The sequence below is a fragment of the Macaca thibetana genome, chromosome 8, assembly GCF_024542745.1.
Source record: "Macaca thibetana thibetana isolate TM-01 chromosome 8, ASM2454274v1, whole genome shotgun sequence".
NCBI classification, from domain to species: Eukaryota; Metazoa; Chordata; class Mammalia; order Primates; family Cercopithecidae; genus Macaca; species Macaca thibetana.
In genome coordinates this window covers 114,874,789-115,118,581 of record NC_065585.1, presented here as the reverse complement: position 1 = coordinate 115,118,581, position 243,793 = coordinate 114,874,789, and the positions used below count along the sequence as shown (strand labels likewise).

Below are 243,793 nucleotides of genomic sequence, written 5' to 3'. Positions count from 1 at the left end.
GAGACGAGTTTCACCATGTTGACCAGGCTGGTCTTGATCTCATAACTTTGTGATCCGCCTGCCTCGGCCTTCCAAAGTACTGGAATTATAGGCGTGAGCCAGCGCACCTGGTCAGTTGGTTACTTTTTAAAGTGGTTATGTTTCTTTAGACTTTTAGTTGTTCAAAAACTGACAATGTGATTATTTGCTTGAATGATTCTAATGGAATCAAAGACTTGAGTGGAATAAGTGAGTGATTCCCTAAGGGTGTCAGCATGTATATTCAAAATTTCCCAGAGCCCCTGCCTAGTAGTGATGAAATCTGTGTTTTCATGAACGCCAGTCCTGTTTGAATTTTTGAGACACAAATGGGTAGTAGTGATGTGCCCTGATCTCAAATAAGAGGGGAAGGAGCGCCCTCTTGTGTTCCTTCTCTGCTGGTGTCAATGACTACAGAAAGCCTGCTGAGAAATGCACATTTTGGATCTTCCAAAGACATTCCAATGACAGTGCTACTGTCAAACGCCAATCATGTGTCTACTGCGTGAAAGAAAATGTGGAAATATGGCATGAATGAAACTGGAATCCTTTGAGGAATTCCCAACCTAGTGGGGGAATAAGATACATGCAGAAATCACTCGAGTAGAAGACAGATTGAGCAAAATGGACAGAGTATATATAACGTGAATACGGGAAGATCAAGACTTCGACGGGGAGAGAAGTCGAGATTCACATCAGAATGTAAACCTGGCTGGTTAAGGAGGAACTTGAGATGGCACTGGATTTTTTTTGTGGTTTTTGGGTTTTTTGTTTGTTTAGTTTTTTTGTTTTTGGAGACAGAGTCTCACTCTGTGGCCCAGGCTAGAGTGCAGTGATGCAATCTTAGCTCAAAGCAACCTGTGCCTCCTGGGTTCCAGTGATTCTCCTGCCTCAACTTCCCGAGTAGCTGGGATTACAGGCGTCCACCCCCACGCCCAGCTAATTTTTGTATTTTTAGTAGAAACGGGGTTTCACCATGTTGGCCAGGCTGGTCTTGAGCTCCTGACCTCAAGTGATCCACCCACCTCGGCCTCCCAAAGTGCTTAGATTACAGGTGTTAGCCATCTCACCCAGCCAGCACTGGGGTTTTTTAATGGTGCCAGCTTCCGTTTGTCTGGACCTGGAAGGGCCAACCACATAGGTATAGTTGTCAGATTCCCTAGTCGTTTGGAGCAAGGACCCCAGAACTCACGGGTTCCCTGTCTTCTCAGTAGTGCCCTTCCCACAGCTGTCTCTCTCTTGAGTTTCATCCCCCGAACTCTCCCTTTCCTAAATTGGCTGATGGCAGAGGCACTGCCTCCATAGCTTCCGCTGTCCGTCGTGCACACAAAGAAACTTACATAGGTCCTCTGGTTTTAGGATTTTGCAAATATAATCAGGGTAGGGACAAGTTACAAAGGGATTAAGAAACTCTTGAAATCTCTGTTTCTGAGAGCAGCCTTCTGCCATCCTCTTAGAGTCCTGAGGAGGTGACGCTCCCATCCCTTGGTCTGCATCCTTCTGTCTCTCTGTTTTTTTTGTTTTGTTTTTTGATGGCATGTTTCTCTGTTGCCAGGCTGGAGGACTGTGGCGTGATCTCAGCTCACTGCAACCTCGGCCTCCCTGGTTCAAGCGATTCTTCTGCCTCAGCCTCCCAAGTAGTTGGGATTATAAGTGCGCGCCACCACACCCAGCTAATTTTTGTATTTTTAGTAGAGATGAGGTTTCACCACCTTGGCCAGGATGGTCTCAATCTCCTGACTTCGTGATCTGCCAGCTTCGGCCTCCCAAAGTGCTGGGATTACAGGCCTGAGCCACCGCACCCAGCTAAGAAAATTCTAAGTTCTGCTATTTCTCCTGAAGACATTCTACAACCTCCTTGTATTCTCTCCACCCTCCTCCACTACTTTCAGTTCAAGTCAGCAGCATCTCTTCCCTGGAAAACTGTGATGGCCCCAAACTGGTCTTCAGTGTTGCCCCTCTCCCGCATTATCCAGAAGTCAGAGCTCTTTCAAATGCAAGTCCTAGCAAGTCACTCTCCTCTTTAAAATCCTGTCCTGATTGCTCAGCTATGTTGGAGATAGTGTCTTAACTCCTTAGCACAGCCTGGCTTCCCATTTGGGCTCCTGGCTATCTTTTCGGCTATCTCTCTTTTCCAACCCTGCTGCAACTCAGCCCCACTCCTCTAGGCTCCAGCTGCACTGGACGTTTTACAAGGACCACTCACAGTGACAAGAAGTTTCCTGGATGTGGATCTTGTGGTGCTAATGCCAGGACAGCCCTGGCAAACCAGGATGCTTGGTCACCCAGGTTTGGTCTGGGGTCTCTTTACTTTATTTGGCTTACTTTATTCCTCTCCGTCCTCTCTGTGGAATGCTCCCCCTTGTACACTCAAACCTCGTAGTTACTATGAAATACTGTTCATCCCATCCCAGGTTTCTCCCTCCCTCCTTCCCTCCCTCCTTTCCTTCCTTCCTTCAACAGAGTCTTGCTCTGTCACCCAGGCTGGAGTGCACTGATGCAATCTCAGCTCACTGTAACCTCTGCCCTTTGGATTTGAGCAATTCTAGTGCCTCAGCTTCCTGAGTAGCTGGGACTGCAGGCACGTGCCACCACGCCTGGCTAAATTTCGTACTTTTTTAGTAGAGTCAGGGTTTCACCATGTTGGCCAGGCTGATCTCGAACTGCTGACCTCAAGTGATCCACCTGCCTCGGCCTCCCAAAGTGCTGGGATGACAGGTGTGAGTCACCGTGCCTGACCCATCTGGAGTTTCTGCTTGGACATCACTTCTGCAATGCCCCGTGGAGTGGCTCACTCCTTCCTTCTGTGAGCTTTCACAGCCTGGCCGCTCTGTCTCCTTCGCAGCTATGATCACCGCGTTGAAGGCAGGAACAGTTTCTTTCTCATATCTATATTCCCAGAGACTTGCATGAAGTCTGGTGCAAAGTGGGCATTCATAAAGTTTTGCTGAATGTGGCCGGGCACGGTGGCTCACGCCTGTAATCCCGGCACTTTGGGAGGCCGAGGTGGGTGGATCACCTGAGGTTAGGAGTTCGAGACCAGCCTGGCCAACATCGTGAAACCCCATCTCTACTAAAAATACAAAAATTAGCCGGGCATGGTGGCGCATGCCTGTAATCCCAGCTACTCAGAGGGGCCGAGGCAGGAGAATCGCTTCAACCTGGGAGGTGGAGGTTGCAGTGAGCCGAGATCATGCCATCACACTCCAGCCTGGGGACAAGAGCGAGATTTCATCTCAAAAAAAAAAAAAAAAAGTTTTGCTGAGTGAATGAATATCAACACAGTTTACCAACCATTACCTGGTTCCTACCACAATGGGAGATGTGCCTACCTCACATGTCTGTGTCCAATGTATGGCAAGGGTTGCCCAGGGAACCATCCTGGGGCACAGAGCCTACCCCCAAATGATCACAAGATTATTTCCCATCTCACATGTTCTCCTAGAACCTTGCAGCTCTCCCAAGTCTTCGTCCTCTCTGCTTGAAATTGGACAAGCCCCTCTGGCCAACTAGGGATGGTGGAAGAGACTAGGAGACTTCCAAGGCTGGGACCTCAAAGGTGATTCCAGTCAATCTGGCTCTCTCTTGGGACCCTCATCCTTAGAACCCAGCCCCCCTGCCATGAAAACCCCAGGCCACATGGAAAGGTAAAGAGGCCCCGCCCTCAGTCCCGGCTGAGCTCTCAGTGTGGCACACACCCACTTTCCAGCCATGTCCCTGTATCCCTTCGGACATGGATCCTGCAGCCCTCGGTTGAGAGGATGTGGAGGATGCTGTGTGGGTCGGAGGTCTTGTCTCTGAGAGAGAGACAACCTCCCCACAGAGCCCAAACCACAGATTCATGAGGAAAATGACGGACTTGCAAGCAAGTGCATTCAGGGTGGTTTATTACACAGAAATAGATAACCCGAATATTCCTTAAGACAACATGCAGGCTGGGCGCGGGGGCTCATGCCTGGAATCCCAGCACTTTGTGGGGCCAAGGTGGAAAGATTGCTTGGGCCCAGGAGTTCAAGACCAGCCTGGGCAACATAGGGAAACCCCATATCTACAAAAAATTAACAAATTAGCTGGGTGTGGTGGCACACGCCTGTAATCCCAGCTACTCAGGAGGCTGAGGTGGGAGCACTGCTTGGAGCCTGGGAGGTCGAGGCTGCCGTGAGCTGTGATGGCGCCACTGCACTCAGCCTGGGCCACAGAGAGAGATCCTATCTCAAATAAAAGAGACAACATGCAGCCTCTGGCACTGGAGGGGCCTTTCTTTCTCCTGATACGTCCTTGCCCCAGGGGATCTTGGCTTATTCTGAAAGGGGCTGTGAACAGACTCTGGTCTGGCCCATTCAAACATCTGCCTGCAAAGTGACAGGCTCGTGATATAATCAAAGAATGCACTGGGACAAAGGGGGTCAGACGCACGGAGCTACATGCCATCCCAGCTTATCTGTCTGTCCCTGGCTTCTGGGGGCAGCCCAGGAGGAAACCCTTCCTGACAGCCGTCTTCTTTTGGAACACATGGGAGGAATACAAGGTCTCAACTCAGGGAGACACATTCGCTTCACCCTGGATAGGACAAACAAATCAACTGAACCCACCTATCATTTGGGCATCAATACCCCTGTGTCTGGGGCCTTCCACCCAGGCCACTATCTTTTTTTTTTTTTTTTTTTTTTGAGACTGAGTCTCGCCTTGTCGCCCAGGCTGGAGTGCAGTGGCGTGATCTCGGCTCACTGCAAGCTCCGCCTCCCGGGTTCACGCCATTCTCTTGCCTCAGCCTCCCGAGTAGCTGGGACTACAGGCGCCTGCCCGCCAGCACGCCCAGCTAATTTTTTGTATTTTTAGTAGACACGGGGTTTCACCGTGTTAACCAGGATGGTCTCGATCTCCTGACCTTGTGATCCACCCGCCTCGGCCTCCCAAAGTGCTGAGATTACAGGCATGAGCCACCGCGCCCGGCCCAGGCCACTATCTTTTGTGTGTGTGTGTGTGTGTGTGTGTGTGTGTGTGTCTTTATTTTTTCATCTTTTTCATTTTACAAGAGATGACCCTTTCAATAACCAGACAGTGGATGTGACAGGAGAAGTTTCAAGGCCAGGAGTTTGAGACCAGCCTGAGCAACTGAGCAACACAAGTAGGAGAGCCCAGATGAAAAAAAATGAAAAAAGGAGGAGGAGGCCGGGGTGTGTGTGTGGGGGTGGGTGTGTGATGGGGGTGAGGGTGGCTGGGGGAAGGAGAATGAAAGAAAAGAAAAGGAAAAAGAAAAGCAACCACCAAGAAAGTTAACATTCTCCAATTGTGCAGGCACAAAAAAGAGTGATTTCACGTCTTTTCCAACAACACGGATAAAGCAAGAAGCAAGTATATATCCAGGGAACTGCCAGGCCACTATCGTGAACCATGCCAAAATATATATTTACAGTATGTAGCGCAAGGACATAAGTGTTCAACATTACAAGCTTGGCAAACGTGTGTGTGAGTGTTTTTGTTTTGTTTTGAGACAGAGTCTTACTCTGTCACCCACGTTGGAGTGCAGTGGCACGATCTCGGCTCACTGCAACCTCCACCTCCTGGGTTCAAGCGATTCACCTGCCTCAGCCTCACGGGTAGCTGGGACTACAGGTGCCTGCCACCACATCCGGCTAATTTTTCTATTTTTAGTAGAGATGGGGTTTCCCCATGTTGGCCAGGCTGGTCTCAAACTCCTGGCCTCAAGTGATCCACCCACCTCAGCCTCCGAAATTGCTGGGACTACAAGTGTGAGCCACTGCACCCAGACTCTAGGATTCTAATCTAGTTAAAGCAGAATGATAGAAAAACAGATGTTAGCTGGGTGCAGGGGCTCACACCTGTAATCCCAACAATTTATGAGGCCAAGATGGGAGGATAGTTTGAGCCGGGAGTTCAAGATCAGCCTAAGCAACGTAGGGAGACCTTGATTCTACAAAAAACCAAAGAACAATTAGCCAGGTGGCATGTGCCTGTGGTCCCAGCTACTCAGGGGGTTGAGGTGGGAGGATGGCTTGGGCCCAGGAGGTCCAAACCCAGATGGGTTTGATCAAAGGGAGGTGCTATTGAAAGTGAGGAAGGCTGGGAAGGGAGAGAGGTGGGGGGTCTTCTCCGTCTTCCCTCCCTGCGAGGCCTTGGGGTTTCTTTGTTGTTGTTTGGTTTTGTTTTCTAGAGATGGAGTCTCACAATGTTGCCCAGGCTGGTCTCAAACTCCTAGGCTCTAGTGCTCCCACCTTGGCCCCCCAAAGTGCTGGGATTACAGGTGTGAGCCACTGCACCCAGCTCCCAGGCGTCAGTTTTGATGTGGCTGTGTCGCTCGGCCACACCACACACGTCCTGGTGGACGGCCCCTCTTCCGTGGCTACAGCTCTTCACTGATCCCAGCAACTCCACCTTCTCTCTCTCCTTTGCCTCTGCAGCCTAAGGGATGATACAGTTTTCTGCTGTTGCCAGTTCCTGGGCACTTCACCAGCCCTTCTTCATGCTCTTTTTATTTATTTATTTATTTTGAGACAGAGTCTCACTTTGTCACCCAGGCTGGAGTGCAGTGGTGCCATCTTGGCTCACTGCAACCTCTGCCTTCCGGGCTCAAGCGATTCTCATCATGCCTCAGCTTCCCAAGTAGCTGGGACTACAGGCGTGTACCACCATGTCCAGCTACTTTTTTCTTTTCTTTCTTCTTTTTTTTTGGTAGAGATGGGGTTTCACCATGCTGCCCAGGCTGGTCTTGAACTCAGGGGATCAAGCGATACGCCCACCTCAGCCTCCTAAAGTGCTAGGATTACAGGCGTGAGCCACTGCACCCGGCTCCTTCTTCATTCTCTTAACTCTGCCCACAGCATATGTTATGGGCTACACTATGTCTCCCACAAATTCTATGCTGAAATCTTAACCCCCGGGACCCCAGAATGTGACTGTATTTGGAGACAGAGTATTTAAAGAAGTGGTTAGGGTTAAATGAGGTGGTTAGGGTGGGCGGTAACCCGATAGGACTGGCGTCCTTTTAAGAAGAAATTAAGGCCAGGCACCGTGGCTCACGCCTGTAATCCCAGCACTTTGGGAGGCTGCGGTGGGTGGATCACCTGAGGTCAGGAGTTTGAGACCAGCCTGGCCAACATGGCGAAACCCCATCTCTACTAAAAATACAAAAAATTAGCTGGGCACGGTGGTGGGTGCCTGTAATCCCAGCTACTCCAGAGGCTGAGGTGGGAGAATTGCATGAGCCTGGGAGGCAGAGGTTGCAGTGAGCTGAGGTGCCATTGCACTCCAGCCTGGGCAACAAGAGTGAAATTCCATCTCAAAAAGGAAAAAAAAAAGAAGAGGAAGAGGAAGAAGAAGAAGGAGAAGGAGGAGAAGAAAGGAGAAGAAAGAAGAAGAAGGAGGAGGAGGAGGAAGAAGAGAAAGAGGAGGAAGAAGAAGGAAGAAGAAGAAGGAGGAGGAGGAAGAAGGAAGAAGAGGAGGAGGAGGAGGAGAAATTTAGACACAGACATATACAGAGGGATGACCACTTGAGGATGCAGGGAGGAGATGGCATCTACAAGCCCAGAGAGAGGCCTCAGGAGAAACCAGCCCTGCCAGATCCTGGGTGTCTAGCTTCTAGAACTGCAAGGAAATACATTCCTGTTGTTGAAGGTTCTTGGTCTCTGGTGCAGCCCTAGCAAACTAAGATACCACGGTAAACAGCCCCTCCATTCAACTGCTCATGCAGCCTTGGGAATGAGCCTGTATCCTTCTGGGACCTGCCTCACCCACCTGGTACTACCAGTGGTGCCGTTATATGTCCCATCACTAACCTCATGATATCTATCATCATGTTTCTACATCCGTAAATCTGTCCACATTTATGCCATGAATTCCTTTTTACTGAAATACTGTAGGACTCACTACCACAATAAGTACTTAAGCTGAAAGAGTTTCTAATAGGAGCCAAGTAAATTCAGCTCTCCACTGTGCAAAGCATCTTGTCATTTCTATAATAAAAGTCTTTCTATGTTGTTCAGTCCGCTTTGGCTCTGGAACCTGGATGAGTCATGCCTGGGGCCCAGGGTGTCTCTGAAGATGCTGCATGAGAATTTCAGCTGTGGTGGCAGTGGCTGGGAGTCCCACTGACTCAGGAGGAGGCCAGGCGAGATGAGCTGGAACTTTTAGGGGAGAGCTGGAACTTAGGGACATCTAGAAAGGAAAAAGGAATCATGAAAGCGAGAGTTATTAAAACACCAAGGGAGCTATCTAGTTAAACTTATTTTTAACGACATAAAACAATTTTATAAAAGTATAGGGCTGACTGGATTTATTGAGATTTCCCAACTTCACTTCCCTCTGCCCCCATGCAGTCTTCACCCTGAGCTACAAATAATACGGTCTTTAGCGTCCAAAGTGCTCTCACATTATTTCATCTGAACCTCAAGATCACATGCAGTAGAGAGGATAGTATTAATAAGTTTCATTTTGCAGATAAGTGAAACTGAGGAATTTGAGTGACAGTCCAAGTTCACACAGCTAAAAAGCATCACAGCTGGAGCTAGAAACTTGGGATTTTTAGATGAGACTATTGGCATCATCCCCATATTTTAATTTTAAGTATTTTAAAAAATAGATATTTTTTAGAGATGAGGCCTCCCTATGTTGTCCAGGCTGGTCTTGAATTCTTTGATCCTCTCGCCTCTGCCTCCCAAAGTGCTGAGATTACCAGCGTGAGCCACCGTGCCCAGCCTGTTCCCATAATTTACACTCTCCATTAATCAATGCATGCGCTTGATCTCTCTAAAAAGGCAAATGTCACAGGTTGACATCACAACCAAAACTCACAGTGGGAAGGGATTTCTCCTCGACATCTGGCCGTGAGCAGGAAAGCGAAGAGAATGGAGAGAGGAAAAGAAAGAAATAATCCGAGTTGAGCTTGAAGGGAGAGAGAGTGAGGCACTCTTTAAAGTTCGCCCTTATCTTGGTTCCAACTGTGCAAGGAGAGACCTAAGAGGATTGGGCTGAACACAGATACCGTAGCCTCCCCTGAGCACAATGCCCCCCCGTTACTCCATACTAAGCTGCCAAGTCACAGGAGTCTGATCAGAGTCCTTGTTATCTCTTTAACACTGTGGCGGGTATGTTTGCAATACACAGGGTTTCTGTAAGTCTGGGAAAATCCTACTTTAGACTTTCATTGACTCAGCAACGACATCCACCAATGACAGCTCCCTGGTCCTCCCCTTCAGCTAACGGCTCCCTCTCATTCCACAAGGAAGCTCCACACCTGCCTGAAGTGCTCTCTGTAGTCCTCCCGTAAGTCTAACCTGTCCTTCCAGGCCTGCCTTCCTGCAAGAAGCTTGCGTGTCTCCATCCACAGGATGTTTCCAGCAGGTGGATTCCCGAAGCCTTTATTACCGACTTCTCTGGCTTCGTGTTGAACATATGCTCTAAAGCATTAGTACTCACTTCTAAGTGTAATTCTTTGTCCCCCAGTGAGACTGCAAACTCCCTGCAAGCAAAACTAAAAACTGTATTTTATTTTATTTTTGAGACAGGGTCTCACTTGGTCTCCCAGCGGCACAATCACAGCTCACTGCAGCCTTGACCTCCTGGGCTCAAGCAATCCTCCCATCTCAGCCTCCCGAGTAGCTGGGACCACAGATGTGCACCACGATGCCTGGCTAAATTTTTTACATTTTTTTTTTTTAGAGATGAGGGTCTCCCTATGTTGCCTAGGCTGGTCCTGAACTCCTGAACTCAAGCAATCCTCCCGCTTTGGCCTCCCGAAGTGCTGGGATTACAGGCCCACTGTGCCCAGCCAAAGCTGGAAGCCTACACTTCATTGAATCGACAGGTGTCTGCCTATAGTAGGTGCAGACATGTTTGTTGATTTTTTCTGGGAAAGAGTGGGCAAAACTGGGGTTAAAGTAGCAAGTTGTTAGCATCGGAAAGGAAAAGGGGGAAGAGATGGGAGTAAATGATCTTCCCTCGTTTGAAGTGTTTGGTGTTGATTAAGATCCCTGTAGTGGAAGCATTTTCATTGTTGTTTCAAGATCAGCATGAGGTAAGAAAATAAACAGGAAGGTTCCTCTATGCTTTTTTAGTAACAATGAAGATAAAATAATACCTGTTGAATGGCCAGGTGCAGTAGCTCATACCTGTAATCCCAGCACTTTGGGAGGCCGAGGCGGGCGGATCACCTGAGAGACCAGCCTGGCCAACATGGTGAAACCCTGTCTCTACTAAAAATGAAAAAAATTAGCTGGGCATGGTGGTGGGTGCCTGTAATCCCAGCTACTCAGGAGACTGAGGCAGGAGAATCTTTTGAACCTGGGAGGTGGAGGTCACAGTAAGCAAGACCACGCCATTGCACTCCAGCCTGGGGAACAAGAGTGAAACTCCATCTCAAAAAATATAAATAAATAAAATAAAATAATACCTGTTGAATGAAGAAAAAGCCTAGCTCTCTGTGATACAAGAATGGGCTAGTCACATCTCACCTGTAAGAGTTTCAAATTTAATCCTATTACCGAGTAATGCTTATCTGTCACTGCATTTGCAGAACCCCTTTCTCCTGAGTCCCCGGGCAGTTCACAGGTCCAGGCAGGCTCCTCACAGCCCTCCCACTTCACCATGGCAGGTCCCAGGGCTTCCCCTGCTCTCCTCTCCTCTTGGTAGCTGTCACCACCCATCCAGACTATGGCATTTCTCTTCCCTCCAAGATGGGCTCAAGGAAGATGGTCTCCTTCCGGCCACCATTTCTTGTGGTCCCGGAACACAAGCTCACAGACCCTCTTCATTTTGAGACTTTCATGTCCATTATTACAAGAGAAAAGATAAGATTTAAGGGAGAAAACATGGGGAAGTTCTATAAAAGGGTAAAAATCTTCCAGTTCTCGATCCTGCTCTATAGCACCTGACTATCTGGTTGAAATGATAACTAGAAGTTTCTTCTATACCGATGTTGGGGTCTCCCAAACCTTTTCTTATTTATTTTTTTTTTTTTTTGTGACGGAGTCTCGCTCTGTCGCCCAGGCTGGAGTGCAGTGGCGCGATGTTGGGGTCTCCCCCTACAGGCGCCCACAACCGCGCCCGGCTAATTTTTGGTATTTTTAGTAGAGAACCGTGGTCTCGATCTTTCCGCCCGCCTCGGCCTCCCAAAGTGCTGGGATTACAGGCATGAGCCACCGCGCCCGGCAAACCTTTTCTTTCCTTCTGATCTTTTCCCCTGGCTGTGAATCCACCCCCACCTTCTTCCCCCAGAAAGGTCCGTCTTCACAGCACATAGACTTCACAGCAAGAAGCATCTTAGCCGGATAACTCAGGCCAAGTTTCACATGGTTTAACTTCTGAGCACCTCGAGACACAGCAAGGCACATTTCATGACACCTCTATTCTCCGTGAGAATCTTCCCTAAAGGGCATTTTCCTATGGCTCCTCAGGGATTATTTTTGCTTGTCTCTTTGAAAATAATTAAGCTTGTTTATTTTTTGAATAGGTTACTTTTCTACATAGTTCAATATTCAAAAGGTACAAAAGCATTCAGCAAAAAATCTGCTCCCACCTCATCCTTGAGCCTCCTAATTCCCTTTCTCAAAGTTACCAGGGTTGTGTTTGTTTTTCTGTTTTGTTTTTTGTTTTGTCTACTTCCAGTGATATTGTGTATGCATGTGAGCAAATGTAGACATAAAATGCAAATGTACCGTCCCACTCTCCTTTTTAACACAATTGGTAGCACGCTGTGAACACCACTGCTGTTTGCTCACTATATATGTGAGAGGCTATGTATGGAGTGTGTGTGTGTGTGTATGTGTGTGTGTGCGTGTGTGACTGTTACAAATCAATACACGAGGCCGGGTGTAGTGGCTCACGCTTGTAATCCCAGCACTTTGGGAGGTCGAGGTGGGTGGATCACCTGAAGTCAGGAGTTCGAGACCAGCCTGGCCAACATGGTGAAACCCCATCCCTACTAAAAATACAAAAATTAACTGGGCATGGCGGTGGGCACCTGTAATCTCAGCTACTCAGGAGGCTGAGGCAGGAGAATCGCTTGAACCTGGGAGGCGGAGGTTGCAGTGAGCTGAGATCGCACCACTGCACTCCAGCCTGGGCAACAGAGTGAGACTCCATCTCAAAACAAAACAAAATAACAACAACAACAACAACAACAACAAAACCCAAATCAATACACGAAGAACTTCCGTAGTCTTTCAATGGCTGTAGAGCAGATGAACCATACCAATAGATTATTTGGGCCATTTTCAATGTCCTGCTCCTACAAACGACGCCAACATGAATGATCCTTTATGATTGTGCAGGCCCCTCCGCTTTTTGGTAGGTGGACGTTGCCAATGGCCATGCCATCTATCCGCATTCCTAGTGCTGCCCTGGAACACCATCGTAAGAATATTCCGGCCAGGCATGGTGGCTCGCGCCTGTAATCCCAGCACTTTGGGAGGCCAAGGTGGGCGGATCACCTAAGGTCAGGCTTTCGAGACCAGCCTGGCAAACATAGTGAAACCCCATCTGTACTAAAAATGCCAAAAAAATTAGCTAGGCATGGTGGTGCACTCCTGTAATCCCAGCTACTTGGGAGGCTGAGACGGGAGAATCACTTGAACTCGGGAGGCGGAGGTTGCAGTGAGCTGAGACCGCACCACTGCACTCCAGCCTGGGCAACACAGTGAGACTTTGTCAAAAACAAAAACAAAAACAAAACAAAACAAAAAAACACAACAACAACAACAAAAGAATTTTCCAATCCCCCATCTGTCCCTATGAAGAGGGATGGGATCAGATAATTCAAAGATATTTTTCTCATCAGTTGAGCCTTCTGTTCTTTTTCTAGAGGTATTTACACAATATCCTGATGTGCCGTTATTGTGTCTTTAAAGGGAAGGAAATAGAAGAGAAATGCAAGGCAATGTGTTTGACATTGGAATTCGCCAGGGTTCTGTTCTTGGCCCGCTTCCTGGCCAATCAGTGCCTGAATCTTCCATGGCTGGATGTGTTTCTGTCGCCCTGCTATTCCCCTGGGCTCCGGGCCCATCTATTCAGACCTCTTCTGAACTCGTATACTTGTGGTCCCTGAGGTACCTCCAACCTGACATTTCCCACTAGGTTTCCAGTCCCACTGGGGAGAGGCAAGAACCTTAATACAACTGTCCGCCCCAGATTCCTGGGACTTTTCCCTTGCTGGGCCAGAAGCTCTCCCTTGTAGCCTGGAAGTTCTCGAGGGCAGGGGCTGTTATCTTATGATTATCTCCCTAGGGCTAGTTCAGTGCCTGTAAAATCCTTGTTCATTAATGATACACATACCAATGCTTCCTTCTTCTTTCTCATCTCAGGGCAATGGCTGAAACCACCTTGCAAGTGAACTTTAGATGGGGATAGAAAATTCCTATTTTCAGACTGGATGTCATTTTACTGGGCACAGAGAAATGGGTGAGAATGCCAAGAGGCTACTGAAGGTGAGGGGCCCAAGAAAGACAAGGGTCCCACAGGAGGCTAAGGCCCAAGAAGAGGTAGAAACAGGAACAGCCTATGTATACTAGCTTGTCTACAGACCTGTGTTTTTCACTCCTTGATTGATGTTTTTTTCTTTTCTTTTCTTTCTTTTTTTTTTTTTTCTTGAGATGGAGTCTCACTCTGGTGCCCAGGCTGGAGTGCAGTGGTGCAATCTCAACTTACTGCAACCTCTGCCTCCTGGGCTCAAGCTATTCTTCTGCCTCAGCTTCCTGAGTAGCTGGGATTACATGCGCCTGCCACCACGTGGCAAATTAGCCCAGCTAATTTTTGTATTTTTGGTAGAGACGGGGTTTCACCATGTTGGCCAGGCTGGTCTTGAACTCCTGACCTCAGGTGATTCGCCCACCTTGGCCTCCCAAAGTGCTGGGATTACAGGTGTGAGCCACTGCACCCGGCCCCTGATTGATTTTTTTGTTTGTTCTCCATTCATGTTATTTGCAGATATCTGCAAATGATCACTGATGCAAACAATACCACTGGATCAACCCGAGGATCAGTGAAGTGAACACATTAAGTAAAGAAGTATGTGGATACGGAAAATAGATAAATATAGTAACAACAATGACAGCACCTGCTTTGTGCCAGTCCCTCCTCTAGGAATACCAATGACAGTAATAACTGCAAATACCTGACAGCCAGGCATTGTGCTAACATGCATTTATTAATTTATTTCTTCTTCACCACAAGCCTGTGATGTGGTAAAGAATCTTACCACATCTTCACTTTTTGTGACAATCTTCATTTTGTAGAAGATTCACCTCCCCCCTTTAAAAAAATCTCCATCTCAACGTTTTATGATGATTCCCAGTTGAGTAGTCGATGCAGGATTTTTCTTGGCCCCTTTGCCAGACTTGCAGCAGGGGCGCCCTGTCTACTCAGCCTGCTGTACTCAGCCCCTTGCGGGAGGGAGCATGCGAGTGAGTGAGTGCGGACCCCAGTCGGCCACTCTAAGCGCCAACACAGGAGCAAGCTCCATGTGCAGGGCCTGCAGCCAGGCCAGGCATGTTACCTCAAGGGAACGTGGTGGCTCCTGGACAAGGGTGCCCACGACCCTGAAGCCCCAGAGGGGGCGTCAGTGTGCTGATTAGCTCTTTTAGTTCCGTTGTCCATAGCCCAATGGATGGCAGTATATTAGCACTCATTGGCCCCTGCACCTGTCGCGTGGGGCAGCTGCCCTCCGCTAGTGAGGGCAAAAGGCCAGTGTGGCAGCCTTTTTGGGTACCCACACTTGGTGGGTCCTGAGCTCTTGTCCAGCATCCAAGAAGAATGAGGTCAGGCTGACAATAAAGGGTGTTGAGGGCAGATTTTTTTTTTTTTTTTTTTTGAGACAGAGTTTCACTCTTTCTGCCCAGGCTGGAGTGCAATGGCGTGATCCTGGCTCACCGCAAACTCTGCCTCCCAGGTTCAAATGATTCTCCTGCCTCAGCCTCCCGAGTAGCTGGGATTACAGTCACCTGCCACCACATCCAGCTAATTTTTTTGTGTGTGTTTTTAGTAGAGATGGGGTTTCACCATGTCGGCAAGGCTGGTCTTGAACTCCTGACCTCAGGTGATCTGCCCACCTTGGCCTCCCAAAGTGCTGGGATTATAGGTGTGAGCCACCGTGCCTGGCCTGAGGGCAGATCATTTTATTGAGGACAGAGCAGCTCTCAGCAGAGAGGGGATGCAGAGGGGTGAGGAGGTTCCCCACCCCCACAGTTGGGTGGTTTCTCTCTCCCCATGTGGCTGGGTCAGGGCTTTTTATGGACTCAGAATGGGGAGTGCATGCTGATTGGTTTGTGAGTACACAAAAAAGGTTAAAGCAGAGACACCAGTCAAAGGTGGGCACAACAGTGTAGAAAACCAATTAGAAAAGGGTAGGTACGTGTAAAATAGGTGAAGGCTGGGGATCAATCAGGGGAAAGCGTGCCAAACGGGAAGACAGATTCTCAGTAGGTCTGTGGATTTGACTTGTAGCGTGGCTTTCAGGCTTTCAACTGTCTACGGGTTGGTGGTGGGATTTCACCAGGGACCCACCCCTATCTGCCCAGGCATTTGGCTGCCTCCTGGTGCTATCAGAGTGATGTGGTAATATTGTATATAAATATGGATTATTGTGTTTGAAAAACATAAAATCAGAAGTTATTGGTTTTAGCAGTGCAAGCACAGTTTAAACTTACCCCTGTAAATTGCCTAAAGCACAGGTTGGGGGCTGAGGTCATGGGTAGAGACAAAGCCTCTGAGTGCAGAGGAGATGGTTGAGGAGGTCCTCCCCGGGGGGGCCTTCCTCTAAGAAGAAGGACTAAGAGGCTGATGCTAGTCCCAGTCCCAGCTTCATCCGGTTGAGAGGATGCTTAATCCTCAGGATGGAGTTGCTTCAAGGACTTTCCATCTAGGAATTCTGGAGAAGGACCCCTGCTGTCTCCTGTCTGATCAGGAGCCCAGAAAGCTGCTCAGTCCTGTCTGGACACCTTCCAGAGGGCCCCCGATTTGGCCAACACCTATGAGCAAAACATTCCCTTTCACTCCCAGCTTTTGCTTCTGGCGGAAATAAAGGCAAGGTGTTAGAAAGAAATAACCAACGCAGTTTTAAAGAATCCACAGGCCTGGCTTTGTGTTTATCTTTTAAGTAACCTTGGGGTAATATTTTTAGCTGCAGAGGAAGGCTAAGCAACTTGAGCCAGTGTTTTGAAATTTAAATCCAAGACTATGTGACTATATCTTTCATGCTTCCAAGTAGGTGAAATAGGCCATAAGGTCTGAGTGGTTGGTTGTTAGTAATCATTGTGAACTAATATTTCAAAACATCTGTGTTTTACAAAATCGACTTCCAGTGTAATTTGTGGTAAAGTACTATATTACTAACACACACACACACACACACACACACACACACACACACACACACACATGGTACATATATATATCTTATTTTATGTTATTTATATATATTTATAAATATATAAATATATATATATATATTTTATATATATATATATTTTTAAGAGAGGGTCTCACTGTCACCCAGGCTGAAGTGCAGTGGTGCAATCATAACTCACTGCAGTCTCAACCTCTCAGGCTCAACCAGTCCCCCCAACCTGAGCCGCCCCAGTAGCTGGGACCACAGGTGTGTACCACCATACCTAGCTAACTTTCATTTTTTGTAGAGACTGAGGGGGTCTCATTATGTTGCCCAGGCTGGTCTCAAACTCCTGGACTCAAGTGATCCCCCTGCCTCAGCCTCCCGAAGTGCTGGGATTATGGGCATAAGCTGCTGCATCCAGCCTACATACATATATATTAAACCCCAATGGTAAGAGTGACCAAAGCATGTTATAACAAATATGTATATAACTAATAATATTATATAAATCACAAACACAGTTCTCTTCTGGTAGGTCCTGAACAGAAGTTAATTTGTGTCAAATATTTTGTGTTAAAATAAAAACAAATAGCCATTTGGCATTGGTCTAAATGCTCAGTGAAGAGAGCGGGTAGAATCATTTCCATTGGAAATATCACAGTAATTTATTACGGATAGCCTGATGAAACGAGAGGCAACAAGACAGAACAAGTAAACTCAGCTCTCTTCCAGGCAAAGGAGAAATGCAAAGACTCCAAGTAGCGGGCTCGCCTGACAGTTGATTTTGCCCCCAGGATTCTTGCCAAGGAGGCTTTTTCATCTCTTAGGTATAAAAAATTAACAACAACCAAGATTGTAGTTCTCAGGCAGTGGAGTGCACATAGCATATAATTCATGGCACTGAGTTCAACACACATGCACTCTTCAGTCTAGGAATATGGAGTAAAAAACAAAACACTGGCTAGGTGCAGTGAGCCACACCTGTCATCCCAGTGTTCAGGGAGGCAAGGTGGGAGGATTGCTTTTGGCCAGGAGTTCAAGAACAGCCTGGGCAACACAGTGAGACCCTGTCTCTACAAAAAATTGAAAAATTAGCCAGGTGTGGTGGTGTGCATCTGTATTCCTAGCTACTTGGGAGGCTAAGGCAGGAAGATCGCTTGAGCCCAGGAGGTCAAGGCTGCAGTGAGCTCTGATTGCACTGCTCCACTCCAGAATGGGCAACAGAGCGAGACTCTGTCTCTAAAAAAAGAAAAAGAAAAAACGACCACCACAATGATGAGGAATACACACACAGGCACAAGACTATACGGAGGCCATGCAGGAGCTGAAAATATATGGCTTACATTCCACATAGCTATTGATGCAACTGTTTCTTACACAGTGGAAACTGACTATAAGGGCCAGGTGCGGTGGCTCACATCTGTAATCCCAGCACTTTGGGAGGCTGAAGCAGGCAGATCGCTTGAGACCAGTAGCTCGAGACCAGCCTGGGCAACATGGAGAAACCCTGGCTCTACTAAAAGTACAAAAATTAGCCAGGTATGGTAGTGCACACCTGGAATCCCAGCTACTTGGGAGGCTGAGGCATGAGAATTGCTTGAACCTGGGAGGCGGAGGCTGCAGTGAGCCAAGATCGCACCACTGCATTCCAGCCTGAGCAACAGAGTGAGACTCTGTCTAAAAAATAAAGAAAAGAAAAGAAAAGAAACTGACTGTAAGGAAGAGAAAAGACAAAGGGAGGAAGAAGAAGATAAATGGGAAAGGTCAAGGAAAAAGTGAAAAGGAGACTCTTGTTCCATGGACCAGGGCCTCCCGCTAACGCTTTCTGGCTGCCTGGCAGGTCCCTCCTCCATCTATCTCTCAGCCGCAGCTCACCATCAGATTTCTCTTGTCTTTCATTGTGGGCTCGGGTGATGGCTTAGTATGATTTTTACTGCTGTTACTACTACTATTAGCACTACTAGCTTTGAGCTAGGTACTATGCTAAATGCTTTACATCCTCCTCCCAATTGAGTGACGTTAGTTAGTCTTGTTACTAACTCCATTTTACAGATAAGGAAAAAGAGGCTCAGAGAGGTTACACAACTTGGCCAAAATCACCAGACTACTAAAATAGTGGTACGATGGGCATTGAACCTAGGCTATTTGCATCCCAATCTGTGTCCTTAGAAAGCAAAGTAGGCTGGGTGTGGTGGCTCATGCCCGTAATTCCAGCACTTTGGGAGGCTGAGGCAAATGGACTACTTGAGGTCAGGAGTTTGAGACCAGTCTGGCCAATACGGTGAAACCCCATCTCTACTAAAAGTACAAAAATCAGCCGGGCATGGTGGCAAGTGGCTGTAATCCAAGCTACTTGGGAGGCTGAGGCAGGAGAATTGTTTGAACCCAGGAGGCAGAGGTTGCAGTTAGCTGAGATGGCCCCACTGTACTCCAGCCTGGGCATAGAGTGAGACCCCATCCCCCCCCAAAAAAGAAAGAAAGAAAGAAAGAAAATAGAAAAATAATATGATACTGAATGACAGCACAAACATGTATTACATGCTTAATATAGACCTGGGATTTAGGTAGGTGTCATTATTCCCATTTTACAGACAAAGAAACTGAGGCTTAGAGAGGTTAAGTAACATCCGAAGTCATACTGTTTAGTACAAGAACCCAGGTCTGTCTGACTGCAAATCCCATATTCTTTCTTACTCCTCTTTCCAAATGGAATTCCCAGGAATTTCATTGGTTGAATGAAATAATTAAAAATATCTCCCATGGATATTTTTGGTTCTGCACATTCAAACCAGACAGACATTGTTATAGAATGAACACCTGGCATTGCAGAGTGGCTCATTCCTGTAATCCCAGCACTTTGGGAGGCTGAGGCAGGAGGATTGCTTGAGGCCAGGAATTTGGGACCAGCCCCGGCAAAATAGCGAGACCCTGTTTCTACAAAAAATACCCCCCTAAAAAATCACAATTAGCCAGACTTGGTGGTGCACAGGTCCCGGCTACCTGTGACGCTGAGGTGGGAGGATCCCCTGAGCTCTGGGAGTTGTTGAGGCTGCAGTGAGCTGTGATCACACCACTGCACTCCAGCCTGAGTGACAGAGTGAGACCCGTCGCAAAAAAAAAAAAAAATTAATTTAAATTTTAAAAACCCCAAATACCTGAGGAGTGCATCAGAATTTGATAAGAAGTATATTAAAGACTGCCTGCAAGGAACCTTCTACAGAAACTGTTTTATAAATTCTTCTGTTTTGGTTCATTATACTTCCTACAGTTCAAAGAAAAAGATTGGAAACAGAAAATAGTTTGTATTGGTTTAAAATTAGGATTCACGAATGTAATGTTTTTTTATTTTATTACTACTATTATTATTATTTATTTAAGTGCTCTGTCACCCAGGCTGGAATGCAGTGGCACAATCATGGCTCACTGCCCCCTTAACTTCCTGGGCTCAAGTGATCCTCCTACCTCAGCCTCCCAAGTGGCTGGGACTACAGGCATGCGACACCACGCCTGGCTAATTATTTTATTTTTTTTTTGTAGAGACGGGGTCTCGCTATGTTGTCCAGGTTGGTCTCAAACTCCTGACCTCAAACCATCCTTCCACCTCAGCCTCCTGTGTCCCTGGGATTACCCAGCCACTGCACCCACCAAACTCTCATTTTATAAATGAGGAAACAAAGACTCAGGGGATTTGAGTGACTACTCATTAGTGGCAGAGTTGATACTAGAACTGGGGTTTCCTGATTCTTAAACCATTGTTCATTCCACAATATGATCCAGGAATCACTGTAGAGTATATTCCTGTTTTTTCTTTTCTTTTCTTTTTTTTCCTCTTTTGAGTGAAGGAAAAAAGGTGAGAAAGCGTGAAGAAGCACTTTTAAAAATCAGGACTCTAAGAGTAAAGTTATCCCTGGAAAGAGGTGAAAAAAGTAATTTCAGAGGCTGGAATTAGCAGAGGACAGAAAAAGATAAGGTCTAATCTAAGGCAATTAGAGTAAGCAGGCAATTAAAGACTTTTGTTACTTGTATTTAAGTGAATGCTCTGAAATGGCAGGCTTTTTGAAATCCATGGCTGAACCAGGACCTAGAAAGTGAGGACACCTAACTCCCAAGTAAAAGTTCAGTGTTAGACAAGAGGTATTTGTATTTATACTTGATAAAGGAAAAAACAAAGAAAAGAAACAAGATGTCAGCTAGGGTCCTCTTAGCCCAATTCCAGGGCCTCGGAAGTTCAAAGCCCATCTCCTTATTTTCTGTGAATTGTCCTAAGGAGTGTTCATTTTCTTAGCTTTCTAGACTTCTAAGATCTTGCTTCCATGTGTAAATGGAGTAGAATTTGCTGCAGAGATGGAGGCAGGTATTTACATCCCAGTAACGGCAAACAGGTTTAATTGGAACAGGTGGTATCTAATACTGTTCCTACCTCTCTCCCCTACCTAATCTTGGCTTCTCTCCTCCTCCTCCTCCTACCTCTTTCTGCCCTACTCCCGCTCCTCCTCCTCCTCCTCTTCCCTTCCAGGAGCAGAAACAACAAATTCTTCCTCTAATCTCTAGTCGAGCAGGTTTTCCCTGTCTCTGAAGGCCTAGAGTCTGCTGACATCCTTGCTCTCAAGGCCTCCTCCTTCCCTATGAGTTTAGTAGTCTCTCCCTCAAGAACACAGCTCCTTTCTTCCCTAAGAATTACATGCAACTGCTGTTAAAATTTAAAATATAGGGCTGGGCACAGTGGCTCATGCCTGTAATCCTAGCACTTTGGGAGGCCAAGGTGGGTGGATCACCTGAGGTCAGGAATGTGAGACCAGCCTGGCCAACATGGCGAAATCCCGTCTCTACTAAAAATACAAAAATTAGCTGAGCGTGGTGGCAGGTGCCTGTAGTCCCAGCAACTCGGGAGGCTGAGGCAGGAGAATCACTTGAACCTGGGAGGTGGAGGTTGCAGTGAGCCGAGATTGCGCCATTGCGCTCCAGCCTAGGCAACAAGAGCGAAACTCTGTCTCAAAAAAAAAAAAAAAAAAATTAAAAAAGATATATATTGTATGTCTTTACACAAGGTTGAAAATCTTTTAAGTTTAATGAAGATGGTATCTGACTACTGTGGAGTTTATATATATATATGTATATATACATATATATACACACACACTGTGGAATTTATATATATACACACACATACATATATAAACTCCACAGTATGTGTGTGTATGTGTGTATGTGTGTATATATATATATTGTTTTTTTTTTTTGAGACAGTCTTGCTCTGTCACCCAGGCTGGAGTGCAGTGGTGTGATCTCGGCCTCCCAAGTAGCTGGGATTACAGGCATGCACCACCATGCCTAATTTTTGTATTTTTAGTAGAGATGGGGTTTCACCATGTTGACCAGGCCAGTCTCCATCTCCTGACTTCGTGATCCACCCTCCTCGGCCTCTCAAAGTGTTGGGATTACAGGCATGAGCCACTGTGCCCGGCCGGAGTTTATATTTTCAATTGCTTTGTTTTATATGGAATCTTGTTCTCATAACTAATTGTAATGGGAGTGTCTTGACATTTACATAATTTTCATAAGGAGCCTTCAAAACTGTAAAGGATTAGCAATCAGGTCTAAGCTTTATTCCCATCTTTTTTCTCTTTTTTGAGACAGAGTCTTGCTCTGTCACCCTGGCTGGAGCACAATGGTGCGATCTCAAGTCACTGTAACCTCTGCCTCCTGGGTTCAAGTGATTCTCTTGCCCCAGCCTCCCAAGTAGCTAAGATTACAGGTGCCCACCACCACACCCAGCTAATTTTTGTATTTTTAGTAGAGACGGGGTTTCACCAGGTTGGCCACCTGACCTCAGGTGATCCTCCTGCTTCAGCCTCCCAAAGTTCTGGGATTACACGTGTAAGCCACCTTGCCCAGCCCATCGTTCATCAATCATTCACCCCAAAAAATGGTTAGACTAAGTGGTTCTAAGGCAGCACTTGGGGTCCGCTTTAGAATCAAAAGCAGAAGAGCAAATGAGGTACACTTGCAAGGGGGCAGGTTTTGAAAACTCAAACTCATCGAATAGGAAACATGACAAGCTCACTGCAACATGTGGAAGATGTGAAACCGTTTCCCCAAGTATGGTTCTGTTTTTGGAGAGAGCACTCACATCTGTAGGCTTAAGTAATGATACGCGAAAAGGGAGGCTGGTGTCAGTGATCTGAGAGCCACATCCCCAGAGAGATGAACTAAGGAATATTACCTGTACTTTTTTTTTTTTTTTAAGATAGGGTCTCACTCTGTCACCCAGACTGGAGTGCAGTGGTGAGATCATGGCTCACTACAGCTTCAAACTCCCGGGCTCAAGTGATCCTCCCACCTCAGCCTCCAGAGTAGCTGGAACTACAGGTGCATGCCCCTGCCATGCTTAGCTAATTCAAAAACGTTTTATTGTAGAGATGGGATCTTGCTGTGTTGCCCAGGCTGGTCTCAAACTCCTGGCCTCAATTATTCTCCCATCTCAGCCTCCCAAAGTGCTGGGATGACAGGTATGAGCCACTGCCCCCCGGCCACGTGTCCTCTTTTATTCTCCCATTGTCTTCTCTCTTCCTGCCCTTTCCATTTAACAAAGCCTCTTTCCTGATAATAGGAGCGAGGAATCTTCAAGTGTTCAGGTCTCAGGTAACCTCCTAGGTTTGAGGGTCAGGGTTTGGGGGTATGTCACTTTCATCTTTGTCTTTAGAAGGTGCTCCCCTAAGTTTGTCCTGCTCACCCACTTCTCTAGGTCCTCCTGAAATCTTCCTCCATAAACCTGTCTAAATGATGGGGGAACTTTCTGTCAGAGGTGTTTGAACCAGAGCAACTCCATCTTGAAGGGGGGCTGGGTAAAATGAGGCTGAAACCTACTGGGCTGCATTCCCAGACGGTTAAGGCATTCTAAGTCACAGAATGAGATAGGCGGTCAGCACAAGATACAGGTCATAAAGACCTTAATGATAAAACACGTTGCAATAAAAAAGCCGGCCAAAACCTACCAAAACCAAGATGGCGACATGAGTGACCTGTGGTCATCCTCACTGCTACACTCCCATTAGCGCCATGACAGTTTACAAATGCCATGGCAACATCAGAAAATTATCCTATATGGTCTAAAAGGGGGAGGCATGAATAATCCACTCCTTGTTTAGCATATAATCGAGAAATAGCCATAAAAATCGGCAACCAGCAGCCCTCGGAGCTGCTCTATGGGGTAGCCATTCTTTTATTTCTTTACTTTCTTAAGAAACTTGCTTTCACTTTACGAACTTGCACAAGATCCAAGAACTCTCTTTTGGGGTCTAGATCCAGACCCCTTTCTGGTAACATTCATGTATCAAATGAATACATGATTTTCTGCACTGGAATCACACCTGGGCTATGTCTGGCGTAACAAATTCACTCTATGGCTGCAGTTACCAGAGTTTTACCCTCACTTTCCTTTGTTCCCCTGATTGGCAGTAGTGTGATTTTGGCTCACTGCAACCTCCGCCTCCCGGGTTCAAGCAATTCTCCTGCCTCAGCCTCCTGAGTAGCTGGGACTACAGGCGCGCGCCACCACGCCCGGCTAATTTTTTTTTTGTATTTTTAGTAGAGACAGGGTTTCACCGTGTTAGCCAGGATGCTCTCAATCTCCTGACCTTGTGATCCGCCCACCTTGGCCTCCCAAAGTGCTGGGATTACAGGCACGAGCCACCACGCCTGGCCTATTTCTTCATTTTCACAATCGTCTTGCATCACTTAGGAGGCCGATGAGGGCGAACTACTATCCTGTGGAGAGGAGAACTGAGTCACACCCGCCTTGTATCCCAAACAGCCAAGCTTGTTTTTGGCAAGCTCATCACCGGCATGAGTCATATATCACAGCATACTTTTTGGGGGATTTAATGATGCCTTATACTCTTTATCAAAACTACAAAACATAAATAGTGATTATAATTAGTATATTTACAAAAAAACACAAGAATAGACAGACACACTTAAGAGCCCCGTTCACGAAGAGCTAATTCTTCCATCATTGCTTAACGTACTCTGGTTTCCCTTTCAGCCTTAATTAGTACAACTTCTTAACTTTTTAATTTATAATGAATGCTTTCACTTAAGCAAGCCCTGCTAGTGTTTGACAGATGGTTAATGTCAAAAGCCCATGGGGATGGCTTAGCTTTGGGTTTTGTGTTTTCGAAGCAGGAGAAATGTCTGACTGTGCTGATAATTTCTCAGCATGCATCACCATCAATTTTTATTGTCCTTCAAATTCCCCATTCTCCCTTGGACTTCTCTTCCACTCCTTGCCTATCACGGCCTGGAGACCAGGCAGAAGCACGCCATAATGGCTCATGTGATAAGCCTCATATAGTTATTTTTCTCAGTTAATGGCTTCACTGACAATTTTACTGCTTTGCTCTAAGCTCCCCCATTCCCTTGGGCATCAGTACACATGTCTATGATAAGCCTCATCCAGCCCAACAAAACTGGCCCTACAGAATTCAGATGGCCCTGTTTAAAGAAGCTCATCTCTCTCTCTGCTTTTTTTTTTTTTTTGCAACATAACACTTGAAAATACATTTAAACAGAAAGTAATAGAGCTTTAAAGCAGAGCTATAAAAGTGATTTATTCCTGAGTACGTACTTTTTCCTCTGCCAGCTGACATCCATTTTATATTAATTTTCCTTGAGTGTGTATCCTCATCTCTTTTCTAAATCCTTACTACTATATATGAACTTTTAATTTCACCCTTAGTCCTTTCTACTTCGTGCCAAAGACTTGCATAATGTGCTGAAAGATCCATAGGGCTTCGGAGCCACGATTTGGGAAACTCTGCTATGCAATGATAATGCTCCCTAGTCACAATTACTGGCTTTATTAGGTAGTCAATTCGCTGTTTTTTAATTAGGAAAGGAAAAGTTCTTAATTCATGTTTTCCAAAGTTACTTTAAATGCATTTTCCTTTTTTTTCTTTTCTTTTCTTTTTTTTTTTTTCTTTTTGAGACAGTCTCACTCTGTTGCTCAGCCTGGAGTGCAGTGGTGCGATCTTGGCTGACTATAACCTCTGCCTCCTAGGTTCAAGCCATCCTCCTGCTTCCCCCGCACCCACCACAGGCATGTGCCACCACACCCAGCTAATTTTTGTATTGTTAGTGGAGACAGGGTTTCGCCGTGTTGCCCAGACTGCACTCGAATTCCTGACCTCAAGTGATCCTCCTGCCTCAGTCTCCCAAAGTACTGGGATTAAAGGCGTGAGCCACCATGCCTGGCCTAAATGCACTTAGATCAGGGGAACCTTCCTTCACTTAGAGATAGCGATTTCTGATAGCACCTCCCCCTGCCCCAAAGGACTCGGCAGAAAAAAGAACCACTGATAAAAAAAAAAAAAAATACTTCCCTTGGCCAGGAACGGTGGCTCATGCCTGTAATCCCAGCACTTTGGGAGGCTGAGGCAGGTGGATCACCTGAGGTCAGCAGTTGGAGACCAGTTTGGCCAACATGGAGAAACTCCATCTCTACTAAAAATATAAAAATTAGCTTGGCATGGTGGAGGCACCTGTAATCCCAGCTACTTGGGAGGCTGAGGCAGGAGAATCACTTGAACCCAGGAGGCGGAGGTTGCAGTGAGTCGAAATCACGCCATTGCACTCCAGCCAGGGAAACAAGTGCAAGACTCTGTCTTAAACAAACAAACAAACAAACAAACAAAAATACTCCCCTTATATCATACAGTTTTCAAAGCAATTTCATACACATCAGTTCATCCAGTCTTTTTTTTTTTTTTTTTAAACAGATGAGAAAACAGAGGCTCCGAGAGATTAAATAAAGTGTATCTTCAAGGTCATGGCTTCTCTGTCTGTCAGTGTCAGAAACCCGAATTTAATCACCACTCCATGATTCTGATTAAATAAACGAATTCAATTTTGCAAATAGGATTAGAGATCTGGAGATTTTCATTAATGTTATGGTGACGAATCTTTTATAAACAATACTTACCATTGATTGTGCTTTTCTTAGCCTAGTTCTGTCCTGCAACTTATTTTTCTTATCATGTGACTGTCGGCTGAAATCTGGGGTCATTTCGTTTCTTTTTTTTCTTCTGTAAATTGGAAAGCAGTGGGGAAATTACAAAGTATCTTTTTAACACTCGGTGGTTTGCATAGCTATTTGTCTGTTTGAGTTTGTTGTTGCCATGATTTAAAAGATTGTCTCCACTTAACTGGAAATAAGCCAAATATCTATCAATAGAGAACTAGTTGAATCAACTCTGGCATCTCCACACAATGCAGTACTATGAGCTGCAAAAGGAAGGTAGGATGTTTCTATATTCAACTGTAGAAGGATCTCCAGGATATACTGTTACATGAAGAAAGAAGGGTGGATGAGACGGTACCTACTGTGTGCTGCCATTCATTTCAAGAAGGTATTAAGATCTCTGCCTCTACATATTGTGCATATATATTTACTTGTACTTTTTAAAATGGAAGGATTATGGCCAGGTGGGGTGGCTCACGCCTGTAATCCCAGCACTTTGGGAGGCCAAGGCGGGTGGATCACCTGAGGTCAGGAGTTCGAGACTAGCCTGGCCAACATGGTGAAACCCCATCTCTACTAAAATTACAAAAATTAGCCAGGCGTGGTGGCACACACCTCTAGTCCCAGCTACTTGGGAGGCTGAAGCAGGAGAATCACTCGAACCCAGGAAGCAGAGGTTGCAGTGAGCCGAGATCGTACTACTGTACTTCAGCCTGGGTGACAGAGTGAGACTCCATCTCAAAAAAAAAAAAAATAAATAAATAAAATGGAAAGATCAAACCATAAAATGAAAAACAGTTACCTACAAGTAGGATTCCCATGTGAACTGATCAAAAACAGGGAATGTGAGCTGGGCACGGTGACTCATGTACGTAACCCCAGCTCTTTGGAAAGCGAGGGGGAAGGATAACTTGAGTGCAGGAGTTTGAGACCCACCTGGGCAACACGGTGAGACCCTATCTCTACAAAAAATTAAAAAATTTAGCTGGGCATGGTGGTGCATGCCTATAGTTTCAGTGACTCAGAAGGCTAAGGTGGGAGGATCGCTTGAGCCCTGGAGGTCCAGGCTGCAGTTAGCCATGACTACGCTACTGTGCTCTAGCCTGGGCAACAGAGTGAGACCCTAAATCAAACAAAAAGGAAAAAAGAAAGAAAAGAAAAAAAAGGAACAAGTAATACGGAGGAACAGGGACCAAAAGTTAGATTTCTCCAAGTATAGCTTATTTTGTGTATTTAATTTTGGAACCATCTAATTTTTTCTCAAAATCATAAAATAAAATGAACTGAAAAATATCTAAAATCTGAAAAGCAAAATGAAACATATATATTATCTATTGAGTTGGTGGCATTACTACACACAAAGGAGTTACTTCATGTGAGTTTAATGCAGTAATTTGTCTGAATATTCTTGATAGAATATATCTGAGAGATAAAAACACAGACAGGGAAGTCAAACTGTTTTCAGTAATCATATCACTTGCTTTAATATTAGCATTTGTTTTCTAAAACTCCTGTATATATTAGGATAAAGTAAGGCTCCTCCAACCACAGCCCACAGGCTCAAGCCAGTCTGCCACCTGTTTCTGTAAGTAAAGTTTTATTGGAACATAGTCATGCTTATTTATTGCACATCGTCTATTACTATATTCAGGCTACAATGGCAGAGTTGAGCAGCTGTGACAGAGACCATATGCCCTGCAAAGACTAAAATATTTCCTGCCTTGCCATTTACAGGAAAAGTTTGCCTGATGTAATAGATCTAGGCGATGAGTATCCATGGCTACCAACACAAGAGAGACAACCAGAAATGATGGGCGTTGTGACGGAAGTACATATCCCTGTTCAGTATATACATAAGCCTCTAGGTCTGACTCTCAGTATAGCCAGGTACAGGCGACAGAAGAACCTGTTAAGATGCATGTGGGCGGCGCAATCAACAAAATCCAGAATGTGAGAAGCTCTCCAGGATAAATGGTCTGATAGCTATAACAAATAAATTGCAAGGAAAAAAAAAAAGGACAGAGGGGAAATCTATGGAGAAAACAAAAGAAAAGAAAATGCTGAAGTGACATGTAGATCAAATGCATGTATATTGCTATGTAGGCTTCTGTTTTTTTTTTTTTCTTGAGACAAGGTCTTGTTCCATCACCCAGGCTGGAGTGCAGTGGCACAACCATGGCTCACTGCAGCCTCCACTTCCTGGGCTCAAGCAATCTTCCCATTTCAACCTGAGTAGCTGGGACTACGGGCATGCACCATCACATTTGGCAAATTTTATTTTATTTTTATAGAGACAGGTTCTTGCTATGTTGCCCAGGCTGGTCTCAAACTCCTAGACTCAGATGATATTTCTGCCTCAGCCACCGAAAGTTCTGGGATTACAGGTATTTGCCACCACACCTGGCCTGATCTTTTTGGGAGTTCACTCCAACCTCTCAGCTCAGCTCCCTTGGCCCAATAAAGAAGGGTGATATGGGCCAGGCGCAATGGCTCATGCCTGTAATCCCAGCACTTTGGGAGGCTGAGGTGTGCAGAGCAAGAGGTCAGGAGTTCGAGACCAGCCTGGCCAACATGGTGAAACCCCGTCCCTACTAAAAATACGAAAATTAGCTGGGCGTGGTGGTGAGCACCTGTAATCCCAGCTACTAGGGAGGCTGAGGAGGAGAATGGCTTGAACCCAGGAGGCAGAGGTTGCAGTGAGCCGAGATCATGCCACTGCACTCCAGTCTGGGTGACAGAGCAAGACTCTGTCTCAAAAAAAAAAAAAAAAAAAAAAGAAAAGAAAAAACAAAAAAGAAGGGTGATTTGCATAAATGTCCAAAAAGAAGATCAAAATTGGGGGACTCCCACTTTCTGGTTTTAAAATTTATTACAGAGCTACAATAATCAAAACAGTGTCATACTGGTGTAAAGACCAACATAGAGAACAATAGAATAGAATAAGGAGCCCAGAGTTAAAACCCTTACATATATGGTCTATTGACTTTCATCTAAGACTATTCAGTGGGGCAAAGGACAGTCTTTTCAACAATGGTGCTGGGGAAACGGGATATCTACATGCAAAACAATGAGGTTGGACCCCAACTTTATACCATATGCAAAAATTAACTCAAAATGGATCAAAGACCTCAACCGCGGAACTAAAACACAAAACTCTTAGAAGAAAATGTACAGGAAAATTGCCATGACATTGGATTTGGCAATGATTTCTTGGATATGACACCAAAAATTTAGACAAATTGGACTTCATCAAAATTGAAAACTTTTGTGCCCTAAAAGATGCTATCAAGAGAGTGAAAAGTCTGGGGTGTCAGGTCTACTTGGGGAAATGAGCTTCAGGGTTGCTCCGTTTCATTTGTTTAATCTTTGCACTATCTCTTGATTTTTCTGTCACCAACCTGACTCCAGCTCAGTCTCTCCGGCTTGCTCCATTCCCAGGACTCTGATCTCAATTATGTGCCTCTGAAATTGGACCTCTGTGGAGTAATACCTCAGCCTCTCTTGTACCTGTGTGCTGGTTCATACTGGGCTGGCGCTGTCCATCATGCCAGCAGTAGGCACCAAAACTTATGAAGACCTAACCACTAGCCAGGCATGGTGGCTCATGCCTGTAATCCCAGCACTTTGGGACGGCGAGGTGAGAGGTTCACTTGAGTCTGATTACTTCAGTCTGGGAGTTAGAGACCAGCCTGGGCAACATAATGAGATCCCATTCTACAAAAAATAAAAAAAATAATAATTTTTTAAAAGGCTTAGCACTTTTTAAAAAAGGCCTAAATCCTTGACAAATCCAGTCCAATGGTCCTTGATTTGTGTTTAATTCATCTAGAAGTGAAAGGTAATGCCCTTTTACTAAGGGAAACATTTAAGCAAGAAAGAGGCACCTCCATCCCTGCACTCACCCAGCCTTCTTCTTTCAAGTATAATATTTTAATAAACAACAAAGGAGCTCCACCAGGAAACCTCAAAGATCCAAGGCTGTTTCACATATTCCACATCTTTGGGGAGAGCTGAAGAGTCACTTTCAGCTTAAGATATTGTACTAGAGCCCTACTGGCTCCTGACAGGATGTTTCTAGGTTTGAAAGATACTCATGAAGAGATTTCTGGTGTGTTTGTCAAAGAACCAAAAATATTTTTTCTTTGTTTTCTTTCTCTCTTTCTGTCTCTCTATCTCTCCCTCTCTCTTTTTTTTTTTTTGAGATAGGGTCTAGCTGTGTTGCCCAGGCTCGTCTCAAACTTCTAGGCTCGAGTGATCCTCCTGCCTCGGCCTCCCAAAGTGCTAGGATTACAGACACATGCCACCTTACCCAGCTTTACTTTCAGAATTTATTTATAATTGTATATACATACATACATATATATATATAGAAAATACAATCAGTAAATCTAATGAGTGTCAGGTTTCTTACCATCAGAAAAGGGAGGTACAAATACAGAAAGAATAACGGCTAGAATGAACCCTTTGGTGCTGGATTGCAATTTAATATTAAAATATTAGAAGAGGCCAGGCACAGTGGCTCATGCCTGTGATCCCAGCACTTTGGGAGGCCGAGGCGTGTGGATCACCTGAGGTCAGGAGTTCAAGACCAACCTGGTCAACATGGTGAAACCTTTGTCTCTACTAAAAATACAAAAATTAGCTGGGCATGGTAGCAGCCGCCTGTAGTCCCAGCTACTTGGGAGGCTGAAGCAGGAAAATCACTTGAACCTGGGAGGTGGAGGTTGCAGTGAGCTGAGATTGCGCCACTGCACTCCAGCCTGGGCGAGCGTCAGAGACTATGTCTCAAAAAAAAAAAAAAAAAAAAAAAAAAAAAAAAAAAAAAAAATTAGAAGAAGTAATGTTAAATCATTACTATTACAAAATGCAAACATACTGTAACCAATAGAGCAAATTTGCTAGTAATGGTTAGTATCCTGTTCTATTACTTTTTGCTTCTATGTACTGAAAAACTTTTGTATTTCACAGTAAGTTCTATTTTCATCTCTTCATATACTGAAATGCCAATAAATTATTTCTAAAAACAAAGACGTTGAGAAGAGCATGGAGCTTCTTACCCTTGCCAGACAGTCTCCAAGGGGTCACAGTTGTCTAGGTAATTAAAACGAATGATATCTGTTGGATGCTTATCAGAAGATCGCCAGGGTGGAAGTGCTTTCTGCCCTGAGTTATTCTTCTTTCTTAAAGAGGAAGAGGACCGAAAAGCTGATAAAGGGGACTGTTTTTCCTCTGGAGAATTGCTTGTAACTAGTTGAACGTCAGCGATTACAAATCCATCCTTTGGGGGTGTCTAGAAGAAGAAAGTTAATTATGTTCTCAAAACACCATAATACGCTGGGTGTGGTAGCTCACGTCCATAATCCCAGCACTTTGGAAGGCCAAGGCAGGCGGATTACCTGAGGTCAGGAGTTCGAGACCAGCCTGGCCAACATGGTAAACCCCATCTCTACTAAAAATACAAAAATTAGCTGGGCAGGGTGGCGGGCGCCTGTAGTCCCAGCCATTCGCGAGGCTGAGGCAGGAGAATCACTTGAACCTGTAAGGCGGAGGTTGCAGTGAGCCAAGATCGTGCCATTGCACTCCAGGCTGGGTGACAAGAGCGAGACTCCATCTCAAAAAACAAACAAACAAAAAACAAAACCACACCGTATAATAACAACAACAACAATAAAACAAAGAATATATTGAACGTCCTATACCATTACCATGGTGACAATGATTATAGCAGCCACCACTCCAGGAGTACTTGCCATGTTGCAGGCACTGTCTCAGGCAGTTTTCATGCATTATATTGTTTAACCTTCACAATAACTCTATAAGGTAATCATTACTACTTCTGTTTTGCAGAAGAGGAAATAGAATATAGAACAAACTAATTAATTTGCCCACTACTACAAAAGTAGTAAGTTGGAGGGCCAGAATTTGAATACAGAACTGTCTTGCTTCAAGCCCATATATAAGACCTCCCTATCCTACTCTTCTACCATACCATTGTCTAGTTTGTCACAACTGCAGCTAATTTACTCATAAAAAGTACACATTCCCCCAAAAAAGTACTCCAGCTCTCATGACCTCTAACACATAGAAACAACTTATAGAAACAACTTTGAGTTGTAGAGACGTAGACTAGAAATTTTATCAATTATCAAAACCTCAACCACTCCCAAAGAATACTTCTGCTTTAATCTCCAAAACTGAAAGCCTGTCTCGTGTCTGTGAAATTCATAATGTTTTTATGTGGTTGTAGCCTAAGGAAAGTACTATTGGTAAGTTGAGAAGCCACTAAGGGCTTAATTTTTGTTCATTAAGAGATTAAGGAAGCTTTGCTTGGTAAATCAGTTTGCTTCCATTGTTGGTGAAAATCAAGAAATTCCTCAGTTCCTCCAAGCATAATCAGTTAGTTTCTCATCCTTGTTTCAACAGCTCTTTGTATACAATTCTGTTGGATAACGCTTTAGTACTCAGTGTTGTAATTATTTGTTTATTTTTCTATGTCCTGGGCTACTAGACTAGGCTCTGTGAAAGCAGGGCTGGGGTCTTTCTATGTTTAGCACCTAGCTCACAACAGTGTTTAATAAATATTTATTCAGGCTGGGCGTGATGGCTCATGCCTGTAATCCCAGCACTTTGGGAGGCTGAGGAGGGTGGATCATGTGAGGTCAGGAGTTCGAGACCAGTCTGGCCAACATGGTGAAACCCCGTCTCTACCGAAAATACAAAAAAATTAGCCAGGCGTGGTGGCGCATGCCTGTAATCCCAGCTACTTGGGAGGCTGAGGCAGGAGAATCGCTTGAACCCCGGAGGCAGAGGTTGCAGTGAGTCGAGATCGCGCCACTGCACTCTAGCCTGGGCGACAGAGTGAAATTTGTTTATTCAATGAATGACTGTAACCTAGAAGCAGATTAAGAAGACATTTCATATTTACAAAATTGATAGCTCATTATTGGTTTAGTATTCAGTATTTTGTGCAAGTCTCGTTCAGAATGGACATTCATTTCATTTCCCTGAGCTTATATTGAATTAAATCTGTTTTTGCTGGAAGAGGTCTAGTTTAATACTGCTGGGAATAAATAATATATGATAATAAAAAATAACTTCAGGGGAAATTTTAGGCATAAATGCTAGTAGTCATATGTAAAAAATCATTAATTCTGTATAGTACAAAATGCTTACACTTTAACAAAATAGGTAATAGTGAAACCTGTGATAACTTATTTGTATTAAGTAAACAAAATTTTTGTTCACATCGCCTGGAGTCTTTTTGAGAATTTTCCTAATCATGAATAGATGTTGAATTTTGTTAAATGCTTTTGTTTGGATATATTGAAGTGGTCATATATCTTTCCTCTCTTTAAAAAAATACGGACTGCTTCATGAATTTGCATGTCTTCTCTGAATCGTTCCAATTTTAGTATATGTGCTGCTGAAACATGCACTTTTTTCTCTTTTATTTCGTGAATTACATTGATTTTTTTTTTTTTTTGAGACAGTCTTGCTCTATCGCCCAGGATGTAGTACAGTGGCTCGATCTCAGCTCACTGCAACCTCCAGCTCCCAGGTTCAAGTGATCCTCCTGCCTCAGCCTCCTGAGTAGTTGGGATTACAGGTGCATGCCACCACGCCCAACTAATTTTTTTTTTTTTTTTTTTGAGACACAGTCTTGCACTGTCACCCAGGCTGGAGTGTGGCACAACCACAGCACACTGCAGCCTCAACCTTCTGAGCTCAAGTGATCCTCCCAACTCAGCCTCCCAAGTAGCTGGAACTGCAAGAGTGTGCTACTGCACCCAGCTAATTTTTAAATTTTCTGTAGAGACAGGGTCTTCCTATGTTATATAAGTTGGTCTCAAACTCCTGGCCTCAAGCAATCCTCCTGCCATGGCCTCCCAAAGTGCTGGGATTATAGGCATAAATCACTGTGCCTGGCCCCAAAGTCAGTTTTTTATATATATATATACACACACACACACACGTGTGTGTGTATATATATATATATATACACACACACACACACGTGTATATATATATATAACTCACAACTTTTCATTTTACTAGTTGGTTAATCACTTTTCTCTCCTCTGCCCCTGAACAGCCTGAGCTTCCACTATTGCTTCCTGAGAATGAGATGCAGGAGAAGTCTCACTAGGAAAGGAGTCAGAGCTACGGGAATTTTCAAGAGAACTTTAAAAATGCTTCACTTAAAACTCTCTTTTTAAAAGAAATCCTCATGGAGCATACCAACTACTGAAATCAGAAAGACTTTTATCATTGCAATTGTAACAATATTAATTATGCATAGTTTATTACTGTATTAAGTGTAGATGGAGCCTATTTCAAGAAAACACAATAAAGCCTAAACTGAAATAAGCAAGCTAGGAGTTGACTGTTCATATTTCAAAAGGATTCTCCAATTTTAACAGGATTCATTGCTGTTTTTTTCACTAGCTTTAATACCCCTGTGGTTTTAAAAATCATTTTAAAAATGTAATTTACACATAATTTTTCAGGAACTCATCTATTGTACAAAATTATGCACAACTCTGCATGTGTATAGATAATACTATAAACAAAGGGCTCATAAAATTTTCCCATAAATTATCTCATTAGCTGGGACTATACGAATGAATATAAGCATTGGTTAGAATGCATAGGAAGCCACTAGAAAACATTATTCTTGAATTATTTACTTTTTATTAATATATGTAAATGCTCTACATTGCTTAGTTCCTAGCAAAAACTAAGAATTCTAATATGCCCATGGGGCCCTTCCCTGATGACTCATTTATTAGAAAACTTTTCCTTATAAACGATACAAAAATAAACTTCAGCTCACCTGGTACAATCACAGAAAATTTGAATTAGTAAAGTAAAACTTGAAGACCCATAGGTAACAAATACTTCACATTACCCACAGAGTTCCCATATAAGAACCGTCTGATGTCACTGTCAGAGACACATAAACCAGGGACCTGGACAGAGAAAAAAGTTCCGTGGTCCTAACCGCCTGGATGCAACTGTGGTTTGGGCGTGGCAAATGAGGGCTCTCAGCTAACATGAATGTCTTGAAAACAACTATCAAATCTCAGGAAAGGATAATTTTGAAATCATAGTATATGTCCTTTGAACTACCTCCCTTCCCCAATCTGATCCTTTATTCTTAGTTCTAGAATTTGCAAAGAGTCAATGTTTGCAAGCTTGCGGCTTTTTGTCTAAAATTCACCTTAGGCTTGGTAACATGAAGTTCTTTCACCATTTGAATATAGTGCTTCTTCCAGATCCCCTGCTCAAAAGGAGTTGGAGAGAAATTGATGTACCAGTTAAACCGTAAACATTTCAGCATCCAGAGCTGATCCAGCTCGGCTAGGTTCTTCCAATGCCAGCACACCTGGAAAAACAATTACAATTAAACAAAACCAAATCGAACAACCCCCTCAGTTTATATGCCCACTTTCTCTAGGGTTTGAACTGTCATCCTGGGCCTGAGATAACTTTTTTTGTCCTTTGCCTCCAAACCATAGCTTAAATGGTCCTGAAGTGTTTCCTACCCAGGCAGATTTAAAGTAAATTAGCATTTGCTTTAAATTCTAATTCAGATTTAGAATCAGAGTCAATTAATATTTATGGAGCACCTATTAATTATCTTCATAGCAACCTAGGGAGGTAAGTACAATTATTACTCTCATATTGCCAATGAGGAAATTGGGGCTCAGATAGACTTTGGAACTTTCCAGAGGTTTCCAAAGGTCATATAAAAGTTGTATAAGGATTATATAAACTTGGGTCTGCACTTTATTTATTCTTTTCATGGTGTGCTTCCTTTTCCCTCCTACATTAGTCTGTTTTCACATTGCTGATAAAAACATACCAAGACTGGGTAATCTATAAAGAGAAAGAGGTTTAATGGACTCGTAGTTCCATGTGGCTGGGGAGGCCTCACAATCATGGTGGAAGGCAAAAGTCATGTCTTACATGGCGGCAGGCAAGATGGAACGAAAGCCAAGCAAAAGGGGAAACCTTTATAAAACTATCAGATCTCATAAGAGTGACTCACTACCATGAGAACAGTATGGGGGAAACCATCCCCATGATTCAATTTTCTCCCCCTGGGTTCCTCCCACAACATGTGGGAATTATGGGAGCTACAATTCAAGATGAGACTTGGGTGGGGACATAGCCAAACCATATCACCTCCATTCTTTCAATTTCACTAAATATAAATTTTATAATGGAATATAATCACTGATACCATGTGATGTATAGAGCCTTTAGGATTCCACAAAGCAGAAAGCATTTATTCTGTACATACCAGTTCCAGAGCATTATGGCTAATCCCACCCATCCAGCAAATGGCAGAGATGGCCCTACTATGTGTAGCAATATTTATAATAATTTACCCAAGGGTTTGAATAAGTCTTGCCAGAAACTAGGATCAAGTTCACATATAAAGCTGAAACGAGGGATTCAGTGTCTTTGTAAGAGTTGCAAAGATGACATATAACCTTCAAGCCCAAATTTCACCCTTAGAAAACTGGCCTCTTTTTCAAGATTAATTAAATAATTAATAATTTTTGAGTGCCCCTTCACCCCCAAAAGGGAACACTCCGTAATGGCCTTGCTGTCCACACACCTATTTTTCTATCCCTCTCTGCCTCCCCACTTCCACTCACCATTTATTGAGTTCCTCCTATGTTTAGTATTGTTTTATGTGCAGAAGATGAGACGTTGAGGAAAGAGTAGGGCACAATTAGAAGAAATAATAAATTCAGGAAAGGTTAGGGAAGGAGGAAAAAGTTAAGGATTTGATAGAGCCCTATAGGCAGCAACAGAAATCACATTTAGTTTGTTTGACCCAGAAATGAAACAACACCAACCTCATCTCCGTATGGTAAATTCACTCAGAATTCAATGGGGAGATGGAGTTTTTGGGAAAGGGAAGGGGGAGAAAAGTCTCAATTTTCATTCCTTTTCTCCTTATTCTTCTTTTTTTTTTTTTTTTTTTTTTTGAGACAGTTTTGCTCTTGTTGCCCAGGCTGGAGTGCAGTGGCGCAATCTTCGCTCACTGCAACTTCCGCCTCCCGGGATCAAGCCATTCTCCTGCCTCAGCCTCCCGAGTAGCTGGGATTACAGGCATGCACCACGCCTATCTAAGGGTTTCTCCTCTTCTTTAGATAATGTTTTGACCTGAGTACTTAAGTTGTTTTTCTTCCCAAGGCAAATATAGTTTTTGTTTTTTGTGTTTTTTGTGTTATTTTGTTTGTTTAAAGGTAGAGAGGAATGAAGAGAATTGAAAGGTAAGTAAGACCTTTCAAATCTACAGGACACAGTTCCTCCACAACCTTCCATCTTTTTAAAACAGCAGGGACTTTATATGGTTTACTTTAAATTGAGCTGAAGAATATGGTCTGTGTTTTCCCCACAGTCAGTAGTGAGGAGAAATTATGTCTTACAGTGCATACAGATGATAGAATTAGCTATTTCAAATAACATTTCCTTCTAATAATAATATTATCCTTGTGGAAAATGAAAAATTCTGAGAAGTTTAACCCATGACCCCATTAATCAGAGATGACCATTATTGACAACCTGCTACAGTTCTTTTCCTTTCAGTCTTTATTTGAAGTATATACAAAAGAAAATCAGGAAACCCTATATACAACTTAAAATATTTTTTCATTTTAAATATTATAACATCTCTGTTCTTCCAAAACATGTTTACTAATGGTTGCACAATAATGCATCATAGGCCAGGTGCAGTGGCTCAAGCTTGTAATCCCAGCACTTTGAGAGGCCGAGGCAGATGGATCACCTGAGGTCAGGAGTTCCAGACCTGCCTGGCCAACATGGCAAAACCTGTCTTTCCTAAAAATACAAAAATTAGCTGGGTGTGGTGACACGCGCCTGTAATCCCAGCTACTCGGGAGGCTGAGGCAGGAGAATCGCTTGAACCTGGTGGGGCGGAGGTTGCAGTGAGCCAAGATCGAGTCATTGCACTCCAGTCTGGGAGACGAGAGCAAGACTCTGTCTCAAAATAATAATAATAATAATAATAATAATAATGCATCATATATGGCTGTATGATACCCTCTTATTACTGGGCATCCAGATTGCTATGCTCTTTTAAAAAGTCATTTCAGGCCAGGTGTGATGCCTCACACCTGTAATCGCAGCACCCCTGGAGGTCAAAGTGAGTGGATCACTTGAAGTCAGGAGTTTGAGACCAGCCTAGCCAACATGGTAAAACCCTGTCTCTACTAAAAATACAAACATTAGCCAGACATGGTAGCGCATGCTGTAATCACAGCTACTCGAGAGGCTGAGGCAGGAGAATCGCTTGAACCCGGGAGGCAGAGGTTGCAGTGAGCCGAGATTGTGCCACTGCACTCCAGCCTGAGCAACAGAACAAGACTTCATCTCAAAAAAAAAATCATTTTTGGAATAGGTATGTGCATATTAATACCAAATTCAAAGAAACAAAGGAAGTCCCTCTCCCATCACTATCCCCCAGTCACCCATTCTTCTCCTTGGATGAGACCACTGTTACCAGTTTCTGGTAAATAATTCTTGAATATTCTAGGTATATAGTAACAAACATATATATGTATTTTTGAGACAGGGTCTCACCCTGTTGCTCAGGCTGGAGTGCAGAGGCATGATCATAGCTTACTGCAGCCTTCAACCCCCAGGCTCAAGCAATCCTCCTGCCTTACTTAGTCTCTCAAGTAGCTGGAACTCTAGGCACATGTCACCATACCTGGCTAATTTTTTCTTTCTTTCTTTCTTTCTTTTTTTTTTTGAGACAGGGTCTCACTTTGTGACCCAGGCTAGAATGCAGTGGCATGATCTCAGCTCACTGCAGCCTCCTCCTCCCAGATTCAAGCAACCCTCCTGCCTCATGCCCCCCAAGTAGCTGGGTGTAGGTACAGGTGTGCACCACCACACAGGGCTACTTTTTGCATTTATAATAGAGATGAGTTTTCTCCATACTGGCTAGGCTGGTCTCAAACTCCTGACCTCAAGTGATCTGCCCACCTTGGCCTCCTAAAGTGCTAGGATTACAGGTGTGAGTCACCTCCGCACCTGGCTGACCTAAGTTTTTTTTTTGTTTTTTTTTTTTTTGAGATGGAGTCTCACTCTGTCGCCCAGGCTGGAGTGCAGTGGCGCGATCTCAGCTCACTGCAAGCTCCACCTCCCAGGTTCACACCATTCTCCTACCTCAGCCTCCCGAGTAGCTGGGACTACAGGTGACCGCTACCACGCCCGGCTAATTTTTTGTATTTTTAGTAGAGATGGGGTTTCACTGTGTTAGCCAGGATGGTCTCGATCTCCTGATCTCGTGATCCGCCCACCTCGGCCTCCCAAAGTGCTGGGATTACAGGCATGAGCTGCCACGCCCAGCGTGACCTGGCTAATTCTTAACTTTTGTAGAGACAGGGTCTTGCTATGTTGCCCAGGCTCTAGAGTACAGTGCTGCAATCTTGGCTCACTGCAGCTTTAAACACCTGGGCTCCAGCGATCCTCCCACCTCAGCCTCCCAAGTAGTTGGGACTATGGTCATGGGCCACCACACCTGGCTAATTTTTGTATTTTTTGTGGAGATGGGGGTCTCGTCATAATGCCCAGGCCAGTCTCAAACTCTTGGCCTCAAGCATTCGCCAGCCTTGGTCTCCCGAAGTGCTGGGATTACAGGCAAGCCACTGTGCCTGGCTGTATATATTCTTTATTCTTTTCAAAATGTGGTAGGATAGTTCTACACCTCTGCTTTTTTTTTTTTTTAACCAATGACATATCTTGGAGATAGTTGCAGTTTATTTACCCAGTCCCTCCTGGTAGATATTTTCATTGTTTCCAACCTATTGCTAGGACAGAGAATCGTGCAATATTCTTATACAAGTGTGGCTTTTACCACGTTGCAGGATACCCATCAGACAAATTCCAAGAAGTGGAACTGCTGGGGCAAAGGGAATTTTTATTTGAAATGCTAACACTGCCCAATGGTTCTCCATGGTGGTTACATCAATTTATCTACCAGCAATATATGAAAGTTCTTGCTTTCCCACATCCTCACCAATATAGAATATTATCATTTAAAACAAATCTCAATCTGAGTCATGAAAGATGGCATGCCAGAATGAGGCTAAGCATCTTACATATTCTAGAGACATCTGTATTCCTTTTTCTGTAGATTACTTGTTCATTTCCTTTGCTCATTTTTCTCCTGGGTTGTTGGTCTTTTTTTTTTTTTTCCTTAATATAGATTTATAAGAGCTCTTTAAAAAAAAATAAAGAAATTAGCCCTTGCATGCAATCGATTTTTTTTCCCTGCCTACTGTTTGGATTTATTTATGGTGTTCTGTTCCATGAAGAATATTTTAATTTTTATAGTCACAGTTTAAAAATCTGCTTTCTTCATTCTTGCTCATGATACAAAAAATGGAGGAAGCAAGATTTTAAATTGTGTATTTTCTTTTAAGACTTTTGGGTATGATGGAATACTGACATCCTTTCCTGTTTTCTTTGAGGACTTTAATGGTTTCCTTTGGTTTCATCTGTCTTTTATACTACTTAATTTTTTTTTCCCAGAGAGTTGCTCAATTGTCCCTATACCATTTATTGAATAATACATTTTTTTTTTTGAGACAGAGTCTCACTATGTTGCCCAGGCTATAGTGTAGTGGCACAGTCACAGCTCACTGAAGCCTCAACCTTCTGGGTTCAAGTAATCCTCCCACTTCAGCCTCCCAAGTAGCTGGGACCACAGGCACACACCACCACACCCACCTAATTTTAAAATGTTTTGTAAAGATGAGGTCTCCCTATGTTGCCCAGGTTAGTCTTGATCTCCTAGGCTCAGACAATCCTCCCACCTTGGCCTCCCAAAGTGCTGGGATTACAGGTGTGAGCCACCACACCCAGATCCATCTTTCCTCCTGCATTCATTTTCTTAATTTTAAAAACTCAAGTTAACATGTCACACATATATGAATGCACACTGGCGGGTAATTTCCAGTCTTGCCAGACTCTATGAAAAGACTCAACAAAATGACTACCAGTTTTATATCTAAAATAATTTAACTTCATTTTAATACAGGACGGAATTACTTGTAAAGGAAAAAAATAATAACAATCACCTCCTTTTCTAAGGCCTGTATGAGCACACCTGCCTACTTGGATCTCTTTTAGTCTCATTCTCTTTTGTACATATCTCATTAGGTCCTTATTTTGAGCTTTTTTATTCATGAATGACCTGCACTGTACAATTGAGGACTTTATTGCAACTGAATGCCGTACAGTATAAGACCATCCTGCTGACGAACCATTTCTTACATGTATATGTAATTCCCCAACTAGCTAATACTTCTTTGTTGTATACTAATGTGGCCTATACTTTTTTCCCCATTTGAGTTCTAAACAGAGTTGGACGCAAAGATGGTGAAGGTTAATACAAATGTACGAACATACTGATCTTCCCATCTTTCTTAGTTTCGTGTGTGTGTGTATATGTGTGTTTGTGTATGTATGTGTATGTTTGTGTTTATCTGTATGTCTGTGTATGTGTATGTGTGTTCAAGTGTGTTTGTATGCATATGTATTTGTGTGTGTATGTTTGTATGTGTGTATGTGTGTATATGTGTGTGTGTATTTGTGTTTGTGTGTATGTGTTTGTGTGTGTTTGTATTTGTATTTGTGTGTAATTGTATGTGTATATGTTTGTATGTGTGTATGTGTGTTTATGTGTGTGTGTGTGTACATTTGTGTGTGTGTATGTGTGTATATGAGTGTGTTTGTGTATATGTCTGTGTTTGTGTGTATGTGTGTATATGAGTGTGTTTGTGTATATGTCTGTGTTTGTGTGTATGTGTGTATATGTGTGTGTGTATGTGTGTGTTTCCCCTTAACTACTTCTAGTTTCAAGTTTCCTAAGGCTGTTCTCAGAAAACACCACATACCCCTTCCTTGCCTTTACCTGTGCACAACGACAGAGGCTCCGGGGGTCCAGGAAAGAAAAGATGTATAAAGATAACACCCTTGGAAGCTTGGTTGTAAAGTCCAGGGCTTCTGCTGGAATTTTCTCTTGAAGCTTTCGACAGCAGAACTTTTGCTGGGACAGCGAGCAGCGCTCCAACAGGCCTGTGAGGATTCTTCTTCTCTGAGAGTCTGTCCATTTGTCAAACTGGAAAAACAAAAGAAAGCAAAATGTAAAAAGCTCCAGGTTTAGTCTGATAGCAGATTCATTACAAGTAAGAGATGACAATGGCACAGAAAGGGAGTTTAGTAACTTATTTCTAGTGCAAATCAAGTATTTATTTCCCTAATCAGCAAATTCCATGCTTTGCCACCTGTCTTCTCTCACATTTATATGGGAGCATGTGCATGACCTAAGTGTGTACACAGAAGTGCATGTGACCTCAAAACTTGCAGTCACATATGAACAATAAATTGGGAGCTGCCCATATTCATAAACTGAGAATATATCTGCTTATAAAAGACAATTTTAAGGGAAAATAACTGCACAGCTCCTCCCCGCAAATAGTTTCTGCATTACCCCATCAGTGCTTAAAACGGCAGGACCAGAAACAAACCCTTGTATTCACAATTGGAGATAAAGTATTATAAGCAAATATCCCTGGGAAGGAAAGTATATTGGAGTCAATTCTCACTAGTATGTAAATGACTGATATGATCGGAGAGGATGTGTTGATAAAGGAGGACTTGAAGAGAGGAAGTGAATGCCAAAGGAAGCCAGGGTACGTCCAACAATTGGCTACCTCACAATTTTCCTCAGAGATTGCCCTGAACAACACCCAAGATCAGGGAATGACCAAGGATGAGCACCTTGGGACTGCCCAAAACCAAAAGAGAGGAAGGAAAGAACACCTACCAGCTCAGTGAGCCACTTCACTGGAAGTCTAAATCTCTTTTCTTCCCTGGCCCATTGGGGAAGAGAAAATAGGGAAGTTTCAGCTGGCTGTATTTTTGTATATCATTGCATTTCAGATATAGATATTCAGTACAGTTATAAACAGACTTTTTTTTTTTTTTTTTGACATGGAGTCTCGCTGTGTCGCCCAGACTGGAGTGCAGTGGTGCAATCTCGGCTCACTGCAACCTCCACTTTGTGGGTTCAAGCGATTCTCCGGCCTCAGCCTCCCAAGTAGCTGGGATTACAGGCACGCACCACCGCACCTGGCTAACTTTAGTATTTTTAGTAGAGACAAGGTTTCACCATGTTGGTCAGGTTGGTCTCGAACTTCTGACCTCGTGATCCAACCACCTTGGCCTCCCAAAGTGCTGAGACTACAGGCGTGAGCCACCGCACCTGACTATAAACAGAATTTTATAATCTGTTTATAATCGTTTAGTCGTAATCATAAAATACACTGACTACCTAAAAAGGCATGTAAAGGAAAAATTTATTTTTTGCAAGCATTACAACAAGTTAACTTCATTATAGTTATACAATATATTTTAAATTTAATTTGTTTTTTTTTTCTTTTTGGCTTCTCAAGGGTCAACTTGATTTTTTTTTAATTAATAGTGTTAAAAAACAAAATGTCAACAAATTGCATTTAAAGATCTAATTGGCTTTTATTAGCGATTCATGAATCAGGCAGCATCCCATCAAAAGAACAGACAGCAGGTCCTCAGAGTTGAGCAGAGGAGGTTGGTTGGCTTCAGGGTTGGAAAAGGGTTGAAGAAAGCAGAAATAGGCCCAGTGCGGTGGCTCATGTCTGTAATCTCAGCACTTTGGGAGGCAGAGGTAGGAGAATCTCTTGAGCCCAGGAATTCGAAACCAGCCTGAGCAACACCCCATCTGTACAAAAGAGTAAAAAGTTAGCTGGGTATGGTGGTGTACAACTGTGGTCTCAGAAACTCGGGAGGTTGAGGTGGGAGAATTGCTTGAGCCCAGGTGGTAGAGTCTGCAGTGAGCTGTGGTCATGCCATTGTACTCTGGCCTGGGCAACAGAGAGAGACCCTGTCAGAGAAAAATAATAATAATAAAGTAAATTTTAAAAAAGGAGAAATAAGGAACAAAAAGTGGATTGATTATTTCAGAGTTACTTTCCTCATAAGATTAACACATAAGACTTTCTTATGCCAGCTCAGATAAACTGGGACCCTTCAGATTGGTGGCTGTGAATCTCCTGTTTTGGGTTTGTTTGTTTGTTTGGTCCTGTTTTTCATTTTTAATTTAAACTGGCCCTTTTTAAAGTTCAGTTTGATTATGTGAGAGTGCCTCCATTCCGGGTTGGTTTGGTCTGTTGGGGCCTAGTATAGGAGCTCAGTCCAAAACAATGGCCTTCCATAAATTTTAACAGTAGAGGCTCGGTGGCTCATGCCTGTAATCCCAGCACTTTGGGAGGCCGAGGCCAGTGGATCACGTGAGGTCAGGAGTTCGAGACCAGCCTGACCAACATGGAGAAACCCCATCTCTATTGAAAACACAAAATTAGCTGGGCATGGTGGTACATGCCTGTAATCCCAGCTATTCAGGAGTCTGAGGCAGGAGAACTGCTTGAACCCGAGAGGCGGAAGTTGCAGTGAGCCAAGATCGTGCCATTGCACTCCAACCTGGGCAACAAGAGCAAAAACTTCATCTCAAAAAAAAAAAAAAAAAAAAAAAATTAACAGTAGAATAACAGTAGAAATACTTCCTAATTAAAACTATCCACTATTATAGATTTATTCAATGACCCACAAATCTCACTTTGGAGACTATCACTGTGGTGGGGAGGAGGGGGATCCTAAAATGAAAAAACAGAAACTTTAACTGCGAAGACCACGGGAATAAAACTGATTCATATGTGAGTGTTCCCTGACTTCTAGCCCCGTTTCTATACAAGCCGTATCTCCAACTGCCATAAAAGGAGACTTCTGGCTGGGCGCAGTGGCTCACGCCTGTAATCCCAGCACTTCAGGAGGTCGAGGCAGGTAGATCACGAAGTCAGGAGATCGAGACCATCCTGGCTAACACAGTGAAACCCCATCTCTACTTAAAAAAAAAAAAAAATTAGCCAGGCATGGTGGCGGGCGCCTGTAATCCCAGCTACTGCACTCCAGCCTGAGCAACAGAGCAAGACTCTGTCTCAAAAAAAAAAAGGAGACTTTTTTCCCAGCTCTTTCGGATGGGTTCTCAGGAGAATGAGTAGAGAGAAATCAGGCCAGAATGGCTAAGGCCAGAGGAACTGGCCCCAGAAGCTGAATTGATCTATGAAATAAAGAGCCAAAAAGAAGGTGAGAAGAGAGAGAGGGAGAACAGTTGGAAAACTGGCTTGATGGGAGTCACAGGGGTGATAGTAGCCTCTACAGTAGCTAGTGTGGGAGAGCTCGGGAGTGAAGGAAGACTGGAGGAGTATGGCTATGAGTTTTGAACTGGATTTCCTGTTTTCTTTGAAAGAGACAAAATGAAGATTGGAATTCATTTTATTTATTTTTTATTTCATTCTGTTTTTTTAGAGACAGGCTCTCACTCTGTCACCCAGGTTGGAGTACAGTGGTGCAATCCTAGCTCACTACAGCCTCAACCTCCTGGGCTCGAGGGATCCTCCCACCTCAGCCTCCTGAGTGGCTGGGATGTGCCACCACATCAGGCCTGGAATTCATTCTAAAATGACATTTGGGCAGTGCTATGTGAGTCTGGCGAGGCTAAGCTACGTTGAGACCCAGGATGATTATGGTCACAAAAAATTTTCATAAGATATTATGGCTGCCACAAAATCAAAGATAACTCAAAATGCCTAGTAGTAGGGAATCAGCTAAACAAACCATAATATAACAACATGATAGGGGAAAGCAGGGCATTATGGGTTGATGGTGGGCTTCAGAATAAGACAATTTGCTGTCTCACTCCCAATATTCTATTAGTTCTTTTACTCATCAAAAATATGTCAGCCTCGATTTCCTCATTTATACATTAGCGATAATTACATCTACCTTGTAGGGTGGTTGAGAGGATTAAATACAATAATATATGTATAAAATTCCTAATAGAGTACATGACTCATTGTAGACATGGCAGCTACTATTAGAAAATGTCACAGTGATGTTAAAAATAATATGTATGTGGGTTAAGTAACTATAAAAAGAAATGCGCATAAAATTACCATGTTTGTACATTGACAAGGATGGAAAGTGCATTTAGAATAAATGAGGCTAGCTCATCCACTTTCCTGCTGCCCTCAAAAGAGAATGGGCTCACGTTGCAGAATGAGTGATTTAACACAAATATAAAAGAACATCAGGATGATAAAATACTGAAGAAATCTATAAAAGAAAACATTAAAACACTTTCTCTAGCGATGAAAAAGATAATTACATTGGTTCCTCATTTATTTCCCTGATTACAATGGTCAGAGGTAATTTGTTTGGCTTTGATAGGTGTTCTTTGCCTCAAGGGATTTTCCTTTCCAATTATGTTTGTTTAGGCTAATAGAAAACTAATTTACATTCCTTGAACTACCAACTGAAGAAGGTTGGGAGATGACTCAGAAGAATGCTGAACAGTAGGGGAAAATCCCTTTAGGATTTAGAAGGTGCTAGAAATAATCCAAAAAGTACATAATCCATGGAAGGGTTAACTGTACAGGAATTCAGTTATCCCCCACATCTCTTGCGTCACCTCTCAAGGAAAAATACCCCTGACTGAGTAGCCAAGGACCTCATGTATGAGACTAGGGGACTGTCAGGACCATTATTCTCCTATTCTAGCATCACGTACGGTACCTTGCTTCACGATTCATTCCTGAAGGATGCCTTTTTTAAGGCTTTCTTGACTCAATATAACTGTGCACATCCTATTTTTAGAGTAGTTGTTACAAGGATTCTTGCTGCCGTTTGAGGAAGTGAGAAGGTTGCTGGGGTGATCAGGTTCCACCCACCTCACACTGAATGGCAAAAAGAGGGTGGGAGGGAGATAAAGAGAGAGGCTTGTGGCAAAAAGAGGGTGGGAGGGGGATAAAGAGAGAGGCTTGTTTTTGCTGGCTTATTCGTTATATTATCTCTTCTGGTTGAGTTTCTGAGTCCTATTATCAAAAATTTAATTTCACAAAGTGTAAATACGTTTTTGTCTTAGAAGTTTCAAACAGGGCTGGGCGAGGTGGCTCACATCTACAGTCCCAGCACTCTTGAGAGGTCAAGGCGGAAGGATTGCTTGAGCCCAGGAGTTCAAGACCAAAACCAGCTGGGCAACACAGCGAGATCGTTTCTTAAAAAAAAAAAAAAAAAAAAAAAAGTGCTATGTTGGCGTATGCCCGTAGTCCCAGCTACTTGGGAGGCTGAGGTGGGAGGATCACTTGAGCCCAGGAGGTAGAGGCTGCAGTGAGCCGAGATCACGCCACTGCACTCAAGCCTTAGCTACAGAGCAAGACTCGGTCTTGAAAAAAACAAAAGTTTCAAGCAGACACATATAGAATCAATAGAATAAAAAATGAAAAGCTTCTTTAACACTGCTCCCTATCAAATCTCACTTCATCTCCCAGAGATAACCACTGTTCAAAAGTTTGATGTTCATGCATTTCCTTTTTTTCTAACTAAAAATAAAAAACAATTTTTAAGGCCGGGCATGGTGGCTCATGCCTGTAATCCCAGCACTTTGGGAGGCTGAGGCGGGCGGATCACCTGAGGTCAGGAATTTGAGACCAGCCTGACCAACACGGAGAAACTCCGTCTCTACTGAAAAAAATTTACAAAATTAGCTGGCCATGCTGGCGCATGCCTGTAATCCCAGCTACTCAGAAGGCTGAGGTAGGAGAACGGCTTGAACCCAGGAGGAGGAGGTTGCGGTGAGCCGAGATTGCGCCATTGCACTCCAGCCTGGGCAACAAGAGCGAAAACCCGTCTCAGAAAAAAAGAAAAATTGTTTTCAGAGACAAGGTCTTGCTATGTTGCCCAGGCTGGAGTGCAATGGCTATTCACAGGCATGATCATGGTGCACCACAGCTTCAAACTCCTGGACTCAGGTAATTCTCCTGCTTTAGTCTCTGGATTAGCTGGGACTTGAGGCGCACACCACCATGCCTGGAAGATGGTCATGCATTCCTATACGTTCACACACACACATATCTCCATCAAGTTGGAGGTAGTGAAATAAATTAGAGTATACCCATCCCAGGGAATACTATGCAGCAGTTTAAAAAATAAACAAAATGGCCGGGCGTGGTGGCTCAGGACTGTAATACCAGCACTTTGGGAGGCCAAGGTGGGTGGATCACAAGGTCAGGAGTTCGACACCAGCCTGACCAACATGGTGAAATGCTGTCTCTACTAAAAATACAAAAATTAGCTGGGCGTGGTGGCACACGCCTGTAATCTCAGCTGCTCAGGAGGCTGAGGCAGGAGAATTGCTTGAACCTGGGAGGCGGAGGTTGCAGTGAGCCAATGCACTCCAGCCTGGGTGACAGAGTGAGACTCCATCTCAAAAAATAATAATAATAATAAATAAATAAACAAAATGTAGCCACACATGTCCTGATATGTAATGAACTCCAGGGCATATTGTCTTCTCATTCTGTCATAGTAGGATGAATATAGCATTTTTTGTTTACTCAATTTACTACTGCTACCATTACTACTGATACATTTCCAGTAGGAAGAAAGAAAAAGAAGGAGGAGGAGCAGTATCTTGGTACATGCTTTTTCATGCCTTTTCATGTTCTGAATGAATAAATCTCTAGTATACATAAATATAGAGGCTCAAAGGGTACGTGCATTTAAAATTTTAACAGATCCTGTCAAATGGTCTTTAAAAGGTCTTTACCATTTTACATTCCCTCCAAGTGAGTTTAAAAGTATCTTCCTGCTCTCTAGTGAATCCTTCCTTACAGGGTATATTATATATATAATATATATAATGAAGAGTTATATATATTATCTAATTCTTCAATTTTTGCCATACAGGCAAGGAAGAGAGAATTTGGGAATTTCATTGTTTTCATTTGCATTTCTCTGATTTTGGTAAAATTGAGCATATTTTATATGCTTAGTGTTCATTTATTTTTTAAATATTCCTCATTCTTATATTAGCCCATTATCCTGTAGGGACATTTGTATTTTTCTTATTGACTTGTAAGAACTCTTTATATATCCTGGATATTAATCATTTTTCTGTCATGCAATTTGCAAAATAGTTTTCCTTGTTTCTCTTTTGAATTCTAACTCTGATTGTGGTTGTTTCCAGCAAGTTAAAAGTGATGTCATCTACTTTATTAAAATAGGTTATGATATTACTATTATTTATACTAGCAACAGAGCAGAAGCTGAGAGAAAATCTGAGATTCTTTCCCTCTTCACTTCTCCTGCTGTGTTCTCTCTCAATTTGGGAGGCAATAGCCTTTTCTAACAGGGATCGAAGGGCAGAGATTTGAGAGGAAGGGGATTAAGTAGTAGCATGAAACAGCAAAGTAGAAGAGCTTTTCAGTTTCTCTTGATTGTTTTATTTGCTGTTGTACAGAACATTAGACAGAACCATGTGCAAATAAATGAACAAAAATTGCCAAATTCTATGGCCAAATATGAAAACACTTCCAGACTGTCTATCATTGAATACAATTCATATTACATTTTATCTCTCACTGTCTAGATTCTTTTTAAAAAAATGACTTCACTTCTAATACTAGATTAAACTTTAAAACTAACACAGTGCTGGATGCCTACAGTGAAAATTCCAAGCAATGCTAAGTAAAAACACTGGTATCTTTATTTCTCCTTCTTCCCTCCTTCCCTCCCTCCCTCCCCACCTCCTTCCTTTCTCTCTCTTTCTTTCGAAAATGCATTTCTTATGTTACTGTCTTGAAGTCCATGAAATACACAAAGAAAATCTAAAAATTAAAATGGAGACAGAAATGTAAATAAAGTAGAAATATCTCCCTTAAGCCCCATTCATTGGGTTTTTGCAGGGGTACATAGGCTACCATATGACTTAGTGATTTTAAGGAATAAGTTTGTTTGGGGAAAGGAGAAAAACAAGAGACCATTATTTATTGATTTAGAAAATATCTGTTAATGCCTGGTAAGCATCGAGGTATGTACAACGAAAAACAGGATAGAAGCCAGCCCTGCCTCCGTAGATTATTCTCTTGAAGAAAGAAAATAGAGAATCTCAAAAAAAAAAAAAATGCCCAGAGATGGATATTTTGATCATCATCCAGGGATGGCCATTGAGACTTTGTGTCCCTCCTTTTGAGGAACAGACGAGAAAGTCCTAGTTTTTGATGAAGGACAGTTGTATCTTGTTAGGTAAAAACATAACATTGTTACAGTTCTTGTATGAAAGTGTCAGGATCTATAGAAGGGTATATATGAATGCTGAGTAGCCAAATGGGTAAACTGTGCTGGTTACTAAGTTATTGTCCCTCAGATCCAAATTCATCTTTCTATTTTGGGGTTTGTTTTGAGACATGGTCTTGCTCTGTTGCCCAGGCTGGAGTGCACCAGTGCAACAGCTCACTACAGCCTTGAACTCCTGGGCTCAAGCAATCCTCCTGCCTCATCCATCCCAAGTAGCTGGGACTATAGGAATGCACCACCACGCCTGCCTAATTTTTTAAATTATTATTTTTGTAGATATGGGGTCTTGTTATGTTGCCCGGGCTGGTCTCAAACTCCTGGCTTTAAGGTCTCCTCCTCCCTCAGCCTCCCAAAGTACTGGTATTACAGCTGTGAGCTATTGCACCTGACCCAAATCCACCTTTCTATGCTCTACTTTGTGAGCATAGAAGGCAGGATCTCTTGGGCTGGGCATGTGGTTCACACCCGTAATCCCAGCACTTTGGGAGGTCAAGGGTGATGGATCACCTGAGGTCAGGAGTTTAAGACCAGCCTGGCCAACATGGTGAAACTCCAGATCTACTAAAAATACAACAAACTAGCCAGGCGTGGTGGTGGGTGCCTGTAATCCCAGCTACTCAGAAGGCTGAGGCAGGAAAATCACTTGAACCCGGGAGGCAGAGGAGGTTGCAGTGATCTGAGATGGCACCATTACACTCCAGCGTGGGCAACAAGAGCAAACCTCCGTCTCAAAAAAAGAAAAGAAGGCAGGATCTCTATCACCATGTTTCTCCTTTGACAGCTGGCTCCCTGATAAATGCTGCCAATGAGGAGGAAGGTGCTAGAGGGAAACTGAGGGACGAGAAACTTACTCCTGCTTGGTTGCTGTTCCTATCAGGATCACCTAACTCTTGACCCTGACAGTAGCCATTGATTCCAAGGTCCAGCTTTTTTTTCCATACACCTAGAACCATCATGTTTTGCCAGCTGTATCAGAACCAGCTGGCTGTGATGTCATCTGCTTTACTCCATAGAAATCTGGCTTCCCTATGGTGCTGAAGGTCTTCCCTCTGAGCTCCCAGTACCAGGAGAGCTGGTGGTAGCTAATTCCCACAGTTCTACCTCCCTGGAACCTCAGCCTTCCCTTTCTGTCTCTTCTGTTCTCCAATATTTGCTTAACCAATCCTTTTCATTTAATTATGTCTGTTAAAATAAGATACGATTTCTGTTTCCCTGACCAAATCCTAACTGACACTTACAGAAAGCACCTGTCATGCTTCTCAGGAAATGAGGAAGCACTCCCTTAAATCCAAGCTGAATTCTCTGGGCTCTGTGATAATGCTACAGACTGAATGTTTATGTCACCCCCAAATTCATGTTGAAATCTCAACCCCCCAGTGTGATGGGATTAGGAGGTGGGGCCTTTGTGAAGTGATTAGGTCAAATGAGGGTGGGCCTCAAGAAGGGGATTATTGTCCTTATAAAGGAGACCCCAGATAACTCATTCCCCCTCTTCTCCACATGAGGACACAGTGAGGAGGTGACTGTCTATGAAGAGAGGCCTCAGCAGACACTGAATCTGCCAGCACCTTGATCTTGAGCTTCCTAAGCCTCTGGAACCATGAAAAATAAATGTCTGGGGTTTTTTTCTTTCTATCCAAGTTGAGTAAAAAAATGCCTGTTATTTGTAAGCCACCCAGTCTGATTTTTTAAAAGCAGCCTGAAAGATGAAAACAGATAACATAACATAATGCAAAAACATTATGTTTTTAATATAAATATAAACTATATTTTAAATGTTTACCCATTTGCCAAGCAGGGCTCTTCTTTCTTCAAATACCTACAATAAGTAAAAAAGAATATGGTAATTTCATATATCATAGTTCAAAATACCCATTACAAGAACGATATCATTAAGGGATCTGTGAATAAATATTCATTGTATCAGCTGAATATAAAAAGACAGATGTTACTCCTGAGGTTATGTATTTTTACCCTGGGCAAGGTTTCTCTCTTTTTTTATTTCAGTTTCTACATGTGGAATAATTCATATGAAAGAAGAAGTAATAAGGCTGGGTACAGTGGCTCACACCTGTAATCCCAGCACTTTGGGAGGCCAAGGCAGGCAGATCATTTGAGCTAGGGAGTTTAAGAGCAGCCTGAGCAACATGGTGAGACTCCATCTCTACAAAAAATACAAAAAATTAGCCAGGTGTGGTGGTGTGTCCCTGTAGTCCCAGCTGAGGCTGAAGTGGGAGGATCGCTTGAGCTCGGGGAGTTGAGGCTGCAGTGAGCTATGACCATGTCATTGTACTTCTTACCTGGGTGACAGCACCAGACTCTGTAAAAAAAAAAAAAAAAAAAAAAAAAGAAGAAGAAAAAGAAAGAAGTAACAGTTGTTTAAAGGGAAAGAAATTTTAAAAATGGAATTATAAAGGTAAATCAGTTTTAGAATTTGAAAGGAGATGAAAAAACTAACAAAAAAACAGGAACATGAAACTCCCCCATCTGAAATATTTCAGTATTAATAGTATGAGAATTTACGAAACAGGTGAATGATCAGTTCTGTTTTTCTATTTCAGTGTATACACATATCAGTGGGCGTACAAGTATGTACACATCTGTAGGATTAGAAATGTGTGTGTGTACACCTCTGGGCTTCCACTTGAATGTTTGTTGGTATAAGTTTATTACAATATACTATTTAGGACAGAAACTAAGTCTTATTCATCTTGACATCTCCAGCAGAGTGCTTACAGAGCATGTTACAGGTATCTATGTTTATTGAATTGAATGAATGTGATTGTGAGAATGAATATCCTTATGGATGTATCAGTACAATGTGAGTATCTTTATATATTGGTGTTGAGGTGCTTTTCTGAGCATCAGTGCATATGCACATTTCAGTGAGTGAGGAAAGGAAGACTAATGTAGGTACATGTGGCAGAGAAGGGGCTTATTAAGAGAGGAAGAGAAAGAGAGTAATGAACATATTTGAATGTCTCACTTGCTTTATCCCATACACCCTCTGTCAGCTTTCAAAATCGGGATTGATATTTTTCCCTCCTCTTGACACTCACTACATTCTCTAGTGCTGTAAGAATGTTCCCTCTTGGAGAGGTGGCTCAGACCTATTTCTTCTCTTTTTATGGAAGAGGTTGAGGAGCTGGTTTTATGCTTCCCACAGATTGTGTTTTCCTTCCTTTTTTAACTCTCAAGCTCTGGTTGCCAAGGACATACAAAATAGGAATTGAAATAACTGGTTCAGCCACCACCTCGGGACCAGTGAAATGTCAGTTTTGCTCTTGGCCAGGGAATCTCTTCTGTCACAGACAGACACTTTTTGCACATAAAAGAAGAAGAAAAAGACCCTTCCCCGCAGCTAACTGCCACCTGGGCTACCAGGACCCTCAAATAATGGCAACAGATAAACTCAGAATTTCTAGATGAAAAGAAGTAGAAGAGAATCTGTAGAACACAGAAGATTCAAAATATCTGGATTCAAATATTGTCTGAATTCTTCTCTATCAATCATGCATCACCCAACCCGTGCAACCAGTGTTGTCACTTTTCTGAAGCCCAGGGATTTCTCTCCTCCCAACTCCTACTCCATTTATAGTTCATGCTTCACTTAGACTTTATAGTGTTTGTTTTGCTCTCTAGTGGTGTCTGTTAATTTTATCTTCCCAAGTAGATTACAACCACTTTCTCTTACATGCTCCATAGAACCCTCAAGTACAGAGTCCATGGAAGGCCCTCAATAAACCATTTTGCTGATTGACTAACAACAAGAAGAAAGCTTCAGAAGTCATTGAATTTTAGAGCTAAAAGGAATCCTAAAGATCTTTTTATTCGATTCCTATATTTTAGAAAGGATAAGCAGAGGACCAAAGAGGTTATATTTACAGATATTTAAAAAATCTCTGGGTCCAAACTATGTGTTCAGCTCAACACTGCACTTGATTCCTCACCAGATCCTTGGTCTTCCCCATTCTGACTTCCAGCCTTACATTCTTGATGAACTTCTGCCCATGCTTTGGTCTGACTATAAGAAGAAGCAGAGGTTAGGTCCTGAGACCACAACAGAGCTTCTGGAGGAAGTTGAAGCATGGTGTCCAATGATGGTGTAACCCATTGGAAACAAAAGGAAACTGACTTAAAGGGGAAAAGACGGTCAACAAGAGGGTAGTAGAAAAGGAATGGGGTGGATATTGGGAAGTGCTACACAGGCTAAAACATGAGACAAAGTCTAAGCAGAGTCCATGCAAGTCCAGCTCTTTACCAGAAGGTAAACTCAAGCAGAAACTGATGGGACACAAGGGGTAGAGGAAAGACACTAGACTGAAAGTCAGGAGACTCCAGATCTGGTTCTGACTCCACCTTTGACAAGACGTATCATTTTGGGCAGATAATTTTGTCGTCAGGTTCTCAGTTGGACTTACAGTCTTACACACCCTGGTTTGGAGTAAGTCTTTATTTCAAAGATTTGCAATCAGGTTCTTCATTTTAAAGAGCTGGAAAACAAAGTATTTCTTCCAAATGGAAATATTAAAATGGATCTTCTTTTCTTGCAAGATGCTGCAGTCTGTTTATATCACAGTTTACTCAGAGCCTGCTGTTAAGTCAGAATCCCATGGTTGTTATTTTAGTCTGTTGACACTGTAGTTACATATTTCACCGTGTGACATCATTACAATGTAGGAGTGAGATATTTAGGGGCCCCTAAATAATGATCGATTGATGGTAACTGGGTGCTTTTTCTCAGAACACCTTTTTTTAACATGTACTGTACAACATGTGTGAACCATACTCTAAAAGAAATGTGGATCACTTTCTTTTCTTTTTAAAAACTGTGTATATTTAAGGTATACAACTTGATGCTTTGATATATACATACATAATGAAATGTCAAGGAAATTGTCCTATCCATCACCTTCCATAGTTACCTTTCTATGTGTGTGTGTGATAAAGATCACTTTCAATTAAAACACTAGTTGGCAAAGAAATACACATTTTAAAAACATTCCTTCACTCAAAATTCACAGTGCTTGAATAACTTACTAATCCGTTAAATATGCCTATCCTGGTGATGCTGTTTTTTTTTTTAGGCATCTAAATTTGAATTTAGAGAATTCAATCTCTCTGCTTAAAGCCTGCTGTGAAGTTAAAATCCTGACTTTTATTTTAGTCTAAGATAGTTACATATTTCACATTTTACTACAGAATAGAAGAAAGACAAAATTAAAACAAAAACTTAAAACCAAGAAACCTTAAAATTTCACTGATCATTGGTGACAAACACCCTCATTTAGAAGTGTGGAAGCCCCTTGAAATGATTGTCTGCATGCCTTTTGGCCGGCTGTCTCCTTGGGCATCTATTTTTAATTCCTTTCACACAGTTAGAATGTTAGAACCAGAAGAGACCTTCAAGGTCATCTGATCCAATCCACTCATTTTACAAAGGAGGATAAAGCCCAGAGAAGGTAAAATTGGTACAGCTGATTTGAAACCAGAGTTTTCAATTCCCAGAGTTATCGTCCTTTGTTTGCTTATATGTACGAATATGTGTGTGTATAATATATGATACATATTTATATTCTAATTTGTTTTAAAATTGGAAACTGCTGCATTGTATGAAGTAAGAAAATGAAAGCTCTCTCTTCTAACAGACCCTCCTCTGTCCACCAACACCCATATAACTCTTCGGGAAAAACCAGTATTAACAGTTTGATATGGCTGGGCATGGTGGTTGATGCCTGTAATCCCAGAGCTTTGGGAGGCTGAAACAGAGTCTCACTTGAGCTCAGGAGTTTGAGACCAGCATGAGCAACATAGTGAGACCTTGTCTCTACTAAAAATAATAAAAAATAAAAAAAATTAGCAGGGCATGGTGGTGTGAGCCTGGTGGTCCTAGCTACTTGGGAGGATGAGACAGGAAAATCACTTGAGCCCAGGAGGTGGAGGCTGCAGTGAGCCGTGATTGTGCCACTGTACTCCAGCCTGGGTGACAGAGTAAGATCCTCAAAAACAAACAAACAAACAAACAAACATCGGCTTGGCATAATCACATACAAATTCTATGTGTGTGACTCTGTGCATTCGTACACATACTTCTGTGTATATATACACACTAAGATTTTTAAAAATAATTTTACGCCACACAATAACCTAACTAAACCAAAAAAATGATTTTTTTTGGGAATAAAATGGGAGTTCGGGACAATGCAATACATATTATCTTGAGAAGTGATTGTTACATTGGATAAAAATCTGTTAAAGAAACAATGAGTGCTGTGATGCACTCGTTCCCCTCCAGAACGGAAGGATTTATTTCCCCACCTGCTGGAAGGCTGCTGGTTGACAGTCACAAGCTTGAGAGAGCTGCCTTGCCCAAGGTCAGACCTGGTGGGGGTGTAGGCAGCTGGTGCCCACTGAATGGTCAGTGTGGAAGTATAAAGACCAGACCCTCTTCCCCCCTTCCCCCTTGCCACAACGTAAGACAAATGATGTGGTTTGGATCTCTGTCCCCACCAAATCTCATATCAAATTGTAATCCCCGGCCGGGCGCCATGACTCACGCCTGTAATCCTAGCACTTTGGGAGTCCAAGGCCAGTGGATCACTGAGGTCAGGAGTTCAAGATCAGCCTGGCCACCATGGTGAAACTCCATTTCTACTAAAAATATGAAAATTAGCCAGGTGTGGTGGTGGGCGCCTGCAATCCCAGCTACTCAGGAGGCTGAGGCAGGAGAATCGCTTGAACTAGGAGGCAGAGGTTGCAGTGAGCCTAGATCGCGCCACTGCACTCCAACCTGGGCAACAGAGTAAATTCTGTCTCAAAAAAAAAAAAAAAAAAAATTGTAATTCCCTATGTTGGAGGTGGGGCCTGGTGGGAGGTGATTGGATCATGGGGGCGGTTTCTCATGGTTTAACACCATCTCCCTAGCACTGTCATCAGCAGGAGTAAGTTCTCATGAGATCTGGTTGTTTAAAAGTGTGTGGGACCTCCCCTGTCTCACTCTTCCTCCTGCTCCTGCCACGTAAGATGCCTCCTCCTGCTTTGCCCTCTGCCACGATGGAAAGCTCCTTGAGGCCTCCCCAGAAGCAGATGCCATTGTGCTTCCTGCACAGCCTGCAGAAGTGTGAGCCAGTTAAACCTCTTTTCTTTATAAATTACCCAGCCTCAGGTATTTTTTTACAACCTATCTGAAGCATCATGGCAGCCTCAGGGAGTCCTATGGGGTCAGCGGAGACCTCACTGAGACTGCATTCCAGCCAAACTTCTTCCTCTGTCCCACATCTGCCCCTTTTCTCTTCCTTTTATTTCCTTCCTTTTCCAGGTGTTAATCCAGAAAGTCCTCTCCAGTCAACACTCTACATGCTAATCTCAGAATCAGCTTCTCTAAAAATTGAACTGCAAGAGGCATTCAGGAAATTTTTTGCCTCCTAAGACACTTTTCTTCTCCACAGCTGCTAAATTGATCAAGACTCATAATTTTTCGAAGAAAATTTCTGAAAATCAAGGAATCCAATGAACGTCTATTTGAATTCAAGTCACTTTTTCACATGTGTGTAAAACCTTCACAATTCTATGGGAAGACAGATTTCAAAATGAGACCCTGAAGTTTTGGTAGGGGAACCAGATAAGCTGTTATACAAACTGTGGGAGAGTGTCAAGCATTGCAAACAGGTGCTGAGTAAATTACTGTTGAGCTGGATAAAAACGATTTTCTTTCTTTCTTTTTTCAGAGACAGGGTCTCTGTCACTCAGGCTGGAGTGCAGTGGTGCAATCGTGGCTCACCCCAACCTCCAACTCCTGGGTTCAAGCGATCCTCCTGCCTCAGCCTCCCAAGTAGCTGGGACCATAGGCATGCACCACCATGCCAGGCTAATATTTTATTTTACTTTTTTTTTTTTAAATAAAGATGAGGTCTCACTACGTTGCACAGGCTGGTCTTAAACTCTTGGCCTCAAGCGATCCACTGGCCTCACCCTCCCAAAGTGCTGGGATTACAGATGCGAGCCACTGTGCCTGCCTCCCAAAATTTTTTCAATAGATTTGTTTGGTGTTCATGGCTAGATGAAGGCTGAATCTTTCTCTCCCTCTTTCTCTGCCTTTCCTTTTGTTTCTACAGGTCCCTCTATTTTTTTTTTCATTCTCTTTCCTCATTTCCTTTATCATTTTCCTTTTTCAGTCTCTCTCCATTTTATTTCTCACTATTCCAATCTCTACCTTGGCCCTTCTGTTCCTTTCCTAAAATTGCTCATCAGTAGAAACTGATTTGACTAGAAATAGAAAGTACCGAGCAGGAGGGTTCAGGTTGGATGAGAGCTTTGCCAAGGGATGAGCCCATCTGTTGAGTTTAGAGGGGCAGAGGGGTAAATCCAGGCTAAGGACACAAAGATGAAGAGGCAGGAAGACAAGAGTCAATGAAAGAGGTACCAGGGAGTAGACCTGAACTCTGATTCAATTTCCCTCCCTCCCTCCCTCCCTTCCTTCCCTCCCTTCTTTCTCTCTTTCTCTCTTTCTTTCTTTCTTTTTTTCTGAGACAGAGTCTCACTCTGTTGCCCAGGCACTGGAGTATAGTGGCACAATCTTGACTCACTGCAACCTCCACCTCCTGCGTTCAAGTGATTCTTCTGCCTCAGCCTCCCGAGAAGCTGGGACTACAGGGGTGCATCACCATGCCTGACTAATTTTTATATTTTTTAGTAGAGACGGGGTTTCACCATGTTGGCCAGGCTGGTCTTGAACTCCTGACCTCAGGTGATCCACTCGCCTTGGCCTCCCAAAGTGCTGGGATTACAAGTGTGAGCCACTGTGCCCAGCCCTGGCTCTATTTCTTATGCTTCAGGAACCAAACCAGGTTCCTGGGGGTACACAGAGAAAAGACAGAATCTCAACTCTTCATGCGTGGGAGTTGACTGGGAAAGCCAGTAAATAATGATGAGAGCAAAGAAAAGGAAGCAGGACGCAGCGGGAGGCTTCACAGAGGAAAGGACATTTGAATTGACTCAGATAGGAGGCAACGGCAAGAGCACGTGCAAAGGCATGGAGGTGTGGGACAGCAGGGTTCACCTGGGGGCCCTGAACTGGGCCTGGGCATCGGATGTGAAGGAGCAGTGGCAGGGATGGAGCTGGGAAGTTGGCTGAGGTCAGATCATGAAAGATCCTCAATGCTATGCCTGGGGGTGTTGGAATTTACTCTTGGGAGTGGAGCCTACTATTGGTTTCACATAATAGAATCAGAATCTTAGAAAGATCTCTCTGGGACCAGAATAGAGGATGGATCGGCAGGGACAGAGGCAGTGAAACCAGTTAGGGGGTGACTGCAGTATACTAGGCAAAGGGTGCAGACTGTGAGCTGAGAATGGAGCTGGAAGTAGATAGGCGGGTGGAGAAGAGAGGCCTGAATGAGAGATTGGGAGGAGGACTCAGAGTACTGGAAAGCAAATTACATATGGTGGCAAGGGAGCGTTGGTAGACACTTCTCTGTGTGCCTCTCACACCCTGAAACATCTTGGCATGCCAAGAATGTAGGGGCCTGCGTATTCGTGGCCGAGCACGGTGGCTCACCCTGTAATCCCAGCACTTTGGGAGGCCGAGGCAGGTAGATCAGGAGGTCAAGAAGTCGAGACCATCCTGGCCAACATGGTAAAACCCCGTCTCTACTAAAAATACAAAAATTAGCTGGGTGTGGTGGCATGCGCCTGTAGTCCCAGCTACTAGGGAGGCTGAGGCAGGAGAATCACTTGAATCCGGGAGGTGGAGGTTGTAGTGACCTGAGATCGCACCACTGCACTCCAGTCTGGCGACATAGTGAGACTCTGTCTCAAAAAAAAAAAAAAAAAAAAAAAAGCAAGGCCCTGAGCATTCGTGACCTGGGCCATTATTGCAGGTTGTGTCTGCAGTAAGGCAACCTTGAGGGATGAGGTAATGTCTCCCTTTGGGAGCAAGAGCAGGCTTACTTACTGCTTACTATGAAAAGCAGTGGATGCCCTGGGCTCACTGTTCCTCAGCTGTGGTTCAAACCACTGTATGTGTAGCATTTATCTGGGCCCTATGCGTCCCACCTGTGGGACGGGGAGGACCAGCAGAACCCATGCAAACATAATGTTCATGCCACTTGCTGCTTGTAAGTAAAGTTGTTTTGACCCAAGAATCTCATCCTTTATTGTGAAACAGCAGAGTCTTCTATTCCATAGTCACAGGCTAACTTTTTAGCTTGTAATCTGGGGGAAAATCAAATCCCAGACTGGACAGGGAGAAGCAGAATTTCTGGCTTCGGTGACTTGGTATAAAGTAGTGTCTCTCACCGGGGGAGGAACTGGTATGTAGGAGCGAGAGGATGAGGTCAGTTTTATACATGGTGATTGTGTTTTCCTGCCAAATAGGTGTGGTCCTTATATACAGCGATTGGTCACTGGAGCTTACAGACCTGTTGGTAAATTTTGTCCCTAACTGAAGCAGGAATAGAAACCCCTAAAGGTTGGTCACTCTCACACCTCGGCCATCCACCGTGATCCTTTAGTGTAGTCCGCTGGCACCTTCCCAGAGTGCAGGTGGAAAATAAATGTCTTTGTTGTTGTTGCTGCTGTTGTTGAGATGGAGTTTCCTCTTGTTGCCCAAGCGGGAGTGCAATGGTGTGATCTCGGCTCATTGCAACCTCCACCTCCCAGGTTCAAGTGATTCTCCTGCCTCAGCCTCCCAAGTAGCTGGGATTACAGGCACCCACGACCACGCCCAGCTAATTTTTTTTTTTTTGTATTTTTAATAGAAACGGGGTTTCACCATGTTAGCCAGGCTGGTCTCGAACCCCTGACCTCAGATGATCCACCTGCCTCGGCCTCCCAAGTGCTGGGATTATAAGCATGAGCCACTGCACCCGGCCATGAAAATAAACGTCTTAAGAGAACCTGAGTAATGTGAATAATCAGCTGAAATGTATTCTTTTTATATATCTTATTAAATGTGCAGCATTACCCAGCAACCTCAACTATACCAAGAAAACCGGGTTTTGGGGAATGCCGTGGACCACTCTCTCATTTCTCAGTTCTGGTGGTTCTAGGGAGAACAAGCGATGGAAGAAAAAAGGCAAGTGGGGTGGGAGAGGAAGGTGACAGTGGGCGAAAGAACAAATCTAAGACATTTTCTTCTTGGGCAAGGACTCTGCATCTATTGCCAGCTTTGCCCATATAGCAAGGGTTCAGTAAAAGTTTTTGAATATCTTCATTTTGGTTTTTGTTCATCCATTACACAATCCTAAATAATTCCTGTTCATATTTTGGTAAGTAAAATTTTAATATCTTTTTTCCTTTAAGTCATGGATTCAATTGATAAAATAGTTCTGGTCACTTACCCGGTCATTCAATAGCTGATGGTTTAAGGGTGTCCAGGTGCTCATCTTTGTCTGCATTTTGGAACCATCTAGGTTTTTTGGAGGTGCAAATGCCATCATGAAACAACTGGATATCCTTCCATAAGAAAAACAGCACCTATCAGAAGAAGTGAATCATATAACCCTCAGAAAACAAAAATTACTAATACCAGCCGGGCACGATGGCTCACGCCTGTCATCCTAGCACTTTGGAAGGCCGAGGTGGGCTGATCACTTGGGGTCAGGGATTGGAGACCAGCCTGGCCAACATGGTGAAACCCTGTCTCTACTAAAAATAAATGTAAAAAAAAAAAAAAAAAAGCTGGGCGTGGTGGTACATGCCTGTAATCACACCTACTAGAGAGGCTGAGGCAGGAAAGTCACTTGAACTTGGGAGTTGGAGGTTGCAGTGAGCCAAGATGGCACCACCGTACTCCAGCCTGGGCAGCAGAGCAAGACTCCACCTCAAAACAAACAAATAAATAAACCAATACTAATACCATATAATTTTGTAGTATGTTGGCAGAGGGAATGGGGTGGGAAGAGCATTTATTGGGGGCATCTTATATGTCAAGCACTTCATATGTCTCCTCAATGGAAGCGCACAATTATCTGGTAAGGCGGTGGGTTTTAACTCATTTTACACATGAGGAAAATTTGGCTTATTGATGTCACCCTGTGCAAGGTCATACAGATAGCAAGTGGTGGAACTGGTAGTCGGACCCAGGTCAGTTTAATGCCACTTTATTTTCAATGGACTCTGGGGGGAAATCCAGAATCACCGCTAGCTGAGGACATACTATATGGGCCAGGAAGATAAGTATTTTAAATTTGAAATCATCATGCAATATGAAACACTTCATTCTTGTCTCTTGTGATATTAACTCTCCTCCTCCCCTCTTAACTTCCAGATATCCAAGTAACAAGAACTCCTGCCTGAGAGTGTATTAAAGAGGTAGCATGGCGGGAGAGACAAAGCCAAGGCTTTGGAAATGAACAGATTTGAGTTTATTGGGGGAAATTTGCTATTTTTAGTCATCCAGTATATGTCTGCCTCCTTTTGATTAAAGCACTTTAATTTTCAGGAGGAATTACTTTTCCCTCATTGTTTAGAGCCTGATGGTTTAATTAATTAAGGTAGCCTGTCCTTCCCTAGCCAAGAGATGGTCATGAGACCAAACTAGGCCAACTGGGCTGACAATGGCTTATTCTTATTCTTATTTTATTAACTGATTTATTTATTTTGAGATGGAGTCTTGCTCTGTCACCCAGGCTCGAGTGCAGTGACACGATCTCGGATCACCACAACCTCCGCTTCCCAGGTTCAAGCGATTCTCCTGCCTCAGCTCCCCTAGTAGCTGATTGAGAGTAGTTCTGATATATACACTCAGGGTTGCAGGTTTCTGCATTTTCCACGCTCTGATGGTGGGTTTCACAAGGACAGGTAGCAGAGATGGCGAATGGGACCAGGGCCTGCTTGCCTGATCAATGGGCTCCACAAATGACCCCACAGCAACAGATACTGGATATTTTTTATTTTTTGAGAAAGAGTCTTGCCCTATTTCCCAGGCTGCAGTAGAGTGGTGCAGACACGGCTCACTGCAACCTCCACCTCCCAGGTTCAACCTCCACCTCCCACGCTTCTCCTGCCTCAGCCTCCCGAGTAGCTAGGACTACAGGCGCCTGCCACCATGCCTGGCTAATTTTTGTATTTTTAGTACAGAACGGGGTTTCACCATGTTGGCCAGGCTGGTCTCGAATTGCTGACCTCAGGTGATCTGCCCACCTCAGCCTCCCAAAGTGCTGGGATTACAGGCACAAGCCACTGTGCCCGGCCTTGGATAATTTTTTTAAATCATTATTTTTTGGCTGGTATGGGATTTTCCCAAACACTATCGGAGATCTTTGAGGTTCTCATTTGACATGTAATACTTTCTCTCAGGAAGATAAAGCCCACGTTTTAAACCCCCTTGGGTACCAAGACAATGCCTTCCTGCAGTTGTCTGCTGCCAATATGCCACTGGAATGAGGGGCGCTCAGATCAGCACTCAGGTTCTTCTCAGCCTCAACAGCTAACTATCTGAGACATATTTAGGTGAGTTACTAAGCCAAAAGAAATGATTTCATTACAGTAATATTAACTGGCAGCTAATGATAAAAGTACATGTGAGCAAGCCGGCATGGTGGCTCACACCTGTAATCGCAGCACTTTGGGAGGCTGAGGCAGGTGGATCACCTGAAGTCAGGAGTTCAAGGCCAGCCTGACCAACATGGTAAAACTTCATCTCTACTAAAAATACAAAAATTATCTGGGCATGGTGGCGCACCTGTAATACCAGCTACTCAGGAGGCTGAGGCAGGAGAATCGCTTAAACCCAGGAGGTAGAGGTTGCAGTGAGCTGAGGTCGCACCACTGCACTCTAGCCTGGGTGACAGAACAAGACTCTGTCTCAAAAAAAAAAAAAAAAGTTATAGATACAAAGTGTAGCCTCTGAGTCTGGCTCTCCCCAGCTAAAAAGTGATATATTTGTTTTTGTTGTTGTTATTTATTTTCTACATTTCTTCTTCTTCTTCTTTTTTTTTTTTTTGGAAGAGTTTTGTTGTTGCTGCCCAGGCTGGAGTACGACGGTGCTATCTTGCCTCACTGCAACCTCCGCCTCCTGGGTTCAAGTGATTCTCCTGCTTTAGCCTCCCTAGTAACTGAGATTACAGGCATGAGCCACCAGGCCCAGGTAATTTTATTGTTTTAGTAGAGACAGGGTTTCACCATGTTGGTCAGGCTGGTCTCAAACTCCTGACCTCAGGTGATCCACCCGCCTCGGCCTCCCAAAGTGCTGGGATTACAGGTGTGAGCCACTGCCATGTCTGGGCTACATTTCTTCTTTTTAAACTAGTTTTTTTGTTGCCTGTAATCCCAGCACTTGGGAGGCTGAGGCAGAAAGACTGCTTGAGCCCAGGAATTTGAGACCAGACTGGGGAACATCGTGAGATCTTGTCTCTACACAAAGCAAAAAAACCCAGAAAATTAGCTGGGCATAGTGGTGCACGCCTGTGGTCCCAGCTACTTGGGGCAGGGGCAGAGGGCTGAGGTGGGAGAATCGCTTGGGCCCAGGAGGTTCAGGCTGCTGTAAGCTGTGATTGCGCCACTGTACTCCAGCCTGGGCAACAGAGCAAGACCAATTTTTATTATTTTAAAAAGAGCAATTTTATTATTTTAAAAAGAGCAATTTTTAAATTATTTTAAAAAATAATAAAAACATAAAAATTAAATGAGTTGTTTTAAATCCTTTCTTAAGAGCTACATGGCTCTTGGAGAATATGATGAAAGCTATGAATTCTTCCCCTAGAAAAATGCACATACGCACAAAATTTTGCTTACCCCTGCTCTACGCTGAACAACTCTCTCCTTTCCAGTTTGTGTAGGAAATCATGTGACTGATCCTAGGCACGTTCTTCTGAATGAGGACAAGTAGCTCTCCTTGGTAACTCCCCCAAGGGCCTGCACTGGTTGTTTTCTTTTTCCTGGTTCCTCAGAGCTACATGTCACTTAGATTAGACTTTCTTTCAACCTGCTTAAAGATAGATGGGTGCCGGGCGCGGTGGCTCAAGCCTGTAATCCCAGCACTTTGGGAGGCCGAGACGGGCGGATCACGAGGTCAGGAGATCGAGACCATCCTGGTTAACACGGTGAAACCCCATCTCTACTAAAAAATACAAAAAACTAGCCGGCCGAGGTGGCGGACGCCTGTAGTCCCAGCTACTCGGGAGGCTGGGGCAGGAGAATGGCGTGAACCCGGGAGGCGGAGCTTGCAGTGAGCTGAGATCCGGCCACTGCACTCCAGCCTGGGTGACAGCGCGAGACTCCGTCTCAAAAAAAAAAAAAAAAAAAAAAAAAAAAAAAAGATAGATGGGTTTTCAGCAGATGGGCCTGGCCCCGGGAAGCAGCCCTCTTGGCCATATAGGCCAATGCGGATGTCCTGCCTCGTCTCTTGCTATTATCCTTTTATAGTATTTTCCTCCTTCCATTCCAGAAGACAGGCAGTATGTGTATTTGCATGCACATACATGCTCACAGAACAGACCACTTGCTATTATTAAGACAGATTTTTTTTTCTCTTTTGAGATGAAGTCTCACTCTGTTGCCCAGGCTAGAGTGCAGTGGCGCGATCTCGGCTCACTGCAACCTCCGCCTCCAAGGTTCAAGTGATTCTCCTGCCTCAGGCTCCCGAGTAGCTGGGATTACAGGCATGCACCACCACCCCTGGGTAATTTTTGTATTTTTAGTAGAGATGGGGTTTTCCCCATGTTAGTCAGGCTTGTCTTGAACTCCTGACCTTAAGTGATCCGCCTACCTTGGCTTCCCAAAGTGCTAAGATCACAGGCATGAGCCGCTGTGCCCAGCTACAGAGATTTTTATATAACACATACAAAACATAATTGTCCCCACTTAACAAAACAAAGCCAGTTGTCATCCTCTCCTTCCACAGATGTCTTGCTGTTGCTTTTTGTAATCTCCTTCCTTGTAAGGACTACCTTTGAATATTCATCTTTTTCTTTCTTTTTTTTTTTTTGGTGGGTATGGGGGGGGGCCAAGTCTCACTCTGTTGCCCAGGCCGGAGTGCAGTGGCACAATCTCGGCTCACCATGACCTCTGCCTCCCGGGTTCAAGCAATCCTTCTGCCTCAGCCTCCCGAGTAGCTGGGATTATAGGTGCCTGCCACCATGATCAGCTAATTTTTGTATTTTTAGTAGAGACGGGGTTTCAATATGTTGGCCAGGCTGGTCTCAAACTCCCGAACTCATGATCTGCCCACCTTGGCCTCCCAAAGTGCTGGGATTGCAGGCATGAGCCACCGTGTCCAGCCAAATATTCATCTTTTTCTTAGAATTAAAATACAGAAAGAGGGCCTAGGACCCTAGTTCTTGACATATGGTTCTAGTCTCATTTTCAATAGCAAGGATGGGTCCTCTGGCCACATACTTCCAATTTGATCTTCTAAGCCTTTTTTTTTTTTTGACAGGGTCTTGCCCTGTCACTCAGGCTAGAGGGCAGTGGTGTGATCACAGCTCACCATAGCCTCAACCTCCTGGGCTCAAGCAATCCTCCATGTCAGCCTCCCAAGTAGCAGAGAATACAGGTGTGCACCACCACTCCTGGCTAATGTTTTTGTATCTTTTGTAGAGACAAGGTCTTGCTCTGTTGCCCAAGCTGGTCTCAAACTTCTGGGCTCAAGCAATCCACCACCTCAGCCTCCCAAAGTGCTGAGATTACAGACATGAGCCACCACCTCCTGCCTTAAGCCATTCTTCACACTGTCATCATTATTTAACCACCTTACTAAGTACCTACAAGGCAGATGTTAGGGGTATAAAGATAAGAGTCAGCTTTAATAGAGCTCACAGTCTCCTGTTAGGTATTTTTTAAAAGACCAGTTGATCATGTCACTTTTCAGCTCTGAACCTTCAGAGGTTCACTGATGGCTACAGGATCCAGACTTCCTTGCACGGAAGTCTAGGTCTGCCATGATTTTACCTCCATCTACTCTTTCAGCCTCACCCGGCCCCACCTTTACGCACTCTCTGCCCAGACACACTGAACTCATGGCCACTCTGAGAATGTGCCACACAACTCTGATGATTCTTGGCTTATGTGGTTTTTCGGTGCTCACTGCTCACCTGAATCATCACAGTAGTATATCATAGGTACTCAATATTTGTTAAATCAATAGAAAAAATGACTACAGCAGTGGAAGTGGGGAGCAGTTTAAGGATTAAAACTTGTAGAAATGTTTGGGAGGCTGAGGTGGGTGAATCACTTGAGCTCAGGAGTTCGAGATCAGGCTGGGCAACACAGTGAAATCCCGTCTCTACCAAAAACAAAACAAAAACAAAAAATTAGCAGAGTGTGGTGGTGTGTGCTCGGGAGGCTGAGGTGGGAGGATTGCCCTGGGAAGCAGAGGTTGCAGTGAGCCAAGATCATGCCACTGCACTCCAGCCTGGGGGACAGAGTGCGACCCCATCTTGAAAAACAAAAAAACCGCCACCACCACCACCACAACTTGTAGAAATGTAGGCCAGGTGTGGTGGCTCATGCCTATAATCCACACATTTTGGGAGGCTGAAGCAGGAGGATCTCTTGAGCCCAGGAATTCCAGACCAGCCTGGGCAGTACAGCAAAATCCTATCTCTACCAAAAAAAAAAAAAAAATAAAATAAAAAATTGCCAGGTGTGGGTGTGGCGGTGGGTGCCTGTAGTCCCAGCTACTCAAGAGGCTGAGGTGGAAGGATCGCTTGAGCCCAGGAGTTCAAGGCTGCAGTGAGCTATGATTGCACCACTGCAGTTCAGCCTGGGCAACACAGCAAGACCCCATCTCAAAAAACAAAAAAACCAAAACCAACCAACCAAAAAAACAAAAAACAAAACAAAACCCTTGTAGAATTGTAGAAATGTAGAGTGAAACTCAGAACATGATACTGGGCTCTGGGGTTATATGCAGAGTTCGCTGAGCAGAATAGGATTGGGTCTGTCTGCTAACAGAATTTACCCATATACTGTAATATCATCAAACAAGGGAATCTCAAATTATTATCAGGAAATTATCAAGAAATAGGGTATGGGTAGATTTAAATACGAATTCATCGTCCGCTTAACTAGTTTTTAAAAAGCAAGAACTATAATACAACGCAAAGAGCTAGTGTTTGGTACGCATATAATTATCTGTGGGTTGTTAATTTCACAAGTATGAATATCTGGCAGTTGCACTGTAGCCCAAATGAGAGGGTACAATGAAATCCCCAGGAGCACTGACAAGGCTCATGAGAGACCCAGGAGCTTTCCAAAGAGAGTCTCCATCTTTTTCATGCACTGCCCACAGCTCTCACCTCTTTTAGCTTGTCTCCCTCTTCAAGCCTCGAGCGCTGACGTTACCACAGTTGCATTAGGTCAGCTTTTCTCTGACTCCCTCCAGCCCCTCACCTCCCCCAGCTTCCAGCAAGCCCAATCACCGCCTATAAATCCCGTCGCTGGCATCCGGGGTCTCTTAGGCAACAATGTGTGGGCTCTTGATTGGCCGCGAGATCCAGGAGGGCTGGCTACAAAATTGGGCACGGGGATAAAATTAACAAGTGTGGCGGCCGAGAGCGTGGGAGGGACTGCAATGTCTCAATATAACCCGAGAATGAAGATGCGTCGAATCCTGAAACAAGCAGCGTTGAAAACCTTCATTCAAGACGTAATGTGTCCCAAATCAGCCCTACCTACCTACGGAGTATGCCCAGTCACATTGTCCTGGTCACTCCGGAGCTGCGAAATGCAGGCTCCACTGTGCCAGGTTTTAAGAGTGGCCAACAGGTAAACAGAGGGTTGGAGGAAGAAGAATTCGAGACTGGTTCAATGAAATAATAGCACCTGCAACAGGAAGTGGAAGGATGGGGCCAGCAGGAATTGCCCAACACACAGACACACAAATGCTTAAATGCAAATTTCAATTTATTGGATTATAGAATTCAGGCTGACTGACAGATACACCAGGGAACCAGCAGATGGCATGCCCTAATAAGAATAACTAAATTTGGGAACTCTTAGAATCCCGTCCAATTCATTAAATTTATTGAGCGCCTGTCTTGTAATAAGAAGCGAAATGAGAATACAAGGATAAAAAAGAAATCTAAAAAGGAAGACTGGAAAGTGCAATATACAAATACCTAATGGAAGGCTCCCACGGTTAACAGCTGTTATAGAGTTATGAACAAGTGCTGGAGGATACCAAAAAGTTCAAAATTCCGGAACAGAGGTCCTTTGGTCAATGTAAATCAGGTCTTATAAGCAGCAGTGAACAACAACAAAAAGCAAAACAAAACAACAGCAAAAAAGACTTTCCTCACTATCTTTGTTTCCCAAAACCAATAAGAAGGCATTCTCCGACTTAAATGTACAAACCCTGTGTTTCTGTTGTGTTTTATAGTTTTTATTTTTATTTTTTAGGGGACGGAGTTTTGCTCTTATTGCCCAGGCTGGAGTGCATTGGTGCGATCCCAGGTCACTGCAACCTCTGCCTCTCAGGTTCAAGGGATTCTCCTGCCTCAGCCTCCTGAGTAGCTGGGATTACAACCATTTGCCACCATGCCCGGCTATTTTTTTTTGTATTTTTAGGGGAGACAGGGTTTCACCATGTTGGCCAGGCTGGTTTCAAACTCCTGACCTCAGGTGATCTGCCCGTCTTGGCCTCCCAAAGTGCTGGGATTACAGGAGTGAGCCACTGTGCCTGACCTGTTTTATAGTTTTTAAACAGGCAGCATTTGTGTATCTCCAGTTTGAAAAGAAAAAGTGAAGCTCATAGAAGTTGTTGCTTTCCTTAGATTAAAATGGATCAGTAAGTGGCCAAACTGAAATTAGAACCTACGTTGTTTGAATTCCAGCCTAGGGATTTTTTCCACATGACCAGGTTGTACCTAAATGAATAAACAAAGCCTTGGGGAAAGGGGCGGTGAGGGGGTGGCCTGGGGGAGGTACTTAGATGCAATACTAAATTACCATGTATTACCAGTTAGCTTTTATGGTTTCAAAACGGGTTCATCCAGAAAGAGACCAGTTTTAACAATGTCGGGAGTGCTGTGTCTCTCTATGAAGTTCCCGCTCATTAAAGACTTCGTATTTGTGGTTACAACATGGAATGAAAGAGAGATGGGATCATAGAGAGCATCTCCTTTAGCCCTGTTGGATTTGAATATTTTCATTCCTGAAAAGAAGATCTCTTTCTTCTTGCCTCTCAACCAACACCTTCTGGGCCTCTTGTTGTCCTGCACCTCATCATCAGACTACTGTCCTCCCAAAAGAACCTGAGCCACACCGTCCACACTGTCTGTGTTCACAGTGAGTTCTCAATGTCTGACACTGCAACATTACTTTTTATTTATTTATTTATTTATTTTTAAGAGACAGGGATGGCTTTGTTGCCCAGGCCGCAGTGTAGTGGCACAACCATAGCTCACTACAGCTTTGAACTACTGGGCTCAAGCAATCCTCCCAGGCTAATTTTTAAATTTTTATTTTTGTAAAGACAGGATCTTGCTATGTTCCCCAGGCTGGTCTCCAACTCCGGGCTCAAGCGATCCTCTCTCCTCGGCTTCCCAAAATGCTGGGATTATAGGCCTGAACCACCTCACTCAGCCCCAAATATTAATTACTTTTAAGGGGGACATTTCGAACATAAAGAAAAGTTTGGACACTTTCATAAGAAACACCCTTGATTCTCCACGGAGATTTAAAAAAAATGTTACATTTGTGTGTATTTCACAGATACAGGAGAAGCTTCTTTTGTCTCATTCCCAGGTCTCATTCCCTTCCCTGCCTGCCTAGAGGCAGTCATTGTCACGAAATTGGTGTGCAGCCTTTCTGTCCATTTTGATGCTTTTATTATATGTATGTTTGCCCTCATAGACATTGTATAGTATTGCTAGTTTGTTTTTTTTTCTAAAGAGGCATAATCACTTATATATCTTGTGTCCCCCCCACCCCACTCAATGTTCTTTTTCTGAGATTTATTCATGCTGATACAGTGGTGATCATTTCTACGTCATTTCCACCTCCCGATGTTGAGCTATGATGTGTCCCATTCCTGACAGTCTTTACAGGATGGTGGCTAAATTGAATAAAAATGCACCTCGCACAGCATCTCCGGAGGTTCCCCAGCTACAAGGGATCTGATACACACAGATTTCCCCCACACTATCTGCCCCCTCACTCACTCTCCACAGAGGCACCGCTGGCTCCAGAGGATACACTGCCCTGCCTAGAATCAACCTAAGAATCAATATTATTTTAAACATTGTTTACTGCATAAGTATTTACTTATTAGAGAAACTGAAACTGTCATTTCAGATCTCATTTATCATGCCTGTTCACACAGCTCACCTTCTGATGTGAAACACTAGGTCTAAGTTCAATACTCTTAAACATTTACTTAACACGTATCAAGCGCCTTTCTAAAAATAATTGTAAAACACACACAACGTAAACGCACCATTGTAACCATATTTTAAGTGTACAATTCTAATAGTGCTAAGTCCATTCACATTGTTCAATTTCTTTAAGTTCTATGTGCTACCGAATGAACAAAATGATGCCCATGCAATCTAGGTTCACGAGGAACAAAAAAAGAAGAGAAAGAAACGGTTAAACGGTGCAGTGAAAAGAAAAACAGCCCTTTTCTTTTCATCCCAACAACAGGTTGGGATGAATCCAGGCCCTGTTGTTAAAACGCTGCATGGCTTTAGGTAAATCATCTAACCTTTTGGGGCGATCTTTTCCTCGTCTGAAAAATGAGAGGTTCAATTTAGACGATCTTTAAGAATTCTTTCAGCTTTAAAGCCAATTATGTAGAAAAGGAGAGGAGAAACATTTCCTAAGGAGCAAAAATTGGGGCGCACACCAGTAACGACCAGCTCCACCTGTTTCCAAAGGTCTTGGCCAAGAGGCTATGAACTATCCCGGGCGAGTAGCCTGTCTGCCATGCTGTTTCGCGTGGAGCTCTGTAGCAGGCCAGAGCTCCTGCACCCCATTCCACCCTCAGCATCCGGGCATCTGCCTCTTGAGCACCCCAAATCCCCAGGTCCGGAGGTCGGCACCTCTGGTTCTCAGACCAGGTGTAGTGGTCCTGCAATCACACCTCCGCGCTCGCGTGTTATCAGGGGAGGGAGTGCATTGCCAGGAGGCCCCCGAGTGCATCTCAGATTAGCGCCTCCGGGGCTGGGAACCAGTACGCCGGAGCAGGGCAGCTCCAGACGTCAATCAGGGCGAGAGGCAGAGAACAACGAGACACGCCAGGCCAGCCCGGTATGCCCAGGCTCCGGCAGGGAGCTTTCGGCCGAGCGTGCTCAGTGCGCCTGCCCCGTGCGTGCGCGCGCGCTCGTGCGCTCGCTCCCCGGGCCGCGCGCCCTGGCGCTCGCGAAAGCTCGCTGTCGCTGGGAGGCGCGCGCCGGCGGTCCTCCGCCGCTCCGGGTACCTGAGGGACGCGCGGCCGCCCTCGGCTGGCGGTGCAGCCCCCACCGCTTTGGAGCCAGACGCCGGGGTCTGAGGTGAGCCCCCCGAAGCGTGTGGGCCCCTGGGCCGGGGCAGCGGGAGAGGGAGCGGCGAGTGTGGAGCCCGCGGACGCGCCGCGCGGCTGCCTGCTGCTCCGCCTCAGCCCGCGCCGAGGAGCCAGCAGCAGCCCGGCGCCTCCTCCTTAGGGATCGTTCCTCTCGTCGCGGCCACAACAAAAGCCTTGGGCACCGGGCTGTGGCGGACGGCGGAGCGGGGGCCTGGGCCCGCGGTGGCGGCAGGGGGCCTCGGGGACGCCTAGTTTGGGGCTGAGGGCTGACGGGGGAGCTGCCCCTGGAGACGGTTAACCCTGTCCGCCCTGAGCCCGCGCTCGGCAACCTGTGCGAGTGTGGACCGCGGTTCTTTCGCCTCCACCCCGGCCCAGACCCTGCGCGGCTGGGAGAGGGGCCTGGCCGGAGCCGGCGGCAGCGCGGGGCGCCGGGGGGCGTGGGCGGAGGACAATGCGCCGGTGGCTCCCTGCAGCCCGAAGCGCGCGCCGCCAGGCTCCCAGCCCCGGCTCGGGTCAGCTTCGGGCCCACCTTTGCCTGCCCACGCCTGAAAGTTTCCCCGCCGGTCCGTCAGTTTGCAAAATCCTTGCTCCCTTCCGCGAGCTTCCCCCGGCTGCCTCCTCCGCGGGCTGTGGGTTTGCCGTGGGGTGGCCACTGCTCGATGCCCGAGGGTCCGCATCTGAAATCAAGCTGTTGTGAAATAGCCTGCAAGGTTAAGGAGCCTTATGTCCTTTCAAGACATGTAAACATTTTCCTAGAGGTGTTTTACATCCTAGGAGTCTTGAGTTCGATCCCTCTGTTGTAAGATAAGCCAAGGGGGCTTTTCTTGGCTTTGTTTTTAAGAACAAAAGCACGTGCCATGAATTGAGGCAGAGGAGTAGACTTCAGATTTAGAGAGATCGGCCCATGAAGGAGGTTCGGCGGTTTGCCCAGTGTAGAATGACTCTTTGAATTTTGGTCCCCGTCTGGATTGAGGGAGATGCAGCGGCAGTACAGCAGAGCAGCCACATCAGTGACTGCTATGGGAAAGTGTTCAGACACAGCTTCATCTTAGAGAAGTAATTCTGATCGGGAATGCTTATTGATGGGAATTGAGTTACTTTGTAAAGCCAGTATGATATGAGCAAGGAAACAAAGACCTGACTACCCCTGGGGATGTTACCTCCTTCCCTCATCCTCCTTTAGTCCTTGGTGGTGTGCTGGTGCCGTTCCTGCATTTTAGTCTGGAAAAGGAATAGAAATCCTTAGTTCTATTATTAAGAAGTGGTTACTCCTGAAGATAATGCTTTCCGTCTTTACTATTAAACAAATCAATACTATTTTTTTTCCTCCAGAAAAAAAGAAAACCCACAAAGATTTAAAAAAAAAAAATCAGAGTCGGAGAGCCTAGGAAAGAGGTGTAAGAGCTTGACTGGGCGGGGCTGGAAGGATAGAGCTGAAGATAAAGTATAACTAAGAGGCAGCCCTTCTACTATACCCCCGTCCCACCCCATTGTTTGAAACTGTTAGGAAAATAAGTAAATTACGGGTAAAGCCTATCATTCTGCCCTCTCTTTCCTCCTATCCTTTTTCCCTCATCCACTACTAAAATTCTGTATCTCCATTTCTCCTAAATCTGTAAAAGCGTCCCATTTATAAAAGGAGAAGAAGGACAATGAGCCGTTTCCTCATCCTAGCTACTCTATGCTTCTGAGCTTTATTTTGTGCTTTGAGCATTCAGGTGGATATTTCTTGGGAGTTCCGTGATTGAGATATTTGAAGTAGAGAGGGCTAAGGGAATTTAATAGCAAAGTGCACATTCTTTCTTTGTATAGAACAAAGTGAAAGCTTTATCACTGGGGAAGGAGAGAGGAGTTTTTTACTCACAATAAGTTGTCTGTTTCCCAGGAAACAGACTTAAATTTCATATTAGTTTGATAGTGAAACTCTTAAGATTTTATATTCAAAACTTTTTCTGAGTATGTGAGTTTGTTGATGTTAAGCTGCTGTTGACTTTCTTTTCCTTCAGAGACAGATAGTAGGAAACAATTCGTACCACTTCTTTGAGCGGTTTTGGCCCGAAGTTTTTTTTTTTTTTTCCCCTATCCCCAGAATTCTAGAATTATGCATGATTAAAACTGCAGCTGTGCACAAAAATAAAAAGAACGATTTTGAAAATATGTACTGGATAAATTATTCAGCATAGATTGGAGGAAATTTTGTGGTAGTCTCGAGGAAAGAAATTAGATTTTCAGTAGTGATATTTCTATAATGCTAGGAACAAGTGAAGTGTAACAGCTTCTTACTGGCTAGGAAAGAGTTTTACCTACTATGTCAAAAAATCAATTTCCTCTTTTTGCTTTCCAGTTTATCATGTTGGGAACTATTGACAGTTCGGTATATTCAAGGAGTGTATTGCACATTAAGTTAGAGATGAATATAACTAGGCTAGTGGACCTGAAAACCAAATCCTGGTCCCCAGATTTTATCTCATTAAAATAATTCCGTAGTCAAAGCATGCAAACCATACAGCCTTGTTAAGGGGGATGGAAAGCAGGGACTTGGTATTAGAGAATTTTTTGATAGCAGATTTAAGAGAAGCTGGGCTGAAATTTCAGCCCATTTTAAAGTCCAGAATCTATCTGTCTCTTAACTTTTCAGTTTTATTTTCAGGTCAGTTTTTAAAGATCTTCTGTCTTCTTTAGTCTTAGTAATTAATAATTTCTAAATTGTACTGAACTTTGATGCCTACCATTCATTTAAATTTTGAACCTAGATGGATTTACTTTTCCTCTGTGTGTGTGTGTGTGTGTGTGTGTGTGTGTGTGTTTTAAGCCTTAATCACTTAACACATTGGAAGATTAAGTTATTTGTTGTAATCAGTAGATGATGACAAATGGACTTTAAACATTAGATGAAGTAGGAAAGTTCAGAAAAGAGATTCTCTGAGATTAGTAGGAATCTAGGTCCTGTGAATTAAATATGAAGCTATATAAACTTTCTTGTAGCAACCAGTAGGCAAAGGGCCAAAGACTATATAGACTTTAAGAAAAGGAAAGTACCATTTGAGCAATGAGTGTTCGCTGAGTGTATATTTTGTCTAACAAGACAATAATTTTCTCAAGAGAAGGAACTGTTATTTAGAGATAGTTATTGCTAATCCTTGCAATGCGTTCTTGAAAACGTGTCTGAAAAAAGACAAAGAATATCCCTCCTGTTCCCTCTGTAGGCAATGTGTAACCAGCATTTACTTCTTGAGACAACCTTTAGATGATCTTTCTCAAGTTGAAATGCAAAATGTTACCTGCATTTATCAGGTGTCAAGAAAATGAATTCTCAACAGAACAATGAAATGGAGCCCTATCTGTAGAGAAAGTGTAAATTGGAATAGAGTTGCTGAACATAATCTTTTGTTGCAGAACCCCTTTGACAAACCCTTAGGGCCCACTTCTCTCATCATCCTTTCTTCTGGGATTCAGTCTGCTTTCCTCTTCCCAGTTGCCACCTCCTGCATTTCCCACCGAGTTCTTTGGGTCTGATTTTGCAGCCAGCCTGGGAAGATGGTCTTCCAAGATTGGAATCCCTTCCCTTTATTGCTGTCTTTCAGGAGAAATACTTAGTTTATTTTATTTTAAAGACTTTTTGTCATCAAAAGAAACCTGATAAATAATGGTTGGGAAATATAAATTCCTAATGTTGTACATTCATAAAAATAGAGATGTGTAAACTTTAAAGTATCTAGTCCTTTTTGTTTTCTGATGGAATGTTAACCAAGTAACTTAGTCTGAAATCAGCTTTCCAGATATTCTGTATTGCTCTATGGAGAAGTGAATATGTCTCTTTTCCCCTACAAAGGGCATGAGCAACTGTTGCATAGCATTCACTTTTTGCAGGGCCCTCACCCCTGAAGCTGCTCACTCCAATTATGTTAATCTAGTAGGTCCCCCCTTTGTTTTTCCAGTTGATATACTGCAGTTTCTTATAATAAAAAAAGAAGATAATATCAATAAGAACGCCCCAAACAACTCTTAACCTTTATTTAATGACTTGCTACGTTTGGATAGGATCTCTTTGGCCAGAATCTTTACTATGTCCTGCAAATCTGGAACTTCAACTTACAGCTTTTCCATGGATGACCCTACCTTAGGAAAAGTGGCATGCTCACATGATTGTGATTAAAGCAGATAATTCATTATGTTATTGAAGACATATTATTTGGAATGTTTATCAAAAGTTTTAATTTTTTATTTTATTTAATTTTTTTGAGACAGGGTCTCACTTTGTCACCCAGGCTGGAGTGCAGTAGTACAGTCTCTGCTCACCGCAACCTCCGCCTCCCACGTTGAAGCAATTCTCGAGCCCTTCCTGAGTAGCTGGGACTACAGGTGCAAGCCAGCTACTTTTTGTATTTTTAGTAGAGACAGGTTTTTGCCATGTTGGCCAGGCTGGTCTGAAACTCCTGGCCTCAAGTGATCGGCCCGCCTTCGTCTCCCAAAATGCTTGGATTACAGGCGTGAGCCGCTGTGCCCAGCCAGGAGTGTTTATCAAAAGTTTTTAAGTTGTGCATACCATTTGATTCAGTTGATTGGTTATCTGATTTTTTTAGTATTGAAAATCAGATTTTGACTCTTACTATATTGATCATCACTGATTTGCTTTTCTTACTAGGTACGGTAGAGCAGTAACGTGTTCCTTGGCTTGTTGCTTAATTAGTAGTCAATAAACCAGTCATTTCACTAGTAGTTTTTCTTGTCAGCTAGTCAGCACACATTTATAGATTGAGCAGAGTTAATTACTTCATACACAAAATAATGCATGATAGGTTCTTTAACAAAATTCTGTAAAGCATTTAATATTTTATTTTTAAACAATCGAAATAGTTTTACTATATTACATGTACATATATTTTTTCTGACAAAATGAGCTATATACATATACTGTTTTGTAAACTGCTTTTACATTTTATTTTTTATTTATTGTTACTATCTTACCATATCCACAAATACAGGTTTATGCTCATCATTTTTAGTAACTATATAATATTCCATCATGTGTTTATACCATAATTTATGTAACCAGTTTCTTATTGGTAGACGTTCAGGTTGTTTCCAGCTTTTATACACTAATATTTTGGTTGTGCATCATGTGTACTTATGTGTTTACTTAGAATAAATTATAAGATAGATTTGCTGGATGAAATTGTGTACATTTTAAGGGCTTTTGCTGTAAGTAGCCCCCCTTTTTTTTTTAAAGTACCAACTAGTTTACTATTAGCATTTGAAAATGTTGAAATGTTGAAGGTGTTCTTTACCCTGTACTTCCACCCTTTACTATGTGATTAGATAATCTGATTAGACCATAATGATTGTTTTTTCCCATCTGATTGGCAAAAATCTTATCTCACATTTGCATTTTTTATTAGTGAAGTTGAATATCTTTTCATATGTTTCTTGGCTACTTGTCTTTCTTTTGTAAATTTATGTCTTTTGCTTATGTTTCTATTAAAATGTTATCCCCTATCTGCTTTTATTTTTAAAATTCATTTTATGTATATAATTATATAAATGATACCTTTATTCTTTTTAATTATTCTGTTCTAGGATAGCATTTCTCAAGACCTGACATGGAGCACTTGTAACCTGAGGTAATCATTAGAATGCATATCATTCTCCAGGATTCAGATTTCTGGGAGAATCCATGAATCTGCTACACTTTAAGATTAGAGAACTGCTATTTTGGGGGAAATGAAAATTCTTTAACACCTGTACTTTGCCTGTTTTCTTTTTGTCTCACTGAATTCCACTGCTGTTTTTTCCCTTCTTTAATAATCATAAACTACAGTCTTTCTGTATCAAGATTATTGTCCTTTCACAGCTGAACAGTAGATTTTACAAAAGCATCTTGGTACATGGTAATGTGAATGTCATAGTACATAAGGAAGCACTTTTATAAGAAGGTGGGATACTTTACTTGCAAGTGAGGCAAAAGGAATAAAAGAGGAAACCAGGTAAAATAGATGGAGTAGGCAGAATGTAGGGGGACATATCAGCTAGTTTTAAAAGCTGAATGAGAGGCCGGGCGCGGTGGCTCAAGCCTGTAATCCCAGCACTTTGGGAGGCCGAGACGGGCGGATCACGAGGTCAGGAGATCGAGACCATCCTGGCTAACACGGTGAAACTCCGTCTCTACTAAAAAATACAAAAAACTAGCCGGGCGAGGTGGCGGGCGCCTGTAGTCCCAGCTACTCGGGAGGCTGAGGCAGGAGAATGGCGGGAACCCGGGAGGCGGAGCTTGCAGTGAGCTGAGATCCGGCCACAGCACTCCAGCCTGGGCGACAGAGCGAGACTCAGTCTCAAAAAAAAAAAAAAAAAAAACTGAATGAGATATTGCTCAGTTTCTTCCTCAGGTTTTATGTGGTAGTATTCTTTGAACCATTGATTTGAAACCCCTACCTGCTTGAAAAATAGATTAGTTTAAATGAAATTTTTAAAATTCTTGGTGTTACTATATACATATTCAATAGGGAGTAATGTTCCCTTTAATTTTTTTTTAGTTGCAGGCAGATGAATATGCTACATAAGCAATAAACAACAAAGACTGAACTTACGTGGATGTTTTAATACTACAATCAAATAAAACTTTCAACAGTTATTTGATGTATTTAATGATATGCATAGTTGTTACTGTGCTGCATGGTAATTAAGATAAATATGTTTTTAACTATGGTTAATATCAGTTTTCTTTTCTTTTTTTTGTGACGGAGTTTCGCTCTTGTTACCCAGGCTGGAGTGCAATGGCGCAATCTCAGCCCACTGCAACCGGAGCCTCCCAGGTTCAAGCAGTTCTCCTACCTCAGCCTCCCGAGTATCTGGGACTACAGGCGCCTGCCACCATGTCCGGCTACTTTTTTGTTTTAATAGAGACGGGGTTTCACTATGTTGGCCAGGCTGGTCTCGAACTCCTGACCTCGTGATCCACCTGCCTCAGCCTCCCAAAGTGGTGGGATTACAGGCATGAGCCACCCCACCCAGCCCAGTATCAGTTTTCTATAGGCAGACCTCTACATTTGTGGGGAGAAAAAAAATATGGCAGGCCAAGAATCCGTTTCAGAAATTTCTGATGTAGAACATGAGGAGCTTTGGGGCTTTTTGAGCAGGGTTTACTTTTAACCTTAGTTTCCTAATTCTAGGGACTATACACTTTTCCCTTCCGTTAGTCAAGACCATCTGCTAGAGGGAGAAATTGGGAAGATTCAGCCATTGTTTTACTTTCTCCAAATAGTTTTCTGTCTGGTAACTGAAGCTTGGGACATGGAGTTCCCAATCATTGATAGTTAATGCACAAAGGATAGTTTCTTTCCCCGCTTAAGCCAAAGCAGTTCCAGGTCCCACAATCTAAGTTATTATAGGTGCTAGCATTTGAGTTGTCCTGTTAATCTGGGGCTTTGAGAATTTCTGAACCTGAATTTCTCATCTTTTCCCAACCTAGGCTCTCCACAACAAACATAAAACTATCCAATGCATATGAAACAAATTGAAATAAAAGCAAAGTTAACATCGTTACTAAACCAAATCGAAATGTGATAGCTTAGAATATGCCTTTTTCATACCAGACCTGCCTTCCACTCCACCCACACCCTCTCAGAATCACACATAAGTTTGCCCCTGGAGAAGTACATACAAGTTAGAAATTCTAAAGCTCCGTGGAAACAATAACTGGGAATTATTCTTATTTCTGCTGTGACTTTTTAGGGATGATTTCTATTCTCTGTGCAGCATGGCTGTGTGTAATGACCATTCGTTGATGAAATATTTCTTAGTGCTACATCTGTGTTGTTAAATTTTTGTACTATCTAAAATATAATGTAATACTGTGAAAATTTCCTAGTATTTTAGAACCTTCTATATGTCAATTCAGTATTGGTTGATAGAGGTAGCATTTGTATAAACTAATTCAGTGATTAAAATGTCTAATGTTTAATACTGCTTTACCATTTATAAAGTACCTTTGCGTTCCTTGTCTTAATGATTCACTCATATCATCCCTGTGAGCGAGGTGGTATTGGAGTCATTTTCAAGAAGAAAAATTCTGGGTGCATAGAAGTTAAGTGGTATGTTTACATTCACACAGCTAGCAAGAGACTTGAATCTGTATCTTTTGACTTATTTTTCAGACCACTTTCACAGATGTCTTCTGCTACGTCAGTTAATGCAAAAATATACTGTTAAAGATTAAAACACATACAATTTTAAGTTCAATAATTTAGGTTATAAGCATAATATTTATATTTTAAATAAAATTCAAGACAATAGCATAAGAATTTTTAAAAATGAATCAATTATATATTGTGACTGATGAAAAATTGCCATTATAGATGAGAAGTTAAACCATGTGTTATATAAGCAACTGAGGGAAGAAATGAAATTTGCATTTAAATGCTGTTTAAGAATCATTTTAGTGTAGCTATAGCATAAATGATAAAGTAGAAAAATTATATCTTTATAAAGTACCCACATATTGTTAACTATTAGGTCAGTGTAATATCTCTCATCAAAGATTATTAATGTCAAGTCCATAATACTTTGAGAGCAAATGACTAATTTCTCCCATTTTTTTAAAATAATACTTTCCAGATATTTCAGTCGAAGGAAGAAATAGCTCTTCTCCTAAGATGGAATCTGTGGTTTGGGAATGTGGTTGATCAACTTGATATGTTGGCCAAATGTGCCTCATGTAATAAAATGAAAAGAAGAGACAAGATGATGTCATTTTCCCATATTGTGAAACCAAAAACAAACGCCTTTTGTGAGACCAAGCTAACAAACCTCTGACGGTGCGAAGAGTATTTAACTGTTTGAAGAACTTAACAGTAAGATATAGAAGAAGTATCTTCGAGCTGAGACCTGCAGGTGTATAAATATCTAAAATACATATTGAGTAGGCCTCATCATCCGAATCTCGTTCAGACCCAGGAAGGATGGCTATGACTTGGATTGTCTTCTCTTTTTGGCCCTTGACTGTGTTCGTGGGGCATATAGGTGGGCACAGTTTGTTTTCTTGTGAACCTATTACCTTGAGGATGTGCCAAGATTTGCCTTATAATACTACCTTCATGCCTAATCTTCTGAATCATTATGACCAACAGACAGCAGCTCTAGCAATGGAGGTAAGACTTGGTCTATTCTTTGATGTATCTTAGTGAGTGACTCTTGTGTTGTCCCATCAGCCAATCTAATGAATGTGTTTGATAAACAACAGGAAAATAATATGCTATTTTAAATTATGTCTTATACATTTAAAAATTTATATGTTTTGCTTCAGACTCTAATAGATTGAAGAATTCACATTTGGTGAATGTAACTGTTATATTTTAGACATTATACTTTTATAAAGAAATTTGAAATACCAGAACATGGGAGATAATAGCCATTCAGAAGTTTAAAATTTAAGAATAACTCCCAAGCAGTGAAAAAGTTTTTGTCAATGCGAATTATCTGTTCTTGATCTCTCAGAATTTTATGAAAGTTTGCTGCCTTATTTGAATTTTTTTAATGGTAATTCTTCAGACAGTTCTTAATTATTTTCATTTAGAAACTATTTCAAATTTACAAACTGTGGACACATTAATTGATATAGTTAATAATAGGTTTAAATAAGGGTATATATATCTATAATGGTTTTAGAATTGAGGACAGGGATATATATATACCAGATAAGAACTGGGAGGCAGTAAGCAGTGGTGGTATTAAGAGTAGACTTTGAGGTAGACAAACCTGAGTTTGAATTCTACATCTACCACTTTCTAACTGTATACTTTGGCCACGTTATATGAACTTTCTCACCACTTTCTCACCATAGTTTCTTTGCTTGTAACTTAGAGACTTCTGTAAGGTACAAAGTGAAAATCCATGTATAGTACTTGGCACATAGTAAGTACTCTATAAGTGATAGCTTTTACCATTTGTTCATATTCTCATATTAGTGAGGCTACCTAATATAATTTAGAGGGAATGCTTGATACATTAGACTTCAGCCTGTTTCCATAGCGCTTTCAGCAAATGGAAGCCTATGTTTTAGAATTCTTCATTTTATAGTAAAATCGAAAAACGTAAGTCTGAGAAAATTTGTAAGATTATTATTCATATATTTTGAAATAAGGAGGGCATCTTATATATTCCACATATTTGAAAATGCTGTAGATGTTGAACAAAACATTTTTTGCTTTTCCTCTGAGTACACGAGGTCTAAGTGGTTGAAGAGAGAGATTTGGTATAGGCTATCAGATTAGGATATATAAAAATGGGTATTGGTTTAATACAATAAGTTGGTTCCAGGTGTAGTAGTCTTTGCTATGTATTAAAGCTATTGATTTCTCACAGAAAATTGAATTAGAAACATTTTTATGTCTGATATCATTTTAAATCATAACTCCTTTGGGAAGCAAATGGGTTAATAAGAAGCAGGTCATAAAGATGCTTGTCCTGACTTGGGTTCAACTTTTGGCTCTGCCATGTAGTAGGTTTAAGACTTTGGATGAGTTACTTAACAAACTCCTGATCTTTGTTTTCTTCATTTGTGAAAAGGCAGTATATGATATACCTTGAAGGGCTGTTGGGATTAAATAAGAGATTTATAAAGTAGCTAGCACAATGCATCATACACAATAGGTGATTTGCAAATATTAATTCTATTCCAAATTCCATTTCTAAATCATCTAAAGGGAAGTACTAGAAACACCACATATTTGCTCCAGTGAATTTGCATCCCTCCTTGTAGGTTCATGGGGCATTCATTCATAGTGATAGCGTGATAGGCCCTCTCTGCCTTCTCAAATATACACAGGTAGTCTAGATATTTCAGTGACAATGGGGTTGCCTCTGTTTGAATTTCAGACATTCTAGGGAGAGCACCTAAGTGAGTAATAGTTTCTAAGAGAAGGTTCTAATGACTTGAAGTAATGTTGGGAATAGTTGCATATTGCATGGTTATCATATCAGGACAGTGATGCCACTGGCTGAAAGAATAATCAAACACAGTTTGAGAGTGTAACATTTCTTTAATAGCAAATGACGTGGAAATTCAGCAGACAACACAGCCTGTTCAGTGCTGCTGATGACTCTCTCCACCTCCATCCCTCTACTGATCCAGGAACCAGCTTAGCAGGCACAAGTAATTGGAGCAAACCCAGCACATTCTTGAGTGTTTGCTGTGAGACTGGATGAATTCAAAGACAGTTTCCTAGGTGTAGCATCTTTCAGCAGGCCCCAGGCTTTAAGCCTGCCTAGAGTCCATTCCTTTTTTCTTTTTTTGTGGGTTTTTTTTTTTTTTTTTTTTTTTTTTGAGACATGTTCTCACTCTGTGGCCCACAGTGGAGTGCTATGGTGCAGTCATGGCTCACCACAGCCTCAACCTCCCAGGCTCTGGTGATCCTCCTGCCTCAGCCTCCCAAGTAGCTGGGACTACAGGTGTGTGCCACCACCCCTGGCTAATTTTTTTGTATTTTTTTTAGAGACAAGGTTTTGCCATGTTGCCCAGGCTGGTCTTGAACTCCTGGGCTGAAGCGATCCACTTGCTTGGGCCTGCCAAAGTGCTCGATTATAGGTGTGAGCCACTGCGCCTGGTTGGAGTCCATTCCTTTACTGTTTTGTGAGTTAAAATGAGTGCCTGGAACACAATGGTATGTGGGCAGTAAGCTAGATTAGCCACAAAGAGGGGAACAGAATCTGGGTTACTTTAAATTTTATTCACAATCAAGTTGGATTTCTTACATCGTGTCTGCAGGGTTCATACTCTGTACTTTTATTGAGATTGGGACATGTTTAGATGGGTAAGTGTCAATCCATTAAGTTAGAAAAGAAGATTCTTGCTAATATGTTTATTTCTTTATTTCTGCCTTCCAAAACATGCACATCGATATACAAACATACATGCTACATTCTTCTAAGTTGTTAACTTGATGTTCTCTTTTCCCCCTGGGTATGAGTAGCTTTTGATAGGAAAAAAAAATTCTCACTTCTGAGCCTTCCAAACCATTTTGAGCTGTCCAAATTGCTAAGTAAAGTTTTGGGAACTGTTCAGCATGGCGCAATAATCAACAAATGTCAGTAGCAATCTTTACTGAGCCCCCTATTATCAGGTATTTATGACTCTAGTGGTAATAAAAGAGATCTGGGCAGGCTTTTCCTCATACTGAATAGTTGAACCAAATTGGCTAGGATGGGAACAGATTAGTGTAAGAAGCACTAGAATAGGGATAGAAGACTTGTATTCTGTCACTAACTAGGTTTGAGACCTCTTTGTGTTGATTTCCAATAGGAAGTAAATTTTTTCTCCTGCCATTTTATAGGGTTATTGTTAAGATCAAGTGAGATAAGTGGCATTTATGTTAAAGAATTTTGAAAAGTTAAAGTGCTGTGTGAATACAGAGCATTATTCTTTGTTGCCTGTCACCCTGTTTTTTAATTTCAGTTAGTGTGTAGAACGAGCAATCTTTAATCTCTCTGGGAGGCTGATTGCTTGCCCCTCCCCACCCCGTATATAGAGGAAAGTAGGCCTTTCTATAGGATAATCAGAGGAAAAATTCCTGGGATGGTTTGTGTTTGCTTCCATTTCCTGTTTTCCTTTGTCATTCTCATTAAAGATATTTTTATGATTTAAGGTTTTCTTATAATGGGAGCATGGGAATCTGGCAATGAAATAATCCTAGTAGGAACACAGAGCTTAAAAGCCTGAACATCCTGTATCTTTTATGGTTCATTAAGAACCAAGTATGTTTGAACCAGTCTCCCAGTTATCCAAACTCAAATTTGAGCTTTTTACTAAAAAACTTTATTATGGTAATGTTCAGTATATACAAATAGAATAATATAATGAAATGCCATGTATCCAGCATCCAGCCTTAAACATTACCAACTCGTAGCTAGTCTTGTTTCATTATCACTGCACGCCCTTCTGGGTCACCTTGAAGCAAATCCCAAATATCAAAATTTAATCCACAAATATTTTGGTATATATCTCTGAAAAGTAAGGTCTCTGAAAATACATGAACACAATACCTTGATTTCTTTATCAGTGTCAAGTATCAAATTAATGTTCAAATTACTCTTGCATATTCCACAATTTTTTTTTCATATTGGCTTTTTCTAATCAGGGTTCATACATTGCATCCAATTGATGTCTCTTAAGTCTGTTTTAATTTATAGGTTTTCCTTTCCTGTTCCCCTTTTTTCTTGTAATATATTTGTCTTATAGAGTTTCCCATAGTCTTTATTTTGCTGATTGCATCCCTGTGGTGGTGTTTACCATGTCTCTGTCTCATTTATTTTTGTAAACAGGCACTGTAGAAGCTTGATTTGACACCAGTTTGGTTTTTTATTGTTGTTTTGGAAGGAATACTTCATAGGTAGCTAACATACTCCTGCCAAGAGCACATAATATTAAGTTATTACTCTTTTTGTAAATGTTAGCAGCCATTGATGATTTCCTAGACCAATAGTTTTGTTAGGGGTTTGCAACATGTGATATTCTAATTGTTACCCTTTCTTCATTTCTTAGCTGGAATATTTGGAAGCTTCTCATTGACTATTGGATTACTTTCTTGTACAGTTTATATAAGAAAGATAGGATAAGTGCTTCCATGTTCCCCCTTTATTAGTTTTTAGAATAATTAGTTGATTCCCAACCATCCATCCAAGGTGACCAGTGAGGGTTCTTTTTTTTTTTTTTTTTTTTTTGGTTTAAGTCTCATTGTGAACTCAAGGTTTTTTTTTGTTTTTTTTTAAAAACATATTTGATGTTTTAAATCTATCACAGTGATTATTGAGGCTCAGAATATTCCATGTTTGGTAGTGGGAGCCTCTACATGGTAGCTCCTGAGTGTTTTATTTTTGAGACAAGGTCTTGCTCTGTCACCCAGGCTGGAGTGCAGTGGAGCAATCATAGCTCGCTGTAGCCTCAAGCTCCTAAGCTCAAACAATCCCCCTACCTCAGCCTCCAAAGTAGGGACTACAGGTACATGCCATCATGCCTGGCTAATTTTAAAGAACTTTTTTTTTTTTTTTGTAGAGACAAGGTCTCACTATGTTGCCCAGGCTGGTCTTGAACTCTTGGCCTCAAGCTATCCTCCTGCCTTGGCTTCCCAAAGCATTGGGATTACAGGCATGAGCCACTGCACCTAGCCCTCCTTAGTGTTTTTGACACCACCCTAATGATATTTAATAGTTTCTTTTCTTTCTGGTGTGATTCAAGCTCACTTCATAAAATTCCGCATCAAACCCTGAATCATCAATTTCTCTAGGAAGCACTGGTTCCTTTTATTTTGGAAATGATAGAATTAAGAGATCACTATCTGGGTGCTAAGTCTGTTGATACGAAGTCATTTTTAGGCCTTTTCATGAACACAGCTAGGGAATACTTTTTTTTTAAGAGAAAGTCAATCGTAAGTTTATACTGATACTTGCAATTCAAGTAATATTGCAGGATGTTGTTTTGTTTTTGAGACAGGGTCTTGCTCTGTCACCCAGGTTGAAGTGTAGTGGCACAATCACGGCTCACTGCAGTCCTAATCTCCCAGGCTCAATTAATCCTCCTACCTCAGCCTCCTGAGTAGCTGGGACTACAGGTGCATGCCACCATGCCTGGCTAATTTTTGTGTTTTTTGTTTGTTTGTTTGTTTGTAGAGACAGGGTTCACCATGTTGCCAAGTCTGGTGTCGAACTTTTGTTCTCAAGCTATCCACCAGCCGTGGCCTCCCAAAGTGCTGGAATTACAGATGTGAACCACCATGCCTGGCTATGGATTTTATTTAGCATCTTTAAATTCATTTTTGTTTCTCTATTCTCTTATCCTCAAGTTTATTATACACATACATTATAGATTTTCAGAATAATATTAGTAATATTATTACTAACAATGATTACAGCAAGCAGTTTAAGATTTCTTTATACTTCTTTTTGTCCTTTAGGGACAAAGATTTCTTTTTTTTTTTTTTTTTTTTTGAGACGGAGTCTCGCTTTGTCGACCAGGCTGGAGTGCAGTGGCCGGATCTCAGCTTACTGCAAGTTCCGCCCCCCGGGTTCACGCTGTTGTCCTGCCTCAGCCTCCCGAGTAGCTGGGACTACAGGCGCCCGCCACCTCACCCGGCTAGTTTTTTGTATTTTTTAGTAGAGACGGGGTTTCACTGTGTTAGCCAGGATGGTCTCGATCTCCAGACCTCGTGATCCGCCCATCTCGGCCTCCCAAAGTGCTGGGATTACAAGCTTGAGCCACCGCGCCCGGCCGTGGGACAAAGATTTCTTTATACTTTTTGTTCTTTAGGGATGTATATCAGCAAGGATGTACAGTGAAATTATTGTGTTTTAAGTCACTGAAATATTTTTTCTTCATGTGGTTAAACACAATACACAGGTTCATATGTGTTACTTTGATTTTGAGGAATGACATTTATTTTGTAATTATACTTCAAGGTACATTCAGAGAAGTCTAGTTTCTATCCCTCTCTCACCTCTATCTTTCTTTTTCCTTTCACCTAAAGGTAGCCATTTTTAAAAAGTTTTTATCCTTCCATTTAAAAACCTTAAATATAACACTTATATAAAATATTTATTTAATATATATCTATATATATTCTTTCACCTTTTTTGATACAGTTATACTGTTTTTTTCCCTACATTACTTTTTTTTCCACTTAATATATTTCGGATATTTCATAGTAGCATTTATAGATGTTCCTCATTTTAAAATTTTAAAAAATTGTGGTAAGATATACATAATACAGTTATGTAACATAATTACAATTCCATCTCCAGAGTTTTCTCTTCTTCCAAAACTGAAAATCTACACTCATTAAATAACAAATCGGTCCCCATTTTTTCTTCTTCCTAGTCTCTGGCAACTACCGTTTTACTTTCTTTGCCTCTGGTATTTTGTATAAGAAGAATCACACGGTATTTGCCCTTTTGTGACTGGCTTATTTCATTGAGCATAACATCCTCAAGGTTCATCGATGTATCATGTGTTGGAATTTTCTTCTTTTTTTAAGGCTGAATAATATTCCATTGTAGGTATATAACATGTTTGGCTTATCCATTTATCCATCAGTGGACCCTTCGGTTGTTTCTACCATTGGAGTATTGTGAATAGTGTTGCTATGAACATACATGTACAATCTGAGTTCCTGCTTTAAATTATTTGGGGTTTGTAGTCAAAAGTGGAATTGCTGTGTCATATGTTAATTCCATGTTTAATTTTTCGAGGAACTGTCAAAATGTTTTCCATATGGTGGCACCATTTTACATTTCCACCAGTAATACACAAGATTCCAGTTTCTCCACATCTTGGCTAACACTGGGTATTTTCTGTTTTTTTTTTGTTTTGTTTTGTTTTGTTTTGTTTAATAGCTGTCTTCATAAGTATGACATGATCTTTATTTTTTTATAGTTAAATTTTACTCCATTGGGTTGGATATACAGTATTATTCGTTCAATTCCTGTTGATGAACACAGGAAACAACTGTGTTTCTGGTCTTTTACTGTTACATAATCTTACAAGTGTGTTTTCACATTTTGACTAGTGTATTTTTGGGATAGGTTCCTAGAAGTATAAATGTATGTGTTACTTTCGTTAATATTGCCACACCTCTTTATAGGGGTTGTACCATTTTGCGTTCCCACTAATAATGTGTGAGAGTATCTGTTTCTTCACAGCTTTACCAAAATAATATGTTGTCATGTTTGTTTGTTTTAAACCAGTATGATAGGTGGGAAATGTTGTCTTAATGATTTTCATCACCTACTTTACAGAGACAGAAGCACCTTCATAATTATTGATACATGAGGGTTCTTAATACCGACAAGAGTATGAAATTCAGAGACAAAGCAGTTCAAGCCCAAGTTTTGCTACTTATCAACTGCGGACAGTAACAATATAATATCCGTGTGCCATCATTAGAATGAAATTGGTTATGAGGATCAAACTATGTGAAAATTGCTTTTTAAAATAACAGTGGGCCAGGCGCGGTGGCTCAGGCCTATAATCTGAGGACTTTGGGAGGCCGAGACGGGCGGATCACCTGAGGTCAGGAGTTGGAGACCAACCTGACCAATATGGTGAAACCCCATCTCTACTAAAAATACAAAAATTCACCGGGCGTGGTGGTGGGCACCTGTAGTCCCAGCTACTTGGGAGGCTGAGACAGGAGAATTGCTTGAACCTGGGAGGCACAGGTTGCAGTGAGCAGAGATCATGCCACTGCACTCCAGCCTGGGCGGCAGAGCAAGACTCCATCTCAAAAATAAATAAATAAATAAATAAAATAACACTGGCAAGGAGCGGTGGCTCACGTCTGTAATCCCAACACTTTGGGAGTCTGAGGTGGGCGGATCACCTGAGGTCAGGAGTTTGAGACCAGCCTGACCAACATGGGGAAACCCCATCTGTACTAAAAATGCAAAAATTGGCCGGGCACAGTGGATCTACGCCTGTAATCCCAGCACTTTGGGAGGCCGAGGCGGGCAGATCACGAGGTCAAGAAATCAAGACCAGCCTGGCCAACATGGTGAAACCCTGTCTCTACTAAATATACAAAAATTAGCTGGGCATGGTGGTACGTGCCTGTAGTCCCCGCTACTTGGGAGGCTGAGGCAGGAGAATAGCTTAAACCTGGGAGGCGAAGGTTGCAGTGAGCCGATATCCCGCCACTGCACTCCAGCCTAGCGACAGAGCAAGACTCTGTCTCAAAAAAACAAACAAACAAAAAAACAAAAACCGGGCGTGGTGGTGTGCTCCTGTAATCCCAGTTACTTGGTAGGCTGAGGCAGGAGAATTGCTTAACCTAGGAGGCGGAGGTTGCAGGGAGTGGAGATTGTGCCACTGTACTCCATCCAGTCTGGGTAACAGAGTGAGACTCCATCTCACACACACACAAAATAAAACATCAGTGCCAATCCTTGCCTAGAGGATCAAATCCAAAGCATAATAGACATTCACAAATTGGCTTCTACTTATTTAGCATTCCTTAAGTCTATCAAGTCTGTAAATGCTATCTCTGCTTGGAAGGCTTTTGTAGTATCCTATTTGGTAATGTCTTAATTTTCAAGGCCTGGTGTGGCTGTTATTTCCTTGTGAAACCTGGGATGCCTAGAAGTTAGTGACTCTCTCCTCCATACTCACCAGTGTGTTTTATATGTACTTCTATTTTTGTGTGTATATTATTATATTGGAATTGTTTACGTTTTTATTCCTTCTACTAGAATTAACCCCTTGAAAGTAGAGCTTGTCTTTATTCATCTTTGTATGCCTAGTACCCGACACAGAACCTCACACATAGTAAGTGCTAAATAAATGTTTGAATTAATTCATGAACTTTATAAATCCTAAATCCCTTAGAGGTGGCAGTAGTAATTGATTACGGTTTAGTGCTATACCTAAGCTCTTAATTTCCTAGGGTTATAAATAATTCTGTGGTTGGTGGAGATGGTGATAGTAATTCCAGTACCAAGGTTGCCATATACTTTTGAATACTAGTATTTTACTTTTCTTTTTTTCTTTTTCTTTTTTTTGGGGGGCCAGGGTGTCAAAGTGACTTGAATCCTTCAACATTATGTGTTTCTACTTATAAGTGGTGTAATTAAGCAAAGAAAGCAACACAACTTTCTCATCTCTAGGCCTTTCATGTTTCTTCTGCATGCATATTCTCCATCTTTGCTTATCAATATTCTGTTGTACTTGATCCATTGTTAGGTTGAAAAAAGAAAGTAAGGTAGATAGCAAAACATTAGTATGGTATCATCCTGGTTTGGTTGAAAAACATATATGCATGTTCATTCAGAGTGAGTGAGCTGGTGGGATTTTCACCAGGACCAACAGTGGTTGTTCCTGAATTAGTAGTTTGTGTTTTTTATGTTCTTCTTCTTTTTTTTTTTTTTTTTTTTAATTATACTTTAAGTTCTAGGGTACATGTACATTTTCTGGTTTTCCTGTAAGGAACACATTATGCTTTTAAAATAGTAAAACTAGCAAATTTTATTTTTAAAAACTTTCAACTGTCCTTTTTTGCTTAGTTCCTGGTGCAGGGTCTAAGATTTAGTATTTATTAAATATATTTTGATTGGATAAGTACAATATAGGGAAGAACTTGGTAAATACTGCAAAAAAGCAAAGTGCTAAGGGGATTCAAAGAGAGAATGGTCGTACGTGAAAGGAGTCATGGAAGGCTTCAAATCGCAGATGATATTTAAATGAACCTTGAAAGACAGATTTTTTTACTGTAGTTTTTATTTTAAGAGAATAGTATAATGTACCCCCATATAACAATAATTATTAACATTTTATGGATAGGGTTTTTAGAAAATGAAACTTCTTTTATTACATTTATAGAATTCATGGTGTTAATCTTTAGAATATGTGCGTTATCAAACAGATTTACTTTCTTTATTATTTTTTGTTAAGGTTAATATTAATAGGTGGTTTTCCCTAAACAAACATCTAGCAAAGTGGCCTAAGAAGCCTGGTGTGACGAGAAACCAGCCAGGAATTAAACTTCCAAATTGAAAAAGGTACATACGAGTAGTAAATTGCATTTGGTCATTTCAGACTTTAGGACAAAAAAATAGCAGCTTCTGAAATTTTTGATTGATTTTCTTGTGTGACAAATCACTATAAAGTGATTTGTCTTAAATTATTAAATGCATTGAAATTTGGTTTGTAAAGCTTTATCTTTTGAGACTTAATTCAGAACCCGTCCATGATATTGGAAATATTAAAAGTTTACTTCCCATAGGAGAGTCAGATTTATGGACCTCTCTGGGAACTCGGCTTTAACTTATGAAAATACATATTCTTCTCTGATAATGAGAAATTTCTGTAAAAAACTCACTGAGAAAGTATTGGAAGGTATTTAATATGCTATCACAGAACATTTTTAAAAATTAAGATTTGAACAGGAAAATAAATCTATGAGATTAAAGACATTTTTACAAACCTAGAGTTTTTTTTTTTTTTAATACAAAATAATTAAAGTTTGGACCTTTTCTCATTAGGCATTTTATTGTTACAGAAAGGGGATTTTTAAAAGGTCTCATTTTTAGTCACTTACAGTTATTCTAAAAAGTTGTTTTTGAATAATTTCTCATTCTAAGGGATCTGAAATAGCCATTTTTAAATTTTCAAGACCATTCCACGTTTGTTTTTATATTTAGTGAATTTAGTCATAAAACTCCCAAACCCCATAGGGTACAGTTTCTATGGTTACCAGACCCTTTGTAGAGTGACAAAGGTTGGAATTCTGATTCTCATGAGTCAAATTTTGGCCTTTGACTGGGTCTCCTCTGCACATCCTTGCTAAGCTTGGGCTGTTGCTATGCTTGAAGGCTTGTCAGCAAGCAGGTTCCTATGGTAACAGGAATGGAAATTTGAAAGAAGAAAGAGAATGGTAGCACAAAGACTTGGTTGATTTGAATTTGAACAAAGAATGGAAGGTTCCCTGTAGTGCACCTTTGTTGTAGAAACCAGAAATTTAATTTTAGAAAGTTACTTTCCAGTTTGTAAACTTCCTATACCCTGGTCTTGATTTAGTGGACAAAAGTATTATGGTTTAGGGAAGTACTCAATAAGAATCTTTTAAAATTCAGTTAGCTAAAGTTCCTTTTCTGTACTTCATAGAGCTTTCATAGTGTTTCTTATGTTATCCATTTGTTCTCAGATTTTTGGTGTTCAGGCTACCTCATTTAATTTTGATTTTGCTGAGGTCAGAAATTGCTAAGGTTAAAATCAGGGCAATTTGCTTATTTGAAAAATGTTAATATTTGTATTTGTTTTTATGTAACAGCTTTATTGAGATATAATGTGAGTACAGTAAACTGCCCTCATGTAAAACATTCAGTTTGATAAGTTTTGACAGATCCTGTGAAACCATCACCACAGTCGAGATACAGAGCAGTTCTATCACCTCAAAAGCTTTCTTGTGCTGCTTTGTAGTCACCCCGCTCTCTACTGCCTGCTCCAAGCAACACTGATCTGCTTTCTTTCATTATGGATTAGTTTCCATTTTCTAGAGTTTTGTATAAATAGAATCATGCAGTATCTACTTTTTTATGTCTGGTTTCTTTCATTCAGCATAATGATTTTGAGATTCATCTGTGTTTTATTTTGTTTTTTTGAAAACTTCACTTTAAAAACTGTCTCACTTGGCAGTTGAGAACAGGGAATTTAGCAAGGTTCCTCCTTATGCCCACCAAGTAGGCCTGCTACAGCTCTATTAACTTGCACCTTTTCCCCAATCCCTTTCAAGCTATCATTTATTAATTGTGTTCTGTATGCTAACTTTTATCTTTTTACTTATGAGTTATTAAGACCATTTTACAGAAGAGGAAACTGAAGCTTAGAGAGATTTGAATACAACAAATTTGTTAAATGCAAGGGCTCTGGATAAGAATGCCGAGATTTGACTTAATCTTGGGTCTGTCTTTGTAGTTGTGTGATCTTGGAAAAGCTACTTAGTTTTCTATATCTCATTTTCTTCACGTGTATTGTAAAATGAGTTCATAATAATAGTACTTACCTTATAGGATTGTTTTGAAGGTTAAATGAGATAATATGTGTAAGGCATTTTGAACAGTGCTTGTATTAGCATTGGAATGTATCCAAATCACACAGCACCGAAGTGTGTTACCAGTGGCAGCGAATCCATACGGGTCTGCAGCAACCTCAGTTCTTGCCTCCTCAGAAGAAAGAATTCGACTGAGGGGCATAAGGCAGAGTGGGAGACTGAGGCAAGTTTTGGAGTAGGAGTGAAAGTTCAGTAAAAAGCTTTAGGGCAGGAACGAAAGGAAGTAAAGCACACTTGGAAGAAGGCCAAGCGGGTGACTTGAGCGATCAGGTGCGTGGTTTGATTTGACTTATGGTTTTATATGTTGGCATACTTCTGGGTCTTCTCCCCCGAGTCTTCCCTTGGGGTGGGCTGTTTGCATGTGCAGTAACCTGCTAGCACTTGGGAAGGGGCTGCATGTACAGTGTGTTTACTGGAGTTGTATGCATGCTCACCTGACGCATTCTTCCCTTACCCGTCTAACCTTCCTAGAGGAAGGTCATATACCAGTAAAACGCTGCTATTTTGCCTCTTAGTGAACATGTTTGAGCCCACTCCCTCAGCTCCTGAGATCTTATCGGGAAGCTGCTAATCACCAATTTCAGGTTTTTCTTATCTGTTGGGAGGATGCCTTTCCCTGGCATCAGCTGAAACCAATTATTATTTTAGAGCGGCTTGAACGTCAAATATTTTCTTCCATTCTGTTGGTTGTCTGTTCACTCTCCTGATAGTGTCCTTCAGTACACAAAAGCTTTTATTTTTGTTGAAGTCCAGTTTACCAATTTTTTTCTTTTCAACTTGTGCTTTTGGTGTCATATCTAAGAAACCACTGCTAAATCCAAGGTCATGGAGATTTGCCCCATGTTTTCTTCTATGAGTTTCATAGATTATGCTTTTATACTTAGGCCTTTGATAAAACTTTGAGTTAATTTTTGTATATAAGGTAAGGTAAGAGACTAATGTTATGCTTTTGCATATGGATTTTCTCTTATTCCACTGTCTTTTGTTGAAGAGACTTTTTTCCCATTGAACAGTCTTGGCATCTTTGTTGAAAATGAATTGGCCACACATGTGATGGTTTAATTCTGGACTCCTAATTCTGTCCCATTAAACTATATGTCTGTCCTTATCTAGTACACACTTTTGATTCCTATAATAGCTTTGTGATACGTTTTTAAATTGGAAAATATGAGTACACCAGTTGGTTCTTTTTCAAGATTGTTTTGGCTATTCAGAGTCTCTTGTAATTCCATATGAATTTTAGGACCAGCTTTTCCATTTCTGCAACAACAGAAGGCCATTGGGATTTTTGAAGGGATTACACTGAATCTGTAGGTCTTTTTTGGGAGTATTGCCATCTGAACAACGTTGTCTTCGCAACCATGAACACAGAATGTCTTTCTGTTTATTTAGGTCTTCAGTTTCCGTCAACAATATTTTATAATTTTCTGTCTTATGTGATATTGGATACATTTATTCCTAAGTATTTATTCTTTTTGATACTCTTTTAAATGGAATAATTTTTTATAATTTTCTTTTCTGTTGGTAGTTTTTAAAATTTTCATTGATCTACTTGGGTTTATATCTACAGTCTTACTATTTGATTTTAATTTGTTCAAACTATTTTGCATCCTTTTTTTCTCTCTTATCTTGCCTTCTTCTTTTTATTGTTTGTTTCCCTCTCTGTTGCTTTGTTAGTTGTGCGTTCTTTTATTGTTTACCCTAAAAATTATGATAGGTACTTTTGACTTATAATATTCTGATAATATTTACTTCATATATTCAGAATATAATATTCTGAAATAATTACTTCAACCATTCCCCCATTAGTGCTCTTCTGACCCTCCACCGTTTCCACTTTACTATAATGCATGTTAATTTTACGTGTATTTTGTATGTATTTTAAGATGATATTATTTTTGTTGGCACAGAGTATTCATTTATATTTTCCCACAGTCATCCCTTTTGTTGCTCTTAATTCATTTTTAATTTTCATCTTAGATCATTTCCCTTCTGTCTAAAGAACTTTCAAGCATTTCTTTTAGTGCAGTTTGCTGATGGCTATTTTTTCCTTTTTTGTCTATCTAAAAGTGTATTTATCTTCATTTGTAAATAATATTTTTACTGGCTAGAGATTATAGGTTTGCAGTTATTTTCTCTCAACTTTTAAAATAAGCCATTCCATTGTTTTCTGGTTTTCTGAAGTCAATTCTGAAAGTTACTGTCACTTCCTTGAAGGTAATGTCCTTTTTCCACTGACCGCCCTTAACATATTTTTCTTTGGTTTTCAACTGTTTAAATAAGATATGCCTAGCTGAGGTTTTCTTGTATTTATCCTTGCGGTTTGGGGAACTTCTCAAATCTGTAGGTGATTGTCTTTAATCAGTTTTGGAAAATCCTTAGCCATCATCTTTGTAGATTTTGCCTCTGCCCCGTTCTTGCTGATCTGTCCTTTTGAGATTGCATTTACATGTGTTAGATCTTTTTTGTGTGTTTTACATGTTTCTTATCCTCTCTTCTGTATTTTTTGGTCTGTGACCTTCTTTCTGTTTGAATATTTTCTTTTGCCTTATTTTCTATTCTGCAAGTCTTATCTTTTGATATCTCTAATAAGTTCTTAATTTCAGTAATATAATTTCAATTATAGAATTTTAATTCTATTATAATTCTAACTTTCTGATGAATTTTTTTATCTTTTATTGAAGATAAAAAAGATAGTCATAGTTATATACAGTCTTGTCTGTTAACTCTAAGAGCTGGATCACCACTTTTTTTTTTTTTTTTTTTTTTGGTTTTCAGTTATATCACCCTGTCTCTTGAGATGCCCAGTAATTTTTTACTAAGTGCTAGACGTTATAAAATATTAGTGAGATTCCAGATAGGTTATATCACTATAGAAAAGATTAATCCTCTTTTCTGCTTAGCAGATAAATGCAATTAGCACTTTACTTTTATTTATTTGTTTTATTTATTTATTTATTTTAGAGACAGGGTCTCACTCTGTCTCCCAAGCTGAATGTGGTGATGTGATCGTAACTCACTGCAGCTTCGATCATAGCTTACTGCAGCCTTGAACACCTGGGCTCAAGTGATCCTCCTGCCTCTGCCTCCCAAGTAGCTGGGACTACAGGCATATGCCGCCATGCCTAGCCTTTTTTTTTTTTTTTTTTTTTTTAAAGTAGAGATAGTCTTGCTGTTTTGCCCAGGCTGGTCTCAAATTCCTGAGCTCAGGTGATCCTCCTGCCTTGGTCTCTCAAAGTACTGAGATTACAGCTGTGAGCTGTTGTATCCAGCCAGCAGATCACTTTAATTCAGTCAGGAACTGAGCTGAGTTAGAGGCTGATTGCAGTGTTGGTAGGTCTCTCCCTCTGATTTGTCTCTGCTACTAGGGTGTAGTCATTCAGGACTTCTCAGCAGAAAGTTTGGTATGTTGAGATGCTGTGTGGAGGTTGAACTGTAATTCATGTCCTTTAGACTGATAAGACTGCCAGAATCTCCACTCTGTTCTCTTTCTGCTTAGCTTCTTGGCTTCCTTCCCTGTGTAGCTTTAGAATTTTCAGATACACATAGGGAAAACTGACTCTGTGTTAGGCTCAATCCTTCCCACTTCTCACTTAGATCTTATTTCTTTCATTTCCAATTTTGTCTCTATAGCCTGAAAAGACCACCTACAGCTCTGCTAGTTTCTCAGGTTCTCCAGCACAGCCTAGGCCAAGCTTGATTCCTAGCCTCTTGTCTTATGCCCAGTTCAACAAATACCTGCTTCGAAAAGTGGCTGTACATATCAGGCTACCTGTTGGTACTTTCCTGCTCTTTGAATTTATTCCATCTGAAGTTCTTTAGCAGTTCTCCAGTGGCTTTAAATAGATAACTTAAAACTTTTTTTCTCTTTGTAAGTTGTTCTTGATGGAAACATTGGTGTAATACAGAGTTTCTTAGAAGTGAAAGTCATAGTTTGTTATATATCAGTTATTATATTCATTTTATAGTTCTCTGACATCAGTTTCTTTAAGTGACTCTTGATTTTCTAATTGTATTATGTATAGGAGGCTCTGGAAAATAATATACATCAGTGCAGAAACAAATTGATTCGTCCACATTAGAAAGGCCTGGTGGTAAGAATATCTCTAACAACTTCAAAATCAGCAATGACTCAAACTTTTATATAAATAAATGCAAAAAATATTCCATAGTCAAAAGCACAGATGCACATCCTTGGGATATTTTTTCTATTCCTGTGGTTGAAATGATTATTTTACTGGGTTTTATGTTTGGAGCTACTGTTTTTTTTCCCTTAATATTAACTTACAGCATTAGCTTTGTTTACATCACGTGATTTCACAGTATAAAGAACTCTGTTTAAAATGTGAAAAAGGCATGGTGCTGTAATCCTAGCACTTTGGAAAGCTGAGGTGGACAGATTGCTTAAGCCCAAGAGTTTAAGACCAGCCTGGGCAACATGGTGAGACCCTGTCTTTACAAAAAATACAAAATTTAACCTGTGTGGTGGTGCGTGCCTGTAGTCACAGCTACTCAGGAGGCTGAGGTGGGTGGATTGCTTGAGCCTAAGAGGTAGAGGTTGCAGTTAGCTGAGATCCTGTCACTGCATTCTAGCTGGGGTGACAGAGCGAGACCCTGTCTTTAAAAAAAAAAAAAAAAAAAAAAAAAAGATCAAGAAAATTTGAGCCCAAAGTGAGAGCCCTTTCCCTACCCTCAATGCTTAAATTGCTACTATGTTGCTACTTACCTTCCTCTCCTCCTCCCATTTTTTCTCCTATTACTTGTCCTCTCTCTCCTGTTGACTATTGTTACTTGAAGAGAATTTAGAAATTGAAATACTTAAATGAGGCCAAGTGTGGTGACTCACACCTGTAATCCCAGCACTTTGGGAGGCCAGGGTGGGCAGATCACCTGAGGTGGGGAGTTTGAGAGCAGCCTGGCCAACATGGGGAAACCTTGTCTCTACTGAAAATGCAAAAATTATCTGGGCGTGGTGGTGCATGCCTATAATCGCAGCTACCCGGGAGGCTGAGGCAGGAGAATTGCTTGAATGTGGGACGTGGAGGTTGCAGTGAGCCGAGATCATGCGACTGCACTCCAGCCTGGACAACAGAGCGAGACTCCATCTCAAAAAAAAAGAAAAGAAAAAGAAAGAAAGAAATACTTAAAGGAAGAAAACTAAAATTTCTTGTAATCCCATCACCGATTTAGTCACACTTTTGAACATTTGGTGCATGTCTTTTGTGTATTTATTCTTTGTAAAATGGATATTGTCAGTGGTTCTCAACCCTGCTTCTTCATTAATATCACCTAAAATATAGATTCTGGGATACACCTCACATTTAACTAAATCAGAATCTTCAAGGGTAGGGCTAGGAGAGTTTTATTTAAAAAACCAAAAACTCCCCTTCAGAGAATTTTAATAACCCTCAGAATTTTCTTTTAATGAAAAAGAGAATGTTGCAATATTATAGAAAGCTTTAACTTGTATACAGCTCTTTAACTGATTATTCAATTTTAACTTTTCCCTAGCCATTCCACCCTATGGTGAATCTGGATTGTTCTCGGGATTTCCGGCCTTTTCTTTGTGCACTCTATGCTCCTATTTGTATGGAATATGGACGTGTCACACTTCCCTGTCGTAGGCTGTGTCAGCGGGCTTACAGTGAGTGTTCGAAGCTCATGGAGATGTTCGGTGTTCCTTGGCCTGAAGATATGGAATGCAGTAGGTGCGAAAATTGTAGATTTTCATGGATCATTTCTTATGTTGCAGTATGTTTGAAATTATTTGTCTTCTTTTCCATCTGTTTTAAAAAACTTTTTTTGAAGTGTACATATTAGTCATTAATTTTGAATAGCAGTTTTATGGCCTCAGAATTGTTTATTTGCTTAGAAATTTGGAAGCACTAAATGAAAAAGAAAACATTTCTGTGAAGAAGTTTTTAAAAGACTTAAGAATTACATAATCAAGACAGTTGATTTTTCCCCCTTTAAAACATTTTTTTCTGATTATGAAAATAGTGCTATTTGTGAAAAATTATACAGAGAAGAAAACCATTTATTACTTCATCATTGCAGGAGCTTAAATACCTTTATGATTTAACTATAGACTTGTAGGATAGTTCTCTCAGTTCTTTTTTTCTGTCAAGTATTAACATACCAAATCCAGAAAATGTCAAATACTTTTCAAATTACATCCAGTATATAGACTATAATAAGCATGTCTTAAAGTTTTGAGGATTTATTAGACTTTCTTAAAGTTTCGTTTGAGTGAGCATTGTTATTAGTAATAATATATTTATTGTATAACAATGTTTTACCTATTTGTATTCTGAAATATTTCAAGGATAAAGATTAAGGTGAATACTTATGTATCTATTATTATCTAGCTTTGCCCAATCTTAACAGTTTGTAATATTGGCTTCAGATTTTTTTTAAGAAATAAAACAATACAGGTTGAATTGAAGGTTTTTCCTTATTATCCATCTTGAGCTTATTATCTTCTTACCCCCCAGGAGTGAGATAATCTTTATGTTGAATTTGTTTTAAAATCATTCCCATGTTTGCTTATATACTCTTACTACATATATGCATATCCATAAACAACACAACATTTTTGTATGTATCTATCTGTGTTTGTACCTGTAACCTGTAGGTCTGGTACATTCCTTTTAATTGCCGTGTAGTGGCCAATTGTATTAATATCCTACAGTTATTTAGCTTTCTACTGATGGTCATTTAGGTTGTTTCCAGGTTTTTGTTATTATAAGCAACCTTCTTTTCTCCTTCATATTTAAAAATAATTTTGTTTGTTGTCTGGCAATAGCCCTTGGAGGCAAGTAAAGCAGATTTTGTTACTTACTTGACAGATGGAGAAACTTAAGAAATAATAAATGCTGTACAGTAAGTCCTCACTTAACGTTGTTGATAGGTTCTCAGAATATGTGACTTTAAGCAGAATGACATTTAATGAAACCAATTTGTTTTCTTTTCTCTTCTCTTTTTTTTTTTTTTGAGCTGGAATCTCACTCTGTGCCCCAAGCTGGAATGCAGTGGCATGATCTTGGTTCACTGCAACCTCACCTCCCGGGTTCAAGCGATTCTCCTGCCTTAGCCTCGTGGATACCAATTTGTTTTCTTATAAACGTTATAACAAAATGACGTTGAAAAAAAAACAGTGATTTTTAAGGACCTGCTGTATGGTGTCTTGCTTGAAGTCACAGTTTAAAAGAATCTATCTATGATGTTAAATGGGGACTACTGTATTAGCTTCTTGTAGTCAATTCATTGATGTTCTGCTTTCTCATATTTGTCTATTTCCCACCTATTTTACCTGCCCTTTTATTTAGTCCCATCTAACCATTCATCTCTTCTCTCTCCAGACACCTGAAAATGTTGCTAGTTTCTCTTTTAGGAGTCCGTAAATAAAACAATTATGAATTGCCTGGGTAGGAACTCTTGTTTTATGCTTCTTGTATTTAATGCCTATTGTTTAGGTGTCTTTTTATTTTAATAGCTTATATATAAGCATAGAAATCTCATAATCTTTATTTTTAAAATTTGTTTTGATAGGATTAAACCTGTTTTATGTCCTCATTATATCCTGGGATTGCCTAAATTTGAAATCTTAAATTCTGAAAAAGGGAACTTTCTTTTTTTCTTTTTTTTTGAGACGGAGTCCGCTCTGTCACCCAGGCTGGAGTGCAGTGGCGCAATCTCGGCTCACTGCAACCTCTGCCTGCTGGGTTCAAGCAATTCTCCTACCTCAGTCTCCCGATGAGCTGGGCTTACAGGCACCCGCCACCATGCCCAGCTAATTTTTGCATTTTTGGTAGAGACGGGTTTTCACCGTGTTGGCCAGGCTGGTCTTGAACTCCTGACTTTAGGTGGTCTGCCCGCCTTGGCCTCCCAAAGTGCTGAGATTACAGGCATGAGCCACCACGCCCAGCCTCAAAGGGAACTTTCATAGCAACCTTTTATTCTTCCATGGCTCTCATACTTTTGTACCTACTATACTGGTTGCCTTGGTTCATTTGTGCAGCTATAACAAAATACCACAGACTGGGCAAATTATAAATAATAAAAATTTATTTCTCAGGCAGAGGCACAGGCAGATTGTGTTTCTAGTGAGGGCTGCTTTCTGCTTCCAACATGGCACCTTGTTGCTGCATCCTTCAGTGGATAGGAACACTGTACCCCCATGTGGCAGGAGAGCAAGAGGGGCAAGCTCACTCTGCAGCCTCTTTTATAAGGACATTAATCCCTTAATTGTCCCAAAGACCTCACTTCGTTTTTCTTTTTTGGAGATAGGGTCTCGCTCTGTTGCCCAGGCTGGAGTGCAGGGGCACAGTCATAGCTCACTACAGCCTCAAACTCCTGGGCTCAATCAGTCCTCTTGCCTCAGCCTCCCAAGTAGCTGAGATTACATGTGCGTGCCACCATGTCCAGCTAATTAAAAAAAAAAAAAATTGTAGAGATGGGGTCTTGTTTTGTTGCCCAGGGAGGTCACAAACTCCTGGCCTTAAGCAGTCCTCCCGCCTTGGCCTCCTAAAGTGCTGGGATTATGAACTGAGCCACGGCACTTGGCCAGGCTCTGCCTCTGAGTGCCACTGCAGTGGGGATTGTTTCATGAATATTCATGTCCCCCAAAGTTCATGTGTTGGAAACTTAATTCTCAGTGCAACAGTGCTGAGAGGTGAGACCTTTAAGAGATCATGAGGACTCCACCCTCATGAATGGATTAATGCCATTATCTCAGGAGGGCATTAGTTGTTGCGAGAGTGGGTTCCTGATAAAAGGATGAGTTTGGCCTCTTTTCCTCCCTGGACCCCCATGCTCTCTTGCCCTTTTGCCATGGGTTGGTACACCAAGGATGCACCTCCTTCCCAGATGCAGGCCCCCTTGACTTGGACTTCCTAGCCTCTAGAACTGTAAGAAATAAATCCCTGGTTTTTATAAATTACCCAGTCTTAGGTATTCTGTCATAGCAGCACAAAATGGACGAAGACAGCACCTGTTCTAATAATTCATGGACAACCCCAGAATTTTTATCTTTTTATCCTAAATAGACCCTTTCTGGTCTCATTTGTTTCTTTATTTAGCTTAAATGTTGTGGTCTATCACTTGAAATAACATGTTTGATAGCAGTTTCATCTCATTCCTCTTACTGTACTTATTTAGACCTCCAAATAGACTGATTAATTTTTTACAAATTGATTATGCTGTATATTTAATGATTCTGAAATTACAGCAGTTGTATTTTCTATTTGTAACCACTTGTCTTGGTCAGAAACATTTCTGTTCATTTTCCTCAGCACTTGTGCCAAATCTGTATCACTTAAACTTGTATCTCACCTTTATTTCCTTCAACCTCAGCCTGTCCTCCTTTCCTGAAAATGATTCAGTCCATCGTATAAGAGAACTATTGTGATCTGTTATGTCTCAGACTGTTCCTTCGCAGTTTCCTTCCTGGATCCTCCTCTTTTTTCTGCCCCTTGAATAATAGTGCTTCCCAGAGTTTGGCTCCTGTTCTCTACAGCCCTTGCTGGATAATCTCATCTCACCTATTTTAACTCTTATTTATATACTGATAATTCCTAAACCTGAATCTGTAGCCTCTCCCTGAAAAGCTCAAAACCTGCATATATCCAGCAGCTGTTGAAAATCCTAACATATATCCAGTAGCCATTGGAAATCCTGGCCTCAGTTTGTCTCAGCAACCTCAATTTTGGCATATGTAAAATTGATTTTACTTCTTGGCTTACTTTTTTATTCCCTTGAAGTATCTTCTGTTCCTACTTCATTGATCTTAACTCCCACATTCAAATTATGCATTCTGTTGCTTTTAGCTAACTAATTTCATATCCATCTCATTCTCGCTGCCTTATTTGGCTTTCATTTTGGCACATCTGGTGTCCCTGCCCCCATTTTTGCCCCACTCAAGTCTGTCTTTTACACTGCTCCTGGTTACCTTTCTGATTACTTGGGTTTGGGTTATATGAATATATTCACTCAACCAACATTCTTTAGTTTGACAGATGTCAATTGAATGTCTTTGGTGTGCTAGGCACTATTCTAGATGCCAAAAATGAGCAGTGAGGAAAACAGAGATCCTGTTCTTATGGAGTGAAAATTCTAGTGGTGGAGGTAAATAAAATTGTAGACAATGTCACAGGAAAATGAATGCTAATAAGAACAAATGCGGTAGGTGATAGGGATACAATATAGGAAAGCAGAGGGATTCTATTTTCTATAGAGTGCTTGGAGAAGTCCTTTTTGATAAGGAGGCTTTGGACCAGGGACTTGAATGAAGTGAGAAAACAAATGATGATATCTGGGGGCAGAGCAGGCTAGGCAGAGGGGAAACAGAGAAGCAAGTACAGAGACTCTGAAGTGGACCCATGCTTCCTAAACTCAGAACGACAGGAGACCAAAGTGGTTGGAGCCAAGTGAGTGAGGGAGAATGGAAGGAAATAAGATCAGAAAAGTACTGGGGCTGAGGGTCTGTATAGCTGTGGTAGGGAATTTGGATTTGACTCTGAGATGAGAAGCCATTAGAGGGTTTTAAGCAGAAGAGAGGGAGGATCACGGACACAGGAGTAGCATATCTTTAAAGGATTACTTTAGCTGCTCTGTGGAGATGGAGATCAATTGGAGGCCCCTCTAGAAGTCCAGGGAAGAAGTATTGATGGCTCAGACTGGGCACCAGAGGGGAGGAAATGAGAAGAGGTCGGTTTCCTGATGTATCACTAAGTAGAATCACAGGAAATGCTGGTAGATTGTGATGTGTATATGAAAGATAAGGGACATCAAGGATAACCCCAAGGTTTTTGGCCTGAGCAGCGAGAAGTATAGAATAATCGCTTATTGATATGGGGAAACCTGTGGAGTGGAAGTCAAGAATTTGCTTTCAGAAGGGTTGAAGATTGAGGTGCCTATTATATATCTAAGTGTATATGTTGGGTTGGCAGTTAGATATACAAATAATTTCCATAGATATATCAGTATCGGGTAACATGGGAAAATTGTAGTGTTTACATGGTTTTAAATTTTGTTAATGTTTACACACATACACACACACACACACACACACATTTCTGCAACATGCTTACCTCTCCAGTCTCATCTCCTGCCACAAGTCATGCACACTTTATGTTCCAGCAGTAACAAACACACCCTGTTCAGACACCTATGCCTATGTTTATATTTGCTTACTAGAATGCTGATTGGCTTACTGCTAATAATGATTTAAAATCCTGTATTGGGGAACTTACTCTGTGAAGTCTTTCATAATTCCTACCACTTATGTAATTAATTTGTCTTTATCATTATCATTTTTGTACCTCATACAGATTTTAATTGCTAGCAGAGTGTCACACTGCTATATTTTGTGTATGTTGTGTTTATAAGTATGTGTCTCCTTCTAGATTCAAGGATAGAGATCTGTATTTTTATCTTTTTAACTCCTGGCATATTGCAGTGTTCCAATAAATACTTGAATGCAATACATTCTGTCATTGGCTTTATAATTATCTGTGAAGAAAATGGTTTGTATTAGAAAATCTAAAAAATTTGAAGATATTAATCATCTACAGTATAAGGTTATACATGTGTTTGGCAAACTTAATGATAGTTTCTTAGAAACTATTTGATGCATATAAAACAGCAAACAGCTAGTTACTGGGAGTCTAAAGTCTTAGAAACAGTTATTGGCAAAAAAATTAAAGATGAAGGGAGTTCATGATAATGGTCTCCTTAGTTGCATAAATATCTGCAACACAACCTTGTTTTCTTTGTCTCGAGGCTATCATACTTTCTCAAGACATACAACTAGTATTTTTTGCTCAACTGTCAAAAATCTGGTTGTATGGACCACAAACAAGATATCACCATTTACTTTATTTCTACATATTACATTTGTTCTCCAGGAATAAATAAGGTTGTGAGTGCCAGATTTGGAAATCCAAATTGTTAGATCGTGGTAGATTTCCCCATTAGTAAAAATAGTTCTCATGTTGTTTTGTTTTTTAGGTTCCCAGATTGTGATGAGCCGTATCCTCGACTTGTGGATCTGAATTTAGCTGGAGAACCAACTGAAGGAGCCCCAGTGGCAGTGCAGAGAGACTATGGTTTTTGGTGTCCCCGAGAGTTAAAAATTGATCCTGATCTGGGTTATTCTTTTCTGCACGTGCGTGATTGTTCACCTCCTTGTCCAAATATGTACTTCAGGAGAGAAGAACTATCATTTGCTCGCTATTTCATAGGATTGATTTCAATCATTTGCCTCTCTGCCACATTGTTTACTTTTTTAACTTTTTTGATTGATGTCACAAGATTCCGTTATCCTGAAAGGCCTATTATATTTTATGCAGTCTGCTACATGATGGTATCCTTAATTTTCTTCATTGGATTTTTGCTTGAGGATCGAGTAGCCTGCAATGCGTCCATCCCTGCACAATATAAGGCTTCCACAGTGACACAAGGATCTCATAATAAAGCCTGTACCATGCTTTTTATGGTACTCTATTTTTTTACTATGGCTGGCAGTGTATGGTGGGTAATTCTTACCATCACATGGTTTTTAGCAGCTGTGCCAAAGTGGGGTAGTGAAGCTATTGAGAAGAAAGCATTGCTGTTTCACGCCAGTGCATGGGGCATCCCTGGAACTCTAACTATCATCCTTTTAGCGATGAATAAAATTGAAGGTGATAATATTAGTGGCGTGTGTTTTGTTGGCCTCTACGATGTTGATGCATTGAGATATTTTGTTCTTGCCCCCCTCTGCCTGTATGTGGTAGTTGGGGTTTCTCTCCTCTTAGCTGGCATTATATCCCTAAACAGAGTTCGAATTGAGATTCCATTAGAAAAGGAGAACCAAGATAAATTAGTGAAGTTTATGATCCGGATTGGTGTTTTCAGCATTCTTTATCTCGTACCACTCTTGGTTGTAATTGGATGCTACTTTTATGAACAAGCTTACCGTGGCATCTGGGAAACAACGTGGATACAAGAACGCTGCAGAGAATATCACATTCCGTGTCCATATCAGGTAAGGGAAACCTTGTTACAAATTTCAGAATGTGTGATAATAAAACAAAAGCATATTACTATAATGAGTTAATATCAGCTGTTTTTTGAAATGTCATGAATCTTCAACTTGTACGTTAACATTTTAAGGGTGAGATAAATACGTTGTAGTAAATATGTAATACACATATTTGATAGACATCTTCATTTTAAAAGATGACTTACAAGTCTACGCTATGGGCTTTTAAGCAGTGTACTTCTATTGGTGATTTTTTTTTTTTCCAGAAGTGTGCAGTATTGTGGGGGAGAAGCACTTTACCAACATTTATAAAAATGTGCTGTCTTTTTATGGGAATTTTACTGATGTTCAGGTTAGAAATTGTTTTATTAATAGCAGTTTTGCAAAAATAAGATGCAAGTATAAAAACTCTTAATGATCTTGATTTTTCCTCTTTACATACTAAATATTTTGTGATTTCTTTTTGAGTTTAGAGTTCAGAGCCTCTGGTAGTCTTAGAATTATGGAATTTCAAATCTAGAAAGAACTTTAGAGATCATTTATTCAGATTCCCTCTGTAATTTAGAGTTCTTGAACATCTAGCATCATATTTGAAGCTTTGAAATGTTAAATGACTTGCTCATGAGTAGTAAATGAACAGCTAAGATTTAGTCTTAGATAAATGTAGTCAAGGAAAATATATCAGAAGAGTTAATGCTAAGTATTTCTCTCTCCCATCTTTAGTACTTCTAGAATCTATGTTCCTACTATTACCCGATCTTCTTTTATATATTTACGATTATTATTTAGAGACAGGGTCTTACTAGAATGCAGTGGCGTGATCACAGCTCACTGCAGCTTCAAACTCCAGGAGCTCAAGCAATCCTCCTGCCTCAGCCTCCCGATTAGCTAGGACTACAGGTGTGCACCACCATGCCCAGCTCATTTTTTATTTCTTTTTTTAAGAGATGGGGTTTCACTACGTTGCCCAGGCTAGTCTCGAACTCCTAGCCTCAAGTGATCCTCCCTCCTGGACCTCCCCAGATGCTGGTATTACAGGCGTGAGCCACCATGCCAGCCTCTCTTGTTTCTTTTAAAACAAGTTTTCTTAAAAGAGTACTCTAATGTGGTGTCTCCTGTTTGTCATTTTCCAGATTTCCTATTATAAAAGTGCACCAGCCACCTTTTCATCTCCTCCAACCTTTGTTACTCTAATACTTTTAAATACCTTTATTGAAGTACTTATGTATTACAGATAACTTTTGTTTACTAGTCTGTTTCCCCTACTACTATACAGTGAATTCTTTGAAAGGAAGAATTTCTTTTTTTGTGTTTTGAAGACATTCTGTAGATAATAGTAATGAGAATGTGGGTATATAGCTTGAGAAGAGAAGACATTTTTAAGACATGGTAACAGAAATGTACATTTAAGAAATGGTTACTGCTACAGAGAGTATGGGGTTAGCACATAATAAATGCTGATACATTTTTGATCACTGAGAATGCCAATTACCCTTTTATTTTGGTATAAATAGTCCTATACAAATGATATTTATCATTGTATAATATTAGGTACTGATTTTTTAAAAATAAACCAACTCATAACTTAAGAGACTAGGAAAAAATGAATAATTGAAATTTCATTCAATTTCTTGCCAGAACTGCTTACTAAAAACTCCTAATACGAGTTTTCAGACCTAAAGGTAAAAATCCAGTTTTCCTTCTGAGAGAGAGATGTTGAGTTATATTTTATGCTTCCCCATGTCAGTTTCTAAGATTGTAAATTATTATTTTAGGGCTATGACCATGAAATAATGGTCTTAAAAAATAGCAAACCTCAAACATGTAAATCAGTAGAATAGTTGGGATGCTGCTCTTTTCATGACATACCTAGAATTCTTTTAGCATCTTTAGAACCAGTTTGAGCTACACTGAAATATATATGTGTGTGTGTTGAGGGCGGGATTAATAGTGTTTTCTAAGAAATATTTCCATCATACAGAAATGAATAACAAATGATAATAACAACAAAGGTATTAAACTGTAAGGTATTAAACTGTAGGAGTCCTAGCTTCTTTTCTTACTTTCATTAATTAACTTTATAACCTTGGATGAACTTCACCTCTCTCTGCTTCAGTTCTTCATAATATGAGGATAGTAATAGAATCTATGTCCTAGGGTTGTTTTTAGGATTATGCATGTAAATACTTAGAAGTGTGGCTACTAGTCTAGGGCCACTTCACTCTGAATGCTCTTGATATCTTCTGATCTCGGAAGCTAAGCAGGGTCGGGCCTGGTTAGTCCTTGGATAGGAGAAGTGTGGCTACTACATAATAGGTGCTCAAAATGTTGGCTCTATTCTTACTTGTTATTGTCTATTATTGTTGTTGCTACCATTATTTACATATAAATATGTTTTTTAAAAGCCATCCAGTATAAGCTTTAGCAAATGCAATATTTGTTTCAGACTTTTAAAAGAAGTCATAAATTTAGCTGATACTTCCTGTGTACCCTTCCCTCATCCTGTTCCTCTTATTCGCTCCCCAGAGACAACCATCATCGTGAATTTGGAGTTGTTCATTCCCATAAAAGCCGATACAATTACCAATACATATGTAGTTATAAAAAATGTTTGTTTCACCCATGTTTGACTAAATTCTTTAACTCAACATTTTGTTTTTGAGTTGCATTTATGTTAATACTACAACTCTAGTTTTTAAAATGTTTCCTTTTACTAATATAAAGGAAATTTATAACATATTTCAAATATATAGAGATATAGAAAATAAATATCCATGTACTCACAACCCAACTACCGTGAAATCTTGAAATTATGGCATATGTATCTATATCTGTCTGTGTACCTATGTATCTAATATTAAAGATACAGTTAATACCTCCTCTGTTCCTTTCCATATTCCCATTCCTCTTCTGTCTCCCTCCCTAGAGAAACTCTTCTCATAAATATGGTATTTTTCATTCTCCTGAATATTTTTATACTGTTGCTGAGTGTTTATGTATCCATGAAATTTGCTGTTGATGCAAGTTTCTAAAATGCATATACGTGAGATCATTCTGTAGCTCATTTTTAAACGCAGTTTTATGTTTTTGAGAATATATATGTTGGTATGTGTACTGATAATTTGTTTTAACTGCAGTGGAGTATGCTACTGTATAAATATACTGTAATTTATTCACTCATTTATTGATGAATTTTATAGTCGTTTCTAATTTTTTGTTAAACCATTTTTCAGTGAATATTCTTATAACACCTTCATTTCTTACATATGAACAAGAGTTTCTATTGGAAGTTTTGCATTGTAGGCTATAAGCACGTTCAACTCAAGTGGTTATTTTAATTTATACTCACACCAGAGTATGCGTTTCCCCTTTGTCCCCATTTTGGCACTCTCAGGCTTTTAAATTTTTGCCAACCTTTGAAATAATATGTCAATTCTGCAGTAATTTACCTTTTTCTTATTATAAGTAAGGTTGAATGTGTTTTCGTATTTTTATCAGCCATTTGGGGTTTCTCCGTGATTTACCTATTTTTTTATCTTTGTCCATTGCTCTGTTAGATTGTTTGCTTTTTACTGTTTAAATATTCTTGGTATTCTTTGCCAGTCATTTGCATTACAGATATTTTCTGCTTTGTGGCTTGTCTTTTCACTTTATTTGTGCTTTGTCTTTTGTGTTTTAAGATAATTCTTCCCTGCCACTAAAGTCATTAAAAGGGCCTGCTGTATTTTTTCTAGCAGTTTCTACAATTTGCTTTTTTGAGTCATATCTCTAATCCCATAAAATTTATTTTTGTGAATGTTGTAAGGAACATAATTTTATTTTTCCATATGGATAAGACGTGCTTTCTGCATCATAGATCAAATAGTTCATCTATTTCAATTGTAATGCAACCTTTTTCATGCACAAGTTTGATTTTTAGGCTCTCTCATTTGTATAACCATGTGTCAACTTCACATCTTCCTTACCTTGTTCTTCTTCTTCAAAACTATTTTAGCTATTCTTGGTACTTTGCTCTTCGGTATGAGTTTTAAAATCAATTTTCCATGAAAACACTGTCAGGATTTTCATTGAAATTGTTTTCGATTTATAAATGAATCTGGGGAACATTGCTGTTTTTGCAATACTGAGTTTTGATATCTTGTTTATTTACATTTTCATTAAATTGGTTGTTGGTGTACAGGCATGCCATTTAAAAATTTTTAAAATTTATTTTTTGTGACAAAGTCTCGCTCTGTTGCCTAGGTTGGAGTGCAGTGGCACAGTCATAGCTCTCTGTAACCATGAACTCCCAGGCTCCAGTGATCCTCCTGTCTCATCCCCCCTAGTAAGTGGGGCTACAGGCGTGTGCTACCATACTTGGCTAATTTTTTTTATTTTTTGTAGAGATGGGGTCTCCCTGTGTTGCCCAGGCTGGTCTCAAGTGATCCTTCCACCTTGGCTTTCTAAAGACTGGGATTATAGGTGTGAGCTACTGTACCTGGCCTGATTGATTTTGTGTATTGGTTTTATATCAGACATCCTTGTTGAACCCCTATTAGTTCTGATTGTGTATGGATTCTCTTAGATATTCTTTCTAGAAATCATGTTGTTTGCAAGTAGGGACCATTCTGTCTCGCTTGCTTTCAAAGTTTTATATTTCATGTAAGAGCTGCCTACTCTTGGAAAGGATTTGCGCGTCTTCCTGTAAAACTCTGTCCTCATATCTTTGAAGTGAAAGGAAAGAAGTTAGTTAAGAAAGTAGGCTTTTGTAAGTTAACCATTTAATCTCTTCAATACTAATGGTTTTATTCAGGTCTTTTATTTCTTCTTGAGGCATTTTTTTTTTCATTTACATTTTTCTGGAACATTATTTCATCTAACTTTTCAAATACATTGGCATAAATTTGTTCATTTTTAAAATGTTTTTACCATTTTAGTTTTTGTTCCTAATATATATGTTCTTTTTTTCCCCCATGATCAATCTTGTTAAAGGATTATTTCTTTTTGTTTGTTTGTTTTTGGTAGAGATGGGGTCTTGTTATGCTGCCCAGGCAGGTCTCAAACTCCTGGCCTCAGGGATCCTCCCTCGTTGGCCTCTCAAGAGCCACTGTGCCCACCAAAGATTATCTTTTTAATTCAATTATTTCTGGTCTTATTTCATTCCTACTGCTTTCTTTAGAATTACTTTGTTTTTCTAGATTCTTGAATTGAAAGCTTAACTCATTTATTGTCAATATTTTCTAATTTTAAAAATACATTTAATAGTTACTTTAAATTTAACCAAAAGACCATTATTAACCAGTTTGGTCATTCACACTCATTCTGTCTCCTGAACTTAGCTTTAAGCAACTTTATGATTTTTTTTTTTTTTTTTTGAGAACCTTTATTGAAGTTTGGGAATCTCTCTCTGGCTTTTTGTTCTTCACAGAAATGTCCCTTCACAAAGCTGATGGAAAGGGATGTTTTTTACCCTAACATCTCATGGGTTAATAACACTTGGATACATTTTAAAAATTCCCTCCAATAAGTATTTTTTTCTAGGATTTCCTTTCTCTTTAGCATAATAATTCAGAGACTGTTCTAGAAGATAGTGCTGGTGTGGCTAAAGTTTTATTCTATATGTGAGTCCCATGAATTCCTTTGTGATTCTTATACTTTCCAATCTTGCTTGCGTAAGTAGATGTTGAGTTAAACCTGGCCTGTTCAAAAAAAATAAAGCACTATAAATATGAACTCTTATTCGTATAGACGTCATTGTGGGTAAAATCTGTGGTTACTGATATCCACAACAACCTTTTCAAATAGACAGCATGGCTTCATTCCTGCCATTCAAAAGCATTTAAAGCAGAAAGAAGTAATGTGGCTTACACAGTTACATTAGCTTAAGGATCAGCAAACTATAGCCCATCTGAACTGTAGCCTACAGATAAACTAGAGGACCAGCCACCTGTTTTTTTTAATTGTCGTTTTATACACACACACACACGTTATGTATATGTTTCATTTTAATCATTTTTAAGTGTACAGTTCTGTGACATTAAGTAAATTCACATTGTGCAACCATCACCACCATCCATTTCCAGTACCTTTTTCATCTTTTCAAACTGAGAAGACTTAGCAACACGGTAAGACCCCGTTTCTACAAAAAATATAAAAATTAGCCAGGCATGTTGGCATGCTCCTGTAGTCCTAGCTACTCGGGAGGCTGAGGCAGGAGAATAGTTTGAGCCCAAGAGGTCAAGGCTTCAGAGAGCTGTGATTGCACCACTGCACTCCAGCCTAGGTGACAGAGCAAGACCCTATCTCAATAAAAATCAGCCAATCAATCAGTGAGACTCTGCACCCATTAAACAATAACTCCCCATTCTTCTTCCCCACATCCCCTGTCAACTACCATTCTACTTTGTCTCTATGAATTTAATTCTAGATATCTCATATAAATGGAATTATACAATAATTTGCCCTACTTTGATTTTTTAAATATTCAGATATTAGGATATTAATATTTGTTTTTGTTCAGAATTTATTTTTAGAGGAATCTTATACAGACTTCTGAATTGAGCACCAGTGATGTGAAATTTTTATATTGAAGTAATACCCCACATACTTGAATAAAGATCTGCTGTTATTGAGTGTGCCTTATAGAACACTTAGTAGGTGATGATGATAATTCCTAGTAAGTTTTTTAAATGTTTTAAGCAATGATGGAGCAGTCTCCTCAGGTGACTTAGAAAGAGAAAATATTTGAATATATTTGCTTAAAAACCAGTAAGGTTGCTTTACAGTTATCTCTCATATTATAGAAACTTTCAAATATCTGAAAAAATCAGTTCGTGAGTTGTTTATCGTGTTTTTTCAAAATACCAATTGGGTTTAGTGCAAATCGCGTAAATATAAATTGATAATTTAAAGAAAAATTGGCTGGGTGTAAAGTATTTTAAAATGAGTGCTGTTGCTGAAAACAGTTTCACTGGCTTGTTTTTTCTGTTTTCTAAATAAAATTCTAGGTTTTAGCACAGTTTTAGATTGACAGAAAAATTGTGAAGATAATACAGTGAGTTCCCATATGCCTTGTACCAGCTTTCCCTGTTATTAACATCTTATATCACTGTGGTACATCTGTTGTAATTGGCTAACCAATAGGGATACATTATTATTAACTGAAGTCCATACTTTAGTTCGGATTTCTTTAGTTTTTATCTAACGTCCCATTTCTGTTCTAAGATCCCACCCAGGAGGTGACATTTAGTAGTCATGTCTCCTTGGCCTCCTCTTGGCTATGACCGTCTTTCAGCCTCTCTTTGTTTTTGATGTCACTACCTAGATTTTAAAATACTATACCAACCATTTTTAGCAAGAAGACTCATTTTTAATGTTTATTAAATAATACTTGAAAAGTAGTATTGAATGCCTAAATTATGAATTAATTATGAAACATAGTCTGAGTAGTCAGAGTAGTATTTCACAATTTAAAAGCTGGTTTATTTCTAGAATACTTTTTTTATATTGTGTATTTAAAAATAACAGATCAGTAATTTTACAGATATTTGGGTTTTTTTGGTCTAATAATAATTTCCTCTGTTTAATGCCTTCTAAGAATTTCAAAGTATCCTATGAAAGAGTTACAGTTCTCAAAGATTCTTGATATTTCTAGAAAAGAATTTGAATTTAGCATGATATTCATTAAAAATGTGGGCTTTAAAATCAGACAGGCTGGGTTTATGACTTGTTGCTACCATTCCTTCATATAAAATGCAGGAAATAGTATGCTAAATACAGTAATATGTACCTCATGGGTGGCAATGAAGATTAAATGAGAAATTTAAACCTCTTACCAGAGTGCTTTGCACAAAGTAAAATTTCAGTATTAACTCCTGTTACTACAAGTACATAATTCTTGAGGCTTTAAAAAGGATTATCCTATACTCTGCACTAGAGTAATTTTTTTCTTTTAAACATCGATTTTGAAAAGCACATGTTTCCTTCCTTTCCTAAAATGCCCCTTCCTTCATTTTTTTCATCTGTTTCATCCATCTAATTTAATGCAGTGTGTCCCAAGGAATTTTGACATTAGAACTTTTATTTCAGCAACAGAAATGTGTTATACAGGCAGCTTAACCAAGACTGTCAAATTCACATTATAACCATTTATAGAATTCTTTAAAAATTATTTTTATAGTCCAGGCACAGTGGCTCATGCCTATAATCCCAGCACTTTGGGAGGCTGAGGAGGGTGGATCACCTGAGGGGTTGGGAATTCCATACCAGTCTGACCAATATGGTGAAACGCTATCTCTACTAAAAATACAAAAAGTAGCTGGGCTGTGGTGGCGACGCACCTATAATCCCAGCTACTGAGGAGCCTGAGGCAGAAGAATTGCTTGAACCCAGGGGGCAGAGGTTGCAGGGAGCCGAGATCGTGTCACTGCACTCCAGCCTGGGTGACAGAGGGAGACCTGGTCTCAAAGCAAAATTATTTTTATAGAAAACAAACAAAAAATATTATTTCTGTTCTTCTGAGCACACAAGGCATCCCATCTGTTTTATCTAGTCTTGATTCAGAAAAATACAAAAATAGCAGAATAACATTAAATCTAATTTGTTATGATTTTAGCTTCATTTTCTGATGAGTCTTTCCCTTTACCAGGCAGCTCCAAAAGGAGTCAGAATTGTTTATGAAAGGACCATGAGGGAAATGGGTATGTTTTACGCTTCCAACATTAGACAATGAGTAATTCTTTTTTATAAATATGTAGTACTACTAACCTTTTTTTTTTTTTTTTGCTACTAATCTTTAAATTGGTAAATATCCTGCCTACCTATGACTTCCTAGGGTCATTTGACTTCCTAGGGTCATTTGACTTCCAAACCTCAAAATTATTTAGTTTCTGTAATAGAGGAAAAGAATGAGAATTCCCTGAAAAAATATTCTATATCTCTTGTTTTGCCAGAAAATATTACAGAATAGGATAAGAAGGAAACATAGACTGTTATAGAAATTTATAGAAACCGTTAATACTGTTATGTACTGGTTGTAAAATGCTGTCAAATGACACTTTTGGATAAATATGATAAAATATACAAGTTATTCTGGCCTCTGTTAAACAGAATAACCTGTGTGTTCAGTTTAAGTCTTAACTGCAGAAATACCTGGTATGCAAATAGCTTACACATTTTTAGGAAAAAATTCAATGTACTTGCCATTATCTACAGTAGGGCATGGCAAACTGTAAAAGATCAGATAATAAACATTTTAGACATTGCTGGCCATTGCTTTTTGTTGCAGCTACTCAGCTTTGTGGCTATGGTACAACTACTCAGCTTTGCTGCTTGGTACAAAAGCAGCCATAGACAATAAGTCAGCAAATGGAAGGAAGTATTCCAATAAAGTTTTATTTGTAGAAACAGGCACTGCAACAGATTTGGTCTTCAGGCTGTAGTTTGTTGACCCCTCATCTATAGCAAGTATTATTCTATGTCATCTTTGATCATTCTTTTATAACAGTGGTTGGTGACCTATGACATTTTTCTGTCCCATATAAATTGTCATTGTTGCATTCTCATTACTACTTTTGAGGATCATCCTTTTACTCTACTGCATAATAGTATTAAAAATATTTAATATATGCTGGGCTTGGTGGCTCACGCCTGTGATCCTAGCACTTTGGGAGGCCAAGGCAGGCAGATCACCTGAGGTCAGGAGTTCGAGACCAGCCTGACCAATATGGTGAAACCTGGTCTCTACTAAAAATACAAAAATTAGCCGGGTGTAGTTGGGGGGCGCCTGTAATCCCAGCTACCCAGGAGGCCAAGGCAGGAGAATTGCTTGAACCCGGGAGGCAGAGGTTTCAGTGAGCCTAGATCACGTGCTGCACTCCAGCCTGGGCGACAAGAGTGAAACTGTCTCCAAAAAAAATAATAATAATAATTCAATATAATCTAGTACTGCTATCACTATAGTAAATAAATAAAAAGGAATTCTAACATATCACTATAATAAACACATGTGAATAAGACGTATTTCCAGTAATCTTTGAAGGCATTACCATACCAATTTAAGGAAATAATTTTAGTATTTTATGAGAATAGTAGAGTTAGAAGCAACATAGTTTAATAATCATAGTTTCTTCTAGTTTTTTTAAGTTATATGCTGTGTGTCATGTCCTGTGCTCAACAATTTATACACGTCATCTCATTTAATCCTCACATTAGCCCAGTAAGTTATATTGTACTCAGTTTTACAAATGAGAAAACTGAGTCTCATATATTTATACAGTTTATCCCAAGTCATACAGTAAGTTACAGAGTTGGGATGTGAGCTGATTCCAAAGTCTATAGACTTAACATCACTTTACACCTCTTCCTATGCAAAAAACACAAGTTTGAGTATTTGGAGAGACATCATGTAGTTCTGGCTAGATCTTTAGTTTTGTGTCTGTAGGCTAGTCACTAAGTTTAAACTTTCTTCATCTCTAAAATTTTTAAGGGATTGGATTGAATAATCTGTAGGGTTTTTTTCTTAGGTCTAATATTAAATGAATCTAGGAACTCTTCTCCCTTAAACCACAATTTGTTTTTCCCCTTTTACAAAATTCATTCATTAGTGCAAAACCATTTATTATATATGTACTATTTTGGCATATTGATAGTTGCTGGAGAAGCAACTGTGAGTAAAATACAGCCTCTGCCCTACAGTTCATAGCCTAGTAAGAGAAAATAAACATGGAAATCAGATAATTCTATGACTAAAGAACAGTTAGTTTTTAGTTCTCTCTCATCCCTTAAAAAAAAAAAAAAAAAAAAAAAAAACGGAGAACCCTAGTAAAAATTAAAATGTCTTCAGGAATATGATAGTTATACCCTATATCAGGGATCTCCTACCCCCAGGCGACGGACCAGTATAGGTCCACACAGCAGGAAGTGAGTGGTGGGTGAGCCAGCAAAGCTTCATCTGTATTTACTCCCCATCGCTTGCATTACTGCCTGAGCCTCCTGACAGGTAAGCAGCAGCATTAGATTCTCATAGCACGAACCCTGTTGTGAGCTGCGCGTGTGAGGAATCTAGGTTGCGTGCACACTTATTGACTAGTTCATCTTTTCTCCCCTGATCTATAATACTGCCTTAGTCATATATCAAGTTCCCATATGTGAAATGTGTTTTGCTGTTCTATTCAAGGCTACATTGTCTTAATTGCTATCACATAATAAGCCTTTATATTTGATAGGGCGAGTAAGTGACTTTTCAAAGCATAATAACAGTAAAGGTTGCTAAGCAGTGTAGTGTAGCTAAAAAGTACACAGAAGCAGGAATCAGAAGACCTCCATTCAGGAACTGTTGTCACTTACCAGTTGTATGACAGACTCTGTATGAACCTGATGAATAGCTCATTTTTATGCGGGCTTTAGGTGACCATAGGCTTGATATAAGTCAATATTTTGTAATGAATTTATTTAAAAAAATAAAAGCAAGCCCAATGCAATATGTACTTCTATTAGTAAAGTATAGATTCCTCTTGATAGGGAAAGAAGCCAGGGATTCTGCCAACCTGATTCAAAGCTAAGGTCTCAAAAACAAGTATTGAATTTAGGCTGCCACAATAATAATAATAATAATAATAAAATACTTTAAGTGTTTTTCTTTTTTTGCAGGGTATTTCACCCTTAGCATGAGTAGTTTTTTTTCTATTTAATTAAAAATAATTTAAGCCTCGAAGTCTTTGTGGATTATGTATCTAAATAGAAAAATCAAAACGCAGGTAAATGGTTTGTATATGATGGTTGAAAAGAGTTATTGCAATTCTGTAGATTAAATCGGAGCACTGTTAGTGGAGATCAGTGATTCAGAAGACAGTGAATGTAGGCTATTTATAGCTAGCCAGGCTGTTGTAGAACAGGGACAGTCATCAAGACCCAGGGCTTACAGTAAGTAGATGCTGATGTCTCCCTTTTTTGCCAGGTATTCTCCAGGTAGATAAAGAAATACATCAGGTAAGTTTTGGGGATTTTTTTTTTTTTTTTTTTTTTTTTTTTTTTTTTTTGCGATGGAGTTTCGCTCTGTCGCCCAGGCTGGAGTGCAAAGGCACGATCTCGGCTCACTGCAACTTCCGCCTCCCAGGTTCAAGCTATTCTCATGCCTCAGCCTTCCGAGTATCTGGGATTACAGGTACCCACCACCACACCAGGCTAATTTTTGTGTTTTTAGAGACAGGGTTTCACCATATTGGTCAGGTTGGCCTTGAACTCCTGACCTCAGGTGATCCACCTGCCTCAGCCTCCCAGAGTGCTGGGATACATCAGGTAAGTTTTTTCCAATTGCAAAGGTGATACAACATCAATAGGAATATAGCGTTTTCAGGAACACTTAAAAAGAATACTTGAAAGTTTTCTTACTTGTCCATTTTAATTATGCAAGGAACTGAGATGTTTTGTGAGTTTTTTCTTTAAAAATTCTATAGCCAAGTGTGGTGGCTCACGCTTGTAATCCCAGTACTTTGGGAGGCCAAGACAGGTTGATTACTTGAGGTCAGGAGTTTGAGACCAGTCTGGCCAACATGGTGAAACCTCGTGTCTACTAAAAATAGAAAAATTAGCTGGGCGTGGTGGCGGGTGCATGTAGTCCCAGCTACTCAGGAGGCTGAGACAGGAGAATTGTTTGAACCCAGGAGGTGGAGGTTGCAGTGAGCTGAGAATTGCACCACTGCACTCCAGCCTGGGTGACAGAGTGAGCCCCTTTCAATAAATAAATAAATAAATAAATAAATAAATAAAATTCGGTTTATTATAGGGCTTTTTAAAAATAAAAACTAAACACTGTATCCCATTTCCTTTATTTAAATACTTTTCTTTAGTGAGCTTTGCCTTTCTAGCTAGTATATGGTCTGTTTTACATACTAACTACCCCACTATTTTTGTGTCTCTGTGTGATTTATAAGTAGATAATAATGTATTCTCCCTCCTCTTTGTTCTTCATTTATAAGGGGACACTCCTTTATAGCAGTAGCTTGGCTGTTCTTCCGTAGTGTCTTGGCCCTCTGGCTCCAACACTCTGCCTGTGGCATGTTCAAAAAACAGGTGGTGTTTGAGTTGCTTTCTTACTGTATCCCTGCCATGGGCAGGTGCTGACTTGTCTTTTCTGGAATTTTGGCTTTAACCAGAACTCTGTAATGCAAAATGTTCTGTGTTACATCCTTGCTGTTTTCCAAATCTTCTTGCCTAATTGGAGGTTTTGGTTATTGCTTTTACTGATTTTGTTTTTAGCGCTCCTTCCCTCTTATGCAAGCATTTATGTTATGTGAACAATATTTCTAATTTACACAGACAATTCAGTTTAAGGTGCTAAAGAATAGAAGTTGGAAGATAGGGTGTCTCTCCTAGGATCTCTGTTTTCTTTCCCTTCTCCTTTTTTCTGTGTAATCTTATCCAGTCCCATGTTTTAGACTATACAGCCCAACCTTGTTTCTGTGTTCCAGAATATCTATTTACATGACACTTCCTTTTGAAAGTCTATAAAGCATTTCAAACTTAGTATGTCTAAAACACAGCTCTGAATTTTTCTCAAATCTGCTTCCTGCATCCCATTCCCAGTTCTGCTCCATTCAGTAAATGGTATCATCGTCCACTCGTTGTTCAGACACAAATTTGGAGCTGTCTGTGCACCCTGTCTTTCTCACGTATCTCAGATCCAGTCCTTCAGCTTTTCTGTACCTCCACCTTTACCTTAGTCCAAGCCATTCAGTAATTCACAGTGGCTTTCCTATTCATCTTCATGCTTCTACTTTTGTTTGTTTTCAACACAGTAGTCAGAGCGAGTTTTAAAAACATAAGTGAGATCATGTCGCCGGTTTGTACAAAACCCTCCAGGGCTTCCTATTACTCTTAGAATAAAATCCTTTTTTTTTTTTTTTTTTTTTTTAAATACTATTCCCTGCAGTGCCATATATGACTTGACCCCTACCTCCTTCTTTGACTTCATCTCCTACCACATCTCTTCCATCCATGCTCACTTTTAGCCTTGCTGGCCTTGTTGTTGTTATTCAGAGACAACAGACTTGTTCTGTCAGGATTATTGTTACTGCCGTTTCTTATGCCTAAATCCCTACTTAAATGTCATGTCCTTGAAGAAGCCTTTACCGACCACTTTGATCTAAAATTGCTTGCTGGCCAGGCGCTGCGGCTCACGCCTTAATCCTAGCACTTTGGGAGGCCGAGGTGGGTGGATCACCTGAGGCAGGGGTTCGAGACCAGCCTGGCCAAAATGGTGAAACCCCATCTCTACTAAAAATACAAAAATTAGCTGGGCGTGGTGGTGCATGCCTGTAATTCCCAGCTACTTGGGAGGCTGGCGCAGGAGAATCGCTTGAACCCAGGAGGCAGAGGTTACAGTGAGCCAAGATCCTGCCATTGCACTCCATCCTGGGCACAACAGAGTGAGACTGGGTCTCAAAAAATAAATAAAATAGCTTGCCCATCCACCACCACACCACACCCACACACGTTATCCCCTACCTTGTGTTTTTGTTCTTATTGCTACCTGAAATTGTAAGCTTTCTTTAGTTCCTATACATTGATAGCACTGCACCCTTACCCTGTTCTAGAGTGTAAGTTCAACAAGGGCAGATAATTTTCTGACTCATGATCAGTCATCTAGAATTGAAGACAGCCTTGAAGTCATTAAGTTCAAGCCTCTTATTTTATAAAAAGTGATTGGACCCATGTCACATTGCTCAGGCCAGTGCTCTTCATATCACACAATTGTTCTAATTCTGCTATCAACTCTGATTAGCTCTCTTTATCTTTTTTCATTACAATTCTATTAGTTTTAATTTTTATGTTCTTTGCCTTCATCCTCTTCATCATACTACTTATGTAAGTCACCTCTTTACAAATAATTATTTTTCTTCATTTAGTCTTTGTTTTCTCACCATTTATTGAGTATAAGCAAATGTGATTTGAAGTCTGCTTCCCAGCTCTCATTCTTTCCCTTGCCACACTCCACTGTTTTTTGTTTGTTTGTTTGTTTGTTTTTTTGAGACAGAGTTTTGCTCTGTCACCCAGGCTGGAGTGCAGTGGTGTGATCTCGGCTCACTGCACCCTCTGCCTCCCAGGTTCAAGCAATTCTCCTGCCTCAGCCTCCCGAGTAGCTGGGATTGCAGACGCCTGCCACCATACCTGGCTAATTTTTGTATTTTTGGTAGAGACACTGTTTTGCCACGTTGGCCAGGCTGATCTCGAACTCCTGACCTCAAGTGATCTGCCCGCCTTGGCCTCCCAAAGTGCTGGGATTACAGGTGTGAGTCACTGCGTCTGGCCCACACTCCTTTTTTATGAGATTTTCTCTTTTTGTGAGCCAAAAAAGAAAAAAAATTTATACAGTCATGGTTATATGTACATTTTAACTAATATGATAGATTTTTTAATAATGGAAAAGGAAAATAACTTTTGTAGCAAAACTAGTCTCTAATTCCCCTATAAAGTTTTTCCAGATTAATAGGCTCATAGGCTATTAGAATAAATCTTAGAATTTACCTATTCCAACTCGTTAATTTTCAGTGGGGAAAATGTATCTATCAGCTTAGAAAACACTGAGGTAAACAAAATGAACAATTCTTCAGGACTTCTCAGAACCTTGAATATATTAATGTCTAATCCCTCAGGGGCAGGGGGAGAGTCTCATAATACCCAATATCTTTTTAAGATATTCTGTGGTAAAATAAAATCGGATAAAATATGGATTACCTGTTAATATCTTCTGGGATAGTAGTGCTCCTAAAAAACATTTTTGAATATTTATTAGGTGTCAAACACAGTTCTAAGTACTTTACGCTTTTCAACCTGTTTTATCTACTACATTCATGTGTTCCTCCTTAATATTATGTGAATATCTGCCTTTAAGAAGTAGCATGCCATATTGGATAATACATATTGGAAAATGCAAGAAAGGATGTGTTTGTGTATGCAGAATATAAGTCCTAGGTATTGATTCATTTACAAATTTATTGTGTTTTCTATCTAGTTGATCATTGATTTATTTATATAGCTTACTTTACATATTTATGATATTCCTATATCATATACTGTAGATTAAATATCAGTATAATTTTTGATAATTTCTTAGAGCAATTCATTTGTAGAACATTTGTTGATATCTATCATAATATAAATTTACATTGTGTCTCTTGAACTTGTGGAATTCCATTAATACAGTAAAAGTTTTCCTGGTTAAATGTTTTGTCAATTTTGATTATACACATATAGTCTTTTCTACTTTTTAAAAAGTCCAGAATATGTAGGAAGAAAATGATAAAACATACTTAGAGGAAAAGCCCCCTTACCCCTGTAAATCAATATAACCACAATTTACGTTTTTTCCACACTTTTTGATCCCTATGTCTCTAGTCTGTTTTCTGTTGAGTATAACAGAATACCTGAAACTGGGTAATTTTTAAAGAAAAGGAATTTATTTCTTACAGTTATGGAGGCTAAGAAGTCCAAGGTTGAAGGGGCCGCATCTGGTGAGGGTCTTCTTCCTGATGGGAACTGCAGAGTCCTGAGTTGATGCAGGGCATTATATAGCGAGAGGGCTCAAAGTACTAGTTCAGTCCCTCTTCCTCCTTTTGTAATGCCACCAGTCCTATTCCTGTGATAACCCATTAATCCATTTATGAGGCAGAGCCCTCATGACCCAACACCTCTTAAAGGTCCCACCTCAATATTCCCCCACTGAGGTTTACGTTTCAACGTGAGTTTTGGAGGGGACAAACATTCCAACCATATGTAGCAACCACTATGGTAGCTTCTCTTCAGAGAGATGCAGCCCCCTGCCTCCAACCAGGGAACCACATCTCTTGCTCTTGAGTAGTCCCTTTCCTTAAATCGTGCTGGCACTGTGACTTGCCTTTGATGAGTAGAATGCAACAAAAGTGATTCTGTATGACCCCAGGACTTGGCCAAGATCTCCTGGAATGCTTGCTTTGGGAGAGGTCAGCCTCTAGTAAGAAGTCAGACTATCTTGAGACCACAAGATGTGTGGAAGCCCAGGCTAGTCCTAAGCTGTGTAGAAAGACTTCATGAAGGGAGGGAAACAGAAAGAAAGGTGATTGAGAAGATCAATCACAGAGAGAGGGAGAGATCTTCTCAGTCAGCTCCCATCTTTTCCAGCCATCCTAGCTGACATTTGAGTGAAGAAGCCATCCTGTAGGTATGTCCAGCTCAGACTAGCATCCAGATGATTCCAGCCCCAGCCATCATCTGACTGCAGCTACATGTGAGAGCCCAAGTGGGAATCACCCAGCTGAGCCCAGTCAATTCACAGAACTGAGAGAGAATAAATTCTTCCTTTAAGCCATTAAGTTTTGGTGTAGTTTTTTACACAGTCATAGATGGCCAGAACAGTGCATATTGGTATATTAAAAAACATACCAAAAGTCATATTTAATATATGTATAAATAATGTTATAGATATTACAGTCATGCACCACATAACAGTGTTTCAGTCAACCATGGACCGCATATGGGACTATGGTGTTCCCATAAGATTATAATGTTGTATTTTTATTTTACCCTTTCTATGTTTAGATACCCAAATATTTAATATTGTGATACAATTGTTTGCACTATTCAGTACAGTAACCTGCTGTACAAGTTTGTAGCCTAGGAGCAATAGGCTATACCATAAAGCCTAGGTGTGTAGTGGGCTATACCATCGAGGTTTAGTCTAACTACACTCTGATATTCGCACAATGACAAAACTGCCTAATGACGCATCACTCAGAACATATCCCTATTGTCAAGTGACACATGACTGTATAATTTTGAAACATAAATGGTGATCATATTTGGCACATCGGTCTACACCTAGTTGTGTGCTGTAGCTGGCTCTCAGGCCTGTAAGAGGCAACTCCACGTTCAGTGATATCACACTGGTTGCTTGAAAATGACCATCGAAGTTGGCAGATGCTGCAAATCAGGGCTTCCCTTGACCCAGAGAGCCAGTTGTTGAACTTTTACCAGCACACCACTGTCTGTATTTTCCTTTTTTCATTTACATTATTTTTTTGAATGACTGTTTATTTGGTAATTTGGATGTACCATAATTTATTTAAACAATCCCCTATTATTGACATGTTATTTCTTTAGGATGTTATTTCTCAAAATAGAATTGCTGAATCAAATGGAATATACATTTAAATTTTTTATAAGTTTTACAAGATTGTGTACTAGTAAGGTTATACCAGTTTACCAACAGTGAGGATGTTTCCCAGTGCCCCACCCAGCACTTATTTTTATATTTAGAATCTTCATACATATATTTTTTTAAATTGTTTTTTTATTCTTAAAAGTTTTTAATGGTTCGAGGCTGGGCGTAGTGGCCCACGCCTGTGATCCCAGCACTTTGGGAGGCTGAGGTGGGCGGATCACATGGTCAGGAGATCGAGACCATCCTGGCTAACACGGTGAAAATCCATCTCTACTAAAAATACAAAAAATTAGCTGGGCATGGTGGCGGGTGCCTGTAGTCCCAGCTACTCTGGGAAGCAGGAGAATGGCATGAACCCAGGAGGCGGAGCTTGCAGTGAGCCAAAATCGTGCCACTGCACTCCAGCCTGGGCGACAGAGCAAGACTCTGTCTCAAAAAAAAAAAAAAAAGTTTTTACTGGTTCGAAACCCAAAAGCTACAAAAGTATATGGGAAAAGTCTCTCTTCTATCACTGCCTGTGCTTCCCAGCTTCCCAGTGCCCCTCTATAAAATTCCAAGTGTTACTTGGAATTTTATAAGGAATTTGTATATCCTCTTTCAGTGGTATTCATGCGTGTACAAACAAGTATATTCCTTTGCTCCCTCTTTCTTTTACTCACTTGGTAGCTCCCACACACACTTCCCCACCTTGCTCTTGTCATTTAATGATATGTTGGAGATCAATACCAAAAGAGAAAACTCTTCCTCAGTATCTTTTCATGCCCTCATGGTATTCCATTGAGTGGATAAATCATACTGCTTTTAATATTTTACTATTGGTATATGATATATGTACAATACTTGAACATACATCATTTCACATATATATATGAATATATAGCATACATTTTTTAAATAGTTGCTTAATCAAAGGGCATAACTTTGATAGATATTGCCAAATTGTCTTTCATAGAGGTTTATGAATTTACCTCTCCATCGCCAATATATGAGAGTATTCGTCCACACATTTGCTAATGCAATATACTGTCAGACTTTCAGATCTTACCTATTTGATAGGTTGAAAAGTAGAACCAGCATATAATTAACTATGAGTCTGAGCTCTAGATCTGTCTTTTGTTTTCTGTAAATTGTTGATATATTTTGCCTGTTTTTCTTCGGGTCATGGGCTTTTTTAGTTGTAGGAGTTTATTATTCATTAACGAAATTAGCCCTTTTATCTGCCATATAATTTGCAACAATTTTATATCAGCTTTTTAATTGTATTTTGGCTGCTGTTAACAATAGTTATGGCCGTGCAGAAATGTGGGATTTTATCTGGCATAGTTGTTTCTTTCTTTCTTTCTTTCTTTCCTTCTTTCCTTCCTTCCTTCCTTCCTTCCTTCCTTCCTTCCTTCCTTCCTTCCTTCTTTCTTTCTTTCCTTCTTTCCTTCTTTCCTTCTTTCCTTCTTTCCTTCTTTCCTTCTTTCCTTCTTTCCTTCTTTCCTTCTTTCCTTCTTTCCTTCTTTCTTCTTTCTTTCTTTCTTTCTTTCTTTCTTTCTTTCTTTCTTTCTTTCTTTCTTTCTTTCTTTCTTTTTTTTTTTTTTTTTTTGAGACAGAGCCTAGCTCTGTCACCCAGGCTGGAGTGCAGTGGCATGATCTCAGCTCCCTGCAACCTCTGCCTCCCAGGTTCAACCAATTCTCCTGTCTCAGCCTCCCAACTAGCTGGGACTACAGGCGCCCACCATCACACCTGGCTAAATTTTGTATTTTTAGTAGAGACAGGGTTTCACCATATTGGTCAGGCTGGTCTCGAACTCCTGACATCAGGGGATCTGCCTGCCTCGGCCTCCCAAAGCACTGGGATTACAGATGGGAGCTACTGCGCTTGGCTCACTTGTCTCTTTTTGATGGCTTCTAAGTTTTGTGTCATTGTTAGAAAGTAACTCCTCATCTCTCTCCCCGAAATAAAAGCTTTCATCTACAACTTTAACTTTATGGTTTTTTTTGTTGTTAATTTTTTTCTTACGTTTGAATTTTTGTTTTTTTTTGTTTTTATTTAATTATTTATTTACTTTGAGATGGGATCTTGCTGTGTTGCCCGGGCTGGAGTGCAGTGGCGCCATGCAGCCTCTGCCTCCTGGGCTCAAGCGAGCCACTTGCCTCAGCCTCCCTAAGTGCTGGGATTACAGGCCTGAGCCACTGCGCCTGGCCTGAATTTTTGATCTTTTAGAAATTCATCTAGGTATGAAATATGGTATGACTTCACAGCTGTTTTTTTCTAGAAGCGTGTCCAGAATCCATTTATTGAATAAACATATTTTTTCTGAATGGTTTGAAATGTCACTTACTTAAGTACTGCTTATATTAAACACTGTATTCCATAATTACACAGCTTTAATTATTATAGCTTAATGATGTATTTTTCTTCTCTTTCAGGACTTTCCGGTTTGTTCTTGTTTGTTTTTCCCTATAAACTTTAAAATCAACTTGTCTAATTCTCATATAACTCTTGGTATTTTTATTGGAATTTTGGAATTTGATAACTAAATCAAGGATAATCTCCTTTCTTATGATAAATTATTTCTAACTAAGAACATGTTTGAAGTGGGGTGTGTTTTAAAACATCTTCAAATAGATCATTTTTCGTATTAAATTTATTCTTAGGTGTTTTGTCTCTTTTGTTATAGTTTGTGTTAGTATGCTAGGGCTACCATAATGAGAGACCACAGACTGGGTAGCTTAAACAACAGAAACTAATTTTCTCACAGTTCTAGAAGCTGCAAGTCCAGGATGAAGGTGCTGGCAGGTTTGGTTTCCTCTCAAGTCTCTCTCCTTGGCTTGTAGACGGGAGCCTGCTTGCTGTGTCCTCACGTGGTCTTTCTCTATGTGTACACATCCCTGGTGTCTTTATGTCCAAATTTCATCCTCTTATAAGGATATCAGCCAGATTGGGTTAGGATCTACCCACATAACCTTAATTACCTATTTGAAGGCCCCACCTCCAAATACAGTCACATTCTGAGGTACTGGGAGTTAGGGCTTCAACATATGAATTTGGATAGAGGAGACAGTTTATTTTTATTTATTTTTTTTTTTTGAGATGGAGTCTGGCTCTGTGTCCCAGGCTGGAGTGCAGTGGCCAGATCTCAGCTCACTGCAAGCTCTGCCTCCCGGGTTTACGCCATTCTCCTGCCTCAGCCTCCCGAGTAGCTGGGACTACAGGCGCCCGCCACCTCGCCCGGCTATTTTTTTGTATTTTTTAGTAGAGACGGGGTTTCACTGTGTTAGCCAGGATGGTCTCGATCTCCTGACCTCGTGATCCGCCCGTCTCGGCCTCCCAAAGTGCTGGGATTACAGGCTTGAGCCACTGCGCCCGGCCGAGGAGACAGTTTAGCCCATAACAATGGTAAATGAAAAATTTTCTTTCTTATATCTACTAATTGATATTTATATATGTGAAAGTTATTTGTGTATTTTATTTCATACCTAGCCACCCCGCTTATAATGTATAATAGTTTTTACTTTATTCTCTTAGTTTTTCCAGGTATAAAATTATATTATTTATAAATAACGATCACATTGCCTCCTCCTTTCTAGTTTTTATAACCTTTATTTCTTTTATCTAATTGCAGTCTAGAGCTGTTGAAATGGTTAACTAAGAGTGGTGGCAGTAGATACTCTTCTTGTATCCCATATTTTAATGAAAATATTTCTGGTGACTTTTGGTGTTTCTATTAAGCATGATGTTTGCTTTTGGATTGTGATATAGATATATAGCATCTTTAAGGACTCCATCTATTTGTATTTTATTACAGTTCTTAAAAATCAAGAGTGAATACTTTTATCAAATGCCTTTGTGGCATTTATGAAGATGATCATATGTTTTCCCTTTGATCCAATAATATGTTGAATTTATAAATAAATTTACTGATATTGAACCATGCTTGCATTCCCCTGTTTGGTCCTGGCCTATTCTTTTAATTTGCTGTTGAATTCTGTTTGCATACAAATTCCTAAATGAGACATAAATAAATAGTTTCTTTATGGAGCCTTTGTTAAGTACGATTTTATTCTTGCTTTATATCAATAATTTTAATAGCTTTCTTTTTGTGTGTTTTCAGACAATTTGAAATTATGTGTTCTTTAATGGTTTATTAGCATTTTCCTATGAAACTCTTGGGTCTAGTGCTTTCTGAGAGGAGGTGGCTCTTTGACAACTTTATTTCTTCTATAATATATCTGTTTAAATTTTTTTATTTCCTCTGGAGTCAATTTTGTTAAATTACATTTTCCTATCATTTGTTTCCATTGGTTTTCAAGTCTGTTTGCATGGAATTGAGCAAAGTAGTCTTTTTAAGATTATTTAATTTTTCTCTATTTGCATCTGTTTATTATCGTTTCTGTGTCTGTGTATTTGCTGTTTTCTTCCCTTTGTTGTTTTGATTAGACTGGAGTCTGGACTATTCCTTTTTCAGTAACCAACTTTGGGTTATTCTGCTATTTTTTGTCTTAACAAATACTTTATTTCTTCTTTTATCTTTTTTTTTTTTTTTGGAGACAGAGTCTTACTCTATTGCCCAAGCTTGAGTGCACAGTAGCACAATCTTGACTCACTGCAACCTCCACCTCCCCGGTTCAACTGATTCTTCCTGTCTCAGCCTCCCGAGTACCTGGGACTACAGGTGCCTGCTACCACGCCCGGCTGATTTTTGTATTTTTAATAGAAATGGGGTTTCGCCATGTTGGCCAGGCTGGTCTTGAACCCCTGACCTCAGGTGATCTGCCTGCCTCAGCCTCTCAAAGTGCTGGGATTACAGCCACCACACCCAGTCTATTCTTCATTTTCTTTTCCTTAGGTTTGCTTTATTGATTGATAATACAGTTGATATTTCTAGTTAGTCATTATTCTATTGATTTGATTTAAGGCTTTTTGTTCTATAGAAGTTTTAAATTTTTAATAGTCAAAACTATCAGTCTTTTCCTTTTATTGCATCTTATTTTCACATTACTCTTTTAAAAAGTTCATCTACATCACCACCACCCTTCCCCCGCCATTGTACAAATGCTCTTCATTCTTTCGTATTTTAGAAGATGACTAATGTCAGCCAAATGTCTATCATCATATCTATCTAGATAGATAGATATGTCTCAATGTATAGAGTATAAATTTATTGTCAAATTTTCAGGAGTGTGTTTTTTCCACATAATAAGAAAATTACCTATAAAACCTTATAAGTGAGAACATCAAATTTGTAGAATTATTTTACTCTTACTTTATTTAAAAGATTTTGGGCCGGGTGCGGTGGCTCATGCCTGTAATCCCAGCACTTTGGGAGGCTGAGGCAGCAGATCACCTGCAGCCTGACCAACATGGTGAAACCCCCTCTCTACTAAAAATGCAAAAATTACCTGGGCATGTTGGCACATGCCTGTAATCCTAGCTACACGTGAGGCTGAGGCAAGAGAATTGCTTGAACGTGGGAGGCAGAGGTCGCAGTGAGCCAGGATCACACCATTGCACTCTAGCCTAGGTGACAAGAGCAAAACTCGGTCTCAAAAAAAAAAAAAAGAAAAAGAAAAAGATTTCATAATGGCCTTTAATAGAAAGTTATTTTTATATATTTAAGATGCTTTTCTTTCTGTTCTTCCAGGTTACTCAAATGAGTCGTCCAGACTTGATTCTCTTTCTGATGAAATACTTGATGGCTCTCATAGTTGGCATTCCCTCTGTATTTTGGGTTGGAAGCAAAAAGACATGCTTTGAATGGGCCAGTTTTTTTCATGGTCGTAGGAAAAAAGAGTAAGTTGAAATAAATTATCACAGTGTTCACAAACCTCACATTTACGTAATTTTTTTGTGTGTTGCTTGTGTTAAAATGATTTGGATTTGGAGAATTATTCAAACAAGACTATAACATTTTCAGCAGTATCCAGTTATGATTGGCACAGTAGCATGTCTTAATTTAAAACTAAAAACTTATTTTGAGAAGACGGCCAAGTAGTCCCGAAGATGACCAAGCCTCCTGTACTAATTCAGAGTATTTGAAGGAAGTCCAATCTTTGTGAAAAAAATTCAAATTGTAATTTTCTTAAAAGCAAATTAATGCTTTTCTCTACATTCTTATCCGATCTTCCTGATATTCCTTTGAAGGTTGACATACATTCTTATCTCTCTTTTACAAATGAGAAAACCAAGATAGTGGTTAAGTGCTTGGCCAAAGTCACACAGGTATTTACTGATAAGAGCTAGATAAACTTCTGTCTCCAGTTGTCCATTGTTCTTCCAAGTGTACCAAAAGTGACATAAAGAAATACTCTTATTCCATTCTAATATAGTACATGTTAAAGCCAAATAGAAAAATGATATTAGTAGATTAATTGAAATGTGTTAGAGGTTGTTTAATTCATAGTTGGCCATACTGCATATTACAGTGTGATTTGAGGGCATATTTAAGCAATCTTTGAATGTTTGTACCTTAGTTTGTAAAACAAAACAAAACAAGACCCTTCAGTTTTCACAGTGGAACAAATGATTTCAGACTCTACTTAGTTTTAAGTCTCATAGGTATCTCTGTCTGAGTTATCACAAACTCTGAGTTAGTGGATTGTATATTTCTTATGATTTTACTTAACCTAGGATCCATGAAAGAATGATTTTTTTGTGGGGTAGTCTGTAAATATTTTAAAATTGTATGTAGAATGTGCCTAGTACTGGTTAATGTCATTTTCTCATGAGATACAATTTGAAGTTACTTTAGTTTCTGCCTCACTAATAAAGTTTATATTCACTAAAATACCAGTAATAATTTCTGTTACACAAATTATATTAACATCACAGTTTAATATACAGTCAGCCTTTTGTATCTGGGGGTTCCATATCAGTGGATTCAACCAACAATGGATCAAAAATATTTGGGAAAAAAAAAAATTCAAGAAAATTCCAAAAAGCAAAACTTGAATTTGCTGCATGCTGAGCACTACACTGAATCTATGCAAATAAAGTGATGTATTAGGTACTGTAAGTAATCTAGAGGTGATTTGAAATATACAAGAGGTTGTATGCAAATACTACGCCATTTTATATAAGGACTTGAGCATCCTCGAATTTTGGTACCCGCAGGGGGTCTTGGAACCACTCTCTTGAGGAAATTGAGGGATGACTGTATACATTTCTTATTCTGATATCTGAGACTGCTACTAGTGATACCAGATCATGCATTTCTCCTTTAAATATAATTTCGTAGAGCAGAGAAGGAAAGAAGGGGATGAGCTCACTCAATAGCAACCAAAAACATTTATCTTCTGGGCATATTCATTCTTTGAACAACGAGAACACTTGGACACAGGAAGGGGAACATTACACACCAGGGCCTGTTGTGGGGTGGGGGCAGCGGGGAGGGATAGCATTAGGAGATATACCTAATGTAAATGACGAGTTAATGGGTGCAGCACACCAACATGGCACAGGTATACGTATGTAACAAACCTGCATGTTGTGCACGTGTACCCTAGAACTTAAAGTATAATTAAAAAAAAAAAACAAAAGAAAGTCATGTTGAATGCTTACTATGTGCCACCAACTACCTTTGGATACCAGTGATTTGATAGCAAACAGAACAGGCCAAGACCCTGCTCTCTTAGAGTTTCCTCCCTTTTGGGATTTACTGTGATTTATTTGTGTATTCTTCAGAAAACTGTATTGTAATCACAGTAAAACACGATGCTGAGGAAAGGACTTGAATTAAACATTCCTGGACACCTCTGGGCCATATATAAATAATTCTGTAATAGAGTTGCATTAGAAATTCCAGATAGAGCTAAACTGAAGCTTTCCTTATAGAGATTTATCCTAGTTAGTTGGCGGGGATACTGGTTGGGCCCAAATCCTTCTGAAACTGGTTAAAACTCTCGGGCCCTTCCATTTGGTTTTCTGCAGCTGTGGATTTCCAACCAACAGTCCTTGTCATCTTCCAAGCCAGAATGTGCTCTGAGCTGGAGTGGCAGCCCCTTATTCTGGCATTCAAGAGTGTGGGCACCCTTTGGCTATTTCTAGCATTTGTCTGGTTAGCCTTTGGGAAACGACTATAAGATAATCATAATAATGGGTACTAATTTATTGGGCATATGTAATACTCAAAGACTGTTCTAAGCACTTTACACATTAAATCATTTAATGCTGTAAACAGCCTTGTGAGGGAGGACATCATTTTACAGATAAGGAAACTGAGGCATAGAACCAAGATTTCATAACAAGTGATTGCTGACATATAGATTCAAACCCAGAGAGTCTGACTCCAGAGCTTTGCTTTTAACTGCTTTGTTATACTATGCTGTAGATTCGTTTCTAATATTGTGCTAATCAAATTAATGTTCTCCCCTTAAGTGAAGCCAGATTTAAGACCATACTTATGCTAATAATTCTGACATAGATTTAAATATTTTTAGAAATCCTCTTTTGGATTACCTGGGTCATTTCACTTAATTTCTCTGGACATTATCTGTAAAATGAGGGGACAAACCTTCACCATTTGAACGTGAGTTAAACTTTTGGGACAACTAGAAGTCAGTTTTAACCAAGTTTAGAAAATAAAGTCGGCCGGGTGCGGTGGCTCAAGCCTGTAATCCCAGCACTTTGGGAGGCCGAGACGGGTGGATCACGAGGTCAGGAGATCGAGACCATCCTGGTGAACACAGTGAAACCCCGTCTCTACTAAAACTACAAAAAACTAGCCGGGCGAGGTGGCGGGCGCCTGTAGTCCCAGCTACTCGGGAGGCTGAGGCAGGAGAATGGCGTGAACCCGGGAGGTGGAGCTTGCAGTGAGCTGAGATCAGGCCACTGCACTCCAGCCTGGGCGACAGAGCGAGACTCCGTCTCAAAAAAAAAAAAAAAAAAAAAAAAAGAAAATAAAGTCAACAACCAAGAATGACTTGGTAGGATGTATGTATATATGTGAATAAGGTCATTGATGACAGAGGAACGAATCCAGATTTTTTTTTTCCACTATTTTTGACTTGTTCTTTTTTCTGTCATGTTTTTGACACTTTGTTTTCCAGATATATATAAACACTGTTTTATCATTACCTTGTGATTAGCTTCTAAGACTTTAAACTTAAGTTTGATCCTTGACTGTTTTGTTGTGTGATTTTTTGAAAGTTCTTTAATCTCTTAAAACTTTAGTTTCTTTGTATATGAAATGGGGATTATAATGTCTGTTATTAATAGATATCCAATATTCCCTTAGAAATATACTCTTAGGACATGAATCTCTGTAATGATGACATTATTAAGGGGATTCAAAGAAGAATATATATAGAGTACTCGATAAATACTAGACTTCCTTCAGCCCACCTACCCCAACATGAAAAACAACAGCAATAATGACAATCCTTTTGTAATGTGAAAATTTATAATATATGTAATTTCTCAATATATGATCCAGTCTTTACATGCTGGAGTTTTATTTTTGAAGTGAAATTGATGATCTGATTTTAACTTTATGATTTTTCATAGTAAGTCCTTTATTTACATAATCCAAGACACTAACCTTTACAACTGTTTAGCTCATGTATTAATTTAATTACTGCCTTGTTCATCATCATAAGCCATCTGTCTACTTAATCCTTTGATAGCAGTTAGAATTTTTTGTTTTTGACAATAATTTTTCCCCTAAATGTTTCCCTTTAAGCTTCTAATATGTCTGAGACTTAATTGTAACTTTAATTTTTCATTTTGTTTTATTCTAATTAGGACTGCTCATGTTTATTCCAGCACTAGACAACTGCTTCTGCATAAAATCAACTCGTACACTAAAACAACTGCTCTTACAACTTAAATGTTGTATCCATGCTGCTACAGTGAAGCCTCTACTAGTTATATAAACCATGCAAGAAAACAATTTTTCTATTTTAGAGTTATATCTTCATAATAGTTCAGTATCTTGAGAATGACAAATTTCTTTGGCTGAAAGGGACCTTTTAGAAATGATGAAATTGTATACCTTCATTTTATAGATGAAGAAATGAAAGGAAGAAGAGATAATGACATGCTTAAGATCACGTTTTTGTTGATAAAGTTGGAACTAAAATGCTGATTTCCTTATTCTAACACAGGCCTTTTTCCATCATACCACCTTAGGGGACAGACTGACATGGATTGTTGTTATAGTCTTTCCTCTGTCAACAATGTTTCTTCATATCAGTCCTATAGATCTAATTTGGCGAGCAATTAATTTCAAGAATAATATCAGTGTTGCACAGAAGTATTGCTTATTGGTCTGTGGGAAGATTGGTATGTATGTTAAACTTACTATTCTGTTGTCTAGGATAGTGAATGAGAGCCGACAGGTACTCCAGGAACCTGATTTTGCTCAGTCTCTCCTGAGGGATCCAAATACTCCTATCATAAGAAAGTCAAGGGGAACTTCCACTCAAGGAACATCCACCCATGCTTCTTCAACTCAGCTGGCTATGGTGGATGATCAAAGAAGCAAAGCAGGGAGCGTCCACAGCAAAGTGAGCAGCTACCACGGCAGCCTCCACAGATCACGTGATGGCAGGTGAGTTTTGTTAGTAGTGTAGTTTATTTCATAAGCTGAATTATGGTCATACAGCTTAAGAAAGAAGAGCAGCCAATTCTGAAATAGAAGTTGAACATAATTAAGCCTTTGAACTTTGCTAGATAGAGTTGTCCAGACTATGGTCAGACTTAAAGTCAGTCAGAGTTGTTTAGATTTGATGCGGTAAGCAATATGGGAGTTATTGCAGGGGATTGAGCAGGGAGAAGACCGGGTAAAAGTGGTTATTTTAGTAAGACTAATTTAGTAAACAATTATGGAACACCTGCTACATCTGGCACTGTGCTAGGCCCTAAGAATACAAAGATGACTTAGGCATGATCTTTGCTCTTAATAAGCTCACAGTCTGTTTAGAAAGAAGTGTAGTCAGTTTGTGGTTTAGAACATGGATCTGGAATGATAAGCCTCAGTTTCCTTATTTATAAAATGAAAATAGTAATATCTGCCTCTTTAATAATGTTGTACAAATTAAATGAGATAGCCTACCTAATTCCTTGGAACAGTGCCTGCCTCAGCGAGTACCTCATATCAGCTTCTATTATTGTAATTGACAAAGCAACATATAAGTATGATAGTATAGTTCAGGAGTTAGCAAACGTTTTCCGTAAAGAGTCAGATAGTAAATATTTTAGGCCTTATGAGCCATATGGTCTCCATTGCAACTATTTGAGTCTGCTGTTGTAGCATGAAAGCAGTCGTAGACAATATGTAGTCAAATAGAAGTAACTGCATTCCAATAAAACTTTATTTGCAAAAATAGGATTTGGCCAGCAGGCCTTAGTTTGCCAACCCCTGTTTACTAGGTACAGTAGTAGCATAGAGGAGGGAGTGATTAATTCTGGTGGCTGGGGAGGGGTTGGTTTCACAGAGAAAATGTTTGAGAGAAGCCTGGCTGTGCGTTTCTTGTTAAATTTGAAAAATGAGACACTAGAATTAGAAACTGCTTGGGATTTTTTCAGTAATTTATTTGAGAGATGATAAAGGCTTTTAGGAGAATGGTGGCAGTGGGAGGAGAGGAAGAGCTGACCTGAAAGATATTTAGAAAGAAGAAATGATGTAGCCAGATGTGGTGGCAGGTGCCTATAATCCCAGCTACGCAGGAGGCTGAGGCAGAAGAATCACTTGAACCCCGGGAGGTGGAGGTTGGAGTGAGCTGACATCATGCCACCGCACTCCAGCCTGGGCAACAAGAGCAAAACTCTGTCTCAAAAAAAAAAAAAAAAAGAAGAAGAAGAAAGAAGAAATGATAGAGATTGGTAAGAAATTAATATTAGCAGCTAGAGAAAAGGAATGTGCTAAAGACTTTTTTGGGATTTTTTTGTTTGTTTGTTTGTTTTAAGATTTCTAGTTTGGGAAACTGAAAGAATGGAAATTATAATGCCTGAAACTGACAGGATTCTGTGTTCACTTGAAAACATCTGTTTCCACAGCTGTTTCTGTCCTGTCAGTCTCAGTCTTCTCCCTGTCCTCCTAGTGTAGGATCCGTTTCTCTGTACTTTCCTTTTTTAATCTTCTGTTTTTTCCTCTTAACTTGTTTTCTTTTACTTTCTGTTGGTCAGCTACCCTGTGTTTAAAAGAGCAGCAGTCTTTCTTTGATGCTGATTTATCTTGTATCCATTTCCTTTTCCTTTCCTGGCTAAATTTTGGAAATAACTATTTTGAATATTTTTCTTCCTAATCCATCCTTTATGCCTTGAAAGTGTAGTCTTTTTCTCCTCTCTACCTGCCTGAACTGTACCCTCTAACATCACCAGTGACTTCATTTTAACCACAAGGATCCTTTCTCCTTCCTTCCTCCTTTTGTTCCACTTAGCGCTCCTATATGAGAAGCATTCTTCTAAGTGCTGGGGATGCAGAGAAGGAAGACAAAAGAGTAAACAGTCAATTACAATACACTTCAGTAGGTATAGTAAAAATGTGTACAGGGTGCATTGGGATCTCAGAGAAGAAAACCATTTAATAAATCATAGAAAGTGAAAGCTTCGCAAGAGATGTCTCTTCTACTTTCAATAGGATTCAGAGGAGGCAGTTGGGAGTTAAAGACAAGGAAACAGCACATGCAGAGGCAACGAAGACAGGCAGGTAGTTAGGTACGTGGGTATGGCTAGAGCATAGACTGCATGTTTCGGCACCTGACGGAGAGGAATTCATACTGAGGAGTTTGCATTTTTCACTCACAGCAGTGAGAAACTATCATAGGACTTCAGGCATTGAAGTGAGAAAATCAGATTTGTATTTTAGAAAAATCACTTGGCAATAGCATCGGAATGAAGAAAATTGTGAGTAAGACTAGTTAGGAAGTTTCTACAGTAATTTAGGGGTCCCAGCTAAAAATACTGATAAGGAGGGAGGGAATCAGAATTCTTTTAACATATATTTATCAGTCACCACCCTCCATGAACTCAGCTTTATTTGACGTTATCGGCCTTATCCTTTCTTTATTTCTTTTATTTATTTATTTATTTATTTTTTTGAGGCCGAGACTCACTTTGTTGCCCAGACTGGAGTGCAGTGGTACTATCTCAGCTCACTGCAACCTCTGCCTGCCAGGTTCCAGCGATTCTCATGCCTCAGCCCCCTGAGTAGCTAGGATTACAGGTGTGTGCCACCACACTCAGCTAATTTTTTTTTTATTTTTATTAGAGACGGGGATTTGACATGTTGGTCAGGCTGGTCTCGAACTCCTGGCCTCAAGTGATCTCCCCATCTCAGCCTCCCAAAGAGCTGGCACAGGCATGAGCCACCATGTCCGGCCTGGCCTTATCCTTTCAATGATGAATGAATAATTATTTATAGTATAATATCTATGCATGTGACATACTGTGTATAAAGATGTATATGGAAGGAAAGTAAGATGTAATTTATGCATTCTAGGAGCATATAACCTTATAGGAAAGATAAGATGTGTATGGAAGAAAAGTAACATGTAATTTATGCATTCTAGGAGCATATAACCTTATAGGAAAGATAAGACATATACATATGAACCAATTAAATAATAGCACAAGCCAGGATATAATTAAGACAGTGAGTGTTAAAGATAATAGATGTAGAACTGCAGGAAAGAGAAAGGTCAGATTGGTTCATGAAAATATCTTAGAGGAGATAAGTAGGGTGAATGAACAGTAAAAGATGAGTTTATATTAAGTAGAGAATTTCTGAGGGCAGTTAAAAATAGATTTCAGCCACTCTCATCTGAATAGAGCTGTAGCTTAGATAAGAAAGTTTACAATCATCAATACGAGGTAGTTGGCAATTAAAATTGTGAGCTAGAATCCCTTGAGTCACTATTAAAAAAAGAACAACAGGCCAAAAACAAGACCTTGGGAAATATTCACAGTAATAATAATACAGGAAGAAGAACAATGGGCATGTGAGTCAGAGAAATTGCTTATCATTCTTTTTGTTATGATCTATTTTCTGTATAATTGTCTTTCCTCAGCTAAGTTTGCAGCTTCTAGAAAATAAGAACTAAGTGACACCATATTCCTTCACAGCATCTAGCACAGTGCTAGGCATGTATATAGTAGGGAATGTACACATCTATCAAATAAATAATGACTTTAGAAATAATGTGGATGTTTCCCAGAAATTCAGGAGCCAGAATGACAGTGGCACCCTACTGAAGGTGTTTTGTAATGTGGCGCACGAGTACTTATACTGTAGGACTCTTTGCTGTACCTAGAACTTTAGGGCAGATTTGAGAGATTCCAAGACTATGGTGAACCAGAAGTCTGAACAAGGATTGTCGTAATTTGAAAAGCCATCTCATGGAGATTTCCTTCTGCTTCAGTCAGTTTTTAACTTTGTGTGTCAACACTATGTTTTGGTCATTTTCTAGTCATCTCATTGGCTGTGGGATCTCACACACACACACACACACACACACACACACACACACACTTCCCAATACTCACTCTGGCCCAGATTCTTTGCTGGATAATTATTGATCTCTGTGCTATATAAAACAAAATAGGCTGAGGTGAATACACCTACACACATATGTCAGCTTCAAAGAATAAGTAATTGGTGGTTAGATGAGAGGGTGGGTGAAAAAGGAAGTGAATAAGTAGGTAGGTGGAGGTTTGGGAATGAATGATTAGGTTGGTAAATGGGTGCCATGACAAGAAAAAGCTAGGGAATAAATAAGGAGGTATTAGTAAAACTACAGTTAATTCAGTTATTTAGATTAGTGATAGCAAATACTATGGAAACTCAGAAAGAGTCAGTCGTCTTCAAGGTTTTTTTATGTTGACTTTGGAAGGCACCACAGTATCTTTTTGACAATAGCAGCAAATTAACCATCCTAATTGTTTTGTCTAAGCTTATATTAAAATTTATTTACATTTTCACATTGTGTTTTAGAGTCAGTGGTCACAGTGGTTTAAATGACTGTCAAAAAATAAACTTGGTAATTCCTACATATACAGTTGAGATTAAACAGTATATTTAAATTTACTTTTCTATGTAGTTGACTCTTAATTATCCATGGGCAGGTTGTTCATATTCTAAAATGTTTTGTGGATGGCCATATGTGTCACTTAAGGAATTTAGATAAAATTATTCAATATAGTAAATTTTTCTATGAAAAATATATTATTTGAGTTTTTGTAACTCAAAGCTTTATATTTCATTTTAGAAAATGCCCAGCTTATATTTTTATATAGTGATTTTTAAAAGAAAACTTTATATCATTACTAGAAAACTGCATCATATTTTGCTCTTTTCATTTGCCATATTTATTTGAGACAGACGCTTGGGTAGCCATTGAGAGGTGAAAGATCTCCAAATCAGCTGCCAAGTCATATTTGGAAACTTGGAAAAATCTTCTACTCAGTTTTAAGGCAACAACCATTATGCAGAATAATAATTATTAGACTAGAATAACAAGCCCATTCTGAAATGTTTTCATCTGCAAACATTGTCATTATTTACCGAAACATGCAGAACAAATTTAAAACTGTTTTAGGTCCTAAATATGAAGTTATCTTTTAATGAATGAGAAATAACATTTTACCTATTAACATGAGAAATGTTTAAAATATTTATCTTTTCATATTTAACTTTTCTTTTTTGCTTTACTGAAACAAAAATACATGTTTTTGTTTTTTGAGACAGAGTGTCGCCCTAGTCGTCCAGGCTGTAGCAAAGTGGTGCGACCTTGGCTCACTGCAACCTCTGCCTCCAAGGTTGAAGGAATTCTCCTGCCTCAACCTCCCAAGTAGCTGGGATTACAGGTGCCCACCACCACGCCCAGCTAATTTTTGTAATTTTTAGTAGAGACGGGGTTTCACCGTGTTCGCCAGGCTGCTCTTGGACTCCTGACCTCAGGTGATCTGCCCTTCTCAGCCTCCCAAAGTGCTGGGATTACAGGCCAGAGCCACTGCGCCCGGCCAAAATACATGTTTTTTTGAAAAAATAATTTTCAAAGGACTTCTCAAGTTTTAAACTCTAATCTAATGAAAATGTTACTAGAAGATCACCTCTGTGGTGTATGAATCTATCTTTAAATTTTATAAATAATTCACACTGAGTCATGAAATTTGTTACAATTATTTTTGTGAAGGAATGGTGGATTAACGCTTTCTGACAGCCAACAGATCTGCAGCTGCTTATGATTAGTTTTTTTGATGACTGTTTAAAAAAAAAAAAAAAAACCTAGCCTGCTATATATTATTTTTAGAAACATTACTTAAAACTTAATCTTAATTAAAGTTATAGATTATACTAAGTTTTCTTTGAGGTTTATTATCCTAAATCAAATACTTTTACAAAATGGTATATGTATAGGTGTAAGTATAAACAAAAAGTATTTTAAACAAATACTTCTTGAGGCACTAGGGATTAAAGGATAAAATATGGTCCTTACCTTGAAAGAGCACACTATAAAGCCAGAATCATTGATAAATAGCATGCTAGCTCCATAAGCAAAGGCCTAATAAAAAAGTCATAATTGATTTTCCTGACCTTGACTGGCCTAGAGCTAATCTTATTCCTCATGGCAAAGCTCAGTGAGTCAGGACTGCAACAAAAGAAAATTTAACAGCTCCATTGCTGCTTTCCAAGATAAGTGCAGAGAAGGAGACAGCCTGCAGTTAGCAGAGGGAGCCCAGCTCACAAACTCCAAGCTGGGTCTAGAGCTGAAGGTACAAAGAATTTACTTTAGCCAGAATATAGGTTACAAAGTGTTAGGACGTAACTTCCAAGCAGATGTAGCTTCCATGAAGGAGCATCTTCACAGCCTGAAGCCCTGATGAGAGGTAATTAAGATAATTTACAGGTAGTTAATTCAGTTGTTAACTGGGCTATCTGGAAAGCAGCTTTCGGCACATACTGTCATCATTGCTTGCCAGTTTATTCATTTATTTATTTTTTTAGGTTATACCGATTTCACCTCTGATTTCATATTCTCCCTCTTCCAATCAGAGTCTTTTAATAAAATTTGAGTGTACCCGTCTACTGATCATAGCCACTCTTCTTGGCTGCCAGGGACAATGCCACATTTCTTCTATTTGTTGTTACCCCTCTCCCTGAACCCACCCTGTTCAAAACTCATTTGAATGACAAAGGTATCCATATCTAGTGCAGCTTTAAATCGATCAGCCTTATTTAATCTTAGCTTCTGTCCTTTTGCAGAGAATGAATGGAACCTTAATTCTGAGAGGATTATTTCTTCTCTTTTGTTGGCCATGTCAATAATTCTACAGTGTTAACGAAGTTAAGCAATCAAAAGTTGGTTATTACTTTCTCATGGTTGATTTCCTAATAATTTCCCTTACTGAGGCGTTTTTATGAAAATTATTAGTGTTATTAATTTTCTAGTGTGTTCTGTTACCCACTTCAAAATAAACTCTCTCGTGACAGGTACACGCCCTGCAGTTACAGAGGAATGGAGGAGAGACTACCTCATGGCAGCATGTCACGACTAACAGATCACTCCAGGCATAGTAGTTCTCATCGACTCAATGAACAGTCACGACATAGCAGCATCAGAGATCTCAGTAATAATCCCATGACTCACATCACACATGGCACCAGCATGAATCGGGTTATTGAAGAAGATGGAACCAGTGCTTAATTTGTCTTGTCTAAGGTGGAAAACTTGTGCTGTTTAAAAAGATTTTATTCTTTGCCTTTTGCATGACTGATTGCTGTAACTCACTGTTAACATGCTTTCAGTCAACTACAGATTGTGTCCACTGGAAAGGTAAATGTTTGCTTTTTATATTGCATCAAACTTGGAACATCAAGGCATCCAAAACACTAAGAATTCTATCATCACAAAAATAATTCGTCTTTCTAGGTTATGAAGAGATAATTATTTGTCTGGTAAGCATTTTTATAAACCCACTCATTTTATATTTAGAAAAATCCTAAATATGTGGTGACTGCTTTGTAGTGAACTTTCATATGCTGTAAACTAGTTGTGAGATAACATTCTGGTAGCTCAGTTAATAAAACAATTTCAGAATTAAAGAAATTTTCTATGCAAGGTTTACTTCTCAGATGAATAGTAGGACTTTGTAGTTTTATTTACACTAAGGGAAAAAAGAACTGTGTTTTTAAACTGTAGGAGAATTTAATAAATCAGCAAGGGTATTTTAGCTAATAGAATAAAAGTATAACAGAAGAATTTGATTAGTCTATGAAAGGTTCTCTCAGCATTCTCTCGAAATAATCTTCATCCAGAGATATTCAGGATTTGGATTAGCAGTGGAATAAAGAGATGGGCATTCTTTCCCCTATAATTGTGCTGTTTTTCTAACTTTTGTAAATATTACTTTTACTGGCTGTGTTTTTATAACTTATCCATATGCATGATGGAAAAATTTTAATTTGTGGCCATCTTTTCCCATGTAATAGTATTGATTCATACAGAACTTAATGTTCAAAATTTGCTTTGTGGAGGCATGTAATAAGATAAACATCATACATTATAAGGTTCTTTGTGGTAACCACACTTACAAAATGGCAAAACGTTTTCTCTGTATTCATTGTTGTATTTTTCTATAGTGAGATGTGATCTTGCCAAAGCCACCAGACCTTGGCTTCCAGGCCCTCCTATAGTGAGTTGATTGTCTGCACTTGCCTTGCCCAATAGCCAGTAGGCTACAGCTTTTGCCCCACACCCTTATTTTCAGATTCTGGATCATTCTTGTTTACAACTGAAATATATATAACCTCAGTCCAAAGTGGTGATTGATTTGATATTGGAAAATCACTGTAGCTAAATGAAGCATGATTAGTAGTCTTACTATGAATATCATTTAATCTTAAAAAAAGTAAAAAATGTTTATCTGGTAATGTTTAAATAATTTACAATATAAACTGTAAACCTTATTAGGCATGAAATAATCAGAAGAGAAAGAAAATTGCTGGAACATGCTGGATGTATTATGTAAAAAGCATATTTAAACAAGGGTCCTCAACCTTGACTGCAGGTAAGAATCACTTGGGTTACTTCAGATGCCTAACACCTTCTCCTCATACAAGTAAGAATTGGTAGCTTTCTTAAAAAGGAAAAAAGCTTTCCAGGTGATTCTAATCTGCAGCCTGGCTTGAAACTCACTACTATAACTTGCCCCTGCTGATCTGATGGCATCATATATCACATGAACATCCACATGGATTCAGTCTTTGGCTTTCATATCATTATCTGATATTCAGTTGTTCTGCATCAGATGCCGAGTTCTGGGCTCCACTCTTAGAGAGACTTAGTAAGGCCAAAGTGATAGGACTTTAAAATCTGTAGTTATAAAAATACTGCAGGTGATTCTTATGCAGATAATCCAAGAATCATACTTTGAAGATTTATTCTAGACTCTGAAGAGGCCTGGCTCTGCCTTCTGCTATTATAGTTTATGACCTTTAACAATTCAACTTTCCGAGCCTCAGTTCCCTTGTTTGTAAATGAAGATAGAAGATAAATACCTACTCTACCTACCTCACAAAGCTGTCAAATTAAGACCATGTGAAAAAAAATTCTGTGAAAGCTCTTTGAAAACCATAAAGCATTATGAATGATAAGGGATTAGGTTATTGTGGATTTAAGAGGTGTGAGGACTGCTGTAGTATATTCCTTGACGTGTTGAATTCATGTGTACTTTCTTTCTCACCCTTTAAAACAAAAACTGCCAAGAAGTTAGGTGTTGAAAAAGAATCTTCAGGCAGCAAAGTCAGTTTTCTGATAGTAATAATTTGTCTATTATTTTATATATTTCAAAGTACATATATGATAATATGACTTACTCTTCATGGGAGATATTTGAATATTTGGCCCAAAGTGTTTTCAGTTTTTCTCTGTGTTCACTGCCTTGGAACTGGAGTTAATGCTCAAGGCAGGTAGGTCTGAATTCCCTCATAACTGACAATTAATAAACATTTTCTCTGAAAGCCAAACATATAACAACTCATTTATCAATAATTCATGAAGCTTTTGTCTGAGAATCTCTCCTGCAAACAGCATGAGAGAACCAAAACAAACATTCACAAACAAAAATAAGTTAATGTAGAAGGTACCAGTTTGAGCTCGAAGATGTTGTCATTCATTGCCATCTGCATTATATTATCAACTGCCAAAATGTTAATTGGTTTTCTTTTACAAGTGGGCCAAGTATAGACAGTTAAGTGAACATCACTATGAAAATCTTCGTGCTTCTACATTTTTATATATTCATTTGTATTTTCTTTGTCAAATTAATTGTTGGTATGTATGGGAATACTATAGTGACTTTTCAGTTACTTTCAGTAAGTATCTTAATTTTGTCCCACAAAATTTATGTAATATTGTTAATCCATGGTTTTAAACAACAGTATTTAGTTTGGGCAGCAGTTTCAAGTCTCAACTAGCTTAAACCAATCTGAGTAAGTCTGGACAGTTTTCCTACCATATGTTTAACTTTGATTGGCATATGATAATGTTTAGTGTTTTCTTTTTTCAGTTGACAACTGAGAAAACAATAGTTCTCTCTAAAATGTTAATATATTATCAAAAGCTTTTCAAAAAGTACTTTGATTTCAGCAACATTGTTTTATTCAATAATTAGACAAAAGATCTAAGATAATATTAAACTCAAAACAGTTTGTTTCAAAGAACAATTGGTCAATAACTCAGCTGGCACAGGGCTTCATACAGTTTTTCAATAAATATTTAAATGAACAATTCTTGTCACACAACTTGCTTTTACTCTAGTACTGAGTCTCACATCAAAGAAATTGGAAAGATCTAAATTTAACCAATGTATTTGAAATGAAGTCTCTGCTTTACCAGAATAATATATGGCAGGTAATAAGCATGTAAAATACACTGAATGAAACATATTTTGCATAGATAACAGTCCATGTCACTATTGTAATTAAAGAAATATATGTACAGACATGTACCAATCCTTTTAATTAATTTTAGAAGATAAAGAATGATTCTTAGAAGTGAGTAATTAGACTCCTTTTAGTCTTATGCTGTTAGATCTTTGTGGACCAGTTGGGTAAATTAATCTTCAAATCAACCTTCCTTTTTCTGCTGCTCTTAGAGCAGATTTATAAAAATTCTAAGAATGTGTTCAAATTAGAAAAATTTACTACATTTTAACCTACCTCATCAATTTCTTTGTGATAATAGCTGGAAATAACTCAAATTGTACCCATCTTAGTTTAGGCTATATCTCTGTGAAATGAAAGGAACAATTTAATTTTTTAATATAAATTAGTGAATCATTTGCTGGAGCTTAGAAAATATCAACATACCAAAATTTCATTATGATGATATTTATATTGCTTTTTGACATGCCAAAGGTACATTTACATATTACCATATTTGGATGACTTACGTAGTCTAGTGTAATGAAAATTCCCATGGGATTGGAATTTAACTCATGATGTCAACTGGGCTGGTCATTTAATTTCTCTGAGTCTTTGTTTCTTCAGTGTAAAATGTGAATAAGGTAATTTTTGGTTTTAGCGTCCCTCACTGGATATTGTAAGGATCAAATGAAATAACATTTATTATAATGCTCTGTAACCCATAAATTATTCTACTTAAAAAAAATTTTTTTTAGAGACAGGGTCTTGCTCTGTCACACAGGCTGGAGAGCAGTGGCATAATCATAGTCCATTGTAACCTTGAACTCCTAGGCTCAAGCAGTCCTCCAGCTTCAGCCTCCCAAGTAACTAAGACTGTAGGCGTGCACCACTACACCTGGCTAATTTTAATTTTTTTTTTTTTCTTTTTTTGAGAAGGAGTCTGGCTTTGTTGCCCAGGGTGGAGTGCAGTGGCACAATCTCGGCTCACTGCATCCTCCACCTCCTGGGTTCAAGTGATTCTCTTGCCTCAGCCTCCCAAGTAACTGGGACTACAGGTGCACGCCACCACGCCCGGCTAGTTTTTGTGTTTTTAGTAGAGATGGAGTTTTGCCATGTTGGCCAGGAGTTTTGCTGTTCTGGTCTCAAACTCCTGACCTCAAGTGATCCGCCCACCTCAGCCTCCCAAAGTGCTAGGATTACAGGCATGAGTCACTGCATCTGGCTTAATTCAAATTTTTTAAATTTTTTGTAGAGATGGTTCTCACTATGTTGACCAGGCTGGTCTTGAACTCCTGGCCTCCTAAAGCACTAGGATTACAAGCATGAGCCACCATGCCTGATCCATAAATTGTTCTACTGATATCATTTGATTTTGTTAGAATTTGGGGGGGGCTGTAGAAAACAAGGTTACAGTCTTCATTAGTATTTCTTTTTAGCAGTAACAACAAAATAAGGCAATTAGACCAGTATTCATTTGGTACAGTCTTTAAATCGGTCATCCAATTAACCTTTAAAAAGTAGGTTATGCTTTTAAATTGTATTGGTTCTTTAATATGTGTTATACCAGAGTATGCTCTCAAATTTTATGTAGTTGAATTTCTAGAACAAATTTGGGGATATTCATTATATTTTTCCTTTTATATGAAATTGTGTAAGTACATTAGCTTGACTTAAATTATAAAAATATATATATATAAAGAAGAATGTAGACCCTATAACGTTTCTTGTCTTTGACTTTTTGGCTTTTATGTACCTAATTCTTTCTGATTGAGAACAGTTTTGAAAAAGTCATTCACTTGTTGGTTTTCATCATGGCAAAACTTTACATTTTAAGTCATCACACTATGAGAATTGTACACATTTATAATTTTTTTAAACTGTGTAAAGTAAGGATTTTTTCTCCATTCTTCACTCACAAAGGATAGCATTTTTATGGAACCTAGATTTACAAAGGAACTCATGATTCTTTTAAATGTTTTTATGTAGTTTTACAACTGATTAAGAAAAAATGTTTACATTTAATACAGCTGTATTTCCTAGTAGCTGTATAATCTTATACATTATTCTTATATAATTTTGACCTATTTTGTATGAAAATAATTGTGTTGGCATCTCTTCATAATTTCATTCTTTTCTCTCCTCCTTTTGTTCCAATTAGATGAATTTGGGAAAGGAGTAGGAAGACTATGCCTTCCGTCTGACTGTAATCAATCTCCTGGGTTTTTTACTGATTTAATCTTAATCCTGTGCTCCTCTTTAGTCATTAAATTGATATAGGATTACAGTTTTCTCTCAGGATCCAAGTCTTCTAAGAATGAAAATGTTAAAGTCTACCCAGAATCAGCCATCCTTGTAGACATTTCTATTTGGTTGATTTATAAAGATTTAATATATAAAGATTTAATATGAGTTAAACATGTTTCTTATTCTGTGATCTCTAATTAGGAAGTAAAATTCTGTTGACATAAATATAAAAGAAAGTAAAGTTTTCACTCAAACACCAAACCACTACATTACTTACTTCCTAAGACACAGTAGTTCAATCTGTTGAAATGCATTGAAGGATAATTTCCTTCAGATTACTTTTTTAATCATCAGCTGCCTCAGGAAATCTGTTATGTTCTTTCTTGAATATTTTTGTTGGTGTGAAAGTGTTGCTTATACTTTATGCTCATTTTATTGGTCACTGTCACCAGTTTTTCCCAATAGAGATTAAACAAGTTTTTTTACCTTGAAATAATTCAGATTTTGAAGATTCACTGTTTCATTATTTTGCTAATTACCATTAACTGGTAAAGTTAGTCTTTAAAGATTTTTTAAGGTTGATATTTTGTCATATTTCCTGAAGTAGGATGGATTACTTTATTATTATTGTAGCGTTAAGGCTTTTTGTTGTATAAGTCAGCTTGTTTGTATATGCTAAATTGCAGATATTTCTTTGTGTTGTGCTTATTGGTGGTTTTGTTTTTTTTTTTTAACTTAGAGCTTAATAATTTCTATTTTCTATCCTGGAGTCTAAAATTAAACAAAAAAAAATTTTCTAAATTGGCAGAAATTTTTTTTAATGATTAGTAAAAATGCATTATTTTATTTTTAAAAATACCATAGGATTTTGAGTGAGGAAACTTGATTTCTAGTCTTGCCTCTCTTTTGCAGTTAACTGTGTAACTTTGGACAAGGCATTTTACCTCGTGCTGCCTCCATTTTCTCATTCTCTAGGGAACAAGAGAATTAGTTTAGATGGCGTCTAAAATTCCACCCAGCTCTCATTTAGTTCTCCTATGACCATTTTATAATCATTATTTTGGTCTCATTTTTATTCTTGTTATTCATCCCATGAACTAGATCAACTTGTATTATTTTACTAGATCGACTTGTATTATTAATGTCATTTGCATGTAAATTGATGGGATTCAGATATGTTATCAACTTTTTCCATTAGCAATTTTAAGTAATTTCAAAAAAGGAAAATTATATTACAGGTAATAAAATGAAAGAAAGTTATAAATATTAGACATGGCTTTTTTAAATGGGAAAGTCTTCTTAAGTACCAATATAAGCACCTTAAATTGATATATAGAAAAGAATGACATAACATTTTGTGGTCTTTGTTCTCTTAAATGTGAATATAGCTAGTTAGCCTAAAATTTACACAAAATGTATTCAAGATCGAATTAGTGAACAAAGCAGTGGTTCATATGGCTAATTTAAAAGCTATTCAATTTACCAATATTAAAATAATTATAAAATATAAAAGAAATTTCAGAGGAGTTGATTGAAAATTTTTTGTTCAGTAATTATTCTTAAGCTGCATTCTTAGGTTTATTACGTAAATATAGTTGCCAGATTGCCATGGGCAAGTGAATGTCTTCATTTGAAGTATTGTTAGAGATCAGTGTGGCTTGCTATTTTTAATTTTTTTCTGGCCATACAGAAAATGTTTCTCGAAGGGTTCCTTAAATGTCATCGGATAGAATGTAGAGATTGAGGCCAGATGCAGTGGCTCACGCCTGTAATCCCAGCACTTTGGGAGGCTGAGGTGGGTGGATCACCTGAGGTCAGGAGTTCCAGAACAGCCTGGTCAACATGGCAAAACCCCTTCTGTACTAAAAATACAAAAATTAGCCAGGTGCAGTGGCTCATGCCTGTAATCCCAACACTTTGGGAGGCCAAGGCAGGCGGATCACGAGGTCAGGAGATCAAGACCATCCTGGCTAACATGGTGAAACCCCCGTCTCTACTAAAAATACAAAAAAATTAGCTGGGTGTGGTGGCGAGCACCTGTAGTCCCAGCTACTCGGGAGGCTGAGGCAGGAGGATGGCGTGAACCTGGGAGACGGAACTTGCAGTGAACCGAGATCTCACTACTGCACTCCAGCCTGGGCGGCGGAGCGAGACTCCATCTCAAAAAAAAAAAAAAGAGATTGTATTAGTTACATTTCAGATTTCTCTGGCAGATTAAGTGTTCTCTGTGCACTAGGCCAAGGAAGTTCCTGTTACCTTTAAAGATCATTGTGTTTGCTCTGATTGTCTACATTAGCTCATATCAATCCTTTGAACACTGGTTCAAATCTGGGTGTTGGGATAAGATCTGATGATTAGAGAATAGTGGAAAGTTGATATAGGAAGGTATACTGGTTTCTGGTGTGATTCTTTAGCTCCACTTGATTCCTTGTCTTATGTCATTTCACTGGATCATGTAACTCTCCTGGCTGTCAGAAATTAAATTAGATGCCCAGCCTTTCTCATTCAGAGATGCCTGTATTATGTTATTTTGATTGCGTACCAAAAAAAAATTGTTTTCAGTTCTCTGGCTCTGCAAGTCTTTGTGATCACATTTGTTAAATTGAATCTGAGATTCAGATATTTCATTTAATATTTTCTGGGTTTTAATAATGGGATATCCTGTAAGATAAAGCAAGTAATCCTAGAGTGATTTACTTTATGTTTAGTCATCCACCATTTTCCTATTTCTCTACTCCTCCCATTCTAAATTTTTAAAAGGAAATTTACAAATGTCTTCCCTTTTCCCTGCCTCAGATAATTTTTCCCTGAACTCATCTTGTCAGCAGAAACATTTAATATGAAATAATTCCATATTTCTGAGACAAGATCAACACAGTAGTTCTTTACATTGAGCTGAGGTGAATGTATACTTAAAAATACTCTTATTTTCTTTTTATATGAACTTAAAAAACTTTAAAAATCATATATAGGACTCCCCAATGTGAAAATTTTAGGCTGGACATTCTCTTGCCATCAGGTGCTATTTCTACCTTAGCTGTGAGTTGGACTAAATCCGAATTTTGTAGCATTCATCTTTTTATAATATTTAACTTCCCTAGAATCACCACGTCTTTAACCCCAACTTCCAACAACTTTCCTGCTTTTATTTTCAAATGCCAAATTGTATCTTTGTGTTTTATTTTCTCATTGAAGTGTAAAAGTATCACATATATGAAGGAATGACTGATTTAGACATTCACTTTGGCATAATAAAGATTGATATTGATGCCATCCACCATCCCTTTCCTCTAGCCCCAGAAAGAAAAGTTCGACAACTCAAAAACGAGTAAATTCTCTTATCTTGTTATTTAATAGAACAGTGGAAGCTGTTTCTTCAAAACTAAAATATTTTACCAAAAAAATACTTTTTGTATTTTAATCTGATAGTGAATTTGAGGATTATTTATGTAAATGTATCATAATTAACAGTAATTATTAGTTACTTCACTCTCTAATTTGTGATACCCAAGACTCATATTTATTTAATGTGAGGTGTTTTTTGAGCCTTTTTTAATCTTGTTTTCTTAACTTTTTACAGTGTTGTTAGATGATCATGGTCACATCTCAGCATGTAGATCAGCTCCTGTAGTAGATCAGTTGTTCTCTGTTAGAGTCAGGCCAAGAAGGTTTTTGCTACATGGTCATAATTGGATAATACAGTATTATTCTGAACCACCTGAAATTGCTGGTTTTATTGGTCAAAAATGATCAGATGCTGGCAATTTCATAATATATATATTCAAGAAGGAACAAACAAAAGATCTTTTAGAATAGATACGTTAACTTCTCATCCTAACCCTATCAACATGTCAGATGTTTTATGAAGGAGATTCTACAGATAACCACAAGTCTTACCAAGAAAATTCTCCTTAAAAAAATTATCCTTTATTTTGTTGTAAAATTTTCCAGTTTTCAAAAATGTTTTATCAAAATGACTTCATAATTGAAGTAAATACCTTTTGGGAGTATATATATGTTAATAAGGCTTTCACTAACTCTGTGTGTAGTTTAAAGCTTTTATAATCTGAGATATTGTTATATATTAGGTTGGTGAAAAAGTAGCTGCAGTTTTTGCCAGTTTTTTAATGGCAAAAACCGCAGTTAGTTTTTCACCAACCTGACATAAAAGGATTCATCTGTAAGTATCATTTAGAGGCAAAACAATTTTCCCCCTCACATCTAATATGGACTCAAATTTTGGCAACTGGAATTGTATCCTCTTGGTAGGCATTCTAAATTAATGAATACTGCTATGTGGTATAGTAAACAAATTTGCCATAAAATGCCATTTAAAGATTTTCTTTGTACCTTTATTTCAGGTTATAAGAATAAAGGTATATAAGTTGAAGATCATACAAAAAAATAGGAAACTCCTACACAGGAAATCCCCAATTTTATGATTTAATAGGTTGTAAATTGAGTTGTTCCAAATTCAGACTACATCTCATCATATAAATAATATGAATAATAAGGGTAAAAGATTAGCCAACAAAAACTAATCTAGTACACCACAGAGGTACTCTAGATACATTTTTATAGTGGAGAAAGGTTACTTTGATCTCTCAATAATGGCTTGGTACACTTCTTCCTGGGCAATATGCTCGTGATACCCTCTTCATGTGACCTATTCCTCAAATGCTACATTCTCCAGAACTTCCCTACCTGCCTTCTATCCCTAGTTATTCTTATCAGTACTTCCAAAATATAACCTATCTCAAGTGTTAGAAATTTGCTTTAACTAATTTATATTAAAGTGTTAGTGACTATAGCCCTTTTAGCTCTCTTAAAGAGAAATCTGCATTAAAAGCAACCACGTTGCTGTTAGCGCAAATTAATCTCAATGAGTAGAATGTTAAGCTTTAAAACAAAAGTGGAAATCATTTAAATTAGTGTTGATGGGACATTTTGAGGCAAGAGATATCATTAAGTGACCTAGCTTGGAAATCTGCCTCCTTTGCCCAAACCCATGTAATGTCTGAAACTGCTGTGTATTTTCAGTGACCTTGAGAAAGGGAGCTAGTCATTTGTATTTATGGGCCTTATGAAGTCACGGCCTGCTGATCCTGTTTTTTAAGTTCAAAGGCAATGCCTGAAGCATCCTAGATCTCCTTCACCCTCATTCTACCTGACCAACAGCTAGGTCTGTCTTCTAGCTCTTTCTCATTGATACTACATTTACAGATGAACACTATCCATGCTTGTTAAAAAAAAAAAAAAAAAAAAAAGTCTTTCCCCATTTTACTGTTACACTTTTTCAAGAGCTATAAAGGTAGAAAAGGTATCCTTTTCATTATTCTAAAAAATATATCATTTTTAAATAGCTGGCACTTAGAAGTTTAGTTTTCCAAACTATTCTGAATCAAATTGCTGAGGTGATTCTAAATGTCTAATCTTGGTTTATCATATAAACATCTAATTAGAAAGTGTTTATGCTAAAGACTTGTATTTTGTGGCATTAGTTCTTTGTGTTTCTTTTTTATATGTTCATTAAAATGGTTCACTTCCAAATGAGTGGAAAAGTTGCTGTTGTTGGGATGTACAGGGCAAGTGCACTTGGTTAGAGCATGAACTGGGAATTTCACATTAGCTGATGTGCTTTGCACTCTGCTCTTGTAGATTTATTTTGTTTACAGTAGACTGATGTCAGTTTTTGTAAATGTTTTTTCTTAGCACTTTAACTGTGAGTGTACAAACTGATTTTAAATGTAGTGGTTGTATATTTTGGTTATAAATTGGAAATTTTTAATAAAATTAAAAACTTTGTTCTCTTTTCTGTCGTTAGTACCTGATTAATTATAATTTTCTTTGTCATCTTCCAGACCCTTTAAACAGTCTATTTAACATTACTGTACTGCATTTTTAAATGTTTTCATATTTTAAGTTTTTCATATAATAATGTAGGAATCACAGTAGTCTGCCACATAGAAATAAACACACACCATCCTATATTATATCCCTTTTTCTCTTACTTATTTTGTCAATGCAGATAAAACCCATCTCTGTTCCTTGTTATATCTTCAGCACATTACACTATTAGACACATACTAGAGGCTCAATAAATATCTGTTAAATACATTGAAGTATTGTATTTATATCAATTTCCCAATAAGAAATCCTACCCATATAAGCAAACAAATTATCAGGTGATTTATTTTCATGCACAGGAAGGCAGAAGAGGATTTAAACTATTAGTAGTATGTATTAGCATATATCTTGCCTCGATCATACAGTCTTTTATTGGGAGACCTTAGAAATCCTAAGGTCCAGCTTAACCTGGTGCAGACCTTCAAAACACCATCCTTTATAACCCTCTGCTTGAATGATTTCAGTAGCAGGAAGCTCACTATGTAAAGCCTTACATTTCATTTTTATTTTATTTTATATTTTTATTTTGTCTGTTTTTTTGTTGTTTGGCCTTCCATTTCATTTTGAGACAACTCTAATTGTTATAAAAGACTTTCCGTATATTGAGTGGAAATTATACCTTCACTCATTGATACTATTCTACAGATATACAATAATTCTATCACAGAAGTACTTTCTAGACATTTGGAAAAAAAAAAAAAAGGTATCCTATTTCCTCCAAATCTCTGCAGGCAAAATGTGTCCTATTCTCCAATTCCTATTCTCCAGTTATCCTATAACATCCTGTCAGACCCTAGTTCTTCTCCAAAACACTCCAGTTGTGAATACTCCTCTTAAAGTCTTCCAAAGAACTGAACACTCATCTCCAGATGCTGTAAAATCAGTGAAGATTGCATTGTACATTATGTGTATATAAACTTCGAATTAACCTCTACACTACTGTTAATCCGAAGTTTATGCAGAAAAACAGGAGCCCTTTTTTACAATCATCTCCCTCTAACCATTGAAGGGTCTAGCCATTTATATGATGAAGATATGTATATATACATATTCATTAATTGTCCAAACAAATTTGTCAACTAAAGTCAAATATTTCCCTGAGGCACTGATTGTCTACTATGTGCCAGGCAGTGAACCAAATAAAGTCCCTAATCTCCTATTTCTAAGATAAACCAAAGACTTAATTAAGATGGAAAAATATCCTAAATTATTGTTGCTAAATTTAAGATTCGCCTTTGAGGGAAGGGAGGAGGGTATTTTTGAGTGTTTTATGTTGATCATTGGCTAACTTGGTGGGCAAATGCCGGTCATTCGCCAGTTGAGGATTAATCAGCGTGTATGCTGGAGCACAGAGGTACATATATGCACAGTTTCTTCATCTGCAAAATGGAAGTATTGGACTAAGCCAGTGTTTTTTAGCTATGGGATCCTTCATCAAATAAAATAGTGTCTGTAGTCTCAGTATGTAAAATAGATAAAAGCACCCTTTTGTTTAAAAGAAGTGTAAGGTCCCTGAATTCCACTTATTTGGCCCAGCCCTTCTTAACCCCTGTCCATTACAGCATCTCTTGAAGCACGGAGACAGAACTCTCTTCCAGCTGGAAGAGCCCACTTTAAAAATTACTAAACTGTTCTGTATCTTGACTGGTGGTGGCCACACACATCAGCATGTGATAAAATTGCACAGAATTGCATATACACACACCCAAATGAGTGCATATAAACCAATGAAATCTGATTAATATTGATGGATTATATCTATACCAATTTCCTGGTTTTTATATCATAGTTACCACTGGGGAAAACTGGGTGTGGGTATTCTTTAAACTGCATGTAAATCTACAATTAAAAAGTGTAACAAAATTTTTTCGTAAATTAAAATAATCTCTAGGTCCCTTCTAAAATTCTCTGATTAATGCCCCATTCATTTTCTAGCTGCCTTTCCTTTCCGTTAATTTTAAAGAAACAATTAGCATTTGTTTTGAAGAGACTCTTGGTGAAAGTATCTTACCCGGGAATTTTTCGATTGTTACGTGGCCCTCCTAATTGGGTGTTCTCAGTGAAAACAAGACACTGGTAATGTGCTTTACATAATTAGAAAATAGCCCTCACATTCTACCTGTTTCCAACCCCCCACTTCCTCTAAGCTTCCCAGGAGCAATGATTCAGAAGTCAAACTGCTCAGGACCCCTACTCCAAGTGTGGCAGAAGAATGGCCTCTTAAAGATGTCCACTTCCTGATCCCCAGAACCTGAGAATACCTTACCTTATATGGCAAAAGGGACTTTGCAGATATGATTAAGGTTACCGATCTTGAAGTGGGGAGATTATCTTGAATTATCCAAGGAGACCCTATCTAATCACATGATTCCTTAAAAGAAGAGAACCTTTCCCAGCTGTGGTCAGAGAGAAATGTGACAATGGAAGAAGGCTAAGAAAGGCTCAACATTGGAAGGACTTAACCCAAGGTCACTGGCTTTAAAGATGGAGGAAAGAGGCCATGAGCTAAGGAATGCAGGCAGCCTTTCAAAGCTGGAAATGGCTTTCAGCTGACAGCCGACAAGAAAATATGGCTCTCAGTCCTGCAACTGCAAGGAACTAAATTCTGCCAACAACCAGAATGAGCAAAGGTATTAATCCTTCCTGAATGTCTCCAGAAAGGAACCACTGACATCACGACTTTAAGGCAGTAAGACCCACGTCAAGACTTCTGAGCTACAGAACTGGAAGTTAATAAATTCATGTTGCTTAAACCCCTAAATTTGGGGTAATTTCTTACGGCAGCAATAGAAAGCTAATATACTAAGCCTCACACCTCCACATCTGCAAAGTGTAGGCAGTAAACAAATGAGTAATGGAAAATGGCCCAAGGAGGCCATTAAGAGTCAGAAACATTTCAGAGAGCTGGCCAGTTGCCATGAAACAGACTGTTGAGGTGGGTGGAGGCAGGTTGGAGGAATTGAGATTAATAAGCGCAATCGGTCCCTGCTGCCTTTCTTCTGATTTCATCTCTTTTATTATTATTATTATTATTTTTATTATTATTTATTTATTTATTTATTTATTTTGAAACGGAGTCTCGCTCTGTCTCCCAGGCTGGAGTGCAGTGGCGTGATCTCGGCTCACTGCAAGCTCCGCCTCCCGGGTTCACGCCATTCTCCCGCCTCAGCCTCCCAAGTAGCTGAGACTACAGGCGCCCGCCACCACGCCCGGCTAGTTTTTTGTATTTTTAGTAGAGACGGGGTTTCACCATGTTAGCCAGGATAGTCTCGATCTCCTGACCTCGTGATCCACCCGCCTCGGCCTCCCAAAGTGCTGGGATTACAGGCTTGAGCCACCGCGCCCGGCCTATTATTATTTTTTTACCATTACTTTTTCAGTTTTCATTTATTTCCATATGGTCTTCATTTTTCTCTTTTAATCTAATCAAGCATGGTGGTTTTTTGTTGTTTTTTTTTTCCAACCCCACACTTCCACCAGCAAATGAACCCATTTGTCAGAAGGAGATGAGGAGCAACTTAGGCTTTGGAAAAATGAGATTTTCACATGTACCAACTATTGAAAAGTTAGGGAACACAGCTTTAGTATCTAGTCTCTGGGTTCTCCTGAGACTGTGAACATACACAAAAAAGAGTTATACACAAATCCACTTATTTAAACAAACAAAAGCTACAACACCAGGCACTCAAAAATATTTTGAAAATAACAAAAGCTCTCTACTAAGGTACTGAGGAGTCACTGTCTTCTATTCTGCAGCTGAAGAATTATATTGAGCTCTTTTCACTCTCTCTGTGGACAGCTCAAGACTAAAAGCCCTTTGGGGCCAATGGAATGTCCTCATCAGCCTCAAATAATATTAGACAAGCTACTGTACAATAACAAAAACGGCAGAGGAGTTTAAACACGCCACATGACACCAGACTTGTTGGAAAAGTGTTTGCTAAATGTGGGAAACACGTTCATACACTATGTATGCAAGCTTTTGATTTCTCACATGTCCAGGTGACCAGAAAGGCAGAAAGAGGGAAGTTGTTCTCTGACGACAGATAGGGTACAGTTGAGCCAGATTAGGGGAACTGTTGGTAACAGGCCCCCAGGGCACAGGTAATGCATGGGCCTCCACTCATCAATTTGGTGGATTCCAAATGAACCCTTATTATAGTGACAAAGATTCCCGTGCATTCTCAGCGTGATGGTAGTAAGCATTTCTGAAAATTCCAAAAATGTATGGGCCAGATATTGGCTTATTTCTGGAGCCCCTGCTACAGCACTAAAATTAACAAATCCAGAGGTTCTCAGGTGGGAACAAGCTAAATCCTGTAACTGAAAACTCCTTGACGTCCTATTTTGGGGGAGAAAAAAATTGAAAAATCCTTCCTTTCTTCTCCTTGTCCTGTTCATTGATAAAGGCTCTTTACGTGACATATTTAACTCTAAGCCTGTTTCAGCTTTCATAATTTTGGTTGTTTTCAGAGCCAAGGGTCATTTGTATATTGTTCCTTGTCTGTTGATGAAAATTGCTTTAGAAAATGATGTTCAAGTATCTGTAACCATTCAATAGCATTCATTCATTCATTCATTCAGTAAATACTCATTTGTTTACCTACTCCTTTTGTAAGACCCTAGGCATGCAAAGGAGAAAATGACGTGGTTTCTTTTTTTTTTTTTTTTTTTGAGACGGAGTCTTGCTCTGTCACCCAGGCTGGAGTGCAGTGGCACAATCTCAGCTCACTGCAACCTGGGTTCACGCCATTCTCCTTCCTCAGCCTCCCGAGTAGCTGGGACTATAGGCGCTCGCCACTACGCTCGGCTAGCTTTTTGTATTCTTTAGTAGAGATGGGGTTTCACTGTATTAGCCAGGATGGTCTCGATCTCCTGACCTCGTGATCCACCTGCCTTGGCCTCCCAAAGTGCTGGGATTACAGGCGTGAGCCACCGCGCCCTGCCAGTGACATGGTTTCTAATCTTGCAAAGCTCACACAGCTCACACTGTTGTGAGGAGATGAGCTCCTAAACACCTGAGTACTGCAATACTGCTGTGCTCAAAGCATCATGGAGGCACACATGTGGAAGAACTTCTGCCATGAGGACTGATGGTACAGAGGGGTTTGTAGAATATGGAAGAGTCAATCAATGTTTATTGACCACCTATTGATTGTTGAGATTATGTCAGGGAACAAAATGCCCTTGTTCTGTTGAAGTCCTGTAATCAGAATTTTGAATCTAAAGGGAGAACACAAACAATAAACATTAATTTCAGATAGTGATAAATATTATAACATGGTCTGATAAGAGACCCCTAAAGGTCTTCATAAACAATGTGGATATTGTTTAAAGTAATAAACAGTGGTTTTAGTTAAGGGATTAACATGACATAATTTTATTTTTTTAAAAAATTATTCGGCAGCTCCATAGAAAATGGGTTGTTAGGACCAAGATTGCACATAGGATCCTGGGCAACATGGTGGAACCCATCTTTACAAAAAAAAAAAAAAAACAAAAATTAGCAGGGTGTCACGGTGTGCACCTGTGGTTCTACGAGCTATTTGAGAGGCTGAGGTGGGAGGATCGTTTGAACCAGGGAGGTAGAGGTTGCAGTGAGCTGAGATTGCACCACTGCACTCCATACTGTGTGACAGATCAAGATCCTGTGTTAAAAAAAAAAAAAAACAAAACACACACACACACACACGGAGACCAATTCAAAAAGCAACTATGCCAGTACACATTAGAGATACTAGTATGGCTGGTACTCAGATTCTAGTTGTAGAGATGAACAAAAAAGGGAAGTATTTTGAAAGTAGAGCTAGACGTACTGATGTACTGGACGTGACAGATGAAGGAAAGGGGATGAATAATAGATGACTTTGTTTTTTGACTAGAACAGCCTCATGGATTATGGTGTCACTTACTGAAATGAAGACTGGGGGAAGAGCAGATGCTGGAGAGAGAAAAATCATATGCTCTATTCTGGACTGGTTAGATGTAAGGTGACTGCTAGCCATCCAAGTGGAAATGCCAGGTAAGCAGGTGGACTTATGAGTCTGCAGCTCTGGTTGAGTTTGACCTGAGATAGAAACTTGAGAATCATCAAGATTTAGATGGTATTTAAAGCCATCCGGCTACATGAGATTACCTTGGAGAAGACTTTGTAGTGAAGAGAATTTGAGTAGAGGACAAAAGGTCAGGAAAGCAGAGAAGGAGAGACCTGTGAGATAGGGAGACAGTCAGGGGGATGTGTTATCACGGAAGCCAGGAGAGAAAGGAGATTTGTAAAGGAGAGAGTGGTTCAACCAATCAAATGATTCTTAAAGATCAAATAAGGCAGTGGGCGCAGTGGCTCATGCCTGTAATCCCAGCACTTCGGGAGGCTGAGGCCAGTGGATCACCTGAGGTCAGGGGTTCAAGACCAACCTGGTCAACATGGTGAAACCCTTGTCTCTACTAAAAATACAGAAAATTGGCTCGGCGTGGTGGTAGGCGCCTGTAATTCCAGCTACTCGGGAGACTGAGGCAGGATGCTTGAACCCGGGAGGCGGAGGTTGCAGTGAGCTGAGATCATGCCATTGAACTCCAGCCTGGGTAATGAGTGAAACTCCATCTCAAAAAAAAAAAAGATCAAATAAAGCCAGACACCGTGTCTTACACCTGTAATTCCAGCACTTTGGGAGGCTGAGGTGGGAGGATTGCTTGAAGCCAGGAGTTTGAGACCAGTTAGGCAACAAAGTGAGACCCCTGTCTCTACAAAAAAGAAATATATATATACACACACACATATATACATATATTTTTATTAAATATAATATAAATATAATATTTATATAATAAATTATATATAAATATATATGTAAAAATATATGTAAATTTATATATTATCCAGGTGTGGTTATATATTTTTTTATGTATATTATATATTATATATTTAGTATGTATTATTTGTATATTAATATATAAAAATTAATGTATATATAAATATATAGATTTATATATAAATATATATTAATTTATATTAATTCATATATTATATATTAATTTATATATGTATACACATACATAAAAAAGCCAGGTGTGGTTAGCTCATAGTCTCAACTACTCAGAAGGCTGAGGTAGGAGAATCACTTAAAGCCCAGGAGTTTGAGGCTGCAGTGAGCTATGATGCTACCACTGTACAAGACCCTGTCTTAAAAAAAAAAAGATCAAATAAGATGATGACTGAGAAAGACAATTTGATTTGACATCATGGAGGTTATTGAAAAGAACAACTTCAGTGGGTAGGAGTAAAGGCAGTTGCAAACGGATTGAGGAGTAACTGGGGAATTTGCATTTCTAGCACTTGAAAGATTAGATACTTTCAGTGACCTTCCCAACGAAAACAGCACAAATTCTGGACTATGTATGAAAATCTTTGTAATTTGCATTGCTAAGCTGCCCTGATCTTACCAATAAAAGTCAAAAACAAAGTGAAAGCAAAAATCATTGGTAATAAGCACCAGAAGCAGCTCTGCTGTGAGAGTTTCTGCTGAACTCTAGAGACAGCACAGCATGTGGGGGCAAGAGATTGAGCCTAAGCTCCAGCCCATTAGAGAATGTAATAGGAGACTTCCAAAGGGGTATACTTTCAATGTGAAGGTGAGGGAGGAAAAAAGAAGTCATGCAGAACAGGACATCAAAGAAACTTAATTGCTTCAAATTTAGCGTTGGTTGGCAGGAGTATGGTGAATCCCCTCTGAGAATTTGTAACCATAACTGCCTTCATGAACATTGTTTGTTCCAAATACACACTTTTCTCTGTGTGGTTTGAATCTAAAGCCAAGAATATAACTCAAAGGGTCCTGGATGACTGTAATTTCATGCAACCGGCAGAAGCAAATGCACCATTTCTTTGGAGGAATGCAATTTCAGTTCAGGTGTCAAGGAATTCCCACAGAGAAATTTGCAAGGTAAATGAAAAGTTCATAGTCAAAACTAGCAAAACACACAAAAGAGCACAAGACATTGTGAGTGAGAGCCTGTTCGCCAAAGACTTCCATATTCTAACATTAATAAAGAATACAAAATAATTTAATATATTTAAAGAAATAAAAGAAGGTATTGGGGTATAACTAAGGAACAAGATACTGTGGAAAATGCCAAGACAGATTTGGAAAAAAAAAAGACCTAATTGAATTCATAGGTATGAACAATTTAATTAGAAACAACAGAAGAAACAACTGATGAGAGATTAGTGAAATAAAAAAGTGACTTTTTTAAATGTCCAGGATTCTTTAGCTTTTCACTTCTAACAAATAGAATAAAGCAGAAGTGAAGCTATACAGTTTTGGAGATAAGGTCATAGGAGTCACTGTGGCTTCCTGCAGCTTCTTGCTGTTTCTCTTGGATCCCTTTCTGGGGAAGCCAGCTGTCATGTCATGAGGGGACTCCAGCAGCCCTGTGGAGAGGCCAGGTGACAAGGAGCTGAGGCCTTGGGGCAAGCCAAGGCCTGGGAAGCAGCTACTCTAGCCCTGGTGATGCCCTCACACGACCACAGCCCTGGCTGACGGCTCCTTGTGAGACGCTAAGCCAGAACCACCAACCAAGCACACCTGGACTCCTGACTCTCAGAAACTGTGAAATGATCAACCTTTGCTGCATTACACTGCTCCCTTTTGGAGTAATTTGTTATGCCACAATAAATAACTAACACAAGATTGATTTGAAGAAGTTATCCCAAATGCAGCACAAGACAAAGAAATAGACGTGAAATGACATTAAATCAGCATTCCAGGAAAAGCAATGGGAAAAAGAAATATTTCAAGTGCTAATAGCTAAGAATTTTCTAGAATTGTTGAAAGATATTAATCATTAAGTCCATGGAGCCCAGTGAATGCTAAGATGAATAATTTGTTTAAGTGCATTTGGACACGTTATAGGAAAATGGAAGAATACCAGAAGGGAAAAAATGAAGCAGCCAGAACGGAGACAGATCAATCATAAAGGAATAGCAATTACACCAAAGGCTGGTTTCTTTACAGCAATAGTGGAAGTCAGGAGTCGGGAATATATCTTAGTTTATTGAAAGAAAAGCAATTGTAAACCAGGAATTATCAGTTGGCAAAACTATCTCTCAAAAATGAAGGCTCGGCTGGGCTCAGTGGTTCATGCCTGTAATCCCAACACTTTGGGAGGCCGAGGCAGGCGTTATCACCAGAGATCAGGAGTTCGAGACCAGCCTGGCCAACATGATGAAACCCCGTCTCTACTAAAAAAAAAAATACAAAAATCTTGGCCAGGTGTGGTGGCGTGAACCTGTAATCCCAGCTACTCGGGAGACTGAGGCAGTCTTGAACCTGGGAGGCGGAGGTTGCAGTGAGACAAGATCGCTCCACTGCACTCCAGCCTGGCAACAGAGCAAGACTCCATCTAAAAAAAAAAAAAAAGAATGAGGGCTCAAATTATCTGGGTAGCCAAGATCACCACTATGGCCACCTACCCCAAGTCCCTCCATATCTACCTCTTACTGTTTTTCAAGAAGAATACAACCATACACATCACACACCTTTAGCGTAACAAGACAAACACCGCAAATTTCAAATTACCTAAAGCAGGAAAGTAAACACTGTCTTATAGCAGAGATTTCTCTTGAGGCCCCACTGCCAAACTTTGCAGAGAACCAGAGGGTCTAGAAAAACTGCACTTAAGAACGAAAAGGGGCCTGGCGCGATGGCTCACGTCTATAATCCCAGCACTTTGGGAGGCTGAGGCAGGTAGGTCACTTAAGGTCAGGAGTTGGAGACCAGCTTTGCTAACATGGTGAAACCTGATCTCCACTAAAAATACAAAAATTATCTGGGCATGGTGGTGCACACCTGTAGTCCCAGCTACTTGGGAGGCTGAGGCAGGAGAATCACTTGAATCCAGGAGGCAGAGGTTGCAGCGAGCTGAGATCGTACCACTGCACTCCAGCCTGGATGACAGAGCAAGATTCCGTCTCAAAAACAAAAAAGGAGAGAGAGAGAAAACGAGTTTGAGCTAAAATCAAAGTTTCACTCACATTATGAAAATATTGGAAAAGAGTCCTGTCAGATTAGAGGTCGCAGGACTTTAAGAGTACATGCAAGATTCAAGGACACCGTCATCTTCTCGGGGCAAAGAGAGTAAAAAAATGGGGAGCAGTAGAGGCAGAAGTGCCCTGTGGAAACTGAGTAGTAAAGGGGAAAAGAACCACGAGGGGAAATTTCAGAATCTTGCAAAATGAAAGAAAACCAAAAAGTCAAAGGACAGCTAAACCCTTCCCTTGACTCTTTCCCAAAATCTGCCCATTGAAGAAATACACTTTACTACCCCATCAGAAGAGGATGCTCCCAAACTCACCACAAACCCTGCTCAGGAAATGCATAGACGTAAACAGTCTTCACTTATATAAACCTACTTCAAGAAAGAAACAGAAAAAGAAAAGCAAAAGATTTTGGCCGGTAAAATTTCCATCACCACTGCCCAAAAATAATATCTGCAAAGCTGAGAAAAACCAAAACAGAACGCTACCCAGAAATATAAGAAGACTGGAGTCTACATATTGATAGGGTCCACTGGGCACTGAGAAAACTGATTTGGAATTATCAATTCTGAAACATATCCTGGTAAGGTAAACTGTGGATGCAACCGAAATGAATCACACCGCCTAGCATTCACGTCCTTTGTAATCTCCTCCCACACTGACTCTGGCTTGGTCATGTGAGTTGCTTTGGCCAATAAGACATCAGCATGTTGCAAGCAGGTGCTTGTTAAGTGTTTGTATATTAGGGGTTGTCCTCTTGGAATGCTCCTACTTGGAGCCATTAGCGCCCATATAAAGAGGCCCAGCTACCCTGTGTTTTAGCCACCCTAGCTAAGGCAATAAACATGCGAGTGTCCCAACAGAGACCATGTGTAGCAGAAGAATTGCACATGTAATTCCAACTCAAATTGCAGAATCATGAGATATAATAAATATTTATTGTCTTAAGTCACTAAGTTTTGGGGTGGTTGGTTAACTAAAGCACCTGGTAAAATGATTAGACTTTAAGGACACAGAAAAAAACCCTCGGAGTCTTGAGAAGAAAAAAAAAAGTTAACTAACTTAAAAAGACATGAGAATTATTCTGGCATTAAACTTCTCAAAAGCAATATACAAAGCAAGACCAACATAAAGCCTCATTTTTAGGAGACTCGAGAAAAGAAGGAATTTTATGTTCAGCTAAAGTGTCCTTCAAGTATTGAAGCTTTAGGGGGAAAAAAAAGCTTTAAACATACAAGAACTAAATAACCAATGGCTCAAACAAGAAATCAGAAGGGAAATTATAAAATACTTTGAAATGTATGAAAATAAAAACACAACATACCAAAACTTACGGGATGTAGTGAAAGGAGGGAAATTTATAGCTGTAAACTACATTGAAAAAAAGAAGTTCTCAAATCAATAACCTAAAAAAAAAAAAAAAGAGCACACTAAACCCCAAGGAAGCAGAGGGAAGAAAATGATAAAAGTTACAGCAATCAATATCAGGAAATTAACATTGATACAGTACTACCATATAATCCATGGATCCCATTCAAATTGTGAACACACACTTTGAGCCCATGTATATATTCTATTCCTCAACAAATTTTTTTGAGGAAAAAAATTTTACCCACTTGCTTTTTTTACCCACATCCTTCTACGAGTTTTACCTGAATAAATGTTAGCAGACTATTACTCTGACAGCTGTCAAATAATTGATTTTGCTAATTCTATCATTCCTTACGCTTTTTTTTTTTTAAGACAGAGTATCCCCAGGCTGGTGTGCAGTGACACAATCTCAGCTCACTGCAACCTCTGCTTCCTGGGTTTAAGCAATCCTCCCACCTGAGCCTCCTGATAACTGGGACCACAGGTGTGCACCACCACACCCGGCTGAGTTTTTAGTTTTTTTGTAGAGATGAGGTCTTGCTGTGTTGTCCAGGCTGGTCTTGAAATCCTGGGCTCAAGTAATCCTCCTGACTCAGCGTGAGCTACCACGCCCAGCCTGTTTACTTTTTGTTATACCTTATGCTGTAACTTATAATTAATGTTAAAATAATCTGTAATTTGATGAAACTGTGTTTTCCACAGAATAAGGCTAATTATTTTTTCAATGCTTTTTTTTTTTTTTTTAAGAGACAGGTTCTCGCTTTGTCACTCAGGCTGAAGTGCAACAGTGCAATCACAGTACACTGCAGCCTCAACCACCCAGGCTCAAGCAATCCTTCCTGCTCAGCCTCCTGAGTAGGTGGAACTACAAGCATGCACTACCACGCCCAGCTATTTTTTTTTTAATGTTTTTGTAGAGACAAGGCCCAGCTATGTGGTGCCCAGGTTGGTCTTGAACTCCTGGGCTCAAATAATCCATCGTAGCCTCCCAGAATGCTAGGATTACAGGCGTGGGCCAATGCGCCTGGCCTAAAATGCTATTTGAATTTAAACATAGTAGTGTATTTCATGGGCCAGGCACGGTGGCCCACCCTGTAATCCCAGCACTTTGGGAGGCCGAGGCGGGTGGATTGCTTGAGGTCAGGAGTTCGAGACCAACATAGTGAAACCCCATCTCTACTAAAAATACATAACTTAGCCGGGCATGATGGCGGGTGCCTATAGTCCCAGCTACTCAGGACGCTGAGGCAGGAGAATCGCTTGAACCCAGGAGCAGAGGTTGCAGTGAGCCAAGATTGTGCCACTGCACTCCAGCCTGGGTGACAAAGTAAGACTCCATCTAAAAAAAAAAATATATATATATATATACACACACACACATATATATATATACATGAATGTATTTTATTAGTGCTACTCATTATTTCAGTGCCCAACCCAACCATCTCTCTCACCATCTAATAGTTTTGTGGGGCCTCCCAAGGTCCCTCAACCAGACTCAGACTGATGACTCAGCTCTCTTCCCTCTTGGCAATATTTAGGGATATTTTGGGTTCTGTCATGAACCATGAGGTTCATGGTCATGAGGTAATGGTCATGAGGCTCTGTTTGGGTCCTCTTGTCTCCCTAGGCTTGTTGCCTGCAATAAGTCATAATCCTAGGAAGAGTTAACAACAGGCTTAAAAAGTGGGTAGTGTGAGTTAAAGTCAGTGGTATGTGTTGGGCCTGGGGGCAGAGTGGACGCTCCTGGCTTTGAGTGACTTTGGCTCCAGTTTCTGGAGATAAGAAGTCCAGGGTCTGACTGTGGGAGACGGTGACCAAGGTGGCGCGTAGGAAATGGTCATTGGAGATGAGGGTATCAGGTAACCAAGAGGCTTGGATGTAGTGTTGGATGTATTGTTGGCACAGACCTTGAAGCTGCTGAGGCAGCTGCAGGAACCAGGTTGCAGAAGAAACCTGGGACCAGATGCTGCAGTCTTTAGCGCATGAAGGAGGGAGAGGGAGTGGTAAAGAGATGTTGCAACAAGAAGTGGGGGAGGGCCAGGCGCGGTGGCTCAAGCCTGTAATCCCAGCACTTTGGGAGGCCGAGACGGGCGGATCACGAGGTCAGGAGATGGAGACCATCCTGGCTAACGGTGAAACCCCATCTCTACTAAAAAATACAAAAACTAGCTGGGCGAGGTGGCGGGCGCCTGTAGTCCCAGCTACTCGGGAGGCTGAGGCAGGAGAATGGCGTAAACCTGGGAGGCGGAGTTTGCAGTGAGCTGAGATCTGGCCACTGCACTCCAGCCTGGGCGACAGAGCCAGACTCCATCTCAAAAAAAAAAAAAAAAAGAAGTGGAGGAGAATGCTATAGATGGATGGTGCATTCCTCACAGAGGCAGGGCATGTGGCCCAAGTCCTAGAACCCAGTAGATACTCAAATCACTTATTACACTGAAACTCTCAACATCAGAGTAGCGCATAGGTTAGAGTCTAGCCATTAGACAACAGAAATGCAGTTAAAATTCCTTTTTCTACTTGAGAGTGGGCTTTTTTTCTCTTCCCCATTAGCTTATCAGCATGGATTAATTTACAGATTAACATCTTTGTTTTGGAATGGATGAGATAAAAATAGGAAATTTTGTACGGTAGAAGGAAATATAAGGGTTCGGTCTGGGGATGTAAGTTCTAAGCCTGGAACGTGTTCTGAATGAGGCTAGGCGAAAGGTTGTAGGCACTAAAACCAATTTCATCTATTGGGTTGGTGCAAAAGTAATTGCGGGTTTTGATATTAAAAGTAATGGCAAAAACCACAATTACTTTTGTACTAACCCGATACTTCACAGTTTTAGACCAGACCACTCTTCACTGGTTTAAAACAAACTCTGAGAAAGGAATCCTGCCTTCTCTTCAATTCCCCCTTCGTTTGTATTTTCAGTGGTACTAACCGCCAATTCTCAGGCTCCAAATGTTGTCTTCTTCCTCTTCCATCCCTGGTTTTCCTCACTCTCCCTGGCCGTGTCAAAAATAAAATAAATTCTTGATGCAGGAACTCCATAAACATGTCTATGGAGGGGGGAATCCATTCTTTTGAAAAGAATCTCAGGATTGGAAAAGTGCTTAGAAATCATCCAACCTGGGGACTGGCAGACTTTTCCTGTAAAGGGCACACAGTTAACATTTCAGGCTAATTGTGACAGTTGTCTTGGGTGTGACTACTGGGGCCCATATTGTCACAGGTAGTAAAAGTATTTACCAAGACAGTCATCGGTAAAGAAAGGAAGATATATTAGAGAAAGGATGAGAATAAGTTGCAAGAATGCAAGGGGCAGCACAGCAAGGAAGGGGCTGTCTGCAAGGATGCAGGGGCCGGAGGGAAGCTGTACAAGGTCATGCTACAGGGGGTTACATGCAAGTAAGCTTGGGCTATATACACTCAGAAAATATTGGGGTGAATTATAACCGCCAGGCCTTTCCAGGTGCCTGAGGGAAACACTTTGCTGATCTTAGCCTTCTTGCAACTCACATATCTTCATTTCTGGAGTTGCAAGATACTGGCTGTGGTTTTTCACACAAAGGGGTTGCAAACAGGGTTAGGTCCCTGGATTAGGTCCCTGTTCTGCTAGCCTGGCTCCTTCCTAGTTCCTGTTAACTTATTGATTTGTTAGGGCCCCGGTCCCTGGATTAGGTCTATGTTTTGCCACCCCTGGTTCATTCCTAGTTCCTGTTAACTTATTGAATTGTTAGACCCCCGGTGCCTGGATTAGGTCCCTGTTCTGCCAGGCTGGCTCCTTCCTAGTTCCTGTTAACTTACTGATTTGTTAGGGTCCCACAACAGTCTCTGTCACAACCCCTTACCTCTACTGTTGTAAAACAAAAGTAGTCATGGATAATACAGAAACAAATGAGTAAGGCTGGTGCCAATAAAACTTTATTTACAAAAGCAGGCTGTAGGCCAGAATGGGTCCAAGGGCTGTGGTTTGCTGACCCCTGATCCAAACCAACAGATGATAAAACTGAGGCCCCGTTAGCCTGAAGGAAAACCAGGACTAGAAATCCACTTCCCGTGAGTCTCAGAGAAGAGCTCCTTCTATTAGAACAGAGATTCTCAAATTTTGCTTTGCATCAACATCACCTGGAGGCCAGAGAGGTGAGGGGCAATTATGAGAAAACAGATTCCTAAGGGATTTTTGATTCACTAGGTCTGCGGTAGGATCCAGGACTCTGAATTTTAAAAGCACACATGATTCTGCCCTCTATGGCCCAGGGATCATACTTTAAAATACATTTCCCCACATCACAGATGCTTTTTTTTTGAGACAGAATTTCACTCTGTCGCCCAGGCTGGGGTGCAGTGGTGCAATCATAGCTCACTGCAGCTTTGACCTCCCTGGCTTCAGTGATCCTCCCATCTCAGCCTACCAAGTATCTGGGACCACAGGTACATGCCACCATACCTGGCTGGTTTGTTTTTTTTTTTGTTTTTGTTTTTGTTTTTAGATACGCGGTCTCACCATGTTGCCCAAGCTGATCTCAAATTCCTGGGCTCAAGTGATCTTCCCACTTCAGCCTCCCACAATGCTGGGATTACAGTCATGAGCCCCTGTGCCCAGTCCCCCCACATCAAGGATTTTTGAGTCGCCTGGGCAACAAGTAAACCTTCTGTATCCCAGACAGACAAGTAAGCAGGTGATGACGAGACGTCTTGAAAGCGCCTCTGGATTTGCCCTCCCTTCCCCTTCGCCCCAGCAGCCCTTTCTCTTTAACAGCTGGCCTCAGTCACGGGGAGCAGGTGGGGCGTGTGCAGACACACCTGCCGGCAAGCCCAGAGGGGCGTCCCTCTAGGGAGCTTTCCTAATGAGCACCGCCTGCTGACTGACTGGAGGGGAGGAGCTCATTATTCGCTTTTGGCCCAGAGCCTTGTCTTGTAGGATTGCAAATGAAGGAATGCCTGTGGCTCCCACGTTCACCTCAGTGGAAAGATCTCAAAGCAACAGTGTAGTTCACACATCTCACTGAAAAGGGTCAGAGCAGCTGGAAGGAAGCTTGTGGAAGTTGCTTGGCACAGAATTTTCACACTTGATCTATTCCTTTCTTCCTCCATCCATTACTCCCACCTTGATCCCTTGAATGGGAACATTGTTTGCCCCAAGTCATCTAAAAGCCTCTGTTCTTTTGAACAATACCTGCCCCCCAGCCCCCAGATGCTTAGGAAATATAACCCGTAAGAAAATAACACGAGGTTAAGAATATTATGTCAGCAGTCCTTATTCCTATAAAGGCGCGGGCCTAATCCAGCCACTTTATTCCTTATGTTAGCCCTGCTTCAAACCCCTGATGGGACCTTTTTCTTGTAGCTCTTCTTCTCTTGGCAAGAACTCTAGAATGAAAGCCAAGCCTAGATATTTAGTGTTAAAAGTTAAGTTGGAATTTATAGAAGTCAATTCCAAAATGCCCTCCTGGGCCATCTGCCAGCTGACACCCAAGGAAAGGGAAGAGGCCGAGGGCAGAGGTCAGATTTAGACACAAGGTTGATGGCCTCACTGCAGTAACCACCTTCTTAATCACAAGACCACACTATGAAGACCGGGCGCGGTGGCTCACGCCGGTAATCCCAGCACTTTAGGAGGCCCAGGCAGGGCAATCACCTGAGGTCTCCATCTCAAACAACAACAACAACAACAACAACAAACAAACAAACAAAGGACCACAGAAGTGCAAAAAGGGAGGTTCCTCCCTCCACCGAAAGAGGGAGGTTCCCTTCATTGTGCCCCCCTGTTCCTGTCACCCACAGGTCCTAGAAGAGAGAGAGCCTTAGCTGGTCTTCCTGGTAGCCTTTGCACCTGCTGTCTGTCTATGACACGCTGACTCCCACTGCCCCCTGCACTTCTGAGCTGACGTCATATTCATTCAAAAATGTCCATTATCCTCAACAGATGTCCCCGATTTAGGATGGTTTGACTTAACAATTTTTTGACTTAACGATGGTGGTAACAACATGCATTCAATAGAAACCATACTTCCAGTACCCATACAACTTTTCTGATTTTCACTAAATTACATGAGGTATTGAACACTCTATGTAAAATAGGCTTGTATTAGATTACTTTCCCCAACCATCAGCTAATATAAGTGTTCCGAGAACATTTAAGGCAGGCGTGGCTATGCTGTGATGTTCTATAGGTATATTCAACGCTTTTTTTTTTTTTTTTGAGATGGAGTCTCACTCTGTTGCCCAGGCCGGAGTGCAATGGCACGATCTCGGCTCACTGCAACCTTTGCCTCCTGGGTTCAAGCAATTCTTCTGCCTCAGCATCCTGAGTAACTGGGATTACAGGCATCCGCCACCACACCCAGCTAATTTTTGTATTGTTTGTAGAGACGGGGTTTCATGATGTTGGCCAGGCTGGTCAAACTCGACCTCAAACCCCTGACCTCAAGTGATCTGCCCACCTCAGCCTCCCAAAGTGCTGGGATTACAGGAGTGAGCCACTGCACCTGGCCGCCTCAATGCATTTTCGACTTAGGATATTTTGAATTTACAATGGGTTTATGGGGACGTAATCCCATCCTCATTCAGGAGTGTCTGTATTTGAATCCTCCATTGTCCAAATGAGAAACAGGGGACTTGAGAGGTAAACAGGGGACCCGAGAGCCGAGGTAGCACAGCCTAACAGACCGCAGGACTGTGAGCCCTGCTGTTGCCATGGAATGGTGCAGCTTGGTGAGTTTTGAGACCATGGCGCTCCCTTTCCTGTGAGAAACCCGCTTTGATAAGGAGAGCGAGGTGGGCGGGGGACACAGAGAGGCACTGAGGGAAGCCCATCTTCGGAGATGAGCCCAGGCTTAGCCTTGCAAGGACTTCAGGTACATGTGGAGCAGGGGAGGGTCGGGGGAGGGGGAGGAGGCTGCTGGGCCCCCTCCCTGCTGCTCGTTCACTTTCCTCCTGGCTCTTTCTGTGCCTCTCTGCCTCCTTTCCTTGGCTTCTGCTTCTCTGTAGCCCTGTTTAGACCAAGAGTTGTTAACTTAGGGCTCCTGAAGTATAGAAACATGTTATCTATTTTATGGAAAAATGGCAGTGAACATAGGAGTACATGTGTTTTTTTGTAGAACAATTTATTTTCTTTGAAATATATACCCAGTAAGGGGATTGCTGGGTCAAATGGTAGTTCTAAGTTCTTTGAGAAATCTCCAAACCGCTTTTCACAGTGACTGAACTAATTTACATTTCCAACAACAGTGTACAAGAGCTCCCTTTCACCATAGCCTCGTCGGAATCTGTTTTTTCACCTTTTTTGCGAAACAGGCCGGGCACGGTGGCTCACGTCTGTAATCTCAGCATTTTGGGAGGCTGAGGCGGGTGGATCACAAGGTCAGGAGTTCAAGACCAGCCTGGCCAAGATGGTGAAACCCTGTCTCTACTAAAAATACAAAAATTAGCCAGGCGTGGTGGCACGTGCCTGTAATCCTGGCTACTTGGGAGGCTGAGGCAGGAGAATCACTTGAACCTGGGAGGCAGAGGTTGCAGTGAGCCGAGATAGTGCCACTGCACTCCAGCCTGGGTGACAGAGCAAGACTCCATCTAAAAAAAAAAAAAAAAAACAAAGCACCCAGAAAAATGGGTTGTTGCCTTCACTTTTTAATAATAGCCTTTCTGACTGGTGTGAGATGGTATCTCACTGTGGTTTTGATGTGTATTTCTCTGATGATTAGTGATGATGAGCATTTTTTTCATATGTTTCTTGGCTGCTTGTATGTCTTGAGAAGTGTCTGTTCATGTCTTTTGCCCACTTTTTAAAGGGGTTATTTCCTTGTTGAATTGTTTAAGTTCCTTGTAGATTCTGGATATTAGAGCTTTGTCAAATACATAATTTCAAATATTTTCTTATATTCTATAGGTTGTTCACTTTGTTTTTATTTTTTATTTTTGTTGTTTGTTTGTTTATTTGTTTTGAGACAGTCTCACTTTGTTGCCCAAGCTGGAGTGCAGTGGCGTGATCTTGGCTCACTGCAGCCTCTACCTCCTGGGTTCAAGCAATTTTCCTGCCTCAGCCTCCTGAGTAGCTGGGACTATAGGCACATGACACCACGCCCGGCTAATTTTTGTATTTTCAGTACAGATGAGGTTTCACCATGTTGGCCAGGCTGGTCTCAAACTCCTGACCTCAGATGATCACTCTGTTGATAGTTTCTTTTGCTGTACAGAGCTCTTTAGTTTAATAGGTCCCACTTCTCAATTTTTGTTTTTGTTGCAATTACTTTTGAGGACTTAATCATAAATTCCTTCTTAAAGCCTATGTCCAGAATGATGTTTCCCAGGTTTTCTTCTGGGATTCTTATAGTTTGAGGTCTTACATTTAAATATTTAATCCATCTTGAGTTAATTTTTGTATCTGGTGAAAGGTAGGGGTCCATTCTTCTGCATATGGCTAGCCAGCTATCCCAGAACCATTTATTGAATAGGGGTTCCTTTCCCCATTGCTTATTTTTGTTGATTTTGTTGAAGATGAGGTGGCTGTAGGCGTGCAGCAGCTTTACTTCTGGGTTCTCTGTTCTGTTCCATTCATCTATGTGTGTGTGTGTGTGGTTTTTTTTGTGCCAGTACCATGCTGTTTTGGTTTTGGTAACCTTGTTGTATAGTTTGAGGTTGAATAATGTGATGCCTCTGGCATTGTTCTTTTTGCTTAGGATTGCTTTGGTGATTTGGGCCCTTTTTTGGTTCTATATGAAATTTTAGGATAGTTCTATCTAGTTCTGTGAAAAATGACATTGGTAGTGTCAAAGGAATAGCATTGCATCTACAGATTGCTTTTGGCAGCATGGCCATTTTAAGGATATTGATTCTTCCAATCCATTTCCAATGGTATGAAATGGTTTTCCATTTGTTTGTGTCATCTCTGATTTCTTTCAGCAGTGTTTTGTAGTTATCCTTGCAGAGATCTTTCACCTCCTTAGTTAGATGTATTCCTAGGTATTTTGTTTTAAATGGGATTGCATTATTGCTTTGTCTCTCAGCATGAACATTATTGGTGTTTAGAAATGCTACTGGCTTTTGTAAATTGAATTTTTTTTTTTTTTTTTCAGACAGAGTCTTGCTCCGTTGCCCAGACTGGAGTGCAGCGGTGTGATCTCAACTCACTGCAATCTCTGCCTCCCTGGCTCAAGTGATTCTCCTGCCTCAGCCTCCCAAGTAGCTGGGATTGCAGGTGTGCACCACCATGCCCAGATAATTGTACATTGAATTTGTATCCTGAAACTTTACTGAAGTCATTTGTCAGTTCCAGAAGCCTTTTGGTGGAGTCTTTAGGGTTTTCTAGGTAGAGAATCATACAGTCAGCGAAGAGAGTTTTGACTTCTTTTCCTATTTGGATGCCTTTCATTTCTTTCTCTTGCCTAATTGCTCTGGCTAGGACTTCCTATGTTCCTAATTTTAAAAGCCACCTAGCTGGATATTTTCTTCTTAGAAACATTTTTTTTATGAGGATAGTTGCAGGCTGCTTTTGACTTGCCTATGACAATTCACTTGGCTCCCCAGGAACCCCGTTAATGGGAAGTTCCCCAGGATGGCCTACTTAGACATCTGGAGCGTAACGGCTCCCTCTAGCGTCACTGTTTCAGATTGCATATTGCTCGGGTGAGGAAGGTAAGAATTCCAGTCCGTGGACAGGATTGGCTGTCAGCAGGCTGTGGGGCTGCCAGGACAGGTGGCTGCAGATGTAGGAGAGAAAAGGAAGAGTCTTATACTGTGCTCCTGAGCAATGCGAGACTTTTCATGATTTGCCTCAACAATTACAGAGAACACCCCTTTGACATTCAAGGGTACAGACTGCACTCCCACTTTGTGGCGTTCCGATATCTTGGCATATAAATATTCCCGTATGCTGTATTATTTTTCAATGTTGAAATATTGGTATTTTTGTTGGCACGATGCTATCATTGTGGTATGTTAAAAATCTGGGCTAGGCACAGTGGCTCATGCTTGTAATCCCGGCACTTTGGGAGGCCAAGGTGGGAGGATCACTTAAAGCCAGGAGTTCCAGACCAGCCTGGACGATACAGCAAGACCCCCATCTCTACAAAAAAAGAAAAATTAACTGGGCATGGTGGCATACGCCTGTAGTACCAGTGACTCAGAAGGCTGAGGCCAGAGGATGATTTGGGCCCAGGAGTTTAGGCTGCAGTGAGCTATGACTGCACCACTGCCCTCCAGACTGGGCAACAGAGCAAGACCCTGTCTCAAAAACTAACTAACTAACTAAATAAATAAAAGAAAACTTTACATCTTGAGATATATTTAGAGAGTTAGACACTAGCTTAATTTTCAAATGGAGTAAACATGCACTCATCTAGGAAGCATTCTCAGATGCTTTGGTAAGGAGCAAGGACAGAAAGGAAAGTAACTGATAAGAATCTCTGGGAAGAATGAGTCTTAGTTCTCAAAGACATTTGAACCAACACAGTACGAACATGACAGCGTTGAAGTTGAAACAGGTAACTCTGCGTTAGAATCTCCAGCTGTCCATGCCAGAAGATGATAAAAAAAAATCCAGACAAAAGCTATAACTAAGAGTCAATAAAATGATTGCAGTTCCTGGAAGGTAAGCACAAAGCAGTTGTCCTAAAAAGATTCGTTTCAATGTTATAAAGCAAGACCAAAAACATGTGTAATTTGAAATGGACTCAGAGAAATAAGTCAAAGCTGTTAACTCTGAGGATGCCACCTGCATACCACAGCATGTCTGGAGCTGAGATCCTTCCACCCAGCAGATAGTTGTGTGTTTGCATTGCCACTGTGTTTGGTACAGTCACAGGAAAAGGTACAGTAATGAAGCACAGAGCAGGGAAAGCCGTGCCTGCTACACCCAGGGGGCATGGTCTCCAATGAAGTAGTTTCCCTATTTCACCTTTAGGGACTGGCAAAAGTTACCTTGACCTTCAGGGGTTAAGTGATAACCCAAATTGGAGTGCCTTTTTTATCTGTCTAAGGACAAGTTTTTTATTTGTTTGTTTGTTTTCTGAGGCAGAGTCTCGCTTTGTCACCCAGGCTGGAGTGCAATGGTGTGATCTTGGCTCAATGCAACCTCTGCCTCCCGGGTTCAAGCGATTCTCCTGCCTCAGCCTCCCGAGTAGCTGGGATTACAGGCACCTACTACCACACCAGGCTGATTTTTGTATTTTTAGTACAGATGGGGTTTTATCATGTTGGCCAGGCTGGTCTCGAGCTCCGGAGTGCAAGTGATCCACCTACCTTGGCCTCCCAAAGTGCTGGAATTACAGGCGTGAGGCACCACGTCCGGCCAATTTTTATGTCACTAGATAGGTTTTCCCAATATTATCACTATTTCCACTTCATTCTCTCCCGTCACACTCTCTCCTTTCTTCCACTCTGAGTCCCATCCATCCCTGCCTATGTTTCTCCTGACCCTCACATCTTCCCTGCTTCCACCCAACCCTCTCTGTCCCACACAGCTCTCTTCACCCCCTCATATGGTTTCATCCAGTCTCTATTTCAGCCCTTCCTGGTTCCAGAAGAGAGCTCCTTATAAGGTCCATTATCCAGGGGTGCATTCTTCTGTCTTGAGGGGCCTCCCCCTCCTCACATACCTTTCTCCTTTTTCCTTTGCCCTTCTCTCGTTTGAGTATGAAACCGATGTCGGATTTTTCTTCTTGGTCACTTTGCAAGCCGGGGACACTCGGTCGGCAACATTCCACCCGGGCCTCAATCGGCCACACTGGCGTGCCCCAGCTCACCTGTGTCATAGCTTGGACCTGTGTTCAGTGGTTCCCAAGCTCTTATACTGCACCCAAGAAGAATGAGGATATGCTGGACATTGAAGGGTGAGGAGGGCGGAGAAGAATTTTATATAGCGATGGAACAGCTCTCAACGGAGAAGGGACACGGGGCAGGGGTGGCTGGGTAGTTCCCCTATCCGATGGCGCGAAAGTCCCCCTGTGTGGCTAGGTCTGGGGCCTTTTAAGGGCTCAGGATGGGGAGTACATGCTGATTGGTTTGTTAGCATGCCAAAATGGTTAAAGTGAAGACACCACTCAAAGGTGGGCATGATAGTGTAGGAAACCAATTAGGAAAACGTAGGTATATGTCAAATAGGTGAAGGGTGGGATTAATCAGAGGAAAGCACGCCAAGCGGGAAGACAGTTTCTTAATCCGGTCTGAGGATTTCACTTGTAGCTTGGCTTTCAGGCTTTAAACTCTCTTCAGCTTGGAGGTGGGGTTTCACGGGGGATGCACCCCTATCTGCCCAGGCATTTGGCTGCCTCCTGCCGCTCTCAAAACTGTCACTGAATAGTTGGGATTTGGGTTCTTTGGTCTGACAGTGCTGGTATAGCCTTGCTCTCCAAATAAGATTGGCGAGAATGTCCATCGCGTGCCCAGGAATTTGCACTCATTTCTGTGACTTCCCGACTGTGAGCCCTGCTCCCACCATGAGTTGAGCTGATGGATCTCACCCAGGCCCTGTAAGTGCTGTGTGGGCTCTGCACTTCCTTGACCCAGAAATGAGACTCAGCCATCCCCGACTTTCCCACCTAAAACCTACTTTCCAGAAGCATTTGTGTGAAGAATAGACTTAGCTGATGTTCAGGAAGAGAGAGTAGTAGGTCTTTCAATATAATCCATAGGCTCACAGAAAGAAAAAAAAAAAAAAGAGTAGGTCACAATGCTTCAAGGCAAACAGCTGGAAACAGACATCAGAATGTCTGTGTTTAAAAGTCCTTCAGGTAGCCAATGACTCCAGGTCATTTTGCCCCCTTATTGCTCTGTTCTTGTGATGTCTGCACAGCCCTCCTCACGCCTCCCTTTCCCACCTGTCCTCCTCCCGTGCTTTTTCTGTTACCCCTAAACACTATACATGTATTTTTCTCTATTTCACAGAGCAATTCTGCATTCTAGCCTACTGGTTTTCAAAGCGTATCATAATCCATTAGCAGGAAGTAGAATAAGCTTAGTGGGTCAAAAGAAGATGTTCTTTTGTTTTTTGAGGCTGAGTCTGTCTCTGTCACCGGGGCTGGAGTGCAGTGGCGTGATCTCAGCTCACTACAACATCCGTCTCCCGGGTTCAAGCAATTCTCCTGCCTCAGCCTCCCGAGTAGCCGGGACTACAGGCATGTGCGACCACACCCATCTAATTTTTATATTTTTAGTAGAGGTGGGGTTTCGCCATGTTGGCCAGGCTGGTCTCGAACTCCTGACCTCATGTGATCTGCCCGCCTCGGCCTCCCAAAGTGCTGGGATTACAGGCGTGAGCCAACCATGCCCAGCCTAAGATTTTCTTTTTCTTAATTTTTTTAATCGAGAGGGAGTCTCACTCTGTTGCCCAGGTTGGAGTGCAATGGCACGATCTTGGCTCACTGCAACCTCGGCTGCCCGGATTCAAGCGATTCTTGTGCCTCAGCCTCCTGAGTAGCTGGAACTACAGGCACCTGCCACCATGCCCAGCTAATTTATTTATTTATTTATTTTTTAAGTAGAGACGGGGTTTCGCCATGTTAGCCAGGCTGGTCTTGAACTCCTGACCTTAGGTGATCCGCCTGCCTCGGCTTCCCAAAGTGCTGGGATTACAGGTGTGAGTCCCCTGTATCCCGCCTAGATTTTCTTTTAATTGAAATAGAATGGAATGGAAAATATCCATGTGGGGTGGTAGGGGAATAGATATGATTGCTGGACACGGTGGCTCACTCCTGTAATGCCAGCACTTCAGAAGGCCGAGGTAGGTGGATTGTTTGAGCCCAGGAGTTTGAGACTGGCCTCAGCAACATGGCAAAACTCCGTCTCTACAAAAAATACAAAAATTAGCTGGGTGTGGTGGCACACACCTGTGGTCCCAGCTACTTGGGGGGCTGGGGTAGGAGAATTTGGGCCCAGGGAGGTGAAGACTATAGTGAGTTATGACCACACCACTGCTCTCCAGCCTGGGTGACAGGGGGAGACCCTGCCTCAAAAAAACAAAAAGTATTGTTTTGTGAAATATGTTTGGGTTTTGTTTATTGGGTTTTTTTTGTTTTGTTTTGTTTTGTTTTTTTTAGGGACAGGGCCTTATTCTGTTGCCCAGCCTGGAGTGCAGTGGTGCAATCACAGCTCACTATATCTGGGAATTCCTGGGCTCAAGTGATCCTCCTGAGTTGCTGGGACTACAGGCATATGCCACCATGACAGGCTAAGTTTTTATTTTTTATATTTTGTAGAGATGGAGTCTCAGTATATTGTTCAGGCTGATCTCTAATTGCTGGCCTCAACTGATCCTCCTACCTCAGCTTCCCAAAATGCTGGGATTACAGGCATGAATCACCATGCCTGGTCAGTTTTGATTATACTACATGAACAAGTGTTATTAAGGGTTGTAATTTTTTTTTCAAGTCTGTAAAACACCATCTGGTCCCTATGGTTGAACTTAGCTGCAAGTCCACTTTTTTTTTTTTTTGGCCTCGCATTAATAAACATTTATTTCATTCAAATTAGAGCAATAATCTTCCATATTTGAGTATCTTCCCTGCCCATAATTCAAAGGAAAAAAATCCAAAATGATTAGTAAAGAAAACAAGTGAGGCTTAGTAGATCCTTTTAATTTCTTAAAAAAGTTTTTTTTTTGAGATGGAGTCTCTCTCTGTCGCCCAAGCTGGAGTGCCTGGAGTGGCACGATCTCAGCTCACTGCAAGTTCTGCCTCCCGGGTTCATGCCATTCTCCTGCCTCAGCTTCTCAAGTAGCTGGGACTACAGGCACCCGCCACCACACAGGCTAATTTTTTGTATTTTTAGTAGAGATGGGGTTTCACTCTGTTAGCCAGGATGGTCTCGATCTCCTGACCTCGTGATCTGCCTGCCTTGGTCTCCCAAAGTGCTGGGATTACAGGTGTGAGCCACTGCGCCCAGCCTGTTTTAAATATTTTTAAGCTTTAAAAAGTGTTTCAAGTTTGTAATTCCTAGTAGGAAAACATTATCTGAATGAAAACCCTAATGGCAAACTACTGTAAGAAGCTTGAGCTGTGGCCAGGTGCAGTGGCTCACGCCTGTATTCGCAGTACTTTGGGAGGCGAGGCGGGCGGATCCCTTGAGGTCAGGAGCTCATGACCAGCCTGGTCAACATGGTGAAACCGTCTCTACTAGAAATACAAAAATTAGCCAGGCGTGGTGGTGGGCGCCTGTAATCCCAGCTACTCAGGAGGCTGAGGCAGGAGAATCGCTTGAACTGGGAGGCGGAGGTTGCAGTGAGCCGAGATTACACCACTGCACTCCAGCCTGGGCGACAGAGTGAGACTGCATCTCAAAAATAAATAAATAAAATAAAACAAAAAATAAAAAAGCTTCAGCTGCATTTGGGGTAGAGGGGTAGGGATTACTGCAGAACTGACATCCATCCAGGGATAGGAGAGCAGAGATGTCTTAATAGGGTTAATCTCAGGGAAGGAGCAAGAATGTTTATAATTTGTAATGTTTCTTAAGGTAAATAACAATGGGCCGGGTGCGGTGGCTCATGCCTGTAATCCCAGCAATTCGGGATGGTGAGGCGGGTGGATCACTTGGGTTCAGGAGTTCGAGACCAGCTTGGCCAACATGGCAAAAACACACCTCTACTGAAAAATACAAAAATTAGCTGGGCATGGTGGCGCGTGCCTGTAATCCCAGCTACTCGGAGGCTGAAGCAGGAGAATCGCGTGAGCCCCAAGAGGAGGAGGTTGTAGTGAGCCAAGATCGTGCCACTGCACCCCAACCTGGGCGACAGAGCGAGACTCCTTCTCAAAAACAAAGCAAAAACAAAAACAATGATGGTGTTTTAAACTGTATCAAAAATGCTCTTGCATCAAAGCAGCTGCATCAAGCTGTCACAAATCTAGTAGAATATGGAGTTCCAGGGACCATCAGGCTGGAACCAAGCTGGCTCTACCCACGTGGGGGGAGTGTCTCTTAATTGCTGGCCAAGCAGTCTGAAATAAACTTATCAACTCATCTTGTTTAAGGGGCGGGGAACATGGGGAGTGGGATGTGAGTGAGAGGAGCAACCACGACTGCACACCTGCTGTATACAAGGCCTCCTATCTCATTTAGCCTCAAAACAACTCTCTGTGTTAAGTATTTTCACCCTAATCTTGAAGATCTGGGAACTGATAATTAGGGTAAGTGACCAGATTTTTTTTTCTTACCGGGGATTTTTTTAGTGCTCCAGCAAAACTCCTTGCAGGGCTGATTTAAAGTCTGGGCCAGGGCCAGTAATCCCAACACTTTAGGAGGCTGAAGTGGGAGGATCACTTGAGCCCAGGAGAGCAGCCTGGGTAACCTAGCAAAACTCTGTTTCTACAAAAAAATAAAAAATCAAAATAAATTGACACAATAAAGGCTAAGCCAACTGTAGGGGCCCAGACATCAATCTCTAAAGAGTGCGGATACCTTACTGGACACATAATGAGGTGAGACTGTTTCACTTCCGGCTCTTTTCCTGGGGAAAGGAGCATAGACAGCAGCAGATGGTAAGACACAGTTGATGAGTCATACCCCTGGCTACTAGGCGGAGGGTGGAGCAGGGCCCGGTGAATGCAGGGTTTGGGCCAGGTTGCAGTGATACCTGAATCCTCAGGGCAACAGAAGAAAGACTGAGCAGGGCCACCGGAGGGTCCACTGCTCTTCCTCCCGGCAACCCCCGCCCCATCACGCCATGCGGCGTGGCCTCCCTTCCACGTACTGAACGTTCTTAACGTTTAGAGTGACAGCTATATAGTTTAAAAATCAAACTTCCACACAGTTATGTACAAGAGTCTAAATGAACAGGAAGTGTGTTTTGTAAAACAAAATTGAGCTTTCTCCAAATTCCTTTTTAAAAGAAAATAATTTAGAATGCTGTAAAGCATTGTGAGATCTTTCTTCCATAGCCTTGAGGTTTTATGTGAGGGAAGATTGGGAAGAGAAAGGGAATCACTGAGAGGGGGTGGGGATAAAAAAAGGAGGAAGACAAGGATGTGTGGGCACAGAGAAGACTATTGTTTTGAAGGAGAGGCAGGTGGTCTGCCTCCCACGGTCCCAGGTAACTTGCACCCAGCCCTGTCTCTCACCAGCATGCAGGCCTCTCCCTGCCCTGGTAGCCTCCCTCAGGGGGCCTCACTTCTCCCCCCAGCCATACTCCAGCTGCATTTCCTCTCTCTGCGGGTCACACGGGATCAATGAAACAACTCTCTCACGACAGCATTCCCACCACGAGGCATTTTGTAAATTACTGTGTATATAAATGGAGACCGTTTAGAAATTGTATGTGATTTTCAGCTGGAGTAAATCTTTTCTGTACTTAATGCCAGCATTGCTGTAAATTGTTTTCCTGGGGAGAAAACAGCAAGCCTACCACACCACAACCCCAACAGGCGTGATTTCTTTATTTTTTTTTAACCTTTAGAGTGACAGCTATGTAGTTTAAAAAATCAAATTTCCATGTAGTAATGTACATGACTCTAAATTAACAGGAAACGCGTTCAGTAAAACAAAACTGAGTTTTTTTCCAAAGTCCTTTTTAAAAGGAAATAACCAGGCCGGGCGCAGTGGCTCACGCCTGTCATCCCAGCACGTTGGGAGGCTGAGGCGAGGGGAATCATTTGAGGTCAGGAGTTCGTGACCAGCATGGCCAACATGGTGAAACCCCACCTGCACTAAAAATACAAAAATTAGCCGGGCGTGGTGTCGCACGCCCGTAATCCCAGCTACTCAGGAGGCTAAGGCAGGAGAATCGCTTGAACCCTCTGCTTGAAAGCCGAGGTTGCAGTGAGCCGAGATCGCACCACTGCCCTCCAGCCTGGGCGATAGAATGAGACTCTGTCACAAAAAAAAAAAAAAAAAAAAAGAGAAAGAAAAGAAAAGAAAGAAAGGACAGAAAAGAAAGAAAAGAAAGAAAAACTGGGGCTGGGCACGATGGCTCACGCCTGTAATCTCAGCACTTTGGGAGGCCGAGGCGGGCAGATCACCTGAGCTCAGGAGCTTGAGACCAGCCTGGCCAACATGGTGAAACCCCATCTCTACTAAAAATACAAAAATTAGCCAGGCATGGTGATGCACTGCCTGTAATCCCAGTAACTCAGGAAGCTGAGGCAGGAGAATTGCTTGAAGCCGGGAGGCGGAGGTAGCAGCCAGCCGAGATTGTGCCACTGTACTCCAGCCTGGGAGACAGAGCAAGACTCATTCTCAAAAAAAAAAAAAAAAAAAAGGAAATAACTTAGAACGCTGTAAGCAATCGTGAGATAGAATGCTGTAAGCAATCGTGACATCTTTCTTCCACACCCTAGAGGTTTTACGTGAGGGAAGATTGGAAAGAGGGAGGGAATCACCGAGAGGGATGGGGACAGAAAAAGGAAGGAGGGAGACAAGACCATGTGGGCACAGAGAAGGATCTGGGAAAAATAGGATAAAATAGGAGATACAATAGGATAAAATAGGGAAAGGGAGAGACAGAGGCTCGATGGGTGCGGGGCGACTTGTCCATAGTGGATCCCACCCATAGAAGTTATTCCACAGGTGCGGTGCTTTTGGAGAATTTTCCTTAACTCTGAGATAGAGCATTTGTGTGCAATCAGGGAAAACGCAAGGGGAAAAACGCAATCAGAGAAACTTCTAATTCCACCACTTTTCTCAGGGCATACACTCATCTCTTTATCCACAGCCTAGGAGATTGCAAAAGTGCAAAGGGAGGGTCCAGATTGCTGCCTTTGGGGAGGGACGTGTGCTTCCACCTGCTGCGTGTCTGCTTGTCTTGCACACTCACAGCACCCTCAGATGCCACTGGGCACAGACACCAAGCAGGCAACAAAGTGAGAACGCGGGGAGAGGGACAGAGCCCCGCTCGTTTCTGCTTTGCAATTTGTGATAATCTATGGGTTACTTTATTTTGAATTTCTAAATACATTTTCCTTTTGTTGTTTGTTTGAGGCAGGCTCTTGCTCTCTCGGCCAGGCTGGAGTGCAGTGATGTGATCACCACTCACTGTAGCCTCCCAGCTCATGCAATCCTCCCACCTCAGCCTCCAGAGTAGCTGGGACTACAGGCACACTGCACCACACAGGGCTAATTTTAAAATTTTTTAGATATATATATTTTAAATAGTAGAGACAAGGTCTCGCTATATTGCCCAGGCTGGTCTCAAACTCTAAGGCTCAAGCAAACCTCCTGCCTCAGCTTCCCAAAGTTCTGGGATTACAGGTGTGAGAATATATTTTCTCACTTTTTGATTGAGGTGTAACTTACATACAGTAAAGTGTGCAAGTCATGACAGTTTCTTACATGTGTATAGGCCCATGTAGCCACCAACCACATTAAGACATAGGATAGGATGCCTCTGGACTCCAGTGGGCTCCTTGTGCCCCTCCCAGTGAGTATCCCCCAGAGGTGACCACTCTTCTAGTCTCCATAACTATGCATTGGCTTTGCCTGTGTGATTTGTACCTATGGAGACAGAGTGCTAGACAGACATATGGAGACACCTCTGTATGCATTAGTTGTGTGTTTGGCCTCTTTTGTTCATTATTGTTTTTGCCATTCATCAGTGGATGGTGGTACATATAGCAACAATTCATCCTTTTTCTTCTTCTTCCTTTTTTTTTTTTTTTATGAGACAGAGTCTTGCTCTGTCACCCAGGCTGCAGTGGTGCGATCTCAGCTCACTGCAACCTCTGCCTCCCAGGTTCAAGTTGTTCTCCTGCCTCAGCCTCCTGAGTAGCTGGGACTACAAGTGCATGCCACCACGCCCAACTAATTTTTGTATTTTTAGTAGAGACGGGGTTTCACCATATTGGCCAGGCTGGTCTCAAACTCCTGACCTTGTGGTCCACCCGCCACACCCTCCCAGAGTGCTGGGATTACAGGCATGAGCCACCGTGCTGGGCCTATAATTCATCCTTTTTCTTGCTGTGTATCATTCCGTGATGTGACTGATCACAGTGTATCTATTTCATTGTTGATGGGTATTTGCATTGTTTCTAGCTTTGAGTTATGAATAAACCTGCCATGAACACTCTTGTACAAGCCTTTGGTGGACATAGACTCTCATTTTGCAGGAGTGGAATCCCGGAGGCAGAGCTAGGCACACGTTCAGCTTCAGTAGGCACCGAACCCGCAGTTGCTTTCACCCAAGGTGCCTTGGAGAGAGAAGCATCTTCCATGGAAACTCTCACCTGTGGCTTCTAGAAACCCACTCGGTTGCCAGCTGGTGGGAGGTGGTGAGGGACATAAGGACAAACTGACTGGAGAGTGTCAGAGAAAAGGAGAGAGAAGCAAGGAAGAAAAGGGAGGAAGAGTCAGGGCTCGAGCACGTGGAATAAAAACTTATCAGGGGGCGCTGAGGTCAAAGCCAACAAAGAGGGCGGTGTTGAGGATGCTGTCCCCAGAGCGCGCTCCAGGATTGAGTGTTCTCTTGCTGACGACAAAAAAGAAAGAAAATGGAAACGACAAAGCTTTTATAAGAGGTTAAAATCATTCAGAGTTATGCCATTTGCCTGTAAAAATGAGTAAGTTAATTTTCCTGACAACAAAATCAGAAATAAATATCTCCTTGAAATCCCTTCATGTCACCAGCCTGCAGCGGTGGTGGAGCCTTGGTCATGTAGATCAAAATTTACTGTCCCGGAGAGGCAGAGGCCGTGAATTTCCCGTCTTCTTTACTTAAAAATGAAATTTTATTACAATAGTTGAACTTTATCCTTTACAAGATGCATCCTAGAAAAACTTTATAAGCAAGTATTAAAGTTGTATATTTTCTTCATTAACCTGTAACATTTCATCTTTTTTTTTTTTTTTTTGAGACAGAGTCTCACTCTGTCGCCCAGGCTAGAGTGCAGTGGCGCAATCTCAGCTCACTTCAACCTCCACCTCCCAGGTTCAAGCAATTCTCCTGCCTCAGCCTCCCAAATAGCTGGGATTACAGGCATGCACCACCACGCCAAGCTAATTTTTGTGGGTTTTGTTTTGTTTCTGAGATGGAGTCTCGATCTGTCAAGGCTGTCCAGGCTGGAGCACAGTGGCATGATCTTGGCTCACTGCAACCTCTGCCTCCCAAGTTCAAGCGATTCCCCTGTCTCAACCTCCTGAGTAGCTGGGACTACAGGCAAGCGCCACCACATCCAGCTAATTTTGTATTTTTACTACAGACTGGGTTTCACCATGTTGGCCAGGATGGTCTCGATCTCTTGACCTCATGATCCACCCACCTCGGTCTCCCAAAGTGTTGGGATTACAGGCGCGAGCCACAATTTTTGTGTTTTTAGTAGAGACAGGGTTTCACGATATGGCCAGGCTGGTCTTGAACTCCTGACCTCAAGTGGTCTGCCTGCCTTGGCCTCCCAAAGTGCTGGGATTACAGACATGAGCCACCATGTCTGTCCACATTTGTTGTTTGTTTGTTTGTTTGTTTGATTTTGAGATGGAGTCTCACTCTATTGCCCAGGCTGGAGTGCAGTGGCGTGATCTTGGCTCACTGCAACCTCCACCTCCTGGGCTCAAGTGATTCTCCTGCCTCAGCCTCCTGACATTTCATCTGTTAATTCGCCCCAAATATATATATATATATATATATATATTTTAAAGCCTATCTTAAGTGGATACAAAATTACAGCTAGAATACGCTCTAGTTGTAGCACTATAGGGGGACTACAATTAATGACAATTTATTGTATATTTTCTTTTTTTTTTTTTTTTGAGATGGAGTTTCGCTCTGTGGCCTGGGCTGGAGTGCAGTGGCCGGATCTTGGCTCACTGCAAGTTCCGCCTCCCGGGTTTACACCATTCTCCTGCCTCAGCCTCCCGAGTAGCTGGGACTACAGGGGTCCGCCACCTCACCTGGCTAATTTTTTGTATTTTTAGTAGAGACAGGGTTTCAGTGTATTAGCCAGGATGGTCCCAATCTCTTGACCTCGTGACCCACCCGCCTCAGCCTCCCAAAGAAGGGAGGGCTCTTCCTAAAGATGAACTGGAAAGAAGTTGGGGTGGCTAGTTTTTTTGTATTTTTAGTAGAGACGGGGTTTCACCTTGTTAGCCAGGATGGTCTCGATCTCCTGACCTTGTGATCCGCCCATCTTGGCCTCCCAAAGTGCTGGGATTACAGGCTTGAGCCACCGCACCCGGCCTGCATATTTTCAAAAGCTAGAAGAACAGATTTTGAATGTTCCCAACACAAAGAAATGATAGATGTTTGAGATGACAGGTATGCTAATTACCCTGATTTATTACCCATTGTGTACATGAATTGAAATATCTTAAGGCCAGGCGCAGTGGCTCATGCCTGTAATCCCAGCATTTTGGGAGGCCATAGCAGGCGGATCACCTGAGGCCAGGAGCTCGAGACCAGCCTGGCCAACATGGTGAAACTCTGTCTGTACTAAAAATACAAAAAAAAAAAAATTAGCCGGATGTGGTGGCACGCACCTGTAATCCCAGCTACTCAGAAGGCTGAGGCAGGAGAATCGCTTGAACCAGGGAGGTGGAGGTTGTAGTGAACTGAGATTATACCACTGCACTACAGCCTGGGCGACAAGAGCAAAACTCCATCTCAAAAAAAATAAAAATAAATAAAATAATAACAATAATAAAAGAAAATTATTATTATTATCATGAACAAAAGTCTGATCCTAGCAGTTCCTCGTCATCCCTTCAAGATGACTGGACAGAGTGACTTGGGGTTGCTTGGTAATTTCTGAGTGCCTGGCATATTGCCCTGACAAGGGGGGAGGTCTGGACCTCTGGTCTGGGTTACTTGAGCAGATCAGCACGTTTGGTTTGCATTTGCAGTCTCCCTGTGCTGAGAGGAGAGAAAATAGCTATGAACTGCTGGCAGAAGTTTAAGATCCTCCCCACTCCCTGGGTCTGCTTTCCGTAGTCATAAAAAGGTGTTCAGCTACCACCTGACTAAAAGGAATACTGCTCACTCTCTCTTCGATTTTTTTTTTTTTTTTTTTTTTTTTTTGACAGGATCTTGCTCTGTCACCCAGGCTGGAGTGCAGTGGTGCGATGATAGCTCACTGCAGCCTCAAACTCCTGGGCTTAAGTGATTCTCTTGCTTTATCCTCCCAAATAGCTGGGATTACAGGTGCATGCCACCGCGCCCAGCTAATTTTTGTATTTTTAGTAGAGATGGGGTCTTACTATGTTGTCCAGGCTGGTCTCAAACTCCTGGCTTCAAGTGATCCTCCTGCCTCAGCCTTCTAAAGTGCAGGGATTACAGGCGTGAGCCACTGTGCCTGGCCTAAAAAGTGTTTTAATTGTGGAAAAATACACATAACAAAATTTACCATCTTAATCCTTTTTATGTGTACAGCTCAGTTGTGTTACATACATTCACATCATTGTGTAGCTTCTCCACCATCATCCCCAGAACATTTTCATCTTCCCAAACTGAGACTCTGTCCTCATTCAACACTAACCCCCATTCCTCCTGCCCTCAGTCCCTGGCAACCCCATTCTACTTCCTGTCTGTGGGAATCTGACTCCCCCTGGTGCCTCGTGTAAGTGGAATCTTACAGCTTTGCTTGCTGTGACTGGCTCATTTCACTAGCATCATGTCCTTAAGTTTCATCCATGTTGTAGCATGGGTCCAAATTTCCTTCTTTTCTTCCTTTTTTTTTTTTTTTTTTGTTTGGAGACAAGGTCTCACTCTGTCACCCAGGTTGGAGTGCAGTGAAACGATCTCAGCTCACCGCAATCTCCACCTCCTGGGTTCAAGTTGTTCTTGTGCCTCAGCCTCCTGAGTAACTGGGATTACAGGCGCCAGCCACCATGCCCGGCTAATTTTTGTATTTTTAGTAGAGATGGGTTTTCACCATGTTGGCCAGGCTGATCTTGAACTCCTCACCTCAAGTGATCCGCCCACCTTGGCCGCCCAAAGTGCTGGGATGACAGGTGTGAGCCACCACATCCAGTCTTCCTTCCTTTTTAAGGCTGAGTAATATTCCATCGAATACATAAGCCATATTTTGCTTATCCATTCACGTGTAGCTGGATATTTGGGTTGCTTCTACCTTTTGGATTCCTTTATACATTTTACTAACATTTACTGAGTACGTACTCAGTATAAATAACTGTGATAGTTGCTAAGGGGAGTTTTAAAAAAAAGAATGGCATGATTCTTCCCTCAAAAACATGATTTTCTAGGTGTGGGTGTATAAAAGTAATTATATAAGGTAAGATAAAATAAGTACAATAATGTGTGTACATACAAAAGAGTACTGGGGCCAGGAATGGTGGCTCACGCCTGTGATCCCAGCATTTTGGGAGGCCAAGGCGGGCAGATCACCTGAGGTCAGGAGTTCCAGACCAGCCTGGTCAACATGGTGAAACCCTGTCTCTACTAAAAGTACAAAAATTAGCTGGGCATGATGGCACATGCCTGTAGTCCCAGCTACTCGGTAGGCTGAAGCAGGAGAGTCACTTGAACCCGGGTGGAAGAGGTTGCAGTGAGCTGAGATCACATCACTGCACTCCAGCCTAGGTGAAAGAGCGAGATTCTGTCTCCAAAAAAAAAAAAAAAAAAAGAGTACGGGAATCTGGGGAAGCAGTGACCAATCTCAATCTGAAAATATCAGATAGGTTCTCAGAAGGTGCAGCACCTGAGCTGTGCCCTAAAGAGGAAGAAATGGGGTTTCCATAGGTGGTGAGTCGGGTGGGGTGGGAAGGAGCTCAAGTAAAAGCAAATAGTGTGAAAGCACGTGGCATGCCATGAAAAGAAGGAAATAATTAAGAGTGTCGTGTTTACTTTAGGTAACTGATCCTCCGAAAAGACTGCTAAGCACAGACTTGAGGCAGTAACTTCCGTGCACATGTCTGTGGTAAGAGACCATCCACTGCCATAGCACAGAGCACTGGGAACACAAGTTAACAGTCTTGAAATAGGTCATCAAGGCCGGGCGCGGTGGCGCGCGCCTGTAATCCCAGCACTTTGAGAGGCCGAGGCGGGCGGATGACAAGGTCAGGAGATCGAGGCCATCCTGGCTAACACGGTGAAACCCCATCTCTACTAAAAATACAGAAAATTAGCTGGGCGTGGTGGCGGGCGCCTGTAGTCCCAGCTACTCAGGAGGCTGAGGCAGGAGAATGGCATGAACCCGGGAGGCGGAGCTTGCAGTGAGCCTAGATCATGCCACTGCACTCCAGCCTGGGCAACAGAGCGAGACTCCATCTCAAAAAAAAAAAAAAAAAAAAAAAAAAAGAAAGAAAGAAATAGGCCATTAAGCTGGTCCCATTACAGAAACACACAGAGAACTCCCTTTGCAGAGATCTCCTGGCGGAGAGGCCTTTGGATGTCCAGCTAGTTGGGATCACTTGGGGAAGGGTTCAGGGTATCCTGCTGAACTCACCCATCCTGTGGCTCCTGCCCAGTGAGCTAGTGCATTTCGGCACAAATGTGCCTAATGTGAGACCATCTTGGGAGTCCAGTGAAAATGAACACTCCCCAAGATAAGGCTCTCCACTTTACTACTAGTTTTTGTGGGTTGGAATTCAGTCTTTCATTTACCCAATCAACATACCTTTGCTGACAGCCAAAGAGTTTCTGGGTGCTAAGATATAGTTAACAAGATACATTGATAAGATCTCTGCTGTCTCATAGAGCTTCCCTTCCTGTAGAGTGAGATAGAAAATAACCAAAGAAATAACCTGGCTGGGCACAGTGGCTCACACCTTTAATCTCAGCATTTTGGGAGGCCAAGGCGGGAGGATCACTTGAGCTCAGGAGTTCAAGACCAGCCTGGGCAACATGGTGAAATCTGGTCTCTACCAAAAATACAAAAACTTAGCCGGTCATAGTGGCGCATATGTGTGGTCCCAGCTACTTGGGAGCCTGAGGTAGGAGGATCACTTGAGCTCGGGAGGCAGAGGTTGAGCCAAGATCATGCCACTGTACTCCAGCCTGGGAGATAGAGCAAGACTGTCTCAGAAAAACAAAAAACAAAAATGAACCAAAAAACACACGCACACAAAACCCAAAGAAATAACCAAGAAAATTATCAAACAGCAATAAGAGCTGGGAATTAAAATAAAATGGCGTAACAGTGAATGGGTGGCTTCTTGTGTCGGGTGATCTGAGATTGTGACATTAGGCTGAGTTCTGAAGGAGCCTACCACACAGAGGTCTGCTAGCAGAGCATCCCAGGCAGAGTCACAGATCGTGCAAAGGCCCTCGGGCAGGACTGAGCTTGACACATTTGAGGCACAGAAACAAGGGCCGATTTGTCCAGAGCACAGTGAGTGAACAGAGAGTGGGTACAATAGGAGTTAGAGAAATAGCCTGGGGCCATCACAGAGAATGTGTGACTCAGAGAAAGGAGTCTGGATTTTTTTCTAACTGCAATGGGAAATTGTTGGAAAGCTACAAGCAGAGGGAAAACTTGATATGGTACATATTTTTAAAAGGTCACTGGCATGAGGATTTGGCTGGAGGGGAGGGTGGTACAGTAAAAGTGGAGAGTGGACTTGGGTGCATTTCGGACATGGATTCCACAAGCGATAAAGAAGATTTTAAAAAAAGAAATCTAGGGAAATTCCTACAGTTTGGTTTAAGTTACTGAGTGGATTATTGTGCCTTTTTAAAGATGAGGACCCCTGAAGGAGGAGATCTGGGTGGGCAAAGGAAAGGTGGAATCCAGAGTTCTCTTTTGCATAAGTTCTTTTGAGGCGTATGCAAGGCCAGGCATGGTAGCTCATACCTGGAATCCCAGAGCTTTGGGAGCCCAAGGTGGGTAGATCTCTGGTGGAGGCCGGGAGTTCAAGACTAGCCTTGTCAACATGGCAAAATCCCGTCTCTACAAAAAGTTTTCAAAAATAACCGCGTGTGGTGGTGTGAGTCTGTAGTCCCAGCTACTTGGAAGGTTGAGGTGGGAGGTTCGCTTGAGCCCATGAGGTTGAGGCTGCAGTGAGTCGTTATGAAGCTACTACACTCCTGCCTGGATGATAGAGTGAGACATTGGCTCAAAAAAAAATTTAAAAAAAGCCAGATGCAGTGATTCACGCCTGTAATCAATCCTACCACTTCGTGAGGCCAAGGCAGGTGGATCATCTGCGGTCAGGAGTTCAAGACCAGCCTGGCCAACATGGTGAAACCCCGCCTCTAGTAAAAATACAAAAATTAGCCGGGCGTGGTGGTGTGTGCCTATAGTCCCAGCTACTCGGGAGGCTGAGGCAGGAGAATCATGTGAACCCGAGAGGCGGAGCTTGCAGTTAAGCTGAGATCCCACCACTTTATTCCAGCCTGAGTGACAGAGCGAGACTCCATCTCAAAATATATATGTGTGTGTGTGTGTACGCATGTGAAACAACTCCAGAGTTAGTCAAGAGTCCTGGGAAAAGAGATCAGGGCTGAAAATATAGATGTGGGGAATCCTGGGGCAACAGGGGAAATTTCCTCATCTCTTTGTTAACGGATCGTTAATTAGGTCCAAGTCAATGTCTTGTGTGCTGGACAGCCGCTGTAACATACCCAGGGATCTCTTTCATTTCCAACCTGACCTAGTCCTGGCAAATACACTACCTGTGGTTGTCATCTGGACCAGAGGAAAAAGGGATGAACTGGGATCCCAGAGCTCAGGCGCTGAGAACCAGCTCTGATTCCAGGAATCAAAACAAAGAAAAATAACAGTTATCGAGCACTTTCACGTGGCAACCCTATGTGGTGCTTCTCAGGATCTCTGTCTTAATTTCCACACCAGAACTTTGTGATGATTCTTACTTTCCCCACTTCACAGATGAAGAAATGGGCTCAGGTTGGTAAAATGGCTTCTTCAAGTTTGTAAATCAAGCCCAGATCTATTTCTTTTTTTTTTTTTTTAGATGGAGTCTCACTCTGTCTTCCAGGATGAAGTGCAGGGGCGCGATCTCAGTTCACTGCAACCTCTGCCTACCGGGTTCAAGCAGTTCTCCTCCCTCAGCCTCCTGAGTAGCTGGAACTACAGGCACATGCCACCACACCTGGCTAATTTTCTTTGTTTTTTTTTTTTTTTGAGACGGAGTCTCGCTCTGTCGCCCAGGCTGGAGTGCAGTGGCACGATCTCAGCTCAATGCAAGCTCTGCCTCCCAGGTTCACGCCATTCTCCTGCCTCAGCCTCCCAAGTAGCTGGGACTATAGGCACCCGCCACCACGCCTGGCTAATTTTTTGTATTTTCGGTAGAGATGGGGTTTCACCATGTTAGCCAGGATGGTCTCGATCTCCTGACCTAGTGATCCACCTGCCTCGGCCTCCCAAAGTGCTGGGATTACAGGCGTGAGCCACTACACCTGGACTTTTTTTTTTTTTTTTTTTTTTTTTTAGATGGAGTCTTGCTCTGTCACCCAGGCTGGAGTGCAGCGGCACAATCTCGGCTCGCAGCAACCTCCGCCTCCTGGGTTCAAGTGATTCTCCAACCTCAGCCTCCCAAGTAGCTGGGATTATGGGTGCCTGCCACCATGCCTGGCTAATTTTTGTATTTTTAGTAAAGAGGGGGTTTCACCATGTTGGCCAGGCTGGCCTCAAACTCCTGATCTCAAGTCATCCACCCACCTTAGCCGCCCAAAGTGCTAGGATTACAGGTGTCAGCCACTGCGCCCCCCACATCTGTTGATGCTGTTCCACTGTATTACCTCTCCTTGCTGCATGTGCTTGGGCCAGATTTTTAGTCCCTCTGGGCTGGGGTTTCTTCATTTATTAAGTGGGACATTATTAGGATGGGTGTGGTGGCTCAGGGCTGTATAATTATAGCACTCTGGGAAGCTGAAGCAGGAAAACTGGTTAATTCCAGGAGTTGAAGATAAGCCTGGGCAATATAGTGAAACCTCATCTCTACAAAAAATAAACAAAATTAGGTGTGGTGGTGCATGCCTGTAGTCCCAGCTCCTTGGTAGGCTGAGGTGGGAGGATCACTTGAGCCCAGGAGGTTGAGGCTGCAGTGAGCTGTGGTCATGCCACTGCACTCCAGCCTGGGTGACAGAGCGAGACCCTGCTTCTAAAAAAAAAAACCACATTGACTGTTACGGTTTCATCTAACTGTAATATTCTGGATTCTGAATGCATTCGAGTGTGTTTATGTTTCAGTTTTCTAAGTGACTTTGAATCTTACTGTAGCTGAAATGCTTTAGCGAGAGCATGATTTCCACGCTTTCCCAGCAAGAGGGGTGATGATTCAGCAGTTGGGGCATCTGAAATGCAGGGATTTGTTGCTGCGAGCCCCGAGGTGAAAGGCCTCTTGGAAGCATAAAGGATTCTGTCGCAGTCACTTTGCTCCCTTTGCCCCCAGCGCCTTCCTTTCCTTAGCTCTGGAAAATAGTTCTCATTTTCTAAATCATTGTGCTTTGAAGACCAAGTCTGATGGCGAATGTCAAAGGGGTCACAGGGTTAAATACAGAACCGAGTCTGTTCACTGCTGGCTGGGAAGCTGGCTGCTATCACCCACCCCAGCTAGACCTCGTCATTGGGGCTCCCTGCAAGAGGACCGTCATTTCTTTTAGGCTTTGCCAACAGCAAAGAGCAAAGGGCTCTTTCTTCATTGACGTGTGCCCACCTGGATCCAGAACAGTATTCTGATGGCAGACAGAAAGAGCCACTCCAGCTTAGTGGCGTGATGTTTGTTCAAAATCTATCTTCAGTGCAAATGTTCTTCGGATGTTTAAATCTCCTATGGTAACTTTTTGGTGGTTGTACATTTCTAACATGTCTTAAAACTCTAGCAAGGTGGGCGGGGCATGGTGGCTCACGCCTGTAATCCCAGCACTTTGGAAGGCTGCGGCAGGCAGATCATCTGAGGTCAGGAGTTCAAGACCAGCCTGGCCAACATGGCGAAACCCTGTCTCTATTAAAAATACAAAAATTAGCCAGGCGTGGTAGCGCATGCCTGTAGTCCCAGCTACTCAGGAGGCTGAGGCAGCAGAATCATTTGAACCTGGGAGGTGGAGGTTGCAGCGAGCCGAGATCGTGCCATTGCACTCCAGCCTGGGAGCCTGGGTGACAGAGTGAGACTCCATCTCTTAAAAAAAAAAAAAAAAAAAAGAAAGGAAAAAAAAAGAAAGAAACAAAACTCTAGCAAAGTGAGTCAACTCTCCAGGTATGCTTGACCAATAATCTACCCAGGTAAAAGTTATTATTATCTTCTTAATTTTATAAAAGCCCCAGGGTGAATTCTTATCATGAACGGGTGCTGAGTTTTATTAAATGCTTTTTCTGCATCTATCGCTGTGATCATATGAGTTTTCTTCTATAGCCTATTGATGTGATAGATTACACAAATTGACTTTTTTTTTTTTTTTTTTTTCCAGACAGGGTCTTGCTCTGTTGCCCAGGCTGGAGTGCAGTGTTGCAATCATGGCTCACTGCATCCTCGACCTCCCAGGCTCAAGCAATCCTCCCACCTCAGCCATTCAAGTAGCTAGGATTACAGTCACACACCACCATGCCTGGCTAATTTTTAAGTTTTTTGTAGCGATGAGGTCTCACTATGTTGCCCAGGCTGGTCTCAAACTCGTGAGCTGATGTGTTCCTCCTGCCTTGGCCTCCCAAAATGCTAGGATTATAGGTGTGAGCCACTACATCCAGTCTATAATTCTTTTTAAACATTGTTGTATTCAATTTACTAATAATTTGTTGAGGATTTTTGCATCTATGTTCATGAAATATATTGGTCTATAGTTGTAATGCCTTTGTCTAGTTTTGGTATTAGGTATGCTGGGTTTTTTTGTTTTTTGTTTTTTTGTTTTTTGTTTTTTTGAGACGGAGTCTCACCCTGTTGCCCAAGCTGGAGTGCAATGGCATGATCTTGGCTCACTGCAACCTCCGCCTCCTGGGTTCAAATGATTCTCCTGCCTCAGCCTCCTGAGTTGCTGGGATTACAGGCAACCGCTACTATACCCAGCTAATTTTTGTATTTTTAGTAGAGATGGGGTTTCACCATGTTGGCCAGGCTAGTCTCGAACTCCTGACCTCATGATCCACCCACCTCGACCTCCCAAAGTGCTGGGATTACAGGAGTTAGCCACTGTGCCCGGCCATATGCTGTCTTTTATAGAATGAAATGGGAGGTACTCCCGCTGCTTCTATTTTCTGGAAGAGATTGTATAGAATTGATATCATTTCTTCCTTAACCATTTCATAGAATTCACTAGTGAAACCATCTGGGCCTGGTGCTTTCTGTTTTGGGAGGTTAATAATTATTGATTTGGTTTCTTTAATAGGTATAGATCTATTCAAATTATCTACTCCTTATGTGAGTTCAAGGAATTGGTCCATTTTATCTAAGTTATCAAATTTCTGGACATAGTTGTTCATAATATTCTTTAATTATTCTTTTAATGCCATGGGATCAGTAGTGATGGCCTCTCTTCTTTCATCTCTGATAATAGTAATTTGTGTTTCTCTCTCTCTCTCTTTTTTTTGTTAGCCTATTAGCCTAGTCACAGGTGTATTTTCTTTTTTTTTTTTTTTAGGGACAGGGTCTCACTTGGTGCAGTCATAGCTCACTGCAGCCTTGACCTCCTGGGCTCAAACGATCCTCTGACCTCAGCCTCTGGAGTAGCTAGGACTATAGGCACATGCTACCACACCCAGCTAATTTTTTTATGTTTTTGTAGAGATGGGGTCTCATGAAACATCATGAGCCCAGGCTGGTCTCAAAATCCTGGCCTCAAGCAATCTTCCTGCCTCAGCCTTCTGATCCCTAGGATTACAGGCATGAGTCACTGAACCCAGTCAAATTTATCAATTTTATTATACTTTCAACAAACCAGCTTTTAGTTTTGTTGATTTTCTCTATTGATTTCCTGTTTTCAGTTTCTTTGATTTCTAGCCTAATTTTTATTTCTTTTCTTCTGTTTACTTTGTGGGGTTTGGGGGGGGCTTTTTTGCTTTTTTTTTTTTTTTTTTGGACAGGGTCTCACTCTGCTACCCAGGCTAGAGTGCAGTGGCACAATCTCAACTCACTGCAACCACTGCCTCCCATGTTCAAACAATTCTCGTTCCTCAGCCTCCCGAGTAGCTGTGACTACAGGCATGTGCCACCATGCCCAGCTAATTTTTGTATATTTTGTATAGATGGGATTTTACCGTGTTGCTCAGGCTGATGTTGAACTCTTGGACTCAAGTGATCCACCCACCTCGGCCTCCCAAAGTGCTGGGATTACAGGTGTGAGGCACCCAGCTCTTCTGTTTACTTTGTATTTATTTTGCTCTTTTTAAATTTTCCTAAGGTGCAAGCTTAGGTTGCTGCTTTTGGATATTTCTTCTTTTCTCATATTTCCATTCAATGCTATAAATTTATCTCTCTGCATTGCTTTCACTGCACCTACAAATTTTGATAAATGATATTTTCATTTTCATTTACTTCAAAATGTTTAAAAATTTTTCTTGAGACTTCTGCCATGTATTATTTAGAATTATGTGTTTTATTTCCAACTTTTATTTTAAGTGTGGGGTACATGTGTAGGATATGCATGTTTGTTATATAGGTAAACGTGTGCCATGGTGGTTTGCTGCACACATCATCCCATCCCGCAGGTATAAAGCCCAGCATCCATTAGCTGTTCTGCCTGATCTTCTCCCTCCTCCCACCCCTGTCCTCCAAATTATGTTGTTTAATCTCCAAATATCTGAGAATTTTCCAGCTATTTTTCTGCTATTGATTTCTAGTTTAATTCCATTGTGGTCTGAGAGCATATTTTGAATGAATTCCATTCTTTTATGTTTCTTAAGATGTATTTTATCCAGAATGTGGTCTACCTTTGTCAGCGTTCCATGTGCACTTGAGAAGAATTTGTAACTTGCTGTTGCTGGATAAAGTATTCTGTAGATGTGAATTATATTCAGTTGATTGATGGTGCTGTTGAGTTCAGCTGTATCTTTACTGATTTTCTGCCTGCTGGATCTGTCCACTTCTGATAGAGGAGTGCTGAAGTCTCCAATTACAATAGTGAACTCGTCTATTTCTCCCTGCAGGTCTATCCGTTTTTGCCTCATCTATTTGGATGCCGTTGTTAGGCACATACACATTGAGTATTGTGATGTCTTCCTGTAGAACTGACCCGTTTGTCGTTATGTAATGTTCCTCTTTATCCCTGATAATTTTCCTTTCTCAAAAGTCTAATATGTCTGAAATTAATATAGCTACTCCAGTTTTCTTTTTTCTTTTTTTTGAGATGGAGTCTTGCTCTGTCGCCCAGGCTGGAGTGCAGTGGCTTGATCTCGGCTCACTGCAACCTGGGCTCAACTACCTCCTGGGTTCAAGAAATTCTCCTGCCTCAGCCTCCCAAGTAGTTGGGATTATAGGCATGCACCACCATGCCAAGCTAATTTTTGTTTGTGTGCATATATATATATATATATATATATATATATATATATATACTTTTTTTTTTTTAGGAGAGATGAGGTTTTACCATGTTGGCCAGGCTGGTCTCAAACTCTTAACCTCAAGTGATCTGCCTGCCTGGGCCTCCCAAAGTGCTGGGATTACAGGCTTGAGCCATCACGTCCAGCCTGCAGCTTTCTTTTGATTGGTGTTAGCATAGTATGTCTTTCTCCAACTCTTGGATTTTATTACATTAAATCTATCACTGGGCCAGGCGGTGGCTCACACCTGTAATCCCAGCAGTTTGGGAGGCTGTGGCAGGCAGGTCACTTGAGGCCAGGAGTTTGAGACCAACTTGGGCAACATAGGGAGATGCTGACTATCTTTTAAAAAAAGAAAAAAGAAAAAATATATCACTGGTGAAATTATTATTGTGAAAAATGTAACTATTCTTACAAAGGGCAGTGCAGTAAGGTACTTTCAGTCATTGGTACCTTAGTAAGAATTAGTATATAAGAGACTTTCAATAAACAGGTATACTTTTCTGTGGAGGGAAATGGGGGAGGGGGGTGAGGGATGAAGAGTCAGTAACTGAAGGAGGGAGATGAAAGACCTACAAAGAGAAAGAGAGGCAGTCAGACATGAAAGCCAAAATATGTGCTCTTCAAGATTCTTACCCAGGGCTGATATTGCCTGAATGCTTAAGAGCTTTCCTCTCTAAGTGAATTCAGTTAACAGGTGTGCTCGAACCCTTTGCACAAAGGCTGCCTCAAGGAAACACAGTATGCCTACTAATACTCGACTCCAGGAAGCCCACTTCCTGTTAGAGTGTCTCAGTCTTGAGAGGATTTGTCCTGGCAGGACTTGCTTTTTAGCCACGCCAAGTATGTGGTGTGTCTCTGTGGAATGATTTGAGGAGTGTCTGCAAGATTGCCCTGTCCTACTCATGCCAAAAATTCCACCATGAATGAGTCATACCTGTTGCTAGCAACACCCCGTGCGGGGAAGGGGAGGACACAGAAAGAAGATGGGGCAGCTTCCTTCCTCATTTTGCATGGCGATGGCCCATGACTAGGGTCTACAGTGGAAATAAGGTCTTATGCGGAGGGGAAAACATATGTGAAGTGTAAGCTGATGTTCATTGCAACATTATTCACGATAGCCAAAATGTGGGAACAATCCAAGTGTTCATCACATGAATAAACAAAAAGGAATGTTTATGTACAATATACAATAGTACAATATATATGTACTATTCAGCCATACAAAGAAATGAAGGTCAGGCCAGGCATGGTGGCTCACACCTGTAATCCCAGTACTTTGGGAGGCCAAGGTGGGTGGATTGCTGGTGGAACCCAGGGGTTCAACACCAGCCTGGGCAACATGACAAAACCCTGTCTCTACAAAAAATACAAAAATCAGCCAGGCGTGATGGCACATGCCTGTAGTCCCAGCTACTTGGGAGGTGAGGTGGGAGGATCACTTAAGCCCAGGAGATGGAGGCTGCAGTGAGATAGTGCCACTGCACTCCAGACTAGGTGACAGAGCAAGACGCTGTCCCCAAAACCAAAACCAAAAACAACAACAACAAAAAAAACAAGAAATGAAATTCTGACACATGCTACAACATGGATGAACCTTGAAAACATTATACTGAAAGAAGACAGACACAAATGGGCAAATATTGCATGATTCCATTTATATGAAATATCTAGAACATGGAAATTCATAAGACAGAAAGCAGATTCGAACTCACTGGGGTCTAAGGGGAGGGGGGAATGGAAATTATTGCTTTAATAGATATGGAGTTTATCTTATGGGTGATGACAAGTTTTGGATAGTGTTGATGGTTGCATAACTTTATGAATATAGTTAATGCTATTGAGCTCTATACTTAAAAATAACTAAAATGGCAAACTTTATCTTAAATATTTTACCATAATAAAAAGGACAGTGAGGCCGGGTGTGGTGGCTCACACCTGTAATCCCAGGTACTTTGGGAGGCCGAGGCAGGTGGGTCATCTGAGGTCAGGAGTTCAAGACCAGCCTGACCAATAGAGTGAAACCCCCATCTCTACTAAAAAAAAAAAAAAAAAAAGGTATATCATAATAATAGTAAAACTATAGATGTGACTCGAGATTCCTGGCATGGGAATAGACTGAGGGAACTATGGAAAAGAGATAAAATCCAGAGGGGGAAAAACGCAAAGGCCTAGAATTAGAAGCAAAAAAAGCTTGTTGGGAAATGGGAACCTGGGTTCAATGAAGTCACCAGGGGCTGGCAGTGAATGTAGCTGCTGGGGAGCTGAGTGGAGGTCAGATCAGGAGAAGCCTCATGTTCGGCACAAAAGAGGTTGAACCTGGCGCAGCAAGGTTTCTAAGCAGGAAGGAGCTTATGGCTGGTCAGATTTGACCGTGGGTAAAATCACTCCAGCAAGTGTGGGGGATTTATGGCCTGAGAACAGTGCTGAAAGCAGTGAGAGAACGCCACAGGGTCAGCCAGGCGCGAGAAAATAGGCTCTGGCCTCGCTCCCACTCCCCAGCAGCCCCTAGTGCTCCTAAGAGCCGGTGTGAGAAACAGGAGACCCACCTGTGTCTCAGTTCTGATACCTGATTTAGCACGAGCTTCCCCTGCTCTAACAGGAGACCATATGGCCTTCTCGAGGCTCACCTGGATATCAAGTCTCTAAACTGGGGAGGAAGCCCACATAGAAATTACCTTGGTGATTAAAAAAAGAAACACCTGTGTGAGCCCTGGACCCTCTAACCTAAGTATCTACCTTCCTGGCAAGGTCTCCTGGGGGAGAAGTGAAAGAAGGGGATTTTCCTCCCTTCTGAAAATTCAGATTGCCCCCCTTTTGCACTCCGAAAGAACACGCTTCCTCCTGGTGTGTTGGGGCTCCCTGCCATTCCCCACCCCTGCTGCTCCTCCCTGGACTGACCCACTGCCCATGGCTCCCAGCTCCCCTCGCCCACTGCTGCCAGGTGGAGGTTCTGCTCCTAACCCCCAAGGGCTGCTGCTTCTGTCTGCTTTTCCCCCATGGTGCTCCCAGATACAGCTCCCTGCCAGTAGCTTCTCCACTTTGAGACCCTGTTAACTCAGTCACCTGGGCCCCAGCTCCTTGTTCAGTGACTTCATGTCGGCAGCTTGAAATCAGCGAGGGTGGCAGTATTACAGCACAGGCATCTGCAGACACCACACATCACAGCTTTTATTTCTGGAGAGCCAGCTGTCATCCGTATCCGTACACCGCCGGCAGGGCTTCTGGTTCTTGTAGACAGACTCCCGCAAGAAAAAAAACTGATCCCACAGTGCCAGGCAGGGCTTCAATACTCTGAGATCCACTAAGTCCCCACCACCTCAGGAGGCAGGGCCAGTGCTCCCTGACATTGTAGAACTTCCCATTTCACCCCTGTGGTCGGGCTAACTGATAGAGGTGGCTCAGTTCACAAGCACATTCTGCAGGCTCCTACGGAACTTGAACTAGAGCGCTGAGTTCTTCAGCAGGAAGGATTGTGTGTGCCATCCACGAATGGGGATGCTGTTTCCCATAACTGCCAACCCATGTCCTCTCATGTTCCTGGGGTTCAAATGCAAGGAGATGCTGCCCCTACACCCGTCTCAGGCATTTGGACCGGAGTCCAGGCACGTTAGATTCGCCATGTAGGCTTCATGGCCTCTAGGCTGTCTTAGCTCATTAACATCTCAGAGTTAAACTGGAAAGGCCAGAAAGGTGTTAAACAGAAACAAAAACATTGTAATCAATTTGGTTTGACTGTATTTAACCGTTTAGCTTTTCTTTTTATTTTTTTTTTAAGAGATAGGGCTCACTCTTATCCCCCAGCCTGGAGTACAGTGATGTGATCATTGCTCATTGCAGCCTTGAACTCCCAGGCTCAAGTGATCCTCCTGCCTCAGCCTACTGAGTAGCTGGGGCTATGGTGGGCACCATTATGCCTGGATAACTTTCTTATTTTTGTGGAGACCGGGTCTGGCTATCTTGCCCACGCTGGTCTCTAACTTCTGAGCTCAAGCGATCCTCCCCTCTCAGCCTCCCAAAGTGCTGGGATTTCAAATGTGAGCCACAGTGACCACTGTTGGCTTTCTGAGACATTTAAGATCATGTACATTATTGTTAATTATGATTGTTTTTGTCATTCAGTTTGTGTGATTTTCCAAAGAGTACACTTTGAATCTCCAGGTGTGTTTGAATTATCCCCCTCCTTGCTCACTGACAGGCTGAAGTCCTAAGCCCCAGTACCTCAGAATATGACCTTATTTGGAAATCAGGCGATTGCAGATGTAATTAGTTAAGATAAGGGCATGCTGGAGTAGGGTGGGCCCCAAATCTAATCTGACTGGTGTTCTTATAAAACGGGGATATGTGGACACAGGAAGAATGCCACGTGTACATGAAGCTGGCCATTTGCAACCCAGGAGAGAGGCCTGGAACAATCTTCCCTCACAGTCCTCGGAACTGGAACCAAGGCTGCCCACACCTTGAACACAGACTTCCATCCTCCAGGGCTGTGAGACAGCACACGTCTGCTGAGTTAGCACCCCAGTTTATGGCACTTTCTGACAGCAGCGCTAGCTAACCAATACGCTCTCTTGCTAAACGTACTTTTCCGTTTGTGCCCCACCAGGGTTTGCAGACAAGCAAAATTGTCATGGTTCCCTAACGCCTCAGAATGTTTTCTTCCTAAGTCACTTTTTAAAATTATTACTTACAGTGAGGAAAAACTGAAATATTGCAATGCCATCTACAATTAGGATTAGTCCCAACCACTCAGAAACGTTAAAAACTGATCTAATAAAAATAAAGAACCTTAAGACGCATTAAACTCTTAAGCTGCTCAGAAGCTGCTGCTTCTGTTCGTGGACACGCAGATTTGCCACAGTTGACATCACTGGCCACGTGCTGTCTTGTGTTTGTTACTTAACATCGCATGACAAGTATTTCCACGTAGTGACAATGTTCATATCTTATTTAAGTAGCGACTTACTAGTCATTTATGTTCTCATTTTTCACTACATTTTTGTGTAATTTGTTTAATTCCATTTAAACTTTTTCCTCGGGGCATGTATGGGAAGAATTCGGGATTCCAGTTTTAGCCCCTGTCACACGGAACCCCGTTCTTCTCCAGACTGAGCTGATCTGTGGTTTCCCCAGAAATAAAAACGACGCGTACAGGTTTCTCCCTTCCCTTGACGTCATTTCGTTTGACCCTTTGTAATGATTTTCCCTAGTTTCGAAAGCTTGCCCTAGTCTTAACGCTGCTTTCGCGTTTCCTTATATCGCTAAGCGGGAGGTGGCCTCGCACTCTAAGAATCTGGCTCATTGTCATGCTTTACCGGGACCCCAGCGACTCTGCGCCCTCGGCGCTCGGCGCCCTAGCCCACCGCCGCCTGCACCCGGGTGCGGGTGTTGTTGCAGCGGCGCCCGCCAGGAGGCAGCGCAGGCTCGGTGTTGGCTGCGACGTCCCACAATGCACCGGGCTCTGGGGCCTGCACTACCTCTTGAACCCAGCTGCCGGGCCTCGAGAAGGCGGGCCCACGAGCCGGCGGGGGCGGGTCCTCCGAGGAAAGGGCCGGGAGCCTACGCGGAGGCGGTGGTCGGGGCGTTAGGGGGCGGGGCCGGGAGCCGCCGAGGGGGCGGTGGGCGGGGCATTCGGTCGGGGGCGGGCCCGAGAGCGGCCGGGGGGCGGTGGGTGGGACCGGGAGCCGGCAGGGCCGGGACTGCCGAGCGCCGGGGGCGGGGCCTCAGGGGGCGGTCCCGTGGAGAGGGCGGGGCCAGGCCACTGGCCCTGTTGCCGGCCGCAGTGGCAGCCGCTGGAGACCGCGGGACCTGGCGCTGCAGCGAGGTAGGGACTCTTCGGGATCTTCGCTTTCGGGAGTGGGAAGTCTTTTCTCCGTCGTGCTAATGGGAGAAGCGGCGAGCTGCTAAAATTTAGAGACGGCTTCGCACTTCTCGCCGTAGCCCGGGCTTTGCCCGGGGGATCGATTTTAAAACTCTTTGTCTGGCCCCGTCGTCTTGCCCGCGGGCCGAACGTGGGGCGCCTGCTCTGGGTGTCTGGGGCGGGCGATTGCAAGCTCGCGGTGCATGCCTCCTGCCTCGAGTGTGGACGTGAACTCCGGGGTGGGCTGGGCTGGGTTTCTGCAGAGGCGGGAATGTGTGAGAGCTGGGAGAGTGTGGCTGTCAGCAGGGGTCCGTATCACACTGTGGGCGGGGGTCCCAACCCCTGCTGCCTCGGGTACGGGGTAAGCGGCATCTGCCACCCTCCCGCCTCGCGCGCTGTCAGGAGGCGCCGTCCCCGTGGGTAAGCCCGTGCCGTGGGTGCCCTCCCATCCCTGCAGCCCCAAACATACCTACCCCAGAGGACACCACAGAATGCGGACCCCAAAGCCGGCTGTACCCGCGAGCCCCTCAGCACATCTAACTTTAATTTGGTATCCCACAATTGGAGCTTTTCAAAAGTTAAGTTTGGCAGATTGGAAGCCTGGGAATAGGGGGCGCTAGGAGTGCTGAATTTTGTTGGTGTCTGTCCTCAGCCTGTTTCTGGGTCACCCTGCAAGGCTCCATCCGTTCAGTCTCACCCCTTGGTAAGAATGTCCTGCCCTGAAGGCTCCAGGCTGAAAGTCTAAGGTGACCCCATCTTTGCCTACTTTTCAAGGTTTGGCAAAGCACGTGTGTCTTTTGATCCTTATCCCCCATGTAGCATAATTCATGTTTTTAAAGGTATGTTTTTATTTAAAACCTTCACCCTATATTTTCATTCCTATAAATACGAATTGGTTGATTTTACTTGTTAACTCCTTTAGGTGTTTAGTAATAAAGGTTATAATTAGGAAAACTGAAAGATATTCATCAGGTAAACACGATCCTCCTTAACGAATTTGCTGATCATAAAAGGAAGCAGATGGGAAATCAGGCAAGCTTGGTTAAAACATTTCTGCCTCTGAGAGGGTTGAACTATTAAAATTACATTTATTGTTCATTCCAAGTCTAAAATGCTAGCAATGAACTCAGATTCCTTTTTTGCTAGACGTTCATACCTGTTGACTTGAGATAATAAAAAATAAGAAAATTCTCCCCATCCCCAGAACTGAAGAAAATTCTTTCAAATTGTTCTCACCTTACCTATCCCCAGGGAAAGGAGGTAAGTCTCAGGTTGTTGGGATTCTAAATATTTTGTTAAGCAGAAATTCCTGCTGGTCCTTAACTTTGCTCTGGAATTATCAGTTCTTTTTCAAAATGTGAAATTATGAATTGCCTATTACATACAATATTCCACATCTCACATTAATATTCATTTAAAAGCGTTGTGAGGCCGAGCGTGGTGGCTCTCACCTGTAATCCTAGAACATTGGGAGGCCAAGGTGGGAGGACTGCTTGAGCTCAAGAGTTCAAGACCATCCTGGGCAACATGGAGAAACCTCATGTCTACAAAAAATGAAAAAGTTAGATGGTATGGTAATGAGCACCTGTGGTCCCAGCTACTTGGTAGGCTGAGGTGGGAGGATCACTTGAACCTGGGAGGCAGAGGTTGCAGTGAACCGAGACCACCCCACTGCACTCCATCCAGCCTGGGTGACAGAGTGAGACCCTGTCTCAAAAAATAAAAATCATTGTGTATTTGTGAGTAAAAAGAAACAAATCTTTAAAAGATTAAAAACAAGAAAAAATTAATATATTTTAGTGATTACCATTTTGACTTCCCTGGAGCGACAGTAAACCCAAAAGATAAAACCAAAATCTAGTCATTAATAGTCACTGACACCATAAGAACTAGAAGGCACCATTTGAAGCTTAAAAAGAAGTTTAAAGACATCTTAAATTCAGACAATAACTTTGCACAGTGGTTTGCGAACATCGGTAAACCCATAGCCTCAAGTGATTCCTATGGAAAGACACTGACACTCAGATCAAGAAATTTAAATACAAATTCAGGGCTTACTAAAAAAATAAGCAGATCAAGGGTCTCCAACATCAACTGTAAATACACACATGTTAGGTTAATTTAAAAAATGATCCACTGTTTTTTACAAAATTCCAATGCCCATATGCTTCCAAAAAGGCACAACTGGCATAGTTTTTGCTTCTAAAGGAGGTAAACTTTAAAAACGGACCTGTAGTTACAGACTGGCACTTAGAGGAGTTAACATAAACAGGTGACTGACTCATCAATTACTCATTTTTTCTGAGGATTATTTACCTACTAAGTGCAAGACTGGACTCATAGCTTTAGCTCAGTCCTAGTGAAAACACTGTACATAGGATCTATTAATGGAGGCTGTGTCATCAAGACCTCAGAAGTAGGGGCCAGTGTATTTCTTAGACACTGATGAAACAGAAGCATCTCTCAGAAGAACCATAAAGACATGAGTAGCTCTGTGTTAAAACACATCATTTATTTGGAAGGGAGAAAGGAACAGAGAAAGAACAACAGAGAGGAACTCAGAGCATTTCCTCTGTGGCTTCCCCCTTTGTGGTGCCAATTTAAAAAAAAAGTTCTTTATTGTCTAATGATACTAATTTTTAAATAATAGTCATGTAATGTGAGGCTATAGAAGCAGTTATTCTGAAGGAGAGAGTCACTCATAAATGAACTATCCAGGTTTCCAATAATAAAAACATCACTCTATTCCTATTCATGTATTTGTTCAATAAACACCCTAGCACAGTTCTAGGATTAGGAATATGAAGATGAATAGTTTAACATGTGACTTTAAGAGGCTGATCTAGTTGGGGAAATCAACCCAGAGATAATTATAGTATGTACATGGTATGATGATAGATGTCTGCTCGTAGTGCTATTGGACCTCTGAAAAAATCAATGGCTGAAATTAGTATTAAAGGATGACTAAGTTTTAGCCAGAAGTGGGACGAGAGTGCTCCAGGTAGAGGGGACAAACATTAAGAAAATCATGGAGGTAAAGGCCAGGCACGGTGGCTCATGCCTATAATCCCAGCACTTTGGGAGGCCAAGGTGGGAGGATTGCTTGAACCCAGGAGTTTGAGACCAGCTTGGGCAATATAGTGAGACCACATTTCTCCAAAAAAAAAAAAAAAAAAAAAAAAAAATTAGCCAGGTGAGGTGGTGTACTCCTATTGTCTCAGCTACTTGAGAGGCTGAGGTGTGAGGATCACTTGAACCCGGGAGGTGGAGGTTACAGTGAGCTGAGAGATTGCACAATTGTACTACGATCTGGGCAACACAGTGAGACCCTGTCTAAAAAAAAAAAATTTAAATTAAAAAAAGTTTTTAAATGATGGAGATAAAGTACCAAAATATGAGGCCCAGAAAGATACAGAATAAGACTAAAGAAAGAGGAAGGGGTCACACCATAAAAAGTCTTGTAAAGGCAGGGGGAGCCACGGGAAACTTTGGTGGGAGAATAATGGGATCAGATCTGCTTTAAGCAGCTTGCTCTGAGACTTCACTGAAGAATGGACTTAGGAGGATAGGAGGCAGGAAGAGCCGTTAAGAGGCTGCAACGGTGATTAGGAAAGAAATGATGAGGGTGCAGCATTGGTGGAATGTGTGACCAAATGGTCATTCATGCTTAGACATTATCAGCTTTCTTAGACATGATTTCATTTGGTTTTTATAACCACCCTTTGGTTTTTGTAGGGTAGATTAATAGGCTCATTCTACAAGTGTTTACTTAGGTGTTTTGTGTTCACTATCCCTGATTCTTACAAAAACCCTATGAATTGAGCATTATTAGCCCATTTCCCAGAAGTGTGTACTAAGGCACCAGTGAGGGCAGAGGCACAATCAGCCCCAGGTGCGGTCTTTCATACAGGGCTCATTCTGAACAGCAGGTGGGTCCTTGCCTCTGAAGACGGAGGTGGGACAACCCTTCCAGGTAAACCCACACCTCAGGCGCCAGCGTGGGAGTGAGACCGCAGTGCCTGGCTTCTCAAGCAGTGCTGTTTATGCATTTAAAAGTCCCCTGGCCTAGTGCGGTGGTTCACGCTTGTAATCCCAGCACTTTGGGAGGCCGAAGCAGGCGGATCATGAGGTCAGGAGATCGAGACCATCCTGGCTAACACCGTGAAACCCTGTCTCCACTAAAAATACAAAAAATTACCTGGGCATGGTGGTGGGCGCCTCTAGTCCCAGTTACTTGGGAGGCTGAGGTAGGAGAATGGTGTGAACCCGGGAGGTGGAGCTTGCAGTGAGCCAAGAGTGCTCCATTCTGGGTGACAGAGCGAGACTCCATCTCAAAAAAATTAAAAATTAAAAAAAAAATAAAACAAAATTCCCCTTGAGGCTGGGCACGGTGGCTCATGACTAATCCCAGCACTTTGGGAGGCTGAGGCAGGCAGATCACTTAAGACTGGGCAACATGGCAAAACTCGTCTCTACAAAAAATACAAAAATTAGCCTGGCATGGTTGTGTGTGCATCTGTTGTCCCAGCTACTAGTTGGGGCTGAGCTGGGAGGATCTCTTGAGCTGAGGAGGTAGAGGCTGCAATGAGCTAGTATAGAAGTTCTGGAAAAAATGAAACATAGAATTATATGATCAGCAATGCCACTTCTGGATTTAAACCCAAAAGAATTGTAAGCAGGGATTTGAATAGATATTTGTACATCCATGTGCCTAGCAAAGTTCTTTACAATAGCCAAAAGGTGGCTGCTGCCTCAGTGTCCATGGACAGATGAATGGATAAACAAGATCTGTCAATACAAACAGTGGAATATTATTCAGCCTTAAAAAAGAAGTTCTGAGACATGGTACAACATGGATGAACCTTAAGGACATCATGCTAAGTGAAATAAGCCAGTTACAAAAGGATAGATACTATATGATTCTACTTGTATGAGATCCCTAAAGCAGTCAAGTTCATAGAGACAGAAAGCATGGGGGTTGCCAGAAGCTGGGGAGAGGAGGAGTGGGGAGTTAGTGTTTAACGGGTGCAAAGTTTCAGCCTGGGAAGATGAAAAAGTTCTAGAGAAGGATGATGGTGATGGTTATGCAACAATGTGAACATACTTAATGTCATAGACCATTGCACTTAAAAATGGTTAAGATAGGCTGAGCACGTTGACTCAACACTTGTAATCCCAGCACTTTGGGAGGCTGAGACTGGTGGATCACCTGAGGTCAGGAATTCAAGACCAGCCCGGCCAATGTGATGAAACCCCGTCTCTACTAAAAACACAAAAAGAATCTGGGTGTGGTGGCACGCTCCTCTAATCCCAGCTACTCGGGAGACTGAGGCAGGAGAATTGCTCGAACCCAGGAGGCAGAGGTTGCAGTGAGCCGAGATCGCACCACTGCACTCCAGCCTGGGCAACTGGGTGAGACTCCATCTCAAAAAATAAAAAGAAATAGTTAAGATAGCTGGGCAGGGTGGCCTCACGCCTGTAATCCCAGTGACTCAGGAGGCTGAGGCAGGAGGATCACTTGAGCCAAGGTTGAGGCTGCAGTGAGCTATCATTGCACCACTGCTCCAGCCTGGGCAACAAAGTGAGACCTCGTCTCTTAAATAAAATAAAAAATGGTGAAAATGGCCAATTTCATGTTCAGTCTATTTTACCACACGCGTAAAAATTTCCATGGAACATCACGTTATGATCAGATTTTCAAGGTCTAGGAGCTTGTGACAAACTTGTTTTTTGTTTGTTTGTTTTTTGAGACAGAGTCTCACTCTGTTGCCCAGGCTGGAGTGTAGTGGCACAATCTCTGCTCAGTACAACCTCTGCCTCCCAGATTCAAGCAATTCTCCTGCCTCAGCCTCCCGAGTAGCTGGGATTGCAGGTGTACACCGTCATGCCTGGCTCAGTTTTGTATTTTTTGTAGAGATAGGGTTTCACGGTGTTGGCCAGGCTGATCTCCAACTCCTGACAGATTTGTGACAAGGAAGACTAGGAAATGCAATTGGGAAGATTAAAATGGGCATCTCATAGATCACAGCCCAAGGAAAGAATGCTGGCTGGATTCCTGGAGGACAAATCACAGAACGAGAAGCTGAAAGGTGGCAGAGACGGCATTTAGTTCAACTTCCTCTTTTTACAGATGAGAACAGTAAGGCCCGAGTTATCCAGTGACTGCCTAGGGTCACTGAGCAACTTCAAGCAAAGGGAGGATGTGAAGCCAAAACCTGTCCACCCTCCCCCACCCCCACCCTCCCATTCCCCCTGAAAGACAACCAGCGCCTGGTACTGAGAAGGAATCTCTGGGCTGACTGACAAAGCTGTGCTCTGGCTTGCTTTTCAAGCAGAAAACAAACCGAGTTTTCCATCTCCATCAGTCTTGCTACAGCATATTCATAGGACTACCATGGCTGAAGAGATTTGGGTGCTCAGAATTTGGTGTTTGGTTGCTGGCTGTCTAGGTATCAAGGTGAAAAAGTGGTGATGTTAGAGTGAGTTCGTTCATTCATTCATTCATTATCAAATATTTGAGGGCTGACAACGTGTCAAATATCTTTTCCAATTTCTAGTTTTTCTATCTAGTAACAACCATCTGCCATCTTTATTCTAGATGTTCTGCCAGTTGCCCTTGGACATAAACTCCTTTTATATAAGCTTTCATTGAGTCTTGGATGGGGCCACTCGGGAATAGGTAGAGTTGGAGGGTAGATGATATGAGATGAAGGTGGGCGGTACCAGATGCCAGACAGAGTTTCAGTTCCATCAAGGAAGCCACCCAGAGCTACAGGATTCCATTTCAGACGTGTGTCTAGGGGCTGTAACATGCAGAAGTGGAATCCTGTTAGTGTAACTTGCTCCAGCAGAGACCAGGTATGGGGATTGCCTGGAGGTCTTAATGCCTGCATGGATGTTCAGAGTGATACATGCAGCAGGAAACTCAAAAGACAGACTAAAAGGAGAGATATTCAGAGATAAGCAGAGATGCAGAGAGAGAGAGAGATGTGGAAGAGAGTGCAATCTGGAAGAACCACAATTTTCCTGGGATGACATCTCAATCTTGTGGCCTCTAAGGATAAAGCCAGACTGACTCGTCACAATGATGCATAAAGGTAGATAGAGCCTCTTTTTCTTTTTTAACTGATATGGTTTCGCTATGTCCCCACCCAAATCTCATCTTGAATTGTAGCTCCCATAATCTCCATGTGTCTTGGGAGGGACCTGATGGGAGGTAATTGATACATGGGGGCAGGTTTTTCCCGTGCTGTTCTCATGATAGTGAATAAGTCTCTTGAGATCTGATGGTTTTATAAAGGGGAGTTCTTCTGCACACACACTCTTGCCTGCCACCATGTAAGATGTGCCTTTGCTCCTCTGCCTTCTGCTGTGATTATGAGACCTCTCCAGCCATGTGGAACTGTGAGTCCATTAAACCTCTTTTTCTTTATAAATTACCCAGTCTTGGGTATGTCTTTATTAGCAGTACTAATACATTAACCCACTATTTGTACCTGCTTGCTTCCAGGAGAGTTGAGTTGTAGACTACACGATAAAACAACTTTAAAAATGAGGCACTAGGGTGGTTTAGTAAAACAATGACCAGCTTTGAAACCACTTATCAAACTCTGGAACCTTGGAAAAATTACCTAACCTACCAGAATGTTATGTTTCCTTATCTGTAAAATGCAGATAACAACAACTTTACAGAGTGTTGGGAGAATTAGAAATCCATTAGTGTTTTCATTCAGCATTTTCACTGAGTGCTACATTAGTGGCAATACTGTGTTAGGAGCAGAACAGGTAAGGACGGGTAAGACATGGTGCCTGCCCTTGAGAGGCTTATAACTGGGGCGGAGGAAGACAGACACGTAGATAGACAAGTGGGTGAGGTGTCAAAGAACTTTGCTGGAAATGCATACAGGAAAGAAAGAAGGTATATCAGGAAATGTGTGCAGAAAGAAGGAAGGCATGTCAGGAATGGCATGGGGCCAGGCATATAGGAGACACAGTAGATACTAGCTGTTTTTAAAATTATAAAACATAAAAATGATCAAAGCAATGAAGCAGAAGTAAATCTCATGGGACACCTGAGATGAGACATTTTGGCAGAGAATTTGGCTTTAAGTCTCTTAGAAGCCACGACAGAAAAGGAAACAGGTTGGGTGACATCATTTTCTTATTCTAGTAAGAGAAAGTACACAGATTCAACTTTAGAGAGGACTTTTTTTTTTTTTTTTTTTTTTGGAGCTAAATCAAGGAAGGATTTATCACGTGGACTCCCTTGAATATAATTTTGAAGCTGTGAACAGTACCATCAGTAACATTTTATGGACAGCTCTGATGGTTTTTATACCACGGCACTCCTCTTACCTTTGGTGGAAGCTCTCTGGAGTTATCACTGACGTGTGAAGTGGTTTACTGTTAGAATCCTGGTGTGCTAGGATTCTGGGAGAGTCACTTTTAGGAAGTTACCTGGCGATGAGTCATCAGAAGAACCTGGAGAAGTGAGAGGATTGGAAAAGTTCTCAGTGTTCTGAGCTTAGTTATTTTCTCTGTGCTACAGGGCAGAGGATCCCTTGGCATGAAATAAGAGCTAAGTGGTCCAACAGGCGTTGAAGTGTTAAAACAAGAATAGAATAAGTCCTGTGCTAATCCTGACACAAGATAGTAGGCTCTGGGGATGATAATGCTTACTGCTGATGGGAAGACCAGGGATTAGCAACCAACCAGGGAATATACTTCAGATAAACTAAACAGGAGGTAGGGTGATGTCATGGAAAAGGCATAGACTTTGAAGTCAGGTTTATCAGGTTCAAATCCTAGGTCTGCTAGTTGGTAGTTTCACAAATTACTTAATTTTCTGATCCTCAATGGGATATTAAGAGTTATCTTGGGCCAGGCATGGTGGCTTACGCCTGTAATCCCAGCACTTTGGGAGGCCGAGATAGGTGGTTCACAAGGTCAAGAGATCGAGACCATCCTGCCCTACATGGTGAAACCCCATCTCTACTAAAAATATAAAAATTAACTGGGTGTGGTGGTGCACGCCTGTAGTCCCAGCTTCTAGGGAGGCTGAGGCAGGAGAATCGCTTGAACTTGAGAGGCAGAGGTTGCAGTGAGCTGAGATCGAGCCACTGCACTCTGGCCTGACGACAGAGTGAGACTCCGTCCTGCCCCCGCTCCCCGTGCCGCACCAAAAAAAGTTATCTTGGGCTGGGCGTGGTGGGTCACGCCTGTAATCACAGCACTTTGGGAGGCTGAGGCAGGTGGATCACCTGCGGTCAGGAGTTCAAGACCAGCCTGACCAACATGGTGAAACCCCATCTCTAATAAAAATACAAAAATTAGCTGGGCACCGTAATCGCAGCTACTTGGGAGGCTGAGGCAGGAGAATCGCTTGAACCCAGGAGACAGAGGTTGCAGTGAGCCGAGTTCACGCCATTGCACTCCAATCTGGGCAACAAGAGTGAAACTCCATTTCAAAAAAAAAAAAGAGTTATCTCATATTTCTAGTTGTTTTGCCAATTAAAGATAAGGTATATAAACAATAATAATAGTAATAATAATGAGTGCTAACAATGATTGAGACCTTAGTGCAGGCCCTCTGCTAAGTGCTTTAACTGCATTATTTCATTTCTTCTTCTTCTTTTTTTTTTTTGAGATGGAGTCTTGCTCTGTTGCCAAGGCTGAAGTGCAGCAGTACGATCTTGGCTCACCACAACCTCTGTTTCCTGGGTGGAAGCGATTCTTCTGCCTCAGCCTTCCAAGTAGCTGGGATTTACAGGCGTGCTACCATGCCCAGCTGATTTTTGTATTTTTTAGTAGAGATGGGGTTTCACCGTGTTGGCCAGGCTGGTCTCGAACTCCTGACCTCAGGTGATCTGCCTGCCTCGGCCTCCCAAAGTGCTCTGATTACAGGCATGAACCACCACGCCCAGCCACATTTATTCTTAATAGCAACTCTCTATGGTACATACTACCTGGCAACTAGAAGATGCTCAGCAGATGGTATATATTGGTATCATTTGTTTCAAATTAATAAATAATAAAAATATTAAATCTGGCCCATTGTCTGTTTTTGTAGTCCATGAGCTAAGAATGGTGTATACATTTTTAAGTGGTTGAGGAAAAAAATTAAAATAGAGGCCAGGTATGATGGCTCACACTTGCAATCCCAGTGCTTTGAGAGGCCGAGGCAGGAGGATCACTTGAGGCCAGGATTTCAAGACAAGCCTGGGTAACATAGCAAGACCCCATCTCTACAAAAAATTTAAAAAATAGGCAGGTGTGTTGGCGCACACCTGTATTCACATCTACTCAGGAGGCTGAGGCTGGAGGATCACTGGAGCCTGCGAGGTTGAGGCTGCAGTGTGCCATGACTGCACCACTGCACTCCAGCCTGGGCAACAGAGGGAGACCTTGTCTGCAAAAAAAATAATAAAAATAAAAAAATAAATCAGGCCAGGTGTGGTGGCTCACTCCTGTAATCTCACGTTGGGAGGCTGAGGTGGGCGGATCACTTGAGTCCAGGAGTTTGAGACCAGCCTGGCCTTCTCTACTAAAAATACAAAAATTAGCCGGGTGTGATGGTGGGCGCCTGTAGTCCCAGCTACTTGGCAGGCTGAAGCATGAGAATCACGTGAACCCAGGAGGCGGAGGTAGTCCAGCCTGAGTGACAGAATGAGACTCTGTCTCAAAAAAAAAAAAAAAAAAAAAAGAAAAATTTATGACATATGAAAATGATATAAATTTAAATTTCTTTTCTTTTTTTTTTTTTTTTTTGAGACGGAGTCTTGCTCTGTCGCCCAGGCTGTGGTGCAGTGGCCGGATCTCGGCTCACTGCAAGCTTCGCCTCTCGGGTTTACACCATTCTCCTGCCTCAGCCTCCGAAGTAGCTGGGACTTACAGGTGCCCGCCACGTCTCCCGGCTAGTTTTTTGTATTTTTTAGTAGAGACAGGGTTTCACCATATTAGCCAGCATGGTCTTGATCTCCTGACTTCATGATCTGCCCGTCTCGGCCTCCCAAAGTGCTGGGATTACAGGCTTGAGCCACTGCACCCGGCCAAACTTCAGTGTTTATAAGGTTTCCTTAGAACACATTCATGCTCCTTTATTTACATGCTGTCTAAAGATGTTACATGCCATCTAAAGCCATCAGTTCTGCATTAATCTTCAGTGGTTGTGACAGAGATACGAATGGCCTGCAAAGCCCTACATGTTTACTGTGTGGCCCTTGACAGAAAACGTTTGCTGATCCCTGATTTAGAACAAGACTTCCAGGGGCAGCTACAGAACAGAAACTCAGCTGACCTCTGTGTAAGCAAGATCGCCCAGGGGTGACTTTTCAGACATGGAATCCGGTAGGAGCAGAAATCCCATCTGCCCCCTTGTTGAACCCATGGACAGGGCCTGTGCTGGGCAGTCCCGACATGCACATGGGCCGGGTTGAGGAGAGAAACAGGGCTGGGGCCAAGCCCATCTAGGGCCAGAACTTAGTGGAGCAGGCTGAGAAATCTGGGATCTCTGAGCTTTTTGTTTCTATGCTTTCGTATTTGTTTGCTTTTCCCTTTGTATTTTAGCAAAAATTCTCTTTTAAAATTCTCATTGAAGCTAAACCAAGGAGGAGAAATGATTGATTCACATCTGGGCCAGGAGAGAGTCCAAAGTTCTTCATTGTTCTTAAGCCATGCTGTGTCTGCCTGGCCCCTGTCACTTCCTTGTCGGGACTCCCCTCCTGATCACTCCCTATACCCTGGCTCTGCCCAGGCCCTGCAGCTCGCAGCACCCAGGAAGAAGTCTGCTGCACCCTTCATGCTGTTTTATTCTCTGCTGGGCCCTCTGTTTCCTACCCCTCCACACCTTCCCAGCCTGGCGGAATCCTCAGCCTTCAAGATTCTGCTGAAGTGCCACCTCCTCCTCCAGGAGGCCCTCCCTGGCTCTTTCTGCCCATCCGGAAAGAGATGACCACATCTGCTTTTTTCTTTTTTCTCTTTTTTTTTTTTTTTGAGATGGAGTCTCACTGTGTTGCCCAGGCTGGGGTACAGTGGTGCAATCTCAGCTCACTGCAACCTCCACCCCCTGGGTTTAAGTGATTCTCCTGCCTCAGCCTCTGTAGTAGCTGGGATTACAGGCAGGCACCGCCACACCCAGCTAATTTTCTTTATTTTTAGTATAGACAGGTTTTGCCATGTTGGCCAAGCTGGTCTTGAACTCCTGACCTCATCTGCTCGCTTCGGCCTCCCAAAGGGCTGAGATTACAGGGATGAGCCACCGCGCCTGGCTGACATCTGCCTTTTTGCCACACTCTACCTCCTATCCTACCACCTGTCACTCTGCATGGGCGATGTCCACTGTCCATGGATTCTTTCCCATTAGGGATGACATTATAAGCTTAGCACCCTACACGGCTCCTGGACCATGGTAACCTGGAGTGTGTGAAGGCTGAAAATGAGGATCAGAGTCCTCTGAAGGACTGGGAGGAATGAACTTTCTCACTCAAGAACTAGAAATTCCTTAATAAGAGATGATGGTGATAAATGGAAACTCAAGCAAGGAAGGCCTAGGGTGGCAATATTCCTGGCTGGGCTTTTTTCTTTTCCCTTATGTGAAGGATATTGAATAATTCAGTAGGAAATACCCTTAACTATAAAAGACAGAAAGCACTAAGCAAGGAATGGTGGCACGCACTTGTAGTCCCAGCTACTCAGGAGGCTGAGGCATGATCACCTGAGCCAAGGAGTTTGAGACCAGCCTGGGCAACATAGCAAGACTGGTCTCTAAAAAAAAAAAAAAAAAAAAAAAAAAAAAATCTGGGTTTAGTGATGTGCACCTGTAGTCACAGCTCTTCAGGAGGCTAAGGTGGGAGGATCACTTGAGACCAGGAGTTCGAGACTAGCCTGGGCAACATAGTGAGACCCCCGACTCCAAACAGACACACACATACACACACACACACACACACACACACTAATCAAACAATTTTCATGTAATACCTCTCCAAGGACTTATAGCACAAGACTACATTGTAATTCAGAGAAGACATTTCAGGAGGGGCTGAGACAATATTGTGCAACAACTTTGTTGATGATAAAATATAAGGATAGAATTTTCTTTTCTCTTTTCTTTTCTTTTCAATAGAGATGGGGTTTTGCCATGTTGGCCAGACTGGTTTTGAACTCCTGAGCTCAAGCAATCTGCCTGCCTTAGTCTCTCAAAGTGCTGGCATTACAGGCGTGAGTCACTGCCCCTGGCAGAGGATAGAATTTGAAAAATGCAAATGTTGGCCTAGCACGGTGGCTCACACCTGTAATCCTAGCACTTTGGGAGGCTGAGGCAGGTAGATCACCTGAGGTCAGGAATTCAAGACCACCCTGGGCAACACAGTGAAACCCCATCTCTACTAAAATACAAAAAATTAGCTGGGTGTGGTGGTGCGCACCTGTATTCCCAGCTACTTGGGTGGCTGAGGCAGGAGAATCGCCTGAACCCAGGAGGCAGAGGTTGCAGTGAGCCGAGATTGCACCACTGCCCTCTAGCCTGGGCGACAGAGCGAGACTCCATTTCAAAAAAAAAAAAAAAAAGCAAATGTCTAACTTGGCCAGGAGATAAGATCTTTCAAGTACACATGAGCTCTTATCACTCTCAACAGAATCTTGTCACAAGACAAGGAAGGATTTGGGGCTGGAAGGATCTTAACTAATAGCCTCTTGTTATCTGCTCTCTCCAAGGGCAATATCTGCCCTTAAGAGAATGGTTGTCTGTAACTTTGACCTCAGCTGGGTGATCACTGAGCTCTCAAGACCTTTATCTTATAAGAACAGTTTGAGTTGGTTTTTTCATACTCTCACTCTAGCCTAGGAATCCTTTCGGCCACTTTGGGCCTGTTGTGAGTTCCTAGGGTTGCAGATCTCCATGAGCTTGCCCGTTTACTCTGCAGAAAACTTAGTGTTATAGCAGGTTGGCGCATGGTGGCTTATGCCTATAACCCCAGCACCTTGGGAGGCTGAGATGGGTGGATCACCTGAGGTCAGGAGTTCGAGACCAGCCTGGCCAACATGGTGAAACCCTGTCTCTACTAAAAATACAAAAATTAGCTGGGCATGGTGGCGTGTGCCTGTAATCCCTGCTTGAATCCAGGAGGCAGAGGTTGCAGTAAGCTGAGATCCTGCCACTGCACTCCAGCCTGGGCAACAGAGCAAGACTGTCTCAAAAAAAAATCAAACAAACATAGTGTTATATCAGCCAACCTAAAGGTTCCTCTTTCAGGTCATTAATGAAAAATGTCCCAGTAATAACATTTCTTTATAAAAGAAACCTTTTATAAATCAGTCGTTTTATTGTAATCAAACTTCTAGATTCCATTCTTTCTCATCAGGTTCTGGTAAAATGGGAGCAGTTTCTATGATCAACGGGACTCTCCTAGCTTAGTCTATTTTCTAGCCAGCTTTCTCTCTCTCCTGTTCTCCACAGCAGATTTTCAAACACCCCCATTCCCCTTAAACCTCCCAGGTTCCCATCACTCCCGGCAAAGAGCCAGCTGGCTACTTTATGGAGATAGAGACAGTCAGTTCCTGCTGCCGTCCAGGTGCATCTGAGCAAGTTTTTCTCTCTTTCTATCTCATTCCAGCTGAAGAAGTATCACTCCTTTGATTAGGGCCAACCTTTGAATCTGTCGATTGAGTCAGCATGGTAGTGGTCTGTGTCTATAATCCCAGCTACTCAGGAGACTGAGGTGGGAGGATCACTTGAGCCCAGGAGTTTGAGACTAGCCTGGGCAACATAGCAAGACCCCATCTCTAAAAAAAAAAAAAAAAAGAAAAATCAATCAATCTGTGGATTGGCCTGTGCTCTAGGCCTTCTCCCTCCTTTAGGGTCTCTCTCATTGATGATCACCTCTCCTGCATCCTTCTTGGCCTTTACACCTTGTCCCATCTCATCCGTCAAAGTCTGTCTTCCTCCAGCAACCCGCCCCTTCACAGCCCAGCTTCTTGGCTTAGAATTATTTCTCTCCAGGGACCTCCTTCCTCTTCGGCTCCCCAGCTGCCTTCACTCTGGCTTCTGTTCCCCTGGCTGCACTGAAACCATCCTCGCAAAAGTCACAACCACTTTCCTGCTGCTAAACCCAATGTATGTGTCTTAGTCCTTATCTAACTTATCTCCCGAAAGCACGTGTCTTTGAGAAATTCTCTTCTGCTGGCCCTGTCCTCTCCCACTTTCTTTCCTCCTTTTCCTCGTGCTGTTTGTTCTTGGTCTCATCTTCCTGGATCTCTTCTTCCATGGCAGTTCTGCCCCGGGCGCGCTACTCTCCCTGTACCCATCTTCTTGGAAATCTTTTGGTTCCAAGTGACAGAACCCAAACTCATGGTTTTGTTGGTAGTGGTGTTTTGCTTTGTTGGTTGTAACAGCCAACCAAAGGGATAGTTGAGTTTATGGAGTTATTTATGGTTGCACAATTAGCTCCATAAACTCAACCAACTAAAACACCACTACAAACGAAACCTATGACAAAGGAAATGCATTGTTTCACGCATCTGAAAATCCAGAGGTAGATCTGTGATATCTGGTCCAGAGACATAAAGTAAGGTCGTCATGCTCAGCCTCCCTCTGCCTGTCTCTTGGTTTGTTTTCCTCTGTTTGCTTCACTCTCAGGCAGCCTCTCTCCAAGTGATGGCAAAATGCCTGCCAGCATCTCCAGGCTGAGACCCAGTCCTCTTAGCAAACACAAGACAATCTTCTACCCAATTTCTTTTTTTTTTTGAGACAGAGTCTTGCTCTGTCGCCCAGGCTGGGGTGCAGTGGCCGGATCTCAGCTCACTGCAAGCTCCGCCTCCCGGGTTTAGACCATTCTCCTGCCTCAGCCTCCCGAGTAGCTGGGACTACAGGCGCCCGCCACCTCGCCCGGCTAGTTTTTTGTATTTTTTAGTAGAGACGGGGTTTCACCGTGTTAGCCAGGATGGTCTCGATCTCCTGACCTCGTGATCCGCCCGTCTCGGCCTCCCAAAGTGCTGGGATTACAGGCTTGAGCCACCGTGCCCGGCCTCTTCTACCCAATTTCTTAAGCTGGAAGTCTAGGATTCTTTTTTGTTTTGTTTTGTTTTGTTTTGTTTTTTGAGATGGAGTTTTGCTCTTATCACCCAGGCTGGAGTGCAATGGTGCAATCTCAGCTCACTGCAACCTCTGCCTCCCAAGTTCAAGCGATTCTCCTGCTTCAGCCTCCTGAGTAGCTGGGATTACAGGCATGTGCCACCACGCCTGGCTAATTTTGTATTTTTGGTACAGACGGGGTCTCACTGTGTTGGCCAGGTTGGTCTTGAACTCCTGACCTTAGTTGATCCGCCCACCTCAACCTCCCAAAGCACTGGGATTACAGGTGTGAGCCACTGAGCCTGGCTAGGAATAATTTTTTTTTTTTTTTTTTTTTTTTTTGAGATGGAGCCTCACTTTGTCACCCAGGCTGGAGTGCAACGGCGTGATCTTGGCTCACCACAACCTCCGCCTCCCGAGTTCATGCAATTCTCCTGCTTCAGCCGCCCAAGTAGCTGGGATTACAGGCGCCCACTACCACACCTGGCTAATTTTTGTATTTTTAGTAGAGACAGGGTTTCACCATGTTGGCCTGGCTTGTCTCGAACTCCTGACATTGTGATCCGCCTGCCTCGGCCTCCCAAAGTCCTGGGATTACAGGTGTGAGCCGCCGCGCCTGACCAGGAATCATTTTTGACTCCTCTTTCCCAACATCGGCTTAGACACCAAGTCCAGTCCCAGGTTCTCAATCTCTCTGCATCCCTGCTGCCAATAATCTCATTCAGGTCACTGTCCTTTGTCTCCATCCCTGTCTGACCCCCGGGGGGTTTCCTGCCTCAGCTCCTGCTGCTTCGCACTCCACTCTTCCCATCACAGCTGGGACCATCTTTTGAAAACATTAATCTGGTCCCATCCCTTCAATATACAAAGTCCTCATTAGCAGGAAGCTGAAAGCAAAACTCCCTGTTATGTTTTCTGTAAGGCGCTGCCTGCTGCGGCTCCTGCCTGCCCCTGCCCGCCTACCTCTTTATACTTCCCCTCTTGGTCCCTGTGATTTGGCTTCTGATGCCAGATGAGCCACTCCCTCCCAGTTCTCTCTCCATCCTACTCCCTCCACCTGGACTGTTCCCCTCCTGAGTCCCTCCTGACAGCTGATTTTTGGGTCATAGTTAGACATAACTTCACCGAGGACAGCCTTTCATACTGCAGTATGTATATACTCTTCCTGTTAGAACATTCTACTTTTTCCATCTTAGTACTTATCACCCTTTCTTGTAATTGCTTTTAAATCATCCATACTTTTGGGTTGGGCGCGGTGGCTCATGCCTGTAATCCCAGCACTTTGGGAGACCAAGGTGGGCAGATCACTTGAAGCCAGGAGTTCTAGACCAGCCCAGCCAACATGGCAAAACCCTGTCCCTACTAAAAATACAATTAGCCAAGTGTGGTGGTACGTGCTTGTAATCCCAGCTACTCGGGAGGCTGAAGCAGGAGAATCACTTGAACCCAGGAGACGGAGGTTGCAGTGAGCTGAGATCACGCCACTGCGCTCCAGCCTGAGCAACAGAGTGAGACTCTGTCTCAAAAAAAGAAAAAAAAATCCATACCCCTCTGCAGACTCTAAGGATCACAAGGGCAGATATTTGCTTTGCTTTATGAAATATCCCCAATATTACAGAATAGAACTCAATATGTATTTGTTGACTTGTACCATAAAATGAGATGCAATTGTGTTAGTGGTTTTCCAGTTCTCTTCTAGATTTTAGAATTTAGATTGATTCCATAAACTGGAAAAATCTAAAAATATAATATCTACTCTTTCTCTTTATTTATATGCTTATCGTTCCCCCTTAACAAACGGTAACGTTTGAGAATTGAAATGATCGTAGTAAAATCTAGCACTAATTCACTTCATTTGACAGCTTAGGAAGGGAAGGCTCAGAGGGTCTCTGTAACTTGCAGAAACCACAGAGCTATTTATGGTTGCATAATTCGATCCATAAACTCAAACTCAGAGCCCCCAACTTTCAGTCCAGGGCTTCACCATGGTATTAACACTTTTATTAGCATTTTTATGTATTTTTAATTTATTATTTTTTTGAGACAAGGTCTTGCTTTGTTGCCCGGGCTGGAGTGCAGTGGTGCGATCATAGCTCACTGCAGCTTCGACCTTCTGGTCTCAAGCAGTTCTCCTGCCTCAGCCTCCCGAGTAGATGGGACCACAGGCATGTGCCACTACACCCGGCTAATTTTTATATTTTTGTGGAGATGGGGGTCTCAATATGTTACCCAGGCTGATCTCAAACTCCTGGGCTCACATGATCCTCCTGTCTCAGTCTCCCAAAGTGCTGGGATTATAGGCATGAGCCACTGCACCTGGCTGTCACTAGCACTTTTAACAGACTAGTGTAGTATGATTTTTTTTTTTTGTATTGATACAAAGGAATCTTATTGCTTATAGCCTCATGTTTTACTTTTTAAAATGTACTTTTGGATCCTGTACATCTCAATAGATTTTCAGGAGGAAAATCACTGCCAGGTCTGTAGACGCCTGGGTATCCTCTAAGGTTCTGTGCTCACGGGTTGGGTTAATATCTAACACATTGCTCAGAGAGAGCCAGATGTTACACACTGCATTCAGTTCTCCTTCAGTTTCACCTCACAAGGATAGTGACTGAGTAGATGCCATCTGGATTTGATGATCTGGGGAATGCTTATATTGTGTAAAAGAAGTAACAGACTTTGGTTTAACTCTTTGTATTAACTGTTCCCCATTGCTTCTGTGAAATCTACAGGACACACTGTTAACTTTACAGGGGCAATGGAACAGTCCATTACGAAATATGAGCTTGAAAAGAAAGTTGTTTCTGTAAGTTAAGGTTTGGAAAAGACCAAGCAAGAGTAACAGTCGAAAAATAATTATTTTAGAATTGGGTATGGATTAAAAAACAAATATTGGGGAAAAGTATTTAGTTAATTTATTTTTTTTTAAGACGGAGTCTCACTCTTTCCTCCAGGCTGGAGTGCAGTGGCACAATCTCAGTTCACTTCAACCTCCACCTCCCGAGCTAAAGTGATTCTCCTGCCTCAGCCTCCAGAGTAGCTGGGATTACAGACGTGTGCCACCAAGCCTAATTTTTGTATTTTTAGTAGAGATGGGGTTTCACCATGTTGGCCAGGCTGGTCTCAAACTCCTAACCTCAAGTGATCACCCCGCCGACCCCCGTGGCCTCCCAAAGTGCTGGGATTACAGGTGTGAGCCATGGCACCTGGCCATAACTTTTTTTTTTAAATTTTTAATTAAAAATTTAGGCCAGGCACAGTGGTTCATGCCTGTAAATTCTAACACTTTGGGAGGCCTAGGTGGGCAGATTTTTGAGTCCAGGAGTTCGAAACCAGCCTGGGCAACATTGTGAAACCCCATCTCTATAAAAAAATACAAAATTAGCAGGGGCATGGGGACATGCACCTGTGGTCCCAGCCACTTGGGAAGCTGAGGCAGGAGAATCACTTGAGCCCAGGAGGTAAAGGCTACAGTGAGCCAAGATTGCACCACTACACTCCAGTCTGGGTGACAGAAACACTGTCTCAAAAAAAAAAAAAAAAAAAAAAAAAAAAGGGCTAGTTGTGGTAGCTCATACCTGTAATCCCAGCACTTTGGGAGGCTGAGGTGGGAGGATTGCATGAGCCCAGGAGTTCGAGGCTGCAGTGAGCTCTGATTATGCCACTGCACTCCAGTCTGGGAGACAGAGCAAGACCCTAGCATTACAAAAGAAATGTTTTAAGAAAACCAAAAGTAGAACCGATTGACCAATATATTATGAAACTCCAGTGAATGGACCTATTCCAAAAGGAAATTTCTTGGCCACAGATTGCACATAATTGTTCTTCAAATGTTAATTTTTTTTTACCATTAACTTTTTTTTAACGTTGAAATTTTATTTTAAAAATTGACATGCAAAAAATTGACTTTTGGGATATATAGTTATAGACTTTTTAATTTTAAATTTAGCGTGTAGAAACTACTTTTAAAATGACTTTTATATAAATATTGAGTAGATGCAAAAGAAAATGTGCAATACAGGTGTAGGGTATAGAAACAATACTACGTTGGGCCAGGTGTGGTGGTTCACGCCTATAATCCCAGCACTTTGGGAGGCCGAGGTGGATGGATCACTTGAGGGCAGGAGTTTGAGACCATCCTGGCCAACATGGTGAAACCCCATCTTTACTAAAAAGACAAAAATTAGCCAGGTGTGGTGGTGGGTGTCTGTAATTCCAGCTACTCAGGAGACTGAGGCAGGAGAATTGCTTGAACCTGGGAGGTGTAGGTTGCAGTGAGCCGAGATTGAGCCACTTCACTCCAGCCTGGGTGACACAGCAAGACTCCATCTCAAAGAAAAAAAAAAAAAAAGAAATAATACCACGGTGAATCCTGTGTACTCATCAACCATTTTAAGAACATGATGGCTTGTCTTAGAGGCCCCCATTGGCCCATTCTACTCCCTTTCTTCCCCCTAAGAAATAACCACTATCCTGAATTTTGAACCTATCATTCTCCTGCTTTCTTTTAGTACATGCCTTTGTATTTCTTAACAATATGGGTTTTTTGTTTTACGATACAGAGTCTTGCCTTGTCACCCAAGCTGGAGTACAGTGTCACAATCATGGCTCACTGTAGGTTCAACCTCCCAGGCTTAAGTGATCTTCCCATCTGAGCCTCTCAAGTGGCTGGGACCACAGGTGGGCACCACCACACCTAGCTAATTTTTAAAGTTTTGTAGAAATGAGGTCTCACTATGTTGCTCAGGCTGGTCTCAAACTCCTAAGATAAAGTGATCCTTTGCCTCGGCCTCCCAAAATGCTTGGATTACAGGCATGAATCATTGTGCCCAGCCTAAGCCATATGTTTTAAAAACATATTTACAGTTTGATTTTTTTTTTTTAGTTTGACGTTTAGATAAATGAAATTATACTATTTGTATACTTATGAGCCTTTTTTTTGCTCAATATTATGTTTTTCAGATTGATTCATTAAAGATGGGTGTGATTCATTTATTTAGAGTAGTACTCTGTTATATAAAGGGATCACAATTTACTTATCAGTTTTACTATTGGACATTTAGGACGTTTCAAGTTTTTCTTTTTTTTGCTAGTGAATCAGTGCTGCTATGAACATTACTCTGGGCGTATGCTTGGACATAGAATCTCTGAAGTACAGTCTCAACTGTTAATTTAAAATAAAATGTTTGGCCCAGTGCAGTGGCTCACACCTGTAATCCCAGCACTTTGGGAGGCCAAGACAGGAGGCTCACTAGAGGCCAGGAGTTTGAGACCAGCCTGGTCAAGAGAGTGAGACCCCATCTCTACAAAAATTTTAAAAATTATCCAGGCACAGTGACTCACACCTATAATCTCAGCACTTTGGAAGCTCGAGGTGGGAGGATTGCTTGAGCCCAGGAGTGCAAGGCTGCAGTGAGCTATGATGGACAGAGCAAGATCCTGTCTCTAAAAAATAAATTTTAAAAGTAAAATAAAATGTTCAATGTATCTTTTTGTTATGATTCCTTGCTTCAACTGGTTATTTCAGTTAATAGAAAAACCTACTCTCTTACTGCATGTATGTGGCTTGTTCTATGCTTCTGAATCTTTATGTATTATAATTTTGTTTTGAAATGAATTTGAAGCTTCTCAAGGGCTATTACTGGACCTATGGATTTCATATCTCTTAGATCTTACCATGGTGCCTGATGCAATGTTCTGTATACGCCTCTGGTGATGGAGTTTTATTTCCTTAGCTATTGGTCAGGCCAGCTAGTCTTTCTCATTTTGGGTTAACATTATCGTATTGTTTTCATCTTTTCTCCTCCTTTCATTTCTTCTTAATTTGGGGCACATTGTTTCTTCTGAAAAGGGGAGTGAGAAAGGAAATAATAGAAGGAACTGCTCAGCCAGTCTCTACTGGGGGCCTGCACTGTATTTGTCGTGGTACTTGACACTAAAAAAAGAAACTAACATGAAATGAAAGACAAGTTTAAGATATATTTAAAACAGATGTTTGTGCTTTAATTTAAAAATTCCAAATGCAACCCTTTGACCCAGCAAGTCTACTTCTTGAAATCTATCTTATGGAAATAATTAAAACTTGTGCAAAAACATTTAGGTCTAACATGTTCATCTCAGCCTTGTTTGTAACGGAGAAGAATTAGAAACAAATTTTCAACCATGGGGATTTAACACATAAATACAGTGGAATTCCTCTGTTAAAAATTATATATATATATATATATATACACACACACACACACACATATATATGGATACAGATATTTATGATTTATTAATTGGAAAACATGAGCTATAATGTACAGTGTCATCCTATTTTTGTAAAAGACAAATGTACAACAATGACTAGGAGAATGGTCACAAAGAATATGTGCTAGTGATGAAAATAAATTTTTTTTGCTTATCTGTGTTTTAAACTTTTCTACAATAAACCTTTATTTTTTATTAGAACCACTTGTAGTCTTACCATAAACTAAGGCTTTCTAAAGTTACTCTGTTTTTTTTTTTTTTTCTTAAGAAATGGGGTCTTGCTATCTAAAGTTACTCTGTTTTTTTTTTTTCTTAAGAAATGGGGTCTTGCTATATTTCCCAGGCTGGTCTCAAACTCCTGGGCCCAAGCCATCTACCCACTTTGGCCTCCTGAAGTGCTAGGATTATAAGAATGAGCCACTGCATCTGGACTTTTTTTTTTTTTTTTTTTTTTTAAGTTATTCTCTTATTGATTGATTGATTGAGACAAGGTCTTTCTCTGTCACCCAGGCTAGAGTGTGGTGTTGTGATCATGGCTCACTGCAGCCTCAACTTCTCAGGCTCCAGAGATCCTCCCACCTCAGCCTCCTGAGTAGCTGGGACCACAGCCCACACTGGGCTAATTTTTGCATGTTTGGTAGAGATGGGTTTTGCCATGTTGCCCAGTCTGGTCTTGAACTCCTAGGCTCAAGTGATCTACCTGCCTTGGCTTCCCAAGGTGTTGGGATTATAGGCCTGAGCCACTGTGCTCAGCCTAAAGTTATTCTTAAATTAAAAACTGCTTCAGCCACCAGAGCTTCTGTTAATGTAATTATTTTATATAGCTCTTTTTCCTCAGAAGTACTCAATTACAAATAAATAACTGTTAATAGTTGAGGTCTTGTGAAAAGGAACACATTTCTTTTACTTTCTTGCGTTGATAATACTTTTCCCCCAGCTGCAGTGGGTTCCGAGTCCATAGCTATGTTAAGTTAGAGCCTTGTGAGAAGAGAACAGGGAACTTGGATTTTGTTTATGGTTGACATACTAATTCTCTTTACAACCTTGGCATATTTACTTTGCCGCTTCTTGTCCAGCAACTCTCTGTGAAATGTGGAGAATGCCTTTCTCATTACTACCCTAGCAGATGTATTAAAAGTCTCCGGGGACTCCCCTCCTGGAATGAAACATGGTCCATCTTGGCCAGCCAGGGTAACCTTTCAGGTTACCTTGTAACTTCCAGTGTAACTACTATGCACATTCACTAAATTGTCAAGTTAAATCTGAGTCATTACTTATTCATTAATTCAACAGATATCTGAATATTGACAGGCTGGGTTCATATGCCGGCTTTGCTATTTAACACTGTGAGCTTGGGGGAAGTTAGTTAATTTCTCTGGGCTGCCATTTCCTCCTTTATAAAGTGAATAGTATGAATGCATAATTGTTGCAAGGATTAAATGAGATACAAAATGCATCATAGTAAGTTCTCAAAAAATTACAGCTAAGTGCCAGGTACTGAGCTTTAAGTCCCATTCATTCAGTATACACTAAGTGAATCTTACTATGGGCCGTGTTCTAGGTACTTGGTTACTTCAGTGAACAAAACAGACAAAAATCTCTGTTCTTGTGAGTCTTACAAATTCAAGCAGATGCAAACATGAAATAAACTGTATTCTAATCCACGGCTGTTGCTAATAAGCATTCCTATTTATTTAGTTCTTGTTTTTTTGAGACGGAGTTTTGCTCTTGTCGGCCAGGCTGGAGTGCAATGGCACGATCTTGGCTGGCTACAAGCTCCTCTTCCCAGGTTCAAGCCATTCTCCTCCTTCTGCCTCCCTAGTAGCTGAAATTATAGGTGCCTGCCACCACGCCCAGCGAATTTTTTGTATTTTTAGTAGAGACGGGATTTCACCATGTTGGCCAGGCTAGTCTCGAACTCCTGACCTCAGGTGATCCACCCACCTCGGCCTCCCAAAGTGTGGGGATTACAGGCCCCAATTTAGTTCTTTCTATGTGACAGCCACTGTGTGGAGTGATTGCCTGCATAATCACTCATACATAATCTCATTTTCTCATTAACTCTGTGAGGCAGAGATTCCTGTTGTCATCTGATGGTATGGCAGCTGAGCATCAGAGAGGTTATGTTAAGTTCAGGAGACAAGCCAGTGGAGAAGATGGTATTCAAACCCAGGCTGTCTGTCTCTAAAGCTCACGCCTGATCCCTGCACATTGGGAGTCTCGCTTCCAGTGTCTGTGTGAGGCTGTCATTTTTGCTGATAGTTCTTTTCTGACATTCTTGCCAACACTTTTTTCTAAGCAGCAGAAGCTGTCGGGGAAATAAATTTGAGTTTTCCTCATTTTGTATTAAAATATTTAATTATCTCTGCAGGAAATGATTGGAGAAGGCAAAAATGACAGCTCTGCTTAGAATGTTTCTTTGAATCAATCAGGAATTGCAGGTGACTCTCCTCAACATGTGAAAAAGAGGTCTCAATTAGAAGGAGAAGTCAGGGTGCAGCCTTGAGGGGGCACTAGTTGGGTTGGGGGGGGGGGGTGGTAGGGGAGACCATCAGTGGAGGTCCTTTGATGCTGGTCATGCTACCAGGCTAAGGTGAAGAAATCCAAGAGTTGACGCCTCCCGTACACTGCACAGTGTTGTATGGATATTGGATAATGGATTGGTCCAGCACCTTTCCTGTATTTATTCTTTACTGATTATTTCTCGATTCTTTCCCTACTGGTTTCTTATGTCATTCTGATGCTGAGTTTCCATACAGGTAGGAGTTCGTTTTGGGCCCCTTTGGTTGATTGATCTGGTTATCTATTTCTGGGCTAATATTGTACAGTCTAACTACTATACTTTGTAATTTTGGGTTTTTTTTCCTGGCCCTGAGTCTTTCGGAAAGGTGTGCCTCCTCAGCTCCTCCAGCTCCCCCATATCCCTCTTCCTCTGCCAGTCTGCAGTTGCCCAACCCTCTGGAATGTTCATGTCCTCCAGAGGTAATGTTGAATAAGTCCTGCACAAATTTAAAAAATTATCATTTGGAGATATTTCAAGTATTCAGAAAAGTATGAAGAATAACATCCCATAGTCATTACTTATCTTTGACACATCATAACATTCTGCCTTTTGGCTCCAGATCCTTTTTTTAAGTAATACGAGAAAAAGTCATGAACACCCACTGTGCACCACTTCCAATTTCACTATCCTCCCTCCCTCCCTCCCTTCCAGAGGCCACCACTGTCCTGAGTGAGCTGTGTGTCATTACAGGGCATGCTATCCTCCTGTTACTATATATCCATGCACAGATCATAAGGCACATACTTTTATTCTTTAAATCTATTTTTATTAGAGATAGGGTTTTGCTATGTTGCCCAGGCCGGACTCAAACTCCTGGGCTCAAGGAATCCTCCCATCTCAGCATCCTGGTAGCTGGGACTATAGGCGTGCACCCACAGCCAGCTAAGATTTGTTTTGGTTTCTTTGTTTGTTTGTTGAGACAGAGTCTCACTCTGTCACCCAGGCTGGAGTGCAGTGGTGCAATCTCAGCTCACTGCAACCTCTGCCTCCGAGTTCAAGCAATTCTCCTGCCTCAGCCTCCTGAGTAGCTGGGATTGCAGATGCCCGCCACCATGCCCAGCTAAGGTTTTTGTTTTATAGAGACAGGACAGGATCTTACTACATTGTCTAGGCTGGACTTGAACTCCTGGGCTCAAACGAGCTTTCTACCTCTGCCTCCCAAGTAGCTGGGAATACAGCCATGTGTTAATGTGCTCCGCATAAGTCATATTCATGTATCATTTCCTTGTACCTCTATGCAATTGTTCCTCTAGGATATTTATCTAGAGCTACAATTGCTGGGGCTTAGTGAGTGCACACTGATCTGGTCAAATTTTTCTCCACAGTGCTTGTCCCAGTTGATGGTGTGTATGACAGCTTTTGCTTCTCCTCTGCCTCTACCATGCTTACTACTGTTGGCTGACTTAAATTTTTGCCAATCTGATGCCTGTGAAATCGTGTCTTGTAATTGTTTGCATGTGCCTTATTACTAATGAAGTTGAGCATCTTTTCATATGTTTATTGGCCATTTGCATCTCCTCCTTGTTGAATGATCTGTTCATATTCTTTGCTTTTTTGTCTGTTGTGTTGTCATTTTTCTGATTGGTTGAAGTAGTTATTTATATATTCTGGTTACTAAACCTTTACCAGCCATGTGCCATGCAGGTATCTTCTCCAAGTCTCTTGCTTGTTTGTTTCTTTACTTTGTCTATGGTGTATTTCAGTGTGTAGATAAGTTTAATTTTAATGTAGTCAGCCATTTCACAGTAATTTCTTTGTGATTTATGCTTTCAAGTCTTATTTTAAAAATTCTTCCTCTACTCCCAAATCATGTATGCATTATCCTGTGTTTTCTTTCTTAAATTCTATAAGGTTTTGATTTTTTTTTTTTTACATCAAGCCTATAAGCAATAAGCAGATAATCCAAAATATAGATGTTGTCGAAAGGCCAGGCATGGTGGCTCACGCCTATAATTCCAGCACTTTGGGAGGCAGAGGCAGGCAGATCACCTGAGGTCAGGATTTGAGACCAGCCTGGCCAACATGGTGAAACCCCATCTCTACTAAAACTACAAAAATTAGCTGGGCATGGTGGTGCACACCTGTAATCCCAGCTACTCTGGAGGCTGAGGCAGGAGAATTGCTTGAACCTGGGAGGCAGAGGTTTCAGTGAGCCGAGATTGCACCACTGCACTCCAACTGGGGTAACAGAGTGAGACTCTGTCTCAAAAAAAAAAATTCCAGATGTTTTTGAAGGCCTCTCTCTACCTCTCCCCAGTTTCAGAATTTATTCTGTGATTGGTGTGAGGTAGGGGTCCATTTTTCTTTTCTTTTTAATATGGATAATTGATTGGTTCAGCACCTTTATTGTATTTATTCTTTTTTATTATTATTATTATTATTATTATTATTTTGAGACACAGTCTTGCTCTGTCCATGCTGGAGTGCAGTGGCGTGATGTCAGCTCACTGCAACCTCCGCCTCCCAGGTTCAAGCGATTCTCCTGCCTCAGCCTCTTGAGCAGCTAGGATTACAGGCATGCGCCACCACACCTGGCTAATTTTTGTATTTTTAGTAGAGACGGGGTTTCATCATGTTGGGCCAGGCTGGTCTCAAACTGCTGACCTTGTGATCTGCTCACCTCAGCCTCCCAAAGTGCTGGGATTACAGGCATGAGCCACTGTGCCTGGCCTATATTTATTCTTTACTGATTATTTCTCCATTCTTTCCCTACTAGTTTCTTATGTCTGTCTGATGGCAAGTTTCCATGCAGGTAGGAGTTGGTTTTGCGCCCCTTTGATTGGTTGATCTAGTTATCTACTCTGGGCTAATATTGTACAGTCTAAATACTATACCTTGTTAAAAGCCTTGATATCTCATAGGGATAACAAAGCCTACCTTCTTTTTCTTTTTTCAAATTTCCTTCTTGTTATTTTCAGTTCTTTGTTTTTCCATATGTATTTTAGAATCAGCTTATCTAGTACAGGTTGAGTCTCCCTTATGTGAAAAGCTTGGGACCAGAAGTGTTTCAAATTTTATTTTTCTCCTTTTCACAGGTGTTGAATGTTTCAGATTTTTGATTTTTTGGATTTTGGAATGTTTGCACTGTTACTAATCCCAAACTGCAAAATCCAGAATGCTGCAATAAGCATGTCCTTTGAGTGCCATGCCGTTGCTCAAAAGTTTCAGATTTTGGATTTTCAGATTTGGAGTGCTCAATCTGTACCTTTAAAAACAGAATACATAATCCTGAGTACTTTCCAAGGCTTCATCTAGACCACCATGCTGCTGTTTGCACTAGACCCGATGACATTATCCTTCCTGATAAGCTTTCAGAACAGTTTCTTCTGTTTTTTCCAAAGACATGGTCTAACTTTGTCCCCCACGCTGGAGTGCAGTGGCATTATCATGGCTCACTGCAGCCTCGAACTCCTAGGCTCAAGCAATCTTCCCACCTCAGACTCCAGAATAGCTAGTACTACAGGCATGTGCCACCACACCCGGCTAATTTTTAATTTTTTTGTAGAGACATGCTCTCCCTATGTTGCCCAGGCTAATCTCAAACTCCTGGGCTCAAGTGATCCTCTTGCCTCAGCCTCCCAAAGTGCTGGGATTATAAGCATGAGCCACCATGCCTGACTGGCAACAGTATCTAATTCCTGTATTCATAGGTCATTTTGCACATATTACTTTTTTCTTAAAAAAATGTGTTGAAATACATATAACACAAAATTTCCCATTTAAACCATTTTTGTGTATAACTCAGTGGCATTCATTACATTCATAATCGGTGCAAACATCCCTACTCTGACAAAACTCTCTTCCCATTAACCGAGGTTAATAATTCCCAATTCCTTTCTCCTCTCAGCTTCTGGCAACTACCATTAGACTTACGTATCTATGAATTTGCATCTCTTCTTATATGTGGAATCATACAATATGGTCTTTTTGTGTCTAGCCTCTTTCATTTAGTATATCTTCAAGGTCCATATTGTAGCATGCATCAGAACTTAATTTTGATGGCTGAATAGTGTTCCATTGTGTGTATGTATATACTGAACCACATTTTGTTTCTTCCCATGTTGGGCATTTCAATTCTAGCTTTTGGCTCCTGTGAATAATACCTCAATGAACATCGGTGTGCAGGTATTTGCCTGAGTCCTTTTTATTTCTTCTGGGTATTTTCATAGGAGTGAAGTTGCTGGATCATATGGTAATTCTATGTTTAACTTCTTGAGGAACTGCCAAACTGTTTTCCACAGTGGTTGCGTCGCTACATTTCCACCAGCAATGTCCAAGGGTTCCCATTTTTCCATATCCTCTTCAACACTTGCTATTTTCCTTTAAAAGAAAAAATTATAGTCAACCTGGTGTGGTGGCTCATGCCTGTAAACCCAGCATTTTGGGAGGCCACGATGGGAAGATTGCTTGAGCCCAGGAGTTCCAGGCCAGCCTGGGCAACATAGGGAGACCCCATAGCTAAAAAAAAAAAAAAAAAAAAAAAAAAAAAAAAAATTATCTGACTGTGGTGGTGCATGCCTGCGGACTCAGCTACTCAAGAGGCTGAGGTAGGAAGATCGCTTGACCCCAGGAGGTGGAGGCTGCAGTGAGCCATGATCGTGCCACTGCACTGTAGCCCAGACGACAAAGTGAGATCCTGTCTCAAAAAAAATATACATACATATATATATATATATATATAGAGAGAGAGAGAGAGAGAGAGAGAGAGGCACAAGCCATCTTAGTAGGTGTGAAATGCTATCTCATGATTTTCATTTGCATTTCCTTAGTGATTAGCAATGTTGAGCATCTTTTCCTGTGTTTATTGGTCGTTTGTGTATCTTCTTTGGAGAAATGTCTGTTCAAGCTCTTTGTCGTCTTTTTCTCCCCATTGTATTATTTTTTAGAGTAGTTTTTAAGTTAACAGCAGAACTGAGCAGAAAGTAGAGAATTCCCATATACCTCTCACCTCCACACATGCATAAGCTGACCCACATTCAACATCCCTCATCAGAGTGGTACATCTAATACAATTGATGAACCAACTTGACACATCATTAGCATCCAGAATGCATAGTTTACATTAGAGGTCACTCTTGGTGTTGGTATGCAGGTTTTGATGACTGTATAATGACATGAATCCACATTATAGTAGCATATAGAATAGCTTTACTGCCCTAAAAATCCTCTGTGCTCATCCTATTCATTTCTTCTTTCCTGCTAATCCCTCCCTTTGCACATTTTAAAATGGGATTGTTTTTGTGTTGTTCAGTTGTAGTAGATTTTTACGTATTCTGGACATCAAACCCTTATTGGGTAGATGATTTATACATATTTTCTCCCATTCTGTGGATTGTGTTTTCACTCTCTTGATAGTGTCCATTGATACCTACAAATTTTTTATTTTCATGAAGTTTAGCTTATCTATATATTCTTTTGTTACCTGTGCTTTTTAAGTGTCATCCTTAAGAAACCACTGCCTAATCTAAGACCCTGCAGATTTGCCCCATGTTTTCTTCTAAGAGTTTTATAGTTCTACCTCTTAAATTTAGGCTTTTGATTCACTGTTAGTTTTTATATGGTATAAGGTAAGGGTCCAACTTCATATTGCATGTGGATATCCAGTTTTTTCAGCACCATTTGTTGAAAACACTATCTTTTTCCCATTGAGTGGCCTTGGCACTCTTGCTGAGATCAATTGACTATAGACATTTGGGTTTATTTCTGGGTTCTAAATTTTATTCCATTGGTTGATATGTCTATTTTTATGCCAGCACCACACTTAGTGCTGTTTTGATTACACTTTTTTTGATTATTGTAGCTTTGTAATAAGTTTTGAAATCAGAAAGTGTGAGCCCTCCCACTTTGTTTTTCTTTTTCAAGATTATTTTTGGCTATTTTGGGTCTCTTAATTCTTTATGAATTTTAGAATGGGATTTTTCTTTTCTGCAAAAGATGCTCTTGAGATTTTGATAGGAATTGCATTGGATCTGTATAAAACTTTGCATAGTATTATCATCCTAACAGTGTTAAGTCTTTCAGTCCATGAACATGGGATGTCTTTCAATTTATTTGGGTCTTTTAAAATTTCTTTTGGCAATGTTTTATATTTTTTTTCACTGATTACATTTTAAGTTAGTTGTTTACTGGTGCTCTCTAGGAAGAGAGTAGCATGTCTCTAGAATATAAGAGGGTCTTTCTGAAATGCTGAGTCTTACAAAGTTTAGCTAAAAAGGGAGAAAGCAGTATTTATTTTTAATACCAGAATTGGTTTCCCCAGTCATGATTTCTGAGAATTGTTAAACAGGTGAAAAAGAAACTTGTATGGCTTCAGATTCTTGGGAGATTTTGTGGACTTCATTATGTTTAGCAGGTCACAACGAGATGAGTTTACCCTGTGCTGTTTTTGTTTTGTTTTGTTTTTCTTAAAGACAGGATCTTGCTTTGTTGCCCAGGCTGGAGTGCAGTAGGATCATCATAGCTCACTGCAGCCTCAACCTCTTGGGCTCCAGCAATTCTCCTACCTTGGCCACCTGAATAGCTAGGACTATAGGCATGTGCCATCGCTTCTAGCCAACTTTTTATATTTTGTAAAGATGGGGTCTATGTTGCCCAGGCTGGGGAGTCTGGCTTAAAACAAAATCTTTCAGGAAGATGTTATTATTGAATCCATGTTCAATATTGTAATATCATCTTTAATACCATCTTCTATCATTATATCCACATTGCAGTCTATATCATATAATAATATAGAACAAACGCTTTAGATCTTTGACTTTCTGGAGCCCCATCTTCTTTCTCATACCCCAATTTTGTTGTAATTCTGCAAACATTCAAACCTGAACATTCGAACATTCTAACCCTCTTCCTAGAATGACTCTTGACTTCTTTCTTCAGGTGATGGTACCACATCAAAGCACTGCCTAACAAGGCAAACAGAGAACTATTATTTAGTCAAACCTTTTGGGCTTAGGGAAATAAAATGGTAGCAGACCTTTGTTTGGGAGCCAAAGCAAGGTGAGAAGAGTAAGGCCGATGTATTTTTCTGACCCTCATCATTTTCCTTGTGTTTGTTTATTGACTTTTGTAAGGTTAGCATGAGGCCTCTGATATTAGCAGCATATATTGAATATTGTCTCAATATTCTGAGCACTTTAAAAATCTTTCACCTGATTTAATCTTCATTATGAGTTCACAAGGCCAGGCCTGGTGACTCACACCTGTAATCCTAGCACTTTGGGAGGCCAAGGTGGGAGGATCACTCGAGTCCAGGAATTCAAGACCAACCTAGGTGACAGTGAGGCCCATTGTCTATTCAAGAAAAAGAAGAAAAAAATTCTGCAAGACAAATATTATTATGCCTATTTTATAAGAAAGTCAGACTCAGAGAGATTGAATACTTTGCCATGGTCATCCATAGAGTAAGTGATAGAGCTATATTTAAGCCAGAACTAGCTGATTCTGAAACCCATGCTCTTGTGATTTTACTAGTCTTCTTTAATATACTTTGAGAATAAAAATCATTCTTTTTTTTTTTTTGGAGACAAGGTCTCCTGTTGCACAGGCTGGAATGCAGTGACATGATCATAGCTTACTGCATCTTTGACCTCCCTGTGCTTAGGCGATCCTCCTACCTCAGCCTCTGGAGTAGCTGGGACCACAGGTGTGTGCCACCACATCTGGCTAGTTTTTTGTATTTTTAGTAGAGGACGGGGTTTTGCTATGTTTCCTAGGCTTATCTTGAACTCTTGGGCTCAAATGATCCACCAGCATCGGCCTCCCAAAGTACTGGGATTGCAGCATGAGCTACTGCACCTGGCCTAAATCATTCATTCTTAATGGGTATTTAGCTAATAAGCCCAGGCATCACATTTCTCCATCTACTATTTACAGAATGGTTCAACCTGGTCATGATGGGGGCCTGAACAAGGACAGTAGTTGAGAGAGAGGAAGGGACTAATTGGAGACCTATTATTGGCCTAGAAATAATAGGAGTTAGTTGATGATGCAGTGGGTGAGAAAGAGCAGGTGGTGTCAAGATGAGTACAGATGCAGGATCATTGAGAACCTTCTGCCTTTTAGACAATAAATCTTTTCATTTCAGGGAAGCACCTGCCATTAAAACTTCTTTTCTCTATGGCATGCTGGACCCTGGTCATTAATAATTTATAATTTATCATCCGTGAGCAATCAGAAGGTTGTTCAACCATTTTTTTTTTTTTTTTGAGACAAGGTTTCTCTCCCGTCATCCAGGCTGGGGTGCAGCCTCTGCCTCCTGGGAGGTTCAAGTGATTCTCCTGCCTCAGCCTCCTGAGTAGTTGGGATTACAGGTGAGCCACTACACCCGGCTAATTTTTGTATTTTTAGTAGAGACAGGATTTTACCGTGTTGCCTGGGCTGGTTTTAAACTCCTGACCTCAAGTGATCTGCCTGACTCAGCCTCCCAAATGCTGGGATTACAGGCACGAGCCACCACGCCCAATCTGTTCAGCCATTTTTTGAATTATATCCTCCAATTCATTCCCCTCTGTGTCATTTGAGTTTCTATAATTTATAATCAAAAGAGTCCTGACTAATAAAGGGGAAAGTTTTTTGCTACAGGGCTGTTCCCAACCTTGGGATTAGGAAAGGTTTTGGGATAAATAACTTGCACACGTCAAGGTCTACTGTATTCTTTCAAGTATTGAGGGGCTTGATTTTGCGTCTGATTTTACTGACTTTATATAAAGCCTTGTGTTAAATGGTGGGAAACTTTGCTAGCTTCAAATATGCCCAAACCTCCTCAAATAGTTTAAATATTTGCTTATTCCTTTCATAACCCCTAAAGAGCTGAGAAAAAAAATTTGTGAAGACTCAAAAATTATTTGTTGTTTCTGAGATGAATGTGACCATCATTATGGTCTTTCTTTTCTCTCTCTCTCTCTTCTTTCTTTCTTTCTTTCTTTTTTTTCATTCATTTTGAGACAGGGTCTCACTCTGTTGCCAAGACTGGAGTGCAGTGGCATGATCTTGGCTCACTGCAGCCTCTGCCTCCGGGTTCAAGTGATTCTTCCATCTCAGCCTCCCGAGTAGCTGGAACTACAGGTGCCCACCACCACCACACCCAGCTAATTTTTTTGTATTTTTTGGTAAAGTGGGGGTTTTACCATGTTGGCCAAGCTGCTCTTGAACTCCTGACCTCAGGTGATCCACCTGCCTCGCCCTCCCAAAGTGCTGGAATTATAGATGTGAGCCACTGTGCCCAGTCTCATTATGGACTTTAGCGAGTATAAGGAAGACAGTGGTTTGAAGTGTTGCATAGAGAGTTTTAAACTCAGTGGGAGGAAGACTGGGGAGGAGCTATTGGCCTGGCCAGCGCAATGAGTAACGCAGTCATCTCTGCATCTACTGCCCTTTCTTACCCTGGCACCTTGGACAGCTCCACTCTGCCTGGCCTGACTAAGTGGGCCCCACTGACCTGCCGTCCAAAGATATCTTCAGCGTTATGGGAACATTTTTTTGTTGTAATATTTTAATTTTAATTGTTTGAGCTGTAACGTTCTTTTTTTTTTTTTTTTTTTTTTTTTTTTTTTTTTGAGACGGAGTCTCGGTCTGTCGCCCAGGCTGGAGTGCAGTGGCCGGATCTCAGCTCACTGCAAGCTCCGCCTCCCGGGTTCACGCCATTCTCCTGCCTCAGCCTCCCGAGTAGCTGGGACTACAGGCGCCCGCCGCCTCGCCCGGCTAGTTTTTTGTATTTTTTAGTAGAGACGGGGTTTCACTGGGTTAGCCAGGATGGTCTCGATCTCCTGACCTCGTGATCCGCCGGTCTCGGCCTCCCAAAGTGCTGGGATTACAGGCTTGAGCCACCGCGCCCGGCCTAGAGCTGTAACATTCTTATGCTGCCCATCTGAGCTTCCTTTTTTATCCTTCAAGGTTTCTGGACTACATGGTTTGGTAACAATCATGGTTTGGTTTTTATTTTTAATGTATACATCTTTCACATTGTACACTCTATTTTTTTGCTTTGTAAGAGTCATACAAAATTGGAAAATTGGAAAAAAAAAATTGGAAAGCACATCAAAACATAAAGACCAGGGGGGAAAAAACCTACCCATTATTACACAACTTGAAGCCAGTAGCATTTGCATTTGGGCATGTTTCTCTGTGGTATCTTTGGGGAGTGTTCCAAGCTTGGCTTGGCAGCTAGCCTTGCCTGGGCTCTTTGACCTCCTGGGCTTCACTCCTCCCTTAATAGTGGTTTACTTAATCGACCTTCCCCTCCACTTTCTGCCTTCCCATAGACAGAATTAAAGCCAGCTGCTTGAGGATTCTGGTAACTGGTGAGGACAGCTGATCCTGAGCCCGCTGGCAAGAGGGCACGCTGAGAGGGTGGGCTCGGACTCTGGCTGATGCAGGGGCACCAGGCAGGAAGCTCAGCAGCTGGGCAGGGGCCTGGACACAGGGCTGCCCGCGCAGAAGCCACGTGGTCCCGCTCTCACATTTCCCCTACTGTTCAGAGCCGGCCAAAGCTGAGGGCTTATGCTTGACACCGGATGGGGGATGGGGGGGTCCCCCAGAAACCAACTTCCTGCTCATTATGTCAGGCCTCAGCAGGGGATATTTGTTCATTATTCTCTTAATTGTTTTGAGTAGGAACATAGTCACATGGTTTATGGAGCAGAAGTCTCCCTCCTGCTCAGCCCCATCCACCCTGTTTTCACCCTCCCTGATCCACTCCAGGTAATCAGCTTTTCATTTCTATGTGTATTCATCTAGACTTTATTTGTGACTACTAAAGCACATACAAATATATTCTCTATTCTTTGTTTTCCTTCCTTGTAAACAAAAGGAAGTGTCTTATACACCTTTTCTGTACCTTGCTGTTTTTTTTTTTTCCTACTTAATATATCTTGGAGACTTTAAACATATCTGTACCTTGAAAGCTTCCTCATGCACTTTTTTTTTTTGAGCTCGCTCTGTCGCCCAGGCTGGAGTGCAGTGGCATAATCTCAGCTCACTGCAACCTCTGCCTCCTGGGTTTAAGTGATTCTTCTATCTCAGCCTCCCGAGTAGCTGGGATTACAGGTGCCTGCCACCGTGCCTGGCTAATTTTTGTATTTTTTAAAAGAGATGGGTTTTTGTTGTGTTTGTCAGGCTTGTCTCGAACTCCCAACCTCAAGTGATCCACCTACATCAGCCTCCCAAAGTGCTGGGATTACAGGCATAAGCCACTGCACCCGGCCCTCCTCATGCACTTTTATACCTTCAAAATATTCCATTGTATGTATGTAACACAATGTATTTCATCAGTCTTCTATTCAAGGATATTTGCCTTCTTTCCAATCTTTTGTTATTTTGAGCAATGCTACAGTGAGTAACTTAGAGTATATGTTATTTCCTAAGTATGGCTGAAGGATAAATTCCCAGAAGTTAAATTACCAGGTCAAAGGAGATACTCATTTGTAATTCTGATCTCTGTGGCCCACTTCCCTCCATGGGGTACTGTGCCAATTTGTACTTCTACCGGGAAAGTATGCAATGCAGTCTTTGTTTCTCTTGGGGGATTATTACATACTTCTTATATGTTGCTTTGAACTGTTCTTCTTCTTTTTTTTTTCTTTCCATTTGGATGCTGTCCTCCCAGTTAGAGGGCAAGTTTATTGAGAGCAAGGGCCAAGTGTTTTATTGCTTTTGAAGTGTCTGCATTTATAAATAATATAATACTGCACCCTAGGAGCATAAGAACTACTTCTGCCTTCAGTATCATTTGGGAGATTAAGCCAATTAAACTTGAATGACAAGAGGATTCTCACGCCTGGTTAGAGTTCAGCTGAACTGATTTCAACTTCTCCCTCCAAAGTCAAGGTATTCCACATCCTTGTTTCAGGTAGTTATGGTAGGAATCCTGAGAGGAGAGTCCTTGACCGGGACGTACAGCAGTTTTGCTTACTTCTATGTCAGCTTCTATCCTGGATCTGGGTGTCAGTTTCCCAGATGCAACCCCAGGGTTGCCCCTAACATCAGCAAGTCTAATTGCTGCCAGTCCCGTCGCTTACTTTCCTCAATTTGTGCCAGCGCCTGCCCCAAACTCAGCAAGAGAACAAAGAGCTGCTTTTAAGCTTTTTGTATCTGCCACATATGCAAACATGACATCATTGCAAATTTCGTTTGCCTATATCCTGGTGGTGAAAATGTCCTCAGTGTTTCTTTGTTGTCTCGGTTCTCACTGTGCTGGAGTCTCCCCTGTGTCTAATTCTGCCTGGGGGTCCAGGGCTCTTCACATTCTTTGGCTTGAATATCCCCTGAAAGAACTTTGTAAAATTGTATGCCCCCTAGCATGCTGACAATCTACATGCGACATTTTATTATACGTTTAAACAGTTGTGAGGATATATTTTACAGAATATTGTCAATATTGACACTCAACTTTATTTAAAAAATAAAGTTGGGCTGGGTCTGTAATCTGAGTGCTTTGGAAGGCCAAGGCAGGAGGATTGGTTGAGGCCAGGAGTTTGAGACCAGCCTAGGTAACATACCAAGACCTCGTCACTACAAAAAATTTTAAAAATTAGCCCACTGTAGTGGTATGCACCTGTAGTACTAGCTACTTATAAAGCTGAACTGGGAGGATTGCTTCAGCTAGGGAGGTTGAGGCTGCAGTGAGCTGTGATTGCACAGCTGCACTCCAGCCTGGGTGATAGAGCAGTGAGACCCTGTCTCCAAAAAAAAAGTTGTTAGGTAGACATGTACACATGTATATATATGTTAAGCTCTTAAATAATGATAATAAATATATGTTTGTACACACACACACATATATATACACATACCCAATTTTTTATTTTGTTAAAATATACATAACACAATTTATCATCTTAATCACTTTTAAGTGTACAGCTCAGTGGTATTAAATACATTCATAATGTTGTGCAACCATCACCACTGTCCTTCTCTAGAACTCTTTTCATCTTGTAAAACTGAAACTCTGTACCCACTAAATACTAACTCTCGATTCCCCGTGTCCCTGGCAACCCCCACTCCACTCTCTACCCTTCGATTCTCACTATTCTGTGTGCCTCACATAGGCACGTACAATATTACTTACTTATCACATACTAAGGAAATAGCCCTCTATTCCAATTTGTGGCTTTTTTTTTTTGCGATTGCTATTTTAATGGAGAAAGTTTTCTCTCTTTTTTTCGTTTATATTATTTAATACAATAAAGTCTACCAATTTGAAGTGTATAATTTGATAAATTTTGGTCATTGTATGTATAATCTCATCACAATCAGAGCATATTCATGTTGAGGCTTTGTATATGAGCTTTATCATATATATATGTACACACATATACACACAATGTATGTATTATATGATATAAAGCCTTAGCATAAATATAAATGCATACATGTGTATGAATAGATATGTATATTATATATAATAAAAAATATCTAAATACATATATGTAAATATAAAGCCTTAACATGAATATATGTATGTTGGGGTGTATA

The 243,793-nt window shown here is 41.4% G+C and overlaps 2 protein-coding genes across 10 annotated transcripts; one reads left to right on the top strand and one right to left on the bottom strand.

Annotated features, from left to right (window-relative positions):
* Positions 1 to 7,865: 7,865 nt before the first annotated feature.
* FBXO16 (F-box protein 16) lies at positions 7,866 to 170,267 on the bottom strand. 7 transcript variants are annotated; one of them, XM_050802539.1, is made up of 10 exons: positions 170,258 to 170,267; positions 68,897 to 68,997; positions 61,997 to 62,111; positions 52,441 to 52,476; positions 42,340 to 42,546; positions 35,596 to 35,760; positions 31,433 to 31,665; positions 26,337 to 26,439; positions 8,830 to 8,855; positions 7,866 to 8,193 (listed from the first exon to the last, which is right to left on the bottom strand). In XM_050802539.1, exons 3-10 carry the CDS (start codon positions 62,093 to 62,095, stop codon positions 8,184 to 8,186), a joined length of 879 nt encoding a protein of 292 aa, XP_050658496.1. In that variant the 5' UTR covers positions 62,096 to 62,111; positions 68,897 to 68,997; positions 170,258 to 170,267; the 3' UTR covers positions 7,866 to 8,183. The 7 variants fall into 7 exon arrangements, with proteins under 7 accessions (XP_050658496.1, XP_050658495.1, XP_050658493.1 ...); XM_050802538.1 differs by lacking the exon at positions 170,258 to 170,267 and having other exon boundaries at positions 61,997 to 62,132; positions 68,897 to 69,003; XM_050802536.1 differs by lacking the exons at positions 8,830 to 8,855; positions 170,258 to 170,267 and having other exon boundaries at positions 61,997 to 62,132; positions 68,897 to 69,003.
* On the top strand, positions 72,998 to 154,780 carry FZD3 (frizzled class receptor 3). 3 transcript variants are annotated; one of them, XM_050802478.1, is made up of 8 exons: positions 73,009 to 73,090; positions 78,679 to 78,722; positions 81,712 to 82,244; positions 100,194 to 100,390; positions 106,692 to 107,709; positions 131,512 to 131,660; positions 136,183 to 136,416; positions 143,299 to 154,780. In XM_050802478.1, exons 3-8 carry the CDS (start codon positions 82,056 to 82,058, stop codon positions 143,510 to 143,512), a joined length of 2,001 nt encoding a protein of 666 aa, XP_050658435.1. In that variant the 5' UTR covers positions 73,009 to 73,090; positions 78,679 to 78,722; positions 81,712 to 82,055; the 3' UTR covers positions 143,513 to 154,780. The 3 variants fall into 3 exon arrangements, with proteins under 3 accessions (XP_050658436.1, XP_050658435.1, XP_050658437.1); XM_050802479.1 differs by lacking the exon at positions 78,679 to 78,722 and having other exon boundaries at positions 72,998 to 73,090; XM_050802480.1 differs by lacking the exons at positions 73,009 to 73,090; positions 78,679 to 78,722; positions 81,712 to 82,244 and adding an exon at positions 98,598 to 98,776.
* Positions 170,268 to 243,793: the final 73,526 nt, after the last annotated feature.

Bases quoted from the DNA above. Each gene is read 5' to 3' on its own strand.
- FBXO16 (XM_050802536.1), bottom strand. From the start codon at position 62,095: ATGATGGCATTTGCACCTCCAAAAAACCTAGATGGTTCCAAAATGCAG. The intron at 35,761-42,339 runs GTAAAGGCAAGG...TTGTTTTTCCAG, and splicing joins GCCTCTGTCGTTGTGCACAG to GTGTGCTGGCATTGGAAGAA. The intron at 31,666-35,595 runs GTGAATTTTAGA...TTCTTCTTCTAG, and splicing joins TTCATGTTACCAAGCCTAAG to ACACCCCCAAAGGATGGATT.
- FZD3 (XM_050802479.1), top strand. From the start codon at position 82,056: ATGGCTATGACTTGGATTGTCTTCTCTTTTTGGCCCTTGACTGTGTTC. The intron at 82,245-100,193 runs GTAAGACTTGGT...ACTTTTCCCTAG, and splicing joins CAGCAGCTCTAGCAATGGAG to CCATTCCACCCTATGGTGAA. The intron at 131,661-136,182 runs GTAAGTTGAAAT...TCTGTTGTCTAG, and splicing joins CATGGTCGTAGGAAAAAAGA to GATAGTGAATGAGAGCCGAC.